This window comes from Emys orbicularis, chromosome 20 (genome assembly GCF_028017835.1).
Source record: "Emys orbicularis isolate rEmyOrb1 chromosome 20, rEmyOrb1.hap1, whole genome shotgun sequence".
NCBI lineage: Eukaryota > Metazoa > Chordata > Testudines > Emydidae > Emys > Emys orbicularis.
Window position 1 is genome coordinate 14,801,904 of NC_088702.1, and position 288,358 is coordinate 15,090,261.

The 288,358-nt window shown below is 47.8% G+C and overlaps 4 protein-coding genes and 1 pseudogene across 4 annotated transcripts; 4 read left to right on the forward strand and 1 right to left on the reverse strand.

Moving 5' to 3' along the window:
• Positions 1 to 513: 513 nt before the first annotated feature.
• Positions 514 to 108,980, forward strand: LOC135892661 (IgGFc-binding protein-like). Its single transcript, XM_065420456.1, has 35 exons — positions 514 to 568; positions 8,951 to 10,216; positions 14,604 to 15,875; positions 26,310 to 26,650; positions 29,630 to 30,203; positions 30,645 to 31,222; positions 51,495 to 52,065; positions 53,944 to 54,539; positions 58,013 to 58,583; positions 58,837 to 59,030; positions 59,628 to 59,769; positions 60,389 to 60,723; positions 63,314 to 63,887; positions 64,345 to 64,922; positions 69,250 to 69,820; positions 71,702 to 72,297; positions 74,237 to 74,810; positions 75,062 to 75,255; positions 75,716 to 75,857; positions 76,534 to 76,874; positions 78,586 to 79,159; positions 86,734 to 87,311; positions 87,774 to 88,344; positions 89,064 to 89,659; positions 92,849 to 93,422; positions 93,658 to 93,851; positions 94,329 to 94,470; positions 95,720 to 96,048; positions 96,426 to 96,999; positions 98,713 to 99,041; positions 99,569 to 100,223; positions 101,249 to 101,577; positions 102,583 to 103,156; positions 107,272 to 107,767; positions 108,077 to 108,980. Exons 1-35 carry the CDS (start codon positions 514 to 516, stop codon positions 108,978 to 108,980), a joined length of 17,484 nt encoding a protein of 5,827 aa, XP_065276528.1.
• Positions 31,501 to 36,698, forward strand: LOC135892560 (IgGFc-binding protein-like). The gene is made up of 4 exons (XM_065420362.1): positions 31,501 to 31,518; positions 31,713 to 32,280; positions 32,955 to 33,550; positions 36,615 to 36,698. The coding sequence occupies exons 1-4, from the start codon at positions 31,501 to 31,503 to the stop codon at positions 36,696 to 36,698; spliced, it is 1,266 nt and encodes a 421-aa protein (XP_065276434.1).
• On the forward strand, positions 38,176 to 49,612 carry LOC135892561 (IgGFc-binding protein-like). The gene is made up of 6 exons (XM_065420363.1): positions 38,176 to 38,767; positions 39,025 to 39,218; positions 40,896 to 41,037; positions 41,758 to 42,092; positions 47,963 to 48,536; positions 49,011 to 49,612. The coding sequence occupies exons 1-6, from the start codon at positions 38,176 to 38,178 to the stop codon at positions 49,610 to 49,612; spliced, it is 2,439 nt and encodes an 812-aa protein (XP_065276435.1).
• Positions 108,981 to 112,657: 3,677 nt separating the features above from the next.
• On the forward strand, positions 112,658 to 132,572 carry LOC135892662 (IgGFc-binding protein-like). Its single transcript, XM_065420457.1, has 12 exons — positions 112,658 to 112,906; positions 113,441 to 114,095; positions 115,184 to 115,512; positions 119,763 to 120,336; positions 121,448 to 122,046; positions 124,048 to 124,612; positions 125,715 to 126,310; positions 126,449 to 127,019; positions 127,212 to 127,422; positions 129,163 to 129,526; positions 131,844 to 132,130; positions 132,548 to 132,572. The coding sequence occupies exons 1-12, from the start codon at positions 112,658 to 112,660 to the stop codon at positions 132,570 to 132,572; spliced, it is 5,025 nt and encodes a 1,674-aa protein (XP_065276529.1).
• Positions 132,573 to 204,993: 72,421 nt separating this feature from the next.
• Positions 204,994 to 208,378, reverse strand: LOC135892664 (IgGFc-binding protein-like; annotated as a pseudogene).
• Between the last annotated feature and the right edge of the window lie 79,980 nt (positions 208,379 to 288,358).

Sequence of the window (288,358 nt, forward strand, 5' to 3'; positions counted from 1 at the left end):
GGGGTGGAGCCCTGGGGGAAGAGGAGAATCAGGGCAGCGGGGCCCCGGGGGGAAAGGAGGAGCAGGGGGTGGAGCCCCCAAACATAGTATGGGATTGTTATAAGCACCTTGACTCTAAAGTACATGTAGATGTATCTTAATATTCAGTAAAGGTGCAAACAAGTTTGTCACGACCTAATAAAACAGTTATAAGAATGTTATGAATATCTGTTATTCAATATTGAGGTCTCTCCTCTACACCACTAACCTACACTATTGCGGCTGGTTGAAATTATTTTTAAATTCCAAATGTTTATGTATTTCATGGGGGTTTTTTCCAACCAGTTTCAATGATTAGAATGTTATAGTTATGAACGAGCCGGTGAAAGATTTACTCACTCAGAGAGTCACTATGCTGCACTCTTTGTATATAATGCAGAGGCCTGGAAACTTCTGTTCACATTTCACAAAGGTACACAAAATGTAGCTGTGTTCTTAATTAATTTCAGATGTATTTTTGTTCTGTTTTTAGCCATGGGGTTCGCAAATATCATCCTGCACCTCTGGGCCTGGATATTCATGCTATGGAGTGAGTATTCAACAATATCACAGACATTTCTATGTCTTTCCATATAAACCATCTCTGCATGAAGCTCAGCCTTTCCATGTCATTTATCCCCCCTGAGTTTTGTGGTGAAGCAGCTGGAACTAGTAATGAACCCAAATCTTAAAGCAAAGCTCATCCAGAGCCATAGATTTTGCCTTGTCTCTTTCCACATATCATCACAAATTGGCTAAAACCTCATAGAAATTCATCACAAATAGGACTAGACATAAGAACAGCCATACTGGGTTAGATCAATGGTCCCCCTAGCCCGGTATCCTCTCTTCTGACAGTAGCCGGTGCCAGATGCTGCAGAGGGAGTAAACAGAACAGGGCAATTTACTGAGTGATCCATCCCCTGTCATTCAATCCCAGCTTCTGGCAGTCAGAGGTTTAGGGACACCCAGAGCACACGGTTGTGTCCCTGACCATCTTGGCCAGTAGGCATTGAGGGACCTATCCTCCATGAACTTATCTAGTTCTTTATTGAGCCCTGTTATACTTTTGGCCTTCACAGCATCCCCTGGCAACAAGTTCCACAAGTTGACTGTGCATTGTGTGAAAAAGTACTTCCTTATGTCTGTCTTAAACCCACTGCCTATTAATTTCATTGGGTCACTTCTGGTTTGTGTATTTTATGAAAGGGTCAATAACACTTCCTCCTTCACTTTCTCCACACCATTCATGATTTTATAGACCTCTATCATATCACCCCCTTAGTCATCTCTTTTCCAAGCTGAAAAGTCCCAGTTTTTTACTCTCTCCTCATATGGAAGTTGTTCCATACACCTCATCATTTTTGTTGCCCTTCTCTGTACTTTTACCAATTCTCATATACCATTTTTGGAATGGGATGACCAGAACTGCACACAGTATACAAGGTGTGGGCATACCATGGCTTTATATAGTGGCATTATGTTATTTTCTGTCTTACTATCTATCCCTTTCCTAATGGCTCCTAACCTTCTGTTAGCTTTTTTGACTGCTGCTGCACATTGACTAGATGTTTTCAGAGAATTATTTCCAATGACTCCAAGATCTCTTTCTTGAGTGGTAATAGCTAATTTAGCTAATGTTGAACAGCACAATAGAGATCCATGGGGAACCCCGCTATTCACCTCTCTCCACTATTAAAACTGTTTTTTCCTACCCTTTGTTTCCTATCTTTTAGCCAGTTACTGATCCATGAGAGGACCTTCCCTTTTATCCCATGACTGCTTACTTTGCTTAAGAGCTTTTCGTGAGAGACCTTGTCAAAGGCTTTCTGAATGTCCAAATACACTATATCCACTGGATCACCCTTGTCCACATGTTTGTTGACCCCCTCAAAGAATTTTAATAGAATGATGAGGCATGATTTCCTTTGTAAAAAGCTGTGTCACTCTTCCCCAACATATAATGTTCATCTATGTATCTGATAATTCTGTTCTTTACTATAGTTTCAACCAATTTTCCCAGTACTGAAGCTAGGCTTACCAGCCTGTAATTGCCAGGGCTGCCTTTGGAGGCCTTCTAAAAAATTGGCCTCACATTGGCTATCTGCCAGTAATCTTGTACAGAGGCTGATTTAAGCTATAGGTTACATACAACGGTTAGTAGTTCTGCAGTTTCGTATTTAAGTTCCTTCAGAACTCTTGGATGAATACCATCTGGTCCTGGTGACTTATTACTGTTTGATTTATCAGTTTGTTCCAAAACCTCTGTACCCACACACCTCCTGGGTGTGGCGTTATGTCCCATCTACTGGCACTGAGACTACTTAGAGATTAAGGAGTCTGCTCTGCAGCCTGAGCTAAGAGTCCAGTGGCTTTTAGCTCATGCAGTAGAGGCTCGTGTCTTTAGCTCCAGAGGTCCCAGGTTCAATCCCACCCACCGACAACCAAGGTCTGTGAATGTTACACCTTCTCTAGTGACACCTCAATCTTGGAGAGTTCCTCAGATTTGTCACCTAAAAAGAATGGCTCATGTGTGGGAATCTCCCCAACCCTCTGCAGTGAAGACTGATGTAAATAATTCATTTAGCTTCTCTACAATAGCCTGGTCTTCCTTGAGTGCTCCTTTAGCACCTTGATCGTCCACTGATTGTTTGGCAGGCTTCATGCTTCTGATGTACTTAAACATTTTTTTGCTGCTAGTTTTTGTCGTGTGCTAGCTGTTCTTCAAATTCTTTTTTGGCCTATCTAATTATACTTTTACACTTGACTTGCCAGAGTCTATGCTCTTTTCTATTTTCCTCAGTAGGATTCAGCTTCCAATTTTTAAAGGATGTCTTTTTGTCTCTAACTGCCTCTTTCACTCTGCTGTATAGCCATGGTGGCATTTTTGGTCCTCTTGCTGTTTTTTTATTAGGGGTATACATATAGTTTTTGCCTCTATAATGGTGTTTTTAAAAAGTTTGCATGCAGCTTGCAGGCATTTCACTCCTGTGACGGTTCCTTTTAACTTCATTTTAACTAACCGCCTCATTTTTATGTTGTTTCTCTTTTTGACGTTAAATGCTACTGTGGTGGGTTTCTTTGGTATTTTACCCCCCAAAAGGATGTTAAATTTAATTTAGATACTGTTGCTATTGTCAAGCAGTTCAGCTACAGTCACCTTTTGGACCAGATCCTATGCACCACTTAGGACTAAATCAAGAATTGCCTCTCCCCTTGTGGATTACACGACTAGCTGCTCTAAGGAGCGGTCATTAATGGTGTCTAAACATTTTATCTCTGCTTCCCGTCCTGAGGAGACATGTACCCAGTCAGTATGAGGAGAGTTGAAATCCCCCATTTTTATTTGTTTTTCTGTTTTTGTAGCTTCTCTAATCTCCCTGAACATTTCACAATCACCGTCACCAGGTGGTTGGTAGTGTATTCCTACTCCTATTATTCAAGCATGGAATTTCTCTCCATCGAGATTCTGTGATACTGTTTGATTTATTTAAGATTTTTACTCTATTTGACTCTGTGCTTTTTTTAACATATAGTGCCACTCCCCCACCAGCGTGACCTACTCTGCCATGCCTATAATTTTTGTAACCTAGTAAAACTGTGTCCTCTTGATTATCATCATTCCACCATGTTTCTGTGATGCTTATTATATCAACATCCTCATTTAATACCACACACTCAAATTCACTCATCTTAGTATTTAGACTTCTGGCATTTGTATATAAGCACTTATAAAATTTGTCAATGTTTAGTTGCCTGGCATTATGTGATGTAATTGAATGGAACTCTTTTTCGTTTGACTCTTTCTCTTCAGTTCCTACCTGTCCTTTATCAACATCTATCCTCTCCTCTTTATTAGGATATAGAGAATCCCTGTTAATAGTTCCTCCCCTAAGGGATGTCTCTGTCCAAACTGTGTGCTCCTCAGTACCTGTCAGCTTTCCCCCACCCCTCAGTTTAAAAACTCCTCTATGACCTTTTTAATTTCACATGCCAGCAATCTGGTTCCATTTTGGTTTAAACAGTGTCCATCCTTCCTGATTAGGCTCCCTCTTTCCCAAAAGGTTCCCCAGTTCCTAATAAACCTAAATCCCTCCTCCCTACATGGTCTCATCCACGCATTGAGACCCTGCAGTTCTTCCTGTCTAACTGACCCTGCATGTGGAACTGGAAACATATCAGAGAATGCTATCATGTAAGTCCCGGATTTAAATCTCTTTCCTAGCAGCCCAAATTTGGCCTCTAGGATGTCTCTCCTACCTTTCTTTATTGGAGATATTTGCTGCTAGTGTAATGCCGGCAGACCCCAGTGGTCGGCGGGCAGGATCGAACCGGGAACCTCTGGAGCTTAGTGCTTGAGCCTCTACAGCATGAGCTAAAAGTCAACTGGCTGTTAGCTAAGGCTGTAGAGCCAACTCATTTTATCGCTCTCTAAGTGGTCTCAGCGCTATGAGATGGGACAGAACACCCCACCCTGGAGGTGTGTGGGTTATATACTTCCCCTGGCTGAGGAAATGAGTCCCGAGCTTCAGAGACTTCCCAGGTGAAATCCTGGATGAGCCCTCACTTGTAATGCCAACAGACCCCAGTTGTTGGGGGGTGGGATCAAACTGGGGACCTCTGGAGCTTAGTGCATGAGCCTCTACAGCTTAGTGCATGAGCCTCTACAGCAGGGGTGGGCAAACTACAGCCTGCAGGTCACATCTGGCCCATGAGCCATTTTAAGTCAGCCCATGAGCTCCCGCTGAGGCGCGGGCTCTGGTGCTCCAGCGTGGGCACTGGGTCGGAGGCCGCACCACACAGCTTGGCCCCGCTCCGGTGCTCCAGCTGGGGTGCCGGGTTGGTGGCTGTGCCACACAGCTCCTGGAAGCAGCCGCATGGCCCCACTCTGGTGCTCTAGCAGGGTCGGGGGGCGCTCCATGCGTAGGAGCCAGAGAAGGGACATGCCACTGCTTCCAGGAGCCGCTTGAGGTAAGCACTGCTCAAAGCCTGCACCCCAGGCCTCTCCCCACGCCCCAACCCCCTGCCCTAATCCCCCTCCCGCTCTCCAAACCCCTTGATCCCAGCATGGAGCACCCTCCTGCACCCCAAACCTATCGTCCCTAGCCCCACCCCAGAGCCCGCATCCCCAGCCGGAACCTGCACCCCTTCCTGCACCCCTGCCCCATCCCTGATCCCCCTCCCGCCCTCCGAACCCCTCAGTCCCAGCCCAGAGCACCCTCCTGCACCCCAAACTCCTCATCCCCAGCCCACCCCAGAGCCTGAACCCCTAACCAGAGCCCTCACTCCCTCCCGCACCCCAACCCTAATTTTGTTAGCATTCATGGTCCACCATACAATTTTTATTCCCCGATGTGGCCCTCAGGCCAAAACGTTTGTCCACCCCTGCTCTACAGCATGAGCTAAAAGCCAACTGGCTGTTAGCTAGGGCTGTAAAGCAGTCTCTCTCTCTCTCTCTCAGTGGTCTCGGTGCCACTAGATGGGACAGAACACCACACCCAGGTGGTGTGTGGGTTACACTAGCAGTCCCAGATCGGTTACATGCCATTGTAGGCAGACCCATCATACCATCCCCTCCATCAACTTATCAAATTCAGTCTTGAAGCCAGTTGGGAGTTTTGAGAGCTTCCAAGGGGAGCAGTGGGGGCAAAACATCTATTTGCTGCTCGTGCTCGCTAATTCTAGTCCACTGACTCTGCTTTAGCAATAGTATGAGAACATCCTGCTTTGAGTGCCCTCTAGTGGTGGTCCTCATTATAATGCTTCTTAGCACAGGAAATCACCAGTTGGACTGCATTGCCCAGTATCTAGAACGGGATGTTGGGTGCATCTGTGTTTGAAGAGATGGGGAGGAGAAAAGGCTGAAAGCAAGAGACCTCTAGGCCTCTGTGCAAAATAATAAATCTTGATGTGTGCACCACACGCCATAAATCCAGTGTCCCTGCCAATTTGTCTCTCTCCTAATATATAGAGAGACCCCCTTTCTGTGACATAAGAATGGCCATAGTGGGTCAGACCAAAGGACCATTTAGCCCAGTATGCTGTCTTCTGACTGTGGCCAATGCCAGGTGCTTCCAAGGGAATGAACAGAACAGGTAATCATCAAGTGATCCATCCCCATTCCATCTGCCTGTGCCACTGACCTAGTGGGTGATCCTGGCCAAGGCACTGCCTCAGTTTCCCTCTCCATACAGGGAGATGCTAATACTTCCCTATGTTACAGGAAGGGGGTGACATCTTGATGAATGAATGTTTGTAAAGTCCTTTGAGATCCTCAGAGAGAAGCTGCTAGAGAAGGAGCAAGTTTATTCTCAGAGCTATGCTGGAACCAGAACATTCAAAGCTGGATATAAACTTTCTCAAGGCTTTGGGAGTGTATGTGTTGAGGGGAGGGTTGGTTTGGGTCCTTCTCTGTTATTAAATTTAATGAATGCTTGAGTGAGTGTGGAATTGCATGAACATGTTGGCAGTGATGGAGGGCAGGGAGGCAGAGTGGGAAGACTGTTAAAGAGTTTGATTGATGCTGTGTTTGGTTGAAGGAAATGGTAGGACGTCCATAAGGGACTGTAGGACAGAGACACAAGGTTGGGGAGAAGGTGAAGAGTTCAAGGGGGTAGAAGTAGATATGAGAGTCATCAACACAGCAGGGACAGGAAAGACCATGGGAGCAGAGGATATCACCCAAGGGTGTGCCTGTTTTCTCAGACACCATGGCAGTGCTCTGAGGCCTTGGTGACAGGCATTCGTATAGTCACCTTGACCCAGATTTGTAAGGGTAATTAGGTGTTGCTGCACTCAGCATTGCAACACCTAACTTTTTTAGGAGCCTAAATTTCATTTTCTAAAGTGACTTGGGCACTGAGGGGGCCAAAATCCCATTGACAGTTGATGGGTTCCTAAGTCCTTAGATCTCTAGGCAATGCCTAAATTTCACCTGTAAAAACCTGGGCCCTAGAGAGCAGAGGGGGAAAATGAAGATGACCAAAGACACACCTCTGGGGAGCAGCAACAGAGAAGCGGAGGGAAGTGGTAAATAATCCATTGAAGATAATGCCTGATGGAGTGGCCCTCAAGGGAGGAAACGAGGAAAGGGCAAAATGAGAATGAGAAGGTCTCAGGAAGAAGTATGTGGGGGAACCTGTCTCTTGTTGTCAGCTGCTGATTAAAGAACTGCTGTGTACATTTCCTTTTGTTACACGTAGAGGGGATTTGACCTAATCCTTTCAAGGCGGACTTAGACTAGCCTTGCTGCCGAGAGAAGGAAGAGTGATTGTAGATGATCTGATAGAGGACGCTTGTGAAAAAGGCAAAATTGAGAAAATAGGGACAGTGACTCTGATGGGGGTAGGGACAAAATGGGACCCAGTTGGGGCCACCACTCCACACAGCACCCTCTGGGCCCAGAACTGTGCAGAAGAGAAACCCCTTCCCAGTCTGAGGGCAGTAGATGGTGCCTCCTTTCCCCCCTTGCCCGAATTGCCAGAGACTCCAGCTGGTAGGAGCAGCTGCAGAACTAGACAAAGAAGGAACCTTGGGCCAGTAGCATTGCAGGTGATTGGCTCTGTTCCCAGAGTTGTCACTGACTGTCTGAGTGATCATAGATAAGATACTGAGGTCAACATTTCAGGGGCTAATGGAATGGGATACTGGGCCTCTCGCTTCTAGGGTGCTGGTTCTAACTTGGCCCCAGATTGGGGGGTGGGATTAGCTGGCTCAGAGAATGGAATATAGGGACTTTCACCTCGAGGGCAAAATTTTAAGTCTGGCCCAGGTTCAGGGGATTGGCTGGATCAGAGATAGGATAAAGGGTCTTTCACCTTTCTTGGGCACCATTTCAAATCTAGCCTCTTGTGTGTGTGTAGGGGGCTGACTGGCTCAGAGTGGTAGGGGAACGGGACTTGGGCAAATAACAGCAGCCACATATGCAAGTAGTTGATGGAGGGGATCAAACCTTAGACCTTCAGCTAGGGTAGCCACTGAGCATCCCCAGAATAACAAACATTCTGGTACTTCCAGGAATGACATGGGCCCGCTGCCATGACTTGTCATGCATGGTGCATGCGAGGTCACGCTGGCAGGGATGGACTGGTGTGCTCTTCAAAATGGCATCCCCAGTCTGTGATACTGGACAAGACCATACCTGGTTTTGCCTCAGTACCAGATAGAGGACAAGCCCCAGAGAAACAGAACTGTCTGGCTTAAAACCAGACAAATGGCCTGCTTACCTTCAGTACCAAGAGCACAGGCCTGTACCACTTGAACTCCTTTAGCTGTGAGACAGTAACAGGTCCTGTAGCCTCTGTGACACTAGAGAGACACTAGAGAGAGTCATGAGCATGCATGTTAGGCCAGTCTTATCCTACTCAACTTTGTGAGACATTGGAAATTTGTGAACATTCTTATGAATGCGAGGTAGTCGTCTGAATACTCAGGAAAAGGAACAAAGTTAATGGACTGAGTAGGGCAGAGAGAATGTGATACTTTTAGTCGTGGAAATATCCACGAGTCAGATTGTTTCATTTTCAACCTGCTCTAGCCCCTATCGACACGCCCATGCAGAAGAGTATTTGACAGGTTTCTAAAGACCCAGCAACTGAAATCAGTGAATTATAGGAGAATCTCAGCTTCCATTTAAAAAAAGTGATTGTGAATAAAACATTGGAAAAAGTGTGACCTCATGTTCAGAAAACAGAAGGCAGAGAAACAGAGCACTGAAATTATTTAAAAACAAACCAAGTAAGGATTTGAAGCCAAATCTCATGTTTTTTTGGAAGATGACTCATGATTTTTTCATGTTTGGGGTTGGAATACTGTGCTAATAAAGTCTCCATAATAAAATTGATACTGAATAAAAACAGGGTGTCTCATAAGGTGGGAGTGGACAGAATTGGGGCAGGGTTTTATGCCTATCTCCGTCTTTCTGTCTCTACAGATTTTGCTAATATCTCCATCGCAGTGTCATCTGTAGAAATTCCAGATCCCTCTTGCTCAGGCCCCCAAGGGACAGAATTTATCACAGTCTTCATGCAGAATCACTTCCCAAGTTATGGCGGTAAAGACTTCAGGTTGTTCATCACTGGCTACATCTCTGGGACGTTCGTCACCGTGTCAGTAAATAAAGCAGATTTTTCGGTCAATATCACTGCAAATCCCGAACAGACAGTATCTGTGATGATCCCAGCGTTTGTGGAGCTGGCTGGAAGCAACACATTTGACCACACTGTCATTGTCCAGGCTGACCATGAGATCTCCATCCTCGCTCTGAACTATAAGCGCTATACAGCTGATACCACTGTAGTGTACCCTGTGCAGAGGCTCGGGACAGAGTACTATGTGGTGACTCCACTGGGGAATCCAGATGGTCTCGATAAGCAATTTGCTGTAGTAGCCTGGAAGGATCCCACCATTGTTGAAGTTTACCTCAAAGGGGCTGTAACTTTCCAAGGAGAAACCTACAGAGCAGGGACAAAACTGGTCATCTCACTTGGAGCTTACCAGGCCGTCCAGCTGCAAAGCCGTGATGACTTATCCGGCACCAGGATCGTGTCCCAGAATCCTGTGGCCGTCTATAGCGGACACATATGTGTTGCAAAGCACACCAAATGTGACTACGTGAATGAGCAGCTCCTGCCGGTATCTGGCTGGGGCACCACATTCATCGTACCTCCTTTATCCTTCCAGCCCAAATTTGACCTGGTGTATGTGGCTGCTTCCCAACACACTCGCATTGATTATCAGTCTGGGAGGGTGAGTGCCAGAAAGAACCTGGTTGCTGGGCAGGTTGTGACATTTGAAATCAAATTCCCTAATCCCTTGTACATCTCTGCTAGTGCTGGGATCCAAGTCGCCTTCTTCTGCACTGGTGGGAGCAAAGGGAAAATTGTGTACGATCCCTTCTTCCTGATGATCCCAGATGTCTCTGGCTACTGCCAGACCTATAACATCCATGGACAGGACCTGTTTGAGAACTATGCTGTGATTGTAGCCAAGATGGCCGAGACTGCTGATGTTACTATTGATGCAGAACCACTGCGTATTACTCAGTGGAGGCCTATTCCAGGCACAGCATATTCTTGGACTACATACAACTTGAGAAGTGGGTTTAGCAACCACACCATAGAGAACCCCAGCTCCCCATTTGGTGTCCTGAGTGTTGGGATTAAAGACAAGGCTGGGTATGGCTCCACAGCTATTGGTGGTAAGTACAATATATGTGATAGTCTCTCACCCTCCCAGCCTGCCTTCCACCATCTTTCCCTGTTCCCTTCCTTCCCAACCCCTCCATTGGACAACACTCCTCTCAGAGTCAAAGGATAGAACCCAGGAGACCTGCCTTTCAGTCATAGAATATTAGAGTTGGAAGAGACCTCAGGAGGTCATCTAGTCCAATCCCCTGCTAAAAGCAGGACCAACACCAACTAAATCATCCCAGTCAAGGCTTTGTCAAGCCGGGCCTTAAAAACCTCTAAGGAAGGAGATTCCACTACCTCCCTAGGTAGCCCATTCCAGGGCTTCACCACCCTCCTAGTGAAATAGTGTTTCCTAATAGCCAACCTAGACCTCCCCCACTGAAACTTGAGACCATTGCTTCTTGTTCTGTCGTCTGCCACCACTGAGAACAGCCGAGCTCCATCCTCTTCAGGTAGTTGAAGGCTGCTATCAAATCCCCCCTCACTCTTCTCTTCTTCAGACTAAATAACCCCAGTTCCCTCAGCCTCTCCTCATAAATCATGTATCTCAAGCCCCTAATAATTTCCGTTGCCCTCCGCTGGACTCTCTCCAAATTGTCCACATCCCTTCTGTAGTGAGGAGACCAAAAATGGACACAATACTCCAGGTGTGGCTTCACCAGTGTCAAATAGAGGGGAATAATCACTTCCCTCGATCTGCTGGCAATGCTCCTACTAATACAGTCTAGTAAATACAGTCAGCTCAAGCTCTGAGCACTAGATCACTAAAAAAATAGATACCAAATGTACATTTTGATACGTAACTGAAATATGATTTTTGTGTCCTCTGCTCCAAGTATATTTTGAAGCTGCAGGGGGTGTCTGGTAAACAAATCCCCTGTGAAGCAGGAGGGAAACTGGTCCCCCTTTTCTGCCATGGAGATACGTCAATAAGAATCACAAATGAGAATCATTAAAATGATATGGACCAAACCACCCAGACAGTAGCCCCAACCATTCTCCTAGATTGCCCAAACTGGTTGTACCACTTTATACTGGTATAGCTAAAGAAACACAACCTCCCTAGTGTGGATACAGTTATGTCAGTATAAAGGTGATTATCCCAGTTTCTTGTCAGGGAAAGGGAATAACTGCATAAGCTTGTCTACATTACAGCGCCTTGACTAGTATAGCTATGTTGGAAGAGACCCCTAGTGGTAAAGCAGCAGAAAGAGATCTGCTTTACCACCTTTCTGAATAACATTAGCTATGCAAACAGAAGCACTCTTCTGTTGGCATAGTTGTAAGTCTACACTAGCGTTTTGTTAGCATAGTGGTGTGATTTTTTTTTTCACATTTCTAACTGACAGCTATGCTTGCAAAACTTTGTAGCGTAGACGAGGAGCAAGACACCTTCATGTTGAAAGAACTGTGTCCACATTAGGGGTTGGTATTACTAATTTGGCATAACAGCCCTAACCAACATAGTTATATCAGTACAAAATCTGTGTGTAGACCAGGGCTTGGATGAAAAGTGGTGTTCTGGAGTGTACATTCATCATCAAAACATTCAATGAAGGGGGCAGAGTCCATAGAATCATAGACTATCAGGGTTGGAAGGGACCTTAGGAGGTCATCTAGTCCAACCCCCTGCTCAAAGCAGGACCAATCCCCAACTAAATCATCCCAGCCAGGGCTTTGTCAAGCCTGACCTTAAAAACCTCTAAGGAAGGAGATTCCACCACCTCCCTAGGTAACCCATTCCAGTGCTTCACCATCCTCCTAGTGAAAAAGTTTTTCCTAATATCCAACCTAAACCTCCCCCACTGCAACTTGAGACCATTACTCCTTGTTCTGTCATCTGCTACCACTGAGAACAGTCTAGATCCATCCTCTTTGTAACCCCCTTTCAGGTAGTTGAAAGCAGTTATCAAATCCCGCTTCATTTTTCTCTTCTGCAGACTAAACAATCCCAGTTCCCTCAGCCTCTCCTCATAAGTCATGTGCTCCAGACCCCTCATCATTTTTGTTGCCCTCTGCTGGACTCTTTTCAATTTTCCACATCGTTCTTGTAGTGTGGGGCCCAAAACTGGACACAGTACTCCAGATGAGGCCTCACCAATGTCAGATAGGGGGGAACGATCACGTCCCTCGATCTGCTGGCAATGCCCCTACTTATACAGCCCAAAATGCCATTAGCCTTCTTGGCAACAAGGGCACACTGTTGACTCATATCCAGCTTCTCGTCTACCGTAACCCCTAGGTCCTTTTCTGCAGAACTGCTGCCTAGCCATTCGGTCCCTAGTGTGTAACAGTGCATGGGATTCTACCATCCTAAGTGCAGGACTCTGCACTTGTCCTTGTTGAACCTCATCAGATTTCTTTTGGCCCAATCCTCTAATTTGTCTAGGTCCCTCTGTATCCTATCCCTACCCTCCAGCGTATCTACCACGCCTCTCAGTCTATTGTCATCTGCAAAGGGCATACACACAAATGTATGCGGAAGAGGGAATCTGACTCAGCCACATGATGCAGGAATTATTGGGTGGATATCTCAGGCATGTAGCATGCAGCTATTTCTATACAGGAAAGGGAATAAGCTATACTGGTCTGAAGCAACTTTTTACAGCTATAACAGTGACACCCAAAGGGCAGTACTAGTACAAGTATCTGGGCAAAAAATAAGCTTTACTAGCATAAGGACTTGTCTACACAGGATTTTTCGGTATAACCTGAGATTTGAATATAAACCAATAAAGTTATACTGGTATAACCCCCTGAATAGACACTCTTAGTCAAGGTCTACACTAGGAGCACTTTGCTGGTATAGCTGTACCAGTATGCTATACTAGTGAAGAACTCCTAGGATGGACCCGGATTACACCAACAAAACAGTGCTGTAGCTTGTTACAGACTAGCCCTTGGGCTACTGGACAACACAAGCTTTTTCGGTGCAGTTATGCCAGTCTAGCCATACTGGCAAACCCCCTAGTGGTGATGCCGCTTATATTGGCAAAAGGAGTTCTTTTGTTGGTTTAGTTAAACCACCTTCCTGAGCAACATATTTTTTGTTAAAAATATTTTTTGTTAAAACAAGCTATTCAGGCAAAAGGAATCTTGCCAGTACAAAGTGAGTCTAAACTGGGGTTTTTGCTGGCATAGCTGGATCAATTAGGGGGTGTGATTTTTGTACACTCAAGCTGATACACTTATGCCAGCAAAATTCTACACTTTAAACTCTAATCTCCACACTACACTCAGCGATGTCTACACTTAAAACACTACAGTGGCACCGTGTAGATCAACAGCAATGGGAGGGGTTCTCCCACTGTTATCAACCTAGCACTGTCTACACAGGGACTTAAGTTGCCTTAAGTATGTTGCTCAGGGGTGTGGATTTTTCATACCCCGAGAGACATAGCTGGGTCAATCTAATTTTCTAGTGTAGACCAATCATAGTAGTGTAAATCTGGCCCAAGTGAAATAACCTGTAGCAGCAAAAGTGCAGTTTTGTTGGCATAAATTGTATCTACACTAGAGGCTTGTGCTGGCATAGCTATATTCGTCAAGTATGACACCTCTTCCTACTCCTGACTAACACAGCTATGCAGGCTGAAATCTGTAGTGTAAACATGGCCTTATAGAGCATCCTTTTTTGGATTAGCTAATGTCGCTTGGGAAGGGGTGTAAATGAAATTGAAAGAAGATAGGTTTCAGAGTAGCAGCCATGTTCTGGAATACTGGTGTCCACACTGGCGCGTTATACCAGTAAAATAATACCTGTATAACTATATTGTACAACTGGTGAAACTTTCTCATGTAGACAGGACTTTAGGCATCTTTATATAAGTATAACTGGCTCCAAACAGGGATTATATTCATATAACTCTATTTGTATAAAATCACCCCCCTAAGCAAAATAGTTATACTGGGACAACCACTGTGTGTAGACTAGGGTGAAGTTTGGCTGCCCAGGAAAATCAGTTGAGGTTGGGGGAAATGCACTTCTCAGGAGAAATGTGGATGGACCCTGAGACAAAAGGTAAGACACTCCAAGGCCTGGTCTATGCTAGAGAGTCAGGCCAGTTTAACTACGTCAGTCAGGGATGTGAAAAATCCTCACTCCTGAGTCTCATAGATAAGCTGACCTAAGTCCTCATGTAGACAGTGCTAGGTCTCATATTTGTCTGGGGGGTGAATATGAGAGACGAGAGGAAGAGATGGAGGTACAGCTGGCCTTGTAAAATGTACCAATGACATTCACTCCCAGAAGCCAGGAGCCCGACTCCCATTCCTGAGTCTGTGCTCCTTGTTATCAGTCCTAGGAAGGCTGGCACCAAACGACAAGAGCAGGTCTCGTAAAATGTTGGTGTTCTGGTTTGTGATGCTCTTTTGTATTTATCTCCTCAAATCTAGGCATTTCTGGTGCTGCCCCTACTGTTCAACCTCCATATCTTCCCAGTACCTCTTGCTCAGGCCCCCAAGGGACAGAATTTATCACAGTCTTCATGCAGAATCACTTATCAAGGTATGGCAATACAGATTTCAAGTTGTTCATCACTGGCTACATCTCTGGGACGTTCGTCACCGTGTCAGTAAATAAAGCAGATTTTTCGGTCAATATCACTGCAAATCCTGAACAGACAGTATCTGTGATGATCCCAGCGTTTGTGGAGCTGGCTGGAAGCAACACATTTGACCACACGGTCATCATCCAGGCTGACCATGAGATCTCCATCCTCGCTCTGAACTATAAGCGCTATACAGCTGATACCACTGTAGTGTACCCTGTGCAGAGGCTCGGGACAGAGTACTATGTGGTGACTCCACTGGGGAATCCAGATGGTCTTGATAAGCAATTTGCTGTAGTAGCCTGGAAGGATCCCACCATTGTTGAAGTTTACCTCAAAGGGGCTGTCACTTTCCAAGGAGAAACCTACAGAGCAGGGAGAAAACTAGTCATCCCACTTGGAGCTTACCAGGCCGTGCAACTGCAAAGCCATGATGACTTATCCGGCACCAGGATTGTGTCCCAGAATCCCGTGGCCATCTATAGTGGACACGTATGTGTTGCAAAGCACACCAAATGTGACTACATGAGTGAGCAGCTCCTGCCGGTGTCTGGCTGGGGCACCACATTCATCGTACCTCCTTTATCCTTCCAGCCCAAATTTGATCTGGTGTATGTGGCTGCTTCCCAACACACTCGCATTGATTATCAGTCTGGGAGGGTGAGAGCCACTAAGGACCTGGTTGCTGGGCAGGTTGTGACATTTGAAATCAAATTCCCTAATCCCTTGTACATCTCTGCTAGTGCTGGGATCCAAGTCGTCTTCTTCTGTGCTGGTGGAAGCAAAGGGAAAATCGTGTATGATCCCTTCCTCCTGATGATCCCAGATGTCTCTGGCTATTGCCAGACCTATAACATACATGGACAGGACCAGTATGATAACTATGCAATGATAACAGCCAAAACATCAGAATCTGGTGGCATCACCATTGATAAGGAACCCTTGGGAAACATTGCATGGAGGCCAATTCCAGGCACAGGGTTCTCTTGGGCTGAATACAACCTTGGCAACGGGTTTAAGAGAGAAACCATGGAGCACCCCACAACTCCTTTTGGGCTTCTGAGCATTGGAATTGCATCCAGATCTGGGTATGGCTCACCAGCTATTGGTGCAAGCAGTGAGTAAAGTAGTTTTAGTTATGCCTTTTCCCACTTCTCAGTCTCTCAACACCTTTATTTAGCCTTGAACCCCAACCCATAATATTACAGAATTTCAGCTTGAAAGATGAAAAGACTTGTTGGGTCAGAGTCTCTGCACTGTTGAGTAGGGCTACCATATGTCCGGATTTCCCCAGACATGTCCGGCTTTTCGGTCTATAAATAGCCATCCGGGGGGGATTTCTAAAAATCTAAAAATGTCCGGGATTTCCCCCATCGGCTATTTATAGATCGAAAAGCAGCGGCCAAGCGCCGCTCGGCAGCCAAAGCCCCTTCCCAGCTCCCCCCATCCCCTGCAGCCTTAGCACGCCCCCGGCCCCGCAGTTGTCTTTCCCCTCCTCCCTTCCCCTGAATGCTCCGCCCCCCTGCTCCTCCCCCTCCCCTGCTTCCCACGAATCAGATGTTCGCGGGAAGTCTGAAAACAAGCAGGGGCAGACGGGCAGCAGCAGGTAAGCTGGCGGGGAGGATGCGAGGAGGAGGGCTCCGGGGAGGCGCGGCGCAACCCAGTCCGGCCCCGGCCGAGCGGGTCCCTCCGGCCCCGGCCGGCCCCAGCGGCTCAGGCCCGGGCCCCAGCCCTGGTTCCAGCCGAGCGGCGTCGGCCGAGCACCCCCGGCTCCGACCCCGGCCCCAGCGGCTCTGGCCCTGGCCCCGGCCCCAGCAGTTCTGGCCCGGCTCGGCTCGGGCCCCTGGGCACTGGCCCCGGTTCCGGCCGAGCGGCGCTGGCTGAGCACCCCTGGCCCCGGCCCCAGCGGCTCCGGCCCAGCTCGGCTCGGGCCCCGGGGCACCAGCCCCGGTTCCGGCCAAGGGGCGCCGGCCGAGCACCCCCGGCCCTGGCCTCAGCGGCTCTGGCCCTGACCCCAGCGGCTCCGGCCCGGCCGAGCACCCCCAGCCCTGGCCCCAGCGGCTCCGGCCCTGGCCCCAGCGGTTCCGGCCCGGCTCGGCTCGGGACCCGGGGCGCTGGCCCCGGTTCCGGCCAAGCGCGCTGGCCCCGGCCCCAGTGGCTCCGGCCCAGCTTGGCCCCAGGGCGGCGGCCCCAGTTCCGGCCAAGCACCTCCGGCCCGGCCCCAAGCCCCGCGACCCCGGCCGGAGCGCAGCCCGATTCCTGGGCTCTTGATAAAGCCGGCCCTGGTCAGGGGACAGGGAGGTGGGATTGGATGGGTCGGGAGTTCGGAGGGGCTGGCAGGGGTGTGGAGAGGGATTGGGACAGTCAGGGACAGGGAGCAGGGGGGATTAGATGGGTCAGGGGTTCTGGGGGGGCTGTCAGGGGGCAGAGAGCAGTTGGATAGGGCGTGGGAGTCCCGGGGGTCTGTCTGGGGGAGGGGGTGTGGATATGGGGCAGGGGTGTGGAGAGGGGTCGAGGCAGGCAGGGAGCAGAGGGGGTTGGATGGGTCGGGAGTTCTGGGGGTCCTGTCAGGGGGCAGAGAGCAGTTGGATAGGGTGTGGGAGTCCCGGGGGTCTGTCTGGGGGAGGGGGTGTGGATATGGGGCAGGGGTGTGGAGAGGGGTCGAGGCAGGCAGGGAGCAGAGGGGGTTGGAGTTCTGGGGGTCCTGTCAGGGGGCGGGGAGCAGTTGGATAGGGCATGGGAGTCCCGGGGGTCTGTCTGGGGGCGGGGTGTGAATATGGGGTGGGGGTGTGGATAAGGGTCGGGGCAGTCAGGGGACAGGTAGGGTCCTAGGGGGGCAGTTAGGGTGGGGGGTTCTCAGGAGGGGGCAGTCAGGGGACAAGAAGCAGGGAGGCTTAGATAGGGGGTGGGGTCCTAGGGGGCAGTTAGTGGCAGGGGTCCCAGGAGGGGGCAGTCAGGGGACAAGGAGCGGGGGGTTGGGAGTTCTGAGGGGGGCAGTCAGGGGGTGGGAAGTGGGAGGGAGTGGATGGCGGCGGGGCAGGGCAGGGGCGGGGCTAGCGCGGGGCTCCTCCACCCCGTGTCCTCTTTTTTGATTGTGGAAATATGGTAACCCTATTGTTGAGCTTCAGTTGTGAATAGCAGAACAGGGTGGCTGTTATATCTTTAGTTGTCCCCTGTACTTAATTGAGCTTCCGGACCTTGTGGATTCTCCCCTTAGGCTGGGGGAGGTGCTTTACTAGTGGGTGGTCTCCGCCCACCCATCTCCAGGATCTCAACAGACTGAGGCTGATCTACCTGCCTTCTACTCTTTTGAGGCTGTCCTGCTGGCCGGTTGCCCCCCGGCTGCTACTGCTACTGTGGAGAGGACCCTGCTGGTTTGACCCTCAGAGACGAGTGCAAGGCCCCACTTTTTCCATCATTTTTGGGGCCTCTCCTGGCTGGGTTGCTGCTGCCCTTGCTGCTGGAGAGCCTGTTGCTGCTGCTGGAGCTGAGGAGGGAGTGGAGGAGGCCCTGCTTTGTGGTGGGGGTTTGTAACATCCTTGCTTCTGTGGTGGGAGGTGCCGTTGTAGTGGGGAGCTGGGGGAGTGGCGTGGAGCCCTCCCACTGGTCTGTCCACTCCCCTACTGCCACCACTACCCCTCCACTTTCCTAATCACCATCTGGCTCTGTTCTCCACTCCCCAGCCCAGCAGTTTGCTCTGTCATTTTTCCCATCTTGGGACAGTATCAGCAGCGAGGGGGCACTTGTTTTTCGGGCGCCCGTGGATGCACGTGGCCTCTTCCCTCCCTTGGACTTGCCCTCCCTCCCCTGCTGCATTTGGCTGGTGGGCTCCCTTTCCTGCTGCTTCGCCCTCTGCCCTGTCCTTGCAGCTGTTTGCCCCCTTTCCCTTTGCTGCCTGCCCCACCCGTTCCACTTCTGGCCATCCTGTTTGCTCTGTTTTGCCCTGCCCTGCTTTTTGTGGAGCTTTTTCCTTTGTTGTCCTTGGTTGGTTTGTTTGCCCTGCCCCTGTCCCATGGTGCAGGCGTTGATGCCAGCCCCATCTCCTTTTTTTTTTTTTTTTTTTTGGTTTGGTTGCTTTTGAGCCCACCCTGTTTTTTGTTCCTTGCCTCTGGCATACTCGTCCTCCCCCACCCTTCATTCCAGTCCCTTGCTGTTCGCCCCCCCTCCCGGTTTAACCTCTTGCCTGCGTGCCCACTTTCTATTTTCGGCACTTGGGATTCCCCTTCCCTCTTCAGTTATTCCCTTCACTGATGCACACTCCTTCATGATTCTTTAGTTTTCCCCCCTTTTCCTTCGTGCAGCTGGGGGAGCTGGTTTCTTCATCCTGTGCTGGGAGTTGTGTTCCTTGTTTTTCTGCGTCCCTTTCTGTTGGTGCCCTCCTGCCCTGCTTTCAGCCTAGCGGGGTGTGTGGTAGCCGTTCCCCCCTTCCTCCCTCCCTTCCACCCCTTCCTTCCCTTCGTTCCCTTTGTTTCCTGCCTTAAGTGGCTGTCCCTATCCCTCCTTTACCGTGGTGGGTGATTCGGGGGATGGGACTTCCCTGGTCACCCCTGCGACTCCCCTTTAGTCTCCCTTCCCACCTTCCCTTGTGATGGCTGCCTCGACTGCCGCTGCCGGGTTGCCTGCCATCGCTGCCACTTAGGCACTGACGGCGGCGGGCTCGGATAGGGACTCCATTGCTGCTGCTGCGACCTCTGCCGCCTCCGCTTCTGAGACCACTCCCTTGGCCGGTGGGAAGGGCTGGGAGACGAAGAAGGGCAAGGGCTGTGCCCGGAAGGCGAACTCACCCATGGCAGTGGTTCCTTTTCCCGCTGTGATCCCGTCAACGGCCGCAGGCCCTCTTTTTCCCCGACGCGTTGTTCCTTCCACCAGCCCTGGAGGTGCCGCTTCCTCGGCCCCCAGGGCGTACGCCCAGGTTGCTGCAACCCCCTCCGCTCGCCGCCTCGCCATCTGCTCCAGCCGTCTCCCGGAATACCATTCCCGGCGGCCGGGGCCCCTTTCCCACCCTCACTAGGGAGCACAGGGTGTGTTGCCTCCTGGTGTTAGCCTTGTCCCACGTAGAGACCTACATGCGGGCATTGGCACGGGTGGTGGGGCCCCCAGGCATGGTAGCGGCCTCTAAGATGTTTGGGAAGGTGGTGTTCTTCCTGGCGGCAGAGGCTGCTGCCCAGGAGGCAGTGGAGAGGGGCTTGGCGGTGGGGGGCGTTCATGTCCCCCTTGAGCCTTTGGAGGCTCTGGGAGTACGGGTGGTTTTCTCCTCTGTTCCTCCCTTCCTCCCCAATGCCGCCCTTTTGCCATTCCTCTCCACCCTGGGGAAGCCCCTGTCTGTCCTCAGCCCCCTTCGGTTGGGCTGTAAGGACCCCGCCCTCTGCCATGTTTTATCGTTCCGCCTGTAGGTGCAGGTTCAAGTGCCACTGGCGGCACGTGACGGAGGGGCTCTGGAGGGGTCCTTTCTGGTGCCCCATCGAGGGGCCCAGTACCTGGTCTACTATTCTTCGGGGGAGGCCCAGTGCTTTCTCTGCTGGGTGGTGGGGCAGGTCCGGAGGGACTGCCCCCTGGCCCAGCTTGGAGGGGCATCTGGGACTCCCGATACCCGGAAGGGCGTCGGCTCGACCATTGCCAGCGGCCCTGATCGCCCGGTCCCTGGGGTCGCCCCTCCTCCATCCGTGACCGTTGTTAACTCTACTCGGGTCTCGGGGGAGGCCCCCCCTCCAACGTGCCCAGATCAGTGTGCGGGCTCCGCCGCTGGGAATGGTATTAGTAGACCAGGGCCCGCAGAAGAGCGAGTGGCAGGGCCGGTAGCTGAAATCGAGCGGGGCTTGCCTCAGGGGGAGTCTGTCCCTTGCCCTGCTGTCCTGCCCTTGTCTTCCCTTACCCTCCCGTCATTGCCCTCGCTCCCTGGCTCTGACCCGGCTGGCCAGCCCCCCTGTTCGGGGATCTGGGAGCTCGTGCGAGGGAGGCACCGTAAAGCAGGGAATGCAGGCCCAGCACCCCCCCTCATTGGCAAGGGGGAAGGGACCCCCTGTAAAACTATGAAGGGGGTTACTGGCGCTGGGTTTTCCGCTGTCTCCCCTGCTGATGCTCACCGGTTGGAGTTGGCAGAGGTCACTGCAGCCACCGAGGTGGGTAGTACCACCTCTCTCATGGAGTCCCTCCCTGAGGGAGTTACGGAAGGTGTCCCCCCTGCCTCTTTGCCATCTGTGCCCCCTGTAGGCGCCGAAGTGGCTACTGCCCCGGCTGCTGTTGAGGGGGACCTCATAGAGGCGGGTGGGGACTTTGCCTCTATTTTTGACAAGATCGAGGCCCTGGGCTTGACCACAACCACTGAGGAAGTGGACGCCTCCCTGCTAGAGGGCCTCGGTCAGGGCGCTTGCAATCTGTCGCCCCTCCCTCCCCCTTTTCCTCTATCTCAGGTGGTTGCCCCTGTTTTGGCCTCTGCAATGCCCTGGGACCTGACCATCTGCCTGGCTGCGATTGGTAATCCCGCTGCTGCCACCGTGCCCAGTGAAGTGATGGCTGACGCCGAGTGGCTGGGCTCTGAGCCCATGGGTACCCTTCCTTATGATGCGGGGTGGCAGCCCTCGCCCCCCCCCCAGTCCTGTAATTGTGGGTGCCTCGTTTAGTGGGGCACCTGAGCCTAGAGCTGTGGGGGTGCCCCAATCCCTTGCTGCCCCTTTGACGACCACGCCGGGGTGAGAGGTGCTGTGTCCCGGTGGTCTTGCGACTTGGGCCCCAGAATTTGTCCCTGTCCCCTGCCCTGATCCTGTTCCTGTCCTAGGTCTGTGTCCTGTCCCTTTCCCTGACCCCGTTCCAGCCCCTGCTACTGTCCTTACCCTTTCTTCCTTCCCTCCTCCTGTTGCTGCCGCCCCCAGGGTTGCCTCATTTTCCTTTTATGAGGGCCCCAGGGAGGCGGTTTTTGTTTTTCCCTCTCCTGACCCATCTGGGGCTGCAGTTCTCCCTTCGCCATTGTGACGAAATGGGGGATAAAGCGTCGATAGTACCCCACGACTCCCAAAAATGCCCGGACTTGTTTCTTGCGAACCGGTTGGGGCCAGTTTTGGATGGCCTCTAGTTTATTAAGTTGGGGTTTCACGATGCCTCACCCCACAATGTAGCCCAGATATTTAGCCTCCGTTAACCCTATGGCGCACTTGGCAGGATTTGCGGTAAGGCCAGCGCGCCTTATGGTATCTAGGACAGCTTCCACCTTTTCCAGGAGGGATTCCCAGTCCAAGGTATGAATAATCACATTGTCCATGTAGGCGGCCGCATAACTGGTATGGGGGTGCAATAGCTTATCCATGAGGCGCTGAAAGGTAGCTGGGGCCCCATGGAGACTGAACGGAAGGACTGTATATTGAAAAAGGCCCTCTGGCATGGAGAAAGTGGTCTTCTCCTTTGCATCTTCAGCAAGGGGAATCTGCCAATACCCTTTAGTTAAGTCTAGAGTGGTCAGGAACCGGGCATTTCCCAATCAGTCCACTAACTCGTCTATGCGGGGTATAGGATATGCGTTGAACTGGGACACCTCATTCAGCTGACGGAAGTCATTGCAGAATCTTGTGGATCCATCTGGTTTGGGTACTAGCACGATCAGGCACTGACTGTGGGACTCTTCGATTACTCCTAACTCCAGCATTTTCTTTACTTCTGCTCTGATTTCTTCTCTTTTGGCCGCTGGCACCCAGGGTTTGTAATGATGTGATGGTATGTCTCAGTTGTTCGACCGGGCCGAGACGAGAATACGTCTTGGTTCCAGTTGATCATCTCAGACACCTCCTCTCTTTGGGCTGATGTTAAATCGGGAGACACCCTCACCTGCTCGGGGGTTTTGTTTTCCTGAGGTGGGTCCTTTCGGGCAACTACACACACTTCTTGAGTACGCCAAGGCTTTAGAAGATTGACGTGGTACACTTGTTCTTGTTTTCTAAGTCCCGGTTGTCACACCTTGTAATTCACCTCTCCTATAGGTTCAACTACTTCATAGGGCCCCTGCCACTGGGTTTACTCTCTGCCGTGGGTACTAACACCATTACTCGGTCTCCTAGTTGGAACTGCCGTACCTTTGCTTGGTGGTTGTAGTGAGTTTGCTGAGCTTTTTCGGCCTTCTCTAGGTGCTCCCGCACTATGGGGGGTGACCCGGTTTATAGGGTCTCTCATTTGCAATATATGCTCAACTATATTCTTTCCCGTATTGGGCTCCTCTTCCCAAATCTCACTGGCTATATCTAGTATGCCCCGGGGGTGGCGGCAAAGGGAGAGAATCCAGTGGAGGCTTGGGGAACTTCATGGATGGTGAACATAAGGTAGGGCAACAGGGTATCACAGTCTTTTCCATCCCTACTTACCACCCTTTTTATCATGGCCTTGAGGGTTTGATTGAATCTCTCTACCAGTCCGTTGGTCTGTGGGTGGTAAACTGAGGTTCGCAGAGTCTGGACATGGAGCGTAGAGCAGAGGTCCTTCATCAGCTTAGACATGAAAGGCGTTCCTTGGTCCGTTAGAATCTCTTTCAGTAGCCCTACTCGGGCAAAAATTTCCACCAGCGCCTTCGCTATGGACTTGGAGGCCGTATTTCATAGGGGAATGGCCTCTGGATACCTGGTTGCATAGTCCAAGACGACAAGCACATATTGGTGACCTCAAGTTGTCTTCTCTAGAGGCCCCACCAGGTCCATGGCTATTCGCTCAAAAGGGATCTCGATGATTGGTAGGGGTATTAAAGGGGCCCTTAGATGTGGGCAAGGGCTATGCAACTGACTCTCAGGGCAAGAGGCGCAGTACCGCCGGATATCCTCATGTACTCCCAGCCAGAAGAATCTGCGCAAGATCCATGCTTGGATCTTCTCTACCCCCAAGTGTCCCCCAAAGAGGTGACTGTGGGCGAGACTTAATATTGCCCTCTGATGTTTTTGGGGTGCCAGGAGCTGGTTTACCACTTGGTCCTGCATTTGTACCACCCGGTACAGGAGGTTTTTCTTGATCATGAAATAGGGTGCTGGCCCTCGGGCCTTTCCCTCCCCAGGCACCCCATCTATCTCGGCCACCTCTTTTCTGACATTATCATATCTGGGGTCTTCTGCCTGGTCTCGCCCAAAGGTCTCTCTTCCAGGACCTATTGACTCGAACTCCGAGGAACTGGCCTCCACCTCCTCGGTCAATTTGGTGGCATTGGGGATGGGACCAGACTCTGTTTCCTCCTCCTCCCCTCCGGGGGTTTCTTCCTCAGTTTCCCATGCCCATAGGCCTGCCAGGGCCATGCTCTGGCCCTGAAGCAGAATCCAGGTGCCCAAAGACTTCGCCGCCCTCCTCTCCCTCTTGGTTTTTCTGCCTTTGCCAGGGGCGGGGAACAACTCTTGAGATATTTCAGCAGAGAAGGGGAGGGGGGTGACTTTCTGTTAGGGATGACTCCTTAACTTCGGGGTCCTCTCCTCTCTCCCACCCCTCTGGCAGGAGCAAATTTCCAAATCCCTGGAAATCCCTTGGGAGTTTAGGGACCATCCCCGCTTTTACCCCGGTGATATTTCCCAGGATTTCGATCCTCACCAGGATGACAGGATAATAACTAACAGTCCCATGTACACATGTTACTCCCGTACGCTTAACCTGTATTAACTGGCTGTGTTTCACTAGTTTCCTTGAAATCAGGATGACAGCACTGCCAGAGTCCACAAGTGCCACGGTCTCTACCCCATTCAGTTTCACTGGTTTTCTATATCGGTGTGGGGAAACTGTGACCCCCACGAGGTTGATTAGGTTGCATGGGTCTGCCCAATCCCCCAGGTTACACTGTATGGGCTCCTCAATATTGGGACATTGTGTCGCTAGGTGTCCCCATTCTCCACATGCGTAACACCTATAAGAGGCTCTAGGTGCTCCTCTGTCTCTTGGGTTAGGGGTCTTTGCCCTGTGGTTCCCCCCGCTCAGGCTATTCCCCCCACTTCTGGGTTCCCGGCTGCTCTGTGGCCACTACCCTCTTCCACCTGGGGCTCCCCGGATGCTTGGTTGTCTGACCTTCCGGGGTTGAGGCCGGGTACTTGTTTCCGGAGAAGGCTTCTCTGGGTAGTCGGGACAGCTCTCGGGCTGCCATAGTCTCTCCACCAAGGTGATTACACCATCATCACAATGGATAGATATAGAGAGGGTGACAGAAAGATATAGTAAGTGATGTGGGGAGATAGCTGGACAGATAGCTATAGAGGGGACACTAGATATTTAGATAGATAGTTGTGGGAGGATAGATAGATGTGTGGGTGGGGAATAGATACATAGTGTGATACAGCATGGCCAGAGGGCAGCAGGAGAGGGTTAGAAGGGAGCCTTATTCCCTGTAGAGGGAAGAAAGTTTGCTATAGATTAATTAGAGCACCTGAAGCCAATTAGAGCACCTGAAGTCAGTCACCTGATAAAAAACCCCTGCTTCAATCAGACAGGGGAAGGAATTGGAGCAGAGAGCAGTTTGGAGGGAAGCAGAGGACAGGTTGGAGAAGTGCTCCGGTGGGCTAAGAAGACCAAGACCCTAGGTAAAGGGGCACCTGGCTTGTGCAAAGGGAGGGCAGGAAGCCCCCCACAAGCTGAAGGGCAGGAGAGGGAAGTAGCCCAGGGGAAGGAATCGCTAGTTCAAGTGGTTTACCACTATCCCTAGGGCCCCTGGGCTGGGACCCGGAGTAGAGGGCGGGCCTGGGTCCCTCCCTCTCCACTCCCCTCCTCTAGGACACTAGTGGGGCAGTTAACATTCCAGTTCAGGGGCAAGAAATGGTGCTCTGAACCCCCCCCCCCCCAAGAAGAGAAAGCGCGAGACCCATCATAGTAGTGCCAGCAATTTGCCACAATAGATATAGAGGGAGGAAGTGGGGATAGAGGGGAGTGTGGGGGATAGATAGATTGCATTTTCACTCCGCAACTGCCCCTCTTACCCTCTTCATCCCAGCCCTGTCCCCTTCATCGCTTTCTCTTCACTTTTCATACAGCTGAAACCTCCTAAGTAAACCCACTCAAATAAAATAATAATTAATAACAATCACGGCCCTGACATGCTGACTGTTATCATCTTATTCACTCTGCTTGTACATTACCTACCCAGTGTCTATCTCAAATGTAAGCCCCTTTGGGCAGAGACTGTCTGCTGATAATAGAATATCAGGGTTGGAAGGTCATCTAGTCCAATCCCCTGCTTAAAGCAGGACCAATCCCCAGACAGATTTTTGCCCCAGATCCCTAAATGGCCCCTTAAGGATTGAACTCACAACCCTGGGTTTAGCAGGCCAATGCTCAAACCACTGAGCTATCCCTCCCCGAGATTTACATAGTACCTAGCACAGTGGGGTCCCATTCTCAGTTGGGCCTTAGGCACTACCCTAATAACCATGATTAATTTAAAAAAAAAGGAAGGTAAGAATGATCGATCATCTTGTCCATTTCACAGACAGGCTATGGGATTCTGTTGAGACTCAATTTAATTCAGATTTTTTCCACCATCCCTCAGCCCTTCTCTGCTTTTAAATAGAACTGATTAGTCTGTTGTTTCTTGTCTTTCAAGTGTCTTTCCGGCTACATATTCCGACACCATCCTGCAGTGTGGTCCTCTGCAAGGAAGGAACAGTTTGTAAGATGGTAGATGGGGAGCCAGAGTGTTTGCCAGTTTCTGCGGCCACGTGCTGGGCTGGGGGTTACTTGCATTACCACACATTTGATGGACGGCCGTATGACATCCATGGCGCCTGCACCTACACCGTGGCCAAGACCTGCGGGTGTGACTGCGACCCACACTCCTTTGACATCACGGCTGAGAGTGGGAACAGGGGGAACACACAGGTCTCATACATTGGGTCGGTGACCATCCAGGTGGATGGCATTACCATCACAGTGGCCAGGGCAGAGGTCGGCTTTGTGAGGGTGAGTACTGGGTGCACCTCTCCACCCCGCTGCTATGCACAATTCCCCAGTGTGGCACTAGCGGGTGCTGTGTGGCAGGGAGTGGCGTGGGGGAGGGGTCAGTCGGGGGCACTGTCCTCTCAGAGTTGCACTGACCCATGATACCACAAGGTGCTGCGCTGAGAGGAGTGGGTGACTTGGTGTGGGGAGGTGTCTTCTCTGTCACAAGCACATGGGATCTGCTGTACTACGCCAGATAAATAGTAGACCTGAGGACTTTGGGCATTACATCTCCCTTGGCGCGTCATGCAGGTGCAGGGCCAGTACCCCAGCTATTGTGGGCAAATCCCAGCTCCGCTGAGTCCATCCTTCTGCAAGTTCCCTGGTAATTTCTAATGTAACAGGGATCCCTCTGAGACCCCACCTGAGGAGAATCCCCACTCCTGGATCCAGGAGGATGTTGCCTCAGCACTAAGTTATGGGGAAACTGAGGCACATCTAGGCAGGTCAGGGGCTCTGCTTTACAAAGCCTGCTCTAACCGAGGTGCCTCAAGGGCCCTGGAACATTCTAGACATCTCCTTGAGACCTCTTGTCCCTCAAGTGCTGCTCCTAACGGCTCCAACTGACGTGACCCCCCTCCCCCACAGGAGCTGCTCCCCAATGGCTCTAACCGACGGCTCCTTTCCCTGCAGGAGCTGCTCCCTTATGGCAATAACTGACAGCCCCCCCGCCCCCCAGGATCTGCTCCCTAAGGCTCTAACTGACATGGCCTCCTCCCCACAGTAGCTGCACCCCAATGGCTCTAATCGACATGGCTCCCTCCCCTGCAGGAGTTGCTCCCTAACGGCTGTAACCAGCGTGGCCCTCTCCCCCACAGGAGCTGCTCCCTAATGGCTCCAACTGACGCAGCCCCCTCCCCCACAGGAGCTACTCCCTAACAGCTGTAACTAATGCGTCCCCCTCCCCCACAGGAGCTACCCCCCCCCCGATGACTCTAACTGACGCGGCCCCCTCCCCCTCAGGAGCTGTTCCCTAATGGCTCCAGCTGACACAGGCCCAGCATTGCCAGTCTTGTGTTTTCTTCACAAGTGCCGGGGTTTTGCTGGGGGCTGGGGCTCGTCTGGTGATGGCACAAGAAGCTCCAGCCCCCTGGTGAAGTCCAGCCCCGCTGGAAGCCAGTAAAGTTGCTCCTCACCGCTCTGATTCGGGGGAGCAAAGAGCCCAGCTGCCCAGGGTGGCTCTGCTCCCTCCCTTCCCCTGTCCCATGAGCAACCGGACGGGACAGCTCCTATTCTCCTCCCCCCCTGCAGCATCCCAGAAGGAGCAGAGGAGAGGCGGGGGGGGGGCTGAATTGTGCAGGCAGGAGTCTGGGACTGATGAGGTGGGGGCGGGGGCAGGGCTGGGCAGGGCTGGCTCTACCATTTTTGCCGCCCGAACTGCCAAAGCAAAAAAGCTCAGACTCTGCCACCCCAAGAATTGACGGACTGCGCCCCTTAGCATGTGCTGCCCCAGGCACGTGCTTCCTCCGCTGGTGCCTGGAGCCGGCTGTGGGGCTGGGGCTGAACTGAGGGGGGACTGATGGAGATGGGGGCTCAGGTGTTGAACTTGGGGGGATAGCTCAGTGGTTTGAGCATTGGCCTGCTAAACCCAGGGTTGTGAGTTCAATACTTGAGGGAGCCACTTAGGAATCTTGGGCAAAATCAGTACTTGGTCCTGCTAGTGAAGGCAGGGGGTTGGACTCAATAACCTTCCAGCTCTATGAGATAGGTATATCTCCATATATTTAAATGTAGGGGAGCTGTACTGCTGGGGTGGAGAATGGGGAACTGGACTGATGGGGATGTGGGGCAGGGGGGCAGGACCAATGGGGAGGTTACTGAGGTCCCTGAACTGATAGGGTAGGGAATGGGTGCAGAGAGAACAGAAGGGAGGGACTGGGGGACAGGATTAATTACTGCACAGGGGACAGGCAAATGTGGGGGTGACAGCTCCTGCAACAGGGACCAAAATTCCCTTCCCCTATAAATTGAGGAGAGTGGACAACACGAATTGTCACAGACACGCACTGAGGTGGGAGGGAGAGTTCTAACATCAAAAGACAGGCTGCAAATCACAATGCAGTCCTTTTAAAAGAAGCTCTTTATTTCTTGGGGCCGATCTCATGAGATTTAGGGTCTGACTCACGATTTTTGATCTCTTGAGATTGGCAATACCATAGACCCCTCCCTCACAGGGGTGGCTCCCTAACGGCTCTAACCAGAGCCGTCTCCCTCCCCCATGGTTGGCCTCACCAATTCCTAGTCTTAGTCCTTTTGAAATTCCATGAAATAGTTTTTCTTCAGTATTTGCCAATTTGTCACAGTCAAAAGGCTTTGAAGAGATGGTCCAATTTCAATGATGTTCTGATGGAAACCATGCAAATTCCAAAACCCACCTGGTTTTCTCCCAGATTGCTGACCTGGCTCTTTGGCATCTTGCCAGGAGGACTGCCTCAGAGCTGGGTGTCCATTTCCCTTCAGAGAAAATTTTGCAATTGATTAGATTTATTCTTAATTGGGACGGAACCAATTTTCAAAATATTGAAATCCTCCACTATAAAGAATTACTTTTCTCCAGCCAGTTCTATCTAACATGATGCTATAAACTATTTCTGGCTCCGATTTGGGACCAGATTCAGTGAAAATTTTGGATGGGGCCCATTGCTAATCTGAGCAGAAGTCAGAATGAAATATAAATGACAGACTAATATAATATTTAATATATGGAGCTATACCTATCTCATAGAACTGGAAGGGACCCTAAAAGGTCATCGAGTCCAGCCCCCTGCCTTCACTAGCAGGACCAAGTACTGATTTTGCCCCAGATCCCTAAGTGGCCCCCTTAAGGATTGAATTTACAACCCTGGGTTTAGCAGGCCAATGCTCAAACCACTGAGCTATCCCCTCCCCCTGACTAATACCATTGATTGTGACCTTTGCCCTTTCTTTCTCACCATGAAGGTGAATAACACCAGGACCCACTTACCCATCTCCCTCAACAATGGGGCCCTTCGGCTCTATCAGAGCGGCACCTCCTTCGTCCTCCGCACCGACTTCAACCTCAGAGTGTCCTATGACTGGAACAACCACCTGAGGGTCACCGTCCCTAATGACTTCTCTGAGAGCCTGTGCGGCCTGTGCGGCAACTATAATGGGAACCCTTCCGATGACTTCTGGACCCCAGCCAAGGATCAGGATCCCAGTGTCATTCTCCAGGAGCAAAGCTTGGCAGTGGAAGATGAGGATCAGTTTTGCTGGCACGATTGCATTGGAGGCTGCAGGCCCTGTGCCCCCAGCATAGCCAGAAAGTACAAGGAGGAGGCCTCGTGCGGCCTGATAATCAAGGTCTCAGACGGGCCCTTCAGCCAGTGCCACACTAAGGTGGATCCTACAGTCTACTTGGACAACTGTGTGTACGATCTGTGCCACAACGACGCCTACCGGAAGGCCCTGTGTGAGGCCCTGAAGGCCTACGCGGATGCCTGCCAGCTGGACGGGGTCAAGATTGGGGAATGGAGGCAGCTGGCCAGATGTCGTGAGTACAGATTTGAATGCCAACATTATATAAATGGGTCTGGGGGTCAGCACTCCTGCATTCTATTCTTCTCCTTAGGAGGGAGTGTGGCCTAGTGCTTTGAACAGTGGTTGGGATATGAGGACTCTGGGTTGTACTGTACCTACAGTATCTCTGCCTGTCTGTCTATGGTATTTCTAAGGTGGCTTTCACTGTGAATATATAACATGGGAGTCTGAGATAAGATTATGCCAATTTTTAAGTCAATCATCCCTTTATGGGCCTGATCCTTTAAGGTGCCAGGCACCTCCTGCAATGTGATGAGCATCATTGACTCTTCTTGAGGTGAGTGGGATTGGAGAGCTCTCTGTGCCCCGTTAGATACGTCCCTTTCTCTATTTTAAATATTGCTTTTGCTTGGAGAGAACTTGCTGCTAAATCTGTGGGTCCTTCACTCCCCAGCCATGGAGTGCCCCCTGGAGAACAGCAAGTACCAGCTCTGTGGAACAGCCTGCCCAGCCACGTGTGTGGACCAGTCAGCCCCCAGCAGCTGCCAAGACCCCTGCGTGGAAAGCTGCCAGTGCAAGGATGGATTTGTGCTGAGCCAGGGCAAATGCATCCCCAAGAGCAGCTGTGGGTGCCTGTTCGAGGGGCGCCCCTATGCCTCCAATGAGAGCTTCTGGGTCGATGAGGCATGTGGGACACGGTGCATGTGCAACGCAGCCACTAGACAAGTCGAATGCGTGGCTGCTACATGCAAACGTTCAGAGAGGTGCGGGCTAGTGAACGGCATACGGGGTTGTTACCCCTCCAGCTATGCCATCTGCTCTGTGACAAGAAATCTGCACTATGCCACCTTTGATGGACAGAGATACAACTTCCAAGGCACCTGCCGCTACCAGCTCACCGCTCTGTGCAAGAAGGCGGAGGGACTGGTGGACTTTGAAGTCTATTTCCAGGAGAATAGCACTGCTCCTGTACAGATCAAGGTTTATGAGACTGACATCAGGATCAGTAATCAATTCCCTGGCAAAATCATGGTGAGTTTCAGAAATCACATCTAGTTTCTAAAACATTTCTGGAAAGTTGCCTTTGTGATTAGAAGTCGGTTGCAGAAAAAGCATAGAAGGAACTTAAAAAACAGGTCAAATATTAACTGGATTCTGATGTGAATGGACAGCCAGTGGAGAAGCTTAAGGGTTGGGGTGATGTGATTACACTTCGTCTGTGTGAGAAAGTGTCAATAGCATCCAACATATGTGGGAACCTTGGGAGCTGGGGCTCAGGTAGCACACAGAGGAGGGAACTGCAATAGCCAATGCCAGAAGAAATGAAAGTCTGGTTGGAGGATCCTTCCTAGTCTGGAGAGCAGGGATTCAGGCAGGCCATTGAGGAGAGAGCAGGCCAGATTGCACAAAGATTTCAAGAGGTAGATTATTATTATAACCATGGGCTGGAGCTCTGTGCTGGGGCGAGAGGTTCCACCACAGGCGAGTGATGTTTCATATCCCATGTGTCTTGCTTTTATAGGTGAACAGTTTCCTGATTAATCTTCCCTTCAACCTCGATAAGAAAATCACTGTGTATAGAAAGGGCTGGGCCACAGTGATCCAGACAGACTTTGGTCTCACCGTTACCTATGCCAGGTGGTCAGGACGCAGCACGGTGACTCTGCCAGTTGCCTATGCGGGAGCCGTGTGTGGTCTGTGTGGCAATTTTAACATGGACAGGAAGGATGACATGCTTATGAGGGATGGCACGCTGGCACCAAACCCCATCAGCTTTGGCCAGAGCTGGAAGGTGGGAGACCTCCCAGGATGCTCTTCAGTAATGATACCACCTTGCGCAACTCTAGAAGCTATTGAAAAAGAACAACGAGGTAGCAGAGTGCAGTGTGGGCTCATCCTATACAAGAATGGCCCTTTCAGAGAATGTCACAGCAAAGTGGACCCCAATGGATACTTCCTAGACTGCGTGTACGGCTATTGCTTCCTCAGTGGGCGGGAGAGTAACGTCTGCCAGGCTGTTGCTGGCTATGCCGAGGCATGTCAGGAAGCTGGAGCTATGGTGCGTCCCTGGAGGACTACGCAATTCTGCTGTGAGTCTTCCGTGTTTACTTCTGATTGCCCCATGGGGATCGTTAATTCTTGTTGGCTGGTAAATGTTGATCTAAACACTAGCTTATCCTGTTCTGCAGAACATTTTTTAAAGATGTCCTCTCTCCAAAGGATGGGTACAACACAGGTAGTGGCTCTTGGAGCTGTCCCCACTACATACACCATCAGTGTGGTGTACCTTGGGTCAGAGAAATACTGTCTAGCGATGTAGTGTACTTCGTGGCCTGTCTAGTCCTGGGCTTCCCTGCTGAGACTGGGACATAATCAGAGCCTGGACTGGGTGGCTTCAAATTGTGACATTTTTCCATTAGGAACTGGGCTGGGAACCCACCAACTCATCTCACACAAGCCATCAGTTGGGAATGAATTTTAATCACTACTGACCTGGATTCAAAACAAAAAGCTGGCAGTGAAACCATGAATCCAAGACCCAAACTGGAACCTTAGGCCTTGTAGAGAGATTATCTGTATCCCATCATCTGGTCTCTCTGAGGCAGCCAGTCCTTCAGACCTGGGGCTGGACTGCAGATGTTGCCTTCAATTATTTAACTAAACCAAGGAAATAGAATATTAGGAGCTGGAACAAAATTGCATCTTCTGGTGATGGTTCATTGTGCACATTGCTATGCGAGCTAACTCTTTGTTCTAATTACAGATCTGTCCTGTCCCCTGAACAGTCACTATGAATTATGCAGCAGCAGCTGCGATCTGACATGCAGCAACCTCTATGCCCCGGTGCAATGCACAACCCAGTGTAAGGAAGGCTGCATGTGTGATGAGGGCTTTGTTCTCAGTGGTGACCTCTGCGTCCCCATTTCCCAGTGCGGATGCCTCCACAGAGGACTTTACTACCAGCCCGGGGAGACCTTCCACCCGAGCGGTTCATGCGAGGAGCAGTGCATGTGTCAGGCCGGTGGGGAGGTCGTGTGTAAGGCTTTCTCCTGCGGTGCTGGTGAGCAATGCAGGTTGGTGGACGGTGTCCAGAAATGTCACCCATTTGGATCTGCGACCTGTTCTGCCTCTGGCCATCCCCACTACCTCTCTTTCGACGGGGTCCCCTTTGACTTCCAAGGCACCTGCACCTACATCCTGGCCAAGACCTGCACCGATGCCAGTGACCTTATACCATTCACTATCAGCGTAGAGAAAGAAGATTGGGGCACCAGGAACGTGTCCGTGGCCAAGCTGGTGTCCATTCAGGTGTATGGGATCACTCTCACCCTGCTGCAGAACAAACAGGGGCTCATCATGGTAAGGCCTTCTCCAGATCCTGCCCTCTACCTCATGGGGATAAGGCCTCATGGGGATAATGGCTAGTGTTGACATAATTGTCTTTGCCTCTGGGACAGTATGGCCTAGTGGTCAGAGTGAATTGTCTTCAGGGCTAGAAGACCTGATGGTAAGGGTTGATACGGATGCCCTCTCTCTCAATGGCCAGAGTCAATAGGGCTGCCATGCCTCTCAGGGCTGTGCCACCCAATGGCCAGAGTCAGAGAGGTGCCCTCACTTGCAGGGCAATAAGGCCTTGTGGCCAGAGTCAGTAGAGTTGTCCTTAGCCATAGGACGGTAAGGCCTTGTGGCCAGAGCCAATGGGGTTGCTCTTACCCGTGGGGCAGTGAGGCCTAGCAGCCAGAGCCAATGGGCAACCATCTGGGGGGGAGTACCAGGGTAGGAGGACTCAGGCTCACCCTGCTCTGCCAGGTCCCGGCCCAGGGCCCTAACAGTGGCACAGTGTTCCGCCACTGAGTCAGTGGGGCTCCAACTGAAACATGCTGACTTCCCACAGGACTACAGCTAGTCCCCCCGGGCCACTTCCTTCAGTGTCTCTTGGAGCAGTAGTCAGGGCGTCGTCTGGGTTTCTGGGCTTCTCGGCGCATGCAGTTCCCAGTGACTCCGATCCCTCTTGGGCTTTTGTTGGTATCCAGGCATCTGTCTGGGTCTTGGCACCTCTGGCTTCCACGGTCAGGGGCTCCAGCTGCTCCCAGACTGGAGCCTGAGAGGTGTGTCCTTCCTCCTCAGCGATCAGCCCAGACTGAGCTGCTCCCTTTTATACTAGTGCTGCACTTGGAGCATGCCTAGTAGGGACGTGGGGGCATGGTTTCTTTAGCCCACAATGAGGAGTTAACCCTTCCCCATCCAGTGCGGGATGAGTGCACCCCATCACAAAAGGTCATAGAAATGCACTTTGTGCCTTGCACTTTGAGCAGGAGGTTGTGGGCTTTGAGACGGTCCTTAATTCCTGTGGGTGTTTATTCTACAAGCTTCGGCTGGCCTCCAAGAAAGCTCTGTTTCCTGCATAGATAAGCCTTATTCTTAATCATAGAAGTGTTGGACTGGAAGAGACCTCAATAGGTCATCTGGTCCAGTCCCCTGCACTCAGGCTGGACTATGTAATAACTAGACCATTCCTGACAAGTGTTTGTCTAACCTGTTCTTAAAAACCTCCAGTGTTGGAGATTTCATTACCTCCCTAGGCAATTTATTCCAGTGCTTAACCACCCTGAGAGTTAGGAAGTTTTTCTTAATGTCCAACCTAAACCTCCCTTGCTGCAATTTAAGCCCATTGCTTCTTGTCCTGTCCTCAGAGATTAAAGAGAACAATTTTCACCCTCCTCCTTGTAATAGCCTTTTATGTACTTGAGAACTGTTATCATGTCCCCTCTCAATCTTCTTTTCTCCAGACAAAACAAACCCAATTTTTTCAATCTTTCCTCCTAGGTCATGTTTTCTAGACCTATATTCATTGTTGTCGCTCTCCTCTGGGCTTTTTCCAGTTATTCACATCTTTCTTGAAATGTGGCCCCCCAGAACTGGACACAATATGCCACTTGAGGCCTTATCAGCATGGAATAGAGCGTAATAATTACTTCTCATGTCTTGCTTACAACACTCCTGCTAACACACCCCAGAATGATGTTCACCTTTTTTGCAGCAGAGTTACACTGTTGACTCATATTTAGCTTGGGATCCACCATAGCCCCCAGATCCCTTTCCAGAGTACTCCTTCCTAGGCAGTCATTTCCCATTTGTAGAAAGTGAAAGTCCAGTTGTGCCAGAGGAGCAAAGCTGTTGATCACAGACTTCATCCTGAAGCTTTTATCAATCATTAATATACCCTCTACTTCAAGGATCAGCAACACTTGAGTATGATTTTAGATGATGGTAGGGACTTGACCACCCTGGCTTGTACCAAATACCCACATCTCCTTGAATTAAAGGCATCTCAGAGGAAATGACTAGTTGTATAAGATAAAGGCCAACTGGATCCTGAAAGTGCTAACCATCAACATAAATGACGCTGTCACCCAGAATAAATTTGATAACCTTTATGGCCGCTGAGAGTTTCTATTGATGGCATTAACCTTGTCACGGATGTCATGATTGCTGGGGAAGTGGCCATTGTGGCAGTGTCACGGGGTGCTCTACTCACTGCAGATAGCGCCTCCTTCTGACAGTTCTGGGGATTAGCTCTCTTACAGGTCTAATGCCTCCCCTTGCGGTCTCTCCCGCCATTGTCCTCTCTCTCTCACTCTGGGGCCCCTCACTTGCTCCAGGAGCTGTAGCTTCCTCTTTGTGACTCATCCTCTGTCCAGTTCAGTATGTGGTTTCTCCTTCCAGGGTATAGGGTCTCCCTGGACCCGCTGTCCAGGCAATGCCACTCTGTGAGTGGCTGGTAGGAGAACCTGGGCCTGCCCACTACTCTGGGTTCTGGCCAAGGGACTCTACAACATGCAGCCATAGTCTAATCAGTCCCCAGCCTTGCTGCTGTCTCCCTGGGCTGCTTCCTCCTCTGCCTCCCACAAGCTTTCTTCTCCATCCTTCTCTCTTCTGGGTATGGTCTTCCCTCAGGGCCAGGCTCCTGGGGTCTAACTCCTTCCTTGGGTTCCCTCCTTCCTTCTCTAATACACAGATGGTGGCTGCAGACTTTCTCACTGCCACCCTTTCTGTTGCCAGCTTCTTGGCTTTATATTAGCCCAGGTCACACCCACTCAGCTGAACTTCATCCTCCAATCAGGGGTTGCTCCTCCAGCCTAATACCCTCACGTGTGGCCTATCACACTAATTGGTTCCTTACTCAGCTTCCTTTGCCCTTTTGGGGCTGGTGTGGCGAGAGCACCCCATCACAGGCAGGCTATGGTGATGTTGGCAAAGGTTATGCTCAAGCCTTGTGGAGTTTTGGAACAAGGGTCTTCATCTTGGAAATTGATCCAATTAATTACGTAGTATCTCCCCTTGTTGGAAGGGAGTTGAGTATATTGAAGATAAGGACTGAGACCTTGAATGGGATTTGATGTTCTGTGGGGGGCCAATGTAGGGAGCGGATGAGAGGTGTGATGTGTTCACAGTGGACAGTGCTTCTGAGGAGATAAACTCCAGCATTCTGCACCAGCTGGAGTAAGAGCTGAAGGCTCTTTCCACAGGTATATCACTTGTTGCAATCCAGCCAAGAGGCGACAAAGGCGTAAATAACTGAAGCCAGGTTATCCTCTGCCAGGATGGGATGGAATCTCACAGCCAACTGGTACTCCAGGCGAATTCTGCGCCAAAAAATTAAAAATTCTGAACACAATATTTTATAATCCTGCAAAATTCTGCATATTTATTTGTAAAAACAATGCGATATAATCATACCAATTTCAATTATTTTGGTAATTTATTTAAAAATACCTGTCAGCAAGTATGTCTATAACAATACAGACACACACAAAAATTCCACCAGGAGTACAGAGTTAAAAAAACCCCTACGACAATCCAGGATCCTGTTTCTCCGCCCCCTCCTCTCCCCCAGAGCCCAACCACAGGGCCCCCCCAGCCCAGATACCCACACCTCTTCCCCCAGAGCCCCACTGTGGGGCTCCCCCCAAGCCAGACACCCGCACCTCCTACCCCTCAGAGCCCAGGGATCCAGAGGGAGAAACAGCCTGATGCTGGGTTCTGGACTTGTATGGAGTTTCCTGCACACCTCCTTCCTTAAGAGCATGCTGAGAACTGGGAAGCCTCCAGCTCCCTCCCACTCCTCCTGGTCTTCTATTTGTGAGCTGGGCTCTGCTGGGTCCAGTGGCCCCTAGAGGCGGCCAGCAGGTCTGCAGCCCATTTCGGGGGGAGGAAGGAAATTCTGTGCACAACATTAATTTCTGCACAAATTCTGCATTGCGAGTGGCACAGAATTCCCCCAGCAGTAAACTGGAGACGGTAGAAAGCATCACTCATGGGTGTTGCTATGTGAGAGCTTCTGTTGGGCAAGCTGAGCATCCTGCAGCTCAGATGCATCTTCTCTGCCTCTCTTCTTGATTCATACCCCATATTTATTAATATTAATTACCTGGGAAACCTCTCTACATACCTTATATTTTGCACACATGGGATGAAATTCCTCCCCTTGGGAACTCCATTGGCCTCTCTGTTGAAGAATCTGTCCCATGATCAATTCCCCTGAGAAGCCTGTAGTTTACCTTGGAACAAATAGAACGTGACATATTGGAAATTGGTCCAGACAGGAGAGGGAGGGAAATGGTGAATGGAGAAGGATTCATGAGAAAAGTGGGGTTTAGGAGAGAGGGGGTGATGGAAAAGAAGTGGGAAATTATTTTGAGTGCAGGGGTTGTCATGATAAGAAGGTGTGGGCCAAACATGGGTGGAGGAGATAGGGATGGAAAAGAGAGAGGATAAGGAGGAAGGCAGGTGGGTGGATAGGGAGAAGAGATATAGGCCAGGTAACAATGTCACGAGCTTGGAAGATGAGGATAAGTCATTCCAAAGTGAAATCTGGAGTCATGGGTCATTCTGGGTTTAGTCCATGGTGTGAGCGAGAGCAGAATCTGAAAACGCGTTGTCCCCGCCCCTGCCCAGTGTCCACTCCCCCTTCTCACAGTGGAATGCTCTGTCTCGGACAGGTGGATGGGGTGTTCCACAACCTCCCGGTGATCACGGTCAACAGGCGGCTCCAAGCATATCAGCATGGTACTAACATCCTGGTGCAAACTGACTTTGGCCTCATTGTGAGTTACGACCTGGTTTACCAGGCCAGAGTCACCGTTCCACAGCGATACCAGGGCCACACCTGTGGCCTGTGCGGGAACTACAGTGGACAGCAGGACAGCAAGTTTCTGCTCCCCAATGGCAGGACAGCCTCTGATGTGGCAGCATTTGGCTCTGCTTGGGAAGTCCAGGTCCCAGGAGCATCATGTTTAGACAGATGCGCTGGGAACAGCTGTCCAGTTTGTGAGGAGAGGAAGAAGGACGTCTTCAAACAGCGCCACTACTGTGGGTTGCTCACAGCCCCTGACAGCCCCTTCACTGCCTGCCACGGCACGGTCAGCCCCAGTGTGTATCAGAGCAACTGCCTGTATGATCTGTGCCTCAGCAATGGAGATGCACAGGCTCTGTGCCAGAGCATGCACAGCTATGTGACGGCCTGCCAAGAGGCCAAGGTCACCATCCCGCCCTGGAGGAGCGCCTCCTTCTGCCGTAAGTCCGTGATACTGAAGGAGCTCAGGTAGCCAAGGTGCGCTGGGTGCGGGACAAAAGGGGAGAGGGAGACAGCATTTATGCGAACAAAACTCCAGACTTCTGGGATTCTTCATAGACTCTTTCAGTGTGAATCAACAACCTCAGTGTCCTTGTCCTTTCCTTCCTGTGCTGTTCTCCTCTCCTTTATGTCTCTCTCCCTCTAGCCTGTGGTATGACATCTGTCCAACCAATAATTATTCCTCTCTCCATTTAAGCTGTGACCTGCCCTGCCAACAGCCACTATGAGGTCTGTGCTGACCTGTGCACTGTCACCTGTGCTGGAAACATCATAGATTGCCCGGAGACCTGTGCCGAAGGCTGCCAATGTGACGAGGGCTTCTTCTTCGATGGCCAGGGCTGTGTGACTCAGGAGAGCTGTGGATGCTTCGAACAGGGGAGATACTACAAGGTACAGCCGCAAGTGGACTGGGTCTGATTTAATTTTTGCTTTATACACATCTTAAATCCTACACTAGTCAGGGAAAGGGTTTGCTATAATGGATCAGAGCACTGGCCCATCCAACCTGGCATCCCAGCTCTGCTAGTACTCAATGCCCAAAGTTCCAAAAAAGGCAAGAAGATTAAACGCACTTTGCTTGTTATGGAGAAACTGAGGCACGGAGAGGGGCAGTGACTTGCTCATGGCCACACAATGAGTCAGGAGCAGAAGGCAGAATGGAACCTAGGGGGTGTTCCTGGCTGTCAGACCAGCACTTAACCCATTAGAATAATAGAATCATAGGGCTGGAAGGGACCTCGAGAGGTCATCTAGTCCAGTCCCCTGCACTCATGGAAGGACTAAGTATTCTCTAGACCATCCCTGACAGGTGTTTGTCTAACCTGTTCTTAAAAATCTCCAATGATGGAGATTCCACAACTTCCCTAGGCAATTTATTCCAATGCTTAACCACCCTGACAGTTAGGAAGTTTTTCTTAATATCCAACCTAAACCTCCATTGCTGCAATTTATGCCCATTGCTTCTTGTCCTATCCTCAGAGGTTAAGAAGAACAAGTTTTCTCCCTCCTCCTTGTAACAACCTTTTATGTATTTGAAAGCTGTTATCATGTCACCTCTGTCTTCTCTTCTCCAGACTAAACAAACCCATTTTTTCAATCTTTCCTCAGAGGTAATGTTTTCTAGACCTTTAATCATTTTTGTTGCTCTTCTCTGGACTTTCTCCAATTTGACCACATCTTTCCGGAAATGTAGCACCCAGAACTGGACAAAATATTCCAATTAAGTCCTAATCAGTGCAGAGTAGAGTAGAAGAATTATTTCTTGTGCCTTGCTTACAAAACTCCTGCTAACACATCCCAGAATGGTGTTAGCTTATTTTGCAACAGGGTTACACTGTTGACTCATATTTAGCTTGTGATCCACTATGACCCCCAGATCCTTTTCCATAGCACTCCTTCCTAGGCAGTCATTTCCCATTTTGTATGTGTGTAGTTGATTTGTTCCTTCCTAACTGGAGTACTTTGCATTTATCCTTATTGAATTTCATCCTCTTTACCTCAGACCATTTCTCCAGTTTGTCCAGATCATTTTGAATTATAATCCTATCCTCTGAAGCACTTGCAACCCCTTCCAGCTTGGTATCATCCACAAACGTTACAAGTGTACTCTCTATGCCATTATCTAAATCATTGATGAAGATATTGAACGAACTGGACCCAGAACTGATCCCTGTGGGACCCCACGCATTATGCCCTTCCAGTATGACTGAACCACTGATAACTACACTCTGGGAATGGTTTTCCAACCAGTTACGCACCCACCTTATCGTAGCTCCATCTAGGTTGTATTTCCCTAGGTTGTCTATGAGACGGTCATGCGAGACAGTATCAAAAGCCTTACTAAAGTCAAGATATACCACATCTACTGCTTTCGCACGATCCACAAGGCTTGTTACCCCATCAAAGAAAGCTATCAGACAGCCTTTAGACAGAGAAATAATGTTATGACACAATATGCACATTCACACACCTCACCACACAGCTCTGAGTTTAGCACTGCCAGAAATATTCTAAATAATTGTTTCCAGTTCCATTGCAATATTTCCCCTTTTCCAAACGTCCCCTTAGCCTAGTGAGGCGGTCCTGATGAATGAGTGCCAGCAAAGCTGCACATGTGTTCCCACCCGAGGGGTGACCTGCGAAGCCCACAGCTGCTCCAGAGGAGAAACCTGCCAGATCAGAGATGGCGTCATGGGCTGCATCAGCCAAGGTAAAGGACAGTCACTGATTGCAACATGTCTGAGGGGTTATTGCACAAGGAGTGAGTAAAGTAGTTGTGATTATGTCTCCTCACCCTTTTCACTTTCTCTTCCCCTTTATTTAGCCATGAATCCTGAGCCATAATATTACAGAATTTCAATTTGAAAGATGAAAAGCCTTGTTGGGTCAGAGTGTCTGCTGCGTCCTGCTTCTGGCGTGCACAGCGGAGTAGGGTGGGCAGCTGATTAAAACCTGGGGGCTACTCTAAATGGAGCCTATTGGCTGTAGTCTCATAGGGGCCATCAGTCAGCTGGGCACTGTCAGAGCCCATCACATCCCAGCCACCCTCCTTTGCCTGCTCAATGCTGCCCACAACATGCCCCTCTGGGTTGCACCACCTCTGCCAGGCATTGTGGGGAAGGAGACACAGGAGACCACTTTGCTGGCTTTATGCCACGAAAGGTCTCACCTAGGCAGGGATTTCCTCAGCGGAGACTTGTGAGAGATTTGTGAAGGGTGCATGGGAGTAGATAGATACAGTGTATGGGGATAGATAGATAGATCAATCGATCATTTGGTCCATTTCACAAACAGGCTATATTAAGAAGTAGGATTCCAAGGACACTAAATATCATCCTGGCTTTCACAGCCCCCTCAGCCCCCTTTCTGCTCTCATATATAACTGATTAGTCTGGTGTTTCTTGTCTTTCTATTGTCTTTTCCCCACTAGTTATTCCATCCTGCAGTGTGCTTCGCTGCAGGGAAGGAACTATTTGCAAGAAGATAAATGGGCAGCCAGAGTGTGTGCCAGTCTCTCAGGCCACGTGCTGGGCTGGGGGTTACTTGCATTACTACACCTTCGATGGACGGGTGTATGATTTCCACGGCACCTGCAACTACACGGTGGCCAAGACCTGCAGGGATGACTCCGTCCTGCCCTCCTTCCATGTCATGGCCAAGAGCGAGAACAGGGGGAACACACAGGTCTTCTACATTGGGTCGGTAACTGTCCAGGTGGATGGAGTCACCATCACAGCAGCCAGGGCTGAGGTCGGCTTTGTGGGGGTAAGTGTTGAGCATGATCAGTACTTAGATAGGATACCTTGAAAACATTTACCCAAGGTGTTGCAGGGGGTAGAATTGTTTAAGTAGTAGAGGGTGCTCTCCTCCTGAATTGGTGCTGTCCCTGAAGCCACAGCACTGTACTAGGGGGTGCTGTACTATGTTCAGATGTACAGGTATCCCAGTAGGGTGCACTGTCTCTTTGAATGGTGCAGGTGGCCAGCAGGGGGCGCTGACCCAATTCCGAAGCACTGTGCTTGGGGCTAATGTCAGCAACTGGGACATGGGCGGTCAGACCTACAGAGACAAAGGTCAAAACAACCCCCCCCCCCCGGGAATTGCGTCACTCGCCAATGGCTCTAACTGACACAGCGCCTTCCCCCGCAGGAGCCGCTCCCTAATGGCTCTATCCGATGCCGCCCTCCCTGGAGCTGCTCCCCAACTTCTCTGTCCGACACAGCCCTCCCTGGAGCTGCTCCTTAACAAATCTATTTGACGCGGCCCTCCCCGGAGCTGCTCCCTAATGACTATAACCAACGCAGCCCTCAACCCCGCAGGTGCAGCTCCCTAACAGCTCTAACAGACACGCTAGGGTTGCCAGGCATCTGGTTTTCAATCTGAACACCTAGTCGAAAAGGGACCTTGGTGGCTCTGGTCAGCACAGCTGACTGGACTGCTAAAAGTCCGGTTGGCTACAGAGGGGCAGGCAGGCACCATGCCCAGCTCAGCGCAGCTCCCGGGAAGCAGCCGCCATGTTCCTCCAGCTCCTACGCAGAGGGGCAGCAAGGGGGGGCGGTCCATGCACTGCCCTCCCCTGCAGGCGCCGCCCCAAGTACCAACTCTCCAGCTGCCATTGGCTGGGAACTGTGGCCAATGGAAGCTGCGAGGGCAGGGCCTGCGGGTGGGAACAGTGCACGGAGCCCCCTGGCCTGCAGGTGGAGGCAGCACACGGAGCCCCGTGACATGCCGCCACTTCCCAGGCGTGACCCTCAAATCATGGTTTAAAGACTTCAAGGTGCAGAGAATCTTCCAGCAAGTGACTGTGCCCCACGCTGCAGAGGAAGGTGAAAAACCCCCAGGGCTTCTGCCAATCTGCCAATCTGCTCTGGAGGAAAATTCCTTCCCGACCCCAAATATGGTGATCAGCTAAACCCTGAGCATGCGGGCAAGACTCACCAGCCAGACACCCAGGAAAGAATTCTCTGTAGTAACTCAGATCCCACCCCATCTAACATCCCATCACAAGCCATTGGGCATATTTACCGCTAATAGTCAAAGACCAATTAATTGCCAAAATTAGGCTAACCCATTATACCATCCCCTCTATAAACTTATCAAGCTTAGTCTTGAAGCCAGATATGTCTTTTGCCTCCACTACTCCCCTTGGAAGGCTGTTCTAGAACTTCACTCCTCTGATGGTTAGAAACCTTCATCTAATTTCAAGACTAAACTTCCTGATGGCCAGTTTATATCTATTTGTTCTTGTGTCCACATTGGTACTGAGCTTAAATAATTCCTCTCCCTCCCTGGTATTTATTCCTCTCATATATTTATAGAGAGCAATCATATCTCCCCTCAGCCTTTTTTTGAGTCTCCTTTTATAAGACAGGTTTTCCATTCCTCGGATTATCCTAGTAGTCCTTCTCTGTACCTGTTCCAGTTTGAATTCATCCTTCTTAAACATGGGAGACCAGAACTGCACACAATATGCCAGATGAGGTCTCACCAGTGCCTTGTATAACGGTACTAACACCTCCTTATCTCTACTGGAAATACCTCCCTGATGCATCCCAAGACTGCATTAGCTTTTTTCACAGCCATGTCACATTCGCAGCTCATAGTCATCCTGTGATCAACCAATACTCCGAGGTCCTTCTCCTCCTCTGTTACTTCCAACTGATGTGTCCCCAGCTTATAACAATAATTCTTGTTATTAATCCCTAAATGCATGACCTTGCACTTTTCACTATTAAATTTCATCCTATTACTATTACTCCAGTTTACAAGGTCATCCAGATCTTCCTGTATGATATTCCGGTCCTTCTCTGTATTGGCAATACCTCCCAGCTTTGTGTCATCCACAAACTTTATTAGCACATTCCCACTTTTTGTGCCAAGGTCAGTAATAAAAAGATTAAATAAGATTGGTCCCAAAACTGATCCCTGAGGAACTCCACTAGTAACCTCCCTCCAACCTGACAGTTCACCTTTCAGTACGACCTGTTGTAGTCTCCCCTTTAACCAGTTCCTTATCCACCTTTCAATTTTCATATTGATCCCCATCTTTTCCAATTTAGCTAATAATTCCCCATGTGGAACCGTATCAAATGCCTTACTGAAATCGAGGTAAATTAGATCCACTGCGTTTCCTTTGTCTAAAAAATCTGTTACCTTCTCAAAGAAGGAGATCAGGTTGGTTTGGCATGATCTACCTTTTGTAAAACCATGCTGTATTTTGTCCAATTACCATTGACCTCAATGTCCTTAACTACTTTCTCCTTCAAAAATTTTTCCAAGACCTTGCATACTACAGATGTCAAACTAACAGGCCTGTAGTTGCCCGGATCACTTTTTTCCCCTTTCTTAAAGATAGGAACTATGTTAGCAATTCTCCAGTCAGACGGTACAACCCCCGAGTTTACAGATTCATTAAAAATTCTTGCTAATTGGCTTGCAATTTCATGTGCCAGTTCCTTTAATATTCTTGGATGAAGATTATCTGGGGCCCCCGATTTAGTCCCATTAAGCTGTTCGAGTTTGGCTTCTACCTCGGATGTGGTAATATCTACCTCCATATCCTCATTCCCATTTGTCATCCTACCATTATCCCTAAACTCCTTATTAGCCTCATTAATCCAAGGAGCAGCTTACATGGCAGAGGCTGTGTGTGAACAGCCCAGGAGTGGGGGTTCTCACAGCAGAGCAGGGTAAGGCTGGCTCCCAGAGTCAAGGATTGGAGTGACCTAGCAGATCACCAGTCCGGATATCACCAGGGGAACATCACACCCGGACCCACCCCAGAGCCCGCATCCCCAGCCACAGCCTTCACCCCCTCCTGCTCCCGAACCCCCTGCCCCAGCCCGATGAAAATGAGTCAGTGAGCAAGGATGGGAGAGAGCAAGCGACAGAGGGAGGGAGGATGGAGTGAATGGAGGAGGGGTTTCTGAGGGGGGTGGGGCCTCAGAGCAGGGAGCAGAGTAAGGGTGTTCAGTTTTCTACAATTAGAAAGTTGGCAACCCGAGATGTGGCCCCCACCCCTGCAGGAGCCGCTCCCTAATGGCTCTAACTGATGTACCCCCCTCGCCCTCAAAATTCCAACCTTTGAACTGTTTACAGTGTCGTAGTCGCCATGCTGGTCCCAGGGTGTTAGAGAGACAAGGTGGGATAGGTAATGTCTCTTACTGGACCAACTTCACACATACAGAATGGGAAGAGACTATCTAGGAAGGAGTACGGCAGAAAGGGATCTAGGGGTTATAGTGGACCACAAGCTAAATATGAGTCAACAGAGTGATGCTGTTGCAAAAAAAGCAAATGTGATTCTGGGATGCATTAACAGGTATGTTGAGAGCAAGACACGAGAAGTCATTCTTCTGCTCTACTCTGCGCTGGTTAGGCCTCTACTGGATTTCTGGGCACCGCATTTCAAGAAAGATGTGGAGAAATTGGAAAGGGTCCAGAGAAGAGCAACAAGAATGATTAAAGGTCTTGAGAACATGACCTATGAAGAAAGGCTGAAAGAATTGGGTTTGTTTAGTTTGGAAAAGAGAAGACTGAGAGGGGACATGATAGCAGTTTTCAGGTATCTAAAAGGGTGTCATAAGGAGGAGGGAGAAAACTTGTTCACCTTAGCCTCTAAGGATAGAACAAGAAGCAATGGGCTTAAACTGCAGCAAGGGAGGTTTAGGTTGGACATTAGGAAAAAGTTCCTAACTGTCAGGGTGGTTAAACACTGGAATAAATTGCCTAGGGAGGTTGTGGAATCTCCATCTCTGGAGATATTTAAGAGTAGGTTAGATAAATGTCTATCAGGGATGGTCTAGACAGTATTTGGTCCTGCCATGCGGGCAGGGGACTGGACTTGATGACCTCTCGAGGTCCCTTCCAGTCCTAGAATCTATGAATCTATGAAAAAGACACGTCTTCCAGCTACCCAGAGCCCTTCTTCAGGTCTGGGAAGGGTTCTCATGGCTGGTTTATGCTAGAGAATTAGATTGACCCAGATATGTCGCTCAGGGGCACATAGGCACCAAATTTTGGTTCCCAGGGGGTGCTCCAACCACTCTATACCCCTTCCCCCAAGCCCCTACCCCCTCTGCAACTCTTTCCACCCCTGCTCCTCCCCCTCCCACACCAGTGCCTCCTGCACACCGCAGAACAGCTGATCTTGGTGGGCAGGAGACACTGGGAAGGAGGGGAAGGAGCTGATACACAGGGCTGCCAGTGGGTGCTCAGCACCCACTATTTGTTTTTCATGTGTGCTCCAGCCAGGGCCGGCTCCAGGCACCAGCTTGGCAAGCAGGTGCTTGGGGCGGCCACTCCGGAGACGGGCGGCACATCCAGCTATTCAGCAGCAATTTGGCGGATGGTCCCTCACTCCCGCTCGGAGCAAAGGACCTCCCGCCAAATTGCTGCCGCAGATCGAGATCACGGCTTTTTTTTTTTTTTTTTTTTTTTTTTTTTTGGCTGCTTGGGGAGGCAAAAACCCTGGAGCCGGCCCTGGCTCCAGCCCCAGAGCACCCACGGAGTCGGCGCCTATTCAGGGGCATGAAAAGTCCACACTCTGAGCAATGTAATTAAGCCATCGGAGGGGCTTGTCCACACTGACAGAGCTGCACCAGTGCAGCTGCACAGCTGTAGCGCCTCGTGAAGATGCTCCCTAGGCCGACCGGACAGGTTCTCTTGTTGGCGAAGGTTCTCCACCCAGTCTACAATGCAAAGCCGTTGACCTCGACCTAACTATTTAAGTGTCTACCGTGAAATTTCGCTCCCGCCGACATAACTGTCCCTGCTACATCGACTTAATAACTCCACCTCCATGAGAGCTGTAGAGTCAATGTCAATGTAGTTAGGTCGACGCCATATCAATGTAGGTTCTGCATTGATTACATGGACTGTTACTGGCTTTGAGAAGCCATCCCACAATGCCCCACACTGACAGTCCTGGTGAGGACGCACATCGCACAGACACAAGGAGCAAAGAGTAGACATGCACAAGCGATGTAATCATTGAGGTGGCTTTATGCTGATGTAAATCAGGTCAACTTAATTTTGTAGTGTAGCCATGCCCTGATGGGTGGTACCTATGTCAATAGGAGATGCCCTCCTGTCAACATAGCGCTACCTGCACCGGGGGATAGGTCAGTGTAACTGCGTTGCTCAGGGGTGTGGATTTTCCACAGCTGCGGCTTTCCAAATGTAGACGAGCCCTCAGAGTGTCATAGCTAAATACAAGGTAGAACAGATTGTTTAGCATAAGTGGTTAAACCCACTGACATCATAGGATACAAAGGGTGTGTTATTGAGTTACAGATTGCTGTAATAATCTATAAATCCAGTGTCTTTATTAAAACCATGATTTTTACTGTGGAGGAAAGTTAAGAATTTAGGATCCCAGTCTCAACTTTTGAAAGTGTGGTTCCATTATTAAACAACTTTCAAAACATTGAAATCCTCCAAAAAGAATTACATTTCTCCACCTAGCTCTATTTAATATGATGTTTTAAAGTAATTCTGGTTAGGATTTGGATCCAGATTCACTGAGAGATTTGGGTCCAGGTTGCACCCCTTGCTAATCTGAGTAGGGGCCACTTTGCAAATGACAGACTGTTGCACTCAATTGTGACCTTTCCCCTTTCTTTCTCACCGTGAAGGTGAATAACACCAGGGCCCACTTACCCATCTCCCTGAACAATGGGGCCCTTCGGCTCTATCAGAGCAGCACCTCCCTCGTCCTCCGCACCGACTTCAACCTCAGCATGTCCTATGACTGGAACAACCACTTGAGGGTCACCGTCCCTAATGACTTCTCTGAGAGCCTGTGCGGCCTGTGCGGCAACTATAACGGGGACCTCTCCGATGACTTCCGGACCCCGGACGGGGACCTGGCTCCCAGTGTCACCACCCTGGGGAAAAGCTGGGCGGTGGAAGATGAGGATCAGTTTTGCTGGCACGATTGCATTGGAGGTTGCAGGCCCTGTGACCCCAGCATCGCCAGAAAGTACAAGGAGGAGGCCTCGTGCGGCCTGATAACCAAGGTCTCAGATGGACCCTTCAGCCAGTGCCACAGCAAGGTGGATCCTACAGTCTACTTGGACAACTGCGTGTACGATCTGTGCCAGAACGACGGCTACAGGATGGTCCTGTGTGAGGCCCTGAAGGCCTATGCAGACACCTGCCAGCTAGAGGGGGTCAGGATTGGGGAATGGAGGCAGCTGGCCAGATGCCGTGAGTACAGATTTGTATGCCAAGGTCTACGGTCTGCTGGTTAGACCGGGGAACCTGGGGCTCAGCACTCTTGAGTTCTAGCCCTGGTTTTGGGAGGGGGCGTGATCGAGTGGTTTGGGATTGACCAGTGATTGGGAAATCAGGACTCCTGGGTTCTATTGTACCCACAGTGTTTGTCTGTCTGTGGTATTGCTAAGGTGCCTGTCACTTTGAGAATCTAACGTCCACTGATAACTCATGGATGGTTGGGGTAAAATGACGCCAGTTTTTAAGTCACTCTTCCTACCATGGACCTGATCCTGTAAGGTGCTAATCACCTCCTGCAGTGTGCTGAGCACCCTCGGCTCCTGTTGAGGTCACTGGGATTCGAGGGCTCTCAGAGCCCCACAAGATACATCCCCCTCTACCTATTTTAAATACTGCTTTTGCTTGGAGAGAACTTGCTGCTAAATCTGTGGGTCCTTCACTCCCCAGCCATGGAGTGCCCCCTGGAGAATAGCCAGTACCAGCTCTGTGGAACAGCCTGCCCAGCCACATGTGTGGACCAGTCAGCCCCCAGCAGCTGCGAAGACCCCTGCGTGGAGAGCTGCCAGTGCAAGGATGGTTTTGTGCTGAGCCAGGGCAAATGCATATCCATGCACGGCTGTGGGTGCCTATTCAAGGGGCGCCCCTATGCCCCCAATGAGAGTTTCTGGGTCGATGAGGCATGTGGGACACGGTGCATATGCAATGCAACCACTAAACAAGTCGAATGCGTGGCCGCCACGTGCAAACAGTCGGAGAGGTGCGGGCTAGTGAACGGCGTATGGGGCTGTTACCCCTCCAGCTACGCCACCTGCTCTGTGACAAGGAATCTGCACTACACCACCTTTGATGGACAGAGATACGACTTCCAAGGCACCTGCCGCTACCAGCTCACGGCTCTGTGCAAGAAGGCAGAGGGACTGGTGGACTTTGAAGTCTACTTTCAGGAGAACAATACCGCTCCTGTACAGATCAAGGTGTATCAGACCAACCTCAGGGTCAGCAATCAATTCCCTGGGAAAGTCCTGGTGAGTTTCTCAAATTGTCTCTAATCTCTCTAAAACTTTTGCGGAAAGTCACCTGTGTGATCCAGAAAACTTGCAGACAGTGCATGGAAGGATTTTGAAATATAGGGTGAATTGTAACCACATTCTTCTATAAACAGGGAGCCAATGGAGATATTTAAGGATTGGGGTGATGTGGTTACACTTCGGATATGTGAGAAGGTGTCTGAATCATAGGGCTGGAAAGTACCTCGAGAGGTCATCTAGTCAAGTCCCTGGCACTCATGGCAGGATTAAGTATTATCTAGACCATCCCTGACAGGTGTTTGTTTAACCTGCTCTTAAAAATCTCCAATGATGGATATTCCACAACCTCCCTAAGCAATTTATTCAAGTGATTAACAACCCTGAGAGTTAGGAAGTTTTTCTTAACGTCCAACCTAAACCTCCCTTGCTGCAATTTAAGCTCATTGCTTTTTGTCCTCTCCTCAGAGGTTAAGGAGAACAGTTTTTCACCCTTCTCCTTGTAACAACCTTTTATGTATTTGAACAACAAGAAGTCCGGTGGCACCTTAAAAACTAACAGATTTATTTGGGCATAAGCTTTCGTGGGTAAAAAACCTCACTTCTTCAGATGCATGGAGTGAAAGTTACAGATGCAGGCATTATATAATGACACATGAAGAGAAGAGAGACCCTCAGAAGAGGAGAACCAGTGTTGACAGGGCCAATTCAATCATGGTTGATGTAGTCCACTCCCAACAATAGATGAGGAAGTGTCAATTCTAGGAGAGGCAAAGCGGCTTTTGTAATGAGCCAGCCACTCCCAGTCCCTATTCAAGCCCAAATTACTGGTGTTAAACTTGCAAATGAATTTTAGTTCTGCTGTTTCTCTTTGAAGTCTGTTTCTGAAGTTTTTTTGTTCAAGAATAGTTACTTTTAAACCTGTTATAGAATGTCCAGGGAGATTGAAGAGTTCAACTGAGTCCTAATCAGCGCAGAGTAGAGCAGAAGAATTACTTCTTGTGCCTTGCTTAAAACACTCCTGCTAATACATCCCAGAATGATGTTTGCTTTTTCTGCAACAGTGTTACACTGTTCAATCATATTTAGCTTGTGATCCATTATGACCCCCAAATCCCTTTCTGCAGTACTCCTTCCTAGGCAGTCATTTCCCATTTGTATGTGTGCAACTGATTGATTGTTGTTTCCTAAGTGGAGTACTTTGCATTTGTTACTCCTGGGGAAATATCTGTCTCGCATAATTTTGTATTTTCCCACATAAAAAACATTTTGCATAAGTTCTGCAGTTCTGACTTTTGCCCACCAGAGGCCGCTGTGGCACAAAAACAAATGTATTTTATGCGGGAAAATACTAAATTCTATGCCCAGTGATGCAGAATTCCCCCATGAGCAGCACCTTGCCCGTGGAGCCAGTTTAGGACAGAGTGGGGCACACAGGGCTGCTGGGGGGGGTCACAGACTGGGGTTCAGAATGACTTGTAGGGAGGACAGACTGGCACATGGGCTCAGGAGCTAGTTGGTTGACAGCATTGAGCCTGGGGAGGGGGGAGGGAGGCTGCAGAGACCCGTGGGGATGAGGGGTGTGGGGATAGGGGCAGATGTGCCTGACTGAATGGCAGAGGCTTGGGGTCATCCAGGGTCTTCATGGGGGAGGTTTCCCAACACCCGAACAATCCCACCCCCCACACAGAGAAACCTCCCATCCATACCCAACACCATCCAGGGTCACTCCTAGGCCCCTTCTCTCTCCCTGAGTTCCTCCGTTACCCCTGACTCCCCAAGACTTGATGATTATTTGAACAGAGGTGGCTTATTATTCTAATCATGGACCAGAGCTCTGTGCTGGGGTGAGAGGTTCCAGCAGAGGCGAGCAATGTTTCATATCCCATGTGTCTTGCTTTAACAGGTGAACGGTGTCCTGATGAATCTTCCCTTCAACCTCATTGATAAGAAAATCTCTGTGTATAGAAATGGCTGGGCCACAGTGATCCAGGCAGACTTTGGGCTCACTATTACCTTTGCTGGGTGGTCAGGACGCACTACAGTCACTCTGCCAGTGACCTACGCGGGAGCCGTGTGTGGTCTGTGTGGCAACTTCAACAGTGACAGGGAGGACGACATGCTCATGAGGGATGGCACACTGGCACCAAACCCCGTCAGCTTTGGCCAGAGCTGGAAGGTGGGCGACCTCCCGGGATGCTCTGCAGTAACGATACCACCATGCGCAAGTGTAGAGACTATTGAAAAACAACAACGAGGTAGCAGAGGGCAGTGTGGGATCATCCTCCACAAGAGTGGCCCCTTCAGAGGATGTCACAGCAAAGTGGAGCCCCATGGATACTTCGTAGACTGTGTACACGGCTATTGTGCCCTCAGTGGGCGGGAGAGTAATGTCTGCCAGGCCATTGCTGGCTATGCTGAGGCATGTCAGGAAGCTGGAGCTATGGTGCTTCTCTGGAGGACTACGAAATTCTGCTGTGAGTCCCCCATGTTCACCGCTGCCTGCCCCGTGGGGATCACTATTCCAAGTTGGCTGGTAGATGTTGGTTTAAATGCTGAGCTCATGAAGTGATGTAGAACATTTCTTAATTAACAAAGGAGCCCAAAGTATGGGTATAGTACAGGCAGTGGCTGTAGAAGCTGCCCCCTCACGGTGCCCTATCAATGTGCTGCACCCCAGGCCAGAGGGGCACTGTCTAGAGATAGAATCATAAAAGATTAGGGTTGAAAAAGACCTCAGGAGGTCATCTAGTCCAACCCCCTGCTCAAAGCAGGACCAACCCCAACTAAATTATCCCAGCCAGGGCTTTGTCAAGCCGAGCCTTAATAGCCCCTATGGATGGAGATTCCACCACCTCCCTAGGTAACCCATTCTAGAGCTTTACCACCCTCCTAGTGAAACAGTGTTTCTAATATCCAAACTAGATCTCCCCCACTGCAACTTGAGACCATAGCTTCTTGCTCTGTCATTTGCCACCACTGAGAACAGCCGAGCTCCATCCTCTTTGGAACCCCACTTCAGATAGTTGAAGGCTGCTTCAAATCCCACCTCTCTTCTCTTCTGCAGACTAAACAAGCCCAGTTCCCTCAGCCTCTCCTCATAAGTCATGAGTCATGGCCCCAGCTCCCTAATCATTTTCGTTCCACTGGACTCTCTCCAATTTGTCCACATCTTTTCTGTATCGGGGGGACCAAAACTGGATGCAATACTCCAGATGAAGCTTCACCATTGCTGAATAGAGGGGATTAATCACTTTCCTCGATCTGCTGGCAATGCTCCTACGAGTGCAGCCCAATATGCCCTTAGCCTTCTTGGTAACAAGGGCACACTGCTGACTCATATCCAGCTTCTCATCCACTGTAATTCCCAGGTCCTTTTCTGTAGAACTGCTGCTTAGCCATTCGGTCCCTAGTCTGTAGCAGTGCATGGGATTCTTCCGTCCTAAGTGCAGGACTCTGCACTGGTCCTTGTTAAACCTCATCAGATTTCTTTTGGCCCAATCCTCTATAATTTGTCTAGGTCCCTCTGTATCCTATCCATACCCTCCAGCGTATCTACCTTCCCCCCAGTTTAGTGTCATCTGCGAACTTGCTGAAGGTGCAATCTATCCCATTATCCAGTTCATTAATAAAGATGTTGAACAAAACTGGCCTCAGGACCAACCCCTGGGGCACTCTGCTTGATACCGGCTGCCAACTAGACATCAAGCCATTGATCACTACCTGTGGAGCCCAACAATCTATCCAGGTTTCTATCCACCTTATAGTCCATTCATCCAATCCATACTTAATTTAACTTCCTGGCAAGAATTCTGTGGGAGATGGTATCAAAAGCTTTGATAGAAATGTAGTGGTGCCGTTCATAGCCCATCTAGTCCTTGGCTTATCTGCTGAGACTGGGACATAATTAGAGTTGGGACATGGTGGTGACTCACTAATTGAGATGTCTGTCCACTAGGAACTGGTCTGGGAACCCACCAACTCATGTCCCATAAGTCATCATCTGGGAATGAGTTTTAGGCACTACTGACCTGGACTCAAAACAATAAGCTAGTGGTGAAAAGCTCTTCAGAACACTCCCAGGTCCATGGGCCCTCCACTCCTTACACCTTGACCTTGGTCCAAATTGGAAGCCTAACCTTAGGAAAGCGATTACCTATATCCCACTACCTGGTTTCTTTGAAGCAACCAGTTAACTATACCTGAAACTGGGTTACACATGGTGCCTTTTATTCATTAACCAAACCAAGGAAATAGAAAATTAGGAGCTTAAATGAAATTGCATCTTCTAGTAACGGTTCCTTTTTACAAGTTCCTAACGCACTGTGTGAGCTAACTCTTTGTTCTAATTACAGCTCCGTCCTGTCCCCCGAACAGTCACTATGAATTCTGCAGCAGCAGCTGCGATCTGACATGCAGCAACCTCTATGCCCCGGTGCAATGCACGACCCAGTGTAAGGAAGGCTGCGTGTGTGACGAGGGCTTTGTTCTCAGTGGCGACCACTGCGTCCCCATTTCCCAGTGCGGATGCCTCCACAGAGGACTTTACTACCAGGCTGAGGAGACCTTCCACCCTAGCGGTTCATGCGAGGAGCAGTGCGTGTGTCAGGCTGGTGGGGAGGCTGTGTGTAAGGCATTCTCCTGCGGCACTGGTGAGGAATGCGGGGTGGTGGACGGTGTCCAGAAATGTCGCCCATTTGGATCTGCGACCTGTTCTGCCTCTGGCCATCCCCACTACCTCTCTTTCGACGGGGTCTCCTTTGACTTCCAAGGCACCTGCACCTACATCCTGGCCAAGACCTGCACCGATGCCAGTCACCTAACACCATTCACTATCAGCATAGAGAAAGAAGATTGGGGCACCAGGAACATGTCCGTGGCCAAGCTGGTATCCATTAAAGTGTATGGGATCACACTCACCCTGCTGCAAAACAAACAGGGGCTCATCATGGTAAGTCCTCCACATTTGCATGGTCAGAGATTTTATTCTATTCTACACAGGTTTGTTTGCAGTTTGGCCAACTCCCTAATGCCCCGTTGCGGTAAAGGTTGCGCTGCAGGTGGTCTGCCTCAGCTTCCCCTCTTGGGCTCCTCAATAGCTCACAAGACAAATTGAATAACAGCTGCCCTCCTTAGGGTCTGGATTATTAAATTAGCAAACATGCAAAATAAAGTTTTCAAGTCCATTCATTTTTCTCCATACCAGGTCACTCCGAGTTCTTTCCTGTCTGTAGTCATGCTCCCCAAATTTCAAGTTTCCCTGCTGGAGTCTATTCGCTCCCATCAGCCTCTTGATTCTCTTCTGTTCTCCCTGAGAACTCTCTCTGCAGGGCCAGCCTCCCATCTTCGTCCTGCTGCTCTTATAGGGGAATCAGGGGATTCCTGCTCAGGTGTGCCTCCTTCGTAATCACGGTTGGCTGACCCACTGGCCTTAAAGGACAAGCCACCCTCTTACAAATTCTTATAACATGCACATCCATGTAGTATTTGAGCACCTTCCAGCAACACACTAAGTAACTTGACCAACTCTCTCATCCTATCCCCAGGAGGAGATGTGCGCTCAGGGGAGAGTTTTGTATTGGATTTACTTTTAAAAGATATAAATGTGCATACACATTGCCATATATATATATGGCAATGTGTGTGTGTGTGTGTCTCTGTGTGTGTGTTAGAGACAACAGGTCAGAGAAACGCACCTTGTACTTGGGGCAGAAGTGGTGAGGTTTGTCAGGGTCCTTTGTTCTTCGAACTGCTCACCAGTAAAGCTCCATCTCCTGCACAGGCAAACTTTACCCTTATTGTTCCAGAAGAACGAAGTTGTCAGCTACGATCTTCATCCTGGAGGTTTAAGTGATCTTTTAAAAGGAGTCCGGTGGCACCTTAAAGACTAGCAGATTTATTTGGGCATAAGCTTTCGTAGGTAAAAAATCCACTTCTTCAGGTGCATGGAGTGAAAGTTACAGATGCAAGCATTATTATACTGACACATGAAGAGAAGGGAGTTATCTCACAAGTGGAGAACCAGTGTTGACAGGGCCAATACAGTCAGGGTGGATGTAGTTCACTCCCAGTAACTGAGGAGGAGGTGTCAATTCCAGGAGAGGTAAAGTTGCTTTTGTAGTGAGCCAGCCACTCGCAGTCCCTGTTCAAGCCAAATTAATGGTGTTAAATTTGCCAATTAATTTTAGTTCTGCAGTTTCTCTTTGAAGTCTGTTTCTGAAGTTTTTTTGTTCAAGTTTTTTTAAATCTGTTATAGAATATCCAGGAAGATTGAAGTGTTCTCCTACTGGCTTCTGTATGTTACCATTCCTGATGTCCGATTTGTGTCCATTTATTCTTTTACGTAGAGACTGTCTGGGTTTGGCCAATGTACATGGCAGAGGGGCATTGCTGGCACATGATGGCATATATCACATTAGTAGATGTGCAGGTGAATGAGTCCCTGATGGTGTGCTGATGTGATTGGGTCCTCTGATGGTGTCGCTAGAGTAGATATGGGGACAGAGTAGGCAACGAGGTTTGCTACAGGGATTGGTTCCTGGGTTAGTGTTTCTGTGATGTGGTGAGTATTTGGTTCAGGTTGGGCGGTTGTCTGTAAGTGAGGACTGGCCTGCCTCCCAAGGTCTGTGAGAGTGAGGGATTGTTTTCCAGAATAGGTTGTAGATCGTTGATGATGTGCTGGAGAGTTTTTATCTCGGGGCTGTATGTGATGGCCAGTGGTGTTCTGTTATTTTCCTTGTTGGGCCTGTCCTGTAGTAGGTGACTTCTGGGTACCTGTCTCACTTTGTCAATCTGTTTCCTCACTTCCCCAGGTGGGTATTGTAGTTTTAAGAATGCTTCAGAATACGGTCAGTAGGTTTCCGGTATAGGGTGGTGTTTATGTGACCATCACTTATTTGCACTGTAGTGTCCAGGAAGTGGATCTCTTGTGTGGACTGGTCCAGGCTGAGGTGGATGGGGTGGAAATTCTTGAAATCCAGGTGGAATTCTTCAAGGTCCTCCTTCCTGTGGGTCCATATGATGAAGATGTCATCAATGTAGCGCAAGTAGAGGAGGGGCACTAGGGGATGAGAGCTGAGGAAGCGTTGTTCTAAGTCAGCCATAAAAATGTTGGCATACCGTGGGGCCATGTGGGTACCCATAGCAGTGCCGCTGACTTGAAGGTATGAGTTTTCCCCAAATCTGAAATGGTTGTGGGTGAGGAGAGAGTCACAAAGCTCAGCCACTTGGTGTGCCGTGGCCTCATCAGGGATACTGTTTTTGACAGCTTGTAGTCCATCCTCATGTGGAATATTGGTGTAAAGAGCATCTACATCCATGGTGGCCAGGATTGTGTTTTCAGGAAGCTCAACAGTGCATTATAGTTTCCTCAGGAAGTCGGTGGTGTCTCGAAGAGAGCTAGGAGTGCTGGTAGCGTAGGGTCTGAGGAGAGAGCCAGACAATCCTGCTGTAAGAGTGCCAATGCCTGAGATGATGGGGCGTCCAGGGTGTCCAGGTTTATGGATTTTGGGTAGCAGATAGAATACCCCTGGTTGGGGCTCTGGGGGTGTGTCCGAGTAGATTTGTTCCTGTGCTATAGCAGGGAGTTTAACTTGAGCAGATTCAACACCATTAATCTGGGCTTGAATAGGGACTGGGAGTGGCTGGCTCATTACAGAAGCAGCTTTTCCTCTCCTGGAATTGACACCTCCTCATCTATTATTGGGAGTGGACTACATCCACCCTGATTGAATTGGCCCTGTCAACACTGGTTCTCCACTTGCGAAGTAACTCCCTGCTCTCCATGTGTCAGTATATAATGCCTGCATCTGTAACTTTCACTCTATGCATCCGAAGAAGTGAGGTTTTTACCCACGAAAGCTTATGCCCAAATAAATCTGTTAGTCTTTAAGGTGCCACCAGACTCCTTGTTGTTTTTGTAGATACAGACTAACACGGCTACCCCCTGATACTTGAGCAGATGGTGTAGTTTCTTTTGGCACTCTTCAGTGGGATTGGAGGATAGTGGCCTGTAGAATGTGGGAGAAATACAAGATGTGGAAAATTGATCGAGATAGGAGAAGAAGGCACGGGGTGAAGGAATGAGGTGTCACCAGGGAAATGGGTGTTTAGGAGAAGGGGAGATGGACAAGAAGTAGGAGACTGTTCTGTGTGCAGGAGCTCTCATGAAAAGGAGGTGCAAGCCAACCATGGTTGGAGAAAATAGGGATGGTAAAGAGAGAACAGGGAGGGAAATGGGGTGAAGGGGAGAGGAGAGAAGAGATGTAGACTAGGGGGACAATGTGAAGACCTTGGAAGGTGAGGACAAGTCATCCCAAAGTGAAATCTGGAGTCATTCTGATTTATGCCATGTGTCAGTGAGAGCAGAATCTTGTCTGTGTCCCTGCTCCCCCGTGGTCACAGGGAATGTTCTCTCTCCTCCAGGTGAACGGGGTGTTCCACAACCTCCCAGTGATCGTGGCTGATGGACGACTTAGAGCGTATCAACATGGCACAAACATTCTGGTGCAAACCAACTTCGGCCTCACTGTGAGCTACGACCTGGTTTACCAGGCCAGGGTCACCATCCCAGGGAGCTACGAGGGCCAGACGTGCGGCCTGTGCGGGAACTACAATGGACAGCAGGACGAGGAGTTCCTGCTCCCTGATGGCAGGACAGCCCCTGATGCAGCAGCATTTGGCTCTGCTTGGGAAGTCCAGATCCCAGGAGCATCCTGTACAGACAGATGTCCTGGAAACAGCTGTCCAGTTTGCGAAGAGAAGAAGGAGGTCTTCAAAGGGCGCAACTATTGTGGGCTGCTCACAGACCCCAACAGCCCCTTCACGGCCTGCCACGGCCTGGTTAGCCCCAGTGTGTATCAGAGCAACTGCCTGTATGATCTGTGCCTGGGCAACGGGGACGCACAGGTTCTGTGCCAGAGCATCCACAGCTACGTGACGGCCTGCCAAGAGGCCGGGGCCCCCATCCAGCCCTGGAGAAACACCTCCTTCTGCTGTAAGTGCGCTGATAGTGTAGTAGCTGTGAGACGCACTGGGGAAGGGAGGGAGTCAGTGTTACTGGGCATCTCGTTCCAGGCCTCTGGGCTTCTTCTGGAACTCTTCTGGGTGGGAACCAACAATCTCATGTTTCCATCTAAAGGTACCCTGTTCCTCTCCTCCCTGTCCTGCTCTCCTCTCCTCCATGTCTGTCCCTCTAGGCCGTGGTGTGAGATCTTTCCAGCCATCATTTATATTTCTCTCTATTTAAGCTGTGAGCTGCCCAGTCAACAGCCACTACGAGGTCTGCGCTGACCTCTGTACCACCGCCTGCTCTGCAGAAATCATGGACTGCCCGGAGACCTGTGCTGAAGGCTGCGAGTGTGACGGTGGCTTCTTCTTCGACGGCCAGGGCTGTGTGACTCTGCAGAGCTGTGGGTGCTTCGAGCGTGGGAGATATTACAAGGTACCGCCCCCTGCTGGAGCATCTGGATCTGATCTAATTTTTGCTCTGTCCATATCTTAATCCCTACACTGGTCAAGAATATAGGGTTTGCTACACTGCATCAGAGCATTGGTCCATCAAGGCTGGTTTCCCTCTCTGATAGTATCTAATGCTCAAAATGCCAAAAAAGGCCAGAAGATTTTATGCCCTGTGCCTGTTGAGGAGAAACTGAGGCAGAGATAGGTGCAATGATTTGCTCAAGGCCATCTAGTGAGTGAGTAGCAGATGGGAGGTTAAAACCTAAGAATTGTTCCTGGCCTTAAGCCCAGTCCTCACCCCATTACACAGCCTTTCTCTCTAAAGGCAAGAGGAAATAATATTATGACACAATGGACATTTTTATAGATACATAGATTCTAAGGCCTGAAGGGTCCATTGTGATCATCTAGTCTGCCCTCCTGTATAACCCAGGCCAGAGACCTGCCCCAATGTCATTCCGAGAGCACATCTGTTAGAAAAACACATCCACAGCTCTGGGTTTAGCGCTGTCAAAAATTATTTTAAATAGTCATTTCCAGTTACATTCTGTTATTTCCTGTTTTCCAAACGTTCCATCAGCCCAATGAGACGGTCCTGACGAACGAGTGCCAGCAAAGCTGCACCTGCGTTCCTGCTCGAGGGGTGACTTGTAAAGCCCACGGCTGCTCCCGAGAAGAAATCTGCCAGATTAGAGATGGCGTCAGGGCCTGCATCAGCAAAGGTACAGGACAGTCATTGTTTGAAACATGCCCTGAAGGGTTATTGTACAGGCAGCGAGTAAACAGCTGTGGTTATGTCTCCTGACCCTTCTCGCTCTCCCCCCCGTTCATTTAGCCTGGAACTCTGACCCCTAATAGTACAACGTTTCGACTGGAAAGATGGGAAGACTTGTTGGGTCTCTCCAGCAGAGTCGGGTGGGCAACTGTCAGGGAGCTGAGCACACTCCGTGATTCTCTCCCTGGGCGCAGCCTGGGGGCTGCTATAAACAGAACACCCTGGCTACATACAGTCCCATAGGGACCATCAGTCAGCTGGGCAGTGTCAGAGCCCATCACCTCTCAGCCACTTTCCTTGCCTGCTTCATGCTAGAGGTCTGCTTGGGCCTAATATTTGAGGAGCCCAAGCCCGAGAAGGTCAGGTCATTTTCTGACGCAGCCTGACTCTCCCATGAAACCGAATAAGCGCCACGGCCACCTCCCGCCCATGGGGTTGGCACGGCGGTGGCTATGTTCCCTGTTCCTGCCATCCCAATTTTCACAGCCCCCTCAGCCACCTGTCTGCTCTCATATATAACTGATTAGTCTGGTGTTTCTTGTCTTTCTATTGTCTTTCCCCACTAGTTATTCCATCCTGCAGTGTGGTTCGCTGCAGAGAAGGAACTATTTGCAAGATGATAAATGGGCAGCCAGAGTGTGTGCAAGTCTCTCAGGCCACATGCTGGGCTGGGGGTTACTTGCATTACCACACCTTCGATGGACGGGCGTATTATTTCCATGGGTCCTGCAACTACACGGTGGCCAAGACCTGCAGGGATGACTCCGTCCTGCCCTCCTTCCATGTCATGGCCAAGAGCGAGAATAGGGGGAACACACAGGTCTTCTACATTGGGTCGGTAACTGTCCAGGTGGATGGAGTCACCATCACAGCAGCCAGGGCCGAGGTCGGCTTTGTGGGGGTAAGTGTTGAGCGTGGTCAGTAATTAGGTTACCTTGAAAACATTTACCCAAGGTGTTGCAGGGGGTAGAATTGTTTAAGTAATAGAGGGTGCTCTCCTCCTGAATTGGTGCTGTCCCTGAAGGCACAGCACTGTACTAGGGGGTGCTGTACTATGTTCAGATGTACAGGTATCCCAGTGCTGACCCCAATTCCCATCATGGCAATACCAGGTACTGTGTGTCGTAGAATGGTGCAGGGGGCGCTGACCCAGTTCCGAAGCACTGTGCTTGGGGCTAATGTCAGCAGCTGGGACGTGGGTGGTCAGACCTACTGGCTGGAGCAGTGGCAGTCAGGACTAGTAGCCAGATCTGGAGTCAGGAACCAGGAGTTAGAGACAAGGGTCAAAACAACCCCCCCCCCCCCGGGAATTGCGTCACTCGCCAATGGCTCTAACTGATACAGCCCCTTCCCCCTCCCCAGAGCTTCTCCTTAACAGCTCTATCCAACGCGGCAGTCCCAGGAGCTGCTCCCTAATGACTTTAACCAACGCAGCCCTCAACCCCGCAGGCGCCACTCCCTAACAACTCTAACAGACACGCTAGGGTTGCCAGGCATCTGGTTTTCAATCTGAACACCTAGTCGAAAAGGGACCCTGGTGGCTCTGGTCAGCACAGCTGACTGGACTGCTAAAAGTCCGGTTGGCCACAGAGGGGCAGGCAGGCACCATGCCCAGCTCAGCACAGCTCCCGGGAAGCAGCCAACATATCTCTACGGCTCCTACACGGAGGGGCAGCAAGGGGGGCTCCGCGCACTGCCCTCGCCTGCAGGCACCGCCCCGAGCACCGGCTCTCCAGCTGGAATTGGCTGGGAACTGTGGCCAATGGAAGCTGCAAGGGCAGGGCCTGCGGGTGGGAACAGTGCACGGAGCCCCCTGGCCTGCAGGTGGAGGCAGCACATGGAGCCCCATAACATGCCGCCTCTCCCCAGGCATGACGTGGACATCCTCCATTCCTGGGAAATGCCGGGGCCGCCTGAGGTCAGCGCCACCCGGAGCCCGCACCCCACAACCCCTCCTGCATCCCACCCCCTGCCCCAGCCTGGAGCCCCCGCCCGCACCCTGAACCCCTCATTTCTGGCCCCAGCCCAGAGCCCGTACCTCTTCCCACACTCCAACTCCCTGCCCCAGCCCGGAGCCCCCTACCACACTCCAAACCCCTCGGCCCCACACCCCAACCCAGAGCTGCCTCCTGCACCCCAAACCCCTCATCCCTGGCTCCACCCCAGAATCCGCACTGCCAGATGGAGTCCTCACCCTCTCCTGCACCTGAGTCCCCTGCCCCAGCCCAGATCTCCCTCCCACACTCCGAACCCCTGTGACCCAGGCCGGAGCCCCCTCCTGCACTCCAAATCCCTCATCCCCGGTGTTACATTCTATACCTTGGGGGAGCATACTGTAATCCCCATATTCCTCATTTTCATATAATCGTGATCTTACATATAAAGTGTGCCTAGTAAGGTATCAGGGGAAAGGTCATGATCTGCAGAAAGTCATTTCTCTATCCATATATGTGTATCATTCATGCATATGAAGTTATGAGAATTGTGTTGTATGGTGGTCACTAAAACATGCTGTAAGTTGGGGAATCAGCCAGATATTAGCTCCCCAGAGGCAACAGCAAGGAAAATAACCAATGCCTGGGCAGGTGTCAAACAACCTATCAAAAGCCATTGTCCAGCAAGGGAGCTACAATGCAATGACTCACCTGCATGAGACCATACAAGGGAAATTGCTCAGCCTTGCTTGGAAAGACTCAGCAATGCTCCCCAGACATGCCTGGACTTGTGCTTCCCAAACACATGGACTGAGGGTATAAAACAGACAGGGTGGACACACACTGGGTCCTTTTCCTGCCCCCACTTTCCCTGCAAGCACCTAAGACACTGAGAAGAATACAAGACTCCAACAGAGGAGATAGGCCCAGGTTTAAGGAACAAACCTGTATACTAAGGACTGCAATATCCAGTGGGGTGAGAAAAACTGCTTAATCTAGATGCTGCCCAGTCTAATAGGGCTGAGAGTTTAGACTGCGTGCTTATATTTTATTTTATTTTGGTAACCACTCTGACTTTTTGCTTATCACTTAATATCACTTAAAATCTACCTTTGTAGTTAATAAATTTGTTTGTTTATTCTATCTGAAGCAGTGCGTTTGGTTTGAAGCGTGTCAGAGACTCTCCTTGGGATAACAAGCCTGGTACATACCAATTTCTATTCAGGGGCATGAAAAATCCACACTCCAAGCAATGTAGTTAAGCCATTGTGTGCAGGAAAGTTAAGAATTTAGGATCCCAGTCTTGACTTTTGAAAGTGTGGTTCCATTATTAAACAACTTTCAAAACATTGAAATCCTCCAAAAAGAATTACATTTCTCCTCTCAGATCTATTTAATATGGTGTTTTAAAGTAATTCTGGTTCAGATTTGGGTCCAGATTAACTGAGAGATTTGGGTCCAGGTTGCACCCCTTGCTAATCTGAGTAGGGGCCACTTTGCAAATGACAGACTATTGCACTCAGTTATGACCTTTGCCCTGTCTTTCTCACCGTGAAGGTGAATAACACCAGGGCCCACTTACCCATCTCCCTGAACAACGGGGCCCTTCGGCTCTATCAGAGCGGCACCTCCCTCGTCCTCCGCACCGACTTCAACCTCAGCATGTCCTATGACTGGAACAACCACCTGAGGATCACCATCCCCAGGGTCTTCTCCAACAGCCTGTGCGGCCTGTGCGGCAACTATAACGGAGACCTCTCCGATGACTTCCGGACCCCGGACGGGGACCTGGCTCCCAGTGTCACCGCCCTGGGGAAAAGCTGGGCAGTGGAAGATGAGGATCAGTTTTGCTGGCACGATTGCATTGGAGGTTGCAGGCCCTGTGCCGCCAGCATAGCCAGAAAGTACAAGGAGGAGGCCTCGTGCGGCCTGATAACCAAGGTCTCAGATGGGCCCTTCAGCCAGTGCCACAGCAAGGTGGATCCTACAGTCTACTTGGACAACTGCGTGTATGATCTGTGCCAGAACGACGGCTACCGGAAGGCCGTGTGTGAGGCCCTGAAGGCCTACGCGGATGCCTGCCAGCTGGAGGGGGTCAGGATTGGGGAATGGAGGCAGCTGGCCAGATGCCGTGAGTACAGATTTGTATGCCAAGGTCTACGGTCTGCTGGTTAGACCGGGGAACCTGGGGCTCAGCACTCTTGAGTTCTAGCCCTGGATCGAGTGGTTTGGGATTGAGCAGCGATTGGGAAATCAGGACTCCTGGGTTCTATTGTACCCACAGTGTTTGTCTGTCTGTGGTATTGCTAAGGTGCCTGTCACTTTGAGTATCTAACGTCCACTGATAACTCATGGATGGTTGGGGTAAAATGATGCCAGTTTTTAAGTCACTCTTCCTACCATGGACCTGATCCTGTAAGGTGCTAAGCACCTCCTGCAGTGTGCTGAGCACTCTCACCTCCTGCTCAGGTCACTGGGATTCGAGGGCTCTCAGAGCCCCACAAGATACGTCTCCCTCTACCTATTTTAAATATTGCTTTTGCTTGGAGAGAACTTGCTGCTAAATCTGTGGGTCCTTCACTCCGCAGCCATGGAGTGCCCCCTGGAGAACAGCCAGTACCAGCTCTGTGGAACAGCCTGCCCATCCACGTGTGTGGACCAGTCTGCCCCCAGCAGCTGCGAAGACCCCTGCGTGGAGAGCTGCCAGTGCAAGGATGGTTTTGTGCTGAGCCAGGGCAAATGCATACCCATGCACGGCTGTGGGTGCCTATTCGAGGGGCGCCCCTATGCCCCCAATGAGAGTTTCTGGGTCAATGAGGCATGTGGGACACGGTGCATATGCAATGCAACCACTAGGCAAGTCGAATGCGTGGCCGCCACGTGCAAACAGTCGGAGAGGTGCGGGCTAGTGAACGGCGTACGAGGCTGTTACCCCTCCAGCTACGCCACCTGCTCTGTGACAAGGAATCTGCACTACACCACCTTTGATGGACAGAGATATGACTTCCAAGGCACCTGCCGCTACCAGCTCACGGCTCTGTGCAAGAAGGCGGAGGGACTGGTGGACTTTGAAGTCTACTTCCAGCAGAACAATACCGCTCCTGTACAGATCAAGGTGTATCAGACCAACCTCAGGGTCAGCAATCAATTCCCTGGGAAAGTCCTGGTGAGTTTCTCAAATTGTCTCTAATCTCTCTAAAACTTTTGCGGAAAGTCACCTGTGTGATCCAGAAAACTTGCAGACAATGCATGGAAGGATTTTGAAATATAGGGTGAATATATTATTCTATAACCAGGGAGCCAATGGAGATATTTATGGATTGCGGTGATGTGGTTACACTTTGGATGTGTGAGAAGGTGTCTGAATCATAGAATCGTAGGGCTGGAAAGTACCTCGAGAAGTCATCTAGTCAAGTCCCCGGCACTCATGGCAGGATTAAGTATTATCTAGACCATCCCTGACAGGTGTTTGTCTAACCTGCTCTTAAAAATCTCCAATGATGGATATTCCACAACCTCCCTGGGCAATTTATCCAAGTGATTTACAACCCTGGGAGTTAGGAAGTTTTTCTTAATGTTCAACCTAAATCTCCCTTGCTGCAATTTAAGCCCATTGCTTTTTCTCCTATCCTCAGAGTTTAAGGAGAACAGTTTTTCACCCTCCTCCTTGTAACAACCTTTTAGGTATTTGAACAACAAGGAGTCCGGTGGCACCTTAAAGACTAACAGATTTATTTGGGCATAAGCTTTCGTGGGTAAAAAACCTCACTTCTTCAGATGCATGGAGTGAAAGTTATAGATGCAGGCATTATATAACCTCACAAGTGGAGAACCAGTGTTCATAGGGCCAATTCGATCAGAGTGGATGTAGTCCACTCCCAATAATAGATGAGGAGGTGTCAATTCCAGGAAAGGCAAAGCTGCTTTTGTAGTGAGCCAGCCACCCCCAGTCCCTATTCAAACCCAAATTAATGGTGTTAAACTTGCAAATGAATTTTAGTTCTGCTGTTTCTCTTTGAAGTCTGTTTCTGAAGTTTTTTTGTTTAAAAATAGTTACTTTTAAATCTGTTATAGAATGTCCAGGGAGATTGAAGTGTTCAGTTGAGTCCTAATCAGCGCAGAGTAGAGCAGAAGAATTACTTCTTGTGCCTTGCTTAAAACACTTTTGGTAATACATCCCAGAATGTTTGCTTTTTCTGCATCAGTGTTACACTGTTCAATCACATTTAGCTTGTGATCCATTATGACCCCCAAATCCCTTTCTGTAGTACTCCTTCCTAGGCAGTCATTTCCCATTTGTATGTGTGCAACTGATTGATTGTTGTTTCCTAAGTGGAGCACTTTGCATTTGTTACTCCTGGGGAAATATCTGTCTCGCATAATTTTGTATTTTCCCACATAAAAAACATTTTGCATTAGAAGTTCTGCAATTCTGCTTTTTGCCCACCAGAGGCTGCTGTGGCACAGAAACAAATGTATTTTATGTGGGAAAATACTAAATTCTATGGCGAGTGATGCAGAATTCCCCCATGAGCAGCACCTTGCCCGTGGAGCCAGTTTAGGACAGAGTGGGGCACACAGGGCTGCTGGGGGGGTCACAGACTGGGATTCAGAATGACTTGTAGGGGGGACAGACTGGCACATGGGCTCAGGAGCTAGTTGGGTGACAGCGTTGAGCCTGGGGAGGGGGGAGGGAGGCTGCAGAGACCCGTGGGGATGAGGGGTGTGGGGATAGGGGCAGACGTGCCTGACTGAATGGCAGAGGCTTGGGGTCATCCAGGGTCTTCATGGGGGAGGCTTCCCAACACCCTGATAATCCCCCCCCCCCCAAAGAAAAACCTTCCACCCATACCCAACACTCTCCAGGTTCACTCCTAGGCCCCTTCTCTCTCCCTGAGGTCCTCCGTTACTCCTGACTCCCCAAGCCTGTGCCCTGCTTCTGACAGGTGCAGGAAATACAGTTCTGTATTGTCATTTAAATGAATTACACAAAGTTCTGTATGAATATGCCTAATAGGAATCTATTTGTCAAAAATAACTTTACCAGAATCTTTTTTTTTTTTTTTTTTTTTGGTCTGTATTGTTACAGACATACTTACTGACAGATATTTTGAAATAAATTACCAAAATAATTGAAACTGGCATGATTATATTGTGTTATTTTGACAAATAAGATATGCAGAATTTTGCAGAATTGTCAAACATTGTGTGCAAAATTTTTAATTTGGGGGGGCAGAATTTATAATTTTGGGGCACAAAATTCTCTCAGGAGTAATTTATCCTTATTGAATTTCATCCTATTTACTTCAAACCATTTCTCCAGTTTGTCCAGATCATTTTGAATTTTAATCCTATCCTCCAAATCACTTTCAAACTCTCCCAGCTTGGTATTGTCCACAAACTTTATAAGTGTCCTCCCTATGCCATTATCTAAATCAGTGATGAAGATATTGAATAGAACCAGACCCCAAATGGATCCTTGCAGGATCCCCCTTGATATGCCCTTCCAGCTTGACTGTGATCCACTGATAACTATTCTCTGGGAATGGTTTTCCAACCCGTTATACACCCACCTTATAGTAGCTCCATCTAGGTGGTATTTCTCTAGTTTGTCTATGAGAAGGTCACGCAAGACAGTATCAAAAGCCTTACTAAATTCAAGATATACCACATCTACCTCTTCCCTCCCATCCACAAGTGTCCACACTGTCAGAGTCTGCTCTCATCCCCAAAGGGGCACCTCCTTGTGGCCGCAGCTTGGAATTAGCTCTGCCTTTCTGAAGCCTCGTCCTGTGAGTGCTCATTCTATGGGCAGGTCTACACTTACTTCCTGGTCCGGCTGTAAGCAATCGATCTTCTGGGATCGATCCCGGAAGTGCTCACCGTCGACGCTGGTATTCCAGCTCGGCGAGAGGAGTACGCGGCATCGACGGGAGAGCCTGCCTGCCATGTCTGGACCCGCGGTAAGTTCGAACTAAGGTACTTCGCATTCAGCTACGTTATTAACGTAGCTGAATTTGCGAACCTTAGTCAGGGCCGGCTCTAGGATTTTTGCCGCCCAAGGCAAAAACAATTTTGGCCGCCCCCCCCCCCCCCGTTTTTTAATTACCCCACCCCCGGCCCCGCCTCAACTCCTCCCCTTCCCTGCCTCCTCCCCCCAGGCTCTCAAGCCTAGGAGGGAGGGGGAGAAGCGCCGCGGCCGCTCGGGATCTCCCCCTCCCTCCCAGGTTTGAGAGCCTGGGAGGGAGGGGGAGACTCCGAGTGGCAGCAGCGCGCGAAACGGCTGTTTTGCGTGCCGCGGCTGCTCGGGATCTCCCCCTCCCTCCCAGGTTTGAGAGCCTGGGAGGGAGAGGGAGACCCCGAGCGGCCGCGGCGTGCGAAACAGCTGATTCGCGCGCCGCTGCTCCCCCTCCCTCCCACCCAGGCTTGAGAGCCTGGGAGGGAGGGCGAGTAGCGGCGCGCGAGCAGCAGCAGCAGCGGAGGTGAGCTAGGGCGGCCAGGGCACATTTTTAGGGGCGGCATTCTGGCGCCGGCCATGCCGCCCCTAAAAATGTGCCGCCCCAAGCACCAGCTTGTTTTGCTGGTGCCTAGAGCTGGCCCTGACCTTAGTTCGAAGTGGGGGGTTAGTGTGGACCAGGCCTAAGACACTCTCTCTCTACCTGAACTCGATGGCTCCCTCCTTGTGGCTTGGTCCTCCGGTTAGGTCACTGTAGTTTCTCCTTTCTGGGAGGTTTGTGTACCATGTGTCCCCTACTGTCCCAGGCAGTCTTCCAATTCACTGCCCCTCAATGGTGCCACATCCCCAGTGGCTGGTAGGGGAACGGGGGCTCACCCTCATCTTTGCATTCCAGCCCAGGGACCCTGAAACCAGCAGCTAAGGTCTATCCTGTCCCATGCCTTGTTTCTGATTCCTTGGATTGCTTCCTATGTTGCCTCTATCAGCCTCCATCTCCACCCTTCTCCGGCTACACCCTTCCCTCCTGGCCAAGCCTCACCTCTCCCTAGCCTCAGAGAGTGACTGCAGACCTCCTCCCTGGAGCCCCCTTCTGCCCTAAGCTACCTTGCTTTATACCAGCCCCACCTGTTCCTGTTCAGCTTCACCCTTTAATTAGTTCATTGCTCCCTGGCTCCTCCTCCAGGTGCATCTTAGGTGGTTAATTGGCCTGTCTAGCCACCTTAGCCCTTTCAGGGGCAGGTGTGGGGTGAGCACTCCCTCACAGTGTCAATAGCATCCAGCAGAGGTGGGAACCTGGGGAGCTGGGGCTCAAGTAGAACAGAGAGGAGGGAACTGCAATAGCTAATGACAAGGGAAATTCAAGTCTGGGTAGAGCTGGGATTCAGGCAAGCTGTAGGGAAGGAAGCAGGCCGGACTGGATGATTATTTGAACAGAGGTGGCTTATTATTGTAATCATGGGCCAGAGTTCTGTGATGGGGTGAGAGGTTCCAGCAGAGGCAAGTGATGTTTCATATCCCATGTGTCTTGCTTTAACAGGTGAATAGTTTCCTGATGAATCTTCCCTTCAACCTCGTTGATAAGAAAATCTCTGTGTATAGAAATGGCTGGGCCACAGTGATCCATTCAGACTTTGGCCTCACTGTTACCTTTGCCGGGTGGTCAGGACGCATCACGGTCACTCTGCCAGGGACCTACACGGGAGCCGTGTGTGGTCTGTGTGGCAACTTCAACAGTGACAGGGAGGATGACATGCTCATGAGGGATGGCACACTGGCACCAAGTCCTGTCAGCTTTGGCCAGAGCTGGAAGGTGGGCGACCTCCCAGGATGCTCTGCAATAATGATACCACCATGCGCAAGTGTAGAGGCTATTGAAAAACTACAACGAGGTAGCAGAGGGCAGTGTGGGTTCATCCTCCACAAGAGTGGCCCCTTCAGAGGATGTCACAGCAAAGTGGACCCCCATGGATACTTCGTAGACTGTGTACACGGCTATTGTGTCCTCAGTGGGCGGGAGAGTAACGTCTGCCAGGCCATTGCTGGCTATGCTGAGGCATGTCAGGAAGCTGGAGCTATGGTGCATCCCTGGAGGACTACGACATTCTGCTGTGAGTCCCCCATGTTCACCACTGCCTGCCCCATGGGGATCACTATTCCAAGTTGGCTGGTAGATGTTGGTTTAAATGCTGAGCTCATGAAGTGATGTAGAACATTTCTTAATTAACAAAGGAGCCCAAAGTATGGGTACAGCACAGGCAGTGGCTGTAGAAGCTGCCCCCTCACGGTGCCCTATCAATGTGCTCCACCCCAGGCCAGAGGGGCACTGTCTAGAGATAGAATCATAAAAGATTAGGGTTAGAAAAAACCTCAGGAGGTCATCTAGTCCAAAACCCTTCTCAAAGCAGGACCAACCCCAACTAAATTATCCCAGCCAGAGTTTTGTCAAGCTGGGGCTTAAAAACCTCTAAGGATGGAGATTCCACCACCTTCCTAGGTAAACCATTCCAGTGCTTCACCACCCTCCTAGTGAAATAGTTTTTCCTAATATCCAACCTAGACCTTCCCCACTGCAACTTGAGAGCATAGCTTCTTGTTCTGTCATTTGCCACCACTGAGAACAGCCGAGCTCCATCCTCTTTGGAACCCCACTTCAGATAGTTGAAGGCTGCTATCAAATCCCACCTCTCTTCTCTTCTGCAGACTAAACAAGCCCAGTTCCCTCAGCCTCTCCTCATAAGTCATGTGCCCCAGCTCCCTAATCATTTTCGTTCCGCTGGACTCTCTCCAATTTGTCCACATCTTTTCTGTATTGGGGGAACCAGAACTGGATGCAATACTCCGATGTGGCTTCACCAGTGCCGAATGGAGGGGAATAATCACTTCCCTCGATCTGCTGGCAATACTCCTACTAATGCAGCCCAATATGCCGGTAACCTTCTTGGCAACAAGGGCACACTGCTGACTCAGATCCAGCTTCTCATCCACTGTAATTCCCAGGTCCTTTTCTGCAGAACTGCTGCTTAGCCAGTCGGTCCCCAGCCTGTAGCGGTGCATGGAATTCTTCCATCCTAAGTGCAGGACTCTGCACTTGTCCTTGTTGAACCTCATCAGATTTCTTTTGGCCCAATCCTCTATAATTTGTCTAGGTCCCTGTGTATCCTATCCAACTCTCCAGCGTATCTACCACTCCTCCCAGTTTAGTGTCATCTGCGAACTTGCTGAAGGTGCAATCTATCCCATCATCCAGATCATTAATAAATATGTTGAACAAAACTGGCATCAGGACCGACCCCTGGGGCACTCCGCTTGATACTGGCTGCCAACTAGACATTGAGCCGTTGATCACTACCTGGCCAGCCTGAAAATCTAGCCAGCTTTCTATCCACCTTATAGTCCATTCATCCAATCCATACTTTTTTTAACTTCCTGGCAAGAATTCTGTGGGAGATGGTATCAAAAGCTTTGCTAAAGATGTAGTGGTGCCTTTCATAGCCCATCTTGTCCTTGGCTTATCTGCTGACACTGGGACATAATTAGCGCTGGGACATGGTGATGACTCACTAATTGAGATGTCTTTCCACTAGGAACTGGTCTGGGAACCCACCAACTCATGTCCCATAAGTCATCATCTGGGAATGAGTTTTAGGCACTATTGACCTGGACTCAAAGTAAAAAGCTAGTGGTGAAAAGATCTTCAGAACTATTCCAGGTCCATGGGCCCTCCACTCCTTACACCTTGACCTTGGTCCAAATTGGAAGCCTAGCCTTAGGAAAAAGATTTACTGTATCCCATTGCCTGGTGTTGTGTTTTTTTTTTTGAGCAACCAGATAACCAGACCTGGAACTGGATTACACATGGTGCCTTTTATTAATTAACCAAACCAAGGAAATAGAAAAGTAGGAGCTTGAATGAAATTGCATGTTCTGTGTTGGTTCATTGCATACATTGCTAATGCACTATGTGAGCTAACTTTTTGTTCTAATTACAGCTCCGTCCTGTCCCCTGAACAGTCACTATGAATTCTGCAGCAGCAGCTGCGATCTGACATGCAGCAACCTCTATGCCCCGGTGCAATGCACGACCCAGTGTAAGGAAGGCTGCATGTGTGACAAGGGCTTTGTTCTCAGTGGTGACCTCTGCGTCCCCATTTCCCAGTGCGGATGCCTCCACAGGGGACTTTACTACCAGTCCATGGAGACCTTCCACCCAAGTGGTTCATGCAAGGAGCAGTGCATATGTCAGGCTGGTGGGGAGGTTGTGTGTAGGGAATTCTCCTGCGGCACTGGTGAGGAATGCGGGGTGGTGGACGGCATCCAGAAATGCCACCCGTTTCGATCTGCAACCTGTTCTGCCTCTGGCCATCCCCACTACCTCTCTTTCGATGGGGTCCCCTTTGACTTCCAAGGCACCTGCACCTACGTCCTGGCCAAGACCTGCACTGATGCCAGTGACCTTACACCATTCACTATCAGCGTAGAGAAAGAATCTTGGGGCAGCTGGAACATCTCCATGGCCAAGCTGGTGTCCATCCAGGTGTATGGGATCACACTCACCCTGCTGCAGAGCAAACAGGGGCTCATCATGGTAAGTTCTTCTCCAGATCCTCATGTAGATCGTTCTGAGTGTCCCTTTGTGGCCAGAGGTTTCTGCATGTGGTCTGCCTCCGCTTCCCCTCTTGGACTCCTCAACAACTCACAAAAGGTTTTTACAAGTCCAATAGCAACAGCCCTCCTAAGGGTCTCATTCAAATAGGAGTTTTCACATACAGCCATTCACCGCCTTATCTGGTCATTCCCAGGCATTGCCTGACTGCCGTCTCACTCCCCTACTTTCAGGTTTCTCTGTGGGAGCCTACTCACTGCCAGCAGCCTCTCTATTCCCCTCTTTCTCCCTGAGAACTCTCTCTGCTGGACCAGGAGCCTGGCTTCTTCCTGCTTCTCTTACAGGGGACACATATGATTCCTGCTCAGATGTGCCTACTTAGTAATAAGGATTGGCCGCGAGCCACTGAGGGGCAGGCCACCCTGCTACAAGGTTCATATACCAGGCTCATCCACATGGTATTTGAGCCCCTCCCAGAAATACATTAAGCAATGTTACTTACATCTGCCACATGTTTGTTCTCTCCTCATCTCCCCAGGAAAGATGTATGTGCAGTGGGGTGTTTTGTTGTGGATTTTTTTATAATGATAAATGTATACGCATGTTGCCATATATATATATATATATATATATATATATATATATATATATATATATATATATATATATATATATATAATGTTAGAGAAAGGTGGTCTAAGAACGCACCTTGCACTTGGAAAGGAGGGTGGCCAGGTTTGTGAGGGTCCTTAGTTCCTGAGACGGTTCATTCTCCAGACTTCATTCTCAACTCCTAATAAAGCTTCGTCTCCGGCAGAGACAAAGTTTATCCTTATTGATGTGATTTCCATTGTGCCAATGGAAGAAAGTTGTCAACCACAGTCTTCAACCTGGAGGTTTAATTCCTCTTTTAGATAGCCTGGGCACAGGCCACTGAGCACCTTGGGATAAGGACTGAGGACTTGAACTGGATTCCTTGTTCTATGGGAAGCCAGGATAGGGAGTGGAGGACAGGTTTGATGTGTACAGCAGCCAGTGTTGCTGAGGAGGCATGCTGCAGAGTTGTGTAGCACTTGAATATTCCTAAGTGCTGAATGCTTCATGCCCGGGTATACCACCTTGCTATATAGTCCAGCAGGGAGGCGACAAAGCCGTGAATGGTTGAAGCCCGGTCATCATCTGTCAGAATGGGATGCTGTCTCCTACCCAGCTAGAGATGGTAGAAAGTGCTACTCATGGATGCTGCTATGTCAAAGCTTCTCTTGGGTGAGATGAGCATCCTCCAGCTCAGCTCCATCTTTGCCTCCCTTCTTGGTTATACCCCTATCTATGAGTATTAATTATTTGGTGAACCCCCTCCACATACCTCACATTTTGCAAACATGGGGTAAAATTCCTCCCCATTTTATCTCCATTGGCCTCTGTGTTGAAGAATCTGTCCCATGGCCCTAGTGCCCTGTGAAGCCAGCAGTCTAATTTGGGGCAAATTGAACACATAGGAAATTGTTTGAGATAGGAGAGGGAGGGAAGGGGTGAAGGAAGGAGGCATCACCAGGGAAGTGGTTTTTTAGGCGGGGGGGGGGGAGATGGAGAAGAAGTAGGAGACTGTTCTGAGTCCAGGAGTTGGCATGAGAAGGAGCAGGCCAAACATTGGTTGAGGAGTTGGGGAAGGTAAAGAGAGAGGATGAGGAGGAAGGGAGGTGCCTGGCAGATGAGATCAGAAATGTAAGTCAGGGTGACAATGTCAAGAGCTTGGAAGGTGAGGACAAATCATTGCAAAGTGAAATCGGGAGTCATGAGTCATTCTGGATTTAACCCATGGTGTCAGTGAGAGCTGGATCTCAAAACTTGTCCATAGCCCCTACCCACACATGCAGTGTCCATCCTACCTGCTCACAGGGGAATGTGCTGTCTTTTCCAGGTGGACGGGGTATCCCACAATCTCCCCGTGATAATGGTCAATGGGCAGCTCCGAGCATATCAGCATGGCACTAATGTCCTGGTGCAAACCGACTTTGGCCTCACTGTGAGCTACGACCTGGTTTACCAGACCAGAGTCACCATCCCAGGGAGCTACCATGGCCAGACGTGCGGCCTGTGTGGGAACTACAACGGACAGCAGGACAAGGAGTTCCTGCTCCCCAGTGGCAGGACAGCCCCTGATGCAGCAGCATTTGGCTCTGCTTGGGAAGTCCAGATCCCAGGAGCATCCTGTACAGACAGATGTGCTGGAAACAGCTGTCCAGTTTGCGAAGAGAAGAAGAAGGAGGTCTTCAAAAGGCGCAACTACTGTGGGCTGCTCACAGACCCCGACGGCCCCTTTGCAGCCTGCCACGGCATGGTCAGCCCCAGTGTGTATCAGAGCAACTGCCTGTATGATCTGTGCCTGGGCAACGGGGATGCACAGGTTCTGTGCCAGAGCATCCACAGCTACGTGACGGCCTGCCAAGAGTCCGGGGCCCCCATCCTGCCCTGGAGGAACACCTCCTTCTGCCGTAAGTGCGCTGATAGTATAGTAGCTATGGGATACCCTGGGGAAGGGAGGGGGTCATGTTACTGGGCATCTTGTTCCAGGCCTCTGGGCTTCTTCTGGAACTCTTCTGGGTGGGAACCATCAATCTCATGTTTCCATCTAAAGGTGCCCTGTTCCTCTCCTCCCTGTCCTGCTCTCCTCTCCTTCATGTCTGTTCTCTAGGCCATGGTGTGAGATCTTTCCAGCCATCATTTATTTCTCTCTCTATTTAAGCTGTGAGCTGCCCAGTGAACAGCCACTATGAGGTCTGCGCCGACCTCTGCACCTCCACCTGCACTGGAGACATCATGGACTGCCCGGAGACCTGTGCTGAAGGCTGCCAGTGTGACGATGGCTTCTTCTTCGATGGCCAGGGCTGTGTGACTCTGCAGAGGTGTGGGTGTTTCAAGCAGGGGAGATACTACAAGGTACAGCCTCAAGTAGTCTGGGTCTGATGTAAATTTTTTTCTCCTATATCTTAATCCCTACACTAGTCAGGAACAGGGTTTGCTATAGTGGATCAGAGCATTGGCCTATCCAGCCTGGCATCCCCACTTTGTTAATACCCAATGCCCAAATCACCAAGAAAAGCAAGATTTGATTCCCTTTGTCCGGTGTGGGGAAACTGAGGCATAGAGGGGGGCAGTTTTGCTCAACACCACCCAGTGAATGAGTAGCAGATGGGAGGTTAAAACCTAGGCATTGTCCTGTCCCTCAGCCCAATTCTTAGCTCATTAGAAAGCCTCTCTCTTTAATGTTAAGAGAAATAATATTATGACACAATAGTTTTTCCACACACCTCACCACACAGCTCTGAGTTTAGCACAGCCAGAAATAACCATTTCCAGTTACATTGCGTTATTTCCTGCTTCCCAAACATCCCATCAGCCCAGTGAGACGGTCCTGATGAATGAGTGCCAGCAAAGCTGCACCTGCATTCCTGCCCGAGGGGTGACCTGCAAAGCCCACAGCTGCACCAGTGGAGAAACCTGCCAGATCAGAGATGGCATCATGGACTGCATCAGCCAAGGTAAAGGAGAGTCACTGATTGAAACATGCCCTGAGAGGTTCTTGCACAAGCAGTGAGTAAAGTCATTTCAATTATGTCTCCTCACCCTTCTCACTCTCTCTCCTCCTTTATTTAGCCTGGAACGCTGACCTGTAATATTAGAGAATTTCGACTTGAAAGATGGAAACACTTGTTGGGTCAGAGTCTCTGCTGCATCCATCTTCTGATGTGCACAGCAGAGCCAAGTGGGCAGCTGTCAGGAAGCTGATCACACTCGTAGATCTTCTTCCTGGCTGTAGCCTAGGGGCTGCTCTAAATTGGAGCCTACTGGCTATGGGGGCCATTAGTCAGCTGGGCACTGTCAGAGCCCAGCACATCCCAGCCACTCTCCTTTGCCTGCTCCATGCTGCCCACAACATGCCCATAGGTGGTGTACCACCTCTGCCGGGCATTGCGGGGAAGGAGACATAGGAGCCGGTTTTGCTGTGGTCACACACATGCAGAGATTTCCTCAGCATGGGACTCGTGGGAGGTTTGTGAATGATGCAAAGGAAGTGTGTATGGGGAGAGAGGAAGAGAGACAGAGGAGTGCATGGTGATAGATATAACGATATGTGTGGGGGGAGAGATGAAAAAATAGATAGGTGTTACTGATTAGTCTGCTGTTTCTTGTCTTTCTATTGTCTTTCCCCATTAGTTATTCCAAAGCCATCCTGCAGTGTGGTCAGCTGCAGGGAAGGAACAATTTGTAAGATGATAAATGAGCAGCCAAAGTGTGTGCCAGTCTCTCGGGGCACGTGCTGGGCTGGGGGATACTTTCATTACCACACCTTCGATGGATGGGCGTACGATTTCCATGGCAACTGCACCTACACCATGGCCAAGACCTGCAGGGATGCCTCCGGCCTGCCCTCCTTCCATGTCATGGCCAAGAGCGAGAACAGTGGGAACACACAGGTCTTCTACAGTGGGTCGGTGACTGTCCAGGTGGATGGAGTCACTGTCACAGCAGCCAGGGCTGAAGCCGGCTTTGTGTGGGTGAGTGCTGGGCGCGCACATCCACTCTGCTCTTATGTCCACCCTGTAGGCTTTGCTAAATAGAGGGCAGGAAACTGCAGCCCCCACCACAGACGGGGCATGTTGTGGGTAGGACAGAGCAGGCAAAGGAGCAAAGGAGAGTGGCTGGGAGGTGATGGGGCCCTGACAGTGCCCAGCTGGCTAATGGCCCCTATGGGACCACAGCCAGTCAGTTCCATTTAAAGCAGCCCCCAGGCTACGCCCAACGTAGACAAGGCCCAGTGTGGTCAGTAGTTAGATAGGTTCCCTTTGCAATGAAGTAATCCAAAGCTTTGCAGTGGGGAGTCTTGTTGAAGTAGTAGGGTGTGCTCTGCTGCTGTATCAGTGCTGTTCCTTAAGTCCCAACACTGTGCTAGTGGATGGGTAGGCTTCCTAATAGGGGCACCCTGTGCTCGGAGTCAGTGCTGACACCAATGGCCAGCAGGCGCTGTGGTGAGCTGCAGGGAGCGGGGTGGGCCACCTAAAAGGGAACATTGTCCTGGCCAGTCAGTGCTGACCCCAATGCCTATCTAGCAGGTGCTGTGTGGCAGGGAGTGATGTGGGAGGTCAGTTGGGGGCACTGTCCCTCAGAGTCACAGCATGGCGCTACAGAGTGCTGTACTGAAGGGTGCGGGGTGCATAACTCGGTGTGGGGAGCTGTCGGCTCTGTCTCAAGCACATGGGATCTGCATGCCAGATAAAGTGTAGACCTGAGCATTTGGTCATTACCTATCCCCAGCGCATCATGCAAGAGCAGGGCCAGTATTCCAGCTATTGTGGGCAAATCCCAGCTCCGCTGAGTCCATCCTGTCACAAATTCCCCAGCAGTTTCTAATGTAACAGAGATCCCTCTGAGACCCCACCTGAGGAGAATCCCCACTCCTGGATCCGGGAAGACGTTGCCTGAACTCTAAGATACGGGGAAACTGAGGCACAGCTAGGCAGCTCGGGGCTTTGCCCTACAGAGCCTGCTCCAACCTGAGGTACCTCAGGGACCCTAGAACATTGTACACAGCTCCTTGAGACCTCTTGCCCCTCAAGTGCTCCTCCTAAGGGCTCTCACCCATGCAGCATTGTTCCCACAAGAGCAGCTCCCTCATGGTTCTAACCAATGCAGCCCCCGTCCCCTAGAGTAGCTCCCACTCATTCTTCTCCTCAGTCCTTTTGTCTACAACAGGCTACACCACAATCATGGATATAATGTAGGACCTGGTTGGAAAAATCCTATGAATAGCAATGGGGCCAAATCACAATTTCCAGTGAATCTGGACACAAACTTGAACCAAATTTGGATTAAAACATCACATTAGATAGAGCTGGCCTGAGAAAGCTAATTCCACTGGCAGAAAGATTTCAATATTTTGAAAATTAGCTTCATTCCAGTATGGAACGAAATATGGAACGAAACTCATAAATTACTACATTTTCTATGAAGACGAATGGAGCCCCAGCTCCAGGTCAGTCCGCCCAGCAGGCTGCTGAGGAGCTGGTGGCAGGAAAAAACAGACAGGTTTTGAAATCGGCCTTGTTTCCATCAGAACTCCTTGGAAAAGGAACGATCTTCTCAAAACGCTTTTGATTTTGATGAATAGGCAAATACTAGTGAAAAACTATATCAGAGTAGAGCTCAGTATGTACATGACAGACCTGTGCTCTTGATTGTGACCTTTCCCCTTTCTTTCTCACCGTGAAGGTGAATAACACCAGGGCCCACTTACCCATCTCCTTGAACAACGGGGCCCTTCGGCTCTATCAGAGCGGCACCTCCCTCGTCCTCCGCACCGACTTCAACCTCAGAGTGACCTATGACTGGAACAACCACCTGAGGGTCACCGTCCCTAATGACTTCTCCGGCAGCCTGTGCGGCCTGTGCGGCAACTATAACGGGGACCCCTCCGATGACTTCCGGACCCCGGACGGGGATCTGGCTCCCAGTGTCGCTGCCCTGGGGAAAAGCTGGGTGGTGGAAGATGAGGATCAGCTTTGCTGGCACGATTGCATTGGAGGTTGCAGGCCCTGTGACCCCAGCATTGCCAGAAAGTACAAGGAGGAGGCCTTGTGCGGCCTGATAACCAAGGTCTCAGATGGGCCCTTCAGCCAGTGCCACAGCAAGGTGGATCCTACAGTCTACTTGGTCAACTGCGTGTACGATCTGTGCCACAACGACAGCTACCGGAAGGCCCTGTGTGAGGCCCTGAAGGCCTACGTGGATGCCTGCCAGCTGGAGGGGGTCAGGATTGGGGAATGGAGGCAGCTGGCCAGATGCCGTGAGTACAGATTTGTATGCCAAGGTCTACGGTGTGCTGGTTAGACTGGGGAACCTGGGACTCAGCACTCTTGAGTTCTAGCCCTGGTTTTGGGAGGGGGCGTGATCGAATGGTTTGGGATTGAGCAGCGATTGGGAAATCAGGACTCCTGGGTTCTATTGTACCCACAGTATTTGTCTGTCTGTGGAACTGCTAAGGTGCCTGTCACTTTGAGTATCTAACGTCCACTGATAATACATGGGAGCTGGGGTAAGATGACAGTTTTTAAGTCACTCATAGAATCATAGATTCTAAGCCAGTGGTTCTCAACCTATTTGCTATTGTGGACTGTATATGCAGCTCTCTAGGTGTTATATGGGCTGCATCCACACAATATATATATTACCTGTACAGGTCTGTCTCATCTTATGCTGGGGTTATGTTCCATGGTCAGCGCGTAAAGCGAAAACCGCGTATAGTCAAAATTACATTGAGTGTAATGGTGGGTGGAATCGCCCGCACTACAGGAACAGTATTTAAATTTAGTTATAAACTGGGGACGCATCGGTTGGAAGTAACGGAAGAGGAGAAGGACCTCGGAGTCCTGGTTGATCGCAGGATGACTATGAGTCGGCAATGTGACGTGGCCGTGAAAAAAGCTAATGCGGTCTTAGGATGCATTAGGCGAGGTATTTCTAGTAGGGATAAGGAGGTGCTGGTTCCGTTATACAAGGCACTGGTGAGACCTCATTTGGAGTACTGTGTGCAGTTCTGGTCTCCCATGTTTAAAAAGGATGAACTCAAACTGGAACGGGTACAGAGAAGGGCCACTAGGATGATCCGAGGAATGGAAAACCTGTCGTATGAAAGGAGACTCGAGGAGCTCGGTTTGTTTACCCTAACCAAAAGAAGGCTGAGGGGGGATATGATTGCTCTCTTTAAATATATCAGAGGGATAAATACCAGGGAGGGAGAGGAATTATTTCAGCTCAGTACTAATGTGGACACGAGAACAAATGGATATAAACTGGCCGTCGGGAAGTTTAGGCTTGAAATTAGATGAAGGTTTCTAACCATCAGAGGGGTGAAGTTCTGGAACAGCCTTCCGAGGGAAACAGTGGGGGCGAAAGACCTCTCTGGCTTTAAGATTAAGCTTGATAAGTTTATGGAGGGGATGGTTTGATGGGATAACGTGATTTTAGTCAATAGGTCAATAACGTGCCATCGCTGGTAATTAGTAACAATGGTCAATGATGGGATATTAAAAGTTACTAGAGAGAACATTTTCCGGAGGGTCTGGCTGGAGAATCTTGCCCGCATGCTCGGGGTTCTGCTGATCGCCATATTTGGGGTCGGGAAGGAATTTTCCTCCAGGGTAGATTGGCAGAGGCCCTGGAGGTTTTTCGCCTTCCTCCGCAGCATGGGGCAGGGGTCGCTTGCTGGAGGATTCTTTGTGACTTGAAGTCTTTAAATCATGATTTGGGGACTTCAACAGCTGAGTCAAGGGAGAGAATTATTCCAGGACTTCAACAGCTGAGTCAAGGGAGAGAATTATTCCAGGTCAGCTTTTGTGGCCTGCATCATGCGGGAGGTCAGACTAGATGATCATAATGGTCCCTTCTGACCTTAAAGTCTGAGTCTATGAGTCTAAATTGTTATTTTTCTCTTTTTTTTGTTTTTTGTTTTTGCCGACCGCGTAAAGCTGAATTTGTGCATGTTAAATGCGCGTAAGATGCGACAGACCTGTATGGCCCGGAGGATGTCACATAGGATGACAAGACAGCAAATGTGAAAAATTGGGACAGGGGGTGGGGGGTAATAGGAGCCTATATAAGAAAAAGACCCCAAAATCGGGACTGTCCCTATAAAATCGGGACATCTGGTCACCCTAATGTCACATGGGCTAGAGCGACCTGTGGACCTCGGGTTGAGAACCACTGCTCTAAGGCCCGAAGGGACCATGATGTTAATCTAGTCTGACCTCTTGCACGTTGCAGCCCACAGAACCTCTCCCACCCACTCCTGTAACCGACCCCTAACCTCTTGCTGAGTTACTGACATCCTCAAATCTTGATTTAAAGACTTCAAATTCCAGAGAATCTGTCATTTACACTTGTTTAAACCAGCAAGTAACCTGTGGCTCAAGATGCAGCGGAAGGCAAATAATCTCTAGGGTCTGCCAATCTGACCTGGGGGGGAAATTCCTTCCTGACCTCAAATATGGCAATCAGCTGGACCCTGATCATGTGGGTGAGACCCACCAGCCAGACACCTGGGAAAGAATTCTCTGTTGTAACTCAAAACCCTCCCCATGTAGTGTCCCATCACTGGCTGTTGGAGACATTGCTGCTACCACTCGCAGATCAGCTACATGCCTTTGTGGGCAGTCGCATCATACCTTCCCATCCATAAACTTATCAAGCTCAGTCTGGAAGCCAGTAAGGTGTTATGCCCTTATTGCTCCCCTTAGAATGCTGTTCCAGAACTTCACTCCTGTGATGGGTATCATCTAATTTCTAGGCTAAACTTGTTGATGACCAGTTGATGTCCATTTGTTTTTGTGTCAACATTGGCTCTTAATTTAAGTAACTCCTCTCCTCCCTGGTGTTTATTCCTCTGATGTATTTATAGAGAGCAATCATATCTCCCTTCAGCCTTTTTTTGATTAGACTAAACAAGCCAAGTCTTGTCTCATAAGGTAGGTTTTCCATTCCTTGGATCATTCTAGTCGTCCTTCTCTGCATGTGAATTAATCTTTCTTAAACATGGGAGACCAGAATTGCACACACTATTCCAGATGAGGTCTCACTGGTGCCTTGTATAATGGTACTAACGCTTCCCTGTCTCTACTGGCAATCCCTCTCCTGATGCATCCTAGGACTGCATTAGCCTTTTTTCACAGCCGCATTGGTGGCTCTTAGCCATCCTGTGATCAACCAATACACCCAGGTCTTTCTCCTCCTCTGTCACTTCCAACTGATACATCCCCAGCTTATAACAAGGGGATGTATCATTGGGGGGGAGGGATAGCTCAGTGGTTTGAGCATTGGCCTGCTAAACCCAGGGTTGTGAGTTCAATCCTTGAGGGGGCCACTTGGGGATCTGGGGCAAAATCAGTACTTGGTCCTGCTAGTGAAGGCAGGGGGCTGGACTCGATGACCTTTCAAGGTCCCTTCCAGTTCTAGGAGATGGGATATCTCCATTAATTATTTATTATTATTATAACAAAAATTCTTGTTATTAGTCTGTAAATGCATGACCTTGCACTTTGCACTATTAAATGTCATCCCATTTCTATTACTCCAGTTTTCAAGGTCATCCAGATCTTCTTGTATGATATTCCGGTCCTCCTCCTTATTGGTAATACCTCCCAACTCTGTGTCATCTGCAAATTTTGTTAACACACTCCTACTTTTTGTGCCAATGTCATTAATAAAAATGTTAAATAAGATTGATCCCAAGACCAATCCCTGAGGAACTCCACTATTAACCTTCCTCCAGCCTGACAATTCACCTTTCAATATGTCCTGTTGTAGTCTCCCCTTTAACCAGTTGCTTCTCCACCTTACAATTCTCATATTAATTCCCATCTTCTCCAATTTAACTAATAATTTCCCATGTGGAGCTGGAGTACTTGTGGCACCTTAGAGACTAACAAATTTATTTGAGCATAAGCTTTCGTGGGCTAAAACCCACTTCATCGGATGCATGCAGTGGAAAATACAGTAGGAAGATCTCTCTCTCTCTCTCTCTCTCTCTCTCTCTCTGTGTATGTGTATATATAGATATAGATATAGATATAGTGACAGACCCAGACCAGTGGGGTACAGGAGTCTGGTAGAGGGCAAATATACTGGTCACTGGATGAGTAGTTTTCTGTTCCCCGAGTGACCAGAGCAGGGGCTGCACTAGAGTAATCAGGAACCTGCTAGAACCAGTTAAGGCAGGCAGGCTAATTAGGGCACCTGGAGCCATTAAGAAGAAACTGCTAGAATCAATTAAGGCAGGCTAATCAGGGCACCTGGGTTTTAAAAGGAGCTCACTTCAGTTTGTGGTGCGAGTGTGAGGAGCTGGGAGCAAGAGGCGCAAGGAGCTGAGAGTGAGAGGGTGTGCTGCTGGAGGACTGAGGAGCACAAGCGTTATCAGATACCAGGAGGAAGGTCCTGTGGTGAGAATAAGGAAGGTGTTTGGAGGAGGCCCTGGGGAAGTAGCCCAGGGAGTTGTAGCTGTCACGCAGCTGTTACTGGAGGCACTATAAACAGCTGCCGTCCACAGGGCCCTGGTCTGGAACCCGGAGTAGAGGGCGGGCCCGGGTTCCCCCCAAACCTCCCAATTGACCTGGACTGTGGGTTCTTCCAGAGGGGAAGGTCTCTGGGCTGTTCCCCAACCCACATGGTGAATCTCTGAGGCAAGAAAATCCGCCAATAAGCGCAGGACCCACCAAGATAGAGGAGGAACTTTGTCACAATATATATATATATATATATATATACACACTCTCAGAGAACATGAAACAATGGGTGTTACCATACACACTATACCGAGAGTGATCAGTTAAGGTGAGCTATTACCAGCAGGAGAGAAAAAAAACTTTTTGTAGTGGTAATCAAAACTGTATCAAATGCCTTACTGAAATTCAGGTACGTAAGATCTACTGCATTTCCTTTGTCTAAAAAATCAGTTATCTTCTCAAAGAAGGAGATCAGTTTAGTTGGGCATGATCTACATTTTGTAAAACCATATTGTATTTTATCCCAATTACCATTTATCTCTATTTCTCTTTCAAATACTTGCATACAACTGAGGTCAAACTAACAGGCCTGTAGTTTCCTGGATCACTTTTCTCTCTTTCTTAAAAATAGGACCAATATTAGAAATTCTCCCCCAAGTTTACAGATTCATTACAAATCCTTCCTATTGGCCTTGCAATTTCATGTGGCAGTTGCCTTAATATTCTTGGATGGAGATTATCCAGGCCTCCCAATTTAGTTCCATTAAGCTCTTTGAGTTGGACTTCCACGTCGGATGCGGTAACTTCTACCTCCATATACTTGTTCCCATTAGCTATCCTGCCACTACCCCGAAACTTCTCATTACCCTTACTAAAAACTGAGTATTCGTTTCAGTGTTGGGCCATACCTGGATTATCTTTAATCTCCACCCCATCCTCAGTGCTTAGTGGTCCCACATTTCTGTCCAGTTTTGGGGGGCCCACTACAGAAAGGATGTGGACAAATTGGAGAGAGTCCAGTGGAGGGCAATGAAAATTATCAGGGGTCTGGGGCACATGATTTACGAGGAGAGGCTGAGGGAACTGCGCTTGTTTAGTCTGCAGAAGAGAAGAGTGAGGGGGGATTTGATAGCAGCCTTCAACTACCTGAAGGGGGGTTCCAAAGAGGATGCGGCTGTTCTCAGTGGTGGCAGATGACAGAACAAGGAGCAATGGTCTCAAGTTGCAGTGGGGGAGGTCTAGGTTGGCTATTAGGAAACACTATTTCACTAGGAGGGTGGTGAAGCACTGGAATGGGTTACCTAGGGAGGCGGTGGAATCTCCATCCTTAGAGGTTTTTAAGGCTTGGCTTGACAAAGCCCTGGATGGGATGATTTAGTTGGTGTTTGGTCCTGCTTGTAGCAGGGGATTGGACTAGATGACCTTCTTTCCTTTTTATTTATATGGCTATAAAAATTTTACTCTTGGTTTTAATTTCCTTTGCAAGGTCCAAGTTTAATTTCCTTTGCAAGGCAGTTCTCACTTGATCCCTACACTTTGTGACCTTCAAGAGGTAGCTTTCCTTCCTGATTCATCCATTCCTTGTTGGCTTTCCGCTTTCTCTTAATCACCTGTTTGAGATGTTTGGCTCATCCAGGTTGGTCTGCAACCCTTCCCTATGAATTTTTTCCACTTGCTTGGAATGCAGGCTTCAGATTGCTTCTGAAACTCCACATTCAGATCCTTGAGTTCTCCAGTTCAGTCTACTTCCCGGACCCTAACTAATTCCCTTATTTTTTTTTAAAGTTTGCCCTTTTGAAATCAAGGATCCTAGTTGCAGATCTATTTTTGTTTATCCTTCCATTTAAACTGAATTAGTTCATGATCACTCGAACCCAGGTTGTCCCCTACAACCAGTTCTGCTACAAGGTCCTCACTACTCACCAAATCTAAAATGGCATCACATCTTGTTGGTTCAGTGAGTATTTGGTGAAGAAATCTGTCAGCTATCACATGCAGGAAAATCTGGGCCCTACTATTATTGGTAGCATTTTTCCTCCAATCTATATCTGGGAAGTTAAAATCTCCCATAATCACACAATTCCCAATAGTATTTGTGATGGGTTCAGTCACAGAAATCCCCTTGGGACTGTCACTTGATGTGCTGAAATTACCTCTGAGCACATTTTCCCTGACAGCTTGGGACTCCAGAACCCTGCCTTGTTGAGCTAGACACGCTAACCTGCTGCAACACAGACCCAGGGTCTGGGCCATGCCCCCAAAGCTGCAGACTTTAACTAAAAACAGCTCAACAGGTTACCTGTCTCCAGCAGCCAGACACCCAGTTCCCAATGGGATCCAAACCCCAAATCTCTGTATAAAGCTTATACAGGGTAAATTTGTAAATTGTTCACCCTCTGTATCACTGATATGCACAGCTGTTTGCTCCCCCAGGTATTAATCACTTACTCTGGGTTTATTAATAAACAAAAGTGATTTTATTTAGACTAAAAAGTAGGATTTAAGTGGTTTCAAGTAATAACAGCCAGAACAAAGTAAATGAGAAAGCAAAATAAAACAGAACACGCAAGTCTAAGCCTAATATAGTCTTTGTTAGATCCAGCAGACATCTCAGTTGGTAAGCAGGTGTTTTCTAATGACTGGCCGCCCCCTTTGTCCTGTTCCACCCCTTTTTATAGCTTTGGCACAAGGTGGGAATCTTTTGTCTCCCTGGGTCCCCACCCCTCCTTCTAAAAGGAAAAGTACCAGATTTAAGATGAATTTCATTATCAGGTGACGTGGTCACATGTCACTGTAAGACCCCTAGTCTCCATTCCCCATGGGATGGCCCACACCTACACAGGAAGGCTTTCAAGTGACTAAGGCCATTTACAACTGATTGTTTCTGGAGCACCCTTAATGGCCTCCACTTAATATGTTTACATCAGTGATACAAGTTTATAGTTTATTCTCCTAACTCCAGATATAGAAATAACACACACAAACAATTAGGATAAACACACTTAGTAGATTACAAGCTTTCTAATGACACCATACAAGGAGTATTTAGCATAAAGTATATGCCAGTTATGTCATATTCATAAGCATACTTCCATAAAGCATATGGAGTGCAACATCACAGTATTTATTTATTTAAACACATTAAAGAGGTCTCTATTCAATATCCACTCTTCTTAATATGGACCTGACCCTGGAAGGTGCTAAGCAGCTCCTGCAACATGCTGAGCACCCTCGGCTCCTGTTGAGGTCACTGGGATTCGAGGCTCTCAGAGCCCCACAAGATACATCCCCCTCTGTCTATTTTAAATACTGCTTTTGCATGGAGAGAATTTGCTGCTAAATCTGTTGGTCCTTCACTCCGCAGCCATGAAGTGCCCCCTGGAGAACAGCCAGTACCAGCTCTGTGGAACAGCCTGCCCAGCCACGTGTGTGGACCAGTCAGCCCCCAGCAGCTGCCAAGACCCCTGTATAGAAAGCTGCCAGTGCAAGGACGGTTTTGTGCTGAGCCAGGGCAAATGCATCCCCAAGGGCAGCTGTGGGTGCCAGTTTGAAGGGCGCCCCTATGCCTCCAATGAGAGTTTCTGGGTCGATGAGGTATGTGGGACCCGGTGCATGTGCAACGCAGCCACTAGACAAGTCGAATGCGTGGCCGCTACGTGCAAACACACGGAGAGGTGTGAGCTAGTGAATGGCGTACGGGGCTGTTACCCCTCCAGCTACGCCACTTGCTCTGTGACAAGGAATATGCACTACGCCACCTTTGATGGACAGAGATATGACTTCCAAGGCACCTGCCGCTACCAGCTCACAGCTCTGTGCGAGAAACCGGAGGGACTGGTGGACTTTGAAGTCTACTTCCAGGAGAACAATACTGCTCCTCTACAGATCAAGGTTTATCAGACCATCCTCAGGGTCAGCAATCAATTCCCTGGGAAAGTCCTGGTGAGTTGTCTCGAGTCTCTCTAAAACATTTCTAGAAAGTCACCTGTGTCTTCAACACAGGTTACAGACAGTGCATAGAAGGATTGTGAAATATAGGATGAATGGTAACTGGATTCTTCTATGAGCAGGGAGAGGATGGAGATATTTAAAGTGTTGTCATTTCACTTGAGATGGGTCAGAAGGTGTCAGTAGAATCCAACATATGTGGGAACCTGGGGAGCTGGGGCTCAGGTTGAACAGAGAGGAGGGAACTGCAATAGCGAAAGCCAGAGGTAATGAAAGTCTGGTTGGAGGATCCTGCAATGTCTGGAGAGCTGGGATTCAGCCAGGTTGTAGGAAAGGGAGCAGGGCAGACTGGAGAAAGTTTAACACAGGTGGATTTTTATTATAATTATGTGCTGGAGTGAGAGGTTCCACCTCGAGTGAGCAATGTTTCATATACTGAATGATTTGCTCTTACAGATGAACGATTTCCTGATGAACCTTCCCTTCAACCTCGATGATAAGAAAATCTCTGTGTATAGAAAGGGCTGGGCCACAGTGATCCAGACAGACTTTGGTCTCACTGTCACCTTTGCCGGGTGGTCAGGACGCATCACGGTCACTCTGCCAGTCACCTACGCGGGAGCCGTGTGTGGTCTGTGTGGCAATTTTAACAGTGACAGGGAGGATGACATGCTCATGAGGGATGGCACACTGGCATCAAGCCCCATCAGCTTTGGTCAGAGCTGGAAGGTGGGCGACCTCCCGGGATGCTCTGCAGTAACTATACCACCATGCGCAAGTGTAGAGGCTATTGAAAAGGAACAACGAGGTAGCAGAGGGCAGTGTGGGATCATCCTAGACAAGAGTGGCCCTTTCAGAGGATGTCACAGCAAAGTGGACCCCCATGGATACTTCGTAGACTGTGTGTATGGCTATTGCGTCCTCAGTGGGCGGGAGAGTAACGTCTGCCAGACCGTTGCTGGCTATGCCGAGGCATGTCAGGAAGCTGGAGCTATGGTGCATCCCTGGAGGACTACGAAATTCTGCTGTGAGTCGCCATGTTCACTACTGATTGCCCCATGGGGCTTGTTAATTTTTGTTGGCTGGTAAATGTTGAGCTAAATGCTCAGCATATCCTGTTCTGCAGAATGTTTCTTAAGTGACAAAGAAGCCCTCTCTCCAAAGGATGGGTACAGTCATAGGAGCTGGCCCCTCACCGTGCCCTATCAATGTGCTGAACCCCAGGCCAGAGAGGTACTGTCTGGGGATGTAGTAGTTCCCTCTGTAGTCCGTCCAGTCCTTAGCTTCCCTGCTGAGACTGGATATAATCGGAGCTGGGAGACAGCGGAGTCTTAGTAACTGTGATGTCTGTCCACTAGGAACTGGTCTGGGAACCCACCAACTCGTCTCCCATAAGCCATCATCTGGGAATGAGTTTTAGGCACTACTGTCCTGGAGTCAAAGCAAAAAGCTAGTGGTGAAAAGCTCTACAGAACAATTCCAGGCCCACGAGCCCTCCACTCCCTACACCCTGATCTTGGATCAGATTAGAAGTCTAACCCTTAGAGAGAGTCTATATCCCATTACCTGGTGTCTCTGGGGCCTAATTAGAGACCTGGGACCTAATTAGAGATGTTGCCCTTTTATTAATTAACCAAACTAAGGAAATAGAAAATTAGGAGCTTGAATGAAATTGCATGTTCTGTGATGGTTCATTGCACACATTGCTAATGCACTATGTGAGCTAACTCTTTGTTCTAATTACAGCTCCGTCCTGTCCCCTGAACAGTCACTATGAATTCTGCAGCAGCAGCTGTGATCTGACATGCAGCAACCTCTATGCCCCGGTGCAATGCATGACCCAGTGTAAGGAAGGCTGCGTGTGTGACGACGGCTTTGTTCTCAGTGGTGACCGCTGCGTCCCCATTTCCCAGTGCGGATGCCTCCACAGAGGACTTTACTACCAGGCTGAGGAGACCTTCCACCCGAGCGGTTCATGCGAGGAGCAGTGCGTGTGTCAGGCTGGTGGGGAGGTTGTGTGTAGGGAATTCTCCTGCGGTGCTGGTGAGCAATGCGGTGTGGTGGACAGCATCCAGAAATGCCACCCATTTGGATCTGCAACCTGTTCTGCCTCTGGCCATCCCCACTACCTCTCTTTCGATGGGGTCCCCTTTGACTTCCAAGGCACCTGCACTTACATCCTGGCCAAGACCTGCACCGATGCCAGTGACCTTACACCATTCACTATCAGCGTAGAGAAAGAAGATTGGGGCACTAGGAATGTGTCCATGGCCAAGCTGGTGTCCATCCAGGTGTATGGGATCACACTCACCCTGCTGCAGAGCAAACAGGGGCTCATCATGGTAAGTCCTTCTCCAGATCCTCATTTAGATCATTCTTGATTCCATTTGGACAGGAGAGATTCTCTTCTCTTCTTCTATACTGGTTTGTCCTCTCGTGGCCAGAGGTCACTCTATAGGTGGCCTTCCTCAGTTTACCCTCTTGGACCTCTGAATAACTTTTACAACTTCTAATAATAGCAGCCCTCCTAGGGGTTTGGTTTATTAAATTAGCATACATTATGAATAAAGTTTTCAGATCCACCCATTTACCTCTTTATCTGGTCACTCCCAGGCATTTCCTGCCTGTCTTCTCACTTCCCGAGTTTCAGGTTTCCGTGTTGGAGCGTACTGGTCTGCATCAGCCTCTGCACTCTCATCTGTTTTCCCTGGGAACTCTTTGTGCTGGGCCATCAGCCTGGCCTTCACCAGCTGCTCTTATAGGGGAATCATGTGATTGGTGCTCAGGTGTGCCTCCTTAGTAATAAGGGTTGGCTGGCCTCAGGCCACTAGCCCTTAAGGGGCAAGCCACCCTGTTACAAGGTTCTTATTCCATGCTCATCACTGGAGTATTTGAGCATCTTCCAGTAATACACTAAGCAATCTGACTCACTTCTGTCTCCTATTTGTTCTCTCCTCCTCTTCCCAGGGGAAGTTGTGTGTTCAGTGGGGTGTTTTGTTGTGGATTTTTCTTAATAATAATAAATATACACTTATGTTGCTATGTATACATGTTGGAGAAGGGAGGACAAAGAAATGCATCTTGCACTTGGAGCAGAAGGTGGGGAGATTTGCAATGGTTCTTAGTTCCTGGTGCAGTTCATTCCCCAGTCTTGGACCAGCACCTAATAATGCTCTGCCATGTGCAGAGACAAAGTCTAACCTTATTGCAGAGATTTCCATTGTCCCTTAGGAACGAAGTTGTTAGTCATGTTTAGCCCTTCTGCCAGATGGAGTGGGCAGCAATAAGGGCCAGGTTCAATATCTAGGGGTTCCTCCTAACAATACAAAACAGAACCGGCTTGAGCCTCTGCCCAGTAACCAGGGAAAATTAAACACCAGCCCTGAGTATCTCTAAGAGGCAATACTTCCCCTTTGACAAATAAAAAGGGAAAAGGAACCCAGCATGAATTTGGGAAAACCCCACAAGCACGATTTGAAAGCATGTGACCAGGAGCAAACACCCATCCCAAAGTACATTGGGCAGTGTCTTTTGCCTCAGTTTCTCACCTTTTAGGTGTTTAAGTGAGACCACAAATGTTCCTTTTTTAGCACATCACTCCCCTGTGCCCCACTCAGTTACTGTCCTTCATAGAATATCAGGGTTGGAAGGGACCTCAGGAGGGCATCTAGTGCAACCCCCTGCTCAAAGCAGGACCAATCCCCAGACAGATTTTTACCCCAGTTCCCTAAATGGCACCCTCAAGGATTGAACTCACAACCCTTGGTTTAGCAGGCCAATGCTCAAACCATTGAGCTATCCCTCCCCTTGGTCAGTGAAGACCCAGAGTTCAGAGGTGTGTTCACATGAGTTCACCTCCCACCTCCAGGGGGGAAAGTGTCCAGCAATACCTCCACCGCTGCAGCCGCTGTGACTCACAGTTGCTGCCATTCACTCTTCCACCATTGGCCACTGTGCCATCAACTGCTGCCCCATTGTTTACTCTGCCACTGCTGTTGCCACCACCCCACTGCCACCACACCCTGCTACCGCTGTCTCTCTGCTGCGATAGCATATTCTGAGGTCCCACCACTTGACCCAGCTCTCAGTGATTTCGGAGGGTACCGGGGAACCTCACTGCTAGGGCAGGCTGTACAGTCTCTTACACTGCAACACTGTCCCACACACAGGCACCAACTTTTCAAAGTGCCCCAGGCTCCGCCCCCACTCCACCTCTTCCCCAAGGCCTCACCCCTGTCTGCCTCTTCCCGCCCCATTCTGCTCCCTCCCCATAGCGATCTGGGTCCTCGCTTCTCCCTCCCAGCCTCCTGCACACCACAAAACAGCTGTTTGTGGCAGGCGGGAGGGGCGGGGAGAGAGGGGGAGGCACTGATCTGTGGGGCCTTCCGACAGGAGGGAGGCACTGGGGGGAGAGAGAGAGCTTGGTTGCTAAGCATCCACCATTTTTTTTCCCCATGGGTGCTCCAGCCCCTATGGTCCCACACCAGATCTAAGGCTCAGCGTCTGGTTACCAGTGATTTCAGCTCTAGCGATCACTGAACAATACAGCGTAGAGTCAAATGCTGTCTAGGACTCCTTAGTCAGCACCACCATCACCATTCTTTCACTGGGATCTGGCCTCTCTACCCCCTGCTTAGCAAGTGAGCTTCTGTTTAGGGGAACTCCTCAATCAGTCAGGACCGGGTAAGTACCATTCTGCTCATACAATCAGGATAACAACATTTCATTACCCCTCCACTCAAATTTAAAAATATTATTAAAGCTGATGTTAAAAAAATTATATAATACACAGGTTAAGAGAAGAGTGTCTGTACAAGTGATTTGTAACCCAACAGCGGCCAAAATTGAGCACTTTGGCAAAGCAGCCCCCTCTGCTGAATACCTAGGCAGAGTAGGTATGTTTATGCAAATACCATCTGTTCCTGGAGTCCTTTCCCCCAGCTCATTCAGACCCTGCTTACACATGGTTTTCATCCCCGAAGTTTAGCTGATCTTTTAGATACCCTGGGCTCAGGCCATTGAGCATCTTGAAGCTAAGGACAGAGGGGAACAGCTGAGATGTGGTGAAGTCAGCTCCCAAACAGGTGCAGGCAAAGAATCATAGAATCATAGAAGATTAGGATTGGAAGAGACCTCAGGAGAGCATCTAGTCCAACCCCCTGCTCAAAGCAGGAACAACACCAACTAAATCATCCCAGCCAGGGCTTTGTCGAGCAGGGTAAGGAGATGGAGGGAGTGGGAAAGAAAAAGGATCAGGAGTGAGGTGAGGGACAGAGAGAGATGTGGGCCAGAGTGATCATGTGATACAGTGATCAGGGCTTTTACTGCCTAATTTATTGCAGGCCTGGGACCAGATTCTGATCTTAGTGGCACTGGCGTAAATCTGGAGTTATTCTAAAGTGAGATCTGGAGTTATACTGGATTTACGCTACAGTGTCAGTGAGAACAAAATCTCAAAACTCACTGCCCATAACCCAAACCCTACAGTATCCACTCCCCACAGCTCACACGGGATGCTCTGTCTCTCCCAGGTGGACGGGGTGTCCCACAACCTGCCTGTGATCGTGGCTGATGGGCGGCTCTGGGCGTATCAGCACGGCGTGAAGGTCCTGGTGCAAACTGACTTTGGCCTCACCGTGAGCTATGACCTGGTTTACCATGCCAGAGTGACAGTCCCGGGGAGCTACCATGGCCGGATGTGTGGCCTGTGCGGAAACTACAAAGGGCAGCAGGATGACGAGTTCCTGCTCCCCGATGGCAGGGTGGCCCCAGACACTGCATCCTTCGGGTCTGCCTGGGAAGTTCAGATCCCAGAAGCCTCCTGTACAGACAAATGTGCTGGGAACAGCTGTCCGGTCTGCGAGGATGGGAGGGAAGATGTCTTCAAAGAGCACAACTACTGCGGGCTGCTCACAGCCCCTGATGGCCCTTTTGCCACCTGCCATGGCACGGTCAGCCCCAGCATGTATTTCAACAACTGCCTGTATGATCTGTGCCTGGGCAACGGGGATGCACAGGTTCTGTGCCAGAGCATCCACAGCTATGTGACAGCCTGCCAAGAGGCTGAGGCCCCCATCCTGTCCTGGAGGAGCACCTCCTTCTGCAGTAAGTGCTGTGATGCTGATGGGTCTCTGGGACGCACTGGGGAGGGTCATAATTTCAAAGCATCTCATTCCAAACCTCTGGGTTTCCTCAGAAACTCCTCTGGATGGAAACCAACCTTAAATAAGTGTCCTGGTCCTCTCCTCCCAGCCCTGCTCTCCTCCCCTTCATGTCTCTGTACCTCTGGTTCATGGTATGAGATCTTTCCTGCCCTAAATTAATTCTCTCTCTATTTAAGCTTTGACCTGCCCAGCCAACAGCCACTACGAGATGTGTGCCAGCCTCTGCACCACCACCTGCACTGGAGACATCATGGACTGCCCAGAGACCTGTGCTGAAGGCTGCCAGTGTGACGAGGGCTTCTTCTTCGACGGCCAGGGCTGTGTGACTCTGGAGAATTGTGGGTGCTTTGAGCATGGGAGATACTACAAGGTACCGCCTCAAGCGGTCTGGGTCTGATCTAATGTTTGCTTTATCCACATCTTAATCCCTACACTAGCCAGGAATAGGGTTAGTTAGTGGATCAGAGCTTTGGCCCATCCAGCCTGGCACCCCCACTCTGCTAGTACCCAATGCCCAAACCGCCAAGAAAGGCAAGATTATTTAATTCACTTTGTCTGTTGTCGGGAAACTGAGGCACAGAGAGAGGCAGTGACTTGCTCGTGGCCACATAGTGAATCAGGAGCAGATGGGAGGTTAAAACCTAGGTGTTATTTCTGGCCCTTGGTCCAGTGCTGAGCCCATGAGACAGCCTTTCTCTTTAACATTAAGAGCAAATAATATGATAACAGAACAGACACTTCACACACATCACCACACATCTCTGGGTTTAGCACTGCCAGAAATTATTATAAATAATCTTTTCCCCATTGCACTGTGTTATTTCCCCTTTTCCAAACGTCCCCTCAGCCCAGCGAGACCATCCTGACGAATGAGTGCCAGCAGAGCTGCACCTGCGTTTCTGCCCGAGGGGTGACCTGCAAAGCCCACAGCTGCACCAGTGGAGAAACCTGCCAGATCAGAGATGGTATCATGGGCTGCATCAGCAAAGGTGAAGGAGAGTCACTGATTGAAATATGCCCCGAGGGGTTACTGTGGGTGGAATAACTGAGGTAGGGATGGGAGAAACCTGTTTACAACAGATTATTTATTACGCTTATTTTTCCTCATGAAATACCCTTCTGCTAACTAACCAGCCTGATCCTGCTTAGCTAATCATAGACAGAGATAGGCAATTTGAAATTCAGCAAGAAGTATGATTGTTACAGAGGTTCCCAGGGTGAAACCTGGACTGTGGGACTGCTGAGCCCTCTGTCCAACCTGAGGTATCCCTCTCACTATGATGCTGTTGGCAAGCTACAAACCTCTGGTGGGTACTGCACTTACACAGACATCCACAGGCAGGGGCACACTCAACTGAGTTATATGAATGCTTCTCCTAGCCGTTTATGAACCAACAATAGGGAGGCTCCAGCCAATTCCCCCCAGCGCCCCAACCTTGCACCCCAGAACGGTACCATCTTGCCTTGGTCAGAAGCCTGACCAGTGTAAGTTCATTACCCAGTCCTCCCCTCCTTCGATGTGGAGAGGACACACACTAGCCTTTATAAACTGAGCTGGTGGACTTCAGAGAGAAGCAGCATAAGAACTGAGTTGTGGGGAGTTAGGAGGGGAGGGAAATCTCTGAGATGAACTTTTCCTCCAATGGGAGTCACAGGTGCTTGGCACCTCTTACCATTTGACCATTAGCACCTGCAGCTCTCACTGATTTATGGACTGAATTCCCTCTCCCAATGGAATCACTGGGAGTTAGCCAATGACAGGGGGGCTGGAACAATTTTTACACTGGGGAGGCTGAGAGCCATTGAACCAAACTGTAAACGTTACCTCCACTGGAATCCACTTCAAGCCAGGAGGTGCAGCAGCCCCCCCAGCACTCCTAGTTCCCACACCTATGGCTAATGACTTCAGTGCCATAGCAATGTATTATTGAGGGTGCTCAGCATGTTGCTGGATCAGAGCCATAGGCACTTGTGCACATGCATAACTTGAAGCATGTGTGTAGCCTTATTGATTTCAACTGAGCTCACTTGATTAAGTGTTTCGATAGATTGGAACCACAGCTTCCCGCAAACCAAGTGCTGTTGAGTATCCCGGGCTTCCCAACCTCTCAGTGTCCTCTGGCTAGCTCCGCTGGTTCTGCATGAACTCTGTGCCCATGACAGGGCTGGATCTCCCAGCCTAGACACTGGACTTGAGTTCCCTGCCCTGTTGATAGAACTGGGCTTTTCTCCTTTCAGATCCCTGCAAAACCCTGAAATGCCGGATCAAGGAGAGATGCAAAATTGAAGATGGACAAGAGGCATGTGTTCCTGCCTACACTGGAATCTGCCTGGGCTCAGGGGATGCACAGTACCAAACTTTTGATGGCCTGAAGTTTGACTTGCAGGGCACTTGCAAGTACACCATCGCTAAGTACTGTGGCAGTGACCCTACCCTGGAGTCCTTCACCATCGATGAGAAGAACGACAACAGGGGGAACCAGGATATCTCCTTTTGGCAGGTGACCAATATCTACGTGTATGGGTACAACATCTCCATCTACAAGAGGGAAGTTGGCAAAGTCCGGGTGAGTTTCCCAGCTCAGGGCTCTGTGCCTTTTCTACTTAAACAGTATTTTTTGTGTAGTGCCTCTCACACAAATGGAATCCTAGATACAGGCGACATGAGCTGAATATATCATATGGGCAATACAAGTACATAAATGCAACTGGTCTTGTGTGTTTGACATGGTTGTGATAGATAGATAGATAGTGTAGCTAGATAAATACTGTGTTTATTCAGGGAAAGTCACATTGATTTCAGTGATTCTTTCACATGCCACTGGTTAAAGTGACAATGATTTAAAGCCAAAATGAGTGGCAAGGTGACAGTTGCAGTAAGAACAAGTGAGGATGAAAGAGCAATAACACCTATCATACCTCCCCCCCTCCTGTCTGTCTCTAGCTGAACAGTGTGATCACCAGTCTCCCAGTGACGCTGAAAGACGGTAAAATCAGACTGTACCAGAAAGCCCTCAGCACCGTCCTGCAGACGGACTTCGGCCTCCAGATCGCACATGACAAAAATTGGCGTGTAGTGATCACCCTCCCCAGCAGCTATTATGGGGCCACGTGCGGCCTATGTGGGAACTTCAACCAGAATCCAGAAGATGACATGACGTCATCCAAAGGCATCAGAGTCTCCTCCATCATGGACTGGGCTGCCAGTTGGAAAGTCCAAGACCGGGACCCCTTTTGCTGGAATTATTGCCAAGGCACTTGCCCAATGTGTGATGAGAGCAAGAGAGATCTGTATGGGGATGACAGTCACTGTGGAGTGATCAGTAAAGCACCGGGAGGGCCCTTCAGAGAGTGTCACTCCAGGGTGAGTGCTGATGACTTCTTTGACAGCTGCATCTATGACATGTGTCTGAATGAGGGGGACAAGAGCATTCTGTGTGAGGCGCTGGAGGCCTATGCGAAAGCCTGCAGGAAGCATGGGGTCACTGTCGATGACTGGAGGACGCCATCCAGTTGTGGTGAGTCTGGCAGCTTGGTTTCTTATTGACCACAGTAGCGGTAGTCAATCTGTTTATCTTGTTGATGAGCATGGGGATGGAAATATCCAGGATCCCTGAGGTACTGGGGTCAGCACTGACTCTTAGGGTAGAGCTCCCCCTAGCAGTCAATCAGCTAAGAGCTAACGCGCCTGGCCCTGTTAGTTAATGAGATCTAAAACAATCATTGATTCAGTTGGCTCAGGTACATGTACACTGCAGCTGGGAGGCATAATTCTCAGCTCAGGTGGATATTCACACACTCACTTGGCTTGGGATTGATATCTAAAAATATCAGCATGGATGCAAAGTCACAGGTGACAGTGTAAGCTAGCTGCCCAAGTCTGCTATGTATATATACCCTATATGTGTGATGTATCTGGCAAGCTGACAATGGTGGAGTTCAGTGTTTCTAAGTGTCCATGGAGTATAGGGGGCTGTGGAACTTTTTTGGTGGTCTTCAGAGTGAAGCTGCTATAGACAATTGTGGAGTTAAGAGGGGAGACAGCTCCATGAGATGTGCTTCTCCGATTGAAATGCATGGGATCTGAAGTATCAGAGGGGTAGCCGTGTTAGTCTGGATCTGTAAAAAGCAACAGAGAGTCCTGTGGCTCCTTTAAGACTAACAGATGTATTGGAGCATAAGCTTTCGTGGGTGAATACCCACTTCGTCAGACGCATGTGGGGATCTGAAGGTGCTTAAACCCCTCAGAATTTGACTCTTAGCACCTGCAGCCCTTGCTGACTTATGGACTGAAATCCTTTTCCCGCTGGAGTCAATGAGAATTTGCCAATGAATTCAGTGCCACAGAAACAACCTATTGAGGGTCCTCAGCATGTTTCTGGATCAGAGACATACGCACTTAGGCACATGAATAACTTTAAGCATGTGAGTAGCCTCATTGATTTCAATGGAACTACTCACATGGTTAAATTCTTTGCTGGATTGGGACTATAACTTGCAGCAAGCAAGTCTGTTGACTATCATGGACTTGCCATCCGCTCAGCATGCAATGGGTGGGTAAGCTGGTTCTGCGTGAAGGTTGTGCTCATAACCAGTCTGGCTCTCCCATGCTATCATTATTGTTATTAATTGATAACCCACAGCTTTGCCACTCACGTTTATTGTTTTATGGCAAGTCTAAATATAGGTGAGCAAGTGTTTGTGTTATGTTGAGAAATTTTGGAAGGTGGTGAAAGAGGAGTGTGTGCTGTAATGAGGAGCTATGTGTTTGGGGTTATCATGTGCTGGCTGTGTTGTCGTGTTGGTGGTTGTGTTAATTTGTATCGGGGGGACTGGGCTGAAGAATTTTGTGTTGAATTCTGTGGGTGACGAATGAGGGGTGTGTGTCTGGGGGATCATGTTTGGGGATTTTGTGTTGATTTGTTTGGGCATGTGGACTGCGTTGGAGAGTTTGTGTTAAGTTGTATAGGTGGTGAATCAATCTTTAAAGAACTGTGGGGCAGTCTCCCTTATATCGTTGAATACAAACTAGGTGTAGAGTAAGGGTGGTGGTTGGTTGAGATACCTCTAACTCACAATGGTTAGGACTCTTGGCATGGCATAGGTACACGCCTTACTACTTTATTATATATAGATTATTATGATTATTTATACTACTGTAGCACTTAGGAGCCTAGATACTGGACTTGAGTACCCTGCCATGTTGATATGACCAAAAATTTTTCTTTCAGATGCCTGCAAAGCTCTGAAATGCCGGACCAAAGAGACATGCTGGACTGAGGATGGCCACACATCATGTATTCCTGACTACATGGGAACCTGCTTGGGCTCAGGGGACATGCACTACCAAACTTTTGATGGCCTGAAGTTTGACTTCCAGGGCACCTGCACCTACACCCTGGCCAAATACTGTAGGAGTGACGCTACCCTGGAGCCTTTCACCATTGATGAGAAGAACGCCAATAGGGGGAGCCAGGATATCTCCTTTCTGCGAGTGACCAACGTCTACATCTATGGGTACAACATCTCCATCTACAAGAGGGAAGTTGGCAAAGTCCGGGTGAGTCTCCCAGCTCAGGGCTCTGGCACTTTTCGACTTACAAAGCACAGTACTTTTGTGTAGTGTCTCACATAAACAGAATCCCAAACAGATGCCGTCAGCTGAATATGTCATGTGGGCAATACAAGTACATAAATACATCTGATCTGTATGATCTGTATGTTTGAAAAACTTACAGATAGATAGATAGCAAAAACAAGGCTTTGTGGCTAGATCGATAGCTATTTCAGATAGGTAGAATCTATATAGAGATATAGGGAATTCTGGAAACAGATACTGTAGGTAGATAGTGAAGCTAGATAAATAATGTGTTTATTCAGGGACTTTGGATTGATTTCAATTGTTCTTCTTGACTAAGGAATGGGTAAACAGTGATTAAGGATTTGACCATTATTTTACTTGCTGCTGGTTAGAGTGACAATGAATAACAGCCAAAATGAATGGTGAGTCTACATTTGGAGTAATTGCAAGTGAGGATGAAAGAAGAATAATGCCCTTCATGTTCCTCCCCTCCTGTCTGTCTCTAGCTAAACGGCGTGATCACCAGTCTCCCGGTGACGCTGAAAGATGGTAAAATCAGACTGTACCAGAAAGGCCTCAGCACTGTCATGCAGACGGACGTTGGCCTCCGGGTGGGATATAACAAGAACTGGCATCTGGAAATCACCCTCCCCAGCAGCTATTATGGTGCCATGTGCGGTCTTTGTGGGAACTTCAACCAGAACCCAGAAGACGACATGATGTCCTCCAACAGCATCAAAGTCTCCACCATCGTGGACTGGGCTGCCAGTTGGAAAGTCCAAGACCGGGACCCCTTTTGCTGGCATTCCTGCCAAGAGAACTGCCTGACATGTGATGAGAGCAAGAGAGATCTGTATGGGGATGACAGTCACTGTGGGGTGATCAGTAAAGCAGCGGGAGGCCCCTTCAGAGAGTGTCACTCCACGGTGAGCCCCGACAACATCTTTGACAACTGCATCTATGACGTGTGTCTGAATGAGGAGAACAAGAGCATTCTCTGTGTTGCGTTGGAGGCCTACGCAGACACCTGCGGGAACCTTGGAGTCACTGTCTATGACTGGAGGACCCCGTCCAGCTGTGATGAATTAGGAGGTTGGGATTCTATCGAAACAGGTGGCAATGGGACTAATCTGACAGTTTCCCCTGTTGATGGAGGAGATGGTGAGTGACCTGAGCATGGGGATGGGAAGATCCAGGTTCCTGGGGCATTGGGGTCTGCACTGATTCTTAGGGTAGAGCTCCCCCTATTCTGCAGGGTTTTCATTGTTTGGTTAAGTGTACCCTAGTAGTCTCCCCTCGAAGAACTCGCAAGCCTGAAAGAATGACAGACACAGGTAGCTTATCTGCAATTTGGCTATAAGTGCAATGTATCTAGCAAGCAGGCAATGGTGTAGTTCAGTGTCTATGGGCCATAGGAGTCTGTGGAACATTTCTAGTGGTTTTCAGAGTGAAACAGCATAAGAACAAAGCTGTGGGAGATCCAGGCATTAGGAGGGGAGATCCAGGAGATTAACTTTTTTTCCCATTGAAATACATGGGAGTCAAAGGTGCTTACAACTCTCAGAATTTAACCCCTAGCACGTGTGGCTCCCACTGACAGGCCCGCCGACAGCAATTCCGGGCCCAAGGGCAGCTGCACTGCTGGGTGCGCTCTTCCGGCACGGCCAGGACTTCCACATGCCTGCCTGGCTGCCTTCCCTGCCGTAGGTACCACCCTCCCTGCGCCTAGGAGCCCTGAGGTCCACCTGGGTGATTTAAAAGGGCCCGGGGCTCCTAGCTGCTACCACAGCAATGGCTGGGGGCCGCTGGCCCTTTTAAATTGCCTGGGCCCCTGGGTAATTGCCCCTTTTCCCCCCGTGACATCGGTGGGCCTGCTCACTGATGTATGGACTGAAATGCCACTCTCAAAGGAGTCAGTGGAAATTAGCCAATTACTTCAGTGCCACAGCAATGGGTTATTGAGGGTGTGCTGGATCAGAACCAGGGGCATTTAAGCACACACATAACTTTAAACATGTGAGTATCCTCATTTGTTTCAGTGGAACTGCTCACACAGTTGAGTATCCTCAGCATGCCTTGGTTGGTTCTGCATGAATGCTCTGCTCATGGCAGATCTTGCTCCCCCGGCCTAGACACCTGACTTGAGTCCCCCACTCTGTTGATAGAACTGGGCTTTCTCCTTTCAGAAACCTGCAAAACCCTGAAATGCCGGATCAAGGAGAGATGCAAAATTGAAGATGGACAAGAGGCATGTGTTCCTGACTACGCTGGAATCTGCCTGGGCTCACGGGATGCACAGTACCAAACTTTTGATGGCCTGAAGTTTGACTTGCAGGGCACTTGCAAGTACACCATTGCTAAGTACTGTGGCAGTGACCCTACCCTGGAGTCCTTCACCATCGATGAGAAGAACGACAACAGGGGGAACCAGGATATCTCCTTTTGGCAGGTGACCAATATCTACGTGTATGGGTACAACATCTCCATCTACAAGAGGGAAGTTGGCAAAGTCCGGGTGAGTTTCCCAGCTCAGGGCTCTGTGCCTTTTCTACTTAAAAACAGTATTTTTTGTGTAGTGCCTCTCACACAAATGGAATCCTAGATACAGGCGACATGAGCTGAATATATCATATGGGCAATACAAGTACATAAATGCAACTGGTCTTGTGTGTTTGACATGGTTGTGATAGATAGATAGTGTAGCTAGATAAATACTGTGTTTATTCAGGGAAAGTCACATTGATTTCAGTTTTCAGAGTAGCAGCCGTGTTAGTCTGTATCCGCAAAAAGAACAGGAGTACTTGTGGCACCTTAGAGACTAACAAATTTATTAGAGCATAAGCTTTCGTGGGCTACAACCCACTTCTTCGGATGCATATAGAGTGAAACCTATATTGAGGAGATATATATACACACACATACAGAGAGCATGAACAGGTGGGAGTTGTCTTACCAACTCTGAGAGGCCAATTAAGTAAGAGAAAAAAAACTTTTGAAGTGATAATCAAGATGGCTCAGTACAGACAGTTTGATAAGAAGCAACTGTGAAAATACTTACAAGGGGAGATAGATTATTTATCTAGATATCTCCCCTTGTAAGTATTTTCGCAGTTGCTTCTTATCAAACTGTCTGTACTGAGCCATCTTGATTATCACTTCAAAAGTTTTTTTTCTCTTACTTAATTGGCCTCTCAGAGTTGGTAAGACAACTCCCACCTGTTCATGCTCTCTGTATGTGTGTGTATATATATCTCCTCAATATAGGTTTCACTCTATATGCATCCGAAGAAGTGGGTTGTAGCCCACGAAAGCTTATGCTCTAATAAATTTGTTAGTCTCTAAGGTGCCACAAGTACTCCTGTTCTTTTTATTGATTTCAGTGATTCTTTCACATGCCACTGGTTAAAGTGACAATGATTTACAGCCAAAATGAGTGGCAAGGTGACTGTTGCAGTAAGAACAAGTGAGGATGAAAGAGCAATAACACCTATCATACCTTCCCTCTCCTCTCTGTCTCTAGCTGAACAGTGTGATCACCAGTCTCCCAGTGACGCTGAAAGATGGTAAAATCAGGCTGTACCAGAAAGACCTCCGCACCGTCCTGCAGATGGACTTCGGCCTCCAGATTGCACATGACGAAAATTGGCGTGTAGTGATCACCCTCCCCAGCAGCTATTATGGGGCCACGTGCGGCCTATGTGGGAACTTCAACCAGAATCCAGAAGATGACATGACGTCATCCAATGGCACCAGAGTCTCCTCCATCATGGACTGGGCTGCCAGTTGGAAAGTCCAAGACCGGGACCCCTTTTGCTGGGATTATTGCCAAGGCACTTGCCCAATGTGTGATGAGAGCAAGAGAGATCTGTATGGGGATGACAGTCACTGTGGGGTGATCAGTAAAGCACCGGGAGGGCCCTTCAGAGAGTGTCACTCCAGAGTGAGCGCCGATGACTTCTTTGACAGCTGCATCTATGACATGTGTCTGAATGAGGGGGACAAGAGCATTCTGTGTGAGGCGCTGGAGGCCTACGCGAAAGCCTGCAGGAAGCATGGGGTCACTGTCGATGACTGGAGGACACCATCCAGTTGTGGTGAGTCTGGCAGCTTGGTTTCTTATTGACTGCGATAGCGGTAGTCAATCTCTTTATCTTGTTGATGAGCATGGGGATGGAAATATCCAGGATCCCCCTAGCAGTCATTCAGCCAAGAGCTAACCCGGCTGGCCCTGTTAGTTAATGAGATCTAAAACAATCATTGATTCAGTTGGCTCAGGTACATATACACAGCAGCTGGGTGGCATAATTGTCAGCTCAGGTGGACATTCACACACTCGGCTTGGCATAGGTATCTAAAAATATCGGTGTGGATGCAACGTCACAGGTGACAGTGTAGGCTAACTGCCCAAGTCTCCTATGTATATATACTCTATAAGTGTGATCTATCTGGAAAACAGACTGTGATGGGTTGGGTCACAGAGACCCCGTTGGGACTGCCACCTGATGTGCTGAGACTACCTCTGAGCCCATTGTTCCTGCCGGCTTGGGACTTCAGTACCCTCTCTGTTGAGCCAGACATGCTAGCCTGCTGCAAACACAGACCCAGGTCTGAACCACGTCCCCCAAAAGGTGCAGACTTAATTGAAAACAGCTTAAGAAGTGCTCCTGTCTCTAGCACCCAGACACCCAGTTCCCAATGGGATCCAAACCCCAATAAATCTGTTTTACTTTTTATAAAGCTTATACAGGGTAAACTCATAAATTGTCTGCCCTCTATAACACTGAGAGAGAGAGATGCACAGCTGTTTGCTCCCCCAGGAATTAATTACTTCTCTGGGTAATTAATAAGCAGAAGTGATTTTATTAAGTACAAAAAGTAGGATTTAAGTGGTTCCAAGTAATAACAGACAGAACAAAGTAAATTACCAAGCAAAATGAAACAAAAACATGCAAGTCTAAGCCTAATACAGTAAGAAACTGAATGCAGGTAAATCTCACCCTCAGAGATGTTCCAATAAGCTTCTTAAACAGACTAGACTCCTTCCTAGGCTGGGCCCAATCCTTTCCCCCGGTACAGTCCTTGTTCCAGCTCAGGTGGCAGCTAGGGGATTTCTCATGACTGCAGCCTCCTTTGTTCTCTTCCACCCCCTTATATACCTTTGGCACAAGGCAGGAATCTTTTGTCACTTTGGGTTCCCACCCCTCCTTCTAAATGGAAAAGCACCAGGTTAAAGATGGATTCCAGTACCAGGTGACATGGTCACACGTCCTGTGAGACCCCAAGCCTTCATTCATCCCAGCCTGACTCACAGGAAGTCTCGCAAGTAAACACAGCCATCTACAGTCAATTGTCCTAGTTGATGGGAGCCATCAAGATTCTAAACCACCATTAATGGCCCACACTTTACATAACTACAATAGGACCTCAGAGTTATATTCTATATTCCTAGTTTCAGAAACAAGAATGATACATTCATACAAATAGGATGACCACACTCAGTATATTATAAGCTTTGTAATGATACCTTACAAGAGACCTTTTGCATGAAGCATATTCCAGTTACATTATATTCACACTCATTATACATTATATTCACACACAAATTGCCTTCTATGAGGAGATAACTGGGTCTGTGGATGAGGGGAAAGCAGTGGATGTGTTATTCCTTGACTTTAGCAAAGCTTTTGATACAGTCTCCCACAGTATTCTTGCCAGCAAGTTAAAGAAGTATGGGCTGGATGAATGGACTATAAGGTGGATAGAAAGCTGGCTAGATCGTCGGGCTCAACGGGTAGTGATCTACGGCTCCATGTCTAGTTGGCAGCCAGTTTCAAGCGGAGTGCCCCAAGGGTCGGTCCTGGGGCCGGTTTTGTTCAATATCTTCATTAATGATCTGGATGATGGCGTGGACTGCACTCTCAGCAAGTTTGCAGATGACACTAAACTGGGAGGAGTGGTAGATATGCTGGAGGGTAGGGATAGGATACAGAGGGACCTAGACAAATTAGAGGATTGGGCCAAAAGAAACCTGATGAGGTTCAACAAGAACAAGTGCAGAGTCCTGCACTTAGGACGGAAGAATCCATTCACTGTTACAGACTAGGGACCGAATGGCTAGGAAGCAGTTCTGCAGAAAAGGACCTAGGGGTTACAGTGGACGAGAAGCTGGATATGAGTCAACAGTGTGCCCTTGTTGCCAAGAAGGCTAACGTCATTTTGGGCTGTATAAGTAGGGGCATTGCCAGCAGATTGAGGGACGTGATCATTCCCCTCTATTTGACATTGGTGAGGCCTCATCTGGAGTACTGTGTCCAGTTTTGGGCCCCACACTACAAGAAGGATGTGGAAAAATTGGAAAGAGTCCAGCGGAGGGCAACAAAAATGATTAGGGGGCTGGAGCACATGACTTATGAGGAGAGGCTGAGGGAACTGGGATTGTTTAGTCTGCAGAAGAGAAGAATGAGGGGGGATTTGATAGCTGCTTTCAACTACCTGAAAGGGCGTTCCAAAGAGTATGGATCTAGACTGTTCTCAGTAGTACCAGATGACAGAACAAGGAGTAATAGTCTCAAGTTGCAGTGGGGGGTTTAGTTTGGATATTAGGAAAAACTTTTTCACTAGGAGGGTGGTGAAGCACTGGAATGGGTTACCTAGGGAGGTTGTGGAAACTCCTTCCTTAGAGGTTTTTAAGCTCAGGCTTGACAAAGCCCTGGCTGGGATGATATAGTTGGGAATTGGTCCTGCTTTGAGCAGGGGGTTGGACTAGATGACCTCCTGAGGTCCCTTCCAACCCTGATATTCTATGATTCTATGATTAGCATATTTTCATAAAATCATATGGAGTGCAATGTCTCACAGACTATGATGGAGTTCAGTGTTTCTCAGTGTCCACGGAGCATAGGGGACTGTGGAACTTTTTTGGTGGTCTTCAGAGTGAAGCAGCTATAGATAATTGTGGAGTTAAGAGGGGCGGCAGCTCCATGAGATGTTCTTCTGCGATTGAAATGCATGGGATCTGAAGGTGCTTAAACCTCTCAGAATTTGACTCTTAGCACCTGCAGCCCTTGCTGACTTATGGACTGAAATCCTATTCCCACTGGAGTCAATGGGGATTCGCCAATGAATTCAGTGCCACAGAAACAGCTTATTGACGGTGCTCAGCATATTGCTGGATCAGCGACATAGAATCATAGAATATCAGGGTTGGAAGGGACCTCAGGAGGTCATCTAGTCCAACCCCCTGCTCAAAGCAGGACCAACACCAACTATATCATCCCAGCCAGGGCTTTGTCAAGCCAGGCCTTAAAAACTTCTAAGGATGGCGATTCCACCACCTCCCTAGGTAACCCATTCCAGTGCTTCACCATCCTCCTAGTGAAATAGTGTTTCTTCTTCGAGTGCTTGCTCATATCGATTCCAATTAGGTATGCGTGCGCCATGTGCATGATCGTCGAAAGATTTTTACCCTAGCAACTCTCGGTGGGTCGGCTGAGGTGCCCCCTGGAGTGGCGCCATTATGGCACTCGATATATGCCCCTGCCGACCCGGCGCCCCCTCAGTTCCTTCTTACCACCCGTGACGGTCGTTGGAACTGTGGAGAGCTGCGTAGCTGACCTCCACATCCCTGGCGTTCCTCGTTGTATTGCTAGTTCTTTAGTGTAGTTGTAATTAGTTTAGTAGTTTAGCAAGGGGGCTTATCCCCGTTCCTCTCACCCGGTACCGGGGCTCATGCCCAAGGCTCCGGGCTTTAAGCCTTGCACAGCTTGCCTCAAGCCTATGCCTATTGGAGACCCCCATGACTCCTGTCTGAAGTGCCTGGGGGAAGCTCATCAGCCTGACAAGTGCCATATCTGTAAGGCTTTCAAGCCTAGGACGAAAAAGGAGCGGGACTTCAGGTTAAAACAGCTCCTGATGGAAGCGGCACTTAGCCCAGTGCCCCCGGCACCACGCGCAGATCAGGCACCATCGGTCCGCAGCGCGCCTCCGGCACCGGAGCGTCCCGGTCCTAGTAAGGCCCCTCGGCACCAGACATCCCCGGCACCGACGCAGACGCGACACCGATTGCTCTCATAGCGGCCCAGAAAGCAACAAAAGCCTGCTGCCCCCCCACAAGGGCATGCACCTCCTGCGGTCCCAGCAGAGCAACGTGCCAAGCCGGACCTGACCACAAAGGCCCCGACTCCGGCACCGTCGATTCCGGCACCCCAAGCGCCGTTGAGTCCGGTGCAGATCAGCTCCCCGGTGCACACCGTGGTTGAGCTGGGCCTGCTGTTGACTCCGGAGACTTTCTCCACCGCTTGCGACCTGATCGTGTTGACTGAGCCCGGACCTTCTCAGCCTCTGGCACCGCCGGTACGGGCTGTCCAATCTATTGGGAAGCCCTCATTCATGCGGCCTCCTCAGCAGAGTGAACCAGTTCGGCACCGCTCGAGGTCCCGGTCCCGGTCCCAGTCGTGGTCCTGGTCACGCAGATGGTCCCGCTCTTGGCGCCGCTCGCAGTCCCGGCACCGATCTCCATCTCGGCACCGGTCGTACTCGCGGCACCGCTCCACGTCCCGAAGGTCGCCCTCTCGCTACGATCGGTACCGATCCAGCTCCCAGCACCGCTCATCGCGCAGCCAGTCGTGGCACCGCCTGCACCGTCGATCTTCATCGAGATCCAGGTCGACCTCTCGGCGCCGCTGTGACCGTCGGTCCCGCTCCAGGTAATGGTACCGCTCGGGACACTGGCACCGGTCCCCGACCCCCAGTCGCACGCCAGTGGACGGTGCCGAGCCACCTCAGTAAGTGCGCTCGGCACCGCCATGGCCTTCCCATCAGAACTCGGCGTCGTCCCAAGAAGGGAGTGCCTATAATGTCCAAGACCAGGACGCTGATGGTGCAAGCCAGGGACAGGACGAGACACATGATCCCGACCAGGGTCCTCCTCAATGGACCTTCTGGACCCCTTGGGCATATCACCAAGCCCAAGGTGGTCCCTCAGGTGCCTCTCGCTCGGCTCATTTGGAACCTAGGGTGCCTGAGGCAACGGTTAGCCGTCCTGCCCAGATACCATCAGAAACAACGGCTTTACCACCTGAGCAGGCCGATGTCCCTCCAGTCGTGGACCTTGGACAACCGGACCCGCCCCAACCTGACCTTCACCAGGACCCACTGGTCCAGGGACTGTCGTCCTCATCTTCGCCTGACGAGGCTGTGGCAGGCACGTCCTCCTCTGGCCCTCCACTCATAGACCTACGTGCTCACCAGGACCTCGTTCATAGGGTGGCACAGAACATGAATCTGCAGATGGAGGAGGTGGCAGAGATTGAGGACCCAGTTGTGGACATCTTGTCAGCTGATGCCCCCACCTGGGTAGCTTTGCCCTTTATTAAAACTATCCAGGCCAATGCCAATACTATCTGGCAGTCCCCTGCGTCCATCCCTCGCACAGCGCGGGGGGTGGAAAGAAAATACATGGTGCCAGCCAAAGACTACGAGTACTTGTATGTGCACCCCCAACCTTGCTCCCTCATGGTACAATCCGTAAACGAGAGGGAAAGACATGGCCAGCAAGCGCCCGCCCCTAAATCCAAGGACGCCAGGCGCCTGGATTTATTCGGGCGCAAGATTTACTCCTCTGGTGGACTACAGCTCAGGATAGCTAACCAGCAAGCCCTCCTGAGCCGGTATAATTATAACACCTGGAACTCGATGGGGAAATTCAAAGAGCTGGTTCCCCATGAGTCCAAGGAAGAGTTTGGGGCCTTGCTCGAAGAGGGCAAGAAGGTGGCAAGGACATCTCTGCAGGCGTCTTTAGACGCAGCGGACTCGGCTGCTAGAACTCTAGCCTCAGGGGTAGCCATGCGACGTATTTCCTGGCTGCAAGTGTCCGGCCTCCCACCGGAACTGCAGCAGACTACAGGACCTTCCCTTTGAAGGACAAGGTCTCTTCTCGGAAAAGACTGATCCCAGACTGCAAAGTTTGAAGGATAGCCGGGCCACCATGCGCTCATTGGGCATGCATACCCCAGTGACACAACATAGGCCCTTCCAGCCCCAACCGCAGCGCACTTACCCCAACCCTCGACCACGACAAGACCCTCCTAGAAGGCGTGGTTGCGGCACTAGGAGGCGTCAACCTGGTCCGCAATCAGGCCAGAATCAGGGCTCCCCGAGACCACCAGCGGGGCCCAGACAAAACTTTTGAAGCTGTGCTCGAGGACGGAGCACCAGTCTCCTCCCAGGATCCTTCCCTACCTTTCTCCAACCGCCTCTCCTGTTTCCTCCCTGCGTGGTCCCACATAACGTCAGATCGCTGGGTCCTTCGCACGGTGGAAACAGGATACCATCTTCAGTTTGTTTCGCCCCCCCCCACCCACTTCCTAAGGTGGTGTCTGCCTTCCATGTCAACCAAGACATCTTCCTTCCGGTCTTCTTTCTGAAGCCCCACGCTTCGCGACGGGAACAGCAGCTACATTCCCTAGACGTTCGCAGGGCTCTCGCCTTTTATATCGAATGAACTAAGCCCTTTAGAAAGACATCCCAGCTGTTTGTAGCAGTGGCAGACCGGATGAAAGGTCTCCCGGTCTCCTCGCAGCGAATTTCGTCTTGGATTACATCTTGCATCCGTGCATGTTATGACTTGGCGGGTGTCCCAACTACCCGGCTCACTGCCCATTCTACTCGGGCTCAAGAGTCGTCCTCCGCCTTTCTGGCTCATGTGCCCATACAGGAAATCTGCAGGGCAGCGACTTGGTCATCCGTACATACCTTCGCTTCCCACTATGCTATAGTGCAACAGTCCAGGGATGACGCAGCGTTTGGTTCAGCGGTTCTTCGATCCGCAACATCTAACTCCGACCCCACCGCCTAGGTAAGGCTTGGGAATCACCTAATTGGAATCGATATGAGCAAGCACTCGAAGAAGAAAAGACGGTTACTCACCTTTGTAACTGTTGTTCTTCGAGATGTGTTGCTCATATCCATTCCAAACCCGCCCTCCTTCCCCACTGTCGGAGTAGCCGGCAAGAAGGAACTGAGGGGGCGCCTGGTAGGCAGGGGCATATATCGAGCGCCATAACGGCGCCACTCCAGGGGGCGCCTCAGCCAACCCACCGAGAGTTGCTAGGGTAAAAATCTTCCGACGATCGTGCACGCGGTGCGCGCACACCTAATTGGAATGGATATGAGCAACACATCTTGAAGAACAACAGTTACAAAGGTGAGTAACCGTCTTTTCCTAATATCCAACCTAGACCTCCCCCACTGCAACTTGAGACCATTGCTCCTTGTTCTGTCATCTGCCACCACTGAGAACAGCCGAGCTCCATCCTCTTTGGAACCCCCATTCAGGTAGTTGAAGGCTGCTATCAAATCCCCCCTCACTCTTCTCTTCTGCAGACTAAATAACCCCAGTTCCCTCAGCCTCGCCTCGTAAGTCATGTGCTCCAGCCCCCTGATCATTTTCATTGCCCTCCACTGGACTCTCTCCAATTTGTTCACATCCTTTCTGTAGTGGGGGGCCCAAAACTGGATGCAATACTCCAGATGTGACCTCACCAGTGCCGAATAGAGGGGACATATGCACTTAAGCACATGAATAACTTTAAGCGTGTGTATAGCCTCATTGATTTCAATGGAACTACTCACATGGTTAAGTTCTTTACTGGATTGGGACTGTAACTTGCAGCAAGCCCAGTTCTGTTGACTATCATGGACTTGCCATCCGCTCAGCATGCAATAGGGTGGGTAAGCTGGTTCTGCGTGAAGGTTGTGCTCATGACCAGTCTGGCTCTCCCATGCTATTATTATTGTTTTTAACTGATAACCCACAGCTTTGCCACTGATGTTTATTGTTTTATGGTAAGTCTAAATATAGGTGGGCAAGTGTTTGTGTTGTTGTGATGTTCCCCTGGTGTTATTTGGACCAGTGATCTGCTAGGTCACTCCAATCCTCAACTCTGGGAGCCAGCCTTACCCTGCTCTGCTGTGAGAACCCCCATTCCTGAGCTGTTCATGCACAGCCTCTAGCATGTAAGCTGCTTGGATTGTGCAACTGAATGACACTAGCCAATATCTCCAGTCCCAGACACAACCCTAGGAACCTCCATCTTGCAGTGTCCAGTTATGCCCGCTAGATGCTGCAAGCTTATATGAATTCATCAATCTAACAAAGAAATTGATATGTACCAGGCTTGTTATCCCAAGGGGAGTCTCTGACATGCTTCAAACCAAATGCACTGCTTCAGGTAGAATAAACAAACAAATTTATTAACTACAAAAGATAGATTTTACATGATTATAAGTCAAAGCACAACAAGTCGGATTTGGTCAAATGAAATAAAGGCAAAATGCATTCTAAGCTGATCTTAACACTTTCAGTGCCCTTATAAATGTAGATGCTTCTCACCAAAGTCTGACTGGTTGCCCTTCAGCCAGGCTCTCCCCTTTCATCAGTGCTTCTGTCGCTTGGTGGTGATGTCTGTAGATGGAGGTGGAAGAAAGAGGAGGAGCATGGCAAACGTCTCTCCCTTTTATCATGTTCTTTCTTCCCTCTTGGCTTCCCCCCCCCACACACACACACCTTTCAGGGTCAGGTGAGCTTTACCTCATCATAGTCCCTGACTGACCAAGGGAAGGGGGGTGACTCACTCGATAGTCCCACAGATCCTTTGTTGCTGTCTAGGCCGGTGTCCTTTGTTCCTGTGAGGCTGGGCTGGGTTTGTCCTGATGAGGTATGAACTGCCCCTCTGTTCCTGGAGAGTTTTGCCTGGGCTTGTTTTAAGCCATGAGGATACATTTTCAGCCTCATAACTCTATACATGAAATTACAACCTATAAGATTACTATAATAACAATTATTATAACATCACTATAACAACAATGCTCAGTGCATCATGAGCCTTCATCATACAATCATATTATAAGGATGAACATGGGGCTGCAGGGTGTTTCCCCGAGATTCAGAGTGTCATAGTTGTGTTGGGAAATTTTGGAAGGTGGTGAAAGAGGAGTGTTTGCTATGATGACGAGCTATGTGTTTGGGGTTATCATGTGCTGGCTGTGTTGTCGTGTTGGTGGTTGTGTTAATTTGTATCAGGGGGACTGGACTGAAGAATTTTGTGTTGAATTGTGTGGGTGACAAATGAGGGGTGTGTGTCTGGGGGATCATGTTTGGGGATTTTGTGTTGATTTGTTTGGGCATGTGGACTGCGTTGGCGAGTTTGTGTTAAATTGCATGGGTGGTGAATCAATCTTTAAAGAACTGTGGGGCAGTCTCCCTTATATCGCTGACTCATTACAACCAATGAAATTGTTGAGTACAAACTAGGTATAGAGTAAGGGTGGTGATTGGTTGAGATACCTCTAAATCACAATGGTCTAGGACTCTTGGCATGGCATAGGTACATGCCTTAATGCTTTATTATATATAGATGATGATTATGATTATTTATACTACTGTAGCACTTAGAAGCCTAGATACTGGACTTGAGTTCCCTGCCATGTTGTTATGACCAACATGTTTTCTTTCAGATGCCTGCAAAGCTCGGAAATGCCGGACCAAAGAGACATGCCAGACTGAGGATGGCCACACATCATGTATTCCTGACTACATGGGAACCTGCTTGGGCTCAGGGGACATGCACTACCAAACTTTTGATGGTCTGAAGTTTGACTTCCAGGGCACCTGCACCTACACCCTGGCCAAATACTGTAGGAGTGACGCTACCCTGGAGCCTTTCACCATTGATGAGAAGAACGCCAATAGGGGGAGCCAGGATATCTCCTTTCTGCGAGTGACCAACGTCTACATCTATGGGTACAACATCTCCATCTACAAGAGGGAAGTTGGCAAAGTCCGGGTGAGTCTCCCAGCTCAGGGCTCTGGCACTTTTCGACCTACAAAGCACAGTACTTTTGTGTAGTGTCTCACATAAACAGAATCCCAAACAGATGCCGTCAGCTGAATATGTCACGTGAGCAATACAAGTACATAAATACATCTGCTCTGTATGATCTGTATGTTTGAAAACCTTATCATAGATAGAGAGATAGAGATCAAAAACAAGACTTTGTGGCTAGATCGATAGCTATTTCCGATAGGTAGAATCTACATAGAGATATAGGGAATTCTGGAAACAGATACTGTAGGTAGATAGTGAAGCTAGATAAATACTGTGTTTATTCAGGGACTTTGGATTGATTTCAGTTGTTCTTCTTGAATAAGGAATGAGTAAAAAGTGATTAAGGATTTGACCATTATTTTACTTGCTGCTGGTTAGAGTGACAATGAATAACAGCCAAAATGAATGGTGAGACTGCATTTGGAGTAATTGCAAGTGAGGATGAAAGAAGAATAATGCCCTTCATGTTCCTCCCCTCCTGTCTGTCTCTAGCTAAACGGTGTGATCACCAGTCTCCCGGTGACGCTGAAAGACGGTAAAATCAGACTGTACCAGAAAGCCCTCAGCACTGTCATGCAGACGGACGTTGGCCTCCGGGTGGGATACAACAAGAACTGGCATCTGGAAATCACCCTCCCCAGCAGCTATTATGGTGCCATGTGCGGTCTTTGTGGGAACTTCAACCAGAACCCAGAAGACGACATGATGTCCTCCGACGGCATCAAAGTCTCCGCCATCGTGGACTGGGTTGCCAGTTGGAAAGTCCAAGACCGGGACCCCTTTTGCTGGCATTCCTGCCAAGAGAACTGCCTGACATGTGATGAGAGCAAGAGAGATCTGTATGGGGATGACAGTCACTGTGGGGTGATCAGTAAAGTAGCGGGAGGACCCTTCAGAGAGTGTCACTCCACGGTGAGCCCCGAAAATGTCTTTGACAACTGCATCTATGACGTGTGTCTGAATGAGGGGAACAAGACCATTCTCTGTGTTGTGCTGGAGACCTACGCCGACACCTGCGGGGACCATGGAGTCACTGTCTATGACTGGAGGACACCGTCCAGCTGTGATGAATCTGGAAGTTGGTATTCTGACGAAACAGGTGGCAATGGGACTAATCTGACAGTTTCCCCTGTTGATGGAGGAGATGGTGAGTGACCTGTGTATGGGGATGGGAATATCCAGGTTCCTGGGGCACTGGTGTTTGCACAGAGTTTTAGGGTAGATCTCCCCATATTCTGTAGGATTTCCTTTGTTTGGTTAAGTGTACCCTAGTAGTCTCCCCTCGAAGAACTCTCAAGCCTGAAAAAATGAGACAGGTAGCTTATCTGCAATTTGGCTATAAGTGCAATGTATCTAGCAAGCAGGCAATGGTGTAGTTCAGTGTCTATGGGCCATAGGAGTCTGTGGAACATTTCTAGTGGTCTTCAGAGTGAAACAGGATAAGAACAAAGCTGTGCAAGATCCAGGCGTTAGGAGGGGAGACCCAGGAGATTAACTTTTTCTCCCATTGAAATACGTGGGAGTCAAAGGTGCTTACAACTCTCAGAATTTAACCCCTAGCACGTGTGGCTCCCACTGACAGGCCTGCCGACAGCAATTCCGGGCCCCAGGGCAGCTGCTCTGCTGGGCGTGCTCTTCCGGCACGGCCAGGACTTCCACATGCCCGCCTGGCTGCCTTCGCTGCCGTAGGTACCACCCCCTGCGCGCCTAGGAGCCCTGAGGCCCACCTCGGTGATTTGAAAGGACCCGGGGCTCCTGGCTGCTACCGCAGCAACGCCTGGGGCCCCCTGGCCCTTTTAAATCGCCCGGGCCCTGGGCAATGCTCCCTTCCCCCCTGCGCCTTCAGCGGGCCTGCTCACTGATATATGGACTGAAATGCCACTCCCAAAGGAGTCAGTGGGAATTAGCCAATTACTTCAGTGCCACAGCAATGGGTTATTGAGGGTGTGCTGGATCAGAACCAGGGGCATTTAAGCTCACGCATAACTTTAAACATGTGAGTAACCTCATTGGTTTCAGTGGAGCTGCTCACACAGTTGAGTGTTTAGCTGGACTGGGACCAGAGCTTGCAGCAAGCCAAGTTCTGTTGAGTATCCTCAGCATGCCTTGGTTGGTTCAGTTGGTTCTGCATGAATGCTCTGCCCATGGCAGATCTTGCTTCCCTAGATCTTGCAGATCTAGGCACTTGACTTGAGTCCCCCACTCTGTTGATGTGACTGGGCTTTCTCCTTTCAGAAACCTGCAATGCCCTGAAATGCCGAACCAAGGAGACATGCAAGACAGAGGATGGCCACGCGACATGTGTTCCTGACTATGTGGGAACTTGCTGGGGCTGGGGGAACCCGCATTATCACACCTTTGATGGCCTGACGTTTGACTTCCAGGGCACCTGCACCTACACCATTGCCAAGTACTGTGGCCACGACCGCTCCCTGGAGCACTTTACCATCGATGAGAAGAATGATAACAGGGGCAGCCAGGCCATCTCCTTTCTACGAGTGACCAACATCTATGTCTATGGGTACAACATCTCCATCTACAAGAGGGAAGTTGGCAAAGTCCGGGTAAGTCTCTGATTTCAGGACTGCACCTTTTGGACTTATAACCTACAGTGATTTGTCATAGTCTCTATCCCTCACAAATGGTATCATAGAATCAGGGGATGTGAGAAAGACACAGGCAAATGGGAAGAAAGATGTTTTCAGGTGACGTTTCTAACCTGGACAAGGTGGGGCTGTTGTTTCAGGTGTTAGAAGATGCATGGGAGAAGGCTCTCCCTCTTATATAAGGGACAGAGAAAGAAAGGAACAAGGAGTACTTGTGGCACCTTAGAGACTAACCAATTTATTTGAGCATAAGCTTTCGTGGGCTAAAATCCACTTCATCGGATGCATGCAGTGGAAAATACAGTAGGAAGATATATATACACAGAGAACATGAAAAAATGGGTGTTGCCATACCAACTGTAACGAGAGTAACGAGAGTGAACAATTAGGTGAGCTATTATCAGCAGGAGAAAAAAAACGTTTGTAGTGATAATCAGGATGGCCCATTTCCAACAGTTGACAAGAAGGTGAGAGTAACAGTGGGGGGGGGGGGTGGAATTAGCATGGGGAAACAGTTTTTACTTTGTATAATGACCCATGCTAATTTCCCCCCCCCCACACACTGTTACTCACATCTTCTTGTCAACAGTTGGAAATGCATAGAATCACCCCCCCCCCCAGCATCAGGGAGCCCTGGGCCGCTGCTAGCTGCAGCAGGACCTGGGCTGCCCCACCCCAGGCGAAACGTCGCCCCGCGCTGCCCCACCCACCCCCCCCAGCAGCAGTCTTCAGGAGTGCCCCCCTCCCAGCAGGTAAGATTTAGTCACAGGTATTTTTTATAAAAGTCATGGACAGGTCAGGGGGCCGTGACTTTTTGTTTATTGCCCGTGATCTATCCATGACTTTTACTAAAAATACCCGTGACTAAAACGTAGCCTTACTCATCTGACTTGCATTCCATCCCTTTGATCATCTTTGTTGCTCGCCTCTGGATCCTTTCCAGTTTCTCTACATCCTTTCTATACAGCAGTGACCAAAATTGGATGCAGTACTCCAGCTGAGGCCTAACCAGTGCCAAGTAGAGCGATATATCACCTCCCATGACTCTGTTAATGCAACCTAAATTGCATTTGTACACGCCATGATTCACTGTTGCAAAAAAAAGCAAACATTCTAGGATGTATTAGCAGAAGTGTTGTAAGCAAGACACAAGAAGTAATTCTTAGGCCTTGTCTACACTGGCAAGTTACTGCGCAGTAAATCAGCTTTGAGCGGTGTAACTCCCAAGGTGTACACACGGCCAAGCCACTTAGTGCGCAGAAACAGCTCAGTTGCAGCATTGCAAAAAACCACCTTGACGAGAGTCGTCAGCCTTAAAGCGCAGAGGCTCCAGCGCTGTATTGGCAGTGTAAACACATCACAGCGCAGAAAGCAATCGATTGGCCTCCAGAAGTGTCCCAGAATCCTTCAAGTGTTTGCTCTGTTCATTGTTTTGAACTTGGCTGCCCTGGAGACATGCGCCCCTCCCCTTTCAGAGCTCCCTTTCTGACAGCCCTTGTGTGCTGTGCTGATCTGCTCGGAGACACAAAAAAACATTAATATGGAATGCTCGTGCTGTTGAACACAGAGGCAGGTGTGTGTGTGAGAGAGAGAGATTTCTGTGCACAGAGCTGGGGAGGGAGGCAGGGGCTGATGTCGGGGTTCCCCCCTCTCCCTGCCTCAGGACTGGTTGCTTCCTGCTGCTGTTTGAACTTACAAGACAGCATGCTGACACACTCTCTGTCCCCCAAAACACACTGTCTCTCATAGGCGCCAACTTTCTCCAGCGCCGATGGGTGCTCACGCCCCCCCCCCCCCGGCCCTGCCCCGACTCCATCCTTTCCCCGCCCCTGCCCCACCCCCATTCGAACCTCTTCCCCAAAGTCCCCTCCCCAACTCCGCCCCCTCCCTGCCCCTATTGGACCCCTTCCCCAAATCCCCGCCCCGGCCCCACCTCTTCCCCGAGCACACCGCGTTCCCCCTCCTCCACCCTCCCTCCCAGCCGTGCAAAACAGCTGTTTTGCGGTGCAAGCGCTGGGACCTAGGCGGAAAAAGCGGGCACGCGGCACACTCAAGGGAGGAGGTGGAGCGGAGGTAGAGGTGACCTGGGCAGGGGGGCATGGAGCTGCCCCATGGGTGGTCCAGCCCCGGAGCACCCACAGAGTCGGTGCCTATGCTGTCTCTTCCCCCTCCATACACACATACACACACACACACTCCCTGTCACACATCTGCCCCGCCTCCCTTCAGTTGAAAAGCAGCTGGCAATGTAGTAGGATGCCCATGGAGCAATGGGATTGGGAAACCTGCATCATGTGATGCTGTGCCTGCCCCATGAGGCATTGCAAACCCTTCCCAAAGCATTCTGCGGCCAGTTGCACAGTGGGATAGCTACCACAATGCACTGCTGTCTTTGCCGTTGCAAGAGCTGCTAATATGGATGCGCTTCACAGTCACAAGGAGCACAGTGTGGACATGCAACAGTGGATTAATTCTAGCACTTTAATAAAAGTGGTATAACTTGTTGTGCAGAAACTTGCCAGTGTAGACATACCCTTACACTCTACTCCGCATTGATTAGGACTCAACTGGAGTATTGTGTCCACTTCTGGGTGCCACATTTCAGGAAAGATGTGGACAAATTGGAGAAAGTCCAGAGAAAAGCAACAAACATAATTAAAGGTCTAGAAAACATGACCTATGAGGGAAGATGTAAAAAATTGGATGTGTTTAGTCTGGAGAAGAGAAGACTGGGGGGAGGGGGGCATGGTAACAGTTTTCAAGTACATAAAAGGCTTTTAAAAGGAGGAGGGAGATAAATTGTTCTCGTTAACATCTGAAGATAGGACAAGAAGCAATGGGTTTAAACAAGGGTGGTTTAGGTTGGACATTAGGAAAAACTTCCTGTCAGGGTGATTAAGTACCGGAATAAATTGCCTAGGGAGGTTGTGGAATCTCCATCATTAGAGATTTTTAAGAGCAGGTTAGAGAAACACCTCTCAGGGATAGTCTAGATAATACTTAGTCCTGCCATGAGTGCAGGGGATGGGATTAGATGACCTTCGAGATCCCTTCTAGTCCTATGATTCTATAATTCTATGTGGGGGAAGCACTTTTGCCACACAGGGATTAATAATAGCTAGTATTGTCTCTGAAGTGTTATCCATGGGCTTTACAGTTGATGCTCTGATCCGCTTAGTAGGGGCAGTGGAGTTTACACCATTGGGGGTCATCGTTTTAGGCTCTCTGCAGACTCAGGTAGATGTTGCCAAACTAGTCACACTTGGGGCACATTTGGAAGGTTTTCCTTGCAGCCATAAAGGCCAAAAAATATTTTAAACAAACAATTAAATAAATAAATAAAAATGAAAGCTTAGATTCTGGAGATTCCCAATGTGTCATGTGGGCCATGCAAATATATCAGATGGGTTGTATATTAGATACCTCTAGATAATTAGATATTATAGATAGATACTGGGGTGGGTAAATAATATAGCTAGATAATGTGGACAGAGAAATCAGTGGGTGGGTGGATTGATTGATGGATGGATGGATGGTTAAATTCTGTAGGTGACTAGTCAATATAGCTAGGTAGTGTGGATGGATAGATAGGCATAGAGAATTCTGCAGACAGACAGATACTGTATGTAGATATTGTAGATAGATAAGTACTGTATACAGAATTCTAAAAATGTAGGGCCAGAAAGCACCTCAAGAGGTCATCTAAGTCCATCTCCCCGGGCTGAGGCAATATTAAGTATAGCTAGACCATCCTTGACAGGTGTTTGTCGAACCTGTTCTTAATATATTCAGGCCAACTCGCATTGATTTCACTGGCTCTTCCTGAGTAAGGAATGGATAAAAAGTGATGGCTATTAATCAGGATGAACAGGGATGGTGTCCCTAGCCTCTGTTTGCCAGAAACTGGGAATGGGCGACAGGGGATGGAGCACTTGATGATTACCTGTTCTGTTCATTCTCTCCGGGGCACCTGACAGGGGCTATATTGGCCACTGTTTTAAGACAGGATACTGGGCTAGATGGACCTTTGGTCTGACCCAGTATGACCGTTCTTATGTTCTTATGATGAAGGATTTGGCCCCTTATTGTACATGCCACTGGTTAGAGTGACAATGAGGTACAGTCGAAATGAGTGGTGAGATGACATATGCAATAAGAACAAGTTAGGATGAAAGAGCAATAACACCCCATCCTGTCCTTGTCTCTAGCTAAACGGCGTGATCACCAGTCTCCCAGTGACACTGTCAGATGGTAAAATCAGAGTGTATCAGAGCGGCTTCCGCGCCATCCTGCAGACGGACTTTGGTCTCCAGGTGGCATACAACTGGGACTGGCATCTGGTGATCACCCTCCCCAGCAGCTATTATGGGGCCACGTGTGGCCTATGTGGGAGCTTCAACCAGAACCCTGAAGATGACATGACGTCAGCCAGCGGCACCAAAGTCTCCTCCATCGTGGGCTGGGCTGCCAGTTGGAAAGTCCAAGACCGGGATCCTTTTTGCTGGGATTCCTGCCAAGAGAACTGCCTGACATGTGATGAGAGCACAAGGGAGCTGTACAGGGGCGACAGTCACTGTGGGTTGATCAGCAAAGCACCGGGAGGGCCCTTCAGAGAGTGTCACTCCAGAGTGAACTCCAGTGAGTTCTTCAATGGTTGCACCTATGACGTGTGTCTGAACAGGGGCGCTACGAGAATCTTGTGCCAGGCGCTGGAGGCCTACGCAGCAACCTGCAGAGACCACGGGGTCACCGTCCATGACTGGAGGATGCCATCTGGCTGTGGTGAGTCTGACACGGGTATGTTCGGGCTAGTCAGTAGAGAAGCCTGGATGTTTTTCATTCCACCGGAGTTTTGAGGAAAAGTGCCATTCTTGTCAAATTCAAAATGTTTAGAAAAAAGTTCAGATTTTGACAAAATTTAATTTCAAAAAGTGAGACAAAGCATGTCAATAACATTTCAGAATGGAGCGTTTCAATTTTTCATTTTGAAACGACTTTTGACAACAAAACTAATTATTTTTAGATATATAAAACATTTTTTAAAGTTTTATAAGATTGAAATCAGAAAGTAGTGTTTTGATTTTATCAAAATAAAACGCTTCAATCGACCTGCAACAATGTCTGGGACAGGAATTTCATTTCCGTTCCCTTTCGGAACAGAAGAAAATCCAAAATCTTGGTATTTCCCATGAAATGTTAAATCTGGTTTCAGCTCAGTTCCAGTAGCCCATCTGGTCACTCTGTTGGTGGAAAGGATGGTGAATGACCTAAGCATAGGGTTGTGAATGCCTGGGTTTCTTGGGCATAGGGATCAACTGAATGACTCTGAGCACCACCTATTGAGCTCCCTACTCTGCTCCTTGCAGTACAACGCCGCCTAGTGTCACCCTTGGGAATTGGAGTCAGCACGGATTCCAAGGAGTGACCATCCCCTACTGCGTCTTCCACCCCACTCCCTGAAGCACAGTGCCCACTAGCGCAACAATGGGGCATTGGAGTCAGCACGGACTCAAGTGGAGAGCACCTCCTAATCATATCCGGCTCCTTTGTTTGCAGAACAGCGCCCCCTAGCGCCACACTGTGCCATTAAGGTCAGCACTAACTCAAAGGAGAGTACTCTTATTGAGCATTCCCTGCAGATCCTAAGTGTTCTTTATACCCAAGAGCTGACCCTGATTGACTCATGGCCTGTGAGATTTGGATGCAGACATATATGGCTTTTTGGTTCCTGAATGCAGAAGTTAATTCCACCATCCTTTTCCTTTTGGCTGTTTCATGCAGGGTGGATAACGCACTGCGTGTAAGAATTTGTATGTAGCTCTCACTGCGTTTAGGCAGGTTGTTTCATTCATTTCCTGTATTTTTAAATCTCCCCTTTCCAACCCTGTCCCAGCCCTGCCCTGCCCTGAGAACAGCCACTATGAGGCCTGTGGGAACGCCTGCCCGGCCAGCTGCTCTGACCGAACTGCCCCCTCCTCCTGCCGGGAGCCCTGCGTGGAGACCTGCCAATGTAATGATGGTTACGTCCTCAGCACTGATAAGTGCGTCCCCCTGGAGAGCTGCGGCTGTGACTACAACAGCCACTACTACAAACTCAGTGAGGAGTTCTGGGCCGATGAGAACTGCCACTCTCGGTGCAGGTGTGACTCCAGCCTGGGCACAGTGGTTTGCAGGAAGACCAGTTGCAAGGCCAAAGAAAAATGCTCCGTGGTCAATGGGGTCCGTGGCTGCCATGCAATCAGCTACTCCACCTGCATAGGTACTGGAGACCCTCACTACACCACCTTTGATGGGAAGAAGTATGATTTCATCGGCACCTGCATCTACCAGTTTGCGGCTCTCTGCTCCGAGGACCCCACACTCACCCCATTCAGTGTCAAAGTGGAGAACAACAACCGAGGCAGTAAGGCCGTGTCCTTCACCAAAACAGTGACTTTAGATGTCTACAACATGACCATCAGTTTGAGCCAGGAGCATCCACGCAAGATCCAGGTAGGGACCCAGGATCACTGGGGAATGCAGGAAGTCATTTCAATGATCTCTTGTCTGGGCTCTATGTTGTCTTCTTAGCTCTGGGAGGGAGTGGGGTCTAGTGGTTGGAGCAGGGGGTGGGAATCAGGACTCCTGGATTCCATCCCTGGCTCTGTGAGGGAAGTGGGGTCCAGTGGTTGGAGCGGGGGGCTGGGAGCCAGGACTCCTAGGTTCCATCACAGCTGTGGGGACTAGAAGGTTAGAGCAGACGGTGCTAAGAACTAAAGCTCCAGCATTCTACTCCTGGGAAGTGGTTTGAGCTGGGATTCAGACACTTAGGATTTTATTCCTCTCTCTGCCCCGGACTGGCTTAATAACCTAGGGCAAGTCGCTTCCTATCTTTGTACCTCTATGAGCAGGTCTACACTTAAAACACTGCACCGATGCAACTGCACCACTGTAGCACTTCGTGAAGATGCTACTACGTTGATGGGAGATCTTCTCCTGTCGGCATAGGTATTCCACCTCCCCAAGAGGCAGTGGCTATGTTGATAGGAGAAGTCCTCCCATCGACATAGCATTGTCTACACTGGGGTTAGGTCAGTGTAACTGCGTTGCTCAGGGGGTGGATTTTTCACACACCAGAGCAACGTAGTTATACCAATGTAAGATTACAGGGTAGACCTGGCCTATTTCCCCAACTCTAAAGGGGGTAATAAGATCTTTTCACTTCACAGGGCTGTTGTGAGTAGAGCTAGGCAAATAACTGGTTCTTTTATACACTGCCAGTTCTGAAAATATTGACAAAAATTCTGTTCCACTTGAAAGGAAACTTTTTGTTTTGTTTCCGGGCAATAAAAAAACAAGGAAATGACGGGCTAGGTTCATGCAGTCGCCAGCGGTGCTAATGACTCCCTTTAGGCCAGTGGGTGAGCAATCACCTGGGATGTGGAAGACCTGGATTCCATTCCGCCTTCTGCCTGAATTGGAGAAGGAATTTGAATTTGCTGGAGAGTCCCCTAGCTACTGGACTATGGGATATTCTGGGGCAGGGCTACGCTTAAAATTTAAATCAATCTAAGCTATATCTTTCAGGGGTGTGAAAAATCCCCCCCCCCCCCGAGCACTGTAGTTAAGCCAACCTAACCCCTGGTGTAGACACAGCTAGGTTGACAGAAGAATTCTTCCATCTACTTAGCTATCGCTGCTCAGGGAGGTGGATTACCTACCTCCATTGGAAAAACCCCTTCCATCAACGTAGGACATGTCTGGACCTTGACACGTCAGCAGCACATAGCATCCGTAGTGTTGATATGCCCTCAATCTCTCCTGTTGAAGCTGTTCCACTTTGTATAAAATACTTAACTAGTCCCTGGCCCAGAGAGCAAGAATAAGAATGATTCTATACCTGTCTGTTAAGCACTCAGCTGGGGCAGGGGGGAGACCCACATTCAAATTCCTGCTCTATTGACTAGTTAGTTATACAAAGTAGAACAGCTTCAACAGTAGGTACTAAATGTGAGACCGAAGTTCAATCCTGCTCTGTATCAGGCAGTGGGGGGAACTGAACCCAGGTCTGCCACATCCCGGGTGAGTGTCCTAATGACTGGGCTAAAGGTTATAAAGGAAACTGCTCCTGCATATGGCCCCTTGTGCATCCAGCCTGATTTTTTTTTCCATCACAACTATCCCTCCAATTTTTATCAAATATAGAAATAGTTTCTGGTCAACAAAAACTGAATTTATGAGCAAGTACATTATTTGTGTGAGATTTTTCACCCAGCTCTAGTCTTTAATGCTTTAACTGAGCAGCACTCCTTGGATAGAAGGAGCTTTAGAAAAGGAAAGGGCTATAGTAAGGGCCAATGGGATGAAATATTAATGCACTAGGTTACCCTCCATCCAATTCAGAAATATAAATTCTGGAGCCAGACCATCCATGGCTGCTCCGTGGAAATGGAATTATTTCATGTTGAGTGCACTGAGTGAAGTCCTTGACAGTCTCTACTGTATGTTTTCCAGATCAATGGTGTCTTTGTGGCCCTGCCCTTCTCCCATCAGCACAAGTTCAAGGCCTACATCAGTGGAGTCCATGGCTTTATCCAGACTAATTTCGACCTGAGAGTGAGCTTCGACTGGTACAGCTACGCCAGGGTCATCATACCCAATACGTACGCCAACGCTGTCTGCGGCCTCTGTGGCAATGCCAATCAGGACCCCAGCGACGATCTGACCATGAAGGATGGAACTCAGACATCTGATGAGATTCAGTTTGCTGACAGCTGGAAGGTGGGGGAGGTCCCAGGGTGCTCGTCTAGTTGCACCGGGGACTGCTCAGTCTGCAGTGAGGCTCAGAAACAACCCTATAAGGGAGACCAGTACTGTGGGGTCCTCACCCAACAGAACGGGCCATTCAGATGGTGCCACGGGGCTATCGACCCAGCTCCCTTCTTTGATGATTGTCTCTTTGACACCTGCCAATACAAGGGTCACCAGGACACACTGTGCAGCGCAATCAGCACCTACGTCACATCCTGCCAGGCCAGGGGCATCCAGATAGGGCAGTGGAGATCGCCCTCATTCTGCAGTAAGTGTCGCCTGCGGGACTCTGCTTTAGGGACTGGCTACTGCACATGTGCGCCAGCGCCCTCTGCAGGGTGGGGTCAGAATTGTTCACCCACCCAGTTCTGAGTTTTAATTTACAGTGTGCGATAGCTTTGTTACAGATTCTAGCCCTAGACATTTCCAACATGCAATTAAAATTTTAGTCCCTGAAATATTTTTTTCATTCTGTATCATGTTACTTAATGTCTAGATGTCCTGTAAACTTTCTCTTAGAGCTCATCTTTTCTGTTCCTGGTGTTTTCATGGCTTGTCTACACTTACAGAGCTGCAGCTTCACAGATGCAGCTGTGCCACTGTAGCACTTAGTGAAGACGCAACCTATGCCAATAGGAGAGCTTCTCCCATTGGCGTAGTTAATCCACCTCCTTGATAGACGGTAGCTATGGCAATGGGACAAGCCCTCCTGTCGCCATAGCACTGTCTACACCAGGAGTTCGGTCAGTATAACTGTGTGGGTGTGGATTTTCCACATCCCTGAGTGATGTACTTATACTGACATAAGTCTGTAGTGTAGATCAAGCCTTACACTTTGCCTTTCCAGAGTAAACTGAATTAATACTTTGGCATTTAGAGAAGTAGAAACATTTTATAACATTCATTAAGTCTTGTAAGTCACTGTGAGATAGGTAAGTATTGTTATCCCCATTTGATCGGCTGGGAAAATTAGGAAAACAGCTGGCAAATTATTTGGCCAAGGGGGTCCTCCATAAATAGGTAGCAGAGCTAGAAAAAGATCCCAGGAGTTCGGAGCCCCCCTGCTTGCAACATAATGCATGAATGCAGACTCCCACTATTCTAGTCAAGAGGTGACCCTTTATCCAACAGATGGGAATAGAACCCAAGAGTCCTGATGGCCACTCCCCTAATTTAATCACTAGACTATACTTTTCCCAGAGATGAAACTAGGACCAGGAGTCCTGATTCCCAGTCCCCTGCTCTAACCATATCCTAATGGATGTGAAAAGAAAGAGACTTTCAACAACATTGACCAAGATGATTTCTTAGTTCAACCACATTTCTCCTCACACAGAAATTCAAATTCTCTCTGAATTCTTTTTCTTCAGGACCCACCTGCCCCCTTAACTCTCACTACGAACTCTGTGGAATTAGCTGCCCTTCCAACTGCAACGACCTGTGGGCTCTAGATCAGTGTGACAAACCCTGTGCTGAAGGGTGTTTCTGTGATGCTGGATTCACCCTGAGTGGTGACAAGTGCATCCCTGTCGCACAGTGTGGCTGTGTGCACCAGGCCATGTATTACAAGAAGGGAGAGGAGTTCTACCCCAGCGCCTCCTGCCAGGAACGCTGCCTTTGCAAAGACAATGGGGTCGTTGCGTGCCAGAAGGCCTCCTGTGGAGCCAATGAGGAGTGCAGGGTGGAGAACGGAGTCCTGGGCTGCCATGCCACGGGCTATGGAACATGCGTCGCATCTGGCGGATCTCACTACATCTCCTTTGACGGACGGGCCTTTGACTTCCAGGGCTCCTGCACTTACACCTTAGCCAAGGTCTGCAGCAGAGACTCTGGACTGGAGAACTTCTCCGTGGTGGTGGAGAATGAGAGCCCTGGAGGTGGCCACATGGCTGTGACAAGGACGGTGGTGGTCTCCCTACATGATTACACCATCGCCATGGAGAGTGGGAGGAAGTGGAAGATTGTGGTAAGTCCCTGTTTGCGATTAGACTTACCTAGTGCTAATGGTGTGTGTGTGTGTGTGTGTGTGTGTGTGTGTGTATAACCAGGACACCACTGCTGAGTCCCCACTAGTGACGGGTGAATTTCCCTCTCATTGGCACAGGTGGGTGGTGAGCTCTACACCCTCCCACTCACTACGGATGATGGGAAACTTTGGATCAACCAAGAGGGGAACAACATCATTGTCCAATCAGCCTCTGGTCTCAAAGTCTTTTACGACACTGCCTCCTACCTCCTACTGTCCGTCCCCAGCACCTATAAGGGACATGTGTGCGGCTTGTGTGGCAACTTTAACGATGACAAGAACGATGATCTCCTGCTGCCCGGTGTGAAGAGTACCCAGAATGTGGATGAATTTGTCGCCTCCTGGAAGGTGCCTGTTGATGGTGCCACATGCTCTGATGGCTGTGGTGAGAAGTGCCCCATCTGTGATGCAGCCCAGACAGCGCCGTACCAGACTGAGAGCTCCTGTGGGCTGATCCCGGCCACCTCAGGTCCCTTCAGAGACTGTCACTCGATAGTCAGTCCTGTTGAGTACTTCAACCACTGTCTCTATGACATGTGTGCCACCAACGGAAGGGGAGAGACTCTCTGCCGGAGCCTGCAGGCCTATGTGGCTGCGTGCCAGGCAGCTGGGGCCAAGATCGAGACCTGGAGAACGGCCTCCTTCTGCCGTAAGTCTACAGGACAATCTACAATCTGTACTTCATTAACCCATAGCTGCTGTGGTTCTTGTGCTGTCCAACCTCCACAATGCATCTCAGACTTCTAGGCTAAGTAGGAGCTTCTGTTTATTTAGGTGGGAGACCTCACCTTAACTTGGCTTTCTGTCTGTGATGGTCGTAATTTTTCTTCTGTCCCTCCAGCCTTCGCCTGCCCGGCTAACAGCCACTACGAGCTGTGTACCAGATCCTGCGATTTCACCTGTGCCAGCTTGTTTGCCCCTGCCCAATGCACCGGGAAGTGCTTTGAAGGCTGCTGGTGTGATCCAGAATATGTGTCCAATGGGGAGGCATGCGTCTCCATGGACAGGTGTGGCTGTGTGCACAACGGATGCTACATCAAGGTGGGTGCTGGGTTATTTGTCCATCTGTTCTCCCAGACTCTGCCATTCTCCTCTGGCAATGGGATTCTCAATGGGGGTTAGAGTGCCTGTAGAGTGGCATGTCCTGTATCCTACTATGCGGCTATACCTAAAACCTATAGCCAAATCCTGCCCTCAGGGTCACCCATGCGGCTTCCACTGCAGTCAATGGCAGCTGTGCATACAAAACATGGGGCCCATCATTTCTATTACAGGGATCATAGAATCATAGAATATCAGGGTTGGACGAGACCTCAAGAGGTCATCTAGTCCAACCCCCTGCTCAAAGCAGGACCAACACCAACTAAATCATCCCAGCCAGGGCTTTGTCAAGCCAGGCCTTAAAAACCTCTAAGGATGGAGATTCCACCACCTCCCTAGGTAACCCATTCCAGTGCTTCACCACCCTCCTAGTGAAATATTTTTTCCTAATATCCAACTTAGACCTCCCGCACTGCAACTTGGGACCATTGCTTCTTGTTCTGCCATCTGCCACCACTGAGAACAGGGATGGTTTTCTATATTCCAGGACAGGCCTTTGGAATAACCAAAGCAAAAGCTGCTCCCAGAAGATCTTTTCCCAGCTTTACGCTGAACTCAGAGCATCCTGTGGAGGTGTCAGGTCTTTGAGAGTTTCATTGGTTCTGTGTAATTGCCCATGCAGGGCAGACTTGATCAACGATGCTCACAGTTTATGGACCTCACTAAGCAGCCTCGGTGGCTTGATCTAAGGAACTGCCCGGTAACCTGGGATATAATGTGACTCCCAGAAGGTTCTGAGCATGGGCTCCGATCAGACAGGTATCCAGATAGCCAGGTATTGAGATGAAGTTTGTTTGCAGGAGATTGTAAAACAGAGCTGGAAGGAAATACCATGAGGGAATGAAACTGTCCAGCATGTTGGAGACTGAGCAAGTGTAAAGTAGGGAAGTGTCTAGGGAATGGGAAACGGGCCATTCCCCTCCAGGGGGCCTAACCCTGATCCAGACCCAGACTAGGGGGACTGACTGGCTTAGGGGTACAGGGGATGGGACACAGGGCCTTGCTCTTCTAGGGGTGCCAGCTCTGAGCCAGGCCCAGGTCAGAGGGACTGCCTGGCTTAGTGGGTTGGGGAAATGGGACACAGGTCTTTTCTCCTCTAGGGGCATCTGACTCTGATACAGCCCAGGGTGGGAGGATTGGTTGGCTTAGGTGGGTGGGGAATGCGAGTTGGGGCCTTTCCCCTCCAGGGGACCAGCTCCGATCCAGCCTTAGTTCAGGGGGGCAGCGAGTGGAATATGAGGCTCTTCCCCTCCAGTCTGGTTCCTGGGAAACAAGAGCATTGACTGTGTGTAAAGAAAATTGTTGGTGGGACTAAACCTAATTTCTGGTTGGCAAATCTGCCTTTCACATGAAAATCAACACTGCAGCCGCCCCCCTTGTTGTCAGACCTTGGGCAGGGGATGTTGCTAGGTGTTGGGGCTTGATGTTATTAGACCTCAGTAAGGTCAATCCCATACCTTGCTTTCTTTATCGCTGCTGTATCCACCTGCTCTTTCTCTCTGTGATCAGCCTTGCTAAGCTATTGCTTCTGGAAGGTCCTTGACGTCTTCTCTCTATTGATCCTCTCATGGCGGGGCTTTCCTATAGCTCTATACATTGCTGCTTCCAGTCCCTCCTGCCGAGGTGTGATTCCCTTTGTGTTCACTTAACAAAGTTGCTTGTCTGGGTATTTCCCTGAAGGCCGGGGAGAGCCTTGTGTCCAGCAACTGCTCCGAGAATTGCACCTGCCACGCTTCAGGCGAGGTCATCTGTGAGGAAACAAACTGTACCGAAGAGGAGAAATGCATGCTCAGGAATGGGGTGCGCAGCTGCGTGAAGCAGGTGGGCCGGTGCACGCTGGCCCCAGGAATATGGTTCACCTCCTTTGATGGTGTCGAGAGGGAAGTCCTCCTTGACGGGGCCTACGAGGTGTCTTCCCTCTGTGAAGGGGTCGACCTCCCCTGGTTCCGGATGGTGGTCAGTGTGTTCAGAGAAGGTGGCTTGGCCATTCCTGATGGCATCTCCGTTTTCTTCGGCGAGGATCTTATCCATGTCAATAAGAAAAAGGAGATTTGGGTAAGAGGAGGCTGGGTTAGCACACCCTAAACCAAGGGGGAGGGGCAAAAATCTGGGGGAGGGGGTGAGTCACTATTAAGATCCCTGCTTTATTGAAGGGAAGTGATCTGCCCAAAGTCATACGGTGAGTCAGTGACTGAGTTGGGAATAGAGTGCAGGACTCCTGTTAGGACCCTGCTCTAACCTCTAGACCCAGGGATAGATCCCAGGAGTCCTGGCTCCCAGCTCACCCCTATTAGACCCCACTTCTCTCTTAGAGCCACAGATCGAACCCAGAAGTTCTGACTCCCAGCCCCCCACTCAAACCCACTAGACCCTATTCCCTTCCAAGAGCAAGAACCCAGGAGTCCTGGTTCCCAGCTCACTCCTGCTCTAATCCACTAGACCCAACTCCCCTTCCAGGGGTGGGACTAAAACCCATGCGTTCTGAATTTTAGCCCACTCATCTAGCCAGTGAATTAAGCACCACACAGAGCTGGGAGACCCTAACCTCCTCCTCTAATGGTGAGCTTGTGCTGCCACCAATAGCAAGGCTGTTCCTGACATGCCAGCAGTCTCACCTGCAGTAGCTGTAAGAAGCTGTGGTGAGCAAAAGACCTTCACCAGGGTATTTAACCATGCAACCACTGGGATGAATGTTAACAGAATGTTGACACTCACCTTTGTAAACCGTGTGAGATCTGTAGATCAGGATGATGATGATGATTTGAGTAGATCTAGTCCTGGTCCCAGCCAGAAACAAGGATGAAAAATGCATATCTGTGTTATGGGCAGGATTTTTGACATATCATTTTTTGGACAAAAAATGCCTGTTCGTTGAACCCAAAACTTTTTGTGAAACAGGCTTGGGTTTGACGAAGCTCCTAAGTGGGAAAAAAACTCTGAAAAAGGATTTTCCCACATGCTCAAAACGAAACATTTCAATATTTTCAAAATGAAAAATTCTGGTTTTCCATTTCAGTATAACTTTGTGTTTCAAATTTTAAACGAATTAGTCTAAAAACAAAGTTAAAAGGAAAAAGTCAAAATAGAAATGACACAACTTTACTGAAATGAAACATTTTGATTGGCCCGAAACAAAGAAGCAAAAATTCAGATTTTTGGTTTGCGAAGTTTTTGAAGACTTCCCGTACTGATTCAGGACGAGAAAAAATTTCAAACTCTCAAAAACTTGTGGCAATACTGGAAAACCATTCCACCCCCCTCCAGCTCTAATCTGTGTATTTACAGACCTTAAAACAAACCTGCTTTGAGTTTGGTTCTAATGACTGAAGAAATATGTTCTGAGGGAGCTTGATATTCTCTGTATCAGTTATTATTATTATTTCTATTAAAGTAGGGGGGTGGGAAACTGGGAATCAGGACACCCAAATATGGCAGCACAACGGGGCCCAACTGTGATCAGGCCCCATTATGCCGGGTGCTGCCCAGGCACACAGCGAGAGACAGTCCCTGCCCACCTGAGATCAGGGCCCCGTTGTGCCGGGTGCTGCCCAGACACACAGCGAGAGACAGTCCCTGCCCACCTGAGATCAGGGCCCCATTATGCCGGGTGCTGCCCAGACACACAGCAAGAGACCTGAGAGTCCCTACCCACCTGAGATCAGGGTCTCTATCACACAGAGCATACAACTAAATAGACACAAAGGGAGATAAAGGATACATGGACCAACGTCACACAGGAAGTCAGTAACAGAGCCATGGACAGAACCCAGGTTTCCTGAGAACCAGTCGAATACTTGTTCTGGGCTGGATCTCCCTGCCTCAGTTGACTGATGGCCCCAATTTATTGCCCTTCACAGTCAATATGATTAGATCTGACCCACATTTCTTCTGACTGAAAATGAAGCATTAGGCTGTAAGCTCGTTGGGATGAAGACTGTGCTTTTGGTCTGTGTTTGTACAGCACTTGGCACAAAGAGGTCCTGAACCACCCCTGGGATTCCGGGGGCTGTTGCAATAGAAATAATGCCACTAATTACAGAAACGTGAGCTAACGAAGACCTTGTTAGCGTAAGAAAAAGGAGAGATGATTCCCTTAGTCACACCATGCAATGAGGAGAAGACGAATTGGAAAGAGAGAGGCTCATCTCCCAGAGTGGAGGGGCAGAGCCTGCTCTCAGTTACATCAGTCTCAATCCAGAGTTACTCCCCTGACTGCAATGGATTTACTCGGGTTTTACACTTGTTTGAGAGCAAAATCTGACCTAGCGACTCCAGACCCCATTGCCTTGTACTGGGGTCCATAGACTATCTCTGTCTCACTCCCTCCCATGGTGCCCAGCTTTTCTCTGACCTCCTTCTCTGTGCCTTCCAGGTGAGAGGGCACCAAAGGCAGCTCCCAGTGAACGTATCCAGAACCTTGTCTGTAAGTGAGTCTCAGGGCACCATCATGATTGTTCAGGGCTCTAGAATAAAGATTCTGTTCAGCCTGAGCGGGGAGGTGACAGTGACAGTCAGCGAGAGCCTGGCTAACAAGCTGTGTGCACCTTGCGGGAACTTCAACGGCGACATCTCCGATGACCTGCGGCTGCCCAGCGGGCAGGTTGTGGGGAACATCACGGACATGTTTGAAGCTTGGAGGGCGCGAAACCTCTCAAGAAGGTAAGTGGCTCTTCAAAGGGCTGCTTTAGACAGCCTGGCTATTCACTCTCCACAGGTGTGATCATGTGGTTGGCTTGGTTCATAGATTCCCTACATTCCGAGGCCAAGAGGGGCCATTGTGATCATCTAGTCCTGCCACCTGTGTAACACAGGCCAGAGACCTGCCTCGAAAGAATTCCTGTTGGAGCAGATCTTTTAGAAAAGCATCCAGGCTTGATTACAGAATGCTCAGTGCTGGAGGATCTACGATTGTTTTTTGGATGAAAAAAGTCAAAAATGTTCAAGGAAAGCTGATGCTCTCCTTGAAAATGATCATTTAAAATGAAACCCCAGTTGGTTGTCTGTTGGCACGACAGCTTTGACATCAAAATTTCAACCAGTCCTACAAAATTGCACTTCCTCCTGTTGGCCCTGTAGATCCAATGCGGCCCTGAAAGAGTGAGATGGTCCTGTTTTTGTTCCAACCACTTACGCCTGTGCAACCCCCCTGTATCCAATAGGGTTGAGCAGGTTCCCTGAAGGTGAACCTGTACTGCTGGTGTAATCCCCACACCTCCTGGGTGTGGTGTTCTGTCCCATCTAGTGGCATCAAGACCACTTAGAGAGAGATTAATGAGTCTGCTCTACCGCCTTAGCTAAGGGCCATATGGCTTTTAGCTAATGCAGTAGAAGCTAATGCACTAAGCTCCAGAGATCCCAGGTTTGATTCCGCCCACCGAGGACAGGGGTCTGTCGGTGTTATGCTGGCATTGGTGCCTAAGAAGGAAAGACCCCAGATTGACTCTTAGGGTATGTCTACACTGCAATCAGGTGTGATTGCAGCTCGTTTACGTGTACCTGAGCTGGCTTGGATCGACTTAGCTTGCTAAAAATGGCAGTGACTGTAAAAATAGCCTGGACTAACTGCTCGAGCACCTATCTAGGGTCAGAGACAGGCTAATGGTCAGGCAGCTAGCCGGTGCCACCACCCTGATCAAAGCTAGCTCAGATAGCCCTACCCATGCTGCAGTCACCCCTCCTGATTGAAGTGTAGACATACCCTTGAATCCCAGAAGACACTTTCAGGGCTGGCAGCTAGGAACCCCCCGCCCCCACCCAGCACCTGTGATATGGAAACCACTGACCATGGCTACCTGCAGTACCACTTTTGTTGGAGTAAAGACATTGGCTCTGATTCTGTTCTGTGCCACCTTTGCTCTGCTTCTGCTTCAGCCCCTGGCATAAATTAGAGCAGCCACGGGCTGCTTTGGTTTATAACAGGGCTGCTTCACAGCCTGGATCAGCCCAGTATTGCTGCAGGGCCGCAGACTGTGAAGACTACCCCTCTCGCCCTGTGACCCATACACTGGGACTTATGAGGTGGACAGCACAGGTCTGCCCCTGCCAGCCTTACACTGCTCCTTTCCTGGGGCAATTCTTCTTGTGTCATCTTTATGGCCCCAGAGCGAGGTGCGGGGCTGGGGCAGATGCTCTCAGTCATTGTAAGGACTCTGGGGTTCTCGATGATACCAGTGTCAGTGGAGTTCACTGGATTTCATTCCAGTTTGCTGGAGGGAGCCTCATCCAATATTTTGAGGTGGTTGGATGAAAAGTGCTGTCAATCTCAATCCACTCTGTGACCCAGCAGGAGGGATTAATTTTTGTCTTTCTCTTTCTCTCCTAGTGATGTTTAAAAGCCACCTGAGCTGCAGTGGACCCCGCCCCCTTTCCCTTCCCTGCATTGGACTGGGCTGGCCGGTTACTCAGTAACAGGTCATAGCTTAGCACACAAACGTGTGTTCCTTCACGTAGGGTGCTCCCTGCAGCGTGGATGAGTTCAGTGGCGCCAGGTGCGTGACGGAAAATCTCATCTGGACTTGTCAATAGAGAAGTTTGCAAAGGTGTGTGTGAAGCAGCAGGCTCTGGCATGCCTCGGGAAATGGCTTTCGTGTTCCGCTTGGATCTGACTGTGCTAAGGTCCCTTCACACCGCCTGTTAAAGCCTCTTTATGCTGCCAAAGTGGAATAAAGGAGCCTCAGCATAATGCGACTCAGGCTATTTGTCTCTCTTCTCAGCACTAGAGTGGTGTAAAGAGGGCTGGGTAATTGGGACTCTGGGCCTAGGCCTACTGCTGATACACTGCAAGGATTATGGGCGAAGGTGCCTAACCACAATCTCCCTCTGTGCCCACACTATGTGATAGGCGATGCCTTTCCTGACCTGCTCTTCCACCGAGACCCACACGCGGGTCATGCCCACAAATCATCCCCATCACCTCTGGCTTTCCTCACCAGGGAATTAACAGCACCGTCACAGAAAGGTCAGCCCGTGCCTTCTGATCGCTCACTGGGAGGCCAACTGGGTGTTCCTTTACACTGGCATAATTCCAGGGTCATTCCTGATTTACACAGCGGTGAGGAGAGGAGAATCAGGCCCATTTTCCCCATGAAGGAAGATAAGGGGATGTCTTAGTTGTTACCCATAGAAGAAGCAGCCGGTTCACAAATTCAGCTCAATCTCTTGTCCAAGGTGGTATCAGCTTGTGGAGCTATTGTGGGCTTTTGTTCATGTTTAGGGTTAATCTCCTGCTATAGCTCCTTCAAAGATGCAGTGGTACATTCTCCAGTCTGCTAAGTCCACCTTGTGCTATGTGGCTGGCCGGAGATAGCTAGTGGAGAACTCTCCCCGTCCAAGGGACCTATCCATGGGCAAATATCTAGCTACACCACTTCCTCCTCCAGCCACCCCAGCCCCAACGTAAGGGCAAGGGGGGCTGGGCAAGGAGGTGGCATTGTGTGGGTGGGCCAGGGAGGGGAGCAGGTATGACAGGGCCGAGCTCCACCGTTGGATGAACTGTATAGTGCATTTAAGGAATGTTGGCGATAAATACTAGAAACCCAGGGATCTGGAGGAACTAAAGAATGTGATCTTACTCACAATCACATGCTACACACTAAGAATTGCCAAGCTGGATCTGATCAATGGTCTATCTAGTCTGATATCCCAGTCTCTGCCACCCTGGATGCAATCAATGGTCCATCTAACCTTTATATCTAGAACTGATCAGAATTTTTTTTTTCCCCTCCTGCAGAAAATTGTCATGAAAATGAAGGGAAAAAAATACCTTTAATCTCAGTTATCTGTGGAGAATTTAAACTTTTAATTGGAAAAACCTACTGAAAAACATTTTGGTTTTTGGTGTTTTTTCCACAGAAAGTCAGAGTTTTCTGCAGAAAGTGGACACTTTCCATGAAAAATGTCATTTAGTTGCAAACCCATTTTTCATGGATTCACCAAGGGCAAGTCATGCCTGACTAACCTAATTGCCTTCTATGAGGAGATAACTGGCTCTGTGGATGAGGGGAAAGCAGTGGACGTGTTATTCCTTGACTTTAGCAAAGCCTTTGATACAGTGTCCCACAGTATTCTTGCTGGCAAGTTAAAGAAGTATGGGCTGGATGAATGGACTATAAGGTGGACAGAAAGCTGGAAAGATCGTCGGGCTCAACAGGAAGTGATCAATGGCTCCATGTCTAGTTGGCAGCTGGTTTCAAGCGGAGTGCCCCAAGGGTCGGTCCTGGAGCCGGTTTTGTACAATATCTTCATTAACGATCTGGAGGATGGCGTGGACTGCACCCTCAGCAAGTTTGCAGATGACACTAAACTGGAAGGAGTGGTAGTTACGCTGGAGGGTAGGGATAGGATACAGAGGGACCTAGACAAATTAGAGGATTGGGCCAAAAGAAATCTGATGAGGTTCAAAAAGGACAAGTGCAGAGTCCCGCATTTAGGATGGAAGAAACCCATGCACTGCTACAGACTAGGGACCGAATGGCTAGGCAGCAGTTCTGCAGAAAAGGACCTAGGAGTTATAGTGGACGAGAAGCTGGATATGAGTCAACAGTGTGCCCTTGTTGCCAAGAAGGCTAACGTCATTTTGGGCTGTATAAGTAGGGGCATTGCCAGCAGATGGACGGACGTGATCATTTCCCTCTATTCTGCATTGGTGAGGCCTCATCTGGAGTACTGTGTCCAGTTTTGGGCCCCACACTACAAGAAGGATGTGGAACAATTGGAAAGTGGCCCTCGGAGGGCAACAAAATTGATTAGGGGTCTGGAGCACATGACTTATGAGGAGAGGCTGAGGGAACTGGGATTGTTTAGTCTGCAGAAGAGAAGAATGAGGGGGGATTTGACAGCTGCTTTCAACTACCTGAAAGGGTGTTCCAAAGAGTATGGATCTAGACTGTTCTCAGTGGTAGCAGATGACAGAACAAGGAGTAATAGTCTCAAGTTGCAGTGGGGGAGGTTTAGGATGGATATTAGGAAAACTTTTTCACTAGGACAGTGGTGAAGCACTGGAGTGGGTTACCTAGGGAGGTGGTGGAATCTCCTTCCTTAGAGATTTTTAAGGTCAGGCTTGACAAAGCCCTGGGTGGGATGATTTAGTTGGGTCCTGATTTGAGCAGGGGGTTGGACTAGATGACCTCGTGAGGTCCCTTCCAACCCTGATATTCTATGATTCTATAATTCCTCCGCTGGGAGCCGGCTGCACAGGAAGTGTTATACTTAAAAAATGAAAACCAGCAGGCTCTTATTCAGGGGATAAGGCAATATGCCGCGTTTATTGTGAGCACAGAAAGAATCAGAGTAAGCAATCAGTTATAGCTACAACATTCCATTCACTCACACATTAATTCACACACACACACACACAAGTTCTGCAAGGTTGTTTTTATAGTTACCAGCCTAGAAGTTGCTCATGCCAAGTCACTGGCCAGGTGGCCTGGACAAAAGGATGGAGCTGGGCCTTGTCAGATGCACATCCAATGCTCCTGGAAGTTGGTTGCATAACCAGACCCAAAGTCCTGAGTCTTTAGGGTCTGTCTTTATAGGGATCCATCCTCATACAAGTCTATAGGGTTTACCTCATCATGCTGTTCTCACGTTTGAAGTGATAGTCAATCACGCAGATGCCACACCAATGGCGTTTCTCTTCAGTTCTTCGGCCCCCCTGTTCTTGGGGCAGTTGGGGGTGGATTCTGGTGTGCCCTCAGGGTTATCCCCTAGCACATTCTTCGGCCAAACGGTCCTGTAGTTTATTATGATTCTAAGGGCTGGTCTACACTGGGGGGGGGGGATCGAATTACCTGGGGTCCAGACGGCGCGGGATCGACGGCCGCGGCTCCCCCGTCGACTGCGCTCTGGTGGAGTTCCGGAGTCGACGGTGAGCGCGTTCGGGGATCAATATATCGCGTCTCGTTAAGACGTGATATATCGATCCCAGATAAATCGATTGCTACCCGCCGATACGGCGGGTAGTGAAGACGTACCCTAAGGCTGGCACCTCAACCTTTCATTACTCATCCAAACAGACAACCACAATCACACTCTATTTCACTTAACATATTTCCTATCACGTTCACATTTTATTACCTATTCCTTCTTTAACATAACCATTCTAAAATCACTGGGGCATGACAGGCTCCAATAGACCTATTCATTCCACTTGTAACGTATGAAAAGAAAACAAGCAAGATAAGAATGCAAGAGTCGGAGTTAACAGATCTCATTCCTGAGTTCAGAAAAACAGTTGTAACAGAAACTGTCCTTAATGGTAATCTTATCACTTGAGAACAGGATGTTTTGGGATGAGCTTCTACAATTAACACAGACCTTGTAAACTGACAGGCATATTTCAAATACCACAGACTCAGCAAGCTGAGAGGCATATTTCTTTCTAATGGGCAGGCCAAATCCAGGGTCTGTTCTGGGCCATTCTTTCTCACACTCTCCCATAACATAAATGTATTTATTATTATTTTAATCCAACATAACTCCATGCTGGGATACCATGCTGGTAAGAAACTAGCCAGCCTTCCTGTCTGAATGTCAATGGAATCTACACGTTCCCGCATTTTCCAATGAAGCACCCCCATCAGAAAATCTGCAGCCAGCTGTAGCTAGGAGCTGAGTTATTCACCATGCAGTGCAGAAGCAACATTATTGATCCTTCCCCATGCTACGCATTATTCTTTCTATTAACCAATAACCATCATAGCACATAGTCACTGTCAGGGTTCTCCCCCCACTCTGAACTCTAGAGTACAGATGTGGGGGCTCGCATGAAAGACCCCCTAAGCTTATATTCTACAGGCTTAGGTTAAAAACTTCCCCACGGCACAAATTCCTTTCCTTGTCCTTGGACGGTATTGCAGCCACCACCAAGTGATTTACACAAAAATTCAGGGAAGGGTCACTTGGAGTCCCGATCCCCCCAAAATAGCCCCCCAAGTCCCTTCACCCCCTTTCCTGGGGAGGATTGAGAAATAAATACCTACCCAGTTGCCTTAGCAATGTGAGCACAGACCAGACCCTTTGTCTTCAGGACACTGAAATCAGTCAAGTTCTTTAAAGAAGAAGATTATTTATAAAGAAAAAAGAAAAAGAATCACACCTGCAAAATCAGGATGGAAGTTAACTTTTACAGGGTAATAGAAAGATTTAAACACAGAGGATTTCCTTCTGGGTTTTGCTTCACAATTACAAAACAGGAATGAAACTACCTCTGTAGCACAGGAAAATTCACAAGCCAAAACAAAAGATAACCTAACGCATTTCCTTGCCCTACTCACAGTTTCTGTGGTTTTAGTTGAAGTATTCCAGGTATGGTTTTGGGGAGATTGTGTACCTGCTGGCTTTGCCCTCCATCCGGAGAGAGAACAACCCACACAACAACAAATAAATCCTTCCTTCCCCCAGATTTGAAAGTATCTTCTTTTCTCATTGGTCCTTCTGGTCAGGTGCCAACTAGGTTATGTGAACTGCTTAACCCTTTACAGGTAAGGCAATCCAGTACAGCTGCCAGGGATACATAAAGGTTGCTACCCTTCCCCCTATATTCATGACACGCCCACCCAAATCACAGACGGTGCTGGACAGCCTGTTCCACACTGGCTGTGCTTTCTTCCTGGAACTCTAGGAGAAAACAGAGTTAATAAGACACATGCACTTCTGCACATACAGCTGATTATATAAGAACTAACAGTATTTCCCAGATTTCAAGGATGATTTTAACCAGTTGATTCTGGGAAACTTTCATGGGAGAGTGCATCAGCCACTTTGTTAGAAGCTCCTGAAATGTGTTGTATTTCAAAATCAAAATTTTGGAGAGCTAAATGCCACCAAAGAAGTTTCTTGTTATTTTCCTTGATGGCATGAAGCCACTTCAGTGCAGCATCGTCAGTCTGCAGGTGGAAACGCCATCCCCAAACGTATGGGCGTAGCTTCTCCAGAAGTGTACACAATGGCATAACATTCCTTTTCGGTGATTGACCAGTGGCTTTCCCCCTCAGACAGTTTTTTTATGAGAAACACGACAGGATGGAATTCTTGATCTGTTCCTTCCTGCATTAAAACTGCTCCCACACCACGCTCGGATGCATCTGTGATTACTAGGAATGGTTTGTCAAAGTCTGGGGCCCTTAGCACAGGGTCAGACATGAGTGTTGCTTTAAGCTGGTTAAAGGCCTTCTGACACCCATCAGTCCACTGAACTGCATTTGGCTGTTTCTTTTTGGTTAGGTCTGTCAGTGGGGCGGCGATTTGGGTGTAGTGTGGTATAAATCGCCTGTAATATCCGGCCAAGCCTAAGAAGGATTGGACCTGTTTCTTTGACTTTGGGACAGGCCACTTTTGGATAGCATCCACTTTGACCTGTAGGGGGTTGATAGTTCCTTGACCCACCTGGTGTCCAAGGTAAGTCATCCTGTTTAGGCCTATTTGACACTTTTTAGCCTTAACAGTTAGTCCTGCCTCCCTTATGCGCTCAAATACATTTTGTAGCTGTGCCAGGTGTTCTGCCCATGAATCAGAAAAGATGGCCACATTGTCAAGGTAAGTGACTGCAGATTCTCCAAATCCCGCTAGGAGACTATCTACAAGTTTTTGGAAGGTGGCGGGTGCATTTTGCAGCCCGAAAGGGAGCACATTAAATTCATACAGCCCGACATGGGTGATGAAGGCTGACCTTTCCTTGGCGGATTCATCCAGCTGTACTTGCCAGTACCCCTTGATTAAGTCTAAGGTAGAGATGAACTGCTCACGTCCCACTTTCCCCCATAGCTCATCTGTGCATCGCATTGGATAGTTGTCTGGGCGAGTTACAGCATTTAGCTTATGGTAGTCCATGCAAAAGCGTATTTCCCCATCTGATTTGGGAACTAGAACCACTGGAGATGCCCATGCACTTTCAGAGGGGTGGATTACACCCATCTGTAGCATGTACTGGATCTCCCTATAGAATTATAGGAGTTTTGGTTTGAGGAGCCACCCGGTAGGGTTGGGCTCTAATTGGGTGAGCATTACCTGTGTCAATGGAGTGGTATGCCCGTTCGGTCCATCCTGGGCTGTCTGAGAAAATTGGCACGAAGCTAGTGCACAGGTCCTTGATCTGCTGTTGCTGTATATGTCTGAGTGTCATGGAGAGGTTCACCTCTTCCACGCCACCGTCACTTTTTCCTTCGTAGTAGACACCTTCAGGCCACTCAGCGTCATCTCCTCCCTGGGCTGTCAACTGAAAAACCTTGAATTCTCTGGGCTTTAGAGAATTAACATGGTATACCTTAGGCTTTAGGTTTGAGGTTGGGGGTGCTATGAGATAGTTAACAACTCCCAGGTGCTCTTGGACCGTAAATGGCCTTTCACTCAACACTTCCATCTTATGGACCTGGAGCGCCTTCAAGACCATGACCTGGTCCCCTACTTTGAAGGAACGCTCTCTGGCATGTTTATTATACCAGGTCTTTTGCTCTTCCTGAGCATCATTTAGGTTTTCTCTAGCAAGAGCTAAAGAGTCTCGGAGGGTGTTTTGTAGGTTGTTTACAAAGTTCAGAATGTTAGTTCCTGGAGAAGGTGTAAACCGCTCCCATTGCTGCTTCGCCAACTGTAATGGCCCCTTAGCCTCGTGGACATAAATGAGTTCAAATGGTGAAAAGCCCAAACTTGGATGTGGTACAGCCCTGTAGGCAAAGAGCAACTGCTATAACACTAGGTCCCAATTGCTGGAGTGTTCATTCACAAATATACGTATTATGGCCCCCAAAGTTCCATTAAACTTCTCCACCAGGCCATTTGTTTGATGGTGGTAATGGGTGGCAACCAAGTGGTTCACCCCATAGAATCATAGAATATCAGGGTTGAAAGGGACCTCACGAGGTCATCTAGTCCAACCCCCTGCGCAACGCAGGACCAATCCCCAACTAAATCATCCCAGCCAGGGCTTTGGCAAGCCTGACCTTAAAAACCTCTAAGGAAGGAGATTCCACCACCTCCCTAGGTAACCCATTCCAGTGCTTCACCGCCCTCCTAGTGAAAAAGTTTTTCCTAATATCCAACCTAAACCTCCCCAACTGCAACTTGAGACCATTACTCCTTGTTCTGTCATCAGGTACCACTGAGAACAGTCTAGATCCATCCTCTTTGGAACCCCCTTTCAGGTAGTTGAAAGCAGCTATCAAATCCCCCCTCATTCTTCTCTTCTGCAGACTAAACAATCCCAGTTCCCTCAGCCTCTCCTCATAAGTCATGTGCTCTAGCCCCCTAATCAGTTTTGTTGCCCTCCGCTGGACTCTTTCCAATTTTTCCACATCCTTCTTGTAGTGTGGGGCCCAAAACTGGACACAGTACTCCAGATGAGGCCTCACCAATGTTGAATAGAGGGGAATGATCACATCCCTTGATTCCAAAGTGCTGTTAGCCTTCTTGGCAACAAGGGCACACTGTTGACTCATATCCAGCTTCTCGTCCACTATAACTCCTAGGTCCTTTTCTGCAGAACTGCTGCCTAGCCATTCGGTCCCTAGTCTGTAGCAGTACATGGGATTCTTCTGTCCTAAGTGCAGGACTCTGCACTTGTCCTTGTTAAATCTCATCAGATTTCTTTTGGCCCAATCCTCTAATTTGTCTAGGTCCCTCTGTATCCTATCCCTACCCTCCAGCATATCTACCACTCCTCCCAGTTTAGTGTCATCTGCAAACTTGCTGAGGGTGCAATCCATGCCATCCACCAGATCATTAATGAAGATATTGAACAAAATTGGCCCCAGGACCGATCCTTGGGGCACTCCGCTTGATACCAGCTGCCAACTAGACATGGACCCATTGATCACTACCCATTGAGCCCGATGATCTAGCCAGCTTTCTATCCACCTTATAGTCCATTCATCCAGCCCATACTTCTTTAACTTGCCAGCAAGAATACTGTGGGAGACCGTATCAAAGCTTTGCTAAAGTCGAGGAATAACACGTCCACTGCTTTCCCCTCATCCACAGAGCCAGTTATCTCTTCATAGAAGGCAATTAGGTTAGTCAGGTGAATCCATGCTGACTGTTCCTGATCACTTTCCTCTCCTCTAAGTGCTTCAGAATTGATTACTTGAGGACCTGCTCCATGATTTTTCTAGGGACTGAGGTGAGGCTGACTGGCCTGTAGTTCCCCGGATCCTCCTCCTTCCCTTTTTTAAAGATGGGCACTACATTAGCCTTTTTCCAATCATCCATGACCTCCCCCGATCGCCATGAGTTTTCAAAGATAAAGGCCAATGGCTCCGCGATCACATCCGCCAACTCCTTTAGCACCCTCGGATGCAGTGTATCCAGCCCCACAGACTTGTGCTCATCCAGCTTTTCTAAATAGGCCTGAACCACTTCTTTCTCCACAGAGGGCTGGTCACCTCCTCCCCATGCAGTAGTCTGGGAGCTGACATTGTTCGTGAAGACAGACGCTAAAAAAGCATTGAATACATTAGCTTTTTCCATATCCTCTGTCACTAGGTTGCCTCCCTCAATCAGTAAGGGGCCCACACTTTCCTTTACTTTCTTTTTGTTGCTAACATATCTGAAGAAACCCTTCTTGTTACTCTTAACATCTGTTGATAGTTGCAACTCCAAGTGTGATTTGCCTTCCTGATTTCACTCCTGCATGCCTGAGCAATATTTTTATGCTCCTCCCTGGTCATTTGTCCAATCATCCACTTCTTGTAAGCTTCTTTTTTGTGTTTAAGTTCAGCAAGGATTTCACTGTTAAGCCAAGCTGGTCACCTGCCATATTTACTATTCTTTCTACACATCGGGATGGTTTGTTCCTGCAACCTCAATAAGGATTCTCTAAAATACAGCCAGCTCTCCTGGACTCCTTTCCCCCTCATGTTATTCTCCCAGGGGATCCTGCCCGGAGTCAGTCTGCTTTTCTGAAGTCCAAGATCCGTATTCTGCTGCTCTCCTTTCTTCCTCGTGTCAGGATCCTGAACTCGACCATCTCATGGTCACGGCCTCCCAGGTTCCCATTCGCTTTTGCTTCCCCTACTAATTCTTCCCTGTTTGAGCAGCAGGTCAAGAAGAGCTCTGCCCCTAAGTCGGTTCCTCCAGCACTTGCACCAGGAAATTGTCCCCTACACTTTCCAAAAACTTCCTGGATTGTCTGTGCACCGCTGTATTGCTCTCCCAGCAGATATCAGGGTGATTGAAGTCCCCCATGAGAACCATGGGAGGAGGTTGGCAAAAGCCAGGAGCAAACCAAAAACTGCAGTTTTCTTGACACTGAATGTTTCTGAGATTTTTCTCCCATCAAAAGTTTCCATTTTTTTGACATTTTTGTCCTAATTTTTGTTTCCAAATATCAAATTGTTTTGAGGCAGCAGGAAAATGCCATTTTCCAGTCAGCTGTACTCTTAATATCCGGTCAGAATTGCACATTTTGTGGGCCCCCAAGACAGTGGAGCGTATAGCTGCTTTGTATTCATGGCTCCATAGAGTCCCAGGCCAGAAGGGGTCAGTGTGATGCACTCGTCTGACCCTCTGTAAAACACGGGCCAGAGACCTTCCCTGAATTAATTCCTGTTTGAGCTAGAGCAGATCAATTAACAAAACATCCCATCTTGGTTTAAAAAGTGCCAGTGATGGAGAATCCACCATGACTTTGGTGAGTTGTTCCAATGGTTAAATACTCTCCCTATTAAAAATCAATGCCTGATTTTCTGTCTGAATTTGTGTAGCTTCGACTCCCAACCACTGGATCTTGTGAGACTTTTTTCTGCTAGATTGCAAAGCCCATTATCAAACATTTCTTCGCCATGTGAGGTACTGGGAAGCTCATCTGAACTTCATCATGGTTGTCGGAGCTGCCGATCCCTGGTCCTTCAGTCTTGTTCTTTCAGTTTCTGCTCCAATACTTCTCCAACTTGGATCCCTCCCTTCATTTGGATCCTTGTCCATTTCCACATAACACATTCATTATCTTTTCTCCAGTCAGCATTAAGCCTTTGTCCATGTAACCAGTACAACACACATACGCAAGCGTCAATTTACACAGGTTTTGCTGTTTATACAATTTCCTTGTCATTTGTGTTTTCATGTCATCTTGACCTTCTTTTTCCCAGTAAAAGGGACTTTTACAATTTCATGTTTGTCATACTAATTAACTTCTCCTGTTACCTAAAATCTTCCAGCACGACATATTCCATGAACAAAACATCACCTGTGTCCTGTCAGCAGGAGCATTGTTTTAGCAAATCTATGTAAGGGGAAAAAAACTTGCCAAAAAAATTATTCATGTGAGAAAAATGTAAGCAGAGGCCTTGGGCTGTTACCGCCTCCATAATTATAAATTATATCAGTAGTCATAATTATAAAGTTTTAAACTCTGACTAAAAAAGCTCTTAATTTTACTATTTAATAATTCTTCAGCTTTATATTTGAATTTGGTAATTCAATGTGTATGTATTGTCGTAACCTTGCTACTACAGACAAGGTGCTGACAAGTCATAGCAACAAAGCCGGTTCATCACTGGGCAACCTTTGGAAGCTTCAAACAAAGTTAAAAGTCTATAAAGCTGTCTAACTTGTGAGCTGGGTGTGAGACCTGGACCTGCTCTGTTAAACTGCTAGATGAGTTCCATTTACAACATCTGTGTGCCATGCTTTGCATCGCACCGCCGGATAAAGTTACCAGTAACGAGGTTCTGGAACATAGTCACTCCACAGGGATTGAAACCACGCTTATCCCATCGCCAGGGCCGGATTACGGTTATGAGGGGCCTAAGGCTAATGGGAGGGAAGGGCCTAAGTGTGAATGACATATTGCAAAAAAATGCTGAAGTCATCAAACGTTTCTCAGCATCTTAAAAAGCAACAGAGGGTCCTGTGGCACCTTTAAGACTACCAGAAGTATTGGGAGCATAAGCTTTCGTGGGTAAGAACCTCACTTCTTGCATCTGAAGAAGTGAGGTTCTTACCCACGAAAGCTTATGCTCCCAATACTTCTGTTAGTCTTAAAGGTGCCCCAGGACCCTCTGTTGCTTTTTACAGATTCAGACTAACACGGCTACCCCTCTGATACTTGAGCATCTTAAAAGAACCATTAAGAATCTTTCAAAAGAACAGTCCAACCACAGCTGCTGTAGTGACACCCTTGTTACATCAGGTCTGGTGTTTGTTTAAGGCTGGTGTTCCTGTTTCATGTGCATGTGTAAATCAAGCAGACCTTGCTTATTTTTTTCCCCCTTAAAGTGCTCAGAGTTTAGGGGAGGAAAGTGAATGAGATTCTGCTTATACCAGGTCTGAAAAAGCAGAAGGGATCAAAATCTATTCTTGTGCAAAAATCTGTTCTCCCTGAAGTCAATAAGGCTACCCAGGTGTAACTGTCAGCAGGAATTGGCCTCTGTTCTCATTCCCTTCTCGAATCACATCCCATGCTTACCCAACATTTTCCACTTGGGAAAGAAGTTAGTTTGAGTTGGGGCAGAAAAATGAGGACTAACTTCAGGTTTATTTAACTTTAAGTTTTTGGAATGAAACTCAAAAGAAATCAAATGTGAGGTACTTTTATGCTGATTGAACCAGTGTTAGAGAACCAGCAAATGGACAGAACCTGCTTTTAGCCTATTCAGCCAGTGTTTCTATCATAGCCTGCTAAGAAGTGGATTTAAAAGCCTTGAGGGAGAGGGGAGGGAGAAACCTGCAATATTGTGTGTTGAGCTTAGGATGACCAGATGTCCCAATTTTATAGGGACAGTCCCGATTTTGGGGTCTTTTTCTTATACAGGCTCCTATTACCCCCAACCCCCTGTCCCGATTTTTCACATTTGCTGTCTGGTCACCCTAGCTGAGCTTTCTCCAGTGCTTTTGCAACCCCTTAAAAGTACAAAGATGTGTTGGCCTGTGGAACTAGGCCGAGCACAAGGAAAGAACTTGGTTGCCTGTGCATCCCAGTACAGAAAAACACATCAAAGGAAAACATTGGATTTCTTTGATTTTTAGTAGAGTTCAATGCAGTATTGAACCCAGCGCAGCATGACTCTGAAGCCCCTCGCTGGAAGGTTCTGTAAAAGTTAAAGGACTGGTATCCAGAATGGGATGTTTTGTTTTGTTTTTCCTACAAATGTGTGGGAATTCGTTCCTTATACATGGGAGGGGAAATCGTTCTAACTGGAGCTGGATAGTGTGTGTGCAGGTTCTGTGCAAGCTTCCCCCCCCCCCCACCGCTCTGGTACTGCCTCTTCCCCCCCGCCCCTTCCCCCAGGCACTCACCAGTTGTCCAGAAACGGGACCCAGCACACATAGAAGATGATGGTGACGGGCACTAGGACCCAGGAGGCAGCGTCCTGGAGCTGCCTGCCAGCCTCAGCCAAGGAGAGGGACAGAGGGAGCCTCTTCCCTCCCTGACAGCTAAGCAGAGCTCTGGAGAAATCGGGGGGAGCAATGCCTGCTCAAACGACACCCACGGCTGGCACGGGTTCCCGTGGTAACCGGATTTTTAGTGTCCGGTCACCAGAGCTAACCGGATCCCTGGTAGTGTGTTCCTGCAGCGCGGGGGAACGCAGCCGGCAGCCGGCTGAGCAGGGCCAGCTTTAGCAAGTGCGGGGCCCGAGTCCTGGGGCTTGTACTCACCGGGCGGTGCTCCCAGTCTTTGGCGGCACTTCAGATTGCCGACCGGGAAAGAAGGGGCGCGGGGCTACTGCGCTCCAGCCGGAGCTCCAGCCGGGAGAGCAGGACCGTAGGGCTTGCAGCGCTCCAGATGGGGTCACAGGGCTGCGGCGCTCCGGCCGGGGTTGCGGTGCCGTGGGGCTGTCATGCTCCAGCCGGAGCTCCAGCTGGGATAGCAGGACGTGGGGCTTGCCGCGCTCCGGGCGGCGCTCTGGCCAGGGGAGCGGGGCCGCCGAAGACCCCGGAGCGGACCGCCGCCGGGGTGAGTAAAAAAAATTTAAAAGGCTCCTAAGGCGCGGGGCCCTCTTAGGCGTGGGGCCCGATTCCGGGGAATCGGGCGAATCGGCCTAAAGCCAGCCCTGCGGCTGAGCTCCTGCCAAGCCACAGGCGGCTGCTTTGCCTTTCCCGCTGGCAGGAGCGCTCCAGCAGGGCCACGAGAGCAAGCTCGCTCCCCGCCATCACCCGGCCCTGGCCGTGCCCCTGCCTGATAGGAGGGCCTAAGGCTAGTATTGTGTCCAGTTCTGGGCACCGCATTTGAAGAAAGATGTGGAGAAATTGGAAAGGGTCCGGAGAAGAGCAACAAGAATGATTAAAGGTCTTGAGAACATGACCTATGAAGGAAGGCTGAAAGAATTGGGTTTGTTTAGTTTGGAAAAGAGAAGACTGAGAGGGGACATGATAGCAGTTTTCAGGTATCTAAAAGGGTGTCATAAGGAGGAGGGAGAAAACTGGTTCACCTTAGCCTCTAAGGATAGAACAAGAAGCAATGGGCTTAAACTGCAGCAAGGGAGGTCTAGGTTGGACATTAGGGAAAAGTTCCTAACAGGGTGGTTAAACACTGGAATAAATTGCCTAGGGAGGTTGTGGAATCTCCATCTCTGGAGATATTTATGAGTAGGTTAGATAAATGTCTATCAGGGATGGTCTAGACAGTATTTGGTCCTGCCATGTGGGCAGGGGACTGGACTCGATGACCTCTCGAGGTCCCTTCCAGTCCTAGAATCTATGAATCTATAGCCTTATGAGCCTAATGGGTAATCTGGCCCTGCACATTGCAGTCACACTGGGCTGGTCACGTGTTGAGGATGGGAGAGGAGCTGTGGGGAGCCGCAAGCCCTGGTGTCCCGACTCCTGCCCCCCAGCCCTCCAGGCAGAAGCCAAGAACGGAGACATGGGGCTGAAGCTCCAAACCCCAGTGCTGCTCCCAGATCTAAAGCCCTGAGCCCTGGTGCTCCCGGGGGACGGACGGACAGACGGACGGACGGAGACACACACACACACACACACACACACACACACACACACACACTCTGAAGTCCATAAGGTCTTGTTCGGAGTTACGGACATTTCAGAGTTACGGACAATCTCCATTCCTGAGGTGTTCGTAACTCTGAGGTTCTGCTGTATCATTGGGTTGTTTACGCTTATTTTAAAAATTATAGACTATCCACCTTTAACCACGTATGTATTAACTTTTTAAATCTTAGGCACCCCTAGAACGCTGGCGCCCGAAGGAAGTGCCTACTGTGCCTAACTGGAAATCCAGCCCTCGCTACAAGCAGTAGTCTGCCAGCTGGAGATTAACCTGTATGGATCTTGATTTGTATGCAGAGTTGTAGTCATGCTGGTCCAGGATGTAAGAGCGACAAGGTGGGTGAGGTCATATACTTCTGTTGGTGAGAGAGAGACCATTTTTCAAGCTTACACAGAGCTCTTCTTCAGGCCTGGCAAAGGTAGTGTCATAGTTAAACACAAGGTAGAACAGATTGTTTAGCATAAGTTAACACTTATTTCAAGGGACCATTCAAGGTGAAGTGGCCTGTTAACACCCCTCCAGTCCTGGGGAGTGGGGAAGCTGGAGGGGAGGGGGTGAGCAAGTTACAGATTGTTGTACTAAGCCGTAAATCCAGTGTCTCTGTTTGGTTCACGATTTTCAGTGTCTAGCAGAGCTATGAATTTAAGCTCCCAAGATCGTCTTCTGAAGGTGTTGTGCAGGTTTCCTTTGAGGATGGGGACAGAGAGGTCAGATGTGGAGTGAAGGCTTTCTGGAGTCTTCGCCCAGGCAGGGCCATCCCTACCCAGACACAAAGTACGCAGCTGCATAGGGCACCAGGAAATTTGGGGCACCCAGTTTCCTGGTGCCCTACACAGCTGCGTGCTGCTCCAGCCCCTGCACCGCCTTTTCCCCATGGCCACCGCCCCAGCCCTGCCTCTTCCCACCCCCACTCCACCCCTTCTCCAAGCCCACGCCCCGGCTCCACCCCACCCTGCCCCTTCCTGCCCCTGGTCTGCCCCAGCCCAGCCCCACTCCACCCCTTCCCCAAAGCCCCCTCCCCTGCTCCACCCCATTCCCGCCCCTTTCCGCCCCTGCCCCGCCCCCACTACAGCCCTTCCCCTGAGGACTGCAGCAGGGGTCGGGTGCCCTGCACTCACCGGGTGGCAGTAAGTGGAGGAGCAACCTGGCCCCAGCCCCTCTGCGCCGCCGGCTTCCAGCTGCGCCTCCGGTGAGTGCTGGGGGGGTGGTCCCCCCCTCCCCCAAAGTCCAGGAGCCAGGGGAGCAGAGCGGAGCAGGTTGGGGCCGGGTCGCTCCACTTCCCGCCGCCCCGTGAGTGCGGGCTTGGGCCTCCCCTGCACTCGCCAGGCGGCAGGAAGTGGAACGACCCGGCCCCAACCCGCTCCACTCCGCTCTGCCGGCTCAGGCTGGGGGGGGGTTCCCCCCACCCCCAAGCCTGTTCCTGCCCCCCCCCCCCCCCGCGGAGGCCTGGGGCCCCACACAGCCCCTCCGTGGGGGTCTGTGTAGGGCACCAAAATGGCTAGAGACGGCCATGCACCCAGGGGTGCTCGGGTGTTTTTGTCTTTTATCATTTTTTGTGTGAATTCATTCGAGAGCGGAGTGATGGTCTGGTTTCACCCACACAGCTGTTGTTGGGGCATTTAGTGCCCTGGATGAGGTGCCCCCCATGTTGTGATAGGTGTGTGTAGGATGGGACGTATGTGGGGTGGGGGGGTGAAAGGTATGTTGTGGAGGGTGTTGATCATTGTAGCAGTGGGGATATAGCTGCAGGTTTTACGTCTATAGTCCTGGCGGGGTCTAGTGCTGCTTTGAGCTGGCGTGTCCAGCTCAGTGGGGAGCTTGCTTCTGAGGATGAGCTTGGCGAAGCTGGGGGGCTGTTTGAAGGCCAGAAGAAGGGGTTCAGGGAAGATTTCTTTTAGGATGGGGTCCCCATCAAGTGTGGGATGTAATCATTTGATGATGATACCCCGTATGGTTCCAGTGTGGGGTGGTAGGTGACAACTAGGGGTGTGCGGTAGGAGGGGGTTTTATTTCTGTACTGAAGCAGGTTCTCATGGTGTATTTGGTGGCCCATTCCAGGATGAAACCTACTAAGCAATTACAGAGCTGGGTGGGTGGAGGGAACCTAGTGCTGGGATAGCAGGGGGCTGTGGGTCAGGATCGAGGAGCACCAGCAAAATTGTGGGGGGATTAGCCCAGAGTTGGGATAGCAGGACTCTTTGCAGGGTAGGTTAAAATGAAGGAATTTCTGTCTTGGGACATTATGGGCAGGTCACCCCTTGCTCTGAAGCGTTCCACACTGGCCCTGTCAGCAGGGCCGATGCAAGGAAGTTTCGCGCCCTAGGCGAAACTTCCACCTTGCACCCCCCCACCCCCCCCGTGGCAGCTAACCCCACCCACCGCCCCCCCTGTGGCAGCTAACCACGCCCCCCCGCCCCTCCCACCCAAGGAGTCGTCCCCCCCGCAGCAGCTACCCCCCCTTGCAAGCCCCCCCTCCACGGCAGCTAACCCGGCCCGGGGAGCCCCACCCCGCAGAAGCTAACCCCGCCCCCTCCCATGGCAGCTAACCCCGCCCAGGGAGACTGCCCAGCTCTCCTCCGCTGAGCACGCCAGCGTTGCTCTAATTCTCCTCCCCTCCCAGGCTTGCGGCGCCGATTGGAGGAGACTTAGAGCGGGGGCTGTGTGCTCAGCGGAGGAGGCAGAGTGGAGGTGATCTGGGGCGAGGAGCGGTTCCCCTGTGCGCCCCCCCTGTTACTGTGGGCAGCCCTCCCCGCGCCCCGCCCCAGCTCACCTCCACTCCACCTCCTCGCCTGAGCGGGCTTTTAGGTGCCCTCAACCGCTAGGCGCCCTAGGTGGCCGCCTAGTTTGCCTAAGTGGTTGCACCGGCCCTGCCTGTCAGAGGCCTGATACCAAGCTAGATGGGCCCATGGGTTTGATCTGGCAAAGCAAGAGGCACATCGCATAGATGAGTCCATTGATCTCATCCACAGTGGCAGGGATGGGGCAGGCGGGCCAGGCTGAGCTTCAGCTGTGGAAAAAACCAACCGAACAGTGGTAAAAGTTTGTAAAAACGTTTATTGCTTTATCCCCAAATCAGCAGGGCTGGCCAGAAATGGACAAAAAGAAAGCAGCATTTCAACCGCTGAGGGTAGCATTTGTAAAATAGCCGCTGGGAAGCATGTCCCCACACCTGGTTGTGCTGGGTGCGTAACATTATTTCGGGCAAAGGTGGACACAAGAACAAAGGGATATAAACTGGCCATCAGCAAGTTTAGGCTCGAAATTAGACGACGGAGTTTAACCATCAGAAGAGAGAAGTTCTGGAACAGCCTCCCAAGGGGAGCAGTGGGGGCAAAAAACCGAACTGGCTTTAAGACTGAGCTTGATAAGTTTATGGAGGGGATGGTGTGATGTATATGGCCCATGCTCGACTGCTAATAGCAAATATCCCCAATGGCCGACGATGGGACACTACACGGGGAGGGCTCTGAGTTACTACAGAGAATTCTTTTCCAGGTGGGTCTTGCCAACATGCTCAGGGTCAAACCCAGGGGTGGGCAAACTCTTTGGCCCAAGGGCCACATCTGGGAATAGAAATTGTACGGCGGGCCAGGAATACTCACAAAATTGGGGTTGGGGTGCGCAAGGGGGTGAGGGCTCTGGTTGGGGGTGTGGGATCCGGGGTGGGGCCAGAAATGAGGAGTTCAGGGTGCGGGAGGGGGCTCCGGGCTGGGGTGGAGGGTGGGGTGCAGGGGATGGTCTCTGGGGGATGCTGGGGATGAGGAGTTTGGGGTGTAGGAGGGTGCTTTGGGCTGGGACCGAGGGGTTCGGAGGGCGGATCAGGGCTGAGGGTTAGGGTTGGAGCGTGGGGGGAGGCTCAGGGGTGCAGACTCAGGGCGGAGCTTACCTCAGGCAGCTCCCGGAAGCAGCGGCATGTCCCTTCTCTGGCTCCTATGCTGAGGTGCAGCCAGGTGGCTCTGCACACTGTCCAGTCCGCAGGCACCGCCCCTGCAGCTCCCATTGGTTGCAGTTCCCGGCCAATGGGAGATGCAGGGGTGGCACTTGGGGTGGGGGCAGTGTGCAGAGGAGAGCCCCCTGGTTGCCCCTGCACATAGGAGACAGAGGGGGGCCATGCCTTTGCTTCCGTGGGTCGCGTGGAGCGGCCCCCAACCCTGCTCCCCGGCTGGAGTGCCAGAGTGGGGCAAGACCCAGATCCCGCTCCCCAGTGAGAGCTCGAGGGCCAGATTAAAATGGCTGGTGGGTTGGATCTGGCCGGTGGGCCGTAGTTTGCCCACCCCGGGTGTAACTGATCATCATATTTAGAGTTGGGAAGGAATTTGTCCCCGGGTCAGATTGGCAGAGACCCTGGGGTTTTGTTTGCCTTCCTCTGCAGCATGGGGCACAGGTCACTTGCTGGTTTGAACTCTGTAACTTGAAGTTTTTAAATCATGATTTGAGGACGTCAGTAACTCAGCCAGAGGTTATGGGTCTATTGCAGGAGTTGGTGGATGAGATTCTGTGGCGTGTAATGTGCAGATCAGACTAGATGATCATGATGGTCCCTTCTGGCCTTAAAGTCTGAGAGCCTAATAGAGATGGACAAATAATTGATTTTTTGGTTCATTTACAATTTTGAAAAGTCAGGGGGGAAAAACTGTTCCGGGCTGGACCGAAAATGTAACTTTTCGTCATTTTTGGCTCACTGAAAAGTTGAACAAAAATTGTTTGGGGTTCAAATGCACCATTTCATTTAAATTTTGACCACTTCAAAATGTTTGGGGATTTTTAAAAAATAAAATAAAAGGAAATTTTGAAATTAAAATTGAAACATTTTTTTTTGAAAATATCAAGACAAAGCCCTCTTTTTTTTTTCCCCTTAGATTTTTTTCTTAATGAGCAATTTGGCAAAAATCAACACAAATTTGTGGAAAGTTTTGGCCAAAAAATTTCAACCAGCTCTAGTGCCTAATTCCTTTGGATGCTTTTGATAATGCAACCCTGACGGTAGATAGCTCTATACAATGCATGTTTGCGTGTGTGTGCGTGTGTGTGTGTCTAGGCTGAGATATCTAAAGCTGGGAACGTGGTGCACCCAATTCCCTCACACAGCTCTGGACACATCAGCCCAGGGTTTCAGCCACACACATGGCCTGGTGAGTCCAGCTGCCTCCAGCACTCTGTGTAGTGGGAATTCCTGGGCCAAACCCACGCTGGCGCCGTCTAATGTGCAAGGACCAACGGAGCTTCCAGGTCAGCTCGCACGATGTTAGAAGCGTGGCTAGAAGAGAAAACACGTCCGGGCATGAGCTGGGACGGATGCCCTGGCTGCCTCCTTGTAACAGAGTCTCTCTGTACGTCCTCCTGGGACTCTCTTGGCCGCCTAGACCGCTCTGCTTCTCCCCACGCCCCTGAGCTGGCTCTGTCTACCCAGCTCGCCCCAGGAAGGGGAGGCAAAGATTCTGGCACTGCTTCCCCTCCCACCCCCAGGACTCTGCACCAGTTTGGTCCAGTTTGGGAGGCAGACGATCCCAGTTCCCTGAATAGGTGGTGCTGGCTGACCTGGCCCTGCCCTCTCCCCCTGTTTCTGAACTCCCAGGTGCCATGTTCTTCTACCCCCAGTAACCCCACACCCAACCCCTGTGACCAGCTGCCCCCTTAACACTGGTGCCATCTTGCTCCCCAGCCACCCCTCCTCCCTTGCCCCCCGTCTCCCCTTCCACATGGGGAGCTGCTCAGAGTAGCCACTCCCTCCACCACTCAAATCCCACAGCCCAGCCCCACTGACACATAGATGGGGTAGCTCCACCCCTTGTGGGAGGGGCCTGGCTGGGAATAGGAAGGGAAACTCCACCCACAAGGGAGCGGGGCTCAGTTTGTGAACAGGCCCAGGCCCTGCTAGGTTGTGGGGGGGCTATAGGGCTGAAGGGGCAGCAGTCCCTATCAGATGACCCCCTTCCAAAGCCAAGCCTTTTCACTTCCTACAGCAGGGGTGGGCAAACTACGGCCTGCGGGCCGGATCTGGCCCCTCAGGGCTTTGGATCCGGCCCATGGGACTGCCCCCCAGAAGCGCTCTCCAAAAGCGGCCGGCACCATGCCCCTGCGGCCCCCCGGCGGGGGAGCAGAGGGCTCTGTGCGTTGCTCTTGCCTCCAGGCACCGCCCCCCGCAGCTCCCATTGGCCGGGAACAGGGAACCGTGGCCAATGGGAGTTTCGGGGGAGGTACCTGGAGGAGGAGCAAGGGCAGCACACATAGAGCTCTCCGCCCCCCTCCCCCAGGGGCTGCAGCGCTTCCAGGTGCGGCGCGGGGCCGGGGACAGGGCAGGCAGACAAGGAGCCTGCTCTGGCCCCGATGGGCGCCACTGCCACCCCAGAGCCCGAAGCCCTCCTGCACCCCGCCCCCCAAATCCCTGCCCTAAGCCCCCAGCCTGCTCCTTGCACCCCTCCTGCACCCTAACACCCTGCCCTGAGCCCCCTCATACACCCCACACCCCTGTGCACCCCAACCCCCTGCCCTGAGCCCCTTCCTGCACACTGCACCCCATCCCACACCCCCCACTCCCTCCCGCACCCCAACCCCCTGCCCCAGCCCTGCATACAATTGCCCCACCCAGATGTGGCCTTTGTCCCAAAAAGTTTGCCCACCTCTGTCCTACAGGATGGGGGAGGAGAGTGCTGTTTGTGACATTTGCTGAGAGACCAGGCTCTGATTGGCTGCCCTTCCCTAGCGAGGCAGAATCATGGGGGAAAAGGAAGCCAATCAGGCGGGGGCGGGGGGGGGGGGGCATGTGTGGTTTTCCCACCGCTCTGGAGAAGGGTGTGAAAACCCAGAGTCAACAGGGAACAAGCCATCGGGTTGGCTGCTCTGGGTATGACCGTGCCTCCGTTTCCCCCTTAGTATAACTGGGATAATACCCTCCTCACTGCCACATTCTGGTGGTATATGTTTACATGATAGGAGGGTGGGCTGAGCGACTGGCTATAGATCTACATATATATATATATATCGCACACAAAAGCTATCTTAAAAGAACAGTAAGGGTGCTAAGTCACTTGGTCAAAACTTAGGAAATGCCACAGTTAAGGTGGCCCTGTAAAAACTTAATTCAGCCCCCTTTTGTATATGCATTATTGTGATACAATCTTTTATTCTCCACTCTGGCAGAGGGGAGGCATCTGGTGGGTTAGAGCAGGGGGACTGGGAGCCAGGACTCCTGGGTTCTATCCCTGGCTCTGGAAGGAGAGTGGGGTATAGTGGTTAGAGCAGGGCAGGTTGGGAGCCAGAACTCGTGGGTTCTATCCCTGGCTCTGTGGGAGGAGTGGTGTCTAGTGGTTAGAGCAGGGGAAGCTAGGCATCAGGATGCCTGGTTTCTAGTCCTGGCTCTGGACAGAAGTGTGCGGTAGCAGTTGGAACGGGAGGGGTTGGGGTTCTGTTCCACTTCATTTCTGTGCCTCAGTTTCACTCTCTGTAAAACTGGGATGATTCTACTTACTCTCCTTGTTGCAGCACTCTGAAGGTAGATACATTTACATTATAGGCTGGGCTGGTGGCACCAGTTGCTTATAACTTTGCCAGACTTCAACTGTTCAGGCTGAAATTTCCCATGCTGGGCCTCTGCCTCAGGTTGTTTTGTTTTTTAAAGTTACCTGAGGCACAACAACTAAAACAGTTTAGAATTTTCTGAGAATGAAATTAAGGAACAATACCTTGTTTTGCTCATGTTAAAAAAAAAAATCTTTCCACAGTCTCTTTGAGAAGCTCTAGCACCTCCATGTTTTGGAGCAAGGACTTAAAATTTAGTGAGACAGCCACCCTGAGGTCAGGGAGGTGCCTTTTGCCACCACTGTGAAAAAAACCTAATTTTGAGCAAATTATAAGCATCTTAAAAATCTCAGTTTGCACATGCTCAGTAGAGACTTTGAGTTTTACAACTAAAATCGCCAAAAATTCCATCCTCACTGAGCATGCTTCAGCCCCTCCTCACACCCCCTACATGTGACCAGACTGCACATGCACCAACCCTACGGAGCAACTGAGCATGCTCCAGCCCAAGGCTGCTGGAGCTGACCAGTACTTTCCCTTCAACTGTTCCTCCCAGCAACTAGGTGCGAAACGGAGAACACTATGTCTCCTGTGCTTTCTGTGGTCCCCCTGCTGGTTTCCAGCATGGAGGAGGAAGACACAGCAAGAGGGGTGCAGAGCTGGGCACAGTAGGAGGAGAGAAGAGATTCAGGGAGGGGGCAATGGGGCAGGTTCAGGGGCAACCTTAATTCAGCCCCCTTGTGCATTTGCATTATGATACAACCCAGGAGCGGTGCCAGGGTTTTTGCCACCCTAGGCGTCAGCGCTCCTCCTCTGAGCATTCAGCGGCGGGGGTCCTTCCGCTCCGCGTCTTCGGGGCACTTTGGCGGCAGGTCCCGGCGCGAGTGAAGGACCCGCCGCCGAATTTCCGCCGAAGACCCGAAGCGGAAGGACCCCCCGCCGCCGAATTTCCCCTGAGGGCAGCAAAATGCCGCCCCCCAAATCCTGCTGCCCTAGGCAACCGCCTAGGGTCGCCTAGTGGAAGTGCTGGCCCTGATACAACCTTAAGTGCAGTAGTCCCCAAACTTTTCATCGCTGTTGCTCCCCCCCCCCCCCCGGGGGCCTGGAGCAGGGCCATAGCTGGGGACTGGCAGGGGTGGGGGCTGGCAGAGGGGCCCCGGGGGCAGGGCCAGGAGTGGAGCTGGGTGGTGTCCTCTCCCCGCCCCCACTCTCCGGGGCTGGCCTGGGCCCTAGCCGCACCCCCCGAACATCTCTGTGCCCCCAAGGGGGGCACACACCACAGTTGGGGGATGGCTGCTTTAATGATATTTTAATGATATGATCACTGACTATTTCTCCACAGGATCCGCACCACTGTCAGTGAATGGGGAGTTCTTTACATCCTCCTGGGCATTTCCAGGGCACTTGGACTAATCGTATCCGAGTGCTTCGCAGTCATGAATGGATTTTTCCGCACCCAATCCCTGTGGGGAGGCACTAGCATCCCCATTGTACAGCTGGGGAACTGAGGGACAGAGACTTAGGGTACGTCTATACTTACCCGCTGGTTGGGCGGCAAGCAATCGATCTTCTGGGATCGATTTATCGCGTCTTGTCTAGACGCGATAAATCGATCCCGGAAGTGCTCGCCGTTGACGCCGGTAATCCTGCTCCGTGAGAGGAGTAGGCAGAGTCGACGGGGGAGCCTGCCTGCCGCGTGTGGACCCGCAGTAAGTACCTTTAAGTTCGAACTAAGATACATGGACTTCAGCTACGTTATTCACGTAGCTGAAGTTGCGTATCTTAGTTCGAACTGGGGGCTTAGTGTGGACCAGCCCTTAAGGCCAAAATTGTCAAAAAGTGTCTACTAATTCTGGATGCCCAATTTGCGATGGTTTTCCAGAGTGCTTAGCATTTCCATAGCTCTGTCTATGAGGTCAAGCTGCCCTTGACCTCAGTCACGGCTGGGAGTGTGCAGCACCTCTGCAAATCAGACCCAAGGTCTCATAGACTTTAAGGTCAGAAGGGACCATTATGATCATCTAGTCTGACCTGCACAACGCAGGCCACAGAATCTCACCCACCCACACTCCTGGATCAAACCCCTAACCTATGCCTGAGTTATTGAAGTCCTCAAATCGTGGTTTAAAGACCTCAAGGTGCAGAGAATCCTCCAGCAAGTGACCCGTACCCCACGCTGCAGAGGAAGGTGAAAAACCTCCAGGGCCTCTGCCAATCTGCCCTGGAGGAAAATTCCTTCCCGACCCCAAATATGGCGATCAGTTAAACCCTGAGCATGTGGGCAAGACTCACCAGCCAGCACCCAGGAAAGAATTCTCTGTAGTAACTCAGATCCCACCCCATCTAACATCCCATCACAGACCATTGGGCATATTTACCTGCTAATAGTCAAAGATCAATTAATTGCCAAAATTAGGCTATCCCATCATACCATCCCCTCCATAAACGTATCAAGCTTAGTCTTGAAGCCAGATATGGTCTTTTGCCCCCACTACTCCCCTTGGAAGGCTATTCCAAAACTTCACTCCTCTAATGGTTAGAAACCTTCGTCTAATTTCAAGTCTAAACTTCCTAATGTCCAGTTTATATCCATTTGTTCTTGTGTCCACATTGGTACTAAGCTTAAATAATTCCTCTCCCTCCCTGATATTTATCCCTCTGATATATTTATAAAGAGCAATCATATCTCCCCTCAGCCTTCTTTTGGTTAGGCTAAACAAGCCAAGCTCTTTGAGTCTCCTTTCATATGACAGGTTTTCCATTCCTCGGATCAACCTAGTAGCCCTTCTCTGTACCTGTTCCAGTTTGAATTCATCCTTCTTAAACATGGGAGACCAGAACTGCACACAATATTCCAGATGAGGTCTCACCAGTGCCTTGTATAACGGTACTAACACCTCCTTATCTTTACTGGAAATACCTCGCCTGATGCATCCCAAGACCGCATTAGCTTTTTTAACGGCCATATGACATTGGCGGCTCATAGTCATCTTGTGATCAACCAATATTCCGAGATCCTTCTCCTCTTCTGTTACTTCCAACTGATGTGTCCCCAATTTATAACCAAAATTCTTGTTATTAATCCCTAAATGCATGACCTTGCACTTTTCACTATTAAATTTCATCCTATTACTATTACTCCGGTTCACAAGGTCATCCAGATCTTCCTGTATGATATCCCGGTCCTTCTCTGTATTAGCAATACCTCCCAGCTTTGTGTCATCCGCAAACTTTATTAGCACATTCCCACTTTTTGTGCCAAGGTCAGTAATAAAAAGATTAAATAAGATTGGTGCCAAAACCGATCCCTGAGGAACTCCACTAGTAACCTCCTTCCAGCCTGACAGTTCACCTTTCAGTATGACCCATTGTAGTCTCCCCTTTAACCAGTTCCTTATCCACCTTTCAATTTTCATATTGATCCCCATCTTTTCCAATTTAGCTAATAATTCCCCATGTGGAACCGTATCAAATGCCTTACTGAAATCGAGGTAAATTAGATCCACTGCGTTTCCTTTGTCTAAAAAAATCTGCTACCTTCTCAAAGAAGGAGATCAGGTTGGTTTGGCACAATCTACCTTTTGTGAAACCATGTCTCAAATCAGACACCCGGAAAATGAGAAACCCAGAGTTAGTGACCCCCTAGGAGAACGACGGGTTAAGTGGCTTACATCACATAGGCAGAGGCAGGGGTAGAATCCAGTTCTCCAGGGCAGCATTCACACCACAAGACCCTCTGTTCTTTTCCTTCAGTCCCCTGCCTCATGCTCTATAAACCTTCCAATCCCCCGTAATTAATTGGAGCCTGGACATAGTGGTCGAGGGGGAGGGCCTTTAGTTTTGCGTAGGCCTAAACACACCCTTCAAATAGTGCACACCTTCCAACTTCTGCCATCAATGAGGCCAGGGGTCCTACAGACAGCAGCCTCTATCACTACACAACCCTGATTCATCCCTGAGCAGGTCCAATCTGGGCATTGAAAGACCGGGTACAAATTGTCTGTGATCATGGAATTAAAGATCCTAATGCATATGCACAAGGGGACTGAATTAAGATTACACAGGCAACCTTAATGCTGGTATTTCCTAACTTTTTGAGGGTTTGATTCTGGAAACATAAAGTTCTTTTAGTGTAGTTTGAATTTTCTGTAACATTTTTCTTTGGTTTCTCTACGTACAGTGTATTTCTAATCAAAAGCCTTTGAGATTGTACTCCTGATAAAAGCTGCCCTTGGAATCTTTCTTTGCTGACACATCTTTTAAACAAGTTTTCTATCCATGCAAAATTTACTAGTGAGGTTTATCTTGAATAGATTTGTGGTAACAAATAAATTGGGGGGGGGGTGGATTTCTGATCATTTTTTGCCATTTTTCATCGTAACTGAACTTTTATGAACCAGTGGATAAACGTTAAGTGCTGCACAGATACATCATATGCTCATGCAGCTAAAAGTTATGTGTCATACACATAAGCTTGATGGGCCATGTGTGTAAAAGCACAATGGGTTTATGCTTGTAAAATAGATACACTCTGTGTGCATAAGCATGTGTACAAATAAGCATGATTCATAGATTCTAGGGCCATTATCTAGTCTGATCTGGCTAGAACTCGCCAGAGAATCTTACCCAGTAATTTTTCCATCAGTCCCATAACTTCTTGTTAGAGCGATAGCATAGCTTTTAAAAAGACTTCCAGTCTTGACCCAAAGATTGCAAGTAAAGGACAGTCTGTCCCATCCCTAGGTCAGCTGTTCCAACAGTTAATTCTGCTCACTGTTAAAATGTGTGCCTTATTTCTAGCCTAAACTTGCCTTGTTTCAACCCCTGAATCTCATTCTGCCTTTTTCTACTGGATCAAAGAGCCCTCTCTTGTCAGAAATCTCCTCCTTCTAGAGGAGGTCCTTACAAACCATGATTAAGTCACCTCTTAGCCTTTGTTGGATAAGTGAGATAGATGCAGCTCCTTTAGTCTCTCGCTCTAGGGCGGGATTTCCTAACTGTGGATCATTCTCATGCAGAACTGGTCAGGAACTTTATGACAAAACAGGTTTTCTTCAGAAAATGCCGACTGGCCAAAACCAAAACTTCTCATGGGAATGAACGAGTAACAACACATTTTTTGTTGAGAGAGTTTTCTCAGGTCCAGGATGGAATTTCTGACCAGAACCAGAAAAAGATCCGCCCCAGAAAAGCCAAGAGCCTGGCGGGGTGGGCAGTCACCTGGGATGTTGGAGAATGACAGAGCAGAGACTTGAACGGGGGTCATCTATTTTGCAGGCAAGTGTCTTAACCCCCAGACTACTGGGTATTCTGGGGCGAAGCTTTCTCTCCATGAAACACTTTGAAAGGTGTTGGTTTTGTCTCAATGCGGAATGGGAAATTTTTTGAAATCTTGAGAAGTTTTGCAGGACAGGAAATATTTCCCATCCACCTCTTCTCTTGTAGCTCTTTTCTGAACCTTTTCAATTTGTCAGCATCTCTTTTTTAAGTGTGGACCTCTGAACTGGACCCAATACCAGGAATGAGCTCATAAATGCCATACATTGAGATAATACCATCTCCAAATTGACATTCCACTACTGATACTGATGGGTCATGCACATAAACCTGATGGACTGTGTGCACCTGGGAAGTATTAGCACCATTGTATAAGGCATTGGGAAGACTTCATCTGGAATACTGTGTCCAATTCTGGTTACCCCTGCTCAGGAAAGATCAGTTCAAACTGGAACAGGTGCAGAAGATGGGTGTGAGGATGATCAGGGGGAATGGAGCCTATCTTATGAGCAGAGACTGAAAGAGCTTGGTTTCTTTAGCTTAAAACGCAGGATGAGAGGGGATATGATTGCCCTCTGTAGATGCATCAAGGACTAAACATCAGGGAGGGGGAGGAGCTATTGAAGATAAAGGACAATATTGGCACCGAAACAAATGGGGATAAAATGGACATGAACAAATTTAGGCTGGAAATTAGCAGGAGATTTCTAGGGGAGTGACGTTTAGGAAGGAATGAGGGCAAACAACCTAACTAGTGTTAGATGGAGCTTAATACATTTATGACCGGAATTATAGGACATGGTGGCCTGTGATAGCAGGGACTGGACTCAATGACCCAGGAGGTCCTGTCCAGTCCTACGCCCCCTAGATGGGATGGACTATATGCAATTAAGCTTGAGGGACTATGTGAACATATAAGATTTCTCTGTCAGGGTCTATGCTATTCCATCTGATTTTACCCTACAATGGGAAAGAGGTTTGTTGATGTCCTATTGCTGATGAATAAAATAATCTGTCATCAGGGGCTCTCCTACTAAAATTACATTTTAATTTAAATGAAAAATCACAAAAGAAACACATTTTGTTTCAAAAAATTTCTGGGAATTATTCAAATTTTTTAATTTCATTTCAAATGCAAACATTTTGTTTCTTTTTGTTTTTTTACTCCTCCCCTTTTTTCCATTTTTCCAGTAGAAGAGGAACAGAAAGGGCTGAAATAACCAAATGGGAAAAAATGGCCTCCAAACAAAATAACCTTTTTAAACAGTTTTCAGTTAGGTTAGTTTCAAACATTTTTCCTAAACTACCCAAATAATTTTGACCAAAGCAAAAATTGTCCATGGAAATTTCTAGTTTGGTCAAAAAGACATTTACGATTAAATGGGTTGGCTCTATTCTCCCTTTTACTCCCTTCATAGATCAATTACAACCTTTTGCCCAGCATCCAACCCCATGCTTAAGCTTTAATAAAAACCTAGGAAATTAAGTCACAGAAAACTTTATTGTAAAGCAATTAGAGTTGATGAAACCAGCCCAGTTAAACCATCAGATGTATGCAGAGCTGATGCTGTGATGTATTAGAAAGAGCAGGTCACTTACCAGACAGAGAAGCATCTTGCCTTTGCGCGTCAGTCACTGTGGACAGAATCAAAAAAGACAGAGAAGCCCCATTGAATCCCCTTCTACTACAGCCTGCTAGTCCCAGGACAGGATTGTCCCTACACTCTGCTAGTACCCCGGGGTTTATACAACCAGCCCAACTCTGTATCCCAACTACAAGCAGTCATTGCTAGGCACTGACTGAACAAGCCGCATTTGCAGAGCCACTCACCATCCTAAAAAGTCCCTGGCCTTCCAGGCGTCGATGACCTCGGCAATGTTCCCCACGATTTTCCCGCTGGGCAGCCGCAGGTCATCGGAGACGTCGCCGTTGAAGTTCCCGCAGGGTGCACACAGCTTGTTAGCCAGGCTCTCGCCCACCTTCAGCGTCACCTCCCCACTGGGGCTGAACAGAACTTGCATCCCCGAGGCCTGGATCACGGCCACGCCGCCCTGAGATTCGATCACAGACACAGCATCGGAGACGTTTGCCAGGAGCTGCACTGAGCGCCCATTCACCTGGAAAGCACAGATGGGGAGGTCAGGGGAGAGCTGGGGGATGTGGGAGTCAGTGAGATGGAGCAGCAGGGACTGAGCTAGAGTCCATGGGCCCCGTTACAAGTCAATGGGGTCTTGAGTCCATGGGCCCCGTTACAAGTCAATGGGGTCTAGAATAAGATCTAGTGGATGCAGCTGCAGGGGGACTCCTGGGCTCTGTTCTGGGTTCTGGGAGGGGTCTGGTGGTTAGAGCAAGGACAGCTTATAGTCAGGACTCCTGGGTTCTATTCCCAACTGCTCAGCTAACTCCCTATTTGACCTTGGCAAGACATTTGATCAGTTTATGCCTGAGTTTCTGGGGATACTAAGGCCTGTCCCATTCAATGGTCAAAGCAGATTGAAACCATAGTGGGAGATCTCCTTGCATTCTCCGAGAGCAATGGGGAAGGGTACTTTCATAGAATCATAGAATATCAGGATTGGAAGGGACCTCAGGAGGTCATCTAGTCCAACCCCCTGCTCAAAGAGTTAGAGAGAGATAGGGCCATGTCCTTTTCTTTCAGCAGACATAGAGATCTCTATTTTCTAGAGCTGAGAGGGAAATTGTTTTCCCATCCCATGAAAATAATTTAGATTTTGACATTTTTTGCCATCCTCAAATGGGAAGAAAAGTCAAAATGTTGAAAAAAACCTGATAATCTGAAATTTGTTTTGGATCAGATCAAGTGAAATGTTTCATTTCCATAACTTTGAAATGATTCGTTTTGATTTTGATTTTTAAAAATGTTTAAACTTTTTTTGTTTTTATAAATTAACTAACATTTCTAAATGAGAAGTTGTTTTGAACTGAAAACCGAAACTTGTCATTTAGAAAAGGTCAAAATGGGACATTTCAACAATTTCTTTACGAATTTTTCAACAGTTTTTTGAATTGGGAGATTTATTGAAATTGACCCTCCCAAACAGATTCGGTTTTGACAAATTGATATTTCCTGAGGAAAAAAAAATGTCTGAAAATTCCCAACAAGCTCTGGTATTTTCTCCCTCCTGCCCCTTACTTTAGTCCCAGGTAGGGGTTATGGGGATTAATTCACTAATATTTATCAAGGCCTTGGAGACACTAGATCAGAGTGAAGGATTTTTCACTTGGACTCCAACTGATGTAGGAAGCTTTTGCCCCCTTGGATCAGCATGTTCCAACTCGGCCCCCTCTTACCCAGGTCTCCATGTTATTGTTCACAGTGATAAGAGCGTCTCGGAAAAAAACAAAGATGACCGCACAAGCTGGTATTCCGTCATTGGTGCATTCGCTGATGTCTACCACCACCTTGAACCAGGCAGGAGAGCTCTCGTCACAGAGCGAGGCCACTTTGTACGTCCCACTGTAGAGGAGTTTCCCCTTGGCACCATCAAAGGTGGTGAGGTAAGCACCCGGAGAGACCATGCACCGGCCTTCCTGCTTCACGCATCCATGCATCCCATCCCTGAGCACGCAGATCTCGCCAGTGGCGCAGCTGTTTTTCTCACAGATGAGCCCACCTGATGGGTGGCAAGTGCATTTCTCTGAGCAGTCACTGGAGATGACATTCTCCCTGGACTGAGGGAAATTCCAAAATGAACAACTTTCTAAAACTTTCTGTTAGGTCAGATATTAGCCTCCAAAGATCAACAGCAACAGTGTCAAAATACCTAGGGAAACTCTCACCAAAAGGAGACTAAAGACCAGATGGGGAAAGACAAAGGATGACAATAATCACCAAATAAAGAACAGAAAGACAAAGGCAATGACCCAAGAAACAAGGAGAAGATACAGGACAATGGTGAGGATCAAAGAAACACTGAAACTTTAAATGATGATAATGTCAACCAAAGAGGATACCAATCAAAGAAAGAAGGAAAAGACAAAGGATGTCAGTGGTGACCCAATATAGAAGGAAAAGACAAAAGACAATGGACATGACTCAAGAAACAAGGACAATTATTTTGTATTTATTGTGGTAGTGCTTAGGGGCCAGTCAAGAATGAGGCCTCATTGTGCCAGACACTGTACAAACATACAATGAGAGAGCCCACGCCCCAAAGAGCTTAACATTTAAATAGACAAGGCAGGCACAGTAAAGGGGAACATATAAAGGATAAGCATGATGACCAAAGAAAGAAGGAAAAGATAACAGAAGAAGGTGCTGACCAACCACAGTCAAGAAGGAGGGCAACGATGACAGATCATGATGACAGGCCACGGAAATGACATCTGAACAGAATGAGAACCATAAACGAAAATCAAAGACCAGGAAATGAGGATGGAAAAATGAAACCTAGGTCTGTCATACTAATGGACTCCATTCTCTATTTGTGGAGTTCACTGGAAACTCTTAGAAAACTCATACACTTTTTACCAATTCTGCCCTGTTATTCTAAGGCTCTGAGGGCACCAATTGCACAGAACAACCAGGACTCACCTTGATGTAGCGTCCATCGTGCATGCAGCCGCACCTGTCCATGGACATGCACCCGTCCCCATCGAACATGTAGCCAGTGTTGCACTGGCAGCCTTCAAAGCATTTCTGGGTGCACTGAGCAGGGGCAGACAAGCCAGCACAGGTGAAATCACAGGACTTGGTGCACAGCTCATAGTGGCTGTTGAGTGGGCAGGCAAGGGCTGGAGAGAGAGAAGCAAGAGAGAAAGAGGATGGAGTGAAGGTTTAAAAATAATTTCCACTGGAGACATAGTTACATTGTCTAGTACAGTGCCACCTAGCTCAGAGCTGGGTGCTGCGGTGGGTTGACTCAGTGGTGGGATCACCTCAGATATGGCTTAACCGTACCATTTACTGCAGTGCAGTGTCCCAGAGCACCAGACATTGGACTCAGAGCCAGAGGACAGTGTTTCCCCCATTGGGTCACCGACGTTCTTCCAGTCCTGACCCAAAGACCCATGGAGATCTGACCCAAGGGTGGTCTGGCTGGACAAAACCAATCAAAAACACAGGTGCGTAAATTGCAATCAGGCATGCTGCAGATGATGTGGCTACAGAGGGGCCACAAACACTCCAAGATATAATAAACCTGAGCTCTAAGTTGCCATCAGGAAAAAAAAATCCCTTGGGGGCTAATGGGCTTGAAATGAAGCCAATGGAAAGACCAGGGCTGTAGGTTGCTCTATAAACTCACGGCAGAAGGAGGCGGTTCTCCAGGCTCTGATCTTGGCCCCAGTTGTCTGGCATGCGGCCGCGTAGGCCTGGAGGCTCTGGCAGAGGGTCTCTCCCGTCCCATTGGTAGCACACATGTCGTGGAGACAGTGGTTGAAGTACGTGGCCGGGCTGACCAGCGAGTGACAATCTCTGAAGGGACCTGAGGTGGCTCTGATCAGCCCACAGGAGCTCTCGGACTGGTACGGTGCTGTCTGGGCCCCATCACAGACGGGACATCTCTCACCGCAGCCATCGGAGCACATGGCACCATCAACAGGCACCTTCCAGGAGGCGACAAACTCGCTCAAACTTTGAGTGCTCTTTCCATTGGGCAGCAGGAAGTCATCATTTTTGTCACCATTGAAATTGCCAGCTAGACCGCACATGTGTCCCTTGTAGGTGCTGGGGATGGACACTAGGAGGTAGGAGGCAGTGTCATAAAAGACTTGGAGGCCAGAGGCAGACTGGACAATGATGTTGTTCCCTTCCTGGTTGATCCGAAGTTGCCCGTCGTCCATAATCAGTGGGAGGGTGTAGAGCTCTCCACCCACCTGTGCCAATGAGAGGGAAATTCACCCGTCACTAGTGGGGACTCAGCAGCGGTGTCCTGGTTACACACACACACACACACACACACACACACACACACACACACACACACAGAGGCATGCACACGTCAGGATCACAAATGGTGTGAGTCACTCACTTGGCTTCAATGAGACTAATCTCAAGCAGGGACTTACCGCCGCCTTCCACTTCCTTCCCCTCTCCAGAGAGATGGTGTAACCATGCACGGAGACCGCCACCGCCCGCGTCTGAGCCACACGGCCACCGCCGGTGCTCTCGTTCTCAACCACCACGGAAAATTCCACCAGCCGGGGGTCACTGCTGCAGACCTTGGCTAAGGTGTAAGCGCAGGAGCCCTGGATGTCAAAGGCCTGTCCATCAAATGAGATGTAGTGAGGGTCACCAGAGACTACGCTGGTTCCATAGTCCATGGGGTGGCAGCCCAGGACTCCGTTCTCCACCCTGCACTCCTCATTGGCTCTGCAGGAGGCTGCCTGGCACTCGACGACCCCGTTGCCTTGGCACCGGCACCGCTTCTGGCAGGAGGCGCTGGTGTAGAACTCCTCTCCCTTCTGGTAGTACCTGCCCTCATGCACACAGCCGCACTGCGTGATGGGGACGCACCGGTCTCCGCTGAGGATGAATCCGGCGTCGCAGAAACACCCTTCCACACAGGGCTCCTCGCATCTGTCTGGAGCTGAGGGCCTGTGGCAGGTGGCAGGACAGCTGCTCCCACAGAACTCATAGTGAGAGTTCCGGGGACAGGTGAGACCTGCAGGAAACATTGGATTGAGCATGCAGATCTCTGTTAACACGAAGAAGTCTGGTGAAAGAGGTGGTGCCTACTGCTCTGGGAGGGCAGTGGGGTCTGGTGGGTTAGAGCAGCGGGGCTGGGAGCTAGGACACCTAAGGTCTCTCCCCAGCTTTGGGAGTGGAGCAGAGTCTAATGGTTAGAGCAGGGTGCAGTCAACAACAACAGCGACAATAATATCAGTTTCTAGCCAAAACTTGTTAAATGGCGCTAAGGCTGAGAATACATATCAGTAATTTAAGGTAAAATGCATTACAGGGGTGTTGCAATTATCCTACCACCAGGCATTGTAAACCCAGGAAATTGAGAGTTAAAGTTAAACTGAAAAGCAACCCAAAGGTGCGGAGGCATGGAAATGAACAGTTAGGACAACCAAAGTGCTTGAACTCTCCCTCTTCATGACACCATGAAATCACCATATGCCTAGCCAGTTATTGTCGTGTGGCTGTGGTCCTCTACTAGATTTATCTGATTTTTGAAGTCACAGTCAATGTTTTCTCTAACGCTGGGCAGAAAACAATTTTATCCCTCCCACAAGAGTTTGAGATTCTGAATTTTGGCCCTTTTTGAAATGGTGCAAAAAGCTGAAACCTTTAGCATTGTCACAGTGCAATAATCTGAAACCAGTTCTGATCCGGTCACTTGAAAGATGCTGCTTTGACCATTTCAAAATGTTTCATTTAGATTTTGACCTTTTTAAAAAAATAAACATTTTTAGGTTTTTCAGTATAAGATTTCAGAACAAAAAGTCATTTTGACTCAAGAAAATAAAAGTTTTGATGTCAAAAATGTTAAAACAAGATGTTTTGACAATTTCAACACTCTGCTTCTTTTCTTTTTCTCAAATAGTTTTGGTTTTGACAAACTGACATTTTCCAACAAACAAACATTTTTTGGGGAAAATTCCTGACTAGTTTTATTTTTTCCCCTTCTCTTGATGTCGTGGGGTGAAGGACTGTCAGGCATGAGATTTTGGGGTTTTTTGGACTTGTGTTAGCTCAGAACTGCTGGAGGTTTTGATTTATCCAGGAGGTCAAACTGCCATATTAGCAAGAGAGATCAAAACATTGGACACATCTAAGAATTAAGAGACTTCCTTAGAATAGGTTAAAATTGTTCATTCAAAACTTCATTTGGATGAAACAGTGTTGTTGTTGTTTTTCTTGAAACCAAAAGCTTTCAGATTTTTAAAATTCTCCAATTTTTCATTAAAATTGAAAATGTTGAAAGTGTTGACAATTCAAATAGTCAGATCTTTGATTTCCCTGTTTTGCCAGTGAATGCAGTACAAGGAATAATGTCTAACTTGGTGTCTCCCCCACACCCCATTTTTCTCATTTTTCCTTATTCCACTTTTCAAAACTTGCTCTACTTTGAAAAAGGAGAAAAAAATGAAACTCTGACTCTTGAGAAGTTTTGAAATTTTCAGAGTAATAAAAGGGGGGGGAAAGAAAACAAGAAAAGTGGAGAAAAACAACCTGGATATAATTCATTTAATTGCACTGTGACTAAAAACAGAGAACAAAAGGAGATCAAGAAAGAAGGAAAAATGAAATTTTGAAATGTCTAAAATTAGAAATTTTGAAATGTCCAAAATTCTAATAAAAATCACAAAGAAAATTGGAAAAATGGAAAATTGTTACATTATGAGCCCTGCAAAATGCAAACAAACTTGAATATTTAGGGTTTTTTTATTAAATGTCCCCACTCCCCCTGTTTTTTGAAAGGCTTTGCCTATGACACATGGGTGAGCAGTTCTGATTCCACCCAGCAGAGGATGCTGGTGCATGTGCTCGCTGGCCAGTTTGTGATTGTATTAAACTTACAGCAACATGTTCAGGAAGTGACACTTACTGCAGAATGATGCCGATCTCCACTGCCCTATCCGGATGCCCCTGGCCTGGCAGGCTGTCACATAGGCACTGATTGCGCTGCACAAAGTATCACGATGACCCTTGTAGTGGCAGGTGTCAAAGACACAATCATCAAAGAACGGAGCTGGGTCGATGGCCCCGTGGCACTGTCTGAATGGCCCGTTCTGTCGGATGAGGACCCCACAGTACTGGTCTCCCTTGTAGGTTTGTTTCTGAGCCTCACTACAGACTGAGCAGTCCCCGGTGCAGCTAGACGAGCAACCCGGGACGTCACCAACCTTCCAGCTGTCGGCGAACTGAATCTCATCAGATGTCTGAGTTCCATCCTTCATGGTCAGATCGTCGCTGGGGTCCTGATTGGCATTGCCACAGAGGCCGCAGACAGCGTTGGCGTACGTATTGGGTATGATGACCCTGGCGTAGCTGTACCAGTCGAAGCTCACTCTCAGGTCGAAGTCGGTCTTGATGAAACCATGAACACCACTGATGTAGGCCTTGAACTTGTGCTGGTGGGAGAAGGGCAGGTCCACGAAAACACCATCCACCTGGAAAAGACATGGCGTGGACCGTCAATGGTCTATTCCTGCCTGCATGGAGCTTGCAATACTTCCACATACCCTTAGATGGAGCAGCCTGGACCACCTACCTCCAGAACTGAATGTTTCATAAAACTCTTTGCACAGGGAGCTCCAAGAAGCTTATCGAGGAGCCTGCATAGAACCAATCACATTTTCTTTTTTTAACTCCACAGGACGGGGATGGATTGTTCTACATGTCCACGGAAGGTAGGATAAAAAGCAATGGGCTTAATCTGGAGCAGGGAGATTGAGGTTAGATATTAGGAAAAATACGGGGTGTTAAGCTCTACAATAGGATTCCAAGGGAGGTCATGGAGCCCCCGTCACTGGAGGTGCGACGCTGGCAGATCATGCCAAGGTCCCCAAGCCTCAGTTGAATACTGACACATATGTAGCTGGAATCAGTCTGGTGCACCAGAGTGTTGGTGTTGGTAAAAGAGGTGATAGAATTATAAGAATGTGTTGAGTATTTAGACTCTATTGAATTCTTGTGAGTTGCTGCCTGCGTTAATCTCACCTATAGCATCTATATCCCATATTGTAAGGCAATATTTGAGCATTTGCAGTGTGAGCCTCTGTTACTGTGTAAATCACCAGACATGAGAGAGACATTAACTAGTGTGAAGTGCTGTTCTCCAACAAAAGGTGCTGGCCAACAGGGAAGGCCCATGGATACCACACGGACTATTGTGTAATGATTAAGAGAACAAAAGACTTTGTTGCTCTGCTCTTTGGCACCCGCCCTGCCCCCCCCCCCCCCACTTCCCCCGAAGGTGAGTCATGCAAATGGATTCTTCCCATCAGCTGAATCTGTAAAGGAGGTTGGGGATAAAACCCCCTGAAAAGAAGGACCTGTATCTTTATGCTGCTTGGACTCTGGGGGGCAAGGTTGACTAGGTATAAGCAAGAGATCCCCAGTGCTTAGCCTGGGTTCGCTTAGCCTAGAGGACATAGAGCTTGCTTATTACAACAGCTTCTATTACCTTTTGAAATTTAAGATTGTAACTCGTTGTATCTATGTTTTCCTGCTTTAACCTTATCAATAACTCCCTAGTTTCCTTTATAATAAGTCTTTAGATAGTTTATTATAGGATTGGCTACCTGGGATAAGTGACAGGTCCTTTGGGAGTGGCAGTAGCCTGAATGTGGTTGTGATTTTTGGTGTAAGGGACCATCTATCACAAGGTAGCAGACAGACTGGAGTACCCACGGGGACTGGCTGTGACTCCATGGTTAGGCTGTTGTAGTGTGTGAGGAGTTTACACTTGATGGGTGAAATCTAAGTACAGAACTCACAACCAGTTTGTGGTCTGTGCCCTGGTTCTGAGCAGTCTGCCTGAGGTTGGTACTCATGTTCTTGAGCCACTGCAGCACAGCTTGGCACCAGCTACTGGATATTGATAGAAACAACAGAGAAATGGAGAGAGCTGAAACCTAGGAGCTCATTTGGGAAGTCTAATAGAAATAATAGGGCTGTCTTCCTCTCGTGAACCCTCAAATAGGGTATAACAACTGAGGGCACCATTTGGGACCTCAGAGTTTGCTGAAACGACGTGGCTAGCCTCTCCTCTACTCCAGGGTGTCAGGGCGAAGACAAAGAATTTTGCTGATGGCACAAGGGCTGCAGAACTCAGGAGCTTGGACATTTGGATCAAACACTCGGGTAGATTCTCCTCTGAGTGTTAACAGCAGTGTTCGGCGGCTGAATCGAAAAAATACCCCCCAAATTCAATTGGTTTTAAACCGCAACTGAACTGTCCAGGTTTTCTCACCGCAACGAACCCCAGCACGTTTGATCAGGTTGAACAAAACATTTGGAACATCATTTCAAAATGACACTTTGAAACAAAAGGTTGACTCAGATGGACCTCTCGAGGTCCCACTCAGCCCCACATTTCAATGACTCTATGACAGTGGCAGTGGGGCTGAGCAACCTGAAACAAAGGGGGCCAAACGTGACAATAAAAAAGAAAGGAAGATGAAAAACAAAGTGGATCCAGTTTGCATTTCTAGTGCCCGTCAAACATTTTTTCAAAAACCAAATCATTCCACCTTAAATTTAGTCATTTTCATGAATTTCTTCCCACCGAAAATAGGTCATTTTTCAATCAAATATTTGTATGTGAAAATATTCAACTAGTTCAAACTCTGGTATGGGAAGATGGAAACCACCTGGGTTGTGTTTCCTGGATATAGACTAGACAGCAAGTTTTCAGCCCTGCAAGCGATCCCAATAGTGCCTCTGCATCCCTACCTGCATCTTGCGTGGATGATCCTGGCTCATGCTGATGGTCACGTTGTAGACCTCTAAGGTCACCGTTTTGGTGAAGGACACGGACTTACTGCCGCGGTTGTTGTTCTCCACTTTGACGTTGAACGGAATGAGTGTGGGGTCCTCGGAGCAGAGAGCCGCGAACTGGTAGATGCAGGTGCCTTGGAAATCATACTTCTTCCCATCGAAGGTGGTGTAGTGAGGGTCTCCAGTACCTATGCAGGTGGAGTAGGTAGTCGCCTTACAGCGGTGGGCACCGTTCACAATGACACACCGCTCATTGCTCTTGCAGCTGCTTTCCTGGCAAACCACCGTGCCTAGGCTGGGGTCACACCTGCATCGAGAGCGGCAGTTCTCATCGGCCCAGAACTCCTCGTTGGGTTTGTAGTAGTGGCCATTGTAGTCACATCCGCAGCTCCCCAAGGGGACACACTGGCCAGCGCTGAGGACATAACCATCGTCACACTGGCAGGTCTCCACGCAGGGCTCCCGGCAGGAGGAGGGAGCAGTTCGGTCAGAGCAGCTGGCTGGGCAGGCGTTCCCACAGGCCTCATAGTGGCTGTTCTCAGGGCAGGGCAGGGCTGTCAGGGGGTCAGAGAGGGGGAGATTGCAGTGAACTAAATAACCTGCCTAGAGACAGTGAGAGCTACAGACGGATTCGTTCATGTGAGCAGCACCCAGTGCATTATCCACCTTGCAGGATGCTGTACGAGCCAACAGGGATGGGCCAGGGAATTAATTCCCATATGCAGACAAGGAAAGGTCATGCACAATATTCACTGTTCTCTGCGTGTCTGCAGCCAAAGCTTCTGGTACTAGGAGCCAGGCAGATCTCAGCAGCCAAGGAGAAGCAGAGATTGGGTGTAAAAATAACTTAGTGCTGTAGGAAGCAGGGCAGGGGGTTCAGTAAAGGGACATGGTGCCACAGGAAATAGTGGTTATGGACTCACTAGGGGGCGCCGTGCTACAGAGGGTGGGGTGCAGGTTAAGTAGGGGGCGCTGTGCTGCAGGGGTCGGGGCAGAGGGTTCATTGGGGACACAGTGCTGCAGGGGTTGGTGCAGGGGGTTCAGTAGGGGGCGCTGTGATGCAGGGGTTGATGCAGGGGGTTCATTGGGGGTGCCGTGCTGCTGGGGGCAGGGCAGGGCAGGGGGTTCAGTCATGGGTGCTGTGCAGCAGGGGATGGGGCAGGGGGTTCAGTAGGGGGCATTGTGCTGCAGGGGGTGGGGCAAGGAGTTCAGTAGCGGGCGCTGTGCTGAAGGGGGCAGGGCAGGGGGTTCAGTCGTGGGTGCCGTGCAGCAGGGGGTGGGGCAGGGAGTTCAGTAGCGGGCACTGTGGTGCAGGGGGTGGGGCAGGGGGTTCAATAGAGGGCACTGTGCTGCAGGGAGCGGGAGAGCCGTGCTGCAGGGGGCGGGACATGAGTTCAGTAGGGGGCGCCGTGCTGCAGGAGGTGAGGAAGGGGGTTCAGTAGTGGGCACCGTGCTGCAGGGAGCAGGGTGGAAGCTCAGAAGAAGGTGCTCTCCCCTCAGTGTCAATCGTGACCCCAATGCCCCAGGATCCTGCACATTCCCTCCCCATACTCACATCCCTCCCCATCCCCCCCATCAACAGGGGGAAACGACAGACTAGCCCTGTTCCTCCCATATCAATAAGGAAAACAAGATGCTGCACTCACCACAGCCGGAGGGCGTCCTCCAGTCGTAGACAGTGACCGCGTGCTCCTGGCAGGCGTCCGCGTAGGCCTCCAGTGCCTGGCACAGGATGCTCTTGTCGCCCTCATTCAGACACACGTTGTGGACACAGCTGTGGAAGAACTCGTCGGGGCTCACTCTGGGGTGACACTCTCTGAAGGGCCCTCCTGGCGCTTTGCTGATCCCCCCGCAGTGACTGTCCCCCCCGTAGAGCTGCCTCTTGCTCTCCTCACACACCGGGCATTTCCCCTGGCAGGAATCCCTGCAGGAGGGGTCTGAGTCCTCCACTCTCCAGCTATCAAGCCAGGCCAGGACGGAAGAGGTTTTGGTGCCATTGGAGAGCATCTCTTCATCATCAGTGTCACCATTGAAGTTCCCACACAGCCCGCAAGTGCTCCCAAAATAGCTGCTGGCGAGAGTCACGATCACAGCCCAGTCGCTGTCATACCGCACCTGGAGCCCAAAATCCGTCTGCAGGACGGGACGTCTCTCGCTTTGGGAGAGCATGATTTTCCCAGCCTCCAGGGTGACCGGCAGGCGGACGCTCTTGTCGTTTAACTAACGAAAGAGAAGGGGGAAGAAACGGAGGCATTATTGCTCTTTCCACGACACCCGCTCTTACTGCCACTGTGAGCTCTCTGGGTAACGATTCACTGCCACAAATATCCAAAAAAAACCAAGAAAAAAGACAAGGGAAATCCACTGCCAAAAAACTTTGGCAATGCATGGTTAAGATTACCCAGCACTGCCTTGCGCCCTTCCAGAATCTAGACTGTGGCTAAATTTAAACGTCTCAAAACCAGGACATAAGAAGTTAAAGTAATGGTCACTAGTTCTTACATCATGCTTTTTCATTAGTAGATCTTCAAGTGCATTTCTAAGGGGGTCTGTATCATAATCCCCATTTTACAGAAGGGAAAACTGGATCACATAGCAGAGAAGTGGCTCACTCACCATCACTCAGCAGGCCAGCCCGCAATGCCGGCAATAACACTCAGGTCTTTTGAATGCTTTAGCCACTAGGCCACACTGCTCTGCCCAGCCTGGAACTGGGAGCTGGACCCCACCTGAGGTCAGATTCAACCAGGTAAGCTCAATTTAGGGCAATTCAGTACCATAGTTTGAGCCGCGGGTGTGCACGAAAACACGACACAAGGAGAGGCATAACAAAGAGACCCGCCCTTTGGTTCTGGAACCCCTCTGCACAGATCTGGTCGCCTCATCTCAATAAAAGTATATTGGAATTGGGAAAGGTGCAGAGAAGGGAAACAAAAATGATTAGGGATGTGGAACAGCTTCTACTGGAGGAGAGATTAAAAGACTGGGACTGTTCAGCTTGGAAAAGAGAAGACTATGGAGGGATATGGTAGAGGTGTATAAAATCCTGACTGATGTGGAGAAAGTGAGTAAAGTGTTATTTACCCCTTCAGATAACACAAAAACTGAGGGTCACCTGATTAAATTAATAGGCAGCAGGTTTAATGCAAATAAGAGGAAGTACCTCTTCACACAACACAGTTAATGTGTGGAACTTGTTGCCAGGGGATGTTATGAAGTCCAAAAATATAACTGGGTTCAAAAAAGAATCTGCTAAGTTCATGAAGGATAGGGCCATCAGTGGCTATTAGCCATGAGGGTCAGGGACACAGCCCTATCCTCCAGTGTCCCTAAACCTCAAACTGCCAGAAGCATCTGGCACTGGTCACTGTCAGAGACAGGATACCAATATAGGTGGACCATTAGTCTGACACAGTATGGCTGTTCTTATGGACAAACTACTCCAAATTCACACCACTGTCCCTACCCCCCAGCCTCGAAAAAACATACTAATTTTCTAGACAATCTGAGCATGCATGTGGATTCTAGAGAACTTTGAAACATTAGAAATGTGACATTTCCGAATCAAAATGTTTGGGAACTTTCGTTGCATGAAAATTTTCATATTTCAACTTCATCTCGATTTGCAATGACAGCAAACATTAAAACATCCAGCCTTTCCACGAGGGACTGAAATGCTGATTTTTGCTCAGCTGTCTCCACTTCTGCAGTTTTTCACTCCCCTGCAGTTTGGGTGGAGGGCTACTTACAGAACAACACTGTGTTATATGTAGAATAGGATGAGTAGCTGATTTTTCAGTTTGGTGCCGGCTGCAAAAAAGAAAAAGTGGTTCGGATTGAACTGAGTCTGAATTTTTGGGGAATTGCTAAGATGCATTTGGGGCCTGTTGTAGAGGTAGGATTTGAACCCGGGTCTTTTGTTTCCCAGCTGAGAACCCTAAAGAGTGGGCTAAAAACTGGCCATACAGCAACTCCTTCAGCCATTTTGTGACTGGCTAAAACTGCCTGTGTCAAATTCATGACTAGTTTTGGATTGACTGAAACTGCCTCTTTTGTTCAATAAAGCATTTATCCGAAAAAATATGCCCAGTTCTAATTATAAGTGAAAAAGTGAACCGAGCCAGACAACTCACCCTGACTTCTCCACTCTGTCCCTTGTAGATGGAGATGTTGTAGCCATAGACATGGATGGTGGTCAACCCAAGGTTGGAACTGTCCTGTTCCCCCATGTTGCTGTTTTTCTCCTCAATGGTGAAGGGCTCCAGGGTGGGGTCATGGCCACAGTACTTGGTGATGGTATAGGTGCAGGTGTCTTGGACATCCATGGTCTGACCATCAAAGGTGTAGTACTGGGAGGTCAGGGACCCCTGGCAGGTTCCCATGTAGTCATGGAAACATATTGCCTGGCCGTTCTTAATCCTACATGTTTCCTTCTCCCGGCAATTCAGCGTTCTGCATGGATCTGAAAAAACCCATAATCTCCAATGGATTTTGCTGGGGACTGAGGCCTGACATGGCCCCTGTGTTCAACAGAACCAGCTGGGGTGCCAGGCATGGGATGGCCAACAGAACCCAAGGGCTGATCCAGATGGAACTGAGTACCTGCAGCTCCCACTAACTCATAGACTTCAAGGCCAGAAGGGATCATCATGATCATCTAGTCCGACCTCCTGCACATCACAGGCCACAGAACCTCCCACACCCACTCGTGTACCTGACTCCTAACCTCTGTCTGAGTTACTGACATCCTCAAATCATGATTTAAAGACTTCAAGGGACAGAGAATCCGCCTTTTACTCTAGTTCATACCAGCAAGTGACCTGTGCCCCATGCTGCAGGAAAAGGTGAAACCCCCCCACAGAGTCTCTGCCAATCTGACCTAAGGGAAAATTCCTTCCCAACCCCAAATATGGTGATCAGTTAGACCCTGTGTGTGTCGGCAAGACCCACCAGCCAGACATCTGGAAAAGAATTCTCTGTCATAACATAGAGCCCTCTGCATCTAGTGTCCCATCACCGGCCGTTGGAGATATTTGCTATCAGCAGTCACTGTAGGCAGTCTCATCATACCATCCCCTCCATAAACGTATCAAGCTCAGTTTCAAAACAAGTTTGTTTTTTTGTCCCCACTGCTGCCCTTGGGAGGCTGTTCCAGAACTTCACTCCTCTGCTGGTTAGAAACCTTCATTTAATTTCAAGCCTAAACTTATTCATGGCCAGTTTATAGTCATTTGTTCTTAGAATCATAGAATATCAGGATTGGAAGGGACCTCAGGAGGTCATCTTGTCCAACCCCCTGCTCAAAGCAGGACCAATCCCCAGACAGATTTTTACCCCAGTTCCCTAAATGGCCCCCTCAAGGATTGAACTCACAACCCTGGGTTTAGCAGGCCAATGCTCACACCACTGAGCTATCCCTCCTTCTTGTGCCAGCATTGACCCTTAAATGACTCCTCTCCCACCCTAGTGTTTATCTCTCTGACATATTTATAGAGAACAATCCTGAGGCTGAATCAAGGGGAGAGAAGGAGGGTGCTAGGGAGAGGGGGAGAGAATCCACGACACCATACTCACCACTGGCACAAATGGCTGGGGAGCCGTACGCCTTCTGGTTTCCGATCCCAATGCTCAGCAGGCCGAAGGGGGAGCTGGCGTGCTCCACGTTATGGACCTGGAACCCTTTGCCAAGGCTGTATTCAGCCCAAGAGTATTCTGTGCCTGGAACTGGTCTCCACAGGACATTGCGCAGTTGTCTCTTATCAATGGTGACCCCCGCGGACTCCGATGTCTTGGCAATGATCAGCGCATAGTTCTCAAACTCGTTGTGCCCGTAGATGTGATAGGACTGGCAGTAGCTCGAGACAGCTGGGATGGCCATGAAGAATGGGTCGTATCTGATGTTTCCTTTGGTCCCACCATCACAGAAGAAGATGACTTGGATCCCAACACTAGCGGAGAAGAACAAGGCATTGGAACTAGGGATTCTGTACTGCACAGCCTTCTCAGCTAGCAGCCTCATGCTGCTCTTGCTCATTCCAACTTGAACTTCCACCTCAGTTGCTTGGGAGGTGGAGATATAGACGATATCACCCTGCATCTCAAAGGACAATGGGGGCACGATGAAGGTGGTCCCCCAGCTGGAGACAGGCAGGAGCTGCTCAGACACGTGGTCACACTGATTGGATCTTGTCACGCAGGTGTGTCCAACGTAGACAGCCACAGGCTTCTGGGAAATGATTTTGGTGCCAGATATGTCCACTGGGCTCTGCAGCTGGACAGCCTGGTTTGCCTCCAGCTTGATGGTAAGCCTGCTCCCTCCGAAGTGCGTCTTTCCTTGAAAAATGACAGCTCCTTTCAGGTGCACATCAACTGTGGTGGGGCCCTCCCAGGCCACAATGGCAAACTCTCCATAGCGATCCGTGCCCATGGTCGGCGTGACAATATAATACTCCGTTCCCAAGCTCTGCACCGGGTAGACTGGGGTGGTGTCAGCCGAGTTGGGTTTGGAGTTGAGTGAGAGGACAGAGACATCATTGTCAGCCCGGACAACAACTGTGTTGTCGAAGACTTTGGCCCCTACCATCTCAGCGTGGGGTGGAATTATCACCGTTGCAGTCTGGCCGGCATCCACCTGGACCGGCACCCTGAGCGCCGGCTTCTTCATGGAGATGGTGATCAATGTGGCTGGGGCGTAGCCTGTGATGAGTAGCCGGAAGTCGCTGTTGAGTGTTTGTTGTAAGCCGTTCTGCATGAAGGCCGTGATGAATTCTCTTCCGAGAAGGCTTGGAGGGGAAGACCCCGGAATTTCCCCAGATTCCACACTGAGAGGAAGGTTAGATATGCCTGGAGAGACAAGTGGAAGGAGAAGACAGCTGTTGTTATAGGGGTTGCATTACTGATCATGGACCACAGAACAAAAAGATGAGTGTGTGAACTAAGCATAAGACAAGCAACCATAGATAGATACAGACAGACTGGGGAGCACCAGGGAACAGCCAATGAGACAGCATCGCTCAACATGGTGGGTTGTCAGATGACCAGCGGCGTAACCATTGTCAAGATTTTGTAGTCCTCATGGCAGGATTTGAACGTGGAGAATGTGCTGGCTTTGTGAAGGTTTGCGGGGCGCTCTTGCCAACCATACAGGGCAGCGTGGGGGAAAGCACAAAGGGGCTTGTTTGTAAATTGGTACAGGAGCCCATCACACACTGTGATGAAAGGGGTTATTGTCATTCGGTGCCAGCTCCATTACAACTCATCGTGCAGTGAATAGAGCCGGGGGAGGCTGAATGGTTTATAAAGTGAGTCATGGCTGTTGCCGTGAATTGAAGCACTAAGACCAATCCACAAGGACCTGCTGGCTTGTGCTATCTGTTATTGCCAAGTGTTCGGAGAGCTGGGAAAATGAGGAACAAGGGTCTTGCGGTCAAGGCCCTAGATGGGGTTCAGGCAACCTGGGTTTAGTCTCCAGCTCTACTTGGATCAGCACTGACTGCAAGGGAAGCGCAACCCCAAATAAGTTCCCCCACCCTGCTCCCCACAGCACAATGCCCTCTACAGAGCACCCCTCACTCCCCGCAGCACAGTGCCCCCTTTGCAATCCCTGGAGCACAGAAACTACTGCTTAGCCTCCCCCCAACTCCCTGCAGCCCAGCGCCCCCTACGGAGCCCCCACCCTGCTCCCTGCAGCCCAGCGCCCCCTACGGAGCTCCCACCCTGCTCCCTGCAGCACAGCGCCCCCTGCTGAGGCCCCTCCGCACTCCCTGGGGCACAGTGCCCCCTGTTGAGCTCCATGCCCCACTCCCTGCAGCACAGCGCCCCCTACTGAGCCTCCCATCCTGCTCCCTGCAGCATGGCGAGCCCTGTCAGGACTCCTGGGGTCTATTCTGGATCTGGGAGGAGAGTGGGGGCCTAGTTAAATCTACATGGCCCCAAACTCCTGGGCGTCACCCACAGTTAGGTGATCAGCTTGTCACGCTGCGAAGAAAGAGTCAGAGGCGCCTTTGTGAGCCCTGGATCACTCACCCCAGAGCACGACCATCCTGGCCCACAGGAGCAGCTTGGCCTTTCCGATCCCCATGTCCGAGCGCATTGTTCAGCAGCTGGAAGACACATCTCGAATTAATGGTGAGCGCACAGCACGCTGCACAGAAACAACCCAGGGCTGAGATTCCCTGCTGCAGCCCTTGAGGCTGGGAAGAAATGTCCAACCATGGTCTGGTTTTTATCGCAGACTTAGCTGCTCTTACAGAGGCAATGTTGGCTCATGAGTAGCATGCCGGGCTAAAGGGTGTGAGTCCTAGGTTCTATTCCTGCTACTGATCAGGTGATTTTGGGTGAGTCATGCCCCTCCTCTCGTGCCTCAGTTGCCCATCTGTACAAGGGGGATAATGATACTGCCCTCCTTTGTAAAGCGGTTTGAGATCTACTGGTGAACAGCATTAGATGTTATTATGTAGCTTAGATACTTATGTGGCCTTCCATTAGCAAAGCACCTCACCGTCATGATGGTGCTTACTCTGGGGGTACAGGGAAGTGCTGGTATCCCCAGTACACAGGGAGGCTATGTGACTTGCTCAAGGACACCCAGGAGGTCTGTAGCTTAGTAAGGACTTGATGCCATTGCACCTAAGAGATAGGTTAGTGCCCTAACCACTAGCGCCCCTTTAGGAAGCATCATACCTAGTTCTTCACCTGTGGCACTCAAAGTACTTTACAAAGGCAGCTGTGAGCATTATCTCTATTTTCTACACAGGGAAATTGAGACACAGGCAGAGGAAGTGATTTTCCCTAAAGTCAACTAGCAGCGCAGCCAGGATGAGAACCCAGGTGTCCAGAGTCCCAGGCCAGGAGTCTAGCCCACCGCCTTTCTCCGAGCCAGCGGACAAACTGAAGAGCGATTCAAGGGGGAAAAAAAACCGTTTTTCCTTAAAGCACAATCAGCCTGTGGAACACACTGCAACATGACCTAATCAAGGCAAAGCACTCGGCAGGACGTGCCAAAGGCTTAGACATGTCTGTTGATAATAAACCCCTCCATGGTCATGCCAGGTAGGATTGGGGGCCTCACAATCTAGGACACAAGCCAACCGCTCATGAGCCGGCACCAGGCGGAAACGTCCTGTCTAGGCAGGTCTGTTTGGGGAGGTTCAGGTCCCTTCTCCTGGAGCTGCCCGGCTCAAGATCAGCAGCAGGATCCTGGTCTGGATGGATTAGTTACAATCAGCCTCTCAACAAACAGCAGCAGCTGCTGAGCCAGAACAAGAACCGCCGGCGCACTTACCTCCAGCCCCTGTGACTTATCGCAGAAAAGGTGGAGCAGAAGAGGCAGTTGTCCACTTTGTCCTGCTCCCTCTGTCTGTAGCTCTGCTTCTGCTTCTGCCCTTTATATAGGGACCAACTGCCAAATCCTTGTGATGATGAGCTAACTGGGAAAGGTTCCCTCGGCTCCATTGGGACTGGAGTTTCGCCATCACCTGCTGGACCCAAATGGGAAGCGAGTAGCAGCCTGGCCTCTTGCTTCATGAAGGCTTTGGCTGACTCATGTCTGGCCATCAGGAGGCAGCTGTAATTAACCAGGGGGAGAGAAGTGGATTTATTGACTTTCTTCTGAAGTTCCAAAGAACCGGCCACTCCCACCACACAAGCCATGCCAGTGATTTGATCGTTAATAGTGAGCTGAGGATGAGTTTTTTATTGGGTTTGCAGTGTTCTTGTAGCCGTGTGGTCCCCAGGATATTAGAGAGACAAGGTGGGCAAGGGAATATCTATTATTGTACTAACGTCTGTTAGTGAAAGAGACACGCTTTTGAGCTTACACAGAGCTCTTCTTCAGGTCTGGGGAAGCTTGTCTCTTTCACCAGCAGAAGTTGGTCCAATAAAAGATATTACCTCACCCACCTTGTTGCTCTCATTTATTGGTACCAGGACACAGACAGAATTAACTAGTCCAGCGCTGGCCGAACTTGTGAATTTCGGATGCACCTACAGAGCTGCCCAGTTTCTTAGATCCAAAACAAATTAGGAGTTTAGTGGCCAGGGAACCGAGTGACAAGTTTGCTAAGGAGCCAGCCAGACATTCAGGAATCTGCACAGGGGACAAGCCGGGAGTCCCCTTGCAGCTGCAGGGAAAGCTGGGTGCGGTTTATCGTCAGGGCGGCCCAGAGCCAAGACGTCTGGTGGTTGTTTGCCAGGAGTGAGTGGAAACAGATGCTGCCCCCAGGGAAAAGCCGAGTCATAGAAACAATAGTAATAGATTTTAAAACACCAGAAAAATAAATGACAACAAAGTGGAAAAAGTGAGAAGAAAGAAAAAATAGGGAAGGGAAAAGAAAAAATACAGAAGTAGCAAAAAGTGAAATAATTATATGATACAAGAAAGAAAACAGATAATGCCCCCCTTCTTGCAGCCCTGTGGGACTGTCAAGAGGAATCATGGCTTTGTGCATATATACTAGTGCCGATAGGCTCTGGGTTTTATTCCCAGATCTGCCACAGATTTAAATCTCTATGTGACTCAGTTTTCCTGGCTGACCAGTGGGAATATTAGTCCCCCTGTGTCTGGGAGGCAGTGTGGACCAGTGGATACACGCTGGACTAGGACTCCTAGCTTCTACTTCTGGCGCTGCTGCTGTGTGACCTTCCCCTCACTTTCCTCCCACCACCCTTAGTCTGTTTAGATTGTTAAGATCCTCATGACCTGTCTCTCGCTATGCACAACGCTTAGCAGAATGGCCCTGTAATCGCAGGATCTAATGTTCCCCTGTAATACAAACAAGGATGTATGGCCCCTTTTCTGAACCATCCCACAGAAGTTAATCTCTGCTGTAAGGCAAGGTGTACTGGTTTTAAACAGCCTATACTGTTATGACAGCACCTACAGGCCCCACTGAGATGATGGCCGGGCACTGACCAGACACACAGCAAGAGAGAGTCCCTGTCCCAACTAGGGTTGCCAGGTGTCCAGTTTTTGGCCAAAAAGTCCGGTCAAAAAGGGGTCCTGGCAGTGTCCAGTCAGATGTACTGACAAGCCACTAAAAGTCCAGTTACCAAGTGCAGGGGCTGGGGGAGTGGCAGCCTGTCGCCCAGCCCTGAAGAGGCGGCTCCTGCGGCAGCAGACATGCACCAGCTCAGACGGCCCCTTTGGGGAGCCCGGTTTGCAGGGCTGTGACAGAGGACAGAGTGCGGGGGCCTATGCCGAGCAGGGTATGGGACATTCCCTGGGAGGGAAGGAACGCGAGCTGCCCCGCCAGCCAGCGCTTCCCCCGCCAGCCAGCGCTTCCCCCGGCCATGCTCTCAGGCAGCTCCGGGGTGGGGAGGGAAGGAGGCTGCTGGACAGGCAGCGCAGGGGGACGCTGCCATGCAGGGGGGCCATGTCTTAGCTCGTCAGCGGGGCTGCCTGGCTGCCCCCGTGTGGCCGTGACGCTCTTCTGACCTGCTCTCCCAGGCAGCCTGCTGGATCTGGGGTTTGCAAGTCCCTTGGGGCTGCTCACGTTGGAGTTGCCCCAGGTTTAGAGAGGTGCCGCTGGGACGGGAAGCTGCTTGTTAGGCCTCCTCTTAAAGCAAAGAGGCCAAATTCAGACCCATGATAAGAAGAGGGCCCGAGGCTGTTAACTCCTAGGGACGGGTCCCTTGCTTACACCAGGCCTGAATTCATTTCTCTGTGACTCTTATGTCACAGTTCAAGTGCGGAGGGATACACATTAAAGCAGCAGAGTAACAGGGGGCAGGGAGAGCAGCAAGCGACGGGGGGAGAGGAGCGGGTAAGAGGCGGGGCTTTGAGGGAAGAGGGGGGCAGGGGCTCAGGGGAAGAGGCGGGGCAGAGGGGGGATGCAGGGGGAAGAGGTGAGTCAGGGGGGTCCAGTTTTCAGAAATTAGAAAGTTGGCAACCCTAGCTGAGATTGGGCAGCGCCTAACAGTACCAGGCACTGCCCAGACACACAACGAGAGACAGTCAGTCCCTGCCGCACCTGAGATCAGGGCCCCGTTGCGCCGGGCACTACCCAGACACACAGCAAGAGACAGTCCTTGACCCAGCTGAGATCAGGTGTTGTGCTGTTGGGTGTGATTTATTATACTGTTATAGCTTATTAAAATATGTGTATGTTAAACCCAATATGTAATTTGTAAGGATATAGCAGCAATTCAAAATGGAGTGTGAACCACCATTTTGTGAACTCCATCTTGTCACCCCTGATATAAAATTATTCTACTTAACTGCCAGGGGGCAAATTTGTCACGTACACATGGGAAACATGCAGTGTCAGCTATATCTTAACTCAGGAAGTTCCTTCGAGAGGAAATGTAGCCAAACTCCAAACCTGGAGACAATGGACCTTTCTGTGCCTGCGTCCTGTAGATAACTAACTGCTTGGTTTGCAAAATAACGCAAGGGGGGAGCAAGTAGATGAACAATAAGGGGTCATAAGAGGGGCAGATACATGTAGCATGCTAATTATGTATGGTAATGATAGCAAATTTTGGCCAATCATAGAGCGATAGATTATCATAAGCAACTGCATATAATGCTTTGGTGTAAGTGTTTTCTTTGTTCTTGCTGACTTATGAGCTCGAACCCAATTGCAATTGAAATAAACGGATCGCCCCTCCCGGGGCTCCTTGCTTGATTAGCTGTGTCCGCCTCTCCTTATTCCTCAGCTGGAACGGACAGGAATTTCTATGACACCCCCTTTGTGCCCTGTCATCCTGGCCTAGTTATAACTTGATCAAACTGTTTTTTCCCACCACTGGGCGATCTCAAGAACAATTTTACCTCACACGGTTTCCCGCCTTTGCTGGGACTGTACCATGTTTTCCCACCACAAACTGCATAAAAGAACTGTGACCACAGACAAGTGGCACAGGCCACCCTAGCGACTGTGCATGCGCGGTTCAGATCTTCGCAGCATCAGTGCATCGTTGTCGGATACCATCATTCCTGAAGTGAAGAGAAGGAAGAAGCCGTATACCACCTTTCTTGTTCCTGTTCCTGGGGACGACATCACCAGAGTGTTCTCGGTCCGCTTCTTCCATCCTTAGTGACATCATGGGACTCTCCAGTGCTCCTTCTCTTACCCAACGAGTGCAGGTCCTGGTCTTCACTGCCGCTGCAGGCGTGCTCCTAGTGAGATCATTAGGGTTCTCTTAGTCGGGGGTTTATAGGGTTGATTGCCAGGGTGATTTTGGGCCTGAGCTTCATGCTCCTGTTTTAAAGCTGCTGTTTCACTGTTTTGTGTTAGTTTTCTATAGCCATAGTTTTATACATGCTTAACCCCTTCCCTTTATTGTACTTATTCCCTCAATACACTTACTTGTTGTTTTTAACTGTACCTATAGTGAGCCTTTATTTCTCACACCACACCCCTTTGAGGTAACAGCACCAGGCACTGCACGGACACACCGGGAGAGACAGGCCCTGCCCCAGCTGAGATCAGGCCCCCATTGCACTGGGTGCCGCATGGACCCACAACGAGAGACAATCCCTGCCCCAGCTGAGATCAGGGCCCTGTTGCACCAGGTGCTGCCAGACACAGTTGGAGATGGTCACTGCCCTATAAAGGTTACATTTAACTAGACTAGACAGACAATTCAGGCAAAAGGCAGCGCCCGTGTCATGGACTCACAGGGTCTGGTCTATGCCCTACACTGGAATCAATCTCCCTGGAGTGACCCCTTGAGTAGGCCGCACCCCAAGGACCCGACAGCTCCATAAGGACAGGCCCATGGCCTCCCTGGCTCTGAGTCTGGACCTTTGGCACCAGCCAGGGCCGGCTCTAGGTTTTTTGCCGCCCCAAGCAAAAAAAATTTTGGCTGCCCCCCGTCCCAGCCCTGGGCTCCTCGCCGCACCCCCCTGCTGCCCCAGTCCTGGGCTCTCCCCACCCACCCACCCACACCCCCTGTCGCCCCAGCCCTGGGCTCTCTCCTCCCCCCCCAACCTGCACCCTCCTTCCGCCGCAGCCCTGGGTCACTGGTAACTCGCTCCCAGGGCGGGTCATTCAGCAGGAATTTTAGATGTGCACAGAACACAGACAGGATTGGTTCCCATATGGTTACAGAACTGCAGTAAAGTGGAACAATTTTCAGCTTGTGTGATTGGAGGATATCTGGATGCATATTATAAGACTGTCCTACATAAATGAGGAAAAGTTGAGGTGCCTTTATTATTCTTTTCTTCCACTCTTTCTTTCTATGGGGAATTTGCCAATGCAATATCACTGTCTTCCTTTTAAACAAACAAACAAACAAACAAACAAACAAACAAACAAACAAACAAACAAACAAACAAAAAGGCAATGGCTGTTGAAAATAGCAATTCCAGTCCTAATAACCACTGGGAAGCATTTCTTGCTCAATTTTATCCTACTTTTTCTACAGCAAGTTACAGTGGATCAGTATATTTGATTTGGGAGCAGCTGGCCAAACTGAGCTTGAGCACTCCTGAATTTTGAGGTTTCAAATCTGGAAGGCAGGTGCTGGAGGGGGGGGGGGGCGGGAAGGGGGCTGTGGCTCTGCGGGGGAGCACGACAGCATGTATGCAGCAGTGTGTCTGGCGCTGCGCGGAGCCAGACATGCTGGTCTGAGTGGCACGGTAAGGGGGCTGGGGGGTTGGATGGGGCAGAGGTTTGGGGGGGCAGTCAGGGGCAGAGAGAAGGGGGGGTTAGATGGGGCAGTCAGGGGACAGGCAGCAGTTGGATAGGCATTGGAGTCCCAGGGGTTTGTCAGGGGACAGGTAGGGGGTGGGGTCCTAGGGGGGGAGTTGGGGCGGTTTCAGGAGGAGGCAGTTGGGGACAAGGAGAAGGGAGGCTTAGATAGGGGGTGGGGTCCCGGGAGGGGGTGATCAGAGGGCAGGGGGGGTTGGATGGGTTGGGGTTTCTGTGGGGGGCAGTCAGAGGGGGTGGATGGTGGCAGGGTGGGGCTACCCTTCCTCCCTGTGGAGTGTCCTGTTTTTTTAATGTTAAAATATGGTATCCCTACTCACAGCGCAGCTCTCCATTCATAGCAAGCTGCAGCATGAGGTCTCAGCTACCTCACTCCCTCCCCCTCTTTCCTGTTGGTAGTGGCCAAGGGAATGCTGGGAAATGTAGTTCTTTCCCTGCTCCAGGGCTGGCTCTATAGGCAGGGAGCTAACCAAGGAACTACAGCTCCCAGGGCCCCCTGTTGGTTCTCAGCTCCCATGCTGGATCCCTGCCGCCCCTGCAAATGGGCTGGCCCAAGCACGTGCTTGCTTTGCTGGTGCCTAGAGCCGCCCCTGGCACCAGCGACCCATGTCTCTCTCCATGGCCCCTGCAGAGAACCCAGACACGCCAGACACCCGCGGCAACCGTGTATGGGCCCTTCATGGAGCACGGCTCTCAGGGAGCATTTACAGTGGCACCAGCAGCCTTTGCAAAACAAGCTCACCCTTGATTAGCCGCCTGGCTACAGAAGCTGAACGGCCTTAGGTCAGCACCGGGGAATCAAGGTTAAAGCACGGACCGTTCTGGTTCTGTCTCCGGCTGACCTCCTGGGTCAGCCCCCACGTGAGAGAGCCCCCAGTTGCTTCCCCAACCCTCTCTCCCCACACCTCCCAACCCCTTGGTCTCCCGCTGGGGTCAGCCGCAGCGCTCAGCTTCCCTGCCAGTGGGGCCTCGGTTGCTAGTGTCAGGGGACTGCTGGCCCCTCACTGACCCTTAGGGGGTTTGTGGCTGGCCCTCTCCCAGTACCAAAAGAAAGGCAAAGGGTCAATGAGAAATCAGGACCCTGAGAGTGACAGTCTCCAGGGCCAAGGCGGGAGAGGCCAATGCTCCATGTCAGCCTGCTTGACAGGGCAGGCCGGCCAATGAGGGAGTCAGGAGTGCAGGGTCCTGTCCTCCCTGTGAGCTGGAGATGCCAGGGGCCAGAGCAGGCCGAGGTAAGGAGAGAGCTGGAGCCAGAGCTGAGCTGGGGAGTGAAGCCGCGCCAGCCAGAGGGTTGCCAACTTTCTAATTGCACAAAACCGAACACCCTAGCCCTGCCCATTCCCTGAGGCCCCGCCCCCTGCTCACTACATTCCCCCTCCCTCGGTGTCTCATTCTCCCCCACCCGCACTCACTTTCACTGGGCTGGGGCAGGGGGTTGGGATGTGGGAGGGGGCGAGGGATCTAACTGAGGGAGTGGGCTCTGGGGTGGGGCCAGAAATGAGGGGTTCAGGATGTGGGAGGGAGCTCTGGGCTGGGGCAAGGAGTTGGGGTGTGGGAGGGGGGTGAGGGCTGGTGGTGCAGGCTCTGGGGTGGGGCCGGGAATGAGGGGTTTGGGGTACAGGAGGGCACTCCAGGCTGGGGGGTGGGGCCGAGGGATTCGGAGTGCAGGAGGGGGCTGCGGGTTGAGGCAGGGAGTTGGGGTGCAGGAGGGGGTACAGTTTAGTGACACCCAGAGCATGGCGTTGGGATGCTGAACCTCTTGGCTAATAGCCATTGATGGCCCTATCCTGCATGAAATTATTTAATTATTTTTCGAACCCAGTTACAGTTTTGGCCTTCACAGCATCCCCTGGCAACCACTTCCACAGGTTGACTGTGCATTGTGTGAAGAAATACTTCCTCTTGTTTGTTTTAAACCTGCTGCTTATTAATTTAATCAGGTAAGCCCTAGTTCTTGTGTTATGAGAAGGAGTCAATAACACATTTTTATTTACTTTCTCCACACCTGTCATGATTTTATACACCTTGATCATACCCCCCCCCTTGGGCATCTCTTCTCTAAGCTGAAAAGTCCCAGTCTTATTAATCTCTCTTCATATGGAAGATGTTCCATACCCCTAATCATTTTTTTTTTTGCCCTTTTCTGTACCTTTTCCAATTCAAATATATATCTTTTTTGAGATAGGGCAACCAGAACTGCATGCAGTATTCAAGATGTGGGCGTATCATGGATTTATATAGAGGCAATATTATATTTTCTGTCTTATTATCTATCCCTTTCCTAATGATTCCCAACATTCTTTTAGCTTTTTTGACTGCTGCTGCACATTGAGTGGACGTTTTCAGAGAACTGTCCACAATGACTCCAAGATCTTTTTCTTGAGTAATGACAGTTAATTTAGACCCCATTAGTTTATAGCTACAGTTGGGATTATGTTTTCCAATGTGCATTACTTTGCATTTATCAACATTGAATTTCACCTACCAGTTTGTTGCCCAGTCACCCAGTTTTGAGAGATTCCTTTGTAACTCTTCGCAGTCTGCTTTGGACTTAACTATTCCGAGTAGTTTTGTATCATCTGCAAGCTTTGCCACCTCACTGTTTAACCCCTTTTTCAGATAATTTATGAACATGTTGAATAGTATTGATCCCATTACAGACCCCTAGGGAATGCCATTATTTACCTCTCTGCATTCTGAAAACTGACCATTTATTCCTACCCTTTGTTTCCTATCTTTTAACCGGTACCTTAAGTAACAAACTCTGATCTCTACACCTGCTACTAAGTGATAGGCAAAAAGTCAGAATTAGTTACCAAAAGAAATAAAATCTAAGCATGCAGTCTAAACTCTCAGCCCTATTAGACTGGGCAGCAACTACATGAAGCAGTTTTTCTCACCCCACTGGATATTGCAGTCCTTAATATACAGGTTTGTTCCTTAAACCTGGGCCTATCTCCTGTGTTGGAGTCTTGTATTTTTCTCAGTGTCTTAGTTGCTTGCTGCATAGGTGGGGGTAGAAGAAGGGCCCAGTGTGTGTCCACTCTGTCTGTTTTATATTCTCAGTCCATGTGTTTGGGGAACACAAGTCCAGGCATGTCTGGGGGACATTGCTGAGTCTCTCCAAGCAAGGCTGAGCAATTCCCCTGGTGTGGCCTCATGAAGGTGAGTCATTGCATTGTAGCTCCCTTGCTGGATAATGGCTGTTGATGCGTTGTTTAACACCCCACCCGGGCGGTGGTTACTTTCCTTGCTGTTGCCCCTGGGGAAGCAAATATCTGGCTGATTCCCCCAATTTACAGCATGTTTTAGTGACCACCATACTTCTCAAAACTTCATATGCATTAATGATATGCATATATGGATAGAGAAATGACTTTCAGCAGATCATAACCTTTCCCCTGATACCTTACAAGGCATGCTTTATATGTATGATCACGATTATACGTAAATGAGGAATATGGGGGTTATAGTATGCTCCCCCAAGGTATACAATGTCACACTCCCCTCACTGTCCATCAGAGAGCAGCACACTCAGTGGCCTCCCTTTTTTCATAGATTTCCAGGTGTAAACATAGATGAAGCAATTTGCTAGACAGTTCAGTCATGATTAGAACTCAGCTTTTTCAGATTGCAAGACCAGCAACCCAGGCACTGGACCACACACCTCCCCATAACCTCTACTAGCTACTGATTTGTGCCATCTGCCCTCTCTGCTCCTATCCTGGAGGGATAGGGGATGCACAGTGCATCAGCCGGTCTGACTGCTTCTTGGAAGGAGGCAGATCCGAATTGCGCTGACACACGCAGGATGTGGAAGGATGCTGTAACAGGGTTCACGTCCCGCCCCTCTCCCTGGGGCCCGCTTGCTGCCCCCAGTAAAGCTCAGAGAGGCTTCAGGGTTGTGAAACACCAGTGTCTATCTATATACAAGTCTTGCAGGATTAGTCACCTCCTTTACAGGCAAAGGCAGCCTTCAGCTAGAAGGCCTCCAGTTCCCTCCCTGACTAACTTCTCCCTGGCTGCCCCCCACCTTCTGGCTCCCTCCCAGCCTTTATAGCTTTTGGCTTGTCAGGCCAGCAGGTGTTGCCAATCTCAGGCCAGCATCAGGCCTTTTCCATCCGCCCCAATCTGTTTCCCCTGATTGGAGCTGACTGGGCAGGGGCTAATTAGGTGCTTTTGCACTAGCACCCTGCTACAGACACGTTTGCACAGATTTTGAATGAGATGGTTGTGCTTCAGAGAATCTTGCTCAATAATTCCTCCAGGACAGAGAATTAGTTTTTCATACAACAGAGGTAACATTATCGAGCCCCAGTAGCTTGTGGATCTTAATTATCTTGAGTAATGTTGTATCATCTACACAGTTTACCCCTTTTTTCCAGATCATTTATGAATATGTTGAACAGCACTGGTCCCAGTACAGATCCTTGGGGGACCCCGCTATATACCTCTTACCATCCTGAAAATTGACCTTTAATTCCTACCTTTTGTTTCCTGTCATTTAGCCAGCTGCTGGTCCATGAGAGGATCTCCCCTCTTATCCCAGGACTGGTTACTTTGCTTAATAGCCTTTGGTGAAGGATCTTGACAAAGGCTTTCTGAAAGTCCAAGTACACTATAGCCAATCATCACCCTTGTCCACATGTTTTTTTTACCCCCTCAAATAATTCTAACAGATTGGTGAGGCATGATTTCCCTTTACAAAAACCATGTTGACTCTTCCCCAACATACTATATTAATCTATGTGTCTGATAATTCTGTTCTTTACTATAGTCTCAACCAATTTGCCTGCTACTGAAGTTAGGCTTACCGGCCTGTAATTGCCAGGATTGCCTCTGGAGCCTTTTTTAAAAATCAGCATTACATTAGCTAACCTCCAGTCATCTGGTGCAGAGGCTGGTTTAAGCAATAGGTTACATACCACAGTTATTAGTTCTGCAATTTCATATTTGAGTTCCTTCAGAACTCTTGGGTGATACCATCTGGTGCTTGTGACTGATCACTGTTTAATTTATCAATTTGTTCCAAAACTTCCTCTAGGACACCTCAATGTGGGACATTTCCTCAGATTTCTCACCTAAAAAGAATGGCTCAGGTATGGGAATCTCCCTCAAAGCCTCTGCAATGAAGATTCATGCAAAGAATTCATTTTGTTTCTCCACAACAGCCTTGTCTTCATTTAGTGTTTCTTTAGCACCTCAATCGTCCAGTGGCCCCACTGATTATTTGTCAGGCCTACTGCTTCTGATGTACTTAAAGATTTGTTTGCTGTTAGTTTTTGTGTCTTTTGCTCGTTGTTCTTCAAATTCTTTTTTGGCCTGGCTAATTATACTTTTACATTTGACTTGCCACAGATTATGCGCCTTTCTATTTTCCTCAGTAGGGTGTCTTTTTGCCTCTAGCACTCTGTTGTTTAGCCATGGTGGCATTTTTTTTTGGTCCTCTTACTGTTTTATTTTTATTTGAGCCGCCATTATGGTGCTTTTAAAAAGTTTCCCTGCAGCTTGCAGGCATTTCACTCTTGTAACTCCTCCTTTTAATTTCTGTTTATCTAGCTTCCTCATTTTTGTGTAGTTCCCCTTTTTGAAGTTAAATGCTACTGTGGTGGGATTCTTTGGTATTTTTCCCCACAAGGATGTTAAATTTAATTATATTATGGTTGCTATTACTGAGCAGTTCAGCTATATTCACCACTTGGACCAGATCTTGTGCGCCACTAAGGACTAAATCAAGAATTGCCTTGTGGGTTCCAAGCCTAGATGCTCCAAAAAGCAGCTAGTAATAGTTAATTTAAAATTTGTGGCTTTTAAATTCCAGCCATTAGAGAGCCTTCTGCCTTTATTTGCTAGATCCAAAAGCCCTCTATTCTTCACACCCTACTCCTGGGGGAATTCTGCACCAAAAAATTAAATATTCTGCACAAAATATTTTAAAATTCTGCAAAACCCTGCATATTTTATTTGTCAAAATAACACAAATATAATCACACTAGTTTCAATTATTTTGGGTCATTTATTTCAAAATACCTATCAGCAAGTATGTCTGTCACAATACAGACAACAAAAAAGATCCAGGAAATGTTTTTTGACAAAATAGATTCCTTACTAGGAATAATAATACATTAATTAATATTAATTAATACTCGGAGTAATAATTCATTTAAACTACACTACACAACTGTATTTCCCGCCCCCCTCAGAAGCAGTGAAAAGGCTCGGGGGAGTCAGGGGTAACAGAGCTGAGGGAGAAGGAAGTAAATTGCTGGGCAGGAGCCTGCATGTGAACTTGGAAGATTGTTGGGTGTGGGTGGGAAAAGTATGGAACAGGTTTTTTTGGGGGGGGTGGGGAGGGATCATTAGGAAGATTCCCCCATGCAGACCCAGGCTGACCCCCGAGCCTCTCCCATTCAGTCAGGCACAGCTGCCCCTGTCCCCATGTGTCCCTGCACCCCCTTGTGTCTTTGCACCCTCTATCCACGTGTCCCTCCACCCCACTCAGACACCCGCTCCCCCCCTCTCCATGTGTCCCTGTCCCCCCCCATCCCTATGTGTCTCTGTGCCCCCACCCAGCCACTCTCCTGTCCCTATGTAGCTCTGCACCCCCTCCCCCATCACCATGTGGCACTGCACCGCCCTCCCCCCAGGGCCTGGTGCCTCCACTCCCACTGAGCTCCTGCCCCAGTCTGTGCTCCTCCACTAGCCCTTGTGAGCCCCTGTCTGACCCCCCCCCAGCACCCCATGCTGTCTGTCTCCCCATAGCCCCTGTCTTCTGGCCTGGCCTGACAGGCACTGTGAAGAAGGCAGGCTCTTTCACCTCCCTAGCTGGCTGGGAGCGGCTGTGTTCTAGCACCACATCGCCCTCTGCTGGGCAAAAGGCGGAAGTTCAGACGTTATTATCTGCTGGGAGATGCTGCTCTTCTTGCGCCACAGTGCCCTCTGGGGGGCAAAAGGTAGAACTGCAGCAACTTTTTGGCAGAAGCCTTTTTCTGGGCAAAATAAATAAAATTTAATTATGCACGCAGTAGTGCAAATTCCACCAGGCGTAACACCCTGTGGAGCTGCTTACAATAGAGCTGGGTGAAACTTTTCAGACAAAGCTTTTTTCAGTGAAAAATTCAGATTTGGCAACACTGGAATGTTTTGGAAATGTGGGTGGTTTCACTGAATTGTTCGTGTTGGGGGGGGAAACCCAACAACATTCAGAACAAGTCTCAACATTTTGTGCTGACAATTTCTCTGACAAAGTGGAGAGGTTTCTTGGTTTTTCCTTGTTTTTTCAAATGGTTTGCATGAAGAGGGGCTCAGGACTGAAGAGAGAGAGAGAGAGAGCAGGCAGAGCCCACCTGGATGCAGGGCAGACTTGAATGTGTTGTGCTGAGGGAAGCCAGGCCTGAGGGCACTGAGAGTTTCCTATGCTGTGTTCAGACACTCAATATACCCTCCTGTTTTACGCTGGCTGAGAGTCTCTCCGGTCTAGAGAACAGGGTTGCATTATTCCCTCTGGGAGTGGAGGCCCCGGGCGTCCAGAGCGAGTGGACTCCCAGAGGGGGCCCAAGGTGAGAAAAAGGTGTGCTATGGCTCAGAGAAGTGCGGTTCCAAGAGGTGGAGGGGCTTAACCCCTGAGAGAGAGTGCCCCCCCCGAGAAGGACCGTCACACTGAAGGGGGTTCCCCTGAGGGACCGTACGGGGCCAAGAGTGGGCATGACCTGTGAGTCCGTGACAATTTCTAAATGAAACATTTTTGATTTTTGAAGTTAAAATGACATTTTGTTTCAAAACATTCTTCAAACACAGATATTTTAAAAAAATCAGAAATGGAAAGAAACGATCAAAATTAAAATGATTTATTTCTCCGAATTGCCAGCAAACTGAAACATTCATTATTCACACTGCTCTAGTTTACAGGCACTAGTCCAGACACCTTTTAGATTCATAGCTTTCAAGGATAGAAGACATCATTGTGATCATATAGTCTGACCTCCTCTATAACACAGCCCAGAGATCATCCCCAAAATAATTCCTGGAGCAGATCTGTTAGAAAAATATCCAATCTTGATTTAAAAATTGCCAGTGATGGAAAATTCACGGTAACCCTTGATAAATTGTTCCAATGGCTAATTACTCTCACTGTTAAAACTTTACACCTTATTTCCAGTATAAAATTGTCTAGCTTCAACTTCCTGGTATTGGATTGTGTTGGACCTTTCTCTGCTAGATCAAAGAACCCATTATTAAATATTTGTTCCCCATGTAGGTACTTGTAGACTGGGATCAAGTCACCCTTTAATCTTCTCTTTGTTCTACTAAATAGATAGCTGCTGGAGTCTCTCATTATAAAAGCGTGTTTTCTATTCCTTTCATTCTTGTATCTCTCTTCTGAACATCTCTAGAATTTATCGACATCTTTTCTGAACTGTAGACACCAGAACTGAAGACAGTATTCCAGCTGTGGTTCCATCAGTGCCAAAAAAAGAGGTAAAATAATCTCTTAACCTTCTCTTTGATGAAGATTGAGCTCCTTAAGTCTTGCTCTATTGGCCCTGTTCTTCAGGCATCCTTGTAGCTCTTTGCTGAAGCCTCTCCAACTCTGCCCCCAATGATGTAGCCAGCTTGTTAACTCCTGCACATCTGTTATCTCCCCCCCTCCCCCCCCAAGGCCAATGTAGCACCCAAGTTTATTGATTTACACAGACATAGCAGCTACCATGGGGAATACAAATGAAAACATTCCATTTGAGAAACAGACTTTTCTACCTCTTGGGCTGAACTTCATCAGGACTCATGAGTTTCACTAGCAGAATGCATTATTATTATTATTTTATTATTACTATTACCTCTTTGTGTTGTGGTTGAATCTGGGAGCCCCTGTCATGGACCATTGTGCTAGGAGCTGTACAGACATGGAACAAAAAGTCTGTCTTGTTCTCTTCCACTGAGTCAAATTAAATTAAGATAGAAAGAAACAGGCTGTGATAATAAAATCACTAGATGAAGTTTGCAAAAATGAGTTTATTGCTTCACAATCATATCCGCAGGTTTATTTGTTTTTATTGACAATCAGAACAAAGTCTTTTTCTCATTAAATACCCTAGAGGACACAGAAAGTCACGAGGGCTACAGTTATGGCCCTATGAGTAATTCCTAGCTAAGATAGCAGCGGGGTTCACTCCAGGGAGGGAAGATGCTTCAGCAGCCAGGATTTTGTTTAGATGTCACTAGAAGACAAAAACAGGAGAGGAGTTAGTCAGCCTCCTTCAGGACTGGGAAGACGTCTCAGTAAGATTCCTTTGCAATTAATTCATAGATTTTAAGGCCAGAAGGGACCATTAGGTCATCAAGTCAGCACAAGCCAGGGAATTTCCTGCAGTATGGAAAGAACTACACTAGGCTGCAATGTAAGGGGATGCTTTCACGATCAGTAGCTTGTGGCTGGACTGCAGGGTATCTTTTAGATGGCTAGTCTGTCGAGATATAAAGACTAGCAAGCGATGGAGAATCTACCTCTCCTATCAGAAATCTCCTCCCCATGGAGGTACCTATAGGCCATCATAGAAAGATCAGAGGAAAGGGCAGCATCTGCAGAGCCACTCACCACCCGGAGAAGTCTCTGGCCTTCCAGGCATCGATGACCTCAGTGATGTTCCCCATGACCCCCCCGCTGGGCAGCCGCAGGTCGTCGGAGATGTCACCATTGAAGTTCCCGCAGGGTGCGCACAGCTTGTTAGCCAGGCTCTCGCTGACCCTCACCATCACCTCCCCACTGGGGCTGAACAGAATCTTCATCCCCAAAGCCTGACCCACGGCCACGCTGCCCTGAGACTCGCACACAGACACAGCATCGGAGATCTTCGCCGGGAGTGGCACTGGGCGCCCATTCACCTGGAACACACAGACTTAGATCAGAGGAGAGCTGGGAAACGGGGGGTGAATGGCAGGGACTGAGCGACAGTCCATAGGCCCCATTACGTGGCAACAAGATCTAGAGTCTAGGGGCCACAGTAACTGGCAATGGGGACTAGAGTCTTTGCAGAAAACACTATGACTGATGGAGGAGCCAATCAATAAACAGTGCTCTGGAGAGCAAATTGTTCCATTTCTCTCAATACCCAATGAAGGTACAGTAATTTGCATAGGCAACTTGATTGGCAAACTTCCCTCCTGCCTTCAGTGTTATTGACGTGTGAGCAATCGTGTCTCTTAGTGGGAAAAGTCAAGAACTCTGGAGACTTTATGCAAATGATTTAATTCCCTCATTTGAATATTTGGTGAATTCGCTTATTTGAATAAATGACCGCAGGCAATCAAGAGGAAGATAAGGTGGGTGAGGTGATATTTTTTTATTGCACCAACTACTCTTGGTGGAAGGGACAAGCTTTCAAACTACACAGAGTTCTTCTTCAGGAGGGTGTAGCTTGCAAGCTTGTTCCTTCCACCAACAGATGTTGGTCCAATACAAATTATCACCTCATCCACCTTGTCTCTCTAATATCCTGGGACTGATACACCTACAACAACACTGCAAACAGCTGTTCAGGTTACCGAGTTCCAAATGTGACATGATACTGCCTCTGATTCCTCCCTCAATCCCCTGGGGGCAATCTCGCTCCCCCAATGGAGAGGGTCCCCCAGTGAAAGGAGGGATCTCTCCCAGGGACCCTACTGGGTCACAGAGACCCTTCCTAAAACAGATCCCTGCTGTCACAGGCCCAAGGACTCCCCCTCTCAGGGAGTCCCCTGGGAAGGCAGGTCAGCATTGAATTGCATATTGCTAACGCTGTTGCAAGCCTCACAAAGTATTTTGGGGAGGGTCAAAGGTGTGTGAGTGGGGAGTGGAAGTTTCCTTTGCAGGTACAAGAGCCCGGGGCGGGGGGAAGAGAGCAAAAAACGGGTTAACTCAACATTTCAGCTCAGTCGGAAGATAAGATGTTGGTCCCAGCCGCCCAAGAACACTGCTCACAGCCAAAATTTGGCGGAGAGCCAAAAAAGATGGGGGCTTAAATGTGCCTGAGCAGCCGTAAAAAAAAAAAAAAATCCAACTATACAGATCTGCAATACAGCAAGGCCAGCAAAAAAAACAAAAAACAAAGTCCAGGGCCGCGGAAATTAAAAACACAGACAAAACAACAAGCCAAGGGGCTGAGCTTTGTGTCCCGGGAGCCAGGCTGTTTTAAAAAAGCTAAAAAAACCCACAAAAAGCTGTTATGGACTGGCACAAAGGCACCAGAAGCAAAGGTCCCCGAACGAAGCACCCTCCGCCCCCCCCCCCCCCCGAGGAGCCAGGACTTAAAACCCTCCTGAGAGTGGAAGCAAGGCGAAGAGCAACAGCAGACCTGGACGGCCTGGCCCCAGAACAGCATTCTCGTCCATCCTTCTCCCCCCCGCCCCCCGCTTCTTCTGACGTTACACCCAGGCCTGGCCAGTCTTGGGTAGTGCGTGTGTAAGTATAAAAGTGGGTCAGGGCTTGGGGCACTAACACTTTCTTTCTTCCCCTCAGTAACGTGGGAGAGTTCCCAGCACTCTCTGCTGTTATTTTATTCTTTTATTAATAAAGCTTTAAAATTTAAACACTTGGTGTGTTTCGTCATCTCCTCCCTTAGCAATCCTGTGGCATCAGCCTAATCACCTGACTCCCCAAACAAATTGCTAACATAAATCTGTCACACTGCCTCTCCTCCAACATCAGAGGTGGGACACAGCAGGGGTGAGGGGGGCTGGGAGTCAGGACTCCTGGATTGCATCCCCAGCTCTGGGAGGGGAGTGGGCTTTAGTGGGTTAGCACAGGGGGAAGTCAGAATTCCTGGGTTCTAATTCAGTCTTTGCTACTGAATAATTGTTCATCCATAACTCATGTCATCCCCCACAGCCTGTACACCACGTCCTGTCAACACAGGGGGTTCATGAAACTGAATGAATTGATCTTTGAGGTGCCCACATCGGCCTCACTTATGGATCAACGTCACTGTAATTCCTAGTCTTTTCATCATTTCGGTGGCAGCTGAATGAGCTTCCTGACCCTTTGCCTCAGGCTGTTCTAACGTGGCCCCCTCTTACCCAGGTCTCCTTGTTCCTTTTCACAGCTATGAAAGCAACTCGGAAGAAAATGTAGGCGGTCGTCCTACCCATTGCTGCCCTGTCGCCGCATGCCCTGACATCCACCACCACCCTGAACCAGGAGGGGGCGCTGTCGTTGCAGAGAGAGGCCAGCTCGTAAGCTCCACTGTGGAGATCTCCTCCAAAGGCGCAATCGAAGGAGGTGAGCTGGGCTCCGGGGAGCCTTCCCGCTTCATGCAGCCGTGCACCCTGTCCTGGAGCGCACAGATCTCTTTGTCGGGGCAGCTGTGTGGCTCGCAGACAAGCCCGCCTGAGGCCTGGCAGGTGCACTTCTCGGAGCAAGCGCCAGAGATGATGCAGGGAAATTCCCAAATGACTTTGTTACAGGAAAGCAGCATGAGTTCTGCAGAAAAGGACCTGGGGATTACAGTGGACGAGAAGCTGGATATGAGTCAGCAGTGTGCCCTTGTTGCCAAGAAGGCCAACGGCATTTTGGGCTGTATTAGAGCATTGCCAGCAGATCGAGGGACGTGATTATTCCCCTCTATTCGGCACTGGTGAGGCCACATCTGGAGTACTGTGTCCAGTTTTGGTCGCCCCAATACAGAAAAGATGTGGACAAATCGGAGAGAGTCCAGCGGAGGGCAACGAAAATGATTAGTGGGCTGGGGCACACGACTTACAAGGAGAGGCTGAGGGAACTGTGGTTATTTAGTCTGCAGAAGAGAAGAGTGAGGGGGGATTTAATAGCAGCCTTCAACTACCTGAAGGGGGGTTCCAAAGAGGATGGAGCTTGGCTGTTCTCAGTGGTGGCAGATGACAGAACAAGAAGCAACCGTATCAAGTTGCAGTGGGGGAGGTCTAGGTTGGCTGTTAGGAAACACTATTTCACTAGGAGGGTGGTGAAGCACTGGAATGGGTTACCAAGGGAGGTGGTGGAATCTTCTTCCTTAGAGGCTTTTAAGGTCAGGCTTGACAAAGCCCTGGCTGGGATGATTTAGTTGGGGATTGGTCCTGCTTTGAGCAGGGGGTTGGACTAGATACATCCTGAGGTCCCTTACAACCCTGATATTCTATGATTCTATTCTATGAAAAAAGTCCCAAGATGGGATCAACTCAAAGCTCTCTGTGATTATTTAAATTACAGTAGCCTGCCGAGGTCAGGATCCCATTGCGCTGGGTGCTGTACATATGAATAGTGAGAGACAGTCCCTGCCCCAAAAGGTATGTCTTTACTGCAGAGTTATCTTGGGAGATCTTTCTTTCTCTGGGCTAGCCTAGACCAGGTGTGAGCAGCCACACTGCAAAACCCTACCCAAATTACTCTGTCCCCCCTGGTGCTGAGCTCCACTGTGTGTGCCGCTGGGGCCTCTGGGGGCATATCCCATGGTGCTTTGTGCTGCAATAAGCTGAGCAGCTCTACGTGTGCCAAATGTGGGAATTTTGGTAATATTTTATGAGGTCTATGTGTGCCTCAGTTTCCCTCCATGCTTTGTACTGCTGTACACTGAGCGTAAAGGGAAGGGGTGAGGTGTTGGACTCATGTAGCCACCCTCTTGGAGGCCAGAGTCATTAACAAATGGAATAAATTCTAGGCATGTGAATGGAGGGTCTGGAAGAGACAATGGAAACCCCAAAGGCCGGGACATTCACCTGCACTGACCAACTACCAAGAGACAGGAATTTAGCTGCAAGGAAGCAGAGCAAAGGCCCTGAGCTGGAGAATGAAGGGGAAAGGTGCCAGGTGGCTGGGTGAAGAGCTTAGTTTACAGGGGCTCTCTCCTGCGATGGAGACAAAAGGACAGAGCCAAAGAGAGGAAGCGACATTGTTCCTCTGGCAGCATGGCTCAAGGCAGCCCGGGCGTTAGCCAGTCTGAACTCTGCTGTGACCTTTGCTTCTCTGCGCTAACCCAAGGCCTTTCAGATGCTGTAGCCAGGGGACTAACAAGCTGTTACCTTGAAAAGGCCACCTGGTGTCGCTGCAAATTCTCACTGAGGGCTTTGCATCCTGAAGAGGTAGGAACAAAAGTCCCACAGGAGTCCAGCTTGGCTGGACTCGCTGCAGGGAGCCATGGAGAGACAAGGGATCACTGGTGCCCCTGTTGAGTTGTGTGGGTCCTTGGGGTCCGGCACACTAAAGGAGTCACCCCAAGGGACTATTACAGGCGGGTACATGGACCAGCCCCTGTGAATCCATGACATGGGAATTCTTCCCCAGTGAATTGTAGGAGAAGGCGTCTGTCCTCCTGGGCACAGGAGGGCTATCAGTGGTTTAGCCGGTGTCCTCATGGCAAAGTGGCTGTTACCAGTCTGAGTGTAAACAGCACCCAGGGTCCAACCCCATCCTCACTCCCACTCCCCGGTTAGGCCAGCCAGCCTAGGCTGAAAGAACCACTGAACTCCAAGTGAGAAAATCAGAATGCCATAGTGGGTTAGACCAATGTCCATCTAGCCCAATATCCTGTCTCTGGCAGTGACCAGTGCCAGATGCTTGAGGTAGAATGAACAGAACAGGGCAATTAGTATGTGATCCATCCGCTGTCATCCACTCCCAGCTTCTGGCAGTCAGAGGTTTAGGGACACCCAGAGCATGGGGTTAGGACCCTGACAATATTGGCTAATAGCCACAAATGGCCCTATCCTTCATGAATTTATCTAATTCTTTTTTTAATCCAGTTATAGTTTTGGCCTTCACAACATCCCCTGGCAACAACTTTCACAGGTTGAATGTGTGTTGTATGAAGTGCTTCCTTTTGTTTGTTTTAAACCTGCTGCCTATTAATTTCATCAGGTGACCCCTGGTCCTTGTGTTACGTGAAGGGGTAAATAACACTTCCCTAGTCACTTTCTCCATACCACTCAGGATTGTATAGATCTCTATCACATCCCCCCTTAGCCGCCTCTTTTCTAAAATGAACAGTCTCAGTCTTTTTCATCTTTGTGTAGAAGCTGTTCCATCCCCCTAACCATTTTTGTTGCCCTTAACTGCACCTTTTTCAATGCTAATGTCTTTTTTGAGATGGGGTGACCAGAACTGCCCGCAGTATTCCAGGTGTGGGCGTACCAGGCCTTTATATAGTGGCATAATGATATTTTCTGTCTTACTATCTATCCCTTTCGTAATGGCCCCTAACATTCTGTTCACTTTTCTGAGAAGTTTGTGTGGATAGGGGTGAGGGGAAGGGACAACATTCAGGGAAGAGCCTGAGTTTACTCTGCAGTGAAGACATCCACCAAGGGACCAAACCTCAACTGGAGAGTAGAGAAACCCAAAGAGCTTACAAGGGGGAGAGGGGAAACTGAGGCCAAAGAGGTGACATGATTTCTCCTAGGTTATTGCAGAGCAAACTGAACCCAAGTTTTTTAATTCCTAGCCCAGTGCTCCAATTACCCTGCAACTGTTGCCTTTAATAAGAAATGGGCAATAATAATAACACCACCACCCAGCTCTTCTATAGCGATTTGATTCAGTGTACCACAAAGTGCTTTACAAAGGAGATCAGTATCATTCTAAGATGGGGAAACTGAGGCACAAAGAGTGGTAGTGTCTTGCTCAAGTTCACTCAGCAGGCTAACACTCTTCCTTTACCCGTGATTTCAACAGAGACAAAGGGACATGACTCAATTAAGGCCGGAAATCAGACAAAAGTTGCCAACCATAGGAGGAGGTAGGTTCTGGAATAGCCACCCACCAGGAGGAATGGGAGCAGGCAACCTGACTAGGTTGAAGATGGACCATGATAAGTTTTTGAACTTCCTAGACGGGAAAGGACCTGTCCCATTCCCCATCCTCCAAGCCAGCCACTTATGCTAACTGGGGTCAGGATTAGACCTGCAGCCCCTTAGAGGGGAAAGGCAATATGTCCCATTCCCTAGCCCCCTAAGCCAGCCAGCGTCCCATGCTGGGCCAGATCAGACTCAGCGCCCTCTAGTGGGGAAAGGCTCCATATCCCATTTTCCATCCAGTCCCATGGTTTTCCTGTGATGAATCCCTAGCACATGGCATAGTTTCATTTCCACGTGCAAGGATCACACAGGGCAGGTGTTTGGATGCTCAACTAACCAAGTGCCACTGACTGCAGCGGAAGTCACATGGGTGACTGAAGGCAGGACCTAGCTGTAGGTTTTGTGTGTCGCTGCACTGAAGGGCACAGACACACAGTCACTGTAACTCCCCGTGGGAAGCTGGGACAATCCCACACCTACAAGGGCATCCGATGCCAAATGACAGCATCGAGGATGACAGACGACTCATATCCCAGCACCCACCTTGATGTAGCGTCCGTCACGCACGCAGCTGCATCCTTCCATGGATATGCACGTTTCCCCATTGAATGTGTAGCCGGCGTCGCACTGGCAGCCTTCAAAGCATTTTGCAGTGCATTGGGCAGGAGAGAACAAGCCAGCGCATGTGAAATAACAAGATCTAGTGCACAGCTCCTAGTAGCTATTGGCCGGGCAGGTGAAAGCTGGACAGACAGAAGTAAATGATAATTAGGGATGAAAACCTGATTCCACCATGGACATAGTTATTAGAGCTGTGCAAAAAACAGAGCTAGGCAAAATGTTTGGGTGAGACAGAATTTTTGCTGAAAAATGCATTTTTCATTTGGGTCAAATTCAATGAATATTTTCAAATGGAAAAAGCATGGGTTTTTTTTAAATAAATAGTTAACGTTTTTCGTTTTTTTTCAACTTTTCATTTCAAAACAGAATTTTGTCTCCAAATTTGGCCAATTAAAAACAAAATCACACACACACACACACACACACACACACACACACACACACACACGTGTGAAAGCCATACCAAAATGGTGGCGTTGAAACGATAAACTTGGCCAAAAAATTGTTTCACGTCAACCCAAAATGTTTTGGTCAATTCAAAATTATTCTTTTTCTTCAAGTTTTCCAGTTAAAAGTAAACATTAGAAAAAAATGGTTTCAGTTCCAGCCAACCCAGGTTTTTGAGAGGGATTGTCCAGCTCAGCCGCTGAACAAAAGAGTCTGTGAGATGCTGCCCTGTGGTGATTGTTTGTTCTCTGGCTGAGCTGAAATCGAAACAGAAGGATATTTATTTCATTTTCTTTTTCAGGGTACTTTTAACCTTTAAAGAAATCAGAGTAAAAGTCAAAAAGTCATTTCAAATTTTAAAAAATCAGATTGTTTCAGTTTTTCCAGATTTTTTTTTCAACCAAAAGACAGAAATTTGACAGAAATTCTCCAAACGTTTCAGTCAATCTAAATATGCATTTTTGGTGAAAAAAAGATTTATGTGAAAAATGTCGTTGTGATGTGATAGTTTATATTTTCTGGTTTAGATCTCATTTGACCACTAGTAGAGTCATTTTTCTGACTGCACACTGGAGGCTGGGTTTATATACTGTCTGATATGCTGTCCCCCCACCCCCACCCTCTCTAGCCCAGCGATGGAGTATTGGGGCAAGCATCGACTCACATGGAGGCGTGCCTTCTGTTAAATCATCCACACGGCAGCACTTCCTAGCACTGCTCTGGGGCACTGAGGTCAGCACTGACTCGAGAGGAGACTGTCTAGTACTGAGGCTATGTCTGCACTAGAGTAGCTACAGTGGCATAGCTACAGCACTGCAGCTATACTCCATCCCACCCCCTGCAGTATGCAACCAACCAGCTACCGACCCCTCATAACTGGTTTAGCTTGGAGATCTGACAAGCAGAGAGATTGTGATACCACTTCACTAATTGCAAATACAGCTGAAGATAAGAAAAGGCTGTAGATTGTTCTGTAAACTTATGGCAGAAGGAGGCTGTTCTCCAGGCACTGACTGTGACTCCAGCTTTCTGGCATGCGGCCGCGTAGGCCGGGACACTCTGGCAGAGGATTTCTCTTGCTCCATTGGCAGCACACATGTCATAGAGACAATGGTTGAAATACTCGGTAGGGCTGACCAGCGAGTGACAGTATTTAAAGGGTCCTGAAGTAGCTTTGATCAACCCACTGGAGCTCTTGGCCTGGTACGGCTTTGTCTGAGCTGCATCGCAGACCGGGCACCTCTCACCGCAGTCACCAGCGCATGTGGCACCATCAGCGGGAACCTTCCAGGAGGCCCCGAACTCATCCACATTCTGGGCGCTCTTCCCACTGGGCAGCAGGAAGCTGTCGTTCTAGTTGCCGTTGAAGTTGCCGCACAAGCCGCACATGTGTCCCTTGTAGGAGCTGGGGATGGAGACTAGGACATAACAGGAGGTGTCGTAAAGGACTTTGAGGCCAGAGGCAGACTGGACAATGATGTTGTTCCCCTCCTGGTTGATCCGAAGTTTCCCGTCGTTCATAGCCAGCGGGAGAGTGTAGAGCTCCCCGTCCACCTGTGCCAATGAGAGGGAAATTCACCTGTCACTAGTGGGGACTCAGCAGCTGTGTCCTGGTTACACACACACACACACACACACACACACACACACACACACACACACACACACACACACACACACACACACACACACACACACACACACACACACACGTCACTCTAGGCTACAATGAGAATAATCTCAAACAGGGACTTACCGTGACTTTCCACTTCTTTCCCCTCTCCATGGTGATGGCGTAACCATGAACGGAGACCACCACCATCCGTGCCACTGACACTTGGCCATTACCGTTGTGTTGTTGCAGTCTATATAATTTTATGAAAATATACTAATGAGTTTAAATATAATGTAACTAGAATATGCTTCATGCAAAAGGTCTCTTGTAAAGTATCATTACAAAGCTTATAATCTACTGAGTGTGATCATCCTATTTGTATAAATGTACCAGTCTTGTATCTGAAACTAGAAATATGAAATATAACTCTGAGGGCCTATTGTAATTATGCAAAGTGTGGGCCATTAATGGTTGTTTGGAATCTTGATGACTCCCATTAACCAGGACAACTGTCTGCAGATGGCTTTGTTTTACTTGTAAGTCTCCCTGTATACATGTATGCTGGCAAGTGGGTAATGAAGTCTTACAGTGACATGTGATCATGTCATCTGAACTGGAACCATCTTTAACCTGGTGCTTTTCCATTGACAAGGAGGGGGTGGGAACTCAGAGAGGGACAAAGGATTCCCACCTTATGCAAAAGATATATAAGTGAGTGGAACAGAACAAAGAGAGGAGCCATCATGCGGAATCCCCTAGCTACCACCTGAGCTGAAACAAGGGCTGTACCAAGGGAAAGGATTGTGCCCAGACTAGGAAGGTGTCCAGTCTGTGAAAGAAATTTACTGAAACATCTCTCAGGGTGAGATTTTATCTGTACTCAATTGTATTACTGTATTAGGCTTAGATTTGCATGTTTTATTTTATTTCGCTTGGCAATTCACTTTGTTCTGTCTGTTACTACTTGGAACCACTTAAATCCTACTTTCTGTATTTAATAAAATCACTTTTTACTTATTAATTAACCCAGAGTATGTATTAATACCTGGGGGGGGGGGGCAAACAGATGTGCATATCTCTCTATCAGTGTTATAGAGGGCGAACAATTTATGAGTTTACCCTGTATAACTCCATTGGGAGTTGGGCATCTGAGTGCTAAAGACAGGAACACCTCTGTAAACTGCTTTCAGTTAACTCTGCAGCTTTGTGGCACGTGGTTCAGACCCTGGGTCTGTATTGGAGCAGACGGGAGTGTCTGGCTCAGCAAGACAGGGTGCTGGAGTCCTGAGCTGGCAGGGAAGGCAGGGGCAGAAGTAGTCTTGGCACATCATTTGGCAGTTCCCAAGGGGGTTTCTGTGATCCAACCCATCACAACTGTAGCTCTCATTTTCTACCACCACAGAGAAGTTTGCCAGCCCAGCGTCACTACTACAGACTCTGGCCAAGCTGTAAGTGCAAGTGCCCTGGAAATCAAAGGCCCATCCGTCAAAGGTCAGATAGTGAGGGTCACCAGATGCTACACATTTGCCAAAGCCTGTGGCGTGGCAACCCAAGACTCCATTCTCCACCCTGCACTGCTCATTGATTCCATAGGAGGCCTCCTGGCACTCGACAACCCCGTTGTGTTTGCACCGGCACCGTTCCTGGCAGGAGGCGCTGGGGTAGAACTCCTCTCCCTTCCTGTAGTACCTGCCCTGGTGCACACAACCGCACTGCGTGACGGGGACGCACCAGTCTCTGCTCAGGAGGAACCCGGCGTCACAGAAACAACCTTTGGCACAGGGGGCGTCACAGCCATCAGGCCCCTAAAGGCTGTGGCAGGTGGCAGGGCAGCCGCTCCCACAGAGCTCGTAGTGGGAGTTACTGGGGCAGGTGGCACCTGCAGGAGAAGATCAGAGGGAACGTGCAGATGGGGGTGAGAGAAAGCTTCTTAAATTAAGGCACCACCGGAAGAGAAGGTGCAGGTATCACTTACAATAGTGTTGTTCGGGGGAATTGGGAGCCAAAACTCCTGGGTTCTAGTCATGGTTCAGGGAGGGACGTGGGGTCTACTGGGTTAGAGCAGGCAGGACTGGGAGCCAGGACTGCTGGGCTCTATCACTGGCTCTGGGGGGAAAGTGGTGTCTAGTGGTTTAAAAGCAGGGGAGACTGGAACTCAGGACTCCTGGGTTCTAGTCCTTGCTGTGAGCAGCCAAAGGGATCTAGCCAATCAGAGATGGAGGGCTTGCAATCAGGTTTCCTGGTTTGTACTGCCAGCTCTGGGAAGGGATTAGGATCTAGTTGCTTAGTCACAGAAGGGCTGGGAGTCAGGACTCTGGGGTTTTCTTTCTGACTCTTGGAGGGACGTTTGGTCTAGTGGTTAGAGCTGCAGACAAGGGGATGTGTTCCAAGTTGAAACCCAAATTCTGGAGTGGGCAGCTGTGTATGGTTTAGTGATGGAGGACTTCGATGGCCAGGGCTGCGTGGCGCTGCAGAGCTGTGGGTGCTTCAAGAAGTGGATATATTACAAGGTACCGCCCCCTGCTGCGGGTATTAACTCCTATAAGTTCACTTCCTCCACACCCTGCTCTCATCACCCATGTTGGATCAGACCATTGTCAATTGCCAATGGCAATACAGAAACTCCTCACTTAAAGTCATCCCGGTTAATGTTGTTTCATTGTTACGTTGCTGATCAATTAGGGAACATGTTCGTTTCAAGTTGTACAATGCTCCCGTATAACCTTTGGCAGCCGCCTGCTTTGTCCACTGCTTGCAGGAAGAGCAGCTCGTTGCAGCTAGCTGGTGGGGGCTTGGAACCAGGGTGGACCGGCAGCCCCATATCAGCTCCCCGCTCCCCTAAGTTCCCTGTGTAGCAGCCGCCCAGCAGGCTACCAGTTCAGCTGTCCCTCCCCCCACTGCCATGTGCTGCTCCTGCCCTCTGCCTTGGAGCTGCTCCTGGGAGCCTCCTGCTTGCTGTGCAGGAGAGGGGGAAGGAGGGGAGTTAATGTCAGGGTGTCTCCCTCCCCCCTACGCTTGCCCCCTGCTTACCCCTTCTCCATATAGAGCAGGGTGGGGACAGGACAGGGCTCAGGATGGAGAGAGCTTGCTAACCGCAGCTGCTGTCTCAACTTCCTGATTTTTCTACTTAGAGTGGGGTCAGCATACTTAGAGGGGCTATGCACATCTCTCTCTCTCTCCCACTCACACAGGGTGTGTTCTCTGTCTCTGTCTGCCACGCTGTCTCCCCTCCCTCTATTTGTGCTGCCTTGTAGAGTATGAGGCTACGTTAACAACAATGTGTTAACCCTTGAGGGCTCAGCCGAATGCTAGTTAATCATTTAGCAGTAAGGTATTCCCCGGGAAATATCCCACCCTCTTCCACCCTTTAACTTCACCACCTCAACCAAGCTTCACAATCATCATTGCTGTGTACAGTATTAAATTGTTTGTTTATATATATATATATATATAGTTTTTTGTCTGGTGAAAAAAATCTCCTGGAACCTAACCCCCCCATTTACATTAATTCTTATGGGGAAATTGGGCGAAAGGGGGAATATTGGCATATGTTGTGGTTATTGTGAAAACTGGCGTGCACACCGCCAGCTCTAGAAGGCTTGGCACTTCTATTTTGCCAACCAGGCAAACTCTGAAGGATATAGGAGTTTGTCCACCTCCTGGCCTTGAAGGATATATATATATAGGTAGAGGTAAAATAGACATGTAAAAATTACTATATGCAAATTACCTAACTGATAGAGGAAGGAGAGAACTGCCCATAATTGGCAGCACAAAGGAGCCACAGATAAAGGACATATCTGGTCAGCAAACAAACTACCTGAAACCAAAAGACTCAAATTATGACCCTCCAGAGGAAGGTGGAAGGAGTCAAACCTAAGAATAAGAGGGGGACAGGTTAACCCTAAATAGAAAAATGCAGTATGCAGTGCTGGAATCTGAAGACAAATACAAAAGTGTTCTGCTTATATACATGACACCCCTACCTTTTAATTCACCAAAAGCCCAAGGATATAATTCCTGGTATAACAAGATACTTTTAATAGATTTGATGTTAATATTAAACATTGGGATAAATGTAATGTTAATAAGTACCCCTGTAACAATGCATAGTGTGTATGATTTTGAAAAAGGAAAACCTTTAAGGTCATACGGTAATGATGCTTCTCAGCTATTACCTGGGGGTTGCATCAGTTAGAGCATAAGGAAGCAGCTCCTGCAGGGGAGGGAGCCAGATTAGATTAGATTAGAGAAAGGGAGAGACTCAATATATTGTTAGGAGGATGGATTAGATGGATAGGGAGATTAAACAGATTTAATAGATGGGTAGATCAATTAGATGGATTGGGTGATTAAATAGATTAAGTGGAGGATACGTGGCTAAAATGGATGGAGAGATTAAATGGATGTAATAGATGGATAGGTTTGTATTGGCAATTGTAATCAGTCACCCTGAATTAAAAATGGTGGGATTTTTTTATGACTAAAAAATTTCCCAAATTGAAAATTTTTTGGTTTTGGAATCAATAAAATTTCATTTTCAAAAACTATTTAACCTGCAAATGGGAAACTGAAACATAGTTTTAAAATGTTTTTTAAAAAGGAAAATAAAAAACGAACAGAATGAAAATGAATTCAAAATTCACCATTTGGGGTTTGTTTTCAACCAGCTCTACCTGTAAAGTTCTTTAGAGGGGCGGGGTTCTGCAGGGCTACTTCCAAGACTGCGTGTACGACTATTGCTTCTTCAAAGGCCAACAAGCCGTGATATGCCAGCTTATCACCAGCTATACTGCAGCCTGCCAGGCCACCGGGGTGACTATATTTGCCTGGAGGACCAACTCCTTCTGCAGTAAGTGGAAGCAGCTTGGGACCGCCTTCTGGGATGAAAGTTAATGTACGAGGGAAAGAAAACAGGGTCTTTGCTCAAGGGAAAGACAAGTTGGTTGGTGTTCAGGGAAGGGGATGTTTCTCCCCTAGGGGGTGCAGGCTTTGATCCAGCCCCAGGGTAGGGGGACTGGCCAGGTCAGGGTGGGCATGGGAGATTATATGGGGCTTTTCCCCTCTAGGGGGCACCAGCTCTGATCTGATCCCAAGACAGGGAAACTGACTGGCTCAGGGGCAGAGAATTGGAATTCAGGGCCTGTCCCCTGGAGGGTGCAAATTCCAATCCAGGCCCTGCCTAGGGGTAGAAGTTGACTCAGTGTGGGTTGTTCAGGGATATGGGGCCTGTATTTCATGAGTGTGTGGGTCTCATGCAGGTCCTTATTGTACAAATGAGCCTGTCACAGAGCTCATGCTAATATCTGGAGTTGCCAGTGTCAGAAGAGGCCAAGAGCTGAAGGGGCCATGGAGACTGAACTTTCCTCTGACAAAAGGGTCCTGCAACAACGTACTGGCAAGGCACAGTGTGAAGGAAGCTTGCCTGGCAGCTTCCCATACTGCACCCAACAGACTCCATTCTCCAGGGCTGTCATCAAGCTCCCTTCTCCAGCCCTTACATTGTTACATAGTTCAGACTCCATCTAGTTTACTTTTATGGGATGCTACAGTCTTGTTGTTTCAATGACAGGTCTCTCCTGTGCCCAAAACAGCCACTGTGAGGTCTACGCCCGGGGCTGCCGGTCGACCTACAGCAGCCTCTACTCCCCAGTTCAGTGCTCGGCCCAGTGCTGGGAAGGCTGCGTGTGTGATTAGGGCTTTGTGCTCAGTGGTGATGAGTGCATCCCTATGTCCCAATGTGGATGTGTCTACCTGGGATTTTATTATGCGGCTGGGGAGACCTTCCACCCAATGTGCCAGGAGCAGTGTGTGTGCCAGGCCAGTGGAGATGTGGTGTGTAAAGTTTTGTCCAACCTCCCTAATGAGGAGTGCAAGCTGGTGAATGGCATCCGGAAATGCCAGCCTGTCGGATCCGCAACATGCTCTGCAGCCGGAGACCCCCACTACCTCTCCTTCGATGGGGTCGCCTTCGATTTCCAAGGCACCTGCACCTACATCCTGGCCAAGACCTGCACCAACACCGGGAACCTGACATTCTTTGCCGTGAAGGTGGAGAATGTGCCCTGGGGCAATGGGAAGATGTCTGTCACCAAGCTGGTGTCCTTGGAGGTCTACGGGCTCACGCTCACCCTGCTGCAGAACAGGAAGGGGCTTGTCATGGTAAGTCCTGCTCAAGATGTTCCCAGGGGGCTGAACCCTGCAATGGGGCAGCCCCACTGATGTGGCAATGCAAGGAGCACTTGTCTCCTGGGTCACTCATTAGGAGCACGCAGGCAGGAGGGGTCAGATCCTGATCTTATTGACACCAGTGCCAATCCAGAGGAATCCACCTGAAGAAAGCAGAATCGCTCTGGATTTTCTCTGGGACAAGTGAGATCGGAATCCTGCCCTCAGCTCATTGCGCTCAGTGGATGATTGCAGATAATGATGCCATTACACTGGAAGAGGTGACCCTGGATTTACCTTTGAGTCAGTGAAATCAGAAGTGACCATAACATAATTGAGTTCAGTGGAGTCACTACAGATTTCCCCAGGTGTCACTGAGACCCTATCTTGTGCCCATAACCCACCCCTACAGCATCCACTCCCTCGACTCACAGGGAATGCTCCGTCTCTTCCATGTGGACGGGGTGTCTCACAACCTCCCTGTGGTCGTGGCCGATGGGCTTCAACCTACGCAGCCCCCTCCCCCACACAAGCTACTCCCTAACGCTCTAACCAGCGCGGCTCCCTCCCCCACAGGAGCTTCTCCCTAACGGCTCTAACCAGCGTGGCCCCCTCCCCCACAGGAGCTGCTCCCTAACGGCTCCAACCAACACAGCCCCCTCCCCCACACGAGCCACTCCCTAACGCTCTAACCAGCGCAGCCCCCTCCCCCACAGGAGCTGCTCCCTAACGGCTCTAACCAGCGTGGCCCCCTCCCCCACAGGAGCTGCTCCCTAACGGCTCCAACCGACACAGCCCCCTCCCCCACACGAGCCACTCCCTAACGCTCTAACCAGCGCAGCCCCCTCCCCCACAGGAGCTGCTCCCTAACGGCTCTAACCAGCGTGGCCCCCTCCCCCACAGGAGCCGCTCCCCAACGGCTCAAACCGACGCAACCCCCTCCCCCACACAAGCTACTCCCTAACGCTCTAACCAGCGCAGCCCCCTCCCCCACAGGAGCTGCTCCCTAACGGCTCTAACCAGCGTGGCCCCCTCCCCCACAGGAGCCGCTCCCTAACGGCTCCAACCGACACAGCCCCCTCCCCGACACGAGCCACTCCCTAACGCTCTAACCAGCGCGGCCCCCTCCCCCACAGGAGCTGCTCCCTAACGGCTCTAACCAGCGTGGCCCCCTCCCCCACAGGATCCGCTCCCTAACGGCTCCAACCAACACAGCCCCCTCCCCCACACGAGCCACTCCCTAATGCTCTAACCAGCGCAGCCCCCTCCCCCACAGGAGCTGCTCCCTAACGGCTCTAACCAGCATGGCCCCCTCCCCCACAGGAGCCGCTCCCTAACGGCTCCAACCGACGCAGCCCCCTCCCCCACACAAGCTACTCCGTAACGCTCTAACCAGCGCGGCCCCCTCCCCCACAGGAGCTGCTCCCTAACGGCTCTAACCAGCGTGGCCCCCTCCGCCACAGGAGCTGCTCCCTAACGGCTCCAACCGACACAGCCCCCTCCCCCACACGAGCCACTCCCTAACGCTCTAACCAGCGCCACCCCCCTCCCCCACAGGAGCTGCTCCCTAACGGCTCTAACCAGCGTGGCCCCCTCCCCCACAGGAGCCGCTCCCCAACGGCTCCAACCGACGCAACCCCCTCCCCCACACAAGCTACTCCCTAACGCTCTAACCAGCGCAGCCCCCTCCCCCACAGGAGCTGCTCCCTAACGGCTCTTACCAGCGTGGCCCCCTCCCCCACAGGAGCTGCTCCCTAACGGCTCCAACCGACACAGCCCCCTCCCCGACACGAGCCACTCCCTAACGCTCTAACCAGCGCGGCCCCCTCCCCCACAGGAGCTGCTCCCTAACGGCTCTAACCAGCGTGGCCCCCTCCCCCACAGGATCCGCTCCCTAACGGCTCCAACCGACGCAACCCCCTCCCCCACACAAGCTACTCCCTAAAGCTCTAACCAGCGCGTCCCCCTCCCTCACAGAGCTGCTCCCTAACGGCTCTAACCAGCGCAGCCCCCTCCCCCACAGGAGCTGCTCCCTAACGGCTCTAACCAGCGTGGCCCTCTCCCCCACAGGAGCCGCTCCCTAATGGCTCCAACCGACGCAGCCCCCTCCCCCACACAAGCTACACCCTAACGCTCTAACCAACGCGGCCCCCTCCCTCACAGAGCTGTTCCCTAACGGCTCTAACCAGCGTGGCCCCCTCCCCCACACGAACCACTCCCTAACGCTCTAACCAGCGCGGCCCCCTCCCCCACAGGAGCTGCTCCCTAACGGCTCTAACCAGCGCGGCCCCCTCCCCTATAGGAGCTGCTCTCTAACGGCTCTAACTGAGATGGCCCCCTTCCCCACAGGAGCTGCTCCCTAATGGCTCCAACCGATGCAGCTCCCTCCCCCACAGGGGCCGCTCCCTAATGACTCCAACCAATGAAGCCCCCTCTCCCTCAGGAGCTGTTCCCTAATGGCTCCAGCTGACACAGGCCCAGCAGTGCCATTCTCCAGGAGCAAAGCTGGGCAGTGGAAGATGAGGATCAGTTTTGCTGGCACAATTGCATTGGAGGTTGCAGACCCTGTGCCCCCAGCATAGCCAGAAAGTACAAGGAGGAAGCCTCGTGCGGCCTGATAATCAAGGTCTCAGATGGGCCCTTCAGCCAGTGCCACACCAAGGTGGATCCTACAGTCTACTCGGACAACTGCATGTACGATCTGTGCCACAGCGACGGCTACAGGAAAGCCCTGTGTGAGGCCCTGAAGGCCTATGTGGACGCCTGCCAGCTGGAGGGGGTCAGGATTGGGGAATGGAGGCAGCTGGCCAGATGCCGTGAGTACAGATTTGAATGCCAACATTATATAAATGGGTCTGGGGGTCAGCACTCCTGCATTCTATTCTTCTCCTTAGGAGGGAGTGTGGCCTAGTGCTTTGAGCAGTGGTTGGGATATGAGGACTCTTGGTTGTACTGTACCTACAGTATCTCTGCCTGTCTGTCTATGGTATTTCTAAGGGGGCTCTCACTGTGAATATATAACATCTGCCGATGACACATGGGAGTCTGAGATAAGATGATGCCAATTTTTAAGTCAATCATCCCTTTATAGGCCTGATCCTTTAGGGTGCCAGGCACCTCCTGCAATGTGATGAGCATCATTGACTCTTCTTGAGGTGAGTGGGATTGGAGAGCTCTCTGTGCCCCATTAGAGATGTCCCTTTCTGTCTATTTTAAATGCTGCTTTTTCATGGAGAGAACTTGCTGCTAAATCTGTGGGTCCTTCACTCTCCAGCCATGGAGTGCCCCCTGGAGAACAGCCAGTACCAGCTCTGTGGAACAGCCTGCCCAGCCACGTGTGTGGACCAGTCAGTCCCCAGCAGCTGCCAAGACCCCTGCGTGGAAAGCTGCCAGTGTAAGGATGGTTTTGTGCTGAGCCAGGGCAAATGCATCCCACAGGGCAGCTGTGGGTGCCAGTTTAAAGGGTGCCCCTATGCCCCCAATGAGAGCTTCTGAGTCGACGAGGCATGTGGGACATAGTGCATGTGCAATGCAGCCACTAGACAAGTCGAATGTGTGGGTGCTACATGCAAACGTTCAGAGAGATGCGGGCTAGTGAATGGCGTACGGGGCTGTTACCCTTCCAGCTACGCCACCTGCTCTGTGACAAGGAATCTGTGCTATGCCACCTTTGATGGACAGAGATACGACTTCCAAGGGCATCGGCCACTACCAGCTCACGGCTCTGTGCGAGAAGGCAGAGGGACTGGTGGACTTTGAAGTCTACTTCCAGGAGAACAATACCGCTCCTGTACAGATCAAGGTTTATCAGACCAACCTCAGGGTCAGCAATCAATTCCCTGGGAAAGTCCTGGTGAGTTTCTCAAATAGTCTCTAATCTCTCTAAAACATTTGTGGAAAGTCACCTGTGTGATCCAGAAAAGTTGCAGACAGCGCATGGAAGGATTTTGAAATATAGGGTGAATTGTAACCACATTCTTCTATAAACAGGGAGCCAATGGAGATATTTAAGGACTGGGGTGATGTGGTTACACTTCGGATGTGTGAGAAGGTGTCTGAATCATAGAATCATAGGACTGGAAAGTACCTCGAGAGGTCATCTAGTCAAGTTCCCTGCAATCATGGCAAGATTAAGTATTACCTAGACCATTCCTGACAGGTCGTTGTGTAACCTGCTCTTAAAAATTTCCAATGATGGATATTCCACAACTTCCCTAAGCAATTTATTCTAGTGATTAACTACCCGGACAGTTAGGAAGTTTTTCCTAACGTCCAAACTAAACCTCCCTTGCTGCAATTTAAGCCCACTGCTTTTTGTCCTATCCTCAGAGGTTAAGGAGAAAATTTGTTCACCCTCCTCCTTGAAACAACCTTTTATGTACTTGAAAACTGTTATCATGTCCCCTCTCAGTCTTCTCTTCTCCAGACTAAACAAACCCATTTTTTCAATCTTTCCTCATAGGTCATGTTTTCTAGACCTTTAATCATGTTTGTTGCTCTTCTCTGGACTTTCTCCAATTTGACCATATCTTTCCTGAAATGTGGCACCCAGAACTGGACAAAATATTCCAATTGAGTCCTAATCAGTGCAGAGTAGAGCAGAAGAATTACTTCTTGTGCCTTGCTTAAAACACTCCTGCTAATAGCAACAGTGTTACACTGTTCAATCATATTTAGCTTGTGATCGATTATGACCTCCAAAACCCTTTCTGCAGTACTCCTTCCTAGGCAGTCATTTCCCATCTTCTATGTGTGCTTTCCTAAGTGGAGCACTTTGCATTTGTTACTCCTGGGGAAATTCTCGCATAATTTTGTATTTACCCACATAAAAAACATTTTGCCTAAGAAGTGCTGCAGTTCTGCCTTTTTCCCCAACGCTGTGATACCAGAACAGCCAGCTGCTCTATGCCCACTGTTATAGTGCCACAGCAGCCTCTGGTGTGCAAAAGTCAGTATTGCAGCACTTCTTAGACAAAATGTATTTTATGCGGGAAAATACTAAATTCTATGGCCAGTGATGCAGAATTCCCCCATGAGCAGCACCTTGCCCGTGGAGCCAGTTTAGGACAGAGTGGGGCACACAGGGCTGCTGGGGGGTCACAGACTGGGGTTCAGAATGACTTGTAGGGGGGACAGACTGGCACAGGGGCTCAGGAGCTAGTTGGGTGACAGCATTGAGCCTCGGGAGGGAGGAGGGGGGGTGCAGAGACCCGTGGGGATGAGGGGTGTGGGGACGGGGCAGATGTGCCTGACTGAATGGCAGAGGCTTGGGGTCATCCAGAGTCTGCATGGGGGAGGCTTCCCAACACCCTAACAATCCCACCCCCCATGAAGAAAAACCTCCCACCCACACCCAACACTCTCCAGTTTCACTCCTAGGTTCTGTTGTGGTCAAAGACCCCCACGCAGTCATTTTAGTTCAAAGACTCAAGCCTGAGGCCAGTTTATTGACATACATACCAGTGCACTGGGGTGCAGTCCGGAGACTGACACCCCGAGCAGCAGCTCGCAGGCTGCTTTATTTCGTCAAACCGCAAGCAAAGTACAAACAATAGTCATGAGTTAAGAAATTAGGGTTGGGGTTAGTCCCTCCCCCAAACCACGAGTTAAGAAAGTAGGGTCGGGGTCAGTCCCCCCCCCCCCCCCCGGTACCTTCCTCATTCATTTTCCGAGAAGTGGGTGTTTATTTGGGTAGAGGGGCGCTTGGTGGTTTTCCCCAGGGGTGGTACTTGGCACCAGTTTGGGTATATTTCTCAAGACACATGTTATTTTTCCAGGGTCTTTTGGTTAAAGATTAAGGGGGGGGGCTTCCATGGGATGCCTAAAGAGTATCTATGATTGGCTATTTTTGCAGATAGCTGGAATTGGAGAATTTGCAGATAGCTACAACTGCAAGAGTGATTAGCTCTTTGCAAAAGCAATTTCTTAATGTATTTCATAAACTTGCGGTTATTATATTGCTAAAGCAGTCTTTCTGTTATAGCCTTTAGCATTGTTCCTTCTTCTCCCCCCCTCCTCTGGCCATTACCTTTGACCGAGTTTAGCAGAAAACTGTGCAGTTTAGTCTAGTTCAAGCTTTAGGCCTGCCCTACTCTGTGTAAAGGCCATCAGCATAACAGATCTCTGTTGGAGGGTTTATTTGGGGCCCACAGATTCAAAGCTCTGGCTATCAAAAAGAAGGCCCCCCTGTTCTATTTCCCCACAGTTCCTTCTCTCTCCCTGACGTCCTCCGTTACCCCTGACTCCCCAAGCCTTTGCCCTGCTTCTGACAGGTGCAGGAATTACAGTTCTGTATTGTAATTTAAATGAATTACACAAAGTTCTGTATGAATATGCCTAGTAAGGAATCTGTCAAAAACAACTTTACCAGAATCTTTTCTTTTTTTTTTGGTCTATATTTTTACAGACATACATATTGACAGATATCTTGAAATAAATTACCAAAATAATTGAAACTGGCATGATTATATTGTGTTATTTTGACAAATAAGATATGCAGAATTTTGCAGAATTTTTTATTTTTTGGCGCAGAATTCCTCCGGGTGTAATTTGTCCTTATTGAATTTTATCTTATTTACTTCAGACCGTTTCTCCAGTTTGTCCAGATCATTTTGAATTTTAATCCTGTCCTCCAAAGCACTTTCAATCCCTCCCAATTTGGTATCGTCCACAAACTTTATAAGTGTCCTCTCTATGCCATTATGTAAATCACTGATGAAGATATTGAATAGAACTAGATCCTTGCAGCCAAAACTGATCCTTGATATGCTCTTCCAGCTTGACTGTGATCCACTGATCACTATTCTCTGGGAACAGTTTTCCAACCAGTTATGCACCCACCTTATAGTAGCTCCATCTAGGTAGTATTTTCCTAGTTTGTTTATGAGAAGGTCACGCAAGACAGTATCAAAAGCCTTACTAAATTCAAGATATACCACATCTACCTCTTCCCTCCCATCCACAAGTGTCCACACTGTCAGAGTGTGCTCTCACCCCCAATGTGGCTGCAGCTTGGAATTAGCTCTGCCTTTCTGAAGCCCCTGCCTGCGAGTGCTCACTGTATGACACTCTCTCTCTACCTGAACTCGATGGCTCCCTTCTTGTGGCTTGGCCCTCTGGCTAGGTCACTGTAGTTTCTCCTTTCTGGGAGGTTTGTGTACCGAGTGTCACCAACTGCCCCAGGCAGTCTTCCAATTCACTGCCCCTCTATGGTGCCACATCCCCAATGGCTGGTAGGGGAACGTGGGCTCACCCTCATCTTTGGGTTCCAGCCCAGGGACCCTAAAACCAGCAGCTAAAGTCTATCCTGTCCCATGCCTTGTTTCTGTTTCCTTGGATTGCTTCCTATGTTGCCTCTGTCAGTCTCCTTCTCTACCCTTCTCTGGCTACACCCTTCCCTCCTGGCCAAGACCCCCCACCTCTCCCTAGCCTCAGAGAGTGACTGCAGACCTCCTCCCTGCAGCCCCCTTCTGCCCTAAGCTACCTTGCTTTATACCAACCCCACCTGTTCCTGTTCAGCTTCACCCTTTAATTAGTTCTCATTGTTCCCTGGCTCCTCCTCCAGGTGCATCTTAGGTGGTTAATTGGCCTGTCTAGCCACCTTAACCCTTTCAGGGGCAGGTGTGGGGTGAGCACTCCCTCACAGTGTCAATAGCATCCAGCAGAGGTGGGAACCTGGGGAGCTGGGGCTCAAGTAGGACAGAGAGGAGGGACCTGCAATAGCTAATGCCAGGGGAAATTCAAGTCTGGTTAGAGCTGGGATTCAGGCAAGCTGTAGGGAAGGAAGCAGGCCGGACTGGATGATTATTTGAACAGAGGTGGCTTATTATTGTAATCATGGACCAGAGTTCTGTGCTGGGGTGAGAGGTTCCACCAGAGGTGAGCAATGTTTCATATCCCATGTGTCTTGCTTTAACAGGTGAACACTTTCCTGATGAATCTTCCCTTCAACCTCGTTGATTAAAAAATCACTGTGTATACGAACACAGCAGACAGAGACAGACACACACCTTGTTTGTGGGAGAGAGAGAGAGATGCACACTGCCCCTTTAAGTAAGCTGACCCACTCTTAAGTGCATTGTCTTTTTAAGTGGATCAGGAAGTTGAGACAGCAGCTGCTGCCCCAAGCACTCTCTGTCTCTCTTCGCCAGTGTCCCCTCCCTGCTCTATATGGAGAAGGGATAAGCGGGGTGCAGGAGCAGGGGGACACTCTGACATTAGCCCCCCCTTCCCCCTCCCCCGCAAAGGAAGCAGGAGTCTCTGGAAGCAGCTCCAAGGCAAAGGGCAGGAGCAGCACATGGCAGTGGGGGAAGGGACAGTTGAACTGCTGGCAATTGATAGCCTGCAACTGATAGCCTGCTGGGCAGCTGCAGCACAGGGAACTTAGGGGAGTAGGGAGCTGATGGGGGGCTGCTGGTCCACCCTGGTTCCAAGCCCCCACTAACTAGCTGCAACGGGCTGCTCTTCCTGCAAGCAGTGGACAAAGCAGGCAGCTGCCAAACGACGTTAAAAGGGAGCATTGCACAACTTTAAACAAGCATGTTCCCTAATTGATCAGCAACGTTAACCGGGACAACTTTAAGTGAGGATTTACTGTACCAAGAAGTGTTTCTAGGAAAAGGAAAGTGTCCAGAGCTCACCACTATTAGCACTGCACATACAATTTTTCTTACTGTTCTTATACCACTGGTGATCTGACCTAACCATTTCATCCTGAAACCATTGGAGACAAGTTTATTCCATAAGTGCTGGAAAAACTGTCAGTATCTTGGTTGTTTTAATTTATTTGTATTTTTGAATTTTTTGTATTAAGGCAAAGTTACATTACTGGTTGTAATCATACTAATACATTATTTATTACTTATTCAGGATCAGTTTAATATTCAGAGAACCTGGCTAAAGATTCTGGTTTGCTGACTGAGTTCTCCTCCTCTGAGTGTGTTAAAAAGGATGACCAAATTTCTAAAAACCAATCCTCTTTCTGGAGTTTCGCTTGTGTAAGTACTTGGTGTGAAAGCTTTTCCTCTACACAGACAGCCCACATTTTACTTTCTTATATAACACACCCTATTTATATAATACAATTCCATAGTGTGGCGACGAGAGAAGAAAGGAAACAGAACGCCTGGTCTGTGGTATCCAGAAAAGCCAAAAGCCTCAAAAGCCTCTCAGGGAATTTTCCCTGAGGTTTTTATTCTCTCCTACTTCCCTGCTTACAACACTTCTAACTGGTTAAATTCTTGCTCACAGAAGAAGCATACAGTGTACAACAACATAAGATAACAAACCCATATCTTGTGCACGTGAAAGCCAGCTGCGAGGGTGATGATCAAGTCAGCCAAATAAGTTTCCTAAACACAGACGCTGGGGTGAAGGTCACTCCTGCCTCATAGCCACAGACACAGTGTGCCGCACCTGTGAGCTGACGATTCGGGAGCTATGCGTCCCTACACATAGGAGGAGGAGTCACATTTTTCCAGTAATGTGCAATACAAAGTCTAACTGCTAGCAATAAGAAGAAAATACTTTGTCATTCTGTTTAAAATGCAGATCCTTTACTGGAGCATTAAATAAGGAGATCAGGGGATCTCTAAGAAGCCAGCATTTTGTCATAAGAGGATCTCTTTAATAATTTCCTCTCAAAACTTTCTAATTCCTGGACACAACTACCACATGTGCAAGTATGTTCCCATTTCCTCCACAGTCTCTCTAACAGGGCTTTTCTCTAGCAGCAACAATATGATGGATCTTAACTGAAGTCTAATGTCATTTACACACTAAATTTATATAAATTTTATTTATGAGCTACATAAATTGAAGATGTATATCCCCTTTCCCACACATATACCCACTCGTGCAGATCAATTTCTTTCTCCAAATTCCTCTCCCATCTTTTCTTCTGGGTTGTTATCTTCTCAACATCTTTTTCAATCAAAATTGTTTATATCTTAGAAATTACATTTCTATTTTTCGTAAAGGCTTTAATTTTATTTACACACACAGACACACACACATACACGTGTGCATACATAAATAGGTAATGTAACTGAACAATACAGTTGTACTGTATGCTGAGTGCTTTGGTAGGGAGAAGGTATCTGATGAATACTATTGTTATAAAGTTAAAGGGGTTAATTTGGATACAACCAAATTTGGTTATTTTTAACATAACTATGACCTTTCTATGACTTTTACTAAAATTTGCCATGATGCCCACATTGCCAGATACACAAATCTCTTGCCAACAGCAGTTAGTAATAGAGAACATATGTTTATAATCTATGAATATCGAGCTATTCTGATGAATGAGTTGCATTCTGCCATCTTCTCACCTCCACAGCCATCAGTCATTCTGTTTAGTTTGTTGTTGAATTAAAATGTGTTAAGTTTTTCAGCATGTTACCACACAAAATCTCTCTGTCAGTTACACATGACTTGGATATCTGAAAAAGCACACAACTACAACAAATATGTGCTTTCAGGGGTCATGTGACAAAAGTGACAAAAAGGTGAAAATAAAATTAGAAACTAAAAACAATGTAGAGTCAGAAAAAAGAATTTAAAAACTAGAGAGAGGAAGCAGTACTAACAGCCTGTGAAATTACTAGCTCTGTATGACAGTTCATACTGTGCTATCAGGGATTTCATGTTCTTTTTTGACAAATATTAAGTTGTGATAGATAAATAAAATAGACACGTTTTTTCTTGTTTTCTGTGTTCTTTTCAAAGAATATAAATAAATAATAAACGAGGATACTGGGAGAAAGACTTGGAGAAACTAAGAGAGGGAAGCATTATATCATTGATTAATGTACATGTGAATATGACAGTTTTATTACATGAGATAAATAAAAAGTGTTGCATATAAATAAAAAGGTGATACATTTAATGTTTGATATTTAATAGGCTATTTATCAGTATTAATTCTCACTGTGCCGCAGTTTATCCATCTTTAAAACGGAGAGAATACCTGTCTGCTCCACACCGTTTTTTGTGACTAGACTAAATGAACATCTGTACTTACTTTCCTGCACAGAAAGAAGCAGAATCATCTATTACATGACCTCGGTTCTGGCAGATAAGGCTGTTTACCAGCCACTGCTTGCAGAAGCTGTGGGCACAAATTAGGCCAAGCACTTGTGGAAATAACAGCTCCCAACACACCAGACAGCTGAACCCTTTGAGGAAAAACCCCTCCTAAGAATCCAGCCATGACAATCCATCTCCTTCACCATCCAAGTTCTGGAACACTCCTGAAACCTCTGTGACAGCATCTCCATGGCAATAATTTCTACTTCAACAGTTTCCTTGTAATCACTGCAGAACCATGCACCTCTGGCTTTCAGAACAGCTAAGGCAGGGCACTAATGTTTAGCTGGGCTCATGTCTTTGATCACACCCATCATGTTTGGCAATCTCATATGTGGTGCTTTCTGGCAAGAATGTAGAAATCACATCAGATACAAATTAAGACCCACAGCAGCAGAGACCAATGCTTAATTATATGTATTAATTATTATTGTATATTATATTACACTCTTGCTACAGACAAAGCCCTGGCTGGGATGATTTAGTTGGGAATTGGTCCTGCTTTGAGCAGGGGGTTGGACTAGATGACCTCCTGAGGTCCCTTCCAACCCTGATATTCTATGATTTAGAGTGAATGACAAATGGCCAAAGGAACTTAAGGTAACTAAGCCCTTTTGTACATAGTAGTATTACATATCTACGTGGTATGTGCTAAGTAAAGTTTGAGATATCACATCCATGGAGCAGTTTTCTTTTTAAAAGTAAGATCTGTTAACCTGTAGTCAGTAACACAAAATGTCTTAAGACCCTATCAGTGTTTTTAGTAGTTAGAGCAGGGGTGTGAAAGTCAAAACTTGAATTCAGTTCCCACCTCTGTCACTGACTTCCCTTACACCACTTACACTCACTCCACCAAAATGAGATTAATAATAATTAATTACTTCACAAGGGTGTTCTGTTGTTTAATTAATGTTTGGCACTTCAATATTTGATGATGAAAGGATCAGAAAGAGTTAATTAAGGTATTGCTTTAGTATCTGATATTTAGAGCAACTGTCAGTTTATAACTATAAATGTATTTGTACAATGTATGGCTTGATGAAAAAGATATATAATGCTTTTCTTCAGCAGGTACTTTACTTCAAAAGACAAAGTAGATCATTGAAATATTATCTGTAGTCAGTCCCTGGGGCACAGATGTTAAGCAATTTCTACAAGTCACAGTCAGTCAAAGCAGAACCATAAAAAGAACCCAGATCTCCTGATTCGCCTGTTCTATCCTCCTCTCTCTAGCTACCTGTCATGTGAGGAACTACACCTTCTGTGATGGACTACTTTTACTGAACCAGGGCTGACTGCAGACAGACACCAGAGATGCCGGCTGTTAGCCAAGCATGGGAAGCAGAACTCGGGATCTTCAGCTCCAAAAATAGGCCTCTGTCACTTGAGCACAAAGAGAATTACCAACCAGTTCTCCCTAAACTTGGAGCTTTTATTTATCTTTTTGGGCTAGTCTCTAGAGAGGGCACATACTCATAAACAAATGGGCACGGCAGGGGCAGGCAGGGATGCACACATATATAACAGCCATCCCCTTTTTGTGAGTTAACACCTGGTTGTCATGGCAATTGCACCACAGCCTTCATTGTGACATCCTCTAGCCCAAGCAAAGCTATTGAGGCAATCAACAAAAGTCAGTGCTCAACTTGGCCTCAGAGAGAGACAGTTGGTGCCGTGCTATACTGTAGCAATTTTGAGGTTTTATTACATACAAGATTTGGCATTCAGACCTCAGAAGTAAGTGAGTTTTTCCATGTACCCAATATAATAGAACTGTGTGAGTTTTTTTATGAATGGAGTTGTGGGGCCACAGGGGTTTCAGCCTAGTTCTCAGTGGGCATTAGATAGATTATTCCTGTAACTTTGAACCTAGATGATTCCAAATGAAAACAAAGCTAACAAAGAAAAGCCTGAAAGAATATTAACCTAAATAGGACTTAATCAGTCTCTTAAACAGAGGGATATTGTATGAGATATGGGAACAGTTTTAAGGCCATCTTCAGCTGCAGAGATCACCTCATTGTTTAATTAATTCCTTTGCCCTATCATTAATGAGATGAGTACCAACCTGAAAAACAGTCCTATCTTCACAAGTCAATAATAATCCTTTGTCTAGCCAGTGATCCTAAATATATATATATATATATATAGAGAGAGAGAGAGAGAGAGAGAGCACCAATCACCACAACGTCTCTCTATCCATCTATCAAAGTAGGGAAGTACTATTTACCTCTCACATAACACAAGAAAAAGGGGTCACCCAATGAAATTAATAGGCAGTAGATTTAAAACAAAATGAAGTACTTCTTCACACAATGCATAGTCAACCTGTGGAATTCATTGCCAAGGGATGTTGTGAAGACCAAAAGTCTAACTGGGTTCAAAAAAGAATTAGATAAATTCATGGCGGATAGATCCATCAGTCGCTATTAGTCAAGATGGTCAGAGACTCAATCCCCATGCTCCAGGTATCCTAAACCTCTAGTGCTAGAAGCTGGGACTGTACAACACTTGAAATTGCCCAGTAATGTTCATTCCTTCTGAAGCATCTGGCACTGGTCACTTTCAGAAGACAAGATACTCCCATTGTCCGATCATCTCTCTTTAAATGCATAGAAGATTTCCCTAATGTCTAATATAAATTTCTCTATTTGTATTCAGTTAAGATCTCAGAACCCATTCGTGGAGGATGGAGTACCTAAGGTCAAGGGTGGATTCTTGGTAAGAAGATAAGAAAAGTTTTACATTGTACACACTGTACAGAGTGACAGAGTAAGTGTGTGCGGGGGGGGGAGTGACAGGGAAAAAGGTCTGAGTTTGAGCCACATAGTGTAGCCAAAAAGCCTCAGAATACCATGTAGGCCACTGACAGCTTCACACATAATCCTGCAGGCAGCTCTGCTTAGTGTATAGTGTTGCATGTCTCCTTCTGAACCCCCTAACAGTTCAGTGGTTAAATGTCTGGGTTCCTCTCAGAGATCCCTTCCTAAAATAATAGTTTTAGGTGCCTCAAAAACTCATTAAGCCACCCTTTTAAATCAGGTTTCCTGCTCAATGCTGGAGTCAGTAATCCTTTAGCTCCTCTACTGTTCACAGCATTCCTTAAACCCACAGTTCATAAATTGCTTTGGTTATTGGTAAAATACTCTTATTAGGAACTCATTGGGATATTGTCTGTCATTTTACACAGAGGAACAGAATAATAAACAGACTGTGTATTCCAACCCTAAATCGATAGACTCCTCCCAGTACCCTACCCATTCCTAACCTTTTGTTGTTTCCATTTAATTTAGGATCAAGGCTCCATCAAGGGCCAGACCAAGGGTCCACACCAAATTGGCAGCTATGTTTTGGCCCCTAACCTACTTTTTCTTGCCGAATGAAGCCTCCTCACCTTTTAAAAAGGTAGATCCATCCTTGATCAGGTAATTCTGGCAATGAGCATACTCCTTGCCCTAGGTTAGAGTACTTTGGGGGCTGCAGGGTTTCAGGTACATGTATGGAACAGGGCCCCCATCTTTCTGAAAATGTGGATGCAGCACTGTTCAAAAAACTCTTCCTTCGCCAGGGGTGTGTGTCCTGCCTGGACCCCGGCAAAGTCTGGGAATGCCCACATCTGGAGCTTGGGACCCATTTTTCTAGTTTATGATGCTCTCAAGAGTGAGAAAAGAAGGGAATTAGGAACAGAAAATACAGCAGTCACATGTTTAGTGTGATCTCAACTTTGCTCTCTGTATTTCACTGGGACTGTAGGGTAGGCAGGGGGTGAGGAACAGCTCTACTAAGAGGACAACGTACTTACAAAGGTATTTCTACAGTGAAATACAGTTTGGGGAAGGGGCAACTGAGAGCTCCTCCAAAGATCTCAATCACTTATAAAGAGATTATTCCCTAAAATCCTTTGCCCGTGAGTAATGGAACACTCCATCCCTGATTCAATGGAGTTTATTTTCTCCTTTGGTAGTGACCAAGACCAAGAAGAATGGCTGATGAAATAAAGAACATGGTGAGACAGCTGATGGCCATATAGGGATTAGGGAGTCATGGGGCTCACTGCTTTTCCTCTCTCTTCCCCATTTAGCTGATATGAGAATTTAGGAGTCTGCGGGAGCCCAGTTCCCCAAATTGATTTGAAATTTCTGTTGATGAAACAATAGAGATTTTATTAGAGGGTGGAAGAAAGTCACATTAACATTGATTTTACCAGGCCGTGGGATCATTCAGTGTTATTAATGTAAATTATGGTATATGAGGAGGCAGGAGATACAGGAGAGAATTCCTTTCCTGATACTCATATTTCCTTTCCATTCATGTTATTTTAGGATGAATACTCCAGCATGGCGTCACTTGATCAGTGACTCTCCCTTGCCTGCCCCTGTACTCCCCGAGGCTCAGTTCTTGGGGATTTATGAAAGTTTCCTCAAACAGACCGGACCCTCTACCTCTGAGTGAGTATTGGGATTTCTTCACTTCTTTATCTGTATGTATATTGGGGAGGGTGCATGTCCAAGTTTGTGCAGGGCTTTGGGTGTAGACAATATGGTTACCACATTTCTAAAAAGATAAACACATAACAATATATTCTCTGCAGTCATTGTAAGGAAGAACTACATTCTCTCTCACTCTGGGCATTTTCTGACCAACAACCAGCTCCAACCATTCCTCCTCACGTTAACATTCTCTTGCAATACAAATACACTGATTTTACCAGGCCGTGGGATCATTCAGTGTTATTAATGTAAATTATGGTATATGAGGAGGCAGGAGATACAGGAGAGAATTCCTTTCCTGATACTCATATTTCCTTTCCATTCATGTTATTTTAGGATGAATACTCCAGCATGGCGTCACTTGATCAGTAATCCTTTAGCTCCTCTACTGTTCACAGCATTCCTTAAACCCACAGTTCATAAATTGCTTTGGTTATTGGTAAAATACTCTTATTAGGAACTCATTGGGATATTGTCTGTCATTTTACACAGAGGAACAGAATAATAAACAGACTGTGTATTCCAACCCTAAATCGATAGACTCCTCCCAGTACCCTACCCATTCCTAACCTTTTGTTGTTTCCATTTAATTTAGGATGAAGGCTCCATCAAGGGCCAGACCAAGGGTCCACACCAAATTGGCAGCTATGTTTTGGCCCCTAACCTACTTTTTCTTGCCGAATGAAGCCTCCTCACCTTTTAAAAAGGTAGATCCATCCTTGATCAGGTAATTCTGGCAATGAGCATACTCCTTGCCCTAGGTTAGAGTACTTTGGGGGCTGCAGGGTTTCAGGTACATGTATGGAACAGGACCCCCATCTTTCTGAAAATGTGGATGCAGCACTGTTCAAAAAACTCTTCCTTCGCCAGGGGTTTGTGTCCTGCCTAGACCCCGGCAAAGTCTGGGAATGCCCACATCTGGAGCTTGGGACCCATTTTTCTAGTTTATGATGCTCTCAAGAGTGAGAAAAGAAGGGAATTAGGAACAGAAAATGCAGCAGTCACATGTTTAGTGTGATCTCAACTTTGCTCTCTGTATTTCACTGGGACTGTAGGGTAGGCAGGGGGTGAGGAACAGCTCTACTAAGAGGACAACGTACTTATAAAGGTATTTCTACAGTGTAGTTTGGGGAAGGGGCAACTGAGAGCTCCTCCAAAGATCTCAATCGCTTGTAAAGAGATTATTCCCTAAAATCCTTTGCCCGTGAGTAATGGAACACTCCATCCCTGATTCAATGGAGTTTATTTTCTCCTTTGGTAGTGACCAAGACCAAGAAGAATGGCTGATGAAATAAAGAACATGGTGAGACAGCTGATGGCCATATAGGGATTAGGGAGTCATGGGGCTCACTGCTTTTCCTCTCTCTTGACCATTTAGCTGATATGAGAATTTAGGAGTCTGCGGGAGCCCAGTTCCCCAAATTGATTTGAAATTTCTGTTGATGAAACAATCGAGATTTTATTAGAGGATGGAAGAAAGTCACATTAACATTGATTTTACCAGGCCGTGGGATCATTCAGTGTTCTTAATGTAAATTATGGTATATGAGGAGGCAGGAGATACAGGAGAGAATTCCTTTCCTGATACTCATATTTCCTTTCCATTCATGTTATTTTAGGATCAATACTCCAGCATGGCGTCATTGGATCAGTGACTCTCCCTTGCCTGCCCCTGTACCCCCCGAGGCTCAGTTGTTTGAGAATGACGAAAGTTTCGGACCCTCTACCTCTGAGTGAGTATTGGGATTTCTTCACTTCTTTATCTGTATGTATATTGGGGAGGGTGCATGTCCAAGTTTGTGCAGGGCTTTGGGTGTAGACAATATGGTTACCACATTTCTAAAAAGATAAACACATAACAATATATTCTCTGCAGTCATTGTAAGGAAGAACTACATTCTCTCTCACCCTGGGCATTTTCTGACCAACAACCAGCTCCAACCATTCCTCCTCACGTTAACATTCTCTTGCAATACAAATACACTGATTTTACCAGGCCGTGGGATCATTCAGTGTTATTAATGTAAATTATGGTATATGAGGAGGCAGGAGATACAGGAGAGAATTCCTTTCCTGATACTCATATTTCCTTTCCATTCATGTTATTTTAGGATGAATACTCCAGCATGGCGTCACTTGATCAGTAATCCTTTAGCTCCTCTACTGTTCACAGCATTCCTTAAACCCACAGTTCATAAATTGCTTTGGTTATTGGTAAAATACTCTTATTAGGAACTCATTGGGATATTGTCTGTCATTTTACACAGAGGAACAGAATAATAAACAGACTGTGTATTCCAACCCTAAATCGATAGACTCCTCCCAGTACCCTACCCATTCCTAACCTTTTGTTGTTTCCATTTAATTTAGGATCAAGGCTCCATCAAGGGCCAGACCAAGGGTCCACACCAAATTGGCAGCTATGTTTTGGCCCCTAACCTACTTTTTCTTGCCGAATGAAGCCTCCTCACCTTTTAAAAAGGTAGATCCATCCTTGATCAGGTAATTCTGGCAATGAGCATACTCCTTGCCCTAGGTTAGAGTACTTTGGGGGCTGCAGGGTTTCAGGTACATGTATGGAACAGGGCCCCCATCTTTCTGAAAATGTGGATGCAGCACTGTTCAAAAAACTCTTCCTTCGCCAGGGGTGTGTGTCCTGCCTGGACCCCGGCAAAGTCTGGGAATGCCCACATCTGGAGCTTGGGACCCATTTTTCTAGTTTATGATGCTCTCAAGAGTGAGAAAAGAAGGGAATTAGGAACAGAAAATGCAGCAGTCACATGTTTAGTGTGATCTCAACTTTGCTCTCTGTATTTCACTGGGACTGTAGGGTAGGCAGGGGGTGAGGAACAGCTCTACTAAGAGGACAACGTACTTACAAAGGTATTTCTACAGTGTAGTTTGGGGAAGGGGCAACTGAGAGCTCCTCCAAAGATCTCAATCACTTGTAAAGAGATTATTCCCTAAAATCCTTTGCCCGTGAGTAATGGAACACTCCATCCCTGATTCAATGGAGTTTATTTTCTCCTTTGGTAGTGACCAAGACCAAGAAGAATGGCTGATGAAATAAAGAACATGGTGACACAGCTGATGGCCATATAGGGATTAGGGAGTCATGGGGCTCAGTGCTTTTCCTCTCTCTTCCCCATTTAGCTGATATGAGAATTTAGGAGTCTGTGGGAGCCCAGTTCCCCAAATTGATTTGAAATTTCTGTTGATGAAACAATAGAGATTTTATTAGAGGGTGGAAGAAAGTCACATTAACATTGATTTTACCAGGCCGTGGGATCATTCAGTGTTATTAATGTAAATTATGGTATATGAGGAGGCAGGAGATACAGGAGAGAATTCCTTTCCTGATACTCATATTTCCTTTCCATTCATGTTATTTTAGGATGAATACTCCAGCATGGCGTCACTTGATCAGTGACTCTCCCTTGCCTGCCCCTGTACTCCCAGAGGCTCAGTCCTTGGGGATTTATGAAAGTTTCCTCAAACAGACCGGACCCTCTACCTCTGAGTGAGTATTGGGATTTCTTCACTTCTTTATCTGTATGTATATTGGGGAGGGTGCATGTCCAAGTTTGTGCAGGGCTTTGGGTGTAGACAATATGGTTACCACATTTCTAAAAAGATAAACACATAACAATATATTCTCTGCAGTCATTGTAAGGAAGAACTACATTCTCTCTCACCCTGGGCATTTTCTGACCAACAACCAGCTCCAACCATTCCTCCTCACGTTAACATTCTCTTGCAATACAAATACACTGATTTTACCAGGCCGTGGGATCATTCAGTGTTATTAATGTAAATTATGGTATATGAGGAGGCAGGAGATACAGGAGAGAATTCCTTTCCTGATACTCATATTTCCTTTCCATTCATGTTATTTTAGGATGAATACTCCAGCACGGCGTCACTTGATCAGTAATCCTTTAGCTCCTCTACTGTTCACAGCATTCCTTAAACCCACAGTTCATAAATTGCTTTGGTTATTGGTAAAATACTCTTATTAGGAACTCATTGGGATATTGTCTGTCATTTTACACAGAGGAACAGAATAATAAACAGACTGTGTATTCCAACCCTAAATCGATAGACTCCTCCCAGTACCCTAACCATTCCTAACCTTTTGTTGTTTCCATTTAATTTAGGATGAAGGCTCCATCAAGGGCCAGACCAAGGGTCCACACCAAATTGGCAGCTATGTTTTGGCCCCTAACCTACTTTTTCTTGCCGAATGAAGCCTCCTCACCTTTTAAAAAGGTAGATCCATCCTTGATCAGGTAATTCTGGCAATGAGCATACTCCTTGCCCTAGGTTAGAGTACTTTGGGGGCTGCAGGGTTTCAGGTACATGTATGGAACAGGGCCCCCATCTTTCTGAAAATGTGGATGCAGCACTGTTCAAAAAACTCTTCCTTCGCCAGGGGTTTGTGTCCTGCCTGGACCCCGGCAAAGTCTGGGAATGCCCACATCTGGAGCTTGGGACCCATTTTTCTAGTTTATGATGCTCTCAAGAGTGAGAAAAGAAGGGAATTAGGAACAGAAAATGCAGCAGTCACATGTTTAGTGTGATCTCAACTTTGCTCTCTGTATTTCATTGGGACTGTAGGGTAGGCAGGGGGTGAGGAACAGCTCTACTAAGAGGACAACGTACTTACAAAGGTATTTCTACAGTGTAGTTTGGGGAAGGGGCAACTGAGAGCTCCTCCAAAGATCTCAATCACTTGTAAAGAGATTATTCCCTAAAATCCTTTGCCCGTGAGTAATGGAACACTCCATCCCTGATTCAATGGAGTTTATTTTCTCCTTTGGTAGTGACCAAGACCAAGAAGAATGGCTGATGAAATAAAGAACATGGTGAGACAGCTGATGGCCATATAGGGATTAGGGAGTCATGGGGCTCACTGCTTTTCCTCTCTCTTCCCCATTTAGCTGATATGAGAATTTAGGAGTCTGCGGGAGCCCAGTTCCCCAAATTGATTTGAAATTTCTGTTGATGAAACAATAGAGATTTTATTAGAGGGTGGAAGAAAGTCACATTAACATTGATTTTACCAGGCCGTGGGATCATTCAGTGTTATTAATGTAAATTATGGTATATGAGGAGGCAGGAGATACAGGAGAGAATTCCTTTCCTGATACTCATATTTCCTTTCCATTCATGTTATTTTAGGATGAATACTCCAGCATGGCGTCACTTGATCAGTGACTCTCCCTTGCCTGCCCCTGTACTCCCCGAGGCTCAGTCCTTGGGGATTTATGAAAGTTTCCTCAAACAGACCGGACCCTCTACCTCTGAGTGAGTATTGGGATTTCTTCACTTCTTTATCTGTATGTATATTGGGGAGGGTGCATGTCCAAGTTTGTGCAGGGCTTTGGGTGTAGACAATATGGTTACCACATTTCTAAAAAGATAAACACATAACAATATATTCTCTGCAGTCATTGTAAGGAAGAACTACATTCTCTCTCACCCTGGGCATTTTCTGACCAACAACCAGCTCCAACCATTCCTCCTCACGTTAACATTCTCTTGCAATACAAATACACTGATTTTACCAGGCCGTGGGATCATTCAGTGTTATTAATGTAAATTATGGTATATGAGGAGGCAGGAGATACAGGAGAGAATTCCTTTCCTGATACTCATATTTCCTTTCCATTCATGTTATTTTAGGATGAATACTCCAGCATGGCGTCACTTGATCAGTAATCCTTTAGCTCCTCTACTGTTCACAGCATTCCTTAAACCCACAGTTCATAAATTGCTTTGGTTATTGGTAAAATACTCTTATTAGGAACTCATTGGGATATTGTCTGTCATTTTACACAGAGGAACAGAATAATAAACAGACTGTGTATTCCAACCCTAAATCGATAGACTCCTCCCAGTACCCTACCCATTCCTAACCTTTTGTTGTTTCCATTTAATTTAGGATCAAGGCTCCATCAAGGGCCAGACCAAGGGTCCACACCAAATTGGCAGCTATGTTTTGGCCCCTAACCTACTTTTTCTTGCCGAATGAAGCCTCCTCACCTTTTAAAAAGGTAGATCCATCCTTGATCAGGTAATTCTGGCAATGAGCATACTCCTTGCCCTAGGTTAGAGTACTTTGGGGGCTGCAGGGTTTCAGGTACATGTATGGAACAGGGCCCCCATCTTTCTGAAAATGTGGATGCAGCACTGTTCAAAAAACTCTTCCTTCGCCAGGGGTGTGTGTCCTGCCTGGACCCCGGCAAAGTCTGGGAATGCCCACATCTGGAGCTTGGGACCCATTTTTCTAGTTTATGATGCTCTCAAGAGTGAGAAAAGAAGGGAATTAGGAACAGAAAATACAGCAGTCACATGTTTAGTGTGATCTCAACTTTGCTCTCTGTATTTCACTGGGACTGTAGGGTAGGCAGGGGGTGAGGAACAGCTCTACTAAGAGGACAACGTACTTACAAAGGTATTTCTACAGTGAAATACAGTTTGGGGAAGGGGCAACTGAGAGCTCCTCCAAAGATCTCAATCACTTGTAAAGAGATTATTCCCTAAAATCCTTTGCCCGTGAGTAATGGAACACTCCATCCCTGATTCAATGGAGTTTATTTTCTCCTTTGGTAGTGACCAAGACCAAGAAGAATGGCTGATGAAATAAAGAACATGGTGAGACAGCTGATGGCCATATAGGGATTAGGGAGTCATGGGGCTCACTGCTTTTCCTCTCTCTTCCCCATTTAGCTGATATGAGAATTTAGGAGTCTGCGGGAGCCCAGTTCCCCAAATTGATTTGAAATTTCTGTTGATGAAACAATAGAGATTTTATTAGAGGGTGGAAGAAAGTCACATTAACATTGATTTTACCAGGCCGTGGGATCATTCAGTGTTATTAATGTAAATTATGGTATATGAGGAGGCAGGAGATACAGGAGAGAATTCCTTTCCTGATACTCATATTTCCTTTCCATTCATGTTATTTTAGGATGAATACTCCAGCATGGCGTCACTTGATCAGTGACTCTCCCTTGCCTGCCCCTGTACTCCCCGAGGCTCAGTCCTTTGGGATTTATGAAAGTTTCCTCAAACAGACCGGACCCTCTACCTCTGAGTGAGTATTGGGATTTCTTCACTTCTTTATCTGTATGTATATTGGGGAGGGTGCATGTCCAAGTTTGTGCAGGGCTTTGGGTGTAGACAATATGGTTACCACATTTCTAAAAAGATAAACACATAACAATATATTCTCTGCAGTCATTGTAAGGAAGAACTACATTCTCTCTCACCCTGGGCATTTTCTGACCAACAACCAGCTCCAACCATTCCTCCTCACGTTAACATTCTCTTGCAATACAAATACACTGATTTTACCAGGCCGTGGGATCATTCAGTGTTATTAATGTAAATTATGGTATATGAGGAGGCAGGAGATACAGGAGAGAATTCCTTTCCTGATACTCATATTTCCTTTCCATTCATGTTATTTTAGGATGAATACTCCAGCATGGCGTCACTTGATCAGTGACTCTCCCTTGCCTGCCCCTGTACTCCCCGAGGCTCAGTTCTTGGGGATTTATGAAAGTTTCCTCAAACAGACCGGACCCTCTACCCCTGAGTGAGTATTGGGATTTCTTCACTTTTTTATCTGTATGTATATTGGGGAGGGTGCATGTCCAAGTTTGTGCAGGGCTTTGGGTGTAGACAATATGGTTACCACATTTCTAAAAAGATAAACACATAACAATATATTCTCTGCAGTCATTGTAAGGAAGAACTACATTCTCTCTCACTCTGGGCATTTTCTGACCAACAACCAGCTCCAACCATTCCTCCTCACGTTAACATTCTCTTGCAATACAAATACACTGATTTTACCAGGCCGTGGGATCATTCAGTGTTATTAATGTAAATTATGGTATATGAGGAGGCAGGAGATACAGGAGAGAATTCCTTTCCTGATACTCATATTTCCTTTCCATTCATGTTATTTTAGGATGAATACTCCAGCATGGCGTCACTTGATCAGTAATCCTTTAGCTCCTCTACTGTTCACAGCATTCCTTAAACCCACAGTTCATAAATTGCTTTGGTTATTGGTAAAATACTCTTATTAGGAACTCATTGGGATATTGTCTGTCATTTTACACAGAGGAACAGAATAATAAACAGACTGTGTATTCCAACCCTAAATCGATAGACTCCTCCCAGTACCCTACCCATTCCTAACCTTTTGTTGTTTCCATTTAATTTAGGATGAAGGCTCCATCAAGGGCCAGACCAAGGGTCCACACCAAATTGGCAGCTATGTTTTGGCCCCTAATCTACTTTTTCTTGCCGAATGAAGCCTCCTCACCTTTTAAAAAGGTAGATCCATCCTTGATCAGGTAATTCTGGCAATGAGCATACTCCTTGCCCTAGGTTAGAGTACTTTGGGGGCTGCAGGGTTTCAGGTACATGTATGGAACAGGGCCCCCATCTTTCTGAAAATGTGGATGCAGCACTGTTCAAAAAACTCTTCCTTCGCCAGGGGTTTGTGTCCTGCCTGGACCCCGGCAAAGTCTGGGAATGCCCACATCTGGAGCTTGGGACCCATTTTTCTAGTTTATGATGCTCTCAAGAGTGAGAAAAGAAGGGAATTAGGAACAGAAAATGCAGCAGTCACATGTTTAGTGTGATCTCAACTTTGCTCTCTGTATTTCATTGGGACTGTAGGGTAGGCAGGGGGTGAGGAACAGCTCTACTAAGAGGACAACGTACTTACAAAGGTATTTCTACAGTGTAGTTTGGGGAAGGGGCAACTGAGAGCTCCTCCAAAGATCTCAATCACTTGTAAAGAGATTATTCCCTAAAATCCTTTGCCCGTGAGTAATGGAACACTCCATCCCTGATTCAATGGAGTTTATTTTCTCCTTTGGTAGTGACCAAGACCAAGAAGAATGGCTGATGAAATAAAGAACATGGTGAGACAGCTGATGGCCATATAGGGATTAGGGAGTCATGGGGCTCACTGCTTTTCCTCTCTCTTCCCCATTTAGCTGATATGAGAATTTAGGAGTCTGCGGGAGCCCAGTTCCCCAAATTGATTTGAAATTTCTGTTGATGAAACAATAGAGATTTTATTAGAGGGTGGAAGAAAGTCACATTAACATTGATTTTACCAGGCCGTGGGATCATTCAGTGTTATTAATGTAAATTATGGTATATGAGGAGGCAGGAGATACAGGAGAGAATTCCTTTCCTGATACTCATATTTCCTTTCCATTCATGTTATTTTAGGATGAATACTCCAGCATGGCGTCACTTGATCAGTGACTCTCCCTTGCCTGCCCCTGTACTCCCCGAGGCTCAGTCCTTGGGGATTTATGAAAGTTTCCTCAAACAGACCGGACCCTCTACCTCTGAGTGAGTATTGGGATTTCTTCACTTCTTTATCTGTATGTATATTGGGGAGGGTGCATGTCCAAGTTTGTGCAGGGCTTTGGGTGTAGACAATATGGTTACCACATTTCTAAAAAGATAAACACATAACAATATATTCTCTGCAGTCATTGTAAGGAAGAACTACATTCTCTCTCACCCTGGGCATTTTCTGACCAACAACCAGCTCCAACCATTCCTCCTCACGTTAACATTCTCTTGCAATACAAATACACTGATTTTACCAGGCCGTGGGATCATTCAGTGTTATTAATGTAAATTATGGTATATGAGGAGGCAGGAGATACAGGAGAGAATTCCTTTCCTGATACTCATATTTCCTTTCCATTCATGTTATTTTAGGATGAATACTCCAGCATGGCGTCACTTGATCAGTAATCCTTTAGCTCCTCTACTGTTCACAGCATTCCTTAAACCCACAGTTCATAAATTGCTTTGGTTATTGGTAAAATACTCTTATTAGGAACTCATTGGGATATTGTCTGTCATTTTACACAGAGGAACAGAATAATAAACAGACTGTGTATTCCAACCCTAAATCGATAGACTCCTCCCAGTACCCTACCCATTCCTAACCTTTTGTTGTTTCCATTTAATTTAGGATCAAGGCTCCATCAAGGGCCAGACCAAGGGTCCACACCAAATTGGCAGCTATGTTTTGGCCCCTAACCTACTTTTTCTTGCCGAATGAAGCCTCCTCACCTTTTAAAAAGGTAGATCCATCCTTGATCAGGTAATTCTGGCAATGAGCATACTCCTTGCCCTAGGTTAGAGTACTTTGGGGGCTGCAGGGTTTCAGGTACATGTATGGAACAGGGCCCCCATCTTTCTGAAAATGTGGATGCAGCACTGTTCAAAAAACTCTTCCTTCGCCAGGGGTGTGTGTCCTGCCTGGACCCCGGCAAAGTCTGGGAATGCCCACATCTGGAGCTTGGGACCCATTTTTCTAGTTTATGATGCTCTCAAGAGTGAGAAAAGAAGGGAATTAGGAACAGAAAATACAGCAGTCACATGTTTAGTGTGATCTCAACTTTGCTCTCTGTATTTCACTGGGACTGTAGGGTAGGCAGGGGGTGAGGAACAGCTCTACTAAGAGGACAACGTACTTACAAAGGTATTTCTACAGTGAAATACAGTTTGGGGAAGGGGCAACTGAGAGCTCCTCCAAAGATCTCAATCACTTGTAAAGAGATTATTCCCTAAAATCCTTTGCCCGTGAGTAATGGAACACTCCATCCCTGATTCAATGGAGTTTATTTTCTCCTTTGGTAGTGACCAAGACCAAGAAGAATGGCTGATGAAATAAAGAACATGGTGAGACAGCTGATGGCCATATAGGGATTAGGGAGTCATGGGGCTCACTGCTTTTCCTCTCTCTTCCCCATTTAGCTGATATGAGAATTTAGGAGTCTGCGGGAGCCCAGTTCCCCAAATTGATTTGAAATTTCTGTTGATGAAACAATAGAGATTTTATTAGAGGGTGGAAGAAAGTCACATTAACATTGATTTTACCAGGCCGTGGGATCATTCAGTGTTATTAATGTAAATTATGGTATATGAGGAGGCAGGAGATACAGGAGAGAATTCCTTTCCTGATACTCATATTTCCTTTCCATTCATGTTATTTTAGGATGAATACTCCAGCATGGCGTCACTTGATCAGTGACTCTCCCTTGCCTGCCCCTGTACTCCCCGAGGCTCAGTCCTTTGGGATTTATGAAAGTTTCCTCAAACAGACCGGACCCTCTACCTCTGAGTGAGTATTGGGATTTCTTCACTTCTTTATCTGTATGTATATTGGGGAGGGTGCATGTCCAAGTTTGTGCAGGGCTTTGGGTGTAGACAATATGGTTACCACATTTCTAAAAAGATAAACACATAACAATATATTCTCTGCAGTCATTGTAAGGAAGAACTACATTCTCTCTCACCCTGGGCATTTTCTGACCAACAACCAGCTCCAACCATTCCTCCTCACGTTAACATTCTCTTGCAATACAAATACACTGATTTTACCAGGCCGTGGGATCATTCAGTGTTATTAATGTAAATTATGGTATATGAGGAGGCAGGAGATACAGGAGAGAATTCCTTTCCTGATACTCATATTTCCTTTCCATTCATGTTATTTTAGGATGAATACTCCAGCATGGCGTCACTTGATCAGTGACTCTCCCTTGCCTGCCCCTGTACTCCCCGAGGCTCAGTTCTTGGGGATTTATGAAAGTTTCCTCAAACAGACCGGACCCTCTACCCCTGAGTGAGTATTGGGATTTCTTCACTTTTTTATCTGTATGTATATTGGGGAGGGTGCATGTCCAAGTTTGTGCAGGGCTTTGGGTGTAGACAATATGGTTACCACATTTCTAAAAAGATAAACACATAACAATATATTCTCTGCAGTCATTGTAAGGAAGAACTACATTCTCTCTCACTCTGGGCATTTTCTGACCAACAACCAGCTCCAACCATTCCTCCTCACGTTAACATTCTCTTGCAATACAAATACACTGATTTTACCAGGCCGTGGGATCATTCAGTGTTATTAATGTAAATTATGGTATATGAGGAGGCAGGAGATACAGGAGAGAATTCCTTTCCTGATACTCATATTTCCTTTCCATTCATGTTATTTTAGGATGAATACTCCAGCATGGCGTCACTTGATCAGTAATCCTTTAGCTCCTCTACTGTTCACAGCATTCCTTAAACCCACAGTTCATAAATTGCTTTGGTTATTGGTAAAATACTCTTATTAGGAACTCATTGGGATATTGTCTGTCATTTTACACAGAGGAACAGAATAATAAACAGACTGTGTATTCCAACCCTAAATCGATAGACTCCTCCCAGTACCCTACCCATTCCTAACGTTTTGTTGTTTCCATTTAATTTAGGATGAAGGCTCCATCAAGGGCCAGACCAAGGGTCCACACCAAATTGGCAGCTATGTTTTGGCCCCTAATCTACTTTTTCTTGCCGAATGAAGCCTCCTCACCTTTTAAAAAGGTAGATCCATCCTTGATCAGGTAATTCTGGCAATGAGCATACTCCTTGCCCTAGGTTAGAGTACTTTGGGGGCTGCAGGGTTTCAGGTACATGTATGGAACAGGGCCCCCATCTTTCTGAAAATGTGGATGCAGCACTGTTCAAAAAACTCTTCCTTCGCCAGGGGTTTGTGTCCTGCCTGGACCCCGGCAAAGTCTGGGAATGCCCACATCTGGAGCTTGGGACCCATTTTTCTAGTTTATGATGCTCTCAAGAGTGAGAAAAGAAGGGAATTAGGAACAGAAAATGCAGCAGTCACATGTTTAGTGTGATCTCAACTTTGCTCTCTGTATTTCACTGGGACTGTAGGGTAGGCAGGGGGTGAGGAACAGCTCTACTAAGAGGACAACGTACTTACAAAGGTATTTCTACAGTGTAGTTTGGGGAAGGGGCAACTGAGAGCTCCTCCAAAGATCTCAATCACTTGTAAAGAGATTATTCCCTAAAATCCTTTGCCCGTGAGTAATGGAACACTCCATCCCTGATTCAATGGAGTTTATTTTCTCCTTTGGTAGTGACCAAGACCAAGAAGAATGGCTGATGAAATAAAGAACATGGTGAGACAGCTGATGGCCATATAGGGATTAGGGAGTCATGGGGCTCACTGCTTTTCCTCTCTCTTCCCCATTTAGCTGATATGAGAATTTAGGAGTCTGCGGGAGCCCAGTTCCCCAAATTGATTTGAAATTTCTGTTGATGAAACAATAGAGATTTTATTAGAGGGTGGAAGAAAGTCACATTAACATTGATTTTACCAGGCCGTGGGATCATTCAGTGTTATTAATGTAAATTATGGTATATGAGGAGGCAGGAGATACAGGAGAGAATTCCTTTCCTGATACTCATATTTCCTTTCCATTCATGTTATTTTAGGATGAATACTCCAGCATGGCGTCACTTGATCAGTGACTCTCCCTTGCCTGCCCCTGTACTCCCCGAGGCTCAGTTCTTGGGGATTTATGAAAGTTTCCTCAAACAGACCGGACCCTCTACCTCTGAGTGAGTATTGGGATTTCTTCACTTCTTTATCTGTATGTATATTGGGGAGGGTGCATGTCCAAGTTTGTGCAGGGCTTTGGGTGTAGACAATATGGTTACCACATTTCTAAAAAGATAAACACATAACAATATATTCTCTGCAGTCATTGTAAGGAAGAACTACATTCTCTCTCACTCTGGGCATTTTCTGACCAACAACCAGCTCCAACCATTCCTCCTCACGTTAACATTCTCTTGCAATACAAATACACTGATTTTACCAGGCCGTGGGATCATTCAGTGTTATTAATGTAAATTATGGTATATGAGGAGGCAGGAGATACAGGAGAGAATTCCTTTCCTGATACTCATATTTCCTTTCCATTCATGTTATTTTAGGATGAATACTCCAGCATGGCGTCACTTGATCAGTAATCCTTTAGCTCCTCTACTGTTCACAGCATTCCTTAAACCCACAGTTCATAAATTGCTTTGGTTATTGGTAAAATACTCTTATTAGGAACTCATTGGGATATTGTCTGTCATTTTACACAGAGGAACAGAATAATAAACAGACTGTGTATTCCAACCCTAAATCGATAGACTCCTCCCAGTACCCTACCCATTCCTAACCTTTTGTTGTTTCCATTTAATTTAGGATGAAGGCTCCATCAAGGGCCAGACCAAGGGTCCACACCAAATTGGCAGCTATGTTTTGGCCCCTAATCTACTTTTTCTTGCCGAATGAAGCCTCCTCACCTTTTAAAAAGGTAGATCCATCCTTGATCAGGTAATTCTGGCAATGAGCATACTCCTTGCCCTAGGTTAGAGTACTTTGGGGGCTGCAGGGTTTCAGGTACATGTATGGAACAGGGCCCCCATCTTTCTGAAAATGTGGATGCAGCACTGTTCAAAAAACTCTTCCTTCGCCAGGGGTTTGTGTCCTGCCTGGACCCCGGCAAAGTCTGGGAATGCCCACATCTGGAGCTTGGGACCCATTTTTCTAGTTTATGATGCTCTCAAGAGTGAGAAAAGAAGGGAATTAGGAACAGAAAATGCAGCAGTCACATGTTTAGTGTGATCTCAACTTTGCTCTCTGTATTTCACTGGGACTGTAGGGTAGGCAGGGGGTGAGGAACAGCTCTACTAAGAGGACAACGTACTTACAAAGGTATTTCTACAGTGTAGTTTGGGGAAGGGGCAACTGAGAGCTCCTCCAAAGATCTCAATCACTTGTAAAGAGATTATTCCCTAAAATCCTTTGCCCGTGAGTAATGGAACACTCCATCCCTGATTCAATGGAGTTTATTTTCTCCTTTGGTAGTGACCAAGACCAAGAAGAATGGCTGATGAAATAAAGAACATGGTGAGACAGCTGATGGCCATATAGGGATTAGGGAGTCATGGGGCTCACTGCTTTTCCTCTCTCTTCCCCATTTAGCTGATATGAGAATTTAGGAGTCTGCGGGAGCCCAGTTCCCCAAATTGATTTGAAATTTCTGTTGATGAAACAATAGAGATTTTATTAGAGGGTGGAAGAAAGTCACATTAACATTGATTTTACCAGGCCGTGGGATCATTCAGTGTTATTAATGTAAATTATGGTATATGAGGAGGCAGGAGATACAGGAGAGAATTCCTTTCCTGATACTCATATTTCCTTTCCATTCATGTTATTTTAGGATGAATACTCCAGCATGGCGTCACTTGATCAGTGACTCTCCCTTGCCTGCCCCTGTACTCCCCGAGGCTCAGTCCTTTGGGATTTATGAAAGTTTCCTCAAACAGACCGGACCCTCTACCTCTGAGTGAGTATTGGGATTTCTTCACTTCTTTATCTGTATGTATATTGGGGAGGGTGCATGTCCAAGTTTGTGCAGGGCTTTGGGTGTAGACAATATGGTTACCACATTTCTAAAAAGATAAACACATAACAATATATTCTCTGCAGTCATTGTAAGGAAGAACTACATTCTCTCTCACCCTGGGCATTTTCTGACCAACAACCAGCTCCAACCATTCCTCCTCACGTTAACATTCTCTTGCAATACAAATACACTGATTTTACCAGGCCGTGGGATCATTCAGTGTTATTAATGTAAATTATGGTATATGAGGAGGCAGGAGATACAGGAGAGAATTCCTTTCCTGATACTCATATTTCCTTTCCATTCATGTTATTTTAGGATGAATACTCCAGCATGGCGTCACTTGATCAGTGACTCTCCCTTGCCTGCCCCTGTACTCCCCGAGGCTCAGTTCTTGGGGATTTATGAAAGTTTCCTCAAACAGACCGGACCCTCTACCCCTGAGTGAGTATTGGGATTTCTTCACTTTTTTATCTGTATGTATATTGGGGAGGGTGCATGTCCAAGTTTGTGCAGGGCTTTGGGTGTAGACAATATGGTTACCACATTTCTAAAAAGATAAACACATAACAATATATTCTCTGCAGTCATTGTAAGGAAGAACTACATTCTCTCTCACTCTGGGCATTTTCTGACCAACAACCAGCTCCAACCATTCCTCCTCACGTTAACATTCTCTTGCAATACAAATACACTGATTTTACCAGGCCGTGGGATCATTCAGTGTTATTAATGTAAATTATGGTATATGAGGAGGCAGGAGATACAGGAGAGAATTCCTTTCCTGATACTCATATTTCCTTTCCATTCATGTTATTTTAGGATGAATACTCCAGCATGGCGTCACTTGATCAGTAATCCTTTAGCTCCTCTACTGTTCACAGCATTCCTTAAACCCACAGTTCATAAATTGCTTTGGTTATTGGTAAAATACTCTTATTAGGAACTCATTGGGATATTGTCTGTCATTTTACACAGAGGAACAGAATAATAAACAGACTGTGTATTCCAACCCTAAATCGATAGACTCCTCCCAGTACCCTACCCATTCCTAACGTTTTGTTGTTTCCATTTAATTTAGGATGAAGGCTCCATCAAGGGCCAGACCAAGGGTCCACACCAAATTGGCAGCTATGTTTTGGCCCCTAATCTACTTTTTCTTGCCGAATGAAGCCTCCTCACCTTTTAAAAAGGTAGATCCATCCTTGATCAGGTAATTCTGGCAATGAGCATACTCCTTGCCCTAGGTTAGAGTACTTTGGGGGCTGCAGGGTTTCAGGTACATGTATGGAACAGGGCCCCCATCTTTCTGAAAATGTGGATGCAGCACTGTTCAAAAAACTCTTCCTTCGCCAGGGGTTTGTGTCCTGCCTGGACCCCGGCAAAGTCTGGGAATGCCCACATCTGGAGCTTGGGACCCATTTTTCTAGTTTATGATGCTCTCAAGAGTGAGAAAAGAAGGGAATTAGGAACAGAAAATGCAGCAGTCACATGTTTAGTGTGATCTCAACTTTGCTCTCTGTATTTCACTGGGACTGTAGGGTAGGCAGGGGGTGAGGAACAGCTCTACTAAGAGGACAACGTACTTACAAAGGTATTTCTACAGTGTAGTTTGGGGAAGGGGCAACTGAGAGCTCCTCCAAAGATCTCAATCACTTGTAAAGAGATTATTCCCTAAAATCCTTTGCCCGTGAGTAATGGAACACTCCATCCCTGATTCAATGGAGTTTATTTTCTCCTTTGGTAGTGACCAAGACCAAGAAGAATGGCTGATGAAATAAAGAACATGGTGAGACAGCTGATGGCCATATAGGGATTAGGGAGTCATGGGGCTCACTGCTTTTCCTCTCTCTTCCCCATTTAGCTGATATGAGAATTTAGGAGTCTGCGGGAGCCCAGTTCCCCAAATTGATTTGAAATTTCTGTTGATGAAACAATAGAGATTTTATTAGAGGGTGGAAGAAAGTCACATTAACATTGATTTTACCAGGCCGTGGGATCATTCAGTGTTATTAATGTAAATTATGGTATATGAGGAGGCAGGAGATACAGGAGAGAATTCCTTTCCTGATACTCATATTTCCTTTCCATTCATGTTATTTTAGGATGAATACTCCAGCATGGCGTCACTTGATCAGTGACTCTCCCTTGCCTGCCCCTGTACTCCCCGAGGCTCAGTTCTTGGGGATTTATGAAAGTTTCCTCAAACAGACCGGACCCTCTACCTCTGAGTGAGTATTGGGATTTCTTCACTTCTTTATCTGTATGTATATTGGGGAGGGTGCATGTCCAAGTTTGTGCAGGGCTTTGGGTGTAGACAATATGGTTACCACATTTCTAAAAAGATAAACACATAACAATATATTCTCTGCAGTCATTGTAAGGAAGAACTACATTCTCTCTCACTCTGGGCATTTTCTGACCAACAACCAGCTCCAACCATTCCTCCTCACGTTAACATTCTCTTGCAATACAAATACACTGATTTTACCAGGCCGTGGGATCATTCAGTGTTATTAATGTAAATTATGGTATATGAGGAGGCAGGAGATACAGGAGAGAATTCCTTTCCTGATACTCATATTTCCTTTCCATTCATGTTATTTTAGGATGAATACTCCAGCATGGCGTCACTTGATCAGTAATCCTTTAGCTCCTCTACTGTTCACAGCATTCCTTAAACCCACAGTTCATAAATTGCTTTGGTTATTGGTAAAATACTCTTATTAGGAACTCATTGGGATATTGTCTGTCATTTTACACAGAGGAACAGAATAATAAACAGACTGTGTATTCCAACCCTAAATCGATAGACTCCTCCCAGTACCCTACCCATTCCTAACCTTTTGTTGTTTCCATTTAATTTAGGATGAAGGCTCCATCAAGGGCCAGACCAAGGGTCCACACCAAATTGGCAGCTATGTTTTGGCCCCTAATCTACTTTTTCTTGCCGAATGAAGCCTCCTCACCTTTTAAAAAGGTAGATCCATCCTTGATCAGGTAATTCTGGCAATGAGCATACTCCTTGCCCTAGGTTAGAGTACTTTGGGGGCTGCAGGGTTTCAGGTACATGTATGGAACAGGGCCCCCATCTTTCTGAAAATGTGGATGCAGCACTGTTCAAAAAACTCTTCCTTCGCCAGGGGTTTGTGTCCTGCCTGGACCCCGGCAAAGTCTGGGAATGCCCACATCTGGAGCTTGGGACCCATTTTTCTAGTTTATGATGCTCTCAAGAGTGAGAAAAGAAGGGAATTAGGAACAGAAAATGCAGCAGTCACATGTTTAGTGTGATCTCAACTTTGCTCTCTGTATTTCACTGGGACTGTAGGGTAGGCAGGGGGTGAGGAACAGCTCTACTAAGAGGACAACGTACTTACAAAGGTATTTCTACAGTGTAGTTTGGGGAAGGGGCAACTGAGAGCTCCTCCAAAGATCTCAATCACTTGTAAAGAGATTATTCCCTAAAATCCTTTGCCCGTGAGTAATGGAACACTCCATCCCTGATTCAATGGAGTTTATTTTCTCCTTTGGTAGTGACCAAGACCAAGAAGAATGGCTGATGAAATAAAGAACATGGTGAGACAGCTGATGGCCATATAGGGATTAGGGAGTCATGGGGCTCACTGCTTTTCCTCTCTCTTCCCCATTTAGCTGATATGAGAATTTAGGAGTCTGCGGGAGCCCAGTTCCCCAAATTGATTTGAAATTTCTGTTGATGAAACAATAGAGATTTTATTAGAGGGTGGAAGAAAGTCACATTAACATTGATTTTACCAGGCCGTGGGATCATTCAGTGTTATTAATGTAAATTATGGTATATGAGGAGGCAGGAGATACAGGAGAGAATTCCTTTCCTGATACTCATATTTCCTTTCCATTCATGTTATTTTAGGATGAATACTCCAGCATGGCGTCACTTGATCAGTGACTCTCCCTTGCCTGCCCCTGTACTCCCCGAGGCTCAGTTCTTGGGGATTTATGAAAGTTTCCTCAAACAGACCGGACCCTCTACCTCTGAGTGAGTATTGGGATTTCTTCACTTCTTTATCTGTATGTATATTGGGGAGGGTGCATGTCCAAGTTTGTGCAGGGCTTTGGGTGTAGACAATATGGTTACCACATTTCTAAAAAGATAAACACATAACAATATATTCTCTGCAGTCATTGTAAGGAAGAACTACATTCTCTCTCACCCTGGGCATTTTCTGACCAACAACCAGCTCCAACCATTCCTCCTCACGTTAACATTCTCTTGCAATACAAATACACTGATTTTACCAGGCCGTGGGATCATTCAGTGTTATTAATGTAAATTATGGTATATGAGGAGGCAGGAGATACAGGAGAGAATTCCTTTCCTTATACTCATATTTCCTTTCCATTCATGTTATTTTAGGATGAATACTCCAGCATGGCGTCACTTGATCAGTGACTCTCCCTTGCCTGCCCCTGTACTCCCCGAGGCTCAGTTCTTGGGGATTTATGAAAGTTTCCTCAAACAGACCGGACCCTCTACCCCTGAGTGAGTATTGGGATTTCTTCACTTCTTTATCTGTATGTATATTGGGGAGGGTGCATGTCCAAGTTTGTGCAGGGCTTTGGGTGTAGACAATATGGTTACCACATTTCTAAAAAGATAAACACATAACAATATATTCTCTGCAGTCATTGTAAGGAAGAACTACATTCTCTCTCACTCTGGGCATTTTCTGACCAACAACCAGCTCCAACCATTCCTCCTCACATTAACATTCTCTTGCAATACAAATACACTGATTTTACCAGGCCGTGGGATCATTCAGTGTTATTAATGTAAATTATGGTATATGAGGAGGCAGGAGATACAGGAGAGAATTCCTTTCCTGATACTCATATTTCCTTTCCATTCATGTTATTTTAGGATGAATACTCCAGCATGGCGTCACTTGATCAGTAATCCTTTAGCTCCTCTGCTGTTCACAGCATTCCTTAAACCCACAGTTCATAAATTGCTTTGGTTATTGGTAAAATACTCTTATTAGGAACTCATTGGGATATTGTCTGTCATTTTACACAGAGGAACAGAATAATAAACAGACTGTGTATTCCAACCCTAAATCGATAGACTCCTCCCAGTACCCTACCCATTCCTAACGTTTTGTTGTTTCCATTTAATTTAGGATGAAGGCTCCATCAAGGGCCAGACCAAGGGTCCACACCAAATTGGCAGCTATGTTTTGGCCCCTAACCTACTTTTTCTTGCCGAATGAAGCCTCCTCACCTTTTAAAAAGGTAGATCCATCCTTGATCAGGTAATTCTGGCAATGAGCATACTCCTTGCCCTAGGTTAGAGTACTTTGGGGGCTGCAGGGTTTCAGGTACATGTATGGAACAGGGCCCCCATCTTTCTGAAAATGTGGATGCAGCACTGTTCAAAAAACTCTTCCTTCGCCAGGGGTGTGTGTCCTGCCTGGACCCCGGCAAAGTCTGGGAATGCCCACATCTGGAGCTTGGGACCCATTTTTCTAGTTTATGATGCTCTCAAGAGTGAGAAAAGAAGGGAATTAGGAACAGAAAATGCAGCAGTCACATGTTTAGTGTGATCTCAACTTTGCTCTCTGTATTTCACTGGGACTGTAGGGTAGGCAGGGGGTGAGGAACAGCTCTACTAAGAGGACAACGTACTTACAAAGGTATTTCTACAGTGAAATACAGTTTGGGGAAGGGGCAACTGAGAGCTCCTCCAAAGATCTCAATCACTTGTAAAGAGATTATTCCCTAAAATCCTTTGCCCGTGAGTAATGGAACACTCCATCCCTGATTCAATGGAGTTTATTTTCTCCTTTGGTAGTGACCAAGACCAAGAAGAATGGCTGATGCAATAAAGCACATGGTGAGACAGCTGATGGCCATATAGGGATTAGGGAGTCATGGGGCTCACTGCTTTTCCTCTCTCTTCCCCATTTAGCTGATATGAGAATTTAGGAGTCTGCGGGAGCCCAGTTCCCCAAATTGATTTGAAATTTCTGTTGATGAAACAATAGAGATTTTATTAGAGGGTGGAAGAAAGTCACATTAACATTGATTTTACCAGGCCGTGGGATCATTCAGTGTTATTAATGTAAATTATGGTATATGAGGAGGCAGGAGATACAGGAGAGAATTCCTTTCCTGATACTCATATTTCCTTTCCATTCATGTTATTTTAGGATGAATACTCCAGCATGGCGTCACTTGATCAGTGACTCTCCCTTGCCTGCCCCTGTACTCCCCGAGGCTCAGTCCTTGGGGATTTATGAAAGTTTCCTCAAACAGACCGGACCCTCTACCTCTGAGTGAGTATTGGGATTTCTTCACTTCTTTATCTGTATGTATATTGGGGAGGGTGCATGTCCAAGTTTGTGCAGGGCTTTGGGTGTAGACAATATGGTTACCACATTTCTAAAAAGATAAACACATAACAATATATTCTCTGCAGTCATTGTAAGGAAGAACTACATTCTCTCTCACCCTGGGCATTTTCTGACCAACAACCAGCTCCAACCATTCCTCCTCACGTTAACATTCTCTTGCAATACAAATACACTGATTTTACCAGGCCGTGGGATCATTCAGTGTTATTAATGTAAATTATGGTATATGAGGAGGCAGGAGATACAGGAGAGAATTCCTTTCCTGATACTCATATTTCCTTTCCATTCATGTTATTTTAGGATGAATACTCCAGCATGGCGTCACTTGATCAGTGACTCTCCCTTGCCTGCCCCTGTACTCCCCGAGGCTCAGTTCTTGGGGATTTATGAAAGTTTCCTCAAACAGACCGGACCCTCTACCCCTGAGTGAGTATTGGGATTTCTTCACTTTTTTATCTGTATGTATATTGGGGAGGGTGCATGTCCAAGTTTGTGCAGGGCTTTGGGTGTAGACAATATGGTTACCACATTTCTAAAAAGATAAACACATAACAATATATTCTCTGCAGTCATTGTAAGGAAGAACTACATTCTCTCTCACTCTGGGCATTTTCTGACCAACAACCAGCTCCAACCATTCCTCCTCACGTTAACATTCTCTTGCAATACAAATACACTGATTTTACCAGGCCGTGGGATCATTCAGTGTTATTAATGTAAATTATGGTATATGAGGAGGCAGGAGATACAGGAGAGAATTCCTTTCCTGATACTCCTATTTCCTTTCCATTCATGTTATTTTAGGATGAATACTCCAGCATGGCGTCACTTGATCAGTAATCCTTTAGCTCCTCTACTGTTCACAGCATTCCTTAAACCCACAGTTCATAAATTGCTTTGGTTATTGGTAAAATACTCTTATTAGGAACTCATTGGGATATTGTCTGTCATTTTACACAGAGGAACAGAATAATAAACAGACTGTGTATTCCAACCCTAAATCGATAGACTCCTCCCAGTACCCTACCCATTGCTAACATTTTGTTGTTTCCATTTAATTTAGGATGAAGGCTCCATCAAGGGCCAGACCAAGGGTCCACACCAAATTGGCAGCTATGTTTTGGCCCCTAATCTACTTTTTCTTGCCGAATGAAGCCTCCTCACCTTTTAAAAAGGTAGATCCATCCTTGATCAGGTAATTCTGGCAATGAGCATACTCCTTGCCCTAGGTTAGAGTACTTTGGGGGCTGCAGGGTTTCAGGTACATGTATGGAACAGGGCCCCCATCTTTCTGAAAATGTGGATGCAGCACTGTTCAAAAAACTCTTCCTTCGCCAGGGGTTTGTGTCCTGCCTGGACCCCGGCAAAGTCTGGGAATGCCCACATCTGGAGCTTGGGACCCATTTTTCTAGTTTATGATGCTCTCAAGAGTGAGAAAAGAAGGGAATTAGGAACAGAAAATGCAGCAGTCACATGTTTAGTGTGATCTCAACTTTGCTCTCTGTATTTCACTGGGACTGTAGGGTAGGCAGGGGGTGAGGAACAGCTCTACTAAGAGGACAACGTACTTACAAAGGTATTTCTACAGTGTAGTTTGGGGAAGGGGCAACTGAGAGCTCCTCCAAAGATCTCAATCACTTGTAAAGAGATTATTCCCTAAAATCCTTTGCCCGTGAGTAATGGAACACTCCATCCCTGATTCAATGGAGTTTATTTTCTCCTTTGGTAGTGACCAAGACCAAGAAGAATGGCTGATGAAATAAAGAACATGGTGAGACAGCTGATGGCCATATAGGGATTAGGGAGTCATGGGGCTCACTGCTTTTCCTCTCTCTTCCCCATTTAGCTGATATGAGAATTTAGGAGTCTGCGGGAGCCCAGTTCCCCAAATTGATTTGAAATTTCTGTTGATGAAACAATAGAGATTTTATTAGAGGGTGGAAGAAAGTCACATTAACATTGATTTTACCAGGCCGTGGGATCATTCAGTGTTATTAATGTAAATTATGGTATATGAGGAGGCAGGAGATACAGGAGAGAATTCCTTTCCTGATACTCATATTTCCTTTCCATTCATGTTATTTTAGGATGAATACTCCAGCATGGCGTCACTTGATCAGTGACTCTCCCTTGCCTGCCCCTGTACTCCCCGAGGCTCAGTTCTTGGGGATTTATGAAAGTTTCCTCAAACAGACCGGACCCTCTACCTCTGAGTGAGTATTGGGATTTCTTCACTTCTTTATCTGTATGTATATTGGGGAGGGTGCATGTCCAAGTTTGTGCAGGGCTTTGGGTGTAGACAATATGGTTACCACATTTCTAAAAAGATAAACACATAACAATATATTCTCTGCAGTCATTGTAAGGAAGAACTACATTCTCTCTCACCCTGGGCATTTTCTGACCAACAACCAGCTCCAACCATTCCTCCTCACGTTAACATTCTCTTGCAATACAAATACACTGATTTTACCAGGCCGTGGGATCATTCAGTGTTATTAATGTAAATTATGGTATATGAGGAGGCAGGAGATACAGGAGAGAATTCCTTTCCTGATACTCATATTTCCTTTCCATTCATGTTATTTTAGGATGAATACTCCAGCATGGCATCACTTGATCAGTAATCCTTTAGCTCCTCTACTGTTCACAGCATTCCTTAAACCCACAGTTCATAAATTGCTTTGGTTATTGGTAAAATACTCTTATTAGGAACTCATTGGGATATTGTCTGTCATTTTACACAGAGGAACAGAATAATAAACAGACTGTGTATTCCAACCCTAAATCGATAGACTCCTCCCAGTACCCTACCCATTCCTAACCTTTTGTTGTTTCCATTTAATTTAGGATCAAGGCTCCATCAAGGGCCAGACCAAGGGTCCACACCAAATTGGCAGCTATGTTTTGGCCCCTAACCTACTTTTTCTTGCCGAATGAAGCCTCCTCACCTTTTAAAAAGGTAGATCCATCCTTGATCAGGTAATTCTGGCAATGAGCATACTCCTTGCCCTAGGTTAGAGTACTTTGGGGGCTGCAGGGTTTCAGGTACATGTATGGAACAGGGCCCCCATCTTTCTGAAAATGTGGATGCAGCACTGTTCAAAAAACTCTTCCTTCGCCAGGGGTGTGTGTCCTGCCTGGACCCCGGCAAAGTCTGGGAATGCCCACATCTGGAGCTTGGGACCCATTTTTCTAGTTTATGATGCTCTCAAGAGTGAGAAAAGAAGGGAATTAGGAACAGAAAATACAGCAGTCACATGTTTAGTGTGATCTCAACTTTGCTCTCTGTATTTCACTGGGACTGTAGGGTAGGCAGGGGGTGAGGAACAGCTCTACTAAGAGGACAACGTACTTACAAAGGTATTTCTACAGTGAAATACAGTTTGGGGAAGGGGCAACTGAGAGCTCCTCCAAAGATCTCAATCACTTATAAAGAGATTATTCCCTAAAATCCTTTGCCCGTGAGTAATGGAACACTCCATCCCTGATTCAATGGAGTTTATTTTCTCCTTTGGTAGTGACCAAGACCAAGAAGAATGGCTGATGAAATAAAGAACATGGTGAGACAGCTGATGGCCATATAGGGATTAGGGAGTCATGGGGCTCACTGCTTTTCCTCTCTCTTCCCCATTTAGCTGATATGAGAATTTAGGAGTCTGCGGGAGCCCAGTTCCCCAAATTGATTTGAAATTTCTGTTGATGAAACAATAGAGATTTTATTAGAGGGTGGAAGAAAGTCACATTAACATTGATTTTACCAGGCCGTGGGATCATTCAGTGTTATTAATGTAAATTATGGTATATGAGGAGGCAGGAGATACAGGAGAGAATTCCTTTCCTGATACTCATATTTCCTTTCCATTCATGTTATTTTAGGATGAATACTCCAGCATGGCGTCACTTGATCAGTGACTCTCCCTTGCCTGCCCCTGTACTCCCCGAGGCTCAGTCCTTTGGGATTTATGAAAGTTTCCTCAAACAGACCGGACCCTCTACCTCTGAGTGAGTATTGGGATTTCTTCACTTCTTTATCTGTATGTATATTGGGGAGGGTGCATGTCCAAGTTTGTGCAGGGCTTTGGGTGTAGACAATATGGTTACCACATTTCTAAAAAGATAAACACATAACAATATATTCTCTGCAGTCATTGTAAGGAAGAACTACATTCTCTCTCACCCTGGGCATTTTCTGACCAACAACCAGCTCCAACCATTCCTCCTCACGTTAACATTCTCTTGCAATACAAATACACTGATTTTACCAGGCCGTGGGATCATTCAGTGTTATTAATGTAAATTATGGTATATGAGGAGGCAGGAGATACAGGAGAGAATTCCTTTCCTGATACTCATATTTCCTTTCCATTCATGTTATTTTAGGATGAATACTCCAGCATGGCGTCACTTGATCAGTAATCCTTTAGCTCCTCTACTGTTCACAGCATTCCTTAAACCCACAGTTCATAAATTGCTTTGGTTATTGGTAAAATACTCTTATTAGGAACTCATTGGGATATTGTCTGTCATTTTACACAGAGGAACAGAATAATAAACAGACTGTGTATTCCAACCCTAAATCGATAGACTCCTCCCAGTACCCTACCCATTCCTAACCTTTTGTTGTTTCCATTTAATTTAGGATCAAGGCTCCATCAAGGGCCAGACCAAGGGTCCACACCAAATTGGCAGCTATGTTTTGGCCCCTAACCTACTTTTTCTTGCCGAATGAAGCCTCCTCACCTTTTAAAAAGGTAGATCCATCCTTGATCAGGTAATTCTGGCAATGAGCATACTCCTTGCCCTAGGTTAGAGTACTTTGGGGGCTGCAGGGTTTCAGGTACATGTATGGAACAGGGCCCCCATCTTTCTGAAAATGTGGATGCAGCACTGTTCAAAAAACTCTTCCTTCGCCAGGGGTGTGTGTCCTGCCTGGACCCCGGCAAAGTCTGGGAATGCCCACATCTGGAGCTTGGGACCCATTTTTCTAGTTTATGATGCTCTCAAGAGTGAGAAAAGAAGGGAATTAGGAACAGAAAATACAGCAGTCACATGTTTAGTGTGATCTCAACTTTGCTCTCTGTATTTCACTGGGACTGTAGGGTAGGCAGGGGGTGAGGAACAGCTCTACTAAGAGGACAACGTACTTACAAAGGTATTTCTACAGTGAAATACAGTTTGGGGAAGGGGCAACTGAGAGCTCCTCCAAAGATCTCAATCACTTATAAAGAGATTATTCCCTAAAATCCTTTGCCCGTGAGTAATGGAACACTCCATCCCTGATTCAATGGAGTTTATTTTCTCCTTTGGTAGTGACCAAGACCAAGAAGAATGGCTGATGAAATAAAGAACATGGTGAGACAGCTGATGGCCATATAGGGATTAGGGAGTCATGGGGCTCACTGCTTTTCCTCTCTCTTCCCCATTTAGCTGATATGAGAATTTAGGAGTCTGCGGGAGCCCAGTTCCCCAAATTGATTTGAAATTTCTGTTGATGAAACAATAGAGATTTTATTAGAGGGTGGAAGAAAGTCACATTAACATTGATTTTACCAGGCCGTGGGATCATTCAGTGTTATTAATGTAAATTATGGTATATGAGGAGGCAGGAGATACAGGAGAGAATTCCTTTCCTGATACTCATATTTCCTTTCCATTCATGTTATTTTAGGATGAATACTCCAGCATGGCGTCACTTGATCAGTGACTCTCCCTTGCCTGCCCCTGTACTCCCCGAGGCTCAGTCCTTTGGGATTTATGAAAGTTTCCTCAAACAGACCGGACCCTCTACCTCTGAGTGAGTATTGGGATTTCTTCACTTCTTTATCTGTATGTATATTGGGGAGGGTGCATGTCCAAGTTTGTGCAGGGCTTTGGGTGTAGACAATATGGTTACCACATTTCTAAAAAGATAAACACATAACAATATATTCTCTGCAGTCATTGTAAGGAAGAACTACATTCTCTCTCACCCTGGGCATTTTCTGACCAACAACCAGCTCCAACCATTCCTCCTCACGTTAACATTCTCTTGCAATACAAATACACTGATTTTACCAGGCCGTGGGATCATTCAGTGTTATTAATGTAAATTATGGTATATGAGGAGGCAGGAGATACAGGAGAGAATTCCTTTCCTGATACTCATATTTCCTTTCCATTCATGTTATTTTAGGATGAATACTCCAGCATGGCGTCACTTGATCAGTGACTCTCCCTTGCCTGCCCCTGTACTCCCCGAGGCTCAGTTCTTGGGGATTTATGAAAGTTTCCTCAAACAGACCGGACCCTCTACCCCTGAGTGAGTATTGGGATTTCTTCACTTTTTTATCTGTATGTATATTGGGGAGGGTGCATGTCCAAGTTTGTGCAGGGCTTTGGGTGTAGACAATATGGTTACCACATTTCTAAAAAGATAAACACATAACAATATATTCTCTGCAGTCATTGTAAGGAAGAACTACATTCTCTCTCACTCTGGGCATTTTCTGACCAACAACCAGCTCCAACCATTCCTCCTCACGTTAACATTCTCTTGCAATACAAATACACTGATTTTACCAGGCCGTGGGATCATTCAGTGTTATTAATGTAAATTATGGTATATGAGGAGGCAGGAGATACAGGAGAGAATTCCTTTCCTGATACTCATATTTCCTTTCCATTCATGTTATTTTAGGATGAATACTCCAGCATGGCGTCACTTGATCAGTAATCCTTTAGCTCCTCTACTGTTCACAGCATTCCTTAAACCCACAGTTCATAAATTGCTTTGGTTATTGGTAAAATACTCTTATTAGGAACTCATTGGGATATTGTCTGTCATTTTACACAGAGGAACAGAATAATAAACAGACTGTGTATTCCAACCCTAAATCGATAGACTCCTCCCAGTACCCTACCCATTCCTAACGTTTTGTTGTTTCCATTTAATTTAGGATGAAGGCTCCATCAAGGGCCAGACCAAGGGTCCACACCAAATTGGCAGCTATGTTTTGGCCCCTAATCTACTTTTTCTTGCCGAATGAAGCCTCCTCACCTTTTAAAAAGGTAGATCCATCCTTGATCAGGTAATTCTGGCAATGAGCATACTCCTTGCCCTAGGTTAGAGTACTTTGGGGGCTGCAGGGTTTCAGGTACATGTATGGAACAGGGCCCCCATCTTTCTGAAAATGTGGATGCAGCACTGTTCAAAAAACTCTTCCTTCGCCAGGGGTTTGTGTCCTGCCTGGACCCCGGCAAAGTCTGGGAATGCCCACATCTGGAGCTTGGGACCCATTTTTCTAGTTTATGATGCTCTCAAGAGTGAGAAAAGAAGGGAATTAGGAACAGAAAATGCAGCAGTCACATGTTTAGTGTGATCTCAACTTTGCTCTCTGTATTTCACTGGGACTGTAGGGTAGGCAGGGGGTGAGGAACAGCTCTACTAAGAGGACAACGTACTTACAAAGGTATTTCTACAGTGTAGTTTGGGGAAGGGGCAACTGAGAGCTCCTCCAAAGATCTCAATCACTTGTAAAGAGATTATTCCCTAAAATCCTTTGCCCGTGAGTAATGGAACACTCCATCCCTGATTCAATGGAGTTTATTTTCTCCTTTGGTAGTGACCAAGACCAAGAAGAATGGCTGATGAAATAAAGAACATGGTGAGACAGCTGATGGCCATATAGGGATTAGGGAGTCATGGGGCTCACTGCTTTTCCTCTCTCTTCCCCATTTAGCTGATATGAGAATTTAGGAGTCTGCGGGAGCCCAGTTCCCCAAATTGATTTGAAATTTCTGTTGATGAAACAATAGAGATTTTATTAGAGGGTGGAAGAAAGTCACATTAACATTGATTTTACCAGGCCGTGGGATCATTCAGTGTTATTAATGTAAATTATGGTATATGAGGAGGCAGGAGATACAGGAGAGAATTCCTTTCCTGATACTCATATTTCCTTTCCATTCATGTTATTTTAGGATGAATACTCCAGCATGGCGTCACTTGATCAGTGACTCTCCCTTGCCTGCCCCTGTACTCCCCGAGGCTCAGTTCTTGGGGATTTATGAAAGTTTCCTCAAACAGACCGGACCCTCTACCTCTGAGTGAGTATTGGGATTTCTTCACTTCTTTATCTGTATGTATATTGGGGAGGGTGCATGTCCAAGTTTGTGCAGGGCTTTGGGTGTAGACAATATGGTTACCACATTTCTAAAAAGATAAACACATAACAATATATTCTCTGCAGTCATTGTAAGGAAGAACTACATTCTCTCTCACCCTGGGCATTTTCTGACCAACAACCAGCTCCAACCATTCCTCCTCACGTTAACATTCTCTTGCAATACAAATACACTGATTTTACCAGGCCGTGGGATCATTCAGTGTTATTAATGTAAATTATGGTATATGAGGAGGCAGGAGATACAGGAGAGAATTCCTTTCCTTATACTCATATTTCCTTTCCATTCATGTTATTTTAGGATGAATACTCCAGCATGGCGTCACTTGATCAGTGACTCTCCCTTGCCTGCCCCTGTACTCCCCGAGGCTCAGTTCTTGGGGATTTATGAAAGTTTCCTCAAACAGACCGGACCCTCTACCCCTGAGTGAGTATTGGGATTTCTTCACTTCTTTATCTGTATGTATATTGGGGAGGGTGCATGTCCAAGTTTGTGCAGGGCTTTGGGTGTAGACAATATGGTTACCACATTTCTAAAAAGATAAACACATAACAATATATTCTCTGCAGTCATTGTAAGGAAGAACTACATTCTCTCTCACTCTGGGCATTTTCTGACCAACAACCAGCTCCAACCATTCCTCCTCACATTAACATTCTCTTGCAATACAAATACACTGATTTTACCAGGCCGTGGGATCATTCAGTGTTATTAATGTAAATTATGGTATATGAGGAGGCAGGAGATACAGGAGAGAATTCCTTTCCTGATACTCATATTTCCTTTCCATTCATGTTATTTTAGGATGAATACTCCAGCATGGCGTCACTTGATCAGTAATCCTTTAGCTCCTCTGCTGTTCACAGCATTCCTTAAACCCACAGTTCATAAATTGCTTTGGTTATTGGTAAAATACTCTTATTAGGAACTCATTGGGATATTGTCTGTCATTTTACACAGAGGAACAGAATAATAAACAGACTGTGTATTCCAACCCTAAATCGATAGACTCCTCCCAGTACCCTACCCATTCCTAACGTTTTGTTGTTTCCATTTAATTTAGGATGAAGGCTCCATCAAGGGCCAGACCAAGGGTCCACACCAAATTGGCAGCTATGTTTTGGCCCCTAACCTACTTTTTCTTGCCGAATGAAGCCTCCTCACCTTTTAAAAAGGTAGATCCATCCTTGATCAGGTAATTCTGGCAATGAGCATACTCCTTGCCCTAGGTTAGAGTACTTTGGGGGCTGCAGGGTTTCAGGTACATGTATGGAACAGGGCCCCCATCTTTCTGAAAATGTGGATGCAGCACTGTTCAAAAAACTCTTCCTTCGCCAGGGGTGTGTGTCCTGCCTGGACCCCGGCAAAGTCTGGGAATGCCCACATCTGGAGCTTGGGACCCATTTTTCTAGTTTATGATGCTCTCAAGAGTGAGAAAAGAAGGGAATTAGGAACAGAAAATGCAGCAGTCACATGTTTAGTGTGATCTCAACTTTGCTCTCTGTATTTCACTGGGACTGTAGGGTAGGCAGGGGGTGAGGAACAGCTCTACTAAGAGGACAACGTACTTACAAAGGTATTTCTACAGTGAAATACAGTTTGGGGAAGGGGCAACTGAGAGCTCCTCCAAAGATCTCAATCACTTGTAAAGAGATTATTCCCTAAAATCCTTTGCCCGTGAGTAATGGAACACTCCATCCCTGATTCAATGGAGTTTATTTTCTCCTTTGGTAGTGACCAAGACCAAGAAGAATGGCTGATGAAATAAAGAACATGGTGAGACAGCTGATGGCCATATAGGGATTAGGGAGTCATGGGGCTCACTGCTTTTCCTCTCTCTTCCCCATTTAGCTGATATGAGAATTTAGGAGTCTGCGGGAGCCCAGTTCCCCAAATTGATTTGAAATTTCTGTTGATGAAACAATAGAGATTTTATTAGAGGGTGGAAGAAAGTCACATTAACATTGATTTTACCAGGCCGTGGGATCATTCAGTGTTATTAATGTAAATTATGGTATATGAGGAGGCAGGAGATACAGGAGAGAATTCCTTTCCTGATACTCATATTTCCTTTCCATTCATGTTATTTTAGGATGAATACTCCAGCATGGCGTCACTTGATCAGTGACTCTCCCTTGCCTGCCCCTGTACTCCCCGAGGCTCAGTTCTTGGGGATTTATGAAAGTTTCCTCAAACAGACCGGACCCTCTACCTCTGAGTGAGTATTGGGATTTCTTCACTTCTTTATCTGTATGTATATTGGGGAGGGTGCATGTCCAAGTTTGTGCAGGGCTTTGGGTGTAGACAATATGGTTACCACATTTCTAAAAAGATAAACACATAACAATATATTCTCTGCAGTCATTGTAAGGAAGAACTACATTCTCTCTCACTCTGGGCATTTTCTGACCAACAACCAGCTCCAACCATTCCTCCTCACGTTAACATTCTCTTGCAATACAAATACACTGATTTTACCAGGCCGTGGGATCATTCAGTGTTATTAATGTAAATTATGGTATATGAGGAGGCAGGAGATACAGGAGAGAATTCCTTTCCTGATACTCATATTTCCTTTCCATTCATGTTATTTTAGGATGAATACTCCAGCATGGCGTCACTTGATCAGTAATCCTTTAGCTCCTCTACTGTTCACAGCATTCCTTAAACCCACAGTTTCATTTTACACAGAGGAACAGAATAATAAACAGACTGTGTATTCCAACCCTAAATCGATAGACTCCTCCCAGTACCCTACCCATTCCTAACGTTTTGTTGTTTCCATTTAATTTAGGATGAAGGCTCCATCAAGGGCCAGACCAAGGGTCCACACCAAATTGGCAGCTATGTTTTGGCCCCTAATCTACTTTTTCTTGCCGAATGAAGCCTCCTCACCTTTTAAAAAGGTAGATCCATCCTTGATCAGGTAATTCTGGCAATGAGCATACTCCTTGCCCTAGGTTAGAGTACTTTGGGGGCTGCAGGGTTTCAGGTACATGTATGGAACAGGGCCCCCATCTTTCTGAAAATGTGGATGCAGCACTGTTCAAAAAACTCTTCCTTCGCCAGGGGTTTGTGTCCTGCCTGGACCCCGGCAAAGTCTGGGAATGCCCACATCTGGAGCTTGGGACCCATTTTTCTAGTTTATGATGCTCTCAAGAGTGAGAAAAGAAGGGAATTAGGAACAGAAAATGCAGCAGTCACATGTTTAGTGTGATCTCAACTTTGCTCTCTGTATTTCACTGGGACTGTAGGGTAGGCAGGGGGTGAGGAACAGCTCTACTAAGAGGACAACGTACTTACAAAGGTATTTCTACAGTGTAGTTTGGGGAAGGGGCAACTGAGAGCTCCTCCAAAGATCTCAATCACTTGTAAAGAGATTATTCCCTAAAATCCTTTGCCCGTGAGTAATGGAACACTCCATCCCTGATTCAATGGAGTTTATTTTCTCCTTTGGTAGTGACCAAGACCAAGAAGAATGGCTGATGAAATAAAGAACATGGTGAGACAGCTGATGGCCATATAGGGATTAGGGAGTCATGGGGCTCACTGCTTTTCCTCTCTCTTCCCCATTTAGCTGATATGAGAATTTAGGAGTCTGCGGGAGCCCAGTTCCCCAAATTGATTTGAAATTTCTGTTGATGAAACAATAGAGATTTTATTAGAGGGTGGAAGAAAGTCACATTAACATTGATTTTACCAGGCCGTGGGATCATTCAGTGTTATTAATGTAAATTATGGTATATGAGGAGGCAGGAGATACAGGAGAGAATTCCTTTCCTGATACTCATATTTCCTTTCCATTCATGTTATTTTAGGATGAATACTCCAGCATGGCGTCACTTGATCAGTGACTCTCCCTTGCCTGCCCCTGTACTCCCCGAGGCTCAGTTCTTGGGGATTTATGAAAGTTTCCTCAAACAGACCGGACCCTCTACCTCTGAGTGAGTATTGGGATTTCTTCACTTCTTTATCTGTATGTATATTGGGGAGGGTGCATGTCCAAGTTTGTGCAGGGCTTTGGGTGTAGACAATATGGTTACCACATTTCTAAAAAGATAAACACATAACAATATATTCTCTGCAGTCATTGTAAGGAAGAACTACATTCTCTCTCACCCTGGGCATTTTCTGACCAACAACCAGCTCCAACCATTCCTCCTCACGTTAACATTCTCTTGCAATACAAATACACTGATTTTACCAGGCCGTGGGATCATTCAGTGTTATTAATGTAAATTATGGTATATGAGGAGGCAGGAGATACAGGAGAGAATTCCTTTCCTTATACTCATATTTCCTTTCCATTCATGTTATTTTAGGATGAATACTCCAGCATGGCGTCACTTGATCAGTGACTCTCCCTTGCCTGCCCCTGTACTCCCCGAGGCTCAGTTCTTGGGGATTTATGAAAGTTTCCTCAAACAGACCGGACCCTCTACCCCTGAGTGAGTATTGGGATTTCTTCACTTCTTTATCTGTATGTATATTGGGGAGGGTGCATGTCCAAGTTTGTGCAGGGCTTTGGGTGTAGACAATATGGTTACCACATTTCTAAAAAGATAAACACATAACAATATATTCTCTGCAGTCATTGTAAGGAAGAACTACATTCTCTCTCACTCTGGGCATTTTCTGACCAACAACCAGCTCCAACCATTCCTCCTCACATTAACATTCTCTTGCAATACAAATACACTGATTTTACCAGGCCGTGGGATCATTCAGTGTTATTAATGTAAATTATGGTATATGAGGAGGCAGGAGATACAGGAGAGAATTCCTTTCCTGATACTCATATTTCCTTTCCATTCATGTTATTTTAGGATGAATACTCCAGCATGGCGTCACTTGATCAGTAATCCTTTAGCTCCTCTGCTGTTCACAGCATTCCTTAAACCCACAGTTCATAAATTGCTTTGGTTATTGGTAAAATACTCTTATTAGGAACTCATTGGGATATTGTCTGTCATTTTACACAGAGGAACAGAATAATAAACAGACTGTGTATTCCAACCCTAAATCGATAGACTCCTCCCAGTACCCTACCCATTCCTAACGTTTTGTTGTTTCCATTTAATTTAGGATGAAGGCTCCATCAAGGGCCAGACCAAGGGTCCACACCAAATTGGCAGCTATGTTTTGGCCCCTAACCTACTTTGTCTTCCCAAATCCAGCCTCCTCACCTTTTAAAAAGGTAGATCCATCCTTGATCAGGTAATTCTGGCAATGAGCATACTCCTTGCCCTAGGTTAGAGTACTTTGGGGGCTGCAGGGTTTCAGGTACATGTATGGAACAGGGCCCCCATCTTTCTGAAAATGTGGATGCAGCACTGTTCAAAAAACTCTTCCTTCGCCAGGGGTGTGTGTCCTGCCTGGACCCCGGCAAAGTCTGGGAATGCCCACATCTGGAGCTTGGGACCCATTTTTCTAGTTTATGATGCTCTCAAGAGTGAGAAAAGAAGGGAATTAGGAACAAAAAATGCAGCAGTCACATGTTTAGTGTGATCTCAACTTTGCTCTCTGTATTTCACTGGGACTGTAGGGTAGGCAGGGGGTGAGGAACAGCTCTACTAAGAGGACAACGTACTTACAAAGGTATTTCTACAGTGAAATACAGTTTGGGGAAGGGGCAACTGAGAGCTCCTCCAAAGATCTCAATCACTTGTAAAGAGATTATTCCCTAAAATCCTTTGCCCGTGAGTAATGGAACACTCCATCCCTGATTCAATGGAGTTTATTTTCTCCTTTGGTAGTGACCAAGACCAAGAAGAATGGCTGATGCAATAAAGCACATGGTGAGACAGCTGATGGCCATATAGGGATTAGGGAGTCATGGGGCTCACTGCTTTTCCTCTCTCTTCCCCATTTAGCTGATATGAGAATTTAGGAGTCTGCGGGAGCCCAGTTCCCCAAATTGATTTGAAATTTCTGTTGATGAAACAATAGAGATTTTATTAGAGGGTGGAAGAAAGTCACATTAACATTGATTTTACCAGGCCGTGGGATCATTCAGTGTTATTAATGTAAATTATGGTATATGAGGAGGCAGGAGATACAGGAGAGAATTCCTTTCCTGATACTCATATTTCCTTTCCATTCATGTTATTTTAGGATGAATACTCCAGCATGGCGTCACTTGATCAGTGACTCTCCCTTGCCTGCCCCTGTACTCCCCGAGGCTCAGTCCTTTGGGATTTATGAAAGTTTCCTCAAACAAACCGGACCCTCTACCTCTGAGTGAGTATTGGGATTTCTTCACTTCTTTATCTGTATGTATATTGGGGAGGGTGCATGTCCAAGTTTGTGCAGGGCTTTGGGTGTAGACAATATGGTTACCACATTTCTAAAAAGATAAACACATAACAATATATTCTCTGCAGTCATTGTAAGGAAGAACTACATTCTCTCTCACCCTGGGCATTTTCTGACCAACAACCAGCTCCAACCATTCCTCCTCACGTTAACATTCTCTTGCAATACAAATACACTGATTTTACCAGGCCGTGGGATCATTCAGTGTTATTAAAGTAAATTATGGTATATGAGGAGGCAGGAGATACAGGAGAGAATTCCTTTCCTGATACTCATATTTCCTTTCCATTCATGTTATTTTAGGATGAATACTCCAGCATGGCGTCACTTGATCAGTGACTCTCCCTTGCCTGCCCCTGTACTCCCCGAGGCTCAGTTCTTGGGGATTTATGAAAGTTTCCTCAAACAGACCGGACCCTCTACCCCTGAGTGAGTATTGGGATTTCTTCACTTTTTTATCTGTATGTATATTGGGGAGGGTGCATGTCCAAGTTTGTGCAGGGCTTTGGGTGTAGACAATATGGTTACCACATTTCTAAAAAGATAAACACATAACAATATATTCTCTGCAGTCATTGTAAGGAAGAACTACATTCTCTCTCACTCTGGGCATTTTCTGACCAACAACCAGCTCCAACCATTCCTCCTCACGTTAACATTCTCTTGCAATACAAATACACTGATTTTACCAGGCCGTGGGATCATTCAGTGTTATTAATGTAAATTATGGTATATGAGGAGGCAGGAGATACAGGAGAGAATTCCTTTCCTGATACTCCTATTTCCTTTCCATTCATGTTATTTTAGGATGAATACTCCAGCATGGCGTCACTTGATCAGTAATCCTTTAGCTCCTCTACTGTTCACAGCATTCCTTAAACCCACAGTTCATAAATTGCTTTGGTTATTGGTAAAATACTCTTATTAGGAACTCATTGGGATATTGTCTGTCATTTTACACAGAGGAACAGAATAATAAACAGACTGTGTATTCCAACCCTAAATCGATAGACTCCTCCCAGTACCCTACCCATTGCTAACATTTTGTTGTTTCCATTTAATTTAGGATGAAGGCTCCATCAAGGGCCAGACCAAGGGTCCACACCAAATTGGCAACTATGTTTTGGCCCCTAATCTACTTTTTCTTGCCGAATGAAGCCTCCTCACCTTTTAAAAAGGTAGATCCATCCTTGATCAGGTAATTCTGGCAATGAGCATACTCCTTGCCCTAGGTTAGAGTACTTTGGGGGCTGCAGGGTTTCAGGTACATGTATGGAACAGGGCCCCCATCTTTCTGAAAATGTGGATGCAGCACTGTTCAAAAAACTCTTCCTTCGCCAGGGGTTTGTGTCCTGCCTGGACCCCGGCAAAGTCTGGGAATGCCCACATCTGGAGCTTGGGACCCATTTTTCTAGTTTATGATGCTCTCAAGAGTGAGAAAAGAAGGGAATTAGGAACAGAAAATGCAGCAGTCACATGTTTAGTGTGATCTCAACTTTGCTCTCTGTATTTCACTGGGACTGTAGGGTAGGCAGGGGGTGAGGAACAGCTCTACTAAGAGGACAACGTACTTACAAAGGTATTTCTACAGTGTAGTTTGGGGAAGGGGCAACTGAGAGCTCCTCCAAAGATCTCAATCACTTGTAAAGAGATTATTCCCTAAAATCCTTTGCCCGTGAGTAATGGAACACTCCATCCCTGATTCAATGGAGTTTATTTTCTCCTTTGGTAGTGACCAAGACCAAGAAGAATGGCTGATGAAATAAAGAACATGGTGAGACAGCTGATGGCCATATAGGGATTAGGGAGTCATGGGGCTCACTGCTTTTCCTCTCTCTTCCCCATTTAGCTGATATGAGAATTTAGGAGTCTGCGGGAGCCCAGTTCCCCAAATTGATTTGAAATTTCTGTTGATGAAACAATAGAGATTTTATTAGAGGGTGGAAGAAAGTCACATTAACATTGATTTTACCAGGCCGTGGGATCATTCAGTGTTATTAATGTAAATTATGGTATATGAGGAGGCAGGAGATACAGGAGAGAATTCCTTTCCTGATACTCATATTTCCTTTCCATTCATGTTATTTTAGGATGAATACTCCAGCATGGCGTCACTTGATCAGTGACTCTCCCTTGCCTGCCCCTGTACTCCCCGAGGCTCAGTTCTTGGGGATTTATGAAAGTTTCCTCAAACAGACCGGACCCTCTACCTCTGAGTGAGTATTGGGATTTCTTCACTTCTTTATCTGTATGTATATTGGGGAGGGTGCATGTCCAAGTTTGTGCAGGGCTTTGGGTGTAGACAATATGGTTACCACATTTCTAAAAAGATAAACACATAACAATATATTCTCTGCAGTCATTGTAAGGAAGAACTACATTCTCTCTCACCCTGGGCATTTTCTGACCAACAACCAGCTCCAACCATTCCTCCTCACGTTAACATTCTCTTGCAATACAAATACACTGATTTTACCAGGCCGTGGGATCATTCAGTGTTATTAATGTAAATTATGGTATATGAGGAGGCAGGAGATACAGGAGAGAATTCCTTTCCTTATACTCATATTTCCTTTCCATTCATGTTATTTTAGGATGAATACTCCAGCATGGCGTCACTTGATCAGTGACTCTCCCTTGCCTGCCCCTGTACTCCCCGAGGCTCAGTTCTTGGGGATTTATGAAAGTTTCCTCAAACAGACCGGACCCTCTACCCCTGAGTGAGTATTGGGATTTCTTCACTTCTTTATCTGTATGTATATTGGGGAGGGTGCATGTCCAAGTTTGTGCAGGGCTTTGGGTGTAGACAATATGGTTACCACATTTCTAAAAAGATAAACACATAACAATATATTCTCTGCAGTCATTGTAAGGAAGAACTACATTCTCTCTCACTCTGGGCATTTTCTGACCAACAACCAGCTCCAACCATTCCTCCTCACATTAACATTCTCTTGCAATACAAATACACTGATTTTACCAGGCCGTGGGATCATTCAGTGTTATTAATGTAAATTATGGTATATGAGGAGGCAGGAGATACAGGAGAGAATTCCTTTCCTGATACTCATATTTCCTTTCCATTCATGTTATTTTAGGATGAATACTCCAGCATGGCGTCACTTGATCAGTAATCCTTTAGCTCCTCTGCTGTTCACAGCATTCCTTAAACCCACAGTTCATAAATTGCTTTGGTTATTGGTAAAATACTCTTATTAGGAACTCATTGGGATATTGTCTGTCATTTTACACAGAGGAACAGAATAATAAACAGACTGTGTATTCCAACCCTAAATCGATAGACTCCTCCCAGTACCCTACCCATTCCTAACGTTTTGTTGTTTCCATTTAATTTAGGATGAAGGCTCCATCAAGGGCCAGACCAAGGGTCCACACCAAATTGGCAGCTATGTTTTGGCCCCTAACCTACTTTGTCTTCCCAAATCCAGCCTCCTCACCTTTTAAAAAGGTAGATCCATCCTTGATCAGGTAATTCTGGCAATGAGCATACTCCTTGCCCTAGGTTAGAGTACTTTGGGGGCTGCAGGGTTTCAGGTACATGTATGGAACAGGGCCCCCATCTTTCTGAAAATGTGGATGCAGCACTGTTCAAAAAACTCTTCCTTCGCCAGGGGTGTGTGTCCTGCCTGGACCCCGGCAAAGTCTGGGAATGCCCACATCTGGAGCTTGGGACCCATTTTTCTAGTTTATGATGCTCTCAAGAGTGAGAAAAGAAGGGAATTAGGAACAGAAAATGCAGCAGTCACATGTTTAGTGTGATCTCAACTTTGCTCTCTGTATTTCACTGGGACTGTAGGGTAGGCAGGGGGTGAGGAACAGCTCTACTAAGAGGACAACGTACTTACAAAGGTATTTCTACAGTGAAATACAGTTTGGGGAAGGGGCAACTGAGAGCTCCTCCAAAGATCTCAATCACTTGTAAAGAGATTATTCCCTAAAATCCTTTGCCCGTGAGTAATGGAACACTCCATCCCTGATTCAATGGAGTTTATTTTCTCCTTTGGTAGTGACCAAGACCAAGAAGAATGGCTGATGCAATAAAGCACATGGTGAGACAGCTGATGGCCATATAGGGATTAGGGAGTCATGGGGCTCACTGCTTTTCCTCTCTCTTCCCCATTTAGCTGATATGAGAATTTAGGAGTCTGCGGGAGCCCAGTTCCCCAAATTGATTTGAAATTTCTGTTGATGAAACAATAGAGATTTTATTAGAGGGTGGAAGAAAGTCACATTAACATTGATTTTACCAGGCCGTGGGATCATTCAGTGTTATTAATGTAAATTATGGTATATGAGGAGGCAGGAGATACAGGAGAGAATTCCTTTCCTGATACTCATATTTCCTTTCCATTCATGTTATTTTAGGATGAATACTCCAGCATGGCGTCACTTGATCAGTGACTCTCCCTTGCCTGCCCCTGTACTCCCCGAGGCTCAGTTCTTGGGGATTTATGAAAGTTTCCTCAAACAGACCGGACCCTCTACCTCTGAGTGAGTATTGGGATTTCTTCACTTCTTTATCTGTATGTATATTGGGGAGGGTGCATGTCCAAGTTTGTGCAGGGCTTTGGGTGTAGACAATATGGTTACCACATTTCTAAAAAGATAAACACATAACAATATATTCTCTGCAGTCATTGTAAGGAAGAACTACATTCTCTCTCACCCTGGGCATTTTCTGACCAACAACCAGCTCCAACCATTCCTCCTCACGTTAACATTCTCTTGCAATACAAATACACTGATTTTACCAGGCCGTGGGATCATTCAGTGTTATTAATGTAAATTATGGTATATGAGGAGGCAGGAGATACAGGAGAGAATTCCTTTCCTTATACTCATATTTCCTTTCCATTCATGTTATTTTAGGATGAATACTCCAGCATGGCGTCACTTGATCAGTGACTCTCCCTTGCCTGCCCCTGTACTCCCCGAGGCTCAGTTCTTGGGGATTTATGAAAGTTTCCTCAAACAGACCGGACCCTCTACCCCTGAGTGAGTATTGGGATTTCTTCACTTCTTTATCTGTATGTATATTGGGGAGGGTGCATGTCCAAGTTTGTGCAGGGCTTTGGTTGTAGACAATATGGTTACCACATTTCTAAAAAGATAAACACATAACAATATATTCTCTGCAGTCATTGTAAGGAAGAACTACATTCTCTCTCACCCTGGGCATTTTCTGACCAACAACCAGCTCCAACCATTCCTCCTCACGTTAACATTCTCTTGCAATACAAATACACTGATTTTACCAGGCCGTGGGATCATTCAGTGTTATTAATGTAAATTATGGTATATGAGGAGGCAGGAGATACAGGAGAGAATTCCTTTCCTGATACTCATATTTCCTTTCCATTCATGTTATTTTAGGATGAATACTCCAGCATGGCGTCACTTGATCAGTAATCCTTTAGCTCCTCTGCTGTTCACAGCATTCCTTAAACCCACAGTTCATAAATTGCTTTGGTTATTGGTAAAATACTCTTATTAGGAACTCATTGGGATATTGTCTGTCATTTTACACAGAGGAACAGAATAATAAACAGACTGTGTATTCCAACCCTAAATCGATAGACTCCTCCCAGTACCCTACCCATTCCTAACGTTTTGTTGTTTCCATTTAATTTAGGATGAAGGCTCCATCAAGGGCCAGACCAAGGGTCCACACCAAATTGGCAGCTATGTTTTGGCCCCTAACCTACTTTGTCTTCCCAAATCCAGCCTCCTCACCTTTTAAAAAGGTAGATCCATCCTTGATCAGGTAATTCTGGCAATGAGCATACTCCTTGCCCTAGGTTAGAGTACTTTGGGGGCTGCAGGGTTTCAGGTACATGTATGGAACAGGGCCCCCATCTTTCTGAAAATGTGGATGCAGCACTGTTCAAAAAACTCTTCCTTCGCCAGGGGTGTGTGTCCTGCCTGGACCCCGGCAAAGTCTGGGAATGCCCACATCTGGAGCTTGGGACCCATTTTTCTACTTTATGATGCTCTCAAGAGTGAGAAAAGAAGGGAATTAGGAACAGAAAATGCAGCAGTCACATGTTTAGTGTGATCTCAACTTTGCTCTCTGTATTTCACTGGGACTGTAGGGTAGGCAGGGGGTGAGGAACAGCTCTACTAAGAGGACAACGTACTTACAAAGGTATTTCTACAGTGAAATACAGTTTGGGGAAGGGGCAACTGAGAGCTCCTCCAAAGATCTCAATCACTTGTAAAGAGATTATTCCCTAAAATCCTTTGCCCGTGAGTAATGGAACACTCCATCCCTGATTCAATGGAGTTTATTTTCTCCTTTGGTAGTGACCAAGACCAAGAAGAATGGCTGATGCAATAAAGCACATGGTGAGACAGCTGATGGCCATATAGGGATTAGGGAGTCATGGGGCTCACTGCTTTTCCTCTCTCTTCCCCATTTAGCTGATATGAGAATTTAGGAGTCTGCGGGAGCCCAGTTCCCCAAATTGATTTGAAATTTCTGTTGATGAAACAATAGAGATTTTATTAGAGGGTGGAAGAAAGTCACATTAACATTGATTTTACCAGGCCGTGGGATCATTCAGTGTTATTAATGTAAATTATGGTATATGAGGAGGCAGGAGATACAGGAGAGAATTCCTTTCCTGATACTCATATTTCCTTTCCATTCATGTTATTTTAGGATGAATACTCCAGCATGGCGTCACTTGATCAGTGACTCTCCCTTGCCTGCCCCTGTACTCCCCGAGGCTCAGTTCTTGGGGATTTATGAAAGTTTCCTCAAACAGACCGGACCCTCTACCTCTGAGTGAGTATTGGGATTTCTTCACTTCTTTATCGGTATGTATATTGGGGAGGGTGCATGTCCAAGTTTGTGCAGGGCTTTGGGTGTAGACAATATGGTTACCACATTTCTAAAAAGATAAACACATAACAATATATTCTCTGCAGTCATTGTAAGGAAGAACTACATTCTCTCTCACTCTGGGCATTTTCTGACCAACAACCAGCTCCAACCATTCCTCCTCACGTTAACATTCTCTTGCAATACAAATACACTGATTTTACCAGGCCGTGGGATCATTCAGTGTTATTAATGTAAATTATGGTATATGAGGAGGCAGGAGATACAGGAGAGAATTCCTTTCCTGATACTCATATTTCCTTTCCATTCATGTTATTTTAGGATGAATACTCCAGCATGGCGTCACTTGATCAGTAATCCTTTAGCTCCTCTGCTGTTCACAGCATTCCTTAAACCCACAGTTCATAAATTGCTTTGGTTATTGGTAAAATACTCTTATTAGGAACTCATTGGGATATTGTCTGTCATTTTACACAGAGGAACAGAATAATAAACAGACTGTGTATTCCAACCCTAAATCGATAGACTCCTCCCAGTACCCTACCCATTCCTAACCTTTTGTTGTTTCCATTTAATTTAGGATGAAGGCTCCATCAAGGGCCAGACCAAGGGTCCACACCAAATTGGCAGCTATGTTTTGGCCCCTAACCTACTTTTTCTTGCCGAATGAAGCCTCCTCACCTTTTAAAAAGGTAGATCCATCCTTGATCAGGTAATTCTGGCAATGAGCATACTCCTTGCCCTAGGTTAGAGTACTTTGGGGGCTGCAGGGTTTCAGGTACATGTATGGAACAGGGCCCCCATCTTTCTGAAAATGTGGATGCAGCACTGTTCAAAAAACTCTTCCTTCGCCAGGGGTGTGTGTCCTGCCTGGACCCCGGCAAAGTCTGGGAATGCCCACATCTGGAGCTTGGGACCCATTTTTCTACTTTATGATGCTCTCAAGAGTGAGAAAAGAAGGGAATTAGGAACAGAAAATGCAGCAGTCACATGTTTAGTGTGATCTCAACTTTGCTCTCTGTATTTCACTGGGACTGTAGGGTAGGCAGGGGGTGAGGAACAGCTCTACTAAGAGGACAACGTACTTACAAAGGTATTTCTACAGTGAAATACCGTTTGGGGAAGGGGCAACTGAGAGCTCCTCCAAAGATCTCAATCACTTGTAAAGAGATTATTCCCTAAAATCCTTTGCCCGTGAGTAATGGAACACTCCATCCCTGATTCAATGGAGTTTATTTTCTCCTTTGGTAGTGACCAAGACCAAGAAGAATGGCTGATGAAATAAAGAACATGGTGAGACAGCTGATGGCCATATAGGGATTAGGGAGTCATGGGGCTCACTGCTTTTCCTCTCTCTTCCCCATTTAGCTGATATGAGAATTTAGGAGTCTGCGGGAGCCCAGTTCCCCAAATTGATTTGAAATTTCTGTTGATGAAACAATAGAGATTTTATTAGAGGGTGGAAGAAAGTCACATTAACATTGATTTTACCAGGCCGTGGGATCATTCAGTGTTATTAATGTAAATTATGGTATATGAGGAGGCAGGAGATACAGGAGAGAATTCCTTTCCTGATACTCATATTTCCTTTCCATTCATGTTATTTTAGGATGAATACTCCAGCATGGCGTCACTTGATCAGTGACTCTCCCTTGCCTGCCCCTGTACTCCCCGAGGCTCAGTTCTTGGGGATTTATGAAAGTTTCCTCAAACAGACCGGACCCTCTACCCCTGAGTGAGTATTGGGATTTCTTCACTTCTTTATCTGTATGTATATTGGGGAGGGTGCATGTCCAAGTTTGTGCAGGGCTTTGGGTGTAGACAATATGGTTACCACATTTCTAAAAAGATAAACACATAACAATATATTCTCTGCAGTCATTGTAAGGAAGAACTACATTCTCTCTCACTCTGGGCATTTTCTGACCAACAACCAGCTCCAACCATTCCTCCTCACGTTAACATTCTCTTGCAATACAAATACACTGATTTTACCAGGCCGTGGGATCATTCAGTGTTATTAATGTAAATTATGGTATATGAGGAGGCAGGAGATACAGGAGAGAATTCCTTTCCTGATACTCATATTTCCTTTCCATTCATGTTATTTTAGGATGAATACTCCAGCATGGCGTCACTTGATCAGTAATCCTTTAGCTCCTCTACTGTTCACAGCATTCCTTAAACCCACAGTTCATAAATTGCTTTGGTTATTGGTAAAATACTCTTATTAGGAACTCATTGGGATATTGTCTGTCATTTTACACAGAGGAACAGAATAATAAACAGACTGTGTATTCCAACCCTAAATCGATAGACTCCTCCCAGTACCCTACCCATTCCTAACATGTTGTTGTTTCCATTTAATTTAGGATGAAGGCTCCATCAAGGGCCAGACCAAGGGTCCACACCAAGTTGGCAGCTATGTTTTGGCCCCTAACCTACTTTTTCTTGCCGAATGAAGCCTCCTCACCTTTTAAAAAGGTAGATCCATCCTTGATCAGGTAATTCTGGCAATGAGCATACTCCTTGCCCTAGGTTAGAGTACTTTGGGGGCTGCAGGGTTTCAGGTACATGTATGGAACAGGGCCCCCATCTTTCTGAAAATGTGGATGCAGCACTGTTCAAAAAACTCTTCCTTCGCCAGGGATGTGTGTCCTGCCTGGACCCCGGCAAAGTCTGGGAATGCCCACATCTGGAGCTTGGGACCCATTTTTCTACTTTATGATGCTCTCAAGAGTGAGAAAAGAAGGGAATTAGGAACAGAAAATGCAGCAGTCACATGTTTAGTGTGATCTCAACTTTGCTCTCTGTATTTCACTGGGACTGTAGGGTAGGCAGGGGGTGAGGAACAGCTCTACTAAGAGGACAACGTACTTACAAAGGTATTTCTACAGTGAAATACCGTTTGGGGAAGGGGCAACTGAGAGCTCCTCCAAAGATCTCAATCACTTGTAAAGAGATTATTCCCTAAAATCCTTTGCCCGTGAGTAATGGAACACTCCATCCCTGATTCAATGGAGTTTATTTTCTCCTTTGGTAGTGACCAAGACCAAGAAGAATGGCTGATGAAATAAAGAACATGGTGAGACAGCTGATGGCCATATAGGGATTAGGGAGTCATGGGGCTCACTGCTTTTCCTCTCTCTTCCCCATTTAGCTGATATGAGAATTTAGGAGTCTGCGGGAGCCCAGTTCCCCAAATTGATTTGAAATTTCTGTTGATGAAACAATAGAGATTTTATTAGAGGGTGGAAGAAAGTCACATTAACATTGATTTTACCAGGCCGTGGGATCATTCAGTGTTATTAATGTAAATTATGGTATATGAGGAGGCAGGAGATACAGGAGAGAATTCCTTTCCTGATACTCATATTTCCTTTCCATTCATGTTATTTTAGGATGAATACTCCAGCATGGCGTCACTTGATCAGTGACTCTCCCTTGCCTGCCCCTGTACTCCCCGAGGCTCAGTTCTTGGGGATTTATGAAAGTTTCCTCAAACAGACCGAACCCTCTACCTCTGAGTGAGTATTGGGATTTCTTCACTTCTTTATCTGTATGTATATTGGGGAGGGTGCATGTCCAAGTTTGTGCAGGGCTTTGGGTGTAGACAATATGGTTACCACATTTCTAAAAAGATAAACACATAACAATATATTCTCTGCAGTCATTGTAAGGAAGAATTACATTCTCTCTCACCCTGGGCATATTCTGACCAACAACCAGCTCCAACCATTACTCCTCACGTTAACATTCTCTTGCAATACAAATACACTGATTTTACCAGGCCGTGGGATCATTCAGTGTTATTAATGTAAATTATGGTATATGAGGAGGCAGGAGATACAGGAGAGAATTCCTTTCCTGATACTCATATTTCCTTTCCATTCATGTTATTTTAGGATGAATACTCCAGCATGGCGTCACTTGATCAGTGACTCTCCCTTGCCTGCCCCTGTACTCCCCGAGGCTCAGTTCTTGGGGATCTATGAAAGTTTCCTCAAACAGACCGGACCCTCTACCTCTGAGTGAGTATTGGGATTTCTTCACTTCTTTATCTGTATGTATATTGGGGAGGGTGCATGTCCAAGTTTGTGCAGGGCTTTGGGTGTAGACAATATGGTTACCACATTTCTAAAAAGATAAACACATAACAATATATTCTCTGCAGTCATTGTAAGGAAGAACTACATTCTCTCTCACTCTGGGCATTTTCTGACCAACAACCAGCTCCAACCATTCCTCCTCACGTTAACATTCTCTTGCAATACAAATACACTGATTTTACCAGGCCGTGGGATCATTCAGTGTTATTAATGTAAATTATGTATATGAGGAGGCAGGAGATACAGGAGAGAATTCCTTTCCTGATACTCATATTTCCTTTCCATTCATGTTATTTTAGGATGAATACTCCAGCATGGCGTCACTTGATCAGTAATCCTTTAGCTCCTCTACTGTTCACAGCATTCCTTAAACCCACAGTTCATAAATTGCTTTGGTTATTGGTAAAATACTCTTATTAGGAACTCATTGGGATATTGTCTGTCATTTTACACAGAGGAACAGAATAATAAACAGACTGTGTATTCCAACCCTAAATCGATAGACTCCTCCCAGTACCCTACCCATTCCTAACGCTTTGTTGTTTCCATTTAATTTAGGATGAAGGCTCCATCAAGGGCCAGACCAAGGGTCCACACCAAATTGGCAGCTATGTTTTGGCCCCTAACCTACTTTTTCTTGCCGAATGAAGCCTCCTCACCTTTTAAAAAGCTAGATCCATCCTTGCTCAGGTAATTCTGGCAATGAGCATACTCCTTGCCCTAGGTTAGAGTACTTTGGGGGCTGCAGGGTTTCAGGTACATGTATGGAACAGGGCCCCCCATCTTTCTGAAAATGTGGATGCAGCACTGTTCAAAAAACTCTTCCTTCGCCAGGGGGGGGTGTCCTGCCTGGACCCCGGCAAAGTCTGGGAATGCCCACATCTGGAGCTTGGGACCCATTTTTCTAGTTTATGATGCTCTCAAGAGTGAGAAAAGAAGGGAATTAGGAACAGAAAATGCAGCAGTCACATGTTTAGTGTGATCAACTTTGCTCTCTGTATTTCACTGGGACTGTAGGGTAGGCAGGGGGTGAGGAACAGCTCTACTAAGAGGACAACGTACTTACAAAGGTATTTCTACAGTGAAATACAGTTTGGGGAAGGGGCAACTGAGAGCTCCTCCAAAGATCTCAATCACTTGTAAAGAGATTATTCCCTAAAATCCTTTGCCCGTGAGTAATGGAACACTCCATCCCTGATTCAATGGAGTTTATTTTCTCCTTTGGTAGTGACCAAGACAAGAAGAATGGCTGATGAAATAAAGAACATGGTGAGACAGCTGATGGCCATATAGGGATTAGGGAGTCATGGGGCTCACTGCTTTTCCCCTCTCTTCCCCATTTAGCTGATATGAGAATTTAGGAGTCTGCGGGAGCCCAGTTCCCCAAATTGATTTGAAATTTCTGTTGATGAAACAATAGAGATTTTATTAGACGGTGGAAGAAAGTCACATTAACATTGATTTTACCAGGCCGTGGGATCATTCAGTGTTATTAATGTAAATTATGGTATATGAGGAGGCAGGAGATACAGGAGAGAATTCCTTTCCTGATACTCATATTTCCTTTCCATTCATGTTATTTTAGGATGAATACTCCAGCATGGCGTCACTTGATCAGTAATCCTTTAGCTCCTCTACTGTTCACAGCATTCCTTAAACCCACAGTTCATAAATTGCTTTGGTTATTGGTAAAATACTCTTATTAGGAACTCATTGGGATATTGTCTGTCATTTTACACAGAGGAACAGAATAATAAACAGACTGTGTATTCCAACCCTAAATCGATAGACTCCTCCCAGTACCCTACCCATTCCTAACGTTTTGTTGTTTCCATTTAATTTAGGATGAAGGCTCCATCAAGGGCCAGACCAAGGGTCCACACCAAATTGGCAGCTATGTTTTGGCCCCTAACCTACTTTGTCTTTCCAAATCCAGCCTCCTCACCTTTTAAAAAGGTAGATCCATCCTTGATCAGGTAATTCTGGCAATGAGCATACTCCTTGCCCTAGGTTAGAGTACTTTGGGGGCTGCAGGGTTTCAGGTACATGTATGGAACAGGGCCCCCATCTTTCTGAAAATGTGGATGCAGCACTGTTCAAAAAACTCTTCCTTCGCCAGGGGTGTGTGTCCTGCCTGGACCCCGGCAAAGTCTGGGAATGCCCACATCTGGAGCTTGGGACCCATTTTTCTAGTTTATGATGCTCTCAAGAGTGAGAAAAGAAGGGAATTAGGAACAGAAAATGCAGCAGTCACATGTTTAGTGTGATCTCAACTTTGCTCTCTGTATTTCACTGAGACTGTAGGGTAGGCAGGGGGTGAGGAACAGCTCTACTAAGAGGACAACGTACTTACAAAGGTATTTCTACAGTGAAATACAGTTTGGGGAAGGGGCAACTGAGAGCTCCTCCAAAGATCTCAATCACTTGTAAAGAGATTATTCCCTAAAATCCTTTGCCCGTGAGTAAAGGAACACTCCATCCCTGATTCAATGGAGTTTATTTTCTCCTTTGGTAGTGACCAAGACCAAGAAGAATGGCTGATGAAATAAAGAACATGGTGAGACAGCTGATGGCCAGATAGGGATTAGGGAGTCATGGGGCTCACTGCTTTTCCTCTCTCTTCCCCATTTAGCTGATATGAGAATTTAGGAGTCTGCGGGAGCCCAGTTCCCCAAATTGATTTGAAATTTCTGTTGATGAAACAATAGAGATTTTATTAGAGGGTGGAAGAAAGTCACATTAACATTGATTTTACCAGGCCGTGGGATCATTCAGTGTTATTAATGTAAATTATGGTATATGAGGAGGCAGGAGATACAGGAGAGAATTCCTTTCCTGATACTCATATTTCCTTTCCATTCATGTTATTTTAGGATGAATACTCCAGCATGGCGTCACTTGATCAGTGACTCTCCCTTGCCTGCCCCTGTACTCCCCGAGGCTCAGTTCTTGGGGATTTATGAAAGTTTCCTCAAACAGACCGAACCCTCTACCTCTGAGTGAGTATTGGGATTTCTTCACTTCTTTATCTGTATGTATATTGGGGAGGGTGCATGTCCAAGTTTGTGCAGGGCTTTGGGTGTAGACAATATGGTTACCACATTTCTAAAAAGATAAACACATAACAATATATTCTCTGCAGTCATTGTAAGGAAGAACTACATTCTCTCTCACCCTGGGCATATTCTGACCAACAACCAGCTCCAACCATTCCTCCTCACGTTAACATTCTCTTGCAATACAAATACACTGATTTTACCAGGCCGTGGGATCATTCAGTGTTATTAATGTAAATTATGGTATATGAGGAGGCAGGAGATACAGGAGAGAATTCCTTTCCTGATACTCATATTTCCTTTCCATTCATGTTATTTTAGGATGAATACTCCAGCATGGCGTCACTTGATCAGTGACTCTCCCTTGCCTGCCCCTGTACTCTCCGAGGCTCAGTTCTTGGGGATTTATGAAAGTTTCCTCAAACAGACCGGACCCTCTACCTCTGAGTGAGTATTGGGATTTCTTCAATTCTTTATCTGTATGTATATTGGGGAGGGTGCATGTCCAAGTTTGTGCAGGGCTTTGGGTGTAGACAATATGGTTACCACATTTCTAAAAAGATAAACACATAACAATATATTCTCTGCAGTCATTGTAAGGAAGAACTACATTCTCTCTCACTCTGGGCATTTTCTGACCAACAACCAGCTCCAACCATTCCTCCTCACGTTAACATTCTCTTGCAATACAAATACACTGATTTTACCAGGCCGTGGGATCATTCAGTGTTATTAATGTAAATTATGGTATATGAGGAGGCAGGAGATACAGGAGAGAATTCCTTTCCTGATACTCATATTTCCTTTCCATTCATGTTATTTTAGGATGAATACTCCAGCATGGCGTCACTTGATCAGTAATCCTTTAGCTCCTCTACTGTTCACAGCATTCCTTAAACCCACAGTTCATAAATTGCTTTGGTTATTGGTAAAATACTCTTATTAGGAACTCATTGGGATATTGTCTGTCATTTTACACAGAGGAACAGAATAATAAACAGACTGTGTATTCCAACCCTAAATCGATAGACTCCTCCCAGTAACCTACCCATTCCTAACGTTTTGTTGTTTCCATTTAATTTAGGATGAAGGCTCCATCAAGGGCCAGACCAAGGGTCCACACCAAATTGGCAGCTATGTTTTGGCCCCTAACCTACTTTGTCTTCCCAAATCCAGCCTCCTCACCTTTTAAAAAGGTAGATCCATCCTTGATCAGGTAATTCTGGCAATGAGCATACTCCTTGCCCTAGGTTAGAGTACTTTGGGGGCTGCAGGGTTTCAGGTACATGTATGGAACAGGGCCCCCATCTTTCTGAAAATGTGGATGCAGCACTGTTCAAAAAACTCTTCCTTCGCCAGGGGTGTGTGTCCTGCCTGGACCCCGGCAAAGTCTGGGAATGCCCACATCTGGAGCTTGGGACCCATTTTTCTAGTTTATGATGCTCTCAAGAGTGAGAAAAGAAGGGAATTAGGAACAGAAAATGCAGCAGTCACATGTTTAGTGTGATCTCAACTTTGCTCTCTGTATTTCACTGAGACTGTAGGGTAGGCAGGGGGTGAGGAACAGCTCTACTAAGAGGACAACGTACTTACAAAGGTATTTCTACAGTGAAATACAGTTTGGGGAAGGGGCAACTGAGAGCTCCTCCAAAGATCTCAATCACTTGTAAAGAGATTATTCCCTAAAATCCTTTGCCCGTGAGTAAAGGAACACTCCATCCCTGATTCAATGGAGTTTATTTTCTCCTTTGGTAGTGACCAAGACCAAGAAGAATGGCTGATGAAATAAAGAACATGGTGAGACACCTGATGGCCAGATAGGGATTAGGGAGTCATGGGGCTCACTGCTTTTCCTCTCTCTTCCCCATTTAGCTGATATGAGAATTTAGGAGTCTGCGGGAGCCCAGTTCCCCAAATTGATTTGAAATTTCTGTTGATGAAACAATAGAGATTTTATTAGAGGGTGGAAGAAAGTCACATTAACATTGATTTTACCAGGCCGTGGGATCATTCAGTGTTATTAATGTAAATTATGGTATATGAGGAGGCAGGAGATACAGGAGAGAATTCCTTTCCTGATACTCATATTTCCTTTCCATTCATGTTATTTTAGGATGAATACTCCAGCATGGCGTCACTTGATCAGTAATCCTTTAGCTCCTCTACTGTTCACAGCATTCCTTAAACCCACAGTTCATAAATTGCTTTGGTTATTGGTAAAATACTCTTATTTGGAACTCATTGGGATATTGTCTGTCATTTTACACAGAGGAACAGAATAATAAACAGACTGTGTATTCCAACCCTAAATCGATAGACTCCTCCCAGTACCCTACCCATTCCTAACGTTTTGTTGTTTCCATTTAATTTAGGATGAAGGCTCCATCAAGGGCCAGACCAAGGGTCCACACCAAATTGGCAGCTATGTTTTGGCCCCTAACCTACTTTGTCTTCCCAAATCCAGCCTCCTCACCTTTTAAAAAGGTAGATCCATCCTTGATCAGGTAATTCTGGCAATGAGCATACTCCTTGCCCTAGGTTAGAGTACTTTGGGGGCTGCAGGGTTTCAGGTACATGTATGGAACAGGGCCCCCATCTTTCTGAAAATGTGGATGCAGCACTGTTCAAAAAACTCTTCCTTCGCCAGGGGTGTGTGTCCTGCCTGGACCCCGGCAAAGTCTGGGAATGCCCACATCTGGAGCTTGGGACCCATTTTTCTAGTTTATGATGCTCTCAAGAGTGAGAAAAGAAGGGAATTAGGAACAGAAAATGCAGCAGTCACATGTTTAGTGTGATCTCAACTTTGCTCTCTGTATTTCACTGAGACTGTAGGGTAGGCAGGGGGTGAGGAACAGCTCTACTAAGAGGACAATGTACTTACAAAGGTATTTCTACAGTGAAATACAGTTTGGGGAAGGGGCAACTGAGAGCTCCTCCAAAGATCTCAATCACTTGTAAAGAGATTATTCCCTAAAATCCTTTGCCCGTGAGTAAAGGAACACTCCATCCCTGATTCAATGGAGTTTATTTTCTCCTTTGGTAGTGACCAAGACCAAGAAGAATGGCTGATGAAATAAAGAACATGGTGAGACAGCTGATGGCCATATAGGGATTAGGGAGTCATGGGGCTCACTGCTTTTCCTCTCTCTTCCCCATTTAGCTGATATGAGAATTTAGGAGTCTGCGGGAGCCCAGTTCCCCAAATTGATTAGAAATTTCTGTTGATGAACCAATAGAGATTTTATTAGAGGGTGGAAGAAAGTCACATTAACATTGATTTTACCAGGCCGTGGGATCATTCAGTGTTATTAATGTAAATTATGGTATATGAGGAGGCAGGAGATACAGGAGAGAATTCCTTTCCTGATACTCATATTTCCTTTCCATTCATGTTATTTTAGGATGAATACTCCAGCATGGCGTCACTTGATCAGTGACTCTCCCTTGCCTGCCCCTGTACTCCCCGAGGCTCAGTTCTTGGGGATTTATGAAAGTTTCCTCAAACAGACCGAACCCTCTACCTCTGAGTGAGTATTGGGATTTCTTCACTTCTTTATCTGTATGTATATTGGGGAGGGTGCATGTCCAAGTTTGTGCAGGGCTTTGGGTGTAGACAATATGGTTACCACATTTCTAAAAAGATAAACACATAACAATATATTCTCTGCAGTCATTGTAAGGAAGAACTACATTCTCTCTCACCCTGGGCATATTCTGACCAACAACCAGCTCCAACCATTCCTCCTCACGTTAACATTCTCTTGCAATACAAATACACTGATTTTACCAGGCCGTGGGATCATTCAGTGTTATTAATGTAAATTATGGTATATGAGGAGGCAGGAGATACAGGAGAGAATTCCTTTCCTGATACTCATATTTCCTTTCCATTCATGTTATTTTAGGATGAATACTCCAGCATGGCGTCACTTGATCAGTGACTCTCCCTTGCCTGCCCCTGTACTCCCCGAGGCTCAGTTCTTGGGGATTTATGAAAGTTTCCTCAAACAGACCGGACCCTCTACCTCTGAGTGAGTATTGGGATTTCTTCAATTCTTTATCTGTATGTATATTGGGGAGGGTGCATGTCCAAGTTTGTGCAGGGCTTTGGGTGTAGACAATATGGTTACCACATTTCTAAAAAGATAAACACATAACAATATATTCTCTGCAGTCATTGTAAGGAAGAACTACATTCTCTCTCACTCTGGGCATTTTCTGACCAACAACCAGCTCCAACCATTCCTCCTCACGTTAACATTCTCTTGCAATACAAATACACTGATTTTACCAGGCCGTGGGATCATTCAGTGTTATTAATGTAAATTATGGTATATGAGGAGGCAGGAGATACAGGAGAGAATTCCTTTCCTGATACTCATATTTCCTTTCCATTCATGTTATTTTAGGATGAATACTCCAGCATGGCGTCACTTGATCAGTAATCCTTTAGCTCCTCTACTGTTCACAGCATTCCTTAAACCCACAGTTCATAAATTGCTTTGGTTATTGGTAAAATACTCTTATTAGGAACTCATTGGGATATTGTCTGTCATTTTACACAGAGGAACAGAATAATAAACAGACTGTGTATTCCAACCCTAAATCGATAGACTCCTCCCAGTACCCTACCCATTCCTAACGTTTTGTTGTTTCCATTTAATTTAGGATGAAGGCTCCATCAAGGGCCAGACCAAGGGTCCACACCAAATTGGCAGCTATGTTTTGGCCCCTAACCTACTTTGTCTTCCCAAATCCAGCCTCCTCACCTTTTAAAAAGGTAGATCCATCCTTGATCAGGTAATTCTGGCAATGAGCATACTCCTTGCCCTAGGTTAGAGTACTTTGGGGGCTGCAGGGTTTCAGGTACATGTATGGAACAGGGCCCCCATCTTTCTGAAAATGTGGATGCAGCACTGTTCAAAAAACTCTTCCTTCGCCAGGGGTGTGTGTCCTGCCTGGACCCCGGCAAAGTCTGGGAATGCCCACATCTGGAGCTTGGGACCCATTTTTCTAGTTTATGATGCTCTCAAGAGTGAGAAAAGAAGGGAATTAGGAACAGAAAATGCAGCAGTCACATGTTTAGTGTGATCTCAACTTTGCTCTCTGTATTTCACTGAGACTGTAGGGTAGGCAGGGGGTGAGGAACAGCTCTACTAAGAGGACAACGTACTTACAAAGGTATTTCTACAGTGAAATACAGTTTGGGGAAGGGGCAACTGAGAGCTCCTCCAAAGATCTCAATCACTTGTAAAGAGATTATTCTCTAAAATCCTTTGCCCGTGAGTAAAGGAACACTCCATCCCTGATTCAATGGAGTTTATTTTCTCCTTTGGTAGTGACCAAGACCAAGAAGAATGGCTGATGAAATAAAGAACATGGTGAGACAGCTGATGGCCAGATAGGGATTAGGGAGTCATGGGGCTCACTGCTTTTCCTCTCTCTTCCCCATTTAGCTGATATGAGAATTTAGGAGTCTGCGGGAGCCCAGTTCCCCAAATTGATTTGAAATTTCTGTTGATGAAACAATAGAGATTTTATTAGAGGGTGGAAGAAAGTCACATTAACATTGATTTTACCAGGCCGTGGGATCATTCAGTGTTATTAATGTAAATTATGGTATATGAGGAGGCAGGAGATACAGGAGAGAATTCCTTTCCTGATACTCATATTTCCTTTCCATTCATGTTATTTTAGGATGAATACTCCAGCATGGCGTCACTTGATCAGTGACTCTCCCTTGCCTGCCCCTGTACTCCCCGAGGCTCAGTTCTTGGGGATTTATGAAAGTTTCCTCAAACAGACCGGACCCTCTACCTCTGAGTGAGTATTGGGATTTCTTCAATTCTTTATCTGTATGTATATTGGGGAGGGTGCATGTCCAAGTTTGTGCAGGGCTTTGGGTGTAGACAATATGGTTACCACATTTCTAAAAAGATAAACACATAACAATATATTCTCTGCAGTCATTGTAAGGAAGAACTACATTCTCTCTCACTCTGGGCATTTTCTGACCAACAACCAGCTCCAACCATTCCTCCTCACGTTAACATTCTCTTGCAATACAAATACACTGATTTTACCAGGCCGTGGGATCATTCAGTGTTATTAATGTAAATTATGGTATATGAGGAGGCAGGAGATACAGGAGAGAATTCCTTTCCTGATACTCATATTTCCTTTCCATTCATGTTATTTTAGGATGAATACTCCAGCATGGCGTCACTTGATCAGTAATCCTTTAGCTCCTCTACTGTTCACAGCATTCCTTAAACCCACAGTTCATAAATTGCTTTGGTTATTGGTAAAATACTCTTATTAGGAACTCATTGGGATATTGTCTGTCATTTTACACAGAGGAACAGAATAATAAACAGACTGTGTATTCCAACCCTAAATCGATAGACTCCTCCCAGTACCCTACCCATTCCTAACGTTTTGTTGTTTCCATTTAATTTAGGATGAAGGCTCCATCAAGGGCCAGACCAAGGGTCCACACCAAATTGGCAGCTATGTTTTGGCCCCTAACCTACTTTGTCTTCCCAAATCCAGCCTCCTCACCTTTTAAAAAGGTAGATCCATCCTTGATCAGGTAATTCTGGCAATGAGCATACTCCTTGCCCTAGGTTAGAGTACTTTGGGGGCTGCAGGGTTTCAGGTACATGTATGGAACAGGGCCCCCATCTTTCTGAAAATGTGGATGCAGCACTGTTCAAAAAACTCTTCCTTCGCCAGGGGTGTGTGTCCTGCCTGGACCCCGGCAAAGTCTGGGAATGCCCACATCTGGAGCTTGGGACCCATTTTTCTAGTTTATGATGCTCTCAAGAGTGAGAAAAGAAGGGAATTAGGAACAGAAAATGCAGCAGTCACATGTTTAGTGTGATCTCAACTTTGCTCTCTGTATTTCACTGAGACTGTAGGGTAGGCAGGGGGTGAGGAACAGCTCTACTAAGAGGACAACGTACTTACAAAGGTATTTCTACAGTGAAATACAGTTTGGGGAAGGGGCAACTGAGAGCTCCTCCAAAGATCTCAATCACTTGTAAAGAGATTATTCTCTAAAATCCTTTGCCCGTGAGTAAAGGAACACTCCATCCCTGATTCAATGGAGTTTATTTTCTCCTTTGGTAGTGACCAAGACCAAGAAGAATGGCTGATGAAATAAAGAACATGGTGAGACAGCTGATGGCCAGATAGGGATTAGGGAGTCATGGGGCTCACTGCTTTTCCTCTCTCTTCCCCATTTAGCTGATATGAGAATTTAGGAGTCTGCGGGAGCCCAGTTCCCCAAATTGATTTGAAATTTCTGTTGATGAAACAATAGAGATTTTATTAGAGGGTGGAAGAAAGTCACATTAACATTGATTTTACCAGGCCGTGGGATCATTCAGTGTTATTAATGTAAATTATGGTATATGAGGAGGCAGGAGATACAGGAGAGAATTCCTTTCCTGATACTCATATTTCCTTTCCATTCATGTTATTTTAGGATGAATACTCCAGCATGGCGTCACTTGATCAGTGACTCTCCCTTGCCTGCCCCTGTACTCCCCGAGGCTCAGTTCTTGGGGATTTATGAAAGTTTCCTCAAACAGACCGAACCCTCTACCTCTGAGTGAGTATTGGGATTTCTTCACTTCTTTATCTGTATGTATATTGGGGAGGGTGCATGTCCAAGTTTGTGCAGGGCTTTGGGTGTAGACAATATGGTTACCACATTTCTAAAAAGATAAACACATAACAATATATTCTCTGCAGTCATTGTAAGGAAGAACTACATTCTCTCTCACCCTGGGCATATTCTGATCAACAACCAGCTCCAACCATTCCTCCTCACGTTAACATTCTCTTGCAATACAAATACACTGATTTTACCAGGCCGTGGGATCATTCAGTGTTATTAATGTAAATTATGGTATATGAGGAGGCAGGAGATACAGGAGAGAATTCCTTTCCTGATACTCATATTTCCTTTCCATTCATGTTATTTTAGGATGAATACTCCAGCATGGCGTCACTTGATCAGTAATCCTTTAGCTCCTCTACTGTTCACAGCATTCCTTAAACCCACAGTTCATAAATTGCTTTGGTTATTGGTAAAATACTCTTATTAGGAACTCATTGGGATATTGTCTGTCATTTTACACAGAGGAACAGAATAATAAACAGACTGTGTATTCCAACCCTAAATCGATAGACTCCTCCCAGTACCCTACCCATTCCTAACGTTTTGTTGTTTCCATTTAATTTAGGATGAAGGCTCCATCAAGGGCCAGACCAAGGGTCCACACCAAATTGGCAGCTATGTTTTGGCCCCTAACCTACTTTGTCTTCCCAAATCCAGCCTCCTCACCTTTTAAAAAGGTAGATCCATCCTTGATCAGGTAATTCTGGCAATGAGCATACTCCTTGCCCTAGGTTAGAGTACTTTGGGGGCTGCAGGGCTTCAGGTACATGTATGGAACAGGGCCCCCATCTTTCTGAAAATGTGGATGCAGCACTGTTCAAAAAACTCTTCCTTCGCCAGGGGTGTGTGTCCTGCCTGGACCCCGGCAAAGTCTGGGAATGCCCACATCTGGAGCTTGGGACCCATTTTTCTAGTTTATGATGCTCTCAAGAGTGAGAAAAGAAGGGAATTAGGAACAGAAAATGCAGCAGTCACATGTTTAGTGTGATCTCAACTTTGCTCTCTGTATTTCACTGAGACTGTAGGGTAGGCAGGGGGTGAGGAACAGCTCTGCTAAGAGGACAACGTACTTACAAAGGTATTTCTACAGTGAAATACAGTTTGGGGAAGGGGCAACTGAGAGCTCCTCCAAAGATCTCAATCACTTGTAAAGAGATTATTCCCTAAAATCCTTTGCCCGTGAGTAAAGGAACACTCCATCCCTGATTCAATGGAGTTTATTTTCTCCTTTGGTAGTGACCAAGACCAAGAAGAATGGCTGATGAAATAAAGAACATGGTGAGACAGCTGATGGCCATATAGGGATTAGGGAGTCATGGGGCTCACTGCTTTTCCTCTCTCTTCCCCATTTAGCTGATATGAGAATTTAGGAGTCTGCGGGAGCCCAGTTCCCCAAATTGATTTGAAATTTCTGTTGATGAAACAATAGAGATTTTATTAGAGGGTGGAAGAAAGTCACATTAACATTGATTTTACCAGGCCGTGGGATCATTCAGTGTTATTAATGTAAATTATGGTATATGAGGAGGCAGGAGATACAGGAGAGAATTCCTTTCCTGATACTCATATTTCCTTTCCATTCATGTTATTTTAGGATGAATACTCCAGCATGGCGTCACTTGATCAGTAATCCTTTAGCTCCTCTACTGTTCACAGCATTCCTTAAACCCACAGTTCATAAATTGCTTTGGTTATTGGTAAAATACTCTTATTAGGAACTCATTGGGATATTGTCTGTCATTTTACACAGAGGAACAGAATAATAAACAGACTGTGTATTCCAACCCTAAATCGATAGACTCCTCCCAGTACCCTACCCATTCCTAACGTTTTGTTGTTTCCATTTAATTTAGGATGAAGGCTCCATCAAGGGCCAGACCAAGGGTCCACACCAAATTGGCAGCTATGTTTTGGCCCCTAACCTACTTTGTCTTCCCAAATCCAGCCTCCTCACCTTTTAAAAAGGTAGATCCATCCTTGATCAGGTAATTCTGGCAATGAGCATACTCCTTGCCCTAGGTTAGAGTACTTTGGGGGCTGCAGGGTTTCAGGTACATGTATGGAACAGGGCCCCCATCTTTCTGAAAATGTGGATGCAGCACTGTTCAAAAAACTCTTCCTTCGCCAGGGGTGTGTGTCCTGCCTGGACCCCGGCAAAGTCTGGGAATGCCCACATCTGGAGCTTGGGACCCATTTTTCTAGTTTATGATGCTCTCAAGAGTGAGAAAAGAAGGGAATTAGGAACAGAAAATGCAGCAGTCACATGTTTAGTGTGATCTCAACTTTGCTCTCTGTATTTCACTGAGACTGTAGGGTAGGCAGGGGGTGAGGAACAGCTCTACTAAGAGGACAACGTACTTACAAAGGTATTTCTACAGTGAAATACAGTTTGGGGAAGGGGCAACTGAGAGCTCCTCCAAAGATCTCAATCACTTGTAAAGAGATTATTCTCTAAAATCCTTTGCCCGTGAGTAAAGGAACACTCCATCCCTGATTCAATGGAGTTTATTTTCTCCTTTGGTAGTGACCAAGACCAAGAAGAATGGCTGATGAAATAAAGAACATGGTGAGACAGCTGATGGCCAGATAGGGATTAGGGAGTCATGGGGCTCACTGCTTTTCCTCTCTCTTCCCCATTTAGCTGATATGAGAATTTAGGAGTCTGCGGGAGCCCAGTTCCCCAAATTGATTTGAAATTTCTGTTGATGAAACAATAGAGATTTTATTAGAGGGTGGAAGAAAGTCACATTAACATTGATTTTACCAGGCCGTGGGATCATTCAGTGTTATTAATGTAAATTATGGTATATGAGGAGGCAGGAGATACAGGAGAGAATTCCTTTCCTGATACTCATATTTCCTTTCCATTCATGTTATTTTAGGATGAATACTCCAGCATGGCGTCACTTGATCAGTGACTCTCCCTTGCCTGCCCCTGTACTCCCCGAGGCTCAGTTCTTGGGG

Coding starts and splice junctions, on each gene's coding strand:
- LOC135892661 (XM_065420456.1), top strand. CDS start 514: ATGGGGTTCGCAAATATCATCCTGCACCTCTGGGCCTGGATATTCATG. Junction 60,724..63,313: donor CCGAGGTCGGCTTTGTGGGG/GTAAGTGTTGAG, acceptor CTCACCGTGAAG/GTGAATAACACCAGGGCCCA. Junction 93,852..94,328: donor AGCATGGGAGATACTACAAG/GTACCGCCTCAA, acceptor ACGTCCCCTCAG/CCCAGCGAGACCATCCTGAC.
- LOC135892560 (XM_065420362.1), top strand. Junction 32,281..32,954: donor GAGGACTACGCAATTCTGCT/GTGAGTCTTCCG, acceptor TTCTAATTACAG/ATCTGTCCTGTCCCCTGAAC. Junction 33,551..36,614: donor ACAAACAGGGGCTCATCATG/GTAAGGCCTTCT, acceptor GGGCCAATGTAG/GGAGCGGATGAGAGGTGTGA.
- LOC135892561 (XM_065420363.1), top strand. CDS start 38,176: ATGCTCTGTCTCGGACAGGTGGATGGGGTGTTCCACAACCTCCCGGTG. Junction 39,219..40,895: donor AACAGGGGAGATACTACAAG/GTACAGCCGCAA, acceptor ACGTCCCCTTAG/CCTAGTGAGGCGGTCCTGAT. Junction 41,038..41,757: donor CATGGGCTGCATCAGCCAAG/GTAAAGGACAGT, acceptor TTTCCCCACTAG/TTATTCCATCCTGCAGTGTG.
- LOC135892662 (XM_065420457.1), top strand. CDS start 112,658: ATGGGAACCTGCTTGGGCTCAGGGGACATGCACTACCAAACTTTTGAT. Junction 115,513..119,762: donor GGGAAGTTGGCAAAGTCCGG/GTAAGTCTCTGA, acceptor CCTTGTCTCTAG/CTAAACGGCGTGATCACCAG. Junction 127,423..129,162: donor TACATCAAGGTGGGTGCTGG/GTTATTTGTCCA, acceptor GGCCGGGGAGAG/CCTTGTGTCCAGCAACTGCT.